We start from the raw sequence: 203,007 nt of genomic DNA, 5'->3' as shown, positions 1-203,007 counted from the left end.
TTTGTCTGAATAACACATCCCACACGTTTATGTTCTTCATTCTCTTCATCATAGTTTGATGCAGTTATGCTTCGCCCATAAGAGCAGGCTTTGTTTCAATCATAATGTCATTACCATTTTTCTGTTATTATTCACTAGCCATGATGTTTACATAGGCCACGCTGCAGTCGCCACTAGGTAAGCGCATGTTATCGCCTGTCCAACTTTTTGACATGTATACACCAGCTATCACAAAGGGTTTTGTTTGTCAAAGGAGAGAGGAAAAAAAACTTTGTTTTCCCGACACTCCTACATGCGCCTGTGCTTGTGGTTCAGTGGTCTCCAGAGGATTATGTGTGGCAGTGAAGTATTTTAACCCTTTAACACATACAGTATTTTCACCTTTTGTAAGGTTTGAGGATGGGTGGACGTTTGCCGAAGCCTTCAGTGTCCTCTCCATTTAGCCTCCTTTTTATTTTTTACTGTTTCACAGCCTTATATAAACGTGACAAATGTCAAGCTCTTTGGCCCTGATTACACACGGCTCAATTACAGCCGTGTGTCACTCCTCGCTTAGGCCATTACATAAGGGGAAAAAAAAATCTGCAGCTTGAAAGTTGGCTAAAGTGCATCTGAGGCGCATCATGCTTCATAAATCACGTTGTCTCCACTGTAGAGGAGAATGGCTCTGGTTAACTGTTTCCTTCCTCTTTGAAACAATAATCAAATATAAACACCATTAAGCCATAGTGCAGGCGGTGTTTTGTGTAGAATTGGTTTACTTGAACTTTATTGCATCGCTGAGTGCCCCATTAAGATACAGTCGAAAGTGGCATAATTGCTTCTGAAGAACTCCGGGCAAATACGGTCTATTGATACACACCAGCGAGGTAAAAGCCCGATCTTCCTGTAATTTTTCCTGAAAAATAAGTAAATCGCGTTCGTCTCCGCGTTGCGTAAAGCCGACACCGGAGAGCTCGAAGGCTGTGGAGACACGCTCCACGCGCACGGCTGTTAATTGAGTTCAGTCCAGTCACTCCAGCCTAATTGATTTAATGGCGCGAGCACACGCCGCCGCTGAAGGCTAATGACCAGCAAACACCGGCGAGAGTGCAGCGAGCGAAGTGGCCGCATGAGCTCTTGTTTGTTGTCGCCAAGATACCTGCGTGCGGAGATCGTGGGTCCATGCGTGCGAAATGGTGTTAAATGATGCATTTACAAAAGTATAATGGGCGCGTTTTAAACGTTAGAGGGGGGAAAAGCAGATAAATGAAAAAAGTGGGCTGTGTGTGGTGTTTGAGCTTTTCGCCAGAGTTTCCAAGACAACTGTTTCTCCATCCACGTCTCTTATCTGGCGGGTCAACCAATGTTTGCGCCCATACGTATCGATTTATCAACCTCAGTGTGCACACGAGAGATATATCCATATAAAATGTCGATGGCTGTGCTGTTTGAGGACAATCCAGCTTGCCTTGCGTGAGATTCGTGCTCCTTCCAGACGCTCTTGATTAATAACTCCCTCTTTTGCCCCACATGTGGAAGGAGCAGTTGCACGGTCACCTGTTTTTGTTGTTGTTGCTGCTGCTGCTGCTGTTGGGGTCAGACACAGGTGGATGCCAGGTAAACCTTGCGGTATTTACAGAGTACCATTGATTTACGCGCTCTTGTTCAGTTGGCTGGAAAAAAAAGCTCACAGAGCTGCAGAATATCCTGGAAACTGGGAGCTATCGGCCTGCCGTTTTTGAGCAAATAGTGAAACCAATGGCTTGGGCGCTACAGGATCACATGGTGGCAGAGTGACACACCTGTGTGGAGCAGTAAGGGCCTCGCAGTTGCGCCTGAGGCAGGTAGGGCTGAAGGTTTACGCCGAGGTAGGGCGCAGGTTACGGTGCGTGTGTGTACGCAAACGGCCCCCCTGCAGACACGGGTCCTCGCCAGCCATGAATCGGGAAGATCACTTTTATCCCTCTCAGGTTTTTAAAGACTCCTGCACGTACCAGAGATCACAGGGTGATGACTACAGCCACAGCAGCCCGCCACCCTGCCTCTACATGAGCAGGCAGGTCCACTCCGTCTACACACCGCCGTCCATGGGAGCCTTGGAGCAGGCCGGCCTTCCTGACATTGCTACCACTTACAGTTTGCCGAGTATGCGGGAGGAACCTGGCGTACCCCAGCTCCTCCACCACCACCAGCACCAGCAGCAACAGCAGACGCTCCAGCCGCCTCCAGGCTACAGTGACCCCGTGGAACAGAGCAGATATCACCTGCCATTCCCCTGGATGAAAACCACTAAATCCCACTCACACACCTGGAAAGGACAGTGGGCAGGTAAACACTCAAACAAATCAGCGTATACAGTGTGATTATGAGCGTACTACAGAATCTGACTGAGGGGGGTTAAAGTTCTTAATTTGAGTTCAAAGAGGGCTTCAAATTAAAATATGAGACAGTCATGTTTGCACAATTTAGCTACATAACAAATAACTTTCAACTAACTCCTTCTGAGGCCTTTAATGACATCATGGCCCCAACAATACGATCCTGGGTGTTTCAGTTTACCTGTCAGTCATTTTTGTAAAAGGCCCGGGAGGTGAGCGGTTGCTTCATATGAGGTATTATCGTCACAAAAATGTGAGTTTTGTTTGTACAAAAACATTTTCACAAATCACGCTATCTTTAGCCACGAGCAGCCTAATAATAGTCTTTTATATTGCCAAGTCGTTTGTAATTCTAATGTGGTCTTGATAACGTGGAACAAAAAAGAAACTCTAACATGTAATGAACTTTTTAAGGAAAGTATTTTTTAGGGAAGAGTTTTCAGTGGACTGAATTTCAACAAACTTGGAGAGGCTTTACGTGCAGCGAGTTTGCGTAAAAGCAGTGTCGTCGTTAGGAAAAAACCCCATTTTGGTTAAAATAAAAAAAGCAAATAAAGTTCTCGTACTTTTCTTACATCAGAATGAAATTCCCAGAAAACATTTCTTCTGATTCTCTCTCCTAAAGAACTCTCAATAGAAGCGTCATGTATGAACGAGCCACTCTCATAAAGTCGAAACTGAATAACTTACACTCTGATATAGCAGGCCCACGTTGTTTTATTATTCTGAGATACTTAATGGACAGTGTAAACTTATTATATATGACATTTTGAAACAGTTACTATGAACTTAAAAAAAAAACAAAAGTTTTTAAAATCAGCATGAACGACGGTAACGGGAATGATGCCCAGAATCGAAACTCTAAATTAGTGCCTTACAAATAGGCAATAATTATAATCAGTGGCTTCACATGATTCATATTAATTTCTAACAACTTGACTATGTAAATCTATTTAAAAAATAGTCTGCATGATGGCGTATTTCAGTTTCACTTTGAAAATAAATGTATATTAAATGCAGTATTTATTATTATTATTATTATTATTTGGAACGTATTAAATACAAATTTAGCTGCACATTCAACGTCATAAATGAATGAATAGTCTTTCTTGTATTGATGTTCAAAATGAACAAATTATATGAGGGAATTTAGGGTCCTCGGGTAAAATAAAACGCCGTAGAAGCTCTTCAAACTAACTGATGCGTGACTGATAACGTGCAAATAAAGACAAGAATTACTTTTCTATAATATTTTAAATCTTTGTTTTTTACTTGACTGTTTTAAATGTAAAAAAATATAATTGAAAATGGAAGAGATAATTTTTTAACAGTCGTAATTAATTAATTCATTTATTTTAAAGAAGCGGTCAATGGATTCTTCTAAGGCGTCTAAAAACTTATATTGTTTCGGTCTTTATCTTCAACAATATGAAAATACTTAAAAAAAAAAATTAAAACTTATATACAGTTTTCAGTGACTGTAGCAAATACTTCCTGGTTGTGGTTTATGATATGCACAGTAATTAATCTGCTTTAATTTCAGCTCTGGGTGATCACGTGCACTGGGAAATATGTTTTGTCCTTGAAGGAAATGTTAATTTAATCTCTAAAACAAGTAATCTATAATAATCTTCATCCCTAAAATCTAAATTACACCTGTTTGAATAACCCCCCGTAATAATCACCTGTTTTTTGGCCAAGTATTTGGTTAGTACTGGTTAAATAAAGAGTGGCTGGAGATTCTTCTTTACATTCATTTTCAAGATTTATTTTTTACATGAATAAAAAACACTTTTCATAGTTTACAATTAAAAATGTAAATTTACACTTGAAGTGCTTCAGATTTTAATAAAAATTCATTTTTATTACATATTCTTGTTTTTAAAGGGCGCTAATTCTCCGTGTGGTTTTAGGGTCATACGTGATGACTGAGAATGAAGAAAACAAACGCACGAGGACTGCGTACACGCGCGCCCAGCTGCTGGAGCTCGAGAAGGAGTTCCTTTTCAACCGCTACATCTCGAGGCCGAGGCGCGTGGAGCTGGCGCTGACCCTCAGCCTCACCGAGCGCCACATCAAGATCTGGTTCCAGAACAGGCGCATGAAGTGGAAGAAGGAGGAGGACCGGAGGAGGGCGAGGGGGGCCGACCCCGACCAGGACTCCTCCATCACCTCTGGAGACCAGGGGGAGGCCGCTGGAGGGGTTTCCTCCTCAAACGGACCACACCCCACCACACCCCCCGTGTCCCCTCTGCACGGTCTGTCTGCCTCCGGCTCCAGAGAGAGCGCATAGATCCAGCGGATATATTTTTAAGACTTTAAGATTTTTAAGACTCAGACCTGAACTCATATTTAAGGGATCATTTTAACTTTGACTGAAACTCAAATCCAAGTTTTAGGAAACATGTACATATATTTTTTTTCTGAAAAGATTGATGGTATTTAGGGGTGGGGGGATATTTCTGTAAAGTGCTCGTTTACAGGGACCCTTCAGAAATTTCTCTTGGACCACCATAAGCGCCCTGACTGGAGTCCACAGTCTGTTGATTCAGGACTTATTTACTGACGTTTCTTCATCGCCAAACATCCTCTGAGATAGGTTCAACACCAGATGGCACGCGGAGACAACAAATTCACGAACTCCTTTCCCGACAGCGGACCACAGACATGATTATCAGTGCTGTTGTTTTCCATACATCAGTGTACACTTGTATATACACTAAGCTGTATTATGGAGATTGTTAATTAGAATCAATGATCCACATGTTTTATTGATTGAGATTTTATGGATACATTCAGAATTAAAATATACCACAGCCTTTGAGCCTGGGAGTGATGAGGTTTAGAGGCAAACTGGCGCAAAACTCAACCTCCGGCACTTCATAATTTGTTCGCGCCATCAGTAAGCAGCAGACTTTGGAGGCGCAAGCGGCAGATCTTCTTCACCTCCTCGATGCCGCGCGCTCTCTCCACTGCGCGCTCGTTCTGGCAGCGCTCGGACAGCTGCAGCAAGATGTTCGCTTTGTCGTTCATCCGGGCGCAGATGACAAATGGAAATTCGAAGCGCTTTTTATACTCCTCGTTGAGACGGGCCATGCGCTCGGCTTCCCCCGAGGTCAGCGCGTCCATTCCGGCTCCCGCCTGCTCCTGGCGCGACTCCCGGGTCAAGGTGCCTCTCTGCAGGTCCCTGCCGGCCAGATCGGGGTGACACCTTAGGATCCCCTCTTTACCTGCACATACAACCGATCATTTCTGCCAGTTTAGAGCATTAAACTGATACAAGCCTACTTATTAAACAAACGCGTAAAAATTAACCCGAGCACAGGGTAGAAATGTTAATAAACTAATTCCGTGGATCACCTGATTCTGGGAGCTCGTCGATGAAGTCACTGATGGCAGCCTCCAGAGCATTTAAACTCACAAACGGACGCCTCGACCACACAGCGGCTGTTATAACAGGACATTTCTCCACCACGTTACCGAAAGTGTTCACAAAATCCTCGTAAGAAAGAGCATTTACAGCTGAAATGTCCATGACTTATGGGAACAGTCTTCAGTGGTGCCACAGGCAGTGTTTGTTGACCTTTACGCAACACTTTGCAACAAGGGTTAACGCACCGCTGGACACACAGAACACCCCCCACCCTCCCCGGATAGTCTGGCAGTGGTTAATATTTTCTTATGGAAACTATCATCTGACACTGGAAAGAACAGTTGGCTGAGTGTAAAATAGGAGGAAAACAGTGATTTAAATTTTAGCTGCAGGGTCCTTATTCAGCATTACAATTCTGAGCTCTGGCGTCCCCTAGCGCTGAACAAAGGTCAGCAAAGAATATAAATCAGACGGCTATCCATTAAAACAGCGCGACGCCGGTATTGAGATCATGATAAGGCTTCAGTGGTGGAAGAAGCAGACAGATCCTACATGAGAATAGCCTGTAGCGATAGAGCTGCAGGAAAATTTTACGTAAGCTAAAAGACCTGCACTGAAAATGATGGCGTTTTCAGACAAATTCCGGGGATCACATTTCCTGAACGAGGCTCTTTAAGTCTGAATGGCTAAAACTAATTGTGTAAACCTACCTACAATCTTTGTTTTCTTAGACCCGATAATGACGATAATGATACAATAAATAGTTTTGTGGATATTTTGTTGACTCTATTTACATATTTTTACATGCTTTACCTAACAGGTATGTGCCACCCTGCCTGGACCTCTTGCCCCTCATTTGCCCCCATTTAAAGATTTCTAGTTCCGCCACTTTAAAAAAGGAAACATTAAAAAAATGTACTTCATTACTGTCATTTAGTAAAATCTACTTTTAAGTAGAACACAGCTTTTCTCCTAGTGGCATCATATACTGCATCACATTGTACGAAAATCTTCATTTAAAATTTGTGATTGCCATTAATTCTGCAGGATCCTGAAATACTCACATACCTGCAATCATGTTTCTCTGCCTCCAAATGTTCATTCTCCTGGTATGCAGGGGGAAATGTTCTTACTGCAACTCCACTACTCCACCTACATGGCAATTTAACCCGCAGGGAATTAGGAAGGCTGATCACTATGATGCTGTATAAACATGGTTGGCAGGACACCTAATTCCTACACAGATTTACTACTGCACAAAATCACATGGGCAAAAACTGCCTCAGTCCAAAAAAAGAAAAAAAAGTTTTATTAGTGAGCACCACACTCTCACTGGAAATAAGATACACAAGACTTATTTTTCTTTCAAGGCAGGCTAATGGGCTGGGGGTGTAATTCTGGCCAGCAGCCCGAGGACATAACGTTTAGCATTATCAGCCTGTCAGCCAATCAAAAATTAGTTCAGCATCTTCCTGAGAAAGAGTTTTCATCTACCTTAATGGGCCTTGAGTTAATGGGGAGGGAGTTTTCACACAAGATCCTGGGAATGCAACTCTCAGTCTCTTTAATGAGGTTGGCCACCTCCTCATTACAGGGTAGGCTATTCCTCCTAAAGCTGCACAGGTTACTTCTAGCAGTTTTCAGTCCAATTCTTTTTTTAAAGCAACACATAAGCCCTGAAATGAATCTTCCTTCTGGTAAAACTAAAGCATTTTTAAAACAAAACCAGCCAAATAAAAAGAAAAAAAGCTTTCCTCCAACTGTGGGCTTCAGTTCAAAAGTATTCTACAACCCTTTCCCATCCAGTCTCTCTGCATGCATATTTCCTCCTTTCTATCCCCTTTAAAGAGAAGGGCCCCAAACCCACCAATCAATTACTTCTGGGACTCAACAGCAAATAGCTGGACTAGAGTGGATCTCCACTCCCACGCTGGTGCGGCCTAACCTGACATTTAGTAGGAGATCACACAATTACCTAAATTAAACAACAATTCAGCCGAGGTAAGGAAAATTAGGATGTATCACCAGGCAAGCAGGGAATGTTGAAGATCACGTCCTCACACTGATACACCAGTTTCAAAGAAACACATGCAAAATCTGGGTCTGTTAACAGTGACAGCAACTTTCCATTAGAGAGGAGGAGACTCAGCACATAACACACGATAACAACGTGGCCACCATGAAACCAAAAAAAGCATAATACAGCAGCCATGGGTGTAAGAGCCATTTATTGTTTTTGTTTTGTGTTGTTGCACATTTGGACACTGGGGGCAGTGACATTTGCGGTTACTGCATTTATACAGGAAGAGTTGATCTTACAATGAGTAATGGTTGAACAGCTTAATGCTACAGATCAAATGAGGAGGCAGGGGAAGCATTGCCTTGGAGGCCTCAAAACATTTACACTGAGTTTTTCAAGTAGCACTCAGAACCTGTCTCGACCCCCTCTTTGACTTAATAACTGCAACCAAACTCCACCAGCATGTGTAGAAATCTCTTCACAAAGCTGTCAGAGTAGCTGTAAATGTCTTGATGCATGCTCAATCATCCAGGTAAGTAAATCTCCAAAACTTGATTCTGTTTATCTGAACGTAGCTTTTTGTGGGAGAAACGTTTCGTCCATGGAAGAAGTGGAAAAAGAGGGCTTTGCTATCCTACCCTGGAACACCACCAATCCATTGGTTCAGATATGTGGATGAAACCTGGGTGAAAATCAAATCTCAGGGGTCACATTAACTCGGTGGACCGACACATCAAATTCACAAGGGAGGATATAATAAGTGGCAGGTTAGCCTTCTTAGACTGTGAGATTTCCATGACTAATGGGGGACATCTAAAAGCTGATGTGTACCGTAAACCTACGCATACGGATCAGTATTTAAGGTTGACTCTCATCATCCATGGAGCACAAACTGGGCGTCATCAGGACGCTACAAAACAGAGCGAACATGATCCCTACACACACAGCGGCCAGGGAGGCAGAAGAACAGCACATCAAGAAGGCCCTGAGTAAATGTGGTTATCCCAGCTGGACTTTTGTCAAAGCTGGAAAGGCACCTAAAGAAAGCTCCAGCCGATCCAGGAGAGAAGGACAACCGCTGCCCAAGCGAAAACCTGTAGAGATCCCGTATGTGTCAGGAGTATCGGAGCAGTTGAGACGCATTTTTTCTAAACACCGGGTCTCTGTGGCTTTTAAACCCCAAAACACGCTGTGCCAAAAATTGGTCCACCCCAAGGATCGGGTCCCCCGACACAAACAGAGTAACATAGTGTACGCTGTTAAGTACCAGGAGGATTGCCAGGATTTATACATCGGGGAAACCAAACAACCTGTGGCAAAGCGGATGGCACAACACAGAAGAGCTACTTCGTCAGGCCAGGACTCTGCAGTCTATTTACACCTACAGGCTGTTAGATTATAATATTATTTTATGCCATGTTATACCCCTAACTAAAGATTGTGAATTATTATGTAGTTTTAGTTTGCATTATTCTCCTGAATTAGAAGAAGCTGATAACTATTGCATTAGTTAAACTGATTTGCATTACATTAGACTGCTGATTTATTGTGGATGAATGATATTGTTTTATGATGCATTATACTGCTGAGTTATAAGAAAATACTGTTTGCAGAAAGTCATCGCCTTATTTGTCTGATTAGAAGAGAACAGAATATACTGGAGTTTTCTGCCCAATCTCAGCAGGAGCAGATAAACAGGGAGCCAAGGTCGTAGCTTAGGCGCTGTGTGAGAGAAAGCATGTGAATGTTTAGGCTTTTTATGATAAGGTGGAGGCACCAGAGGCTATAAGAGTTTGAGCAATGCTCCACCATTTTGAGATCTGAGGCTGTCTGCATACAGTGTCCATCTCCCACGTGTGTGACTATTAAAATCATCGTTTGACTTAACCCGGCCGGACCAGTGTTGTTATTGTGGTTTTTCTCTTGTCTCCATCCCCAATATTTTGAACCATAACAAGGCCAGTGGACACTCTTAAGGATGAGGATGTACACATCCTGGACAGGGAGGAACGCTGGTTTGAGCGCGGAGTCAAGGAAGCCATTTACGTGAAAAGGGAAAGACCATCTCTGAATTGAGGAGGGGGCCTAAGGGTACATCTTTCGCCATCTTACAATGCTGGGATTGCAGCCATTCCCCAACTCTCTGTGAATGGTACTCATGGCCATTGATCAGTGGGCTTTGATCAGTGGTTGTTGATCATTGGTCATGAGAATTTGCATAATTAAGACTAAGGAACTGACCTCCCAGCCCATTGTTCCTTCAGTGGGCTGGTTTCAATCATTATGCAAATGTGCTGTTTATAAGATTTGGGGAAACCTGCAGTCAGCTGAGACTGAAGAAGTCACTTGGATGAGTGACGAAACGTTTCTCCCACAAAACGCTACGTCCAGATGAACAGAATCAACTTTTGAAGAGTAGCTGTAAATACACAGAAATGAGTGCAGTTCTGATACACGAGAGGAATTTTGTGGGTTGACAGGGTGTGCCTGTAACTTTTCCTGACTGGAGCTTATTGAGCACAAGAATGACATACAAGATGCGGTTTCTACAGCCCAAGTATACTTATATGATGGTGCATGAGTACTACACAAGGCTGCATGGTGGTGCAGTGATTAGCACTATCAAGTCATCACAAGACAGTTCAGGGTATAAATCTCTTGATATGTTACGACATGTCTTTTTGGAATTTAAATGCTCTCCTTGTAAATTTCTGAGTTTCTTGGCATCTTTCACATTTAGACCTTCTTTATTTTGTACAGTTTGCTTAAGCTGTAGTATATAGTTAAACTGTGGTAGATAATGAAAAGTGTTAGGTTAAATATGATTTATCCAGTTCCAGCAATAAGTATAAAATGCTCACTATATTTGATTTAAAGATAAAGACACTCGATTTTACTCTAAATGATTGTGAGAAGACTATCAAGTAACATGCTGTATGATATATGGGTGGTAACTGTATCTGATGGTTACAGAAGATCCTTCTCAGATATTGAAATGTCTGACTACACAGACATCGTTCAGAAATGTCCACAGAGGTCAGTGGATCATGGCAGTCGCTGAAATTCTGGTGGTTATATCTTTATAACCAAGCTGAAAAAAAGAAAGAGTGAGACTGAGTGATAATGGTTATTCATCCAGTTGTGGAGGTGAACAGGCCGACCCTCTGCCCTCAGTCTACAAGCTGGTCAAACAGTGATGATAAGCTATGCTCTTTATTTTGTTCATAAAAAGATGTTTATAAAAAGACCAAATATATACTTTATTTTTGATGAGGTACATGAGCTCTTTATTGACTACAGCCAAGCCAGAAGCAGAAGCAAACTGCCTACTTTCAGCACCATCATGTTGTTATAAGTAGGTACACCATCTATAATATAGAAATACAAGGACAATAATAAGAATTGATTAATTAATAATTGACATTTTATTAAAAAGTAATGCAAATAAAAAGTTCTTTGTACCTTTAGAGAATACTGGGTAATGGGTTTTGCAGAACCAGAACCAAACATACTGTCAGCAGGAAGCAGTTCTCCTCAGGTGGATTACCTAAAAAACAAAACAAAACAATGTGAGCATGACAACGTTTAGATTTTTTTTCTCCATCAAATATTTTCAGTAAATATATTCATGAGACTTGTTATTACCAATAGAGGGCTGAGGTGTAGGTGGGATGATCATGTAATGGGTTTTGCACCAGGAGCCAACTGAGTTTGTCAGACAAAACCTGAATTGGTCTCCTTTTAACACGTCTTTGCTCACTAAGCTCTTGATCTGCTTATAGCAGGAAACATCAGAATCTATTTGAAATGCATTTGGGACCTCATCCCAGGATGAGTCAATTTCACTGCAGCTGTGAAACAAAGTAAAAGGAGTTTAAATAATCAGAGCTAAAATGCTCTCTGAGCTGAACGGCTGTGCAGGTAATCATACCTGTCATTGGACTTAGAGCAAAACATCCAGGTATAGTTTGCTGGCACAGGACTGACAGTCTCAAGGTTGAGGGTACCATCATCCTTATTAAACAAGAAGCTGAACTTTGGTTCATCTGGAACAAAAATCAGATGATCTCAAACAATCTCACATTTTAAATATAAATTATAATTAAATTTAAGTAATAATACAACTGTAACAAAGGTTACATTAACCCACCTACAACACACACTGATATGGTCTTTGTTTCCTTTTGTCCTCCAGCCTCCAGGTGTAACTTATAATCTCCTGATATGAGTGGATCACAAAGCTTCACAGTCCTGAGAAACAGTTCATTACAGTCCTCATATCACATGATTACACTGATCATGAAAAACATGAATGAATGAATAGTTTTACACTTCCACATGATGACAGTTTGCGTCATTGAAGTACCTGTGCTGTGTTACCCATGTCTCCCTGACACATTTAGTCCTGTTTTTGTCAGGAGTCTCCCAGGAACAGTACTGGAGAACAGGATGGTAGGAAACAGTGGCCTGCAAGCAGGTGCTGGATGCCTCCTGAGCTGATATGATCTTGGTCTCATCCAGCTGTGCAGAGAGGAAACCTTCATCTGAGGAAACACAAGAATAAACCAGATTTATTCAGTAGGAACAGTTTCAAATAATAATGACATGAAATGAAGTCTACTGACCTGAGACATGAACATGAACAGACTTTGAGTTTTTATTTGCACTCGTGCAGGTGTATGTGCCGCTGTGCTCCTCTCTCACTGATCTGATGGACAGGTAGGCCATCTGAACACTGAAATGTGAGTCATTTTTAATGCACATCTGGAAGAAAAACCCCATAATAATGATCATTTGCAGGATGATTATCAGTGAAGTACTTTGTGTCTCAGACTGAGGAATATTAAAGAGGTCGGTCAGTTTTCAGACAAACATAACAAGAAAGTTTAAGGAAACTCTCCCTGATTACAGGACATTACTGTACCTCCTCCTCCTTCTCTGGTGTACATGAAAATGTCCTGGCATTGAGCTGTTTTCCTCCTTTCTCCCACACAGGTGATCTCAGACTGTATCCCTTTACTCTGCAGCGAAGCAGCAGAGACTGACCTTCGCTCAGGGTGACAGTAGATACCTCATCTTTGTTCATTACACTGCTCTGTAAGTCTGAAACACACATCAGGGCCTCAAGTAAGAAATATTTGCTTTTCGGAGATTAGTTAGTGAATCTCTGGGTAAACATTGTTTTTTCACTTTCACTATATGTATTTGAAGAAAGAACTTATGGATAAATTCATTATGGATGTATTAAATTTGTTATGAATTAATTTAAATCCAGTTACCATAGTCATACAGTTGGGAGCACTCTTGTCCTTCAGCATTGGTTGCACAGCACATCATTCCTCTATTATAATATTCAGTGCTTGATATTGTGCGCTCTGTCTTTCTGTCGCTTCCCTTTAAACTCTGTTGTCCATCCTTGTTACTGGTCAAACAGAGAGAAAAAAAAACATTTTGATATTTTTCAGAAAGCTGTGTCTATGAAAAACATTATTACCAAAGCTTGTCTGATACCTATCTAAAATCAAAATAAAGCATCTCTCTAAATGATTCAGTCTAAAATCAGAAATTAAGAAGTGCTGCTATTCTGAAGTTTGCATACAAATGTAAAGGACAACATCTTACCCAGACCATTTGATTGTGGGTTTGGGGAAACCCTCAGAGATGCACTTAAAAAGCGGGGAAGTATCAGACACGTCAACACCATCGAGCATCAGCTGTGGTTTTGTTGGACGTTCTAAACAACATCAAAGAAAACAGTTAAATTAATTGTATTATCACTCATTGATCATCAAACAGAGATTGTGTGAGTATTGTAGAAGAAATAAGGTGAGAAGCTGTTACTCACTCATTACATGAAGAATCACAGTCGTGGAGAACATGGTGACATTGTTGGATTTACAGGTCAGAGTGTACTCCCCTGAATCTGTCTCAGAAAGCTGTGATGTGACCATGGACTGACTCCCATTTCTGGTGAGGTTAAAGGAAACATCTCAGTTTAAATACATAGAAATATAAAGCACCCAAACAGAAACACAGACGGTCACTTACGCTGTCATTACTCGGTCTTCTCCTCTGATCCAGTGGCAGACAAGAGATTCAGAGAGGAAATCCAGGGAGATGATGAGTTTCTTACCCACTGCTAACACTTTGGTGATGGGACCAGATGGATTCAGATAATCAGCTGGTGTCAAACATGCTGCCTGAAAAACAAGAGCCAACATTTAATCCTCCTTCATTTAGCAGCAGTAAAATCATCACCACTGGCAAGATCTGAATTAGATTTTCCCAAAAACACATAAAAAAAGTTGATCTCCTGATTAAATGTTTCCTTTAAAAAACAAAACAAACGAAGCTTATATTTTGTACCTGAACAAAACTTGTACTAAAACCTCTTCAAAATGTATTAGAATGACACAAAGTGATTACAGGAAATCACAGAAAGAGCAGCTAGCACTATTTCCCTCTCTGTTGCTGTGTGCTTTTTGCTGCCCTGTACACCATAACACACACACTGCCATTTGCGAAGGTAAGCTGGAGCTACACAAACATTAAAGAGTCGATGCACAGCATGAAAATGGGTGTTCACTTCTGTCTTTTCTAGACTATAGGTGTCTTGTTTACCCAGATATGTATATGTGCAATTAATGCATATTTCAGACTGGTCAAGAGGGGTTTATTAAAGAATAATAGTTCATTTTATGTCATCTCAGAACTATTCCCTGCTTTAAGACTTCATTGTCAGTATCACTTTCAGTTATTTGATCAGAGTTTAGTTAAAACAGCTCTTACCTCATGACTGGGTACACAGACTGGAGTCTTTACATCATCAGAGCAGAGCACTCCGACAGCACACAGCAGCAGAACAGCTGGAGACATAGAAAACTGAATCTTTAGTTTAAATATTACTGAAAATCAAAACAAATGTATATACACCAGTGGGAAAAAACAAAACCAAAAAAAAGGAACATAAATGCATCATTAAGAAGAAATGATTGCTTTTCTAAGTCAGACTGTATTTATGAACTACAACTGTGTCATAAACAAAATGCTTCATAACTCAAAATTTAGCTCTGGCCAACTACACAAACCTTGATTGCAAGTCTGTGATTACCTTCGATTGTTGTTGTGCAGGAATGAATAACTCTCACTCACCTGCAATCATGTTTCTCTGCCTCCAAGTTTTCTTTCTCGTATTCTGAAAGGAAAATTTGTTGCTGCAACAGCGCTACCTATATGAGAATATATGAGTTATCTCAAACACACTCCGTCAGTCTTGATGCTGTTGAACAACAAAATGTTTAAAATGTGGCGAGTTTACCTGGTGATATCCTCATGCGCGACGCGATCGCGAAAACAGCAAACAAGTAATACCACGCCGATGTTGTTCACAGGACAGCAAGAGTAAACGATCGGGAGACCCTAGTCGTCGTTATCGTTCCCCTCGCACGGTTTATTTCTCCGGTTTCAGCGTTTTTGCTTCACAACTAAAGCGAGCAGTTTACTTTGTGCACTAACATGGACTCGAGTCAACCAGCGCCACCTCTGGCCAAGTGCCACAGCCTACAGCCAGATCAACCTGTGACACACATCTGCAGCACGTTTGATTTCGTTTCATGCACAACACATTTGTACCTTTCAATTGTGTCTGTTTGTGCGTCATGCAAATAAACCTTTGAAATGAATGAAATGACACTAATATTTCACTAGTGTTGTAACATCACATGTCGTTAGTGTAGTCTGTCTGTGTCTTTACTCTGCGAACAAACATTTTAGAGTTGGTTGTTATATACAGTCTGTATAAGTGTGGTTAAACTAATAAACATTTGTAAGGAGATGGCAGTTACTGTGAATGTACAGCAGGCGATTAGTAATAAACAGTCAGACAATGACTCTGACAATCTCATTCAATCTTGCAGATTGAATGCACCTTCTGTGGAAAGTGGTACCACACAGTGTGTGTGGACTTCCCCTGTGCAGAAGGCGACTACAAATGTTGCGCATGCTAAATAAACAGAAAAAAGTGATCCCTGTTGTCTTTGCTTACTGATTGTTTTCAGTGTTGACAATCCACATTGCTGGCATTGCATCTTTCAACATGTTTGTGGGTAGATTTGGATGTACCAGGGGTAAGTGCAGCCACTCAGCCTCTACTCAATGTGATCATAGCAGCAGGTGCAGATGTGTCACAAGTTAATCTAGTAGTAGGCTATGGTAGTAGTGGACTGAGCTCCATTTGAAACTGCTCCAGCTGCTGTGTGATAGTGGATCTGCTACAAATTGAAGATCATATGGAAGTTTTGGAAATTAACCCTTGTATTATGTTGAAAAACAAAAAAGTGACATTGATTTTGTTGCGGGTCATTTAGATCCGTACTGTGTAAATCCACTCAGAATTATCCAAAAACTGCAATAAAACAATAGCAACTTTATTTCCCATCAGATTAACATGTAGAACACAGACATACAACAGTGACTTTCCATAACTATTTTAGGAACAATTTGGTTTTTCGTTCTTACAAACACATTTCTGTTGAACTTGCCCAGCGTTCTCAGTTTTTCAATGCTCAACATTTTCGATTTTGTCCACATGATGGACAGAATGTAACTGTGTGCTTTCTGCAGATGTACTTCTTGCATTTCTCACAAAAAGTGCTTGTTTTCAAACAGGAATCTTCCTAACTAAGATTTAAAACAGATTTCTACGTCTCCTCCAGTCTCACAAACAGATGACAAACCAAGCGACACACCCGAGTCACTGACTTTCTTAAATCCACTCACTCTCACTGGCTGTTTATTACTAATCACTGTAACTGCTGTGAATTCAAAGTAACTGCCATCTCCTTACAAATCTTCATTGGATTAACCACACTTATACAGACTGTATATAACTACCAACTCTCCAGCCATGTTGATGGATTGCCTATATTGGCTGGAAATATTAATTTCCAGAGAAAGGACACAGACAAACGATGCTTACAGGATGTGATGTGACAACACTAATGAAATATTGACGTGTCATATTTGTCCAAGGCGCATTTCATTTTTCAAGAATATCAAAATCATGATGACCAATTGGAGTGGTGATTTCTATGACTTTGTGTATATAATTTGGAATTTTGTACAAATGTAGGCCAATAAGGAATATATGATATCATTAGGGTTAGGGACAAACAGACACAATTGAAAGGTACAAATGTGTTGTGCATGAAACGAAATCAAACGTGCTGCAGATGTGTGTCACAAGTTGATCTGGCTGTAGGCTGTGGCACTTGGCCAGAGGTGGCGCTGGTTGACTCGAGTCCATGTTAGTGCACAAAGTAAACTGCTCGCTTTAGTTGTGAAGCAAAAACCTTGAATTCGGAGAAATAAACCGTGCAAGGGGAACGATAACGACGACAAGAGTCTCCCGATCGTTTACTCTTGCTGTCCTGTGAACAACATCGGCGTGGTATTACTTGTTTGCTGTTTTCGTGATCGCGTTGCGCATGAGGATATCACCAGGTAAACTCGCCACATTTTTAAACATTTTGTTGTTCAACAGCATCAAGACTGACGGAGTGTGTTTGAGACAACCTCACAAGTGTCACAGGTGACACATTTGGCGTTCTTTTGCTGGTTTGTCGGTAGTAGCTCCTGAAACGCAAGAATGCCACACATCTGTTCGACCAACGCCAGTTGATCTAAACGCCAGTAGATCTGGAACACCGGAAGGCTGGTTTTACTTCCACAGTGGTTTTGTGCGAAGGAAGGAAACCTTCCTCCAGTGAGCAGTGGAGCCGCCAAGGGAAAGCCCACGATTTAAAACTGTATGATTAAAAATATAATTTATTTATAGTTAAAAATGCAAAATGAATTAAAACAACCTTGGCCAAGGGGTAGCACAATAAAAGTCAATAAAACACAATATTAAAAAGTCCAGTGGCCTGCGCCACGACCTAAAAGTCCCAGGGAGCTAAGAAATCCAGCAAGTGGTATAACCAAAGGAACCAGCGGAGTCCTCGCCTCCCTCTCGCACTCACGTCCTGATATGCTGAAGAAGGAGAGGAAGCGGCAGTCACTATTCTTTCCAGACAGGTTTACTTCATAAAAAAGGGATAAGTCAGAGACTTACCCCGGGTGGGCAGAGCTCTCAACTCCGCCCGCCGCTTCTTTAAAACTGGAAATCGGCACAGCCGTCTCGTAGCCTCCGCTGGTGCTGTCTCCGCTCTCCCCGCTGGTACTGTCGCTCTCTGCGCTGGTACTGTCGCTCTCTGCGCTGGTACTGTCGCTCTCTGCGCGCTGGTGCCTCTGCGCGCTGGTCCTCCTGCTGGTGCTCTCCGCGCTGGTGCCTGCATTAGCCAACTCTAGCCGCCTTAGAAGGGAAAACCCGGCGGCGTCTCGCCGCCCTATCAATGTTTCTGTTCCGGTTTCCCGAATGGGCAGAGCTCTCAACTCTGCCACCGCTTTCCTGTGGCAAACCAACCGGCACCAGCCCGTCTGGGCTTGTGGCCGCCGCCACCGCCTGATACCGTTCACTCTCCCAGTCCTCACTCCACCATCAGTCTCTTCTCTCTCGTCTCCCATCACTCTTATTGGCCTCCGGGACCTCACAGGTGTGTCGGGTTCATAATCAAGGAGGGGCGGAGACTTTCCAGGACAAGTCACCGATGAATACCATAAAACAGGCAATAAAACCCATAAGAATACAACACTATACAATATTAAAGAAAGTAAAACACAACCAAACATGCACAATAAAAATATCTTAGGTAACTTGTCCCTCTCCACCCCGTGACACATACACATGATTAACACAAATATATGATTACAAGCTTTTCTTTTAATGAATAAAACATATTGTACTTCAGGTATAATGCTTATATATATATATATATATATATATATATATATATATATATATATATATATATATATATATAGGGTCCAGTAACCATCACAGTGGCAGATATCCAAGAAAGGGTCTCCAGTATGAAGAGTTGGACAGCACCAGGGCCCGACATGGTTCACGCCTACTGGCTGAAGAAGCTGACTGCACTCCACGAGCGTCTGGCAGCACAAATGAACCAGCTGCTAGTTAACGAGAGACACCCGGAATGGCTAACTGAAGGCCGGACGGTCCTGATCCCCAAGGACCCCAAGAAGGGACCGGTCCCCTCCAACTACCGACCAATAACCTGCCTCAGTACTACATGGAAGCTCCTGTCAGGCATCATATCGGCTAAGATGAACAGGCACATGGGTCAATACATGAGCGGGACACAGAAAGGAATTGGCAAGAATACCAGAGGCGCAAAACACCAGCTACTGGTAGACAGAACAATCAGCCGAGACTGCAAGACCAGACTGACCAACCTGTGCACTGCCTGGATTGATTACAAGAAGGCCTATGACTCAATGCCCCACAGCTGGATACTGGAATGCCTAGAATTGTACAAGATCAATGGGACCCTAAGAGCCTTCATCAGGAACTCAATGGGGATGTGGCGTACAACACTAGAGGCCAACTCCAAGCCCATAGCACAAGTCACCATCAAGTGCGGGATCTACCAAGGAGATGCTCTGTCTCCACTGCTGTTCTGCATAGGCCTGAACCCCCTCAGTGAGATCATTAACAAGACTGGCTACGGATACAGACTACGGAACGAAGCAGTTGTCAGCCACCTCCTGTACATGGATGACATCAAGCTGTATGCCAAGAGTGAACGAGACATCGATTCACTGATCCACACTACCAGGCTATACAGCAATGACATTGGAATGTCGTTCGGACTGGAGAAGTGTAGCCGGATGGTAACAAAGAGAGGGAAGGTAGTCAGAACTGAGGGAATTGAACTACCAGAAGGCAACATTGCAGACATAGAGGACAGTTACAAGTACTTGGGGATCCCGCAGGCGAATGGGAACCATGAAGAGGCCGCTAGAAAAGCTGCAACCACCAAGTACCTGCAGAGGGTCAGGCAAGTCCTGAGGAGTCAGCTGAATGGTAAGAACAAGATCCGGGCCATCAACACGTACGCCCTGCCCGTGATCAGGTACCCTGCTGGGGTAATAGGCTGGCCAAAGGAGGAGATAGAAGCCACTGACATAAAGACAAGAATGGTAAATGGCCTGCATTTGTATAGCGCTTTTCTAGTCCATAGGACCCCAAAGCGCTTTACACTACATTCAGTCATTCACCCATTCACACACACATTCACACACTGGCGATAGCAAGCTACATTGTAGCCACAGCTGCCCTGGGGCGCACTGACAGAGGTGAGGCTGCCGGACACAGGCGCCACCGGGCCCTCTGACCACCACCAGTAGGCAAACACGGGGTTAGTATCTTGCCCAAGGACATTTGGCATGCAGCCAGGATGCAGCCTGGGATCGAACCACCGACCTTCTGATTAGTGGCTGACCTGCTCTGCCACCTGAGCTACAGCCACCCCAAGAAAGCTCCTTACCATGCATGGAGGGTTTCACCCCAAGTCCAGCACCCTGAGGCTGTACGCTAAGCGGAAGGAAGGGGGCCGGGGACTGGTGAGTGTCAGCACCACAGTCCAGGATGAGACAACGAACATCCAAGAATACATTGGGAAGATGGCCCCAACTGACCGAGTGCTCAGTGAATACCTCAGGCAGCAGAAACCCAAGAAAGAGGAGGGAGACGAGGAACCATCATGGAAGGACAGGCCCCTGCACGGTATGTACCACCGGCAGATAGAGGAGGTGGCTGATATCCAGAAATCCTACCAGTGGCTGGACAAAGCTGGACTGAAAGACAGCACAGAGGCATTAATCATGGCAGCACAAGAACAAGCTCTGAGCACAAGATCCATAGAGGCTGGGGTCTATCACACCAGGCAAGACCCCAGGTGCAGGCTGTGTAAAGATGCCCCAGAGACAATCCAGCACATAACAGCAGGGTGAAAGATGCTAGCAGGCAAGGCATACATGGAACGCCATAACCAAGTGGCCGGCATAGTGTACAGGTATATCTGTGCCGAGTATAACCTGGAAGTCCCGAGGTCAAAATGGGAGACGTCCCCAAGGGTGGTGGAGAATGACCGAGCTAAGATCCTGTGGGACTTCCAGATACAGACGGACAAAATGGTGGTGGCTAACCAACCGGACATAGTGGTGGTAGACAAACAGAAGAAGACGGCCGTAGTGATCGATGTAGCGGTTCCGAATGACAGCAATATCAGGAAGAAGGAACACGAGAAGCTGGAGAAATACCAAGGGCTCAGAGAAGAGCTCGAGAGGATGTGGAGGGTGAAGGTAACGGTGGTCCCCGTGGTAATCGGAGCACTAGGTGCGGTGACTCCCAAGCTAGGCGAGTGGCTCCAGCAGATCCCGGGAACAACATCGGAGATCTCTGTCCAGAAGAGCGCAGTCCTGGGAACAGCTAAGATACTGCGCAGGACCCTCAAGCTCCCAGGCCTCTGGTAGAGGACCCGAGCTTGAAGGATAAACCGCCCGCAGGGGCGTGCTGGGTGTTTTTATATAAACCAACACCCAGCACGCCCCTGCGGGCGGTTTATCCTTCAAGCTCGGGTCCTCTACCAGGTCCAGTGAATCCTTAGACTCTGGCCTTCTACTTACTCCTCCAGCTACTCTGGAAAAATATTCAAGTAAAACCTCAAATCCTCATCCCAATAAAATATCTCTCACCTGTTTTTCTCTAGCAGAAGACCATTCTCGTTCGGTGAACACACACTCACCCGAGACTCTTGTAGCTCCAGACTCTCCCCCGTTGATCTGAAATTCTGTAAAATAAACCTTTTAAAAACTGAACACAGTCTTCTGAAAACATGACCATTGTTGGATATGACAGCTTTATCCTGAGTGCGAAACACTTTATAACTGTGTTTTAAAAAGTGCTACACAAATACATTACTGTGACAGAGATACCAAACTCTTATGAAACAAACAAAAACCATGAAAGATTCAATTAATCTCCCTCGAAGGCTGATACTGAGGTTTATATTGCAAAGACAAATGACTTGGTGCCCTCTTCTATTTGTGTTTGTTAAAAAAGCTGAATATATTTACCTTCTTTTTGATGAAGAATATGAGCACTGTGCTGACTACTACCAGAACGAGAAAGAGAGTTATATTGCCTGCTTTCAGCAGGAATATGATATCCTGAGGTTGTTTACCTACAAACGACAATGTGAGCATGACAGCTTTAAATGAATTTCATCAAATATTTTCTGATGCAAATACTCTTTATTACCTATAGAGTACTGGACTGTAGGTGGGATGATTATGTGGTAACTTTGGCACCAGGAGCCAACTGAGTTTGTCAGACAAAACTTTAAATGATGTCCATCCCCGAGCTCTCGTCTCACTGAGCTCTTGATCGGCTTGTTGCAGGAAACATCAGAGTCTGCTTTAAATGCATTTGGTACCTCATCCCAGGATGAGTCTGTTTCACAGCTGCAGTGAAACAAAATAAAAGGAGTTTAAATAATCAGAGCTAAAATGCTCTCTGAGCTGAACGGCTGTGCAGGTAATCATACCTGTGATTGAACTCAGAGCAAAACATCCAGGTATAGTTTGCTGGCACCAGACTGACAGTCTCAAGGTTGAGGGTACCATCATCCTTATTAAACAAGAAGTTGAACTTTGGTTCATCTGGAACAAAAATCAGATGATCTCAAACAATCTCACATTTTAAATATAAATGATAATTAAATTTAAGTAATAATAAAACTGTAACAAAGGTTACATTAACCCACCTACAACACACACTGATATGATCTTTGTTTCCTTTTGTCCTCCAGCCTCCAGGTGTAATTTATAATCTCCTGATATGAGTGGATCACAAAGCTTCACAGTCCTGAGAAACAGTTCATTACAGTCCTCATATCACATGATTACACCAGACAGCATAGTTCTCTGTCGCTGCTCATGAAAAACATGAATGAATGAATAGTTTTACACTTCCATATGATGACAGTTTGCGTCATTGAAGTACCTGTGCTGTATTACCCATGTCTCCCTGACACATTTAGTCCTGTTTTTGTCAGGAGTCTCCCAGGAACAGTGCTGGAAAACAGGATGGTAGGAAACAGTGGCCTGCAAGCAGGTGCTGGATGCCTCCTGAGCTGATATGATCTTGGTCTCATCCAGCTGTGCAGAGAGGAAACCTTCATCTGAGGAAACACAAGAATAAACCAGATTTATTCAGTGGGAACAGTTTCAAATAATAATGACATGAAATGAAGTCTACTGACCTGAGACATTAACATGAACAGACTTTGAGTTTTTATTTGCACTCGTGCAGGTGTATGTGCCGCTGTGCTCCTCTCTCACTGATCTGATGGACAGGTAGGCCATCTGAACACCGAAATATGAGTCATTTTTAATGCACATCTGGAAGAAAAACCCCATAATAATGATCATTTGCAGGATGATTATCAGTGAAGTACTTTGTGTCTCAGACTGAGGAATATTAAAAAGGTCGGTCAGTTTTCAGACAAACATAACAAGAAAGTTTAAGGAAACTCTCCCTGATTACAGGACATTACTGTACCTCCTCCTTCTTCTCTGGTGTACATGAAAATGTCCTGGCATTGAGCTGTTTTCCTCCTTTCTCCCACACAGGTGATCTCAGACTGTATCCTGTAACTCTGCAGCGAAGCAGCAGAGACTGACCTTCGCTCAGGGTGACAGTAGAAACCTCATCTTTGTTCATTACGCTGCTCTGTAAGTCTGAAACACACATCAGGGCCTCAAGTAAGAAATATTTGCTTTTCGGAGATTAGTTAGTGAATCTCTGGATCTTCTTGAAGTGAAGTTATTTGAACCAAATTTTACTCAAATTAACTCCTGTAACAATATATGGACACGTTCTTTGTGGAGTTATTTAACATCTTATTAATTAATTTCTAACCAGTTACCATAGTCATACAGTTGGGAGCACTCTTGTCCTTCAGTATTGGTTGCACAGCACATCATTCCTGTATTATAATATTCAGTGCTTGATACTTTGCTCTCTTTCCTTCCGTCACTTCCCTTAAACATCTTTGCCTCATCACTATTCTTGTTTCTGTTCAAACAGAGAAAAATCACATTATTAGTGGTGGGAAACTGTCATAGTCCCTCAGTCTTGACCACTTTCTTTCTTCTTGCACACTCACTCTCTCTTCTTAACTATCTGTATGTGTGTGGTGGTGGGAGTTGGGTTTGGGGGTGGTGGTGTTTTTTTTTGCAGGTGTGGTACTCGTCTCGTGTTGCTGCCCTCTGTGCGAAAAATCACATACATGTTCCTGATATCCTCATTTGTAGCCGTACGTAAGATAGTGGCAGACTCTTTTGCTGGATAGTTGAACTACAAACAGTGAAGCCTGGCTCCTTTGCTTATGTGAATGTTCCACTTTTCCATGAGAAACCCCCCTCCCCCAACTTACCTGCTGTTTTCTTGTGCTGTCTGATACCCTATCCTAACCACAGATCCCAACAAAGTGTCCCTCTAAATGATCCAGTCTAAAATGAGACAGAAGAAGTGTTGCTATTCTAAAGTTTGCATACAAATGTAAAAGACAACATCTTACCCAGACCAGGTAATTGTGGGATTTGGGAAACCCACAGAGACACACTTAAAACGGGGAGAAGTATCAGACACGTCAACACCATCAAGCATCAGCTGTGGTTTTGTTGGACGTTCTAAACAACATCAAAGAAAACAGTTGAATTAATTGTATTGTCACTCATTGATCATCAAACAGAGTTTGTTTGAGTATTGTAGAAGAAATAAGGTGAGAAGCTGTTACTCACTCATTACATGAAGAATCACAGTCGTGGAGAACATGGTGACATTGTTGGATTCACAGGTCAGAGTGTACTCCCCTGAATCTGTCTCAGAAAGCTGTGATGTGACCATGGACTGACTCCCATTTCTGCTGAGGTTAAAGGAAACATCTCAGTTTAAATACATAGAAATATAAAGCACCCAAACAGAAACACAGACGGTCACTTACGCTGTCATTACTCGGTCTTCTCCTCTGATCCAGTGGCAGACAAGAGATTCAGAGAGGCCCTCCAGGGAGATGATGAGTTTCTCACTGTTAGAGATTCTTTTATCAAGCACTCAGATGTAATGAAATAACACTCAGACACTTCAGCAGTTTAACGTGCACGGGTGAAACCTCAACAGAGATTCACACCCGTGGAGCAGCTCGCTGCCTTTATTTATACACAGCAGGAAGCATACAAAAAAGGAAATATCATGCTTATCTTGTCAAGCAAGCAGGTGTGATTTCTCAAGAACTTTGTATCCTCCACAAGGTCGTTTCTTACTCTTGGGTGGCGGTTTCCTGCTGCTGACATTTAATAAGAAGGCAAACAGTTTCCGTTATAGAGTAGAGAGCCAGCAGTTAAAATATGCAGCTGTTTGAGTACAAGACAGAAATATAAACACTCTTAGCTGATTATTATATGAATAATAAAACCTTTAAAAACAAAAATCCTCTGACACTTACCCACAGCCAAAACTTTACTGATGGGACCAGATGGATTCAGATAATCAGCTGGTAGCAAACATGCTGCCTGAAAAACAAGAGCCAACATTTAATTCCTCTTTATTAGGAAACTGTAAAATAATCACTGATTACTAGATCAATCCCATACTATATCAATGTGAGTTATGACTGTTCAACAGGGGCTTATCAAAGAATTCAGTGTTTATTTAAAACAGCTCTTACCTCATGACTGGATACACAGACTGGAGTCTTCACATCATCAGAGCAGAGCAGCCCAACAGCACACAGCAGCAGAACAGCTGGAGAGATAGAAAACTGAATCTTTAGTTTAAACAATTATTCAAACTATTATTAAAAAGAAAAAAAAAGGTCAGGGAAAAAGAGGAAACTCAACATAAATGTGTCCTTAAGAAAAGAAGTCTTTTCACTGAGCTCTGGTGGTGCACAGACTTGGGAGCCAGGAGAGCGAAACTGGCTTGAGAAAGAATGCTCCTTATCTGCACAAAGTGATCCACACACAAGCAGAATAACAGGACTCAACTTACCTTTAGCTATAAAAGTGAGGTCATGTTAAGAAAGTACTGGTAATGTAACTTACTCCATACATCGAATAGGTAAACTGCCTTCACGGGTGAAATACAGCACCTCCAACTAGAAACACAGGAAAAGACCACAGATGAATGCAAACAGGGTTGAAATATTGGCCTTACCTGACCACACAAAACTGTCTGCCGGGCGATGGGGAATTATCCCAGGGTGCCTCTCTGTCCCTCCTAAATGGAACTGTTTTGCTTCCTGTTGGAATCCTCAATCAGGAAGATCTTTCTGAGGTAACATAGGAAGATGCATAGATGCTGCCAATAGGCTTCCTGACTGAAATCTTGTAATTCAAGCAATATCCCAGCACTGAGCACATAGTGTGCTGGACTTCAACTGAATTGCTCATGAAAAGGTTTTTTTGTCTACACTTATCTAGTTGTACAGACTTTTTTTTTTTTGGAGATAAATGTTACAGGAGAGATAACATGATACACTTTGGCCCAGATTTTATTTGTGAGGATGATTATCAATGAAGTACTTTGTGTCTCAGACTGAGGAATATTAAAGAGGTCGGTCAGTTTTCTGACAAACATAACAAGAAAGTTTAAGGAAACTCTCCCTGATTACAGGACATTACTGTACCGCCTCCTCCTTCTCTGGTTTACATGATAATGTCCTGACATGGAGGTGTTTTCCTCCTTTCTCCCACACAGGTGATCTCAGACTGAATCCTGTAACTCTGCAGCGAAGCAGCAGAGACTGACCTTCGCTCAGGGTGACATTAGATACCTCATCTTTGGTCATTACACTGCTCTGTAAGTCTGAAACACACATCAGGGCCTCAAGTCAGAAAGATATACCGTGGTCAACATTTGTGATTTGCTTCTCTGAGATTAGTTAGTGAATCTCAGTTTTGTTACTTTCACTTCAAGTATTTGAACCAAATTTTACTCAAATTAACTCCTGTAATAATTTATGGATGTATTAAATTTGTTATTAGTTCATTTAAATCCAGTTACCGTAGTCATACAGTTGGGAGCACTCTCGTCCTTCAGCATTGGTTGCACAGCACATCATTCCTCTATTATAATATTCAGTGCTTGATATTGTGTTCTCTGTCCTTCCGTCACTACCCTTAAAACTCCATTGTCCATCCTTGTTATTGTTCAAACAGAGAAAAAAACCCATTGTTAGTCGTGTAAAACGATATTTTTAGAGCGCTGTGTCTCTGACATATATTATTATCAAACCTTGTCTAATACCCATATTTTTCAGGTTGGTGTGTCTATGAAAAACATTATTACCAAAGCTTGTGAAAGTATCCCTCTAAATGATTTAATCTGAAGTCAGACATTAAGAAGTGCTGCTATTCTAAAGCATCTTACCCAGACCATTTGATTCTGGGATTTGGGAAACCCTCAGAGATGCACTTAAAAAGTGGGGAAGTATCTGACACGTCAACATCATCGAGCATCAGCTGTGGTTTTGTTGGACGTTCTAAACAACATCAAAGAAAACAATTAAATTCATTTTATTATCACTCATTTATGATCAAACAGAGTTTGTTTGAGTATTGTAGAAGAAAGAAGATGAGAAGCTGTTACTCACTCATTACATGAAGAATCACAGTTGTGGAAATGGTGGCATTGTTAGATTCACAGGTCAGAGTGTACTCCCCTGAATCTGTCTCAGAAAGCTGTGATGTGACCATGGACTGACTCCCATTTCTGGTGAGGTTAAAGGAAACATCTCAGTTTAATTACATACACTGTAAGAAGTCATCTATAGAATCTACCCAATAAATCTGAGGTAACAATTTGCATTGACTTTTTTGGGGTAGATTTAGTTCAATATATTGTGTATAAAATAACTTCAATAAAAAGCTATGAAATACTTAATTAAATTGGGTAAAATTTACCCCATATTTATGTATACATTCAACAGCTACTTACTCATTGAAATTAGGTAAAATTATCTCTTGTTTGCTAGTTGGTAATACCTGATAATTAGTAATAAAATTTAATTATTATCAGTTGATAAACATTACCTATTCATATAAGGTAAAATGTACCCCCCAAAAAAGATATTCAAATGGTTCCTCATCTCAATGTTTTTATTCCATAAAAATACAGAATAAAGTGCAACACAACGGCTAATGCAGACAACACTTTCAAAGGCCACTCAGTCCATTTTAAAAGCCAAAAGCACATACAGAAACTCTACAAGGTTGTTTCTGTGCATGTACATTATCAAACATATATATGGATAGATAGAACAGAACACTAACACCAACATTCAATAGTTTCTGTGCTTGCTGTCAGAAGAAAAATACAGCTCCATCAAGCTATGTCCTCTGGGAACAAGAGGGGAAAGGTGTATGCATTGCATAAGCTTATTTTTGAGGCCGTGGACCTTGTTCAGTAGTTTCGCCCCGTCAAGTTCCAAAAACAGTTTTTGAAAAGTGTCAAATGTGTTCTTCAGCTCCTTCGGATATTCGAGGTTGAGGGCATATATCAGTCCCATCAGCAGTACACATGCCTTTGTTCGGCTTCCACATCCCTCCATCACTTGGTTTCCCAAGTCACACAATGGACACATCTGATGGATCCTCCTCAGCCATGATGTGGATCACGATCACCTTCATCATATTGTCTGTGTAATCCTCACATTCCTACGTGTTAAAAAGAAAGAAACAAAAAGCATGCACACGTTTTATTTTATTTAAGATGCTTTTTCAATATATTTCAGTTGATCTAAAGAGGGGAGCGGACAGAAGATGAATGGAGAAGGGGAGAACAGGGGATAGGAAAGGACAGGAGAGAAGAACATTAGGATCCCTTGAGTTAATAAGTAAACTGTTATCAATATGACAAACCTGGCAGTCATGAAAAAGATCTTCTTGTCTTTCCCCGAGGTAGCTAATGAGGCAGCAGATAAGGAGATCCCTTTTCTTCTCAATGCTCTGTGTCTGTAGGGAGATACAACTTAGTGAAAAGACTAAGTCGAGTGCTTTACTTACATTAAGACTGAATTACTTAAAAACAAAAACATGGCTGATGCCTCTCTCCAGCTTTCAACAGGTGAGAGGCTGGGTACACCCTGGACAGTCAATCACAAGGAAACATAGAGACAGACAGGATAAACAACCATGCACGCACACACTCAAACCTAAGGACAATTTGGAGAAACCAATTATCCTAACAGCCATGCTTTCTGACTGTGGGAGGAAGTTGGAGTACCCGGGGGGAACGCACACATGCACAGGGAGAACATGCAAACTCCATGCATAAAGACCCTGGGCCGGGATTTGAACCCAGGACCTTCTTGCTACCCACTGCAGCCCTCCATAATTACATATTTGTGAAAAAAGTCAAATAACATAGGTCATTCAAAGTGTCCAGCAGAGGTCTCATCTTGGAACCAGCAGCTCCTCCTTTGGCAGGCATAAGCTGCAAAAGACCTGGTGTGTACTCATCAAGTTTCAGCATGAATGTCTCCACCAAAGAAACTGTGGTGATGCGTCTGAACTCTTCGATGAGCTAAGAAGTAAGGGGACAAAAAAAATGACATTTCAATTTGTTGACATTTGTTTGACATTTGTTTTTTGGTGGATAGGAATAGTTATCACACATACTCACCTGAGCCTCAGTGAATAATGCTGGCCACCTTTCTTTTAACTCACCCACAGAGGGGCAGAGGCTGACCACTCCAAGTCTTCGGCTAGAGAACGTTTTACTCATTTTATCTGCAATTATCTTTGCGTTGTTTTTCTTTGTTATTTCATAAATTAATTCAAGCCTCTCTTTCTCCAGTGTCTCTTGGGTTTCTCCAGTAGGATGCGGAGGGAGATAATTAACCTCTGCTTTTTTTTTGGCTTTTTTACATTCTTTGATGGCACTGCATCAGCTGGATGCTTCCTTTTTAAGGCATTAATTTCAATTTCCGGGTAAGAAAATTTTCGAGATCTTAGCTTGGCACGGTAATTGTGCATCTTGTTTTTTCTGCACTGCTGCCAGCCATATAAGCCGGCAAATGATCCTGGCTAAGACACGGAAACTTTGAAACCAAGGCTTCAGCCACTGAGAGGATCTGCTGATTGGTTGGGTAAGCAGTGTACGAAAAAATTACTTTTGCAAGGTCTTGCATTGTTGCTGATTTAACACTGGCATCCATGAAAGGTCTTCCAGTGTTGCGATATGAGTTGTTTGCCTCAGCGAGGATTAGTTGTATGTCTCGGGAAAACTCCGGTACTTGAAATGGCACTGGCCACGCAGCAGGGTGACATGAATCAGGGAGAATGATGGTGTCACTGGAACTTGACGATGCGCAGTCAGACACCTGTGAGGGTGCATCATGATTGGCAGGGCAGGTGTCCGTTTCAGTAGTACTTGCAGGATGGGTGCTCACTGAAGTCGAAGAGTTCAATGCAGACGATGATCCTGATTCACATACTGGTTGTAAGTCAAGGGTGATTACTGGCTCTTTAAGGATCACGTTAACAGTGGCCTTGTCATACAAGTCAGCAGTTGAGATGACACTGAAAAACTGATTGTCAAAGTCTTTGTCTTGTATAGCAGTCCAAATTCCCCATGTATCCCCATCCACTGTATTAGGAATTCCTGTTGGAAGTGTCAACTTTTGAATGCTGTGTTCTTCTAAAACGACTCTTAACTGAACTGCCATTGTTGTTTGGTTTGTGTTTCCTCAGCTGTAGAGACAGAGAAAGAAAAGAAATTGAGACAGGTTATTAATAGTTGATAAGCTTACATGCATATATTTTCTTCATTATCTTCTGCCAGAGAAATAAAAGCAGAGATTTAGTTCAGTAGAATTTTGGATAAATAATTTTTGATTGTCATTTTAAGAAGAGGGAGATAAGGGAAGAAGAATAGAGGAGGGTTAAGTGTGCATCACATGCTTCTATTTTCTTTTTCAAAGTTATATGTATTGTTCCTGTTAAATAAACATTTCAATAAACAAATAAGACAGGATGCCTGCCCATATAGTTGTTGGTAAAATAATATATTTTTTCAATAATTTCAATAAGTGCACAAACATTTGATATAACAGAAATAATCAACCCATTACACTTACTCTGATGTGCAAATGAAGTGTTTAAGGGACACCATACGGCCATCTGCTATATTGTATGCAGCCATGTTTCTTTCAGTTCAGAATGTTTAAGGATTTCTGTCTCTCCTGTGGGCTCTACTTTGAAACTCCTCAGGTGTTCACAGTACCAGCCTCTAAGCAACTTCAGAACAAACACAGGAGTTCTGTGCACAATGACTATTTGATGGATTTCTGCAAAGTCAGGTAGGCCTCCTGTTGAGCCAAACGGCAGCATCATGCCAATATTATAGTCTGTGCCTAAAATGGTTGCTTTATTCGTCATGTTCACAAAGTCTTCCCTGGGGAACTTCCTTGCAAGGGACTCCTTAATGCTGTCTTTTAGAACATTGACTGCCACTTGAGTCTTCTGGGACACTGACAGTGCTGGCCTTTGGTGGTTGTAATCGTGGGTATGATATGCAATCATCGATTGGTGTTTTCTCGCCATTGTCATGAGGATGTTTCTACACCCAGTCTGCCTCACAATCCATTTAAAGAATCGATGTTTGGCTTCAAATCGCATAGTCCAGAAATGTACAAGTGGCCCATAAACAGTAGGGGTGCAACGATATTCGTATCGATATTGAACCGTTCGATACAGTGCAGTTCGGTACGCATATGTATCGAACAATACAAAATTTTTAATTTATTTTATCAACTTTCCTTCTGACGATGCTGTCTGTGTTGAGCGCTCAGTGGATCTGCACTCGACAGTGCAGCCTAGGCGGAGTAGTCGAGTGCAGATTCACTGAGCGCAGGGCAAGCTAGCGAGACAGAAGTTAAGCTCTCCTTGCAACATGGCAAATTGAACCTCCCCCATCCTCATTCAGATCTGGCGTTTGGAACTATTTTGGTTTTCATGTGACGTATGACCCTGAAGGTAAGCGAGTCATGGACTAAAGTAAAACAGTATGTTGGATGTGCCACGCAATGCTCAATTACATGGGTGGGAGCTAGTGTGTTAGCGCAGTTAGCTCGTTAACGTGTTGGCCGTCCAGCCCCACGCTCAGGGCGATCCGCGGTAGCTCGTTAACGGAGATTTGCCGTGTTGTGGCGTTAACGTCATTTCAACGAGATTAACCTGAAAGCACTAGTGGGAACACAACAAATATGACTGCACATTTACTCCGACATCATCCTAGTGCAAAGACAAGTGGAAGCCGACAAAAACAACAAGCACGCATGCTACAAACTTTACCCGAGTCATTTAGACAGCCGTTAGCACAGGATTCTCCTTATGGGGACCTGATATGTTTAATATGCTGCTGAGAATATAGCCCAGAAGAAGCGTATAGTATAGCTTTTATTTTGGAAAGGGACATTTCTCTGTAATAAACTCTCTTTTCCAAAGATGAGTGATTCCTCAATCAGATACAGGGCTCGCAAAATTTTTCCAGTCGGGCTACCAAAATCTATCTCTGCCCTGCCCGTCGGCCTATCGTAGGAAGGAAAAATATATGTCAATGCTTTTGCATTCTTTCGGAAATGTAGCCGGGTAATTATGTCATTGGCATCGGTGAGCCACTGTCAATATGTGACTGTGGCGGAGGCGTGGCCCCGGGCGCAGCTGCAGGGGACGAGTGGAGCGGAAGGCTCAACAGGGCGGCGCTGCGAGGCCGGTAAGAACAGCTGATGTTGTTTATGGACTGATGATGGTCTCCCTCCGCTGTGTTTATAGTGAGACGAGGAGGAGCGGCCAGAAGAGAGATCAGCTGGGCTCGTGAGCTGTCAGACTGTGTGACTGAGTCAGCTGTCAAAACAACAACACTTGAATAAATGTGGAAGTTGGCTGTACCTACCTGTGTGTGCGTGTGTCTGTGCCTGGTGTATTCCACAAGTGGTGCCGAAACCCAGGAAAGTGCCGGTGGGGAAATGTCCGACCCACAGGCCGCGCCACCCGCCCAGCCTCTGCAATTCTTGGCGCAGATGCTGGCGGAGATGGCGACGATGAGCCGGGATCAGGCGGCCGACCAGCGTGTCCACCTGGCCGCGCTGCGGGAGCAGACGGACCGGCAGACGCAAGTTCTGGAGCGGCTGGTCGGGGCCGCTGCCACGCCGAAGCCCTTGCCACTGTCGGTGGCGGTGCCCCGGATGGGGGACGGGGACGACCCACAGGTTTTTTTGGAGACCTTCCGTGCCACGGCGGAGGCTTGCCAATGGCCGCGGGAGGAGTGGGCTCCGCGGCTGCTCCCCCTGCTGTCCGGGGAGGCACAAACAGCGGCCCTGAGTCTGCCTCCGGCGTCGAGGAGCAGCTTCGCGGACGTGAGCCGGGCGGTGGTGGACAGGCTAGGGCTCACCGCCGAAGACCACCGCCGGCGGTTCCGGGCCTGTCGGCTGGCTACAACGGACCGACCATTCGCCTGGGCCCGGCAGCTGCGCGACGCGGCGGTACGCTGGCTGCAACCGGGAACATCGGAGGGGGAGACGAAGCTGGTGGACAAGGTGGTGCTGGAGCAGTTCACGGAGGGATTGCCAGCGGAGACGGCGAGATGGGTCCGGTGCCACCGGCCCGCAAGCTTGGAGGTAGCGGTGACGCTGGTGGAGGACCACCTTGCCGCTGGAGCAGGGGAACCCGGGGACGCCGGACGGGGCCGTGCCAGGCGGCGTTTGTGCAGGTGAAAAAGGCTCTCTGTGGGGAGCCGCTGCTTCACACTCCTAACTTTTCCCTCCCTTTTGTTCTGCAGACTGACGCCTCGGACAGAGGGCTGGGAGCCGTTTTGTCCCAGCAGGTAAGGGGGGCCGACCGCCCTGTCCTATACATCAGCCGGAAGCTAGCAGAGCGCGAGCGCCGGTACAGCACCGTGGAGAAGGAGTGCCTGGCCATCCGGTGGGCGGTCGGCTCCCTGCGCTATTACCTCCTGGGACGCTCATTCACCCTCTGTTCCGACCACGCCCCGCTGCAGTGGCTCCACCGCATGAAGGATGCCAACGCCTGGATCACCCGGTGGTATCTGGCGTTGCAGCCCTTTAAGTTCAAGGTGATCCATAGGCCGGGGGCACAGATGGCAGTGGCCGATTTCCTCTCTCGCTCGCGGGGGGGGGGGAGTTGGCTCGGCCGGACGGCTCCCCGGCCTCGAACGGGCGGTGGGGGTGTGTGGCGGAGGCGTGGCCCCGGGCGCAGCTGCAGGGGAGGAGTGGAGCGGAAGGCTCAACAGGGCGGCGCTGCGAGGCCGGTAAGAACAGCTGATGTTGTTTATGGACTGATGATGGTCTCCCTCCGCTGTGTTTATAGTGAGACGAGGAGGAGCGGCCAGAAGAGAGATCAGCTGGGCTCGTGAGCTGTCAGACTGTGTGACTGAGTCAGCTGTCAAAACAACAACACTTGAATAAATGTGGAAGTTGGCTGTACCTACCTGTGTGTGCGTGTGTCTGTGCCTGGTGTATTCCACAGTGACATATTGAAATCGCGTTTGAATTTGCGCTTGTTTTTTGCTTTCACTTTGCAATCGCGCGAACTATGTATAGAGAGCGACAGCACTGATTGGTGAGTGACGATAATTTGCGCACCAATTCCTCTGACATCGTTAGCTTACTATGCAAACATGACAAGTGAAATCTCTGGCAGCTTAAACATGTGAGAGGTTGATCACGCAGAGGATCGCTGAGCATTATGTGAGTGCGTGTGTAAAAGCAGAAGGATATATATTTTAGTTCTGCTGAGCCAAATAAGACAGGTCAGGGTGAAGAAGTGACAGCCAAAGAAAAGCTTACCATAAAACGGAAAAGTTATGACAAATCAGACTATAAGGCAAAAAGAAAGTGCAGCTTTATGGTTTCATGGACAAAAGAATTTCTGTGGCTGCAATATGACGAGCTAAATAACCAGGGCTGCACATAAGTGGTCCGCAGGTGCGCATTCGCTGTCAAAATAAAAAATGCGCACAAGATAAGGAAGTTGCAACGCGTGTTTGCGTACATAAGATTTTCAGGAGGACAGACATTTGTTTAGAACTCTTAAAGATGTCGAAGAAGCTCCTTTAAGCAGTTACTTTGGTGTTCCTCCACCTCCAAAGAAATGTCAGGAGTCCAAACCACAAAAGAAGCGCGTATTCTCGGAAAAGTAGTTGCAGGAGGTGAGCTGGCTTCAAACAAATGATGAACGTACAGAGATGTGGTGCGGAATGTGCCGTGAAAATTTAATAAATGACAAATTAAAAAGGCATGAACATTTTTTTTTGTATCGAAAAAATATCGAACCGTGACACCAAAGTATCGAACTGAACCGAACCGTGAATTTTGTGTATCGTTGAACCCCTAGTAAACAGTTGTAAGCAAAGGATAGTGCTCGAGAAAGTGATGTTTTGGTCTCAGTTTCTCCTCTGGGAACACTTCTAAATATCTGTAATGGTGTTCTGAGATCTTACTTTGCATGTATCCTATTGTGTGATCTGTGTGGAGAGGAGCCATGACAAGCTCAACAACATCTTTCAGGGTCATCAAAACCTCCCAAGCAGGCTCATCTTCTGGTACTTTGTCACCAATCATGAGTGGTATCATTCTCAACAAACACCAGTTTTCGTGTGCATTACCTCCTACACTTTTTCGCGCTGTGAAATTTGGGGCAATGGGTTGTGTACAGTTTGTTTTGTCACTCCATTTGTAAGGAAAGCAACGGATGGAACGGTTGAGCTGCTCAAGAGATATGTATTTCTTCCTGATTAACACATCAAGACAGAGTGAAATTTCAACAGGTACAATCCCTTCAAGCAAATCATGCAAAGCATCTGGGGGATAACCTGATGTAGCATGAAAGTGACTGAGTCTGTCTGAGATTGGACACTGTCTTTTAACTCCACAGTGGTGAGCTTCTGCAGGATCAGACAGTGCTGCTTTGACATGGATGACTTAGTCCGTAGAGGAAACAGTCCTTCTCCTACTCCATGCTCCTGGATCTGTGACCTTTCGACAGAAATGTGAAGCTGAAAAGCTTTCAACAAACCTGCCTATTGAGTGAGCGCCAAGATTGTCAGCGACTACAGCAAGTACAGTGCCCTTGACCACTTTGCCCAGACTTGAAACAAAAATACCATTATCTTCAAAGGACTTCAAATCTTTGAGCAGTGGGTCCAAAACTTTTGCATAGCCAAACTGGTTGACATCATTTGCCTTGCATAAAATGGTTAAGTAAATGGAAGTCAGTGTAGATCTCAATGTGGCAGGTATGTCTGCAAACACCCAATACACAGCTGTGACTTTATGCTTCTTGCGGGATGTTCCCAGAGGGTTGCATATCTCAAAGTCATCTATTTAAAGGATGAGTGGGAGTTTAAGTTCGTCTTCACATAAAAAGCTGTTTTCTCTTAGTAAAGATCCATCATTAAATGATTTGTATTCTGAAGAGACATCAGATGGCCTTTTGTTTTGTAATATTGTGTTTTGAATGTCTCTGTTGTCCACAAGTTGAGATAATAATGGGAGGATTGGTATATACTGAAAAGTTTTATTATCTGTACTATCAAGTATGTCCTCAACAGGTTCAGTCAATGAGAGATGCTCCTTTCTAAATTGCTCTCTCCTGAACTGACTGCTTAAAGGCCCTTCCACTCTTAAAGCAGCACAGACAGGGCTTAGCCGGCAAAGGTCTTTGACCAGTTCTGAAATCACTGAGTCTTCCAATGTACAGCCATGTTTTCTCAAAGTGCTCAGAATTATTTCTTTAATGACGGGACCAGATGCAGATGCTGTAAGGAAATGAAGTTCCTCTACTAGTTCGTCAATGCATGAATTGGAGACACTGAAAATGCTCTCCATTTTCAGGAGTAGCCCCACTTTCTTAGTAATAATTTTGTTTAAGTCCTCATCCTCCTCAAGGACTGAGCCACATTCATTGTCATCGTCAACAATGTCACATTCTTCATCCGGGTTCTTTTGGTATTGATGAAGAACATTAGTCTTGAAATCTTCCAAGGAATGTGGGTTGTGTTTTCTACTCTTGTGGCTGTGGAATGTTGTGTATTTGTTAACCTTATAATCACAATCCTCAAAAACACATGGCACAGTTTCAAACTTTTTTAGATGGCCTCAAGATGTTCAAAAAACTGCCTCTCACTGTCAAAAGAGCATGAATTACAGACAATGCACGTGAATGAAAGGATGTTGCCTGGCTGGGATGACTGTGAATGATGCCTTGACAAATGTGTCCTTAATGCACCCCATGTCTTGACAGTGCAAGGGCAATCTGCATGAAGGCAGGGTATGGAGTGGACTCGACCAAAATGCCCATGTATTAGCCTGACGTGTTTCAGCAGGTCTAATCTTTTTGTGGTTGTGAAGTTGCACAACTTGCATTTCCAGTTCATTTTCCCATAACTGAGGATTTTGGTTAAGATTAACCACATTTTTAAGGTCAATGTGATTTATTTCATTTAGAAACTTGCATACCTATAAAGGATACACCGGGTGTGGGGATGTGGGTGGGTGCGTCAGCCCTAGAACTGGTAACAGAGTCGTTTATCAGTGAGTCTCTGCTTGTAAAGGACACACGTGAGGATCTGAAAAAGAGGGCAAATAGTGAGTGTCCACATACACAGATTCTTCATGCAACAAAAATAAGAAAATACATTACACAAAAGAAATTTTCAGATATGTACCTGGTTACAAGTTATTTATCTAACCTCAAAATTTCTCTGAGTCTCTTTAATGAAGGTAGAAATTAAACATAAGGTGAATAGTGTTCTTCAGTTTTTCTTTGCTCCTCTTATCTGAGAAGTCTGTCTGTCTGTTATACTTAACATGTCTCACACTCATACAGTAAGACAAATGGTGGTTGTCTAGTAAGGAAGTTGGGGGAAGCAGACCACTCCACAGGAAGAGTCTTTTGTGTCTTCGAGGACTCTGGGAGGTAGCAAGGGAGTGTGAACCTTAAGGTGTGAAACAGCTGTGTACTGCCTTTTGTTCCTGGAGAAGGTATTTAACTGAGAGCCATGCTAGGCTCAGGGAGACTCTGCTGACCGTCTGTCCTGCGGTCATGCGGAATGTTAGCTACCGCTCACCGCTCGTCTGCAGGCTTTATTTAAATGGAAAACTTCCACAACAGGCAAAAAAAAAAGCTTTTTGCTAAAAAAAAAGATTTAGAACAGAAGTTTTTTGCACTGCATTTTAAAATGAAAGCATATTGCATTTATTTACAATTAAAGACACAGAGCAGAAAGTGTGTTACTGTTTTACATCCACAGACACACAAGAAAAGAAGCAGGCAACATGAGGTCAAGTTATGGCAATTTTATTTGTGTATTTCAGTACATGTATTTAGATTAGAGTTTTTAAAAAAACAAACAAACGTCCCAAGAAGAAGGATGGGGTGAAAGAAAGGTGGAGAGAGGAGGAAGAAACTATTGAACTCGATGCTGCTGGATCAGCTCTTTCTCAGCAGTCTGCTCCAGAATCCCCTCCTGTCCTCGGCTTGCTTTTCTTTTGCCTTCTGTTCTTTTAAGGTTTTGTTGAGCTGCTCCTCGGCATCTTTAAATTTTTCTTTCAGCTGCTGTTTGGCCAGTTTCACTTTCTGTTTGAGGAGCTCTTTAGCTTCCTTTTTGTGCTTTCGTATTTCTTTAAGTGCGTCTTTGCAGTCTTTCCTGGTCACCGCAGAGCCGGTCATTTCTTTCTTGAATGCCTTCACCTCAATTTTCTCTTCTGCAAGTTCTTCTTGCACTTTCATCAGTTCCTTCTTCATGTTTTGAGTGTAACTCTTTGTATCTTCCATTTCTTTCTTTGCTTCCTGTATTTTAATTTTCTCTTCCTCCAACACTTTTTGAGCTTCCAACAATTCTTTCTTCATATTTTCAATCTCATTTTCTGCCTCGTGTTTACGTTTTTTCTCCTCTTCAAGTTGGTGCTTTACATGCAGTAATTCCTTCCTTAGTGTTTCAGCTTCAGCCATTACATTTGCAGCTTCTTGTGTTGCCAACTGCATTTTCCTTTTTCCCTCTTCAAAAGCTTCCCGCACCTCCTGTAATTCCTGAATCACATTTCCTGCCTCCTTCTTTGCAGTTTGATATTTATTTTTGGCTTCTTGTGCTGTGGTTTTCTCTTCCTCCAATGCTTTTTGAGCTTCCAACAGTTCTTTCTTCATGTTTTCAGTCTCGTTTTCTGCCTGTTGTTTTCCCATTTTCTCTCCTTTAAGTTTGAGACCCACATGCAGTAATTCCTGCAATACTACTTCAGTTTCAAACTTTGAATTTTTAGCTTCTCCTCTTGATTTTTCTGCCTCTTCTTTAAATTTGACATTTTCAGCCTGTATCATTTGAAATTCCTCTTGCAGGTTAATCAGCTGTACTGTATTGTATGGTGAAGCACTCGCCGATCCTCTTCTCATTCTCCCTCGATTCATTTTGGCCTTTTAAACAAATAAACCAACGTATTGTAGAGGAGTGAAGTTTTTGATGTTTTCTTCGTCAACTGTCGTTTGTCCTGCACAGAGATGCTGCTGTAGATGTGTCTCTAGCTGTGTCTGGATACAATGAAACATGCTGTAACTAAGTGCTTGTGTTGCACAGTTCTACTAAACATTCCATTCCATGCATGCTCCGCCCACATGGTCAGGAATGTCAGGTGCTGCATCGCCAAATGCTGCTCCCGTTGCCTAGCAATAACAGCTGTTTACTTTTTGGGGTCTGGTTCATTATTTAATAAAGAAAACATGTCCAAGTACTGGGTGCTGAGGCTCAGCGCATATTCTAGCCTGCTGTGTGGGTGGGCAGCTAGAAATCACTGGTGGGCAACATGAGTGAGGAGAAAACTGGAGCAGCCAAGCAGGGAGCTGCAGGTTGCTGGTTTGAGTCTCTGTTCAGATGCTGGTGTCTCCTCTCTCTGAGATGTCTGCAAACAGTCCCAAATAAAACAATAAGGATAATAAACAAAGACGTGACTAAAATAACAATTATGACTCTGATGTGTTTCATGTGTAGCAGGATGGCCTCTATACAGCAGTCGCTGCAAGCATCCCCATCGCCACACTTACTTTTCTTTAAGCAGGCGTGCTGGGCTCCTCCTAAGGAAAGTTTGAAACTTCATTTCCTTCATGCTGGTGAACTTTTTACCAAATATTTTCATCAAAGCTTCTCCATCACTGACAGGGATTGTTTGGATCTTCACACTCATCTCCACCAACCCTAAAAAATGAGTCTCACTTTGCTCATATAATGCCAGGAGTGTCTCCATATTCCACAAAAGTCTATGCAAACATGTAACAGTATCCCAGAAATATTATTGATATTATAACAAAAGCTGTCACCAACACAATTGTCCCAAGTGCTTTTTTTATTAGTTATTGCAAATGCTTGATTGCAGTTCTTGCTAGATGACAAAACCACTTATTAGGTTTAGAAGGAAATGACTTTTTCTACATGAGGTAAAGTTGGAGAGCTGTTTCCCCAAACTAAATGAAATCATCATTTAAAAAACTACAATCTGTATTTACTCTGAACATCTGTGTTAACATTTGGAAACATGTAAGTGTAACAAACATGTTAAAACATAAGAAATCAGGAAGGGGCATGTATAGGAATTTCTTTTACTTATGTATTAATCACATTATTTTATTGTATGATACCTTGGTGCCACTGGATTTTAACAAGGGTCTGTTATGCAGAAATAACAGATTGTGTACTTACCTCACTAAAATAAAGGCATTTGCAATTGCATAGATTAATATGCATGCTTCATGGAATTAACTGCATAGATCATATTCATAGATGTAATATGCTTCACAGAACATGCCGTATTGCTCCTAATTATAGCGCAGACATATAATATTCAAAATTAATTTGGACCCCAGGTGTTTAAAAGAACCAGGTTGCTATATGTGGCCCGCTGAATAATTGGGGACGTATGATTATGAAAACAATTATCAAGCACTGATGTTCTGACACTACCCAATACAATAATAAATCAATTTAAAAATATTTTACTTGATCCCACAAAACTAAACGCAGGTGCAGCAACAGTGGGTATTTTCACACATACTAGTGGGATACAGTAGTACTTTGTTTTATTTTTTAACATCTGCCATTTCAATATTTTAGAAAAAGCTAGCATTGACTAATTTTTAAACTTAAAACAAGCAGTCAGACAGTCATGCACAGGCCTGGACTGGGACAACATTTCAGGCTGAGAGCTTTACCCCCCCCGCGCTTTTATTTTGGTATGACACCATGGGGAACTTCAGCTACTTTCTGTCAGAGACCGTTGGAAACACTGATGGTCCCATGAGACGCCCTCCCTCTCTCAGACACACTTGTCCCGCCCCGTGAGCGAGTATCTTAATCATAAGTAAGTAGGAGAGACTTTCTATCTGTTGTGATATTTTGATACCATGGTAGCATTTACAGGATATTGTTTTATAGTGATATTATACAGGAAAACTGTTACTCAATAAGGCCCATTTACTAGTTGTTTTTCTCTTTCTCTGTGACCCAAGAATTAATGTGTAAGAATCACAGGCTGGTACCAAGGTCGAAAATACCACAGAGATCACTTCCTTATTCCCATCCTCCCTTCTTTATCTCCTAGAAAAGAGCTTGTTAAAGGCCAGGTGGTTTGTTTCAGAATTCACTAATGAAAGAACTCTGTATTCTATGTCTAGGAGTGTATTTCGCTGGGATAATCATAAATTGTAGCTGAACTGATAAACTATACAAAGGATACTTCTTTGCTCAGAGGGCAGGAAGACGCTTCCTTATTTGGTCTGTACCGGTTTGAACTGAGAATCTGCTGACACACGAACCTTTTTCCTCTATATAAACTGTTGTCTGATGAATAAACCTTTGAGTTGATTTTGGGAAAGCAACCTGAAGCAGTCTGTGTTTCCTTGTTCTCCCAAGCTACTCCCGACATCGTAACTAACCTGCTGAACGGCATACCTGAGTGTTACTTTGAATAATTTTGAATCTTATAGGGTAAAGACAAAACTCTGCTTATATGTGCCCACGCCTCGGAGGAAACCCGATCCACGGATGACCCGGGACGGAGATTTCTTTCACTATCCAATCAGAGGTGAGGAAGGCAGGACCTGCCCCTACTTACTGATGAGTAAGATACTCTTTAACCACACATCAATAAATACAGTTAATAATTCAAACTCTCAGAGCAGTCTTTGTTTTTTACTGATCGTTTCGCGTTGGCTTTATTCGTTTTGCTGCTGAAAAATCTCCCTACAGCTGGAGTTCATGATGCTGCTGTGTCCCAGTGTTTCCCCGCAGTGCGAACAGCTGAGCGGATTATGAAGCAGATACGGGAGCAAAGCGGTATCTGCATGACAGAACAATCGACTACTGCTGCGCACATTTTTAAATACAAGCAAACATGCTTCAGAGCTTTTTCAGAAAGTTCTGGTGCTGCTAAAACAAAGCCGCCAGTTACAGCTGGGAGAAAGCTTTCAGTGAGCTCTCCGGGATGATGAGCTACAGTGAAGATCAATGGGGAGAAGCAGACGGATGCAACAGCTGTTTTTTAAGAGTTTTAAAACACGACTGTTGGGAATAATCTGCCCAACAGTCGTGTTTGATGGCAATGAGGCATGTTGTATAGAGCGCTTTGAGTACTCCGGGAGAGTAGAAAAGCGCTACATAAGAATCAGTCCATTTACCAGTGTTCATAGAATCTCAAAGACATACCGGATTTAAGTTTGTTTACCTGCTTTATGTGTTTACCCAGAAGCAGAGCCACCACAACTTAAGGATTGCCGCTCTCCTTTCTCAAAAAAAATAATAATTAAAAATCGTCTGACGTCCATTTTCTTTTCCATCAAGGCAGGAAAGTAGTTTGCAAAGACCGCGATTGTAATTATTGGGGGTGTCCAAATTCATGGGCTGCATCCTCCCGGGACGCATTTGTAGACCGATTACGTCACAGCGTCGCGCCGAAGGCTGACCAATGTGTCCTCCTTTTCCCCGAATTTGAAGGATGGGTCGGGTGTGTCCCTCATGGCCCACCATATCCCAGAATTCATAGCGCGGCCCAGCCAAACTCCAGTTTCCGGCAATGGCGGCCACTACTAAGTTTTAAAATTACTCTTATTATTCTTTCTGGGTCATATAATAAACTTTTAACATATTTTCAGCCGAGAATGAGGGTGTGTAAACTTCAAATATCTGCTCGGTTTATCAAGATATCGCATATTTGCAAAAGTGCTTCGAGGTTTTCGGAGACGTCTGTTACCCACCAGCTCGATAGCTAGCCGGGAGCTCGAGGGTCACTAGAGCCGCCGAGAACGGCACAACTCCCGGCACATCATTTTCAGATCACTGCTGTCTTTCGCTACTCAGGTTAAACGTAGGTTTACATCCGGCCTACCCGACCTTCTGAGGACCCGGCCCACATAGCCCACGAAGGCCGGGTCCTCAGGAGGATTCAGCCCATGAATTTGGACACGACCTCAGTGTTCCGATTACCAGTCCGGGACTGGTCATGCATGCTGACTGATAAAAACCGCACCACGAACACATTTCATTGCAACTTACCAGCAGTTGTCTAGACAGTTAACAGACAGCAACAGATTAAAAGTTTCATTTCAAGTAATGGTGCATTACACAGACCTAAGCAATGCAAGTAAAGTGTAATAGCTCATCACTTCAAAAATTACCATTTGTATGCGCTATTATATATTATTCACCCTGTGTAAATAGCTTACCTTCACTTCTGTGGTTCGATCGGGTTCGATGGAAGCCGAAAACCCCCCCCAGAATTTTCTTGCAGTCCCGCTCAGTCAAAAAGCGCGGTCTGGCGCATGGCAAATTAGGAACATAAGACTCACGGTTTGGGGGTATATTTTACTGCATTTTTTAATGTAATGTTGTTACTCTTAAGAAAAGGGTATAATAAACCCATTACTTTATAATTCCTTGGCTGAGTGCAATAATAGAGTAAATTTTATATGATTTGCATAGATTATATATACCTCTCTCCAAAATAGCTTTTATCAGTGTATAAAGATAAAAGCACACAAAGAAACACAGACGGTCACTTATGCTGTCATTACTCGGTCTTCTCCTCTGATCCATTAACAGACAGGAGATCCAGAGAGGAACTCCAGGGAGATGATGAGTTTCTTACCCACAGCCAACTCTTTGCTGATGGGACGGATTCAGATAATCAGCTGGTAGCAAACATACTGCCTGAAAAACCAGAGCCAACATTTAACCTTCCTTCATTAAGGAACAGTGAAATAATCACTGGTGGAAAGATCTCTAGATCAATGCCATACTGTATCAGTTTGACTGTTCAACAGGGGCTTATCAAACAATTCAGTGTTTAGTTAAAACAGCTCTTACCTCATGACTGGATACACAGACTGGAGTCTTCACATCATCAGAGCAGAGCGCTCCAACAGCACACAGCAGCAAAACAGCTGGAGAGACAGAAAACTGAATCTTTAGTTGGTAATTGTTTGCAGTTCTTTCTTGTAGTTAATAATCTTGTAATAGTTGAAACTATTATTGAAACATCTAAATAAATATATAAACATCAGTGGGAAAAACCACATAAAGGAAAAAAAAATGCATCATTATGACAAAATTGCTCTTCTCAGTCATAAGTACGCACAATAGTCATTATGGTGTATTTTAATGTTAAACTAAAAATTCAAAACAAACAATGACATTGTATGAAGAATGAAGAACACAAATCAGTTCGTCACAATAGGCCTATCTCAGGTTCTTAGACTGCATTTCTGAAGGACAGCTGAGTGTTATTGACAAAATGCTTCATAACTCAACATTTAGCTCCGACCAACTATGAAAATCTTGATTGCAAGTCTGTGATTACCATCAATTCTGAGGAACATTTAAATACTCTGACTTACCTGCAGTCATGTTTCTCTGCCTCCAAATTTTCATTCTCGCATACCGAAGGGAAAATTTGTTGCTGCCACAGCGCCACCTACAGGGGAATTTAACCCCGAGGAGATTAAATAGGTTAATCACCATGATGGTGTCCAGACATGCCAGGCAGGAGACTTAATTCCCAAATGTTTGAATATAAAAACATCATGTTAACCATATAGTAAACACAATATTTTTTTTTAAAACAAATATATGTGAAGTATTACTCAAAAAAGTCTGAGCATTCAAAGGTCATTTACACTCCCACCAAATCACAAGTGTTCTAACAAAAAAGAGATATATAACACTAATGATTTTAAACACAAAATGACCTTTAACCACAAGGCTTTTTACACACTGGAAATAGAATTATTTATGCAGATAAAGTCCACACATAAAGTCTTCATACAGTAAAAACTATAGTCATTGCGTTAAACAGCCTCTAAGAGCAAGATCAGTCTTCAGCTTGCCAGAATGTTGTCCCTCCTTTCTCATTTTCTGTTCCACAAGACGAATCTTAACTTTCCTCACAAGTCCATCTTAATCAGCCACCGTTTCTACAACTATGGCTAATCTCCACTCAGTCCGTGAAAGATCATCTCCCCTTTTGATGACTCTGTGACCAGCTTTCAGATCACTTCTAGAAACACGCCAGCATTGTCTAGTTGCAATAATAGAGAGATATTCTCCTCCAGCAGGGCCAGAATTGCTCTGCTACTGAATGTGACACCACCTCTTAGAACTATGCATGTGAGCCTTCAGTTTTCAGGCCCCTCTTCTGTGGAACCAGCTTCCAGTTTGGATTTGGGAGACAGACACTATCTCTACTTTTAAGATTAGGCTTAAAACTTTCCTTTTTGGTAAAGCATGTCGTTAGGGCTGGACCAGGTGACCCTGAATCCTCCCTTAGTTATGCTGCAATAGACGTAGGCTGCTCGGGGATTCCCATGATGCATTGAGTTTTTCCTTTCCAGTCACCTTTCTCACTCATTATGTGCTAATAGACCTCTCTGCATTGACTCATATCTGTTATCAATCTCTGTCTCTCTTCCATAGGATGTCTTTATCCTGTTTTCCTTCCCTCACCCCAACCGGTCGCAGCAGATGGCCCCGCCCCTCCCTGAGCCTGGTTCTGCCGGAGGTTTCTTCCTGTTAAAAGGGAGTTTTTCCTTCCCACTGTCGCCAAAGTGCTTGCTCATAGGGGGTCATATGATTGTTGGGTTTTACTCTGTATCTATTATTGTATGATCTACTGTCCAATATAAAACGCCTTGAGGCGACTGTTGTTGTGATTTGGCGCAATATGAATAAAATTGAATTGAATGTCCTCTCTGATGGTGTTGGATTCCAGGTGGTAAGACTAAGTGTGTTTCATGGTTTCATGGTATGTGATTGGGAGTAAGTGGTTCAGGACCATCTGCATCATTTAGGCTATCCACAGTGAGTAGACGACTGTCCACAATAGACACTGGCATCATCCAATCTTCAGAATCAGAATCAGAATCAGAATACTTTATTGATCCCTGGGGGAAATTATTTTTTGTTACAGTGCTCCATTTTAAACCAACATTAAGACAAGACAGACAATACGCTAACTAAGAATAGTACAATATATACATATATATACATACATACATACATAAGTCACTTATAAATAAATATTTGGAAAAGAAACATGTGTAGTTGTAGCAGCAAACAGTGTGTTAAGTGGATGCGTTGTACAGGGAGATGGCCACAGGCAGGAATGATTTCCTGTGTCGTTCAGTGGTGCTTTTCGGTAATCTCAGTCTCTCACTGAACGAGCTCCTGTGACTGACCAACATGTCATGGAGTGGGTGGGAGGTGTTATCCAACATTGTCTTTATCTTGGACAGCATCCGCCTCTCCGACACCACCTTGAGGGAGTCCAGCTCCATCCCCACAACATTGCTGGCCTTACGGATCAGTTTATTAAGTCTGTTGGCATCTGCGACCCTCAGCCTGCTCCCCCAGCATGCAACAGCATAGAGGATCGCACTGGCCACAACAGACTCATAGAAAATCCTCAGCATTTTCTGGCAGATGTTGAAGGACCTCAGTCGCCTCAAAAAATAGAGACGACTCTGGCCCTTCCTGTAAAGTGCTGTGGTGTTTTTAGCCCAGTCCAGTTTATTGTCAATGTGTACTCCAAGGTATTTATAGTCCTCCACAATGTCAACACTGACCCCCTGGATTGAAACAGGGGTCAAGTGTTTCCTGGTCTTCCTGAAGTCCACGATCAGTTCCTTGGTCTTTGCCACGTTGAGCTGCAGATGATTCTGCTCACACCACGTGACAAAGGAGTCGACCACAGCCCGGTACTCTGTCTCATCATCCCTGCTGATGCATCCAACCACCGCAGAGTCATCAGAAAACTTCTGAAGATGGCAGGTCTCTGTGCAGTGGCTGAAGTCTGTGGTGTAGAGGGTGAAGAGGAAGGGGGAGAGGACAGTCCCCTGTGGTGCCCCTGTGTTGCTAATCACCTTGTCAGACACACACTGTGGGAGACGTACATATTGTGGTCTTCCTGTCAGGTAATCAACAATCCAGGACACCAGAGAAGCATCCACCTGCATCGCTGCTAACTTATCACCCAGGAGGGTCGGCCTGATGGTGTTGAAAGCACTGGAAAAGTCAAAAAACATGACCCTCACAGTGCTCGCCGGCTGGTCCAGATGGGTGTAGACACGATTGAGCAGGTAGATGATGGCGTCCTCTGTTCCGAGACGAGGCTGATAAGCGAACTGAAGGGGATCCAGATGTGGTCTTACTATGGGTCGCAGCTGGTCCAGGATGAGCCTTTCCAGGGTCTTCATGATGTGGGAGGTCAGTGCCACGGGCCTGTAATCCTGGGGGCCACTGGGACGAGGCGTCTTTGGTACAGGGACGAGGCATGATGTCTTCCACATCACCGGGACCCTCTGCAGACTCAGACTCAGCATAAACAGTTTATGAAAGACTCCACACAGCTGGGGGGCACGGGCCTTGAGGACAAGGGGACTCACTCCGTCTGGTCCAGCAGACTTGCCTGAGTGAAGTCTCCTCATTTGCATCTCAACCTGGTATTGAGTGAAGGTGATGGGTGGGGGAGGGGTGTCAGGAATCTCACAGGAGGCAACATGTGAAGAGAGAGGCTGGCACAGTGGTGTGGCTCTGGATTCCAGGCTGACTGCAGGTGAGGTTGTGGGGGTGGGAGCAGACACTGTGGTGTCGAATCTATTGAAAAACAGATTCAACTCGTCGGCTCTATTCTCACCTCCCTCAGCTCCCCTGCTGTTGGTTGGCCTGAATCCAGTGATGGTCTTCATGCCCCTCCACACCTCTCTCATGCTGTTCTGCTGGAGTTTCCACTCCAGCTTCCTCCTGTAATTGTCCTTAGCCTCTCTGATCTTGTCCTTTAGTAACACCTGGACCTTCCTCACCTCCTCTTTGTTGCCCCCTCTGAAAGCCCTCTTCTTGTTGTTGAGGAGGGCTTTGATGTCCTTAGTCACCCACGGCTTGTTATTTGGGTAACAATGAACAGTCTGAGCTGGAACAATGGAGTCGGTGCAGAAAGTTATGTAGTCTGTGATACACTCAGTAAGCCCATTGATGTCCTCGGCGTGAGGCTCACAGAGTGTTTCCCAGTCGGTCACCTCGAAACAGCCCTGTAGTTCCGCTATTGCCTCCTCTGACCACCTCCTAACAGTCCTGGTGGTCACAGGTTCCCTCCTCACAATTGGCACATAGCGGGGGGTGAGGTGAATCCGGTTATGATCTGACCTACCAAGTGGGGGGAGGGAGGAGGAGCTGTATGCATCCTTGACGTTAGCATACAGTAAGTCTAAAGTTTTCTCTCCCCTGGTGGGACAGTCCACATATTGTTTGAATGTTGGTAGTGTATTGTCCAGTGATACATGGTTGAAGTCACCCGAGATCACAATAAAGGCACTCGGGTGCTGAGTCTGTAGCCGAGCTATGGCAGAGTGGATAGTGTCACATGCAGCTGTGGGGTTAGCAGAGGGGGGAACATAAACAGCCACCAAGATGACGTGAGAGAATTCCCTGGGTAAATAATACGGCCTGAGTCCAACAGCACACAGTTCAGTGTCCGGGCAACAAATCCTTTCTTTGATTGTTATGTTGGCAGGGTTACACCACCGGTTGTTAACTAAAACAGCAAGCCCACCTCCTTTACGCTTACCGCTAGCGATGCTGTCCCTGTCCGCCCGAACAGTGTGGAAGCCTTCCACGGAAGCATTCTCATCGGGAATGACCTGGTGCAGCCATGATTCGGTGAAACACATCAGGCTACACTCTCGGTATTCCCTCTGACTCCGTACCAGTGCTGAGAGCTCGTCGATTTTACTTGCCAACGATCGCACATTTCCCATCACGATAGACGGCAGACACGGTTTAAACCTCCTCCTCGCTTCGAGCCTCCGCTGTCTCACCGTCACCTTTTTTCTTCTCTTCTGTCCTTGACCTCTGCATCCCCGATGTGTTTTCCTCCAAATTTCAGCTGGTACTTCTGCGGGCACTTCTGCGGGCCTGGCCAGCGAGCCGGCCGGCATCAGGGCGATCAGCTGATCTCTGGAGTAAACAGTCCGTGCGTGTAGGAGATGTGCCGCGGTCCCGTTCCATGATAAAAGTAACAGTTCCACGGCCACCAGAAGAACAAAAACTCTCTCAATCCACATGATTGAGTAAGAGATAGAAAACGGAGGAAAATACAAGTCAGAAAAAAAAAAAGAATACGTAAGAAAAAAGAGCTAAACTAAGAGAAAAGCAGGAGCGACTGTAACAGGCTGCACGCTGGTTGGCGCATGCGCACTTTCACGTGAGGGTGGAAGATTGGACCGAAGTACATTCCTTCCTGTTCTGATCTGTCTCTCCCACACCACACACCTCCTACATGGCTTGAATGGAGAGCATTCATAATGAAGTTAATCTGATCTGGATGAGAGAGACAGAAATGTGCAGTCTGCACATTTAGTGTTTGAACCTTTTTAACTTCAGGTCACCCAAGTGAGATTTCTGGGATTACCTCTGCAGGTGGAGGCACTGTTTTCTCCCATAGGAACTTGGGTCCAGTAAACCAGTTTTATGTGAGAAGCTTGCTTGCACTTGAACCTCCGGAAGCAAGGTCTGCAGGATTCTTGTTAGTGGAGACATATCACCTTTGCTGAGTAGTTGTACTGAGATGAGTTTTCTGAATCCTATTCAATACAAATATGTGAAAACGACATGGTTTGTTGTTGCTGTACCCTAGTACAACCTTGGAGTCTGTACAGAAATATTAATCAATCCCTGAAATTCCACGTTCTTCCTTTAGAGCAGTGCTTGCTGCGATGGACACAACAGCAGCAGTCAGCTCTAACCTGGGGATTGTCACAGCCTTGAATGTAGCTCCAGTGGACTTTGACACGACCAGATCACAATTAAGAGATCCATTTTCATTCACGTGTCTCAAATATTAACACTGGCCATAACCATTTGATCTTTCCAAAGTCAGTTGATACATAGCAGTGAGGCATGTGATTTTCTCCAAATGCCAGATCACTCTTCCAGCATCTTCAGACTGGTTGAGGTTAACTGATGAGTGGGACATCCCAGCCTGTGAAATGCCTACAATTTCTTGAAACACCCTCTTCCCAGTTAGCAGGAAAGGAGCAACAAGCCCTAATGATTCATGAAGAGAGGCAGCTGTGGAGAGTATGCCACGTCGGGTTTCTGGTTGATCCTTCAGAAAGGTATAGAAACTGAAACTGTCTGATTCAATGTCCAAGTGGGTTCTTAAGGCTCTTCACAGTGATGGATCATTAAAGATGAGATCAAGAGCCTTTGGTTCAGTTGCACGCTCAGATGGTTTTACGCTCAAGCACTACGACTATGCACAACTTTGCTTAGTCACAGTAAACCCATAGCACAGAACTTTTGGGCTTCTTTTGCAAGCTGAACAGCTTCATCCACATCTGCTATGCTTGTGACAGCGTCATCAACATAGAAGTCTCTCATAATGAATTGTGAGCCTGGAGGACACACTCTCACTCTCCTTAGCAAGATGATTTAAGACGTAGTTAGCACATCCAGTTGAAGATGCAGCACTGAAAAGGTGAACTTTCATGCAGAATTCTTTTACATCTTTATTTCCATCTTCACACACTCACAGTGAACACCACAAAGGAAAATACAAGTAATTACTTACAGCTTAATCTTAGAAATAAATGTTTGATTACAAGACAGAGTCTGAAAGAAAAAAAATGTAATCTAGTTAATCAGCTTAAAAGATCCTGATAGAACTAGCTGGCCACAAAGCAAAACAAAACATACTCAAGGTCATATTGTACACATCTGAGTAACACTGACTGTGCCATTTCCAAATTAAATGATTAAATGATCTGCAAAAGATGGGAAATTATCCCAGTGTGCCTCTCTGTCGTAAATGGAAACTACACTGTTTCACTTTCCATAGGAATCCTCAATCAGGAGGATCTTTCTGAGGTAACATAATTATTTATTTAAAAATAAACTGAATGAATGAGTCGCTCTTCATGCTAGAGTCACTTTTATGGTCTGCCTTTTAATGTGGGGCAAGGCTCATTTTGAGTGATGGGTTTATGGTTTGTTGATACTGAGTTGATGGTTTCACTAAGAGCTTCTCTTCAGACCTGCTTGCACACTTGGGATACCCACACATTTAAAGTTAGAACATTCAATAAAAAGACATTTCATTCAATCCCACACTGTGGAAACTCACTGGTTACAACAGCACAATAAATAAGAAAAATAGTGTTTAAAAAGCCAAAAATATTATACGATGCACAAATGGTTACTACATACAGTAAAATACACTGAGATTTATATGCTTATAATATAATATAATATAATATAATAATTTAAAAAATATAATATAATTATTAAAAATTATTTTCTTTTTTTTTCTTCTCTTTTGTGAACCCAGATGTTTTCCATGTGTGTGACTGATGTTCCTGTATGTGTTTTCTTTGTTTGTAATCAGAAGAATCTGATCCTTTTGCAAATTCTATTGAATTTTATAGTGTCTGTTAGGCCAAGATCATCTTGACTAGGAGTCATTATTCATTTGTTCTACTGTGATTTTATGATTGATTTATTCCTTTGTTTTGCTGCGTAGGAGCGATGGGCTGAGCCAGCATATCCTTCCCTTTGTGATGAGTCTGTCAGGATCTGCTCGCTTCGCCTTTATCCCCTGTCATCACAGGCAGCAGCTTCGACCTTTAGCATTATATGAAACACTTACAAATATTTTAAACTTTAACTGAAATTCATCCTGACTTGTCATCTTTAAAGTGAATAAGGTGGTATATATTTTTGGAATTACATCTCCTGGTTAACTTTTGGATTTCCTGAAATTCCCCAAGGTGGCGCTGTGGCAACACAAACCTCCATGTTTGTGTCTTCCACGTAGTGGTGCTTTGAGCAGTGGACTCCTGTCTATAGCTGCTGTGCTTGAGGATTCACATTCAGCTTTATTGTAACATTACAGATTTTAAAAAGTAAAAAGTGTCTGAAAAAACTTTTGTTACAGAGCTCCACAAAATAAGATACCATGTTTTAGATACGTGTAAAATTCGAAAATAAAAGTGCATATGTCTGGCAAAAGAGCAAATAAATAAATAAATAAGTAAACACTCTGATGAGCGTTGCATTCCTCTATAGCGCAGCTTCCAAACCTGATGATACAGCAGGATACTTTGAATGGAGCTGCTATGCAAGGACCTCAGAAAGCTGGGGCTCTTAAACTCGCTGACCTGCTCCACTGGAGCTCAGTTGATGTAAAAACGGGCATGCTCTTCCCTATTCACCCTGAAACCCACAGTCAGCTCCTCAGTCTTGTTTACAATCAGGGCAAGGTTGTTAAGAAAAACACTATTCTGTCAGAAGGCTGATGATCATGCTCATCACATATTTAATGATGACACTGGAGCTGCGCTTGGCCTCACAGTCCTGGGGGACACAGACCACAGCTTAGGAACATCAGATTTTAGTACCTGATCAGTGGTTTTTCCAACAAATCTTAATTTGTAAAGTCAGGCACAGTTTGTTTTCACTCTGAATGTGTTGTACTCTAGTATAACACAAAACCATTAAAGAGAAAAATACAATTTGTATATATAAAAAGTATTTTCCTGTGAAATTCTTATGAAAAAAATTCTGATTGTTATTTCTTTGACAAGACTCGAATAAAACAGCCGAGGAAACACCAGGCATGGCCAAATTAGTTTCTTTATTTAAAGTACATTTTATTGCAGGTGTAATGCTGGAAGATAAAATGTTGTAGATAAAATGTAATATAGTGTAAAAGTTCCAGTAAAATATATAAAGAAAGTTTATTATGAAAAAAATAAATGTGTACAAAAAATATAATGCTTGCATTCTCTGCTGGTGTATAAATGCATTCAAAAAAACATAGACGTTACATTGCCATGTATAACAAAATATATGCAACATGTAATAAATTCCTGAGTCTTCATATAAACATAATGGAGAAATCTTTTTTCCATAGCTACATCTCTAAAGTACATTCCTCTGAATATTTTAGTTTCATAATTAATTGTATTTTGTAGCTGCACAATAAAAACTGCACAAAATTAAAAAAAACTTTAAAACTTTAAAAACAAAACTGCTTGCTATCCTTGAATATAATATAAAGCAAGTACATTCTACTCTAAAATCTTAGGTTAGTACCATTTTATCAGTATTGTTATGCAAGCTGTTGGATATACGGATAAAAATAAAGGTATAAAGGCGATCACTCTGCATCGGATGGTTTCAGAAGCTCCTTCTCAGCTGCCACAGTGTCTCTGTCACATGTTTCTGCTCTCTTTTCTTCAGTGGCGCAGGTTTGACAGTAGTCATTGGTGGCCTGGGTTTTCTTTTCTTCACTTGCTTTGGTCAAGGCAGACATGTCAACGATGGTCGACGCATTCTGGTAGTCGCTGCAAGTCTGATTGATTGTGTTTTGGTAGAGCTGCAAAAAGTGAATGTTGATAGTGATTACGCTGCTACATTCACATATATGTTGGAGTATAATTTAACACAAATATTGAGATTTTCTTTAAGGCCTACGTTCTCCTCTTGGTCTAGGAGCAGGTCACACAGAAAGGACACCAACTTGGAGAAAGAGGGGCGGTTAGCAGGAGCCAGGGCCCAACACTTATGCATCATCCCGTACCTGCAGAAGAACATTCACAACACTACTGACTTAATAAAAGCAAAAATTATATTTAAAAGTCCAGAATAGCTAAAGTTTCAAAACAGAACAGAAATGGAGTATTATTTTTGACTTTTACTGATGTATTAATGTGATTCTGTCTTTATTTGAATCCTAAAATAATAGTTTTCTTAAAACAACCTAGTACATTTATGAAACATTTAAGATGAGACTTACACAGTTTCGTTGGCATAGTATGGACACTCCATCTTAAATCCTCTCTCAATCATTGAATAGAACATATGATCCACCTTTATGCCCGGATATGGAGTGACACCTGCGACAAACATCATTGAGACGTTAGAACTGATTGTTTATCTTTTGAATGTGCTGCTCACAATGAGTTAATGTTTGTGAAAGTTACCGAGTGAGAAGATCTCCCAGAGCAGAATGCCGTAAGCCCAGACATCGCTCTTCATGGTGTACATTCCCTGAAAGATGCTCTCAGGAGCCATCCACTTTACTGGCAAACGCACCTGTGAGACAGCAGGGCTCAGTCACCCACCCACAGGGATTAACATAAGAGTCAGTGAATAATATAAAATGACCAAAGGATCATCCAACATACGTTTCCTCTCACGACGTAGTTGGAGTCGTTGTCGATGTCCCGGGCGAGTCCAAAGTCACCGATTTTCACCTGCCTGCCGTTTGTCACTAAGACATTTCGAGCTGCCAGGTCCCGATGGATACACTGCAGACAAAAGGAGCAGTCATCAGCATATGTTTTGTGTATTTATTTGGATATGCAATTTTAGTTATATTTAAATAATTTCCCCTTGAACTGTGCGGTTTATAAAATTCCAAATCTCCTAAATATAGATATATTATGACAAAATGCAAAGAACTAAGAAACTAACACAGGTGTTTCAGGTTTGGTCTGCCAATATAGGTCTAAATTAATCATCAACACAGAGGAACAAAAAAGACTAAATATGTTTCTGCAGAGAGGCTGGGTGACAGATGTTTGTCTGGTGTTTGCCGCCTACATTCTTGGAGGAGAGGAACTCCATGCCTCTTGCTACTTGGAAGGCAAAGCTCAGCAGGTCATCAAAGGTCAGGGCTTCCAGGTCTTCCGTCTGCTCGTCTGAGGTTTCAAAGCTCTCTGGGTCTGCAGATAAATTGTGTTCTGAATTTCACAGTAGTGTGTCAACCTCTGTTCACACATACACCTTTTTTTAAACGTGTTTTTTTTCACCATGATAACGTGTATGCTCTGCTGGCTTTATATCACATTTCTCACCTTCACAGCTGTCCACGTCGTCAGAGTTGATGGTAAGGAGCGCGATGTCCTCCTGCCCCCTTGTGTTAGTGGTGTACATAGGCACGTAATTATCTACTGGTGCTTCCAGCGCACTGAGAAAAGACAAATGTAACACAACTGTAATGCCAAACAAACTTCGCAGAGAATAATTTAACAAATAAACAAAAGGCAGCACTGATACAGAAACATGTCTCACCTGGGGCATTTCCTGAGCTGCAGGTTGTGGTAGAGGCTTCTGAAACGGTCTTTGTCAAAAGCGTCGGTGACAGACTTGTGGTAACGTTCACAGTTGTTTTTTAAGTAATTCAGCAGGTCTCCATGGCAGCAGTACTGGAAAATCAGGTATACTGGTCCTAGATGAGGGGAAATTAGGTTATTTTAAAACTTCTGTTTGACATTAATATACAGCATCAAATAATCAGAAACCAGGGCAGTAGGTCTCATCTGAAAGAGCCCAAGTTTGATGACTATTGTGCATGTGTGTGATCTGCTGCGTTAAACGCACCAGAGTCTGTGCATGCACCGAGCAGGTTGACAATGTTGGCATGGTGTCCGATGTGAGTTAGCATCTTGAGCTCTGACATCAAAGCCTCCTTCTCCATAGACTGGTGTTTTTCTGCAGAGTCAAGTACAAGATTAGCACTTTTAGGTAAAACCCTTTTAACGCTCTGCATTTCTCATGAAACAAATACCAACCTTTCAGCATCTTAACAGCCACCTTCTGCGAGACTCCTGGCTTTTTGATGCCATAAGCTGTAGCCTGGACCACCATGCCAAAAGCTCCAGAGCCCAGTTCTTTACCTGAGGAGGACAGAAAAACACTCAAAAGTCTGTTTTGTATATTAAATTGACTACGTTTATCAACACGTTGTCATGAAATATGAGGGAAAAAGTGTTCACATTAAGTTAGTTTTTAGATTGAGCTTATGCCATTAAAAAAACAAAACAAAACTAAAGACAAATGATTGTCCTGCAAAATTAAACCAAAGAGTTGTGGCCTCTTAGAGGTGTCCTGTTGGGGCCCCTTCATATGTTTCACATATCTATCTGGTTAGAAGTTCCGGCAAAGAGACATTTCCTCTTTAAACGTGGTGTATTGCTGAGTTCAGACAACACTTTGAGGCCCAGAAAGGTAAAACTCTTCATAAAAAAATGAAAAGAGGAAATTCTGAATATTTCACAGATAACACATTTATGTAGAAGAACTTTTTTCCTCTTTTTCTGCTTCAGTCTTTTGCAAGCCCTCAAGTACGTCTTGCTACCATTTGAAGGGCTTCTTGTTCTTTGGTTTCGGAGGTCTGCTAGCAGCTAAATCAATAATTTTACATATATTTAAATGTTCTTTTAAACTTCTTCTTACTGACTGAGTGTAAAACTTTACATTGCCTTTATGTGTTGATGCATATATTTAACCCTGTAACTTGGTGTACTTCATACCCAGTTCAAGGTTCTCCCTGGGAAACTCCCATTTCCTGTCATACTCAAAGTCCTTGAAGTTGATGTAGATGTAATCATTATCACTGGGTCCAGTCATCTGGATCATCTGAAGCTGAGGCTGATATTGAGGTTTCTGCTGGAAACACAAAAGGTTTGGTGTCACGTCTTTGTGTGTGTTTGCATTTATATGTATGCTGATACACCTTATTTATATTTACCTTCTTTTTGACAAAATACGTGAGCACCATGATGGCGAGTGTCAAAGCCAGAGCCAGAACCACACATACTGTCAGCAGGAAGGAGTTCTTCTCAGGTGGCTTACCTAAAAAACAAAACAAAACAATGTGAGCAACTTTTAGATTTTTTTTTTCATCAAATATTTTCAGTAAATATATTCATGAGACTTGTTATTACCAATAGAGGGCTGAGGTGTAGGTGGGATGATCATGTAATGGGTTTTGCACCAGGAGCCAACTGGGTTTGTCAGACAAAACCTGAATTGGTCTCCTTTTAACACGTCTTTGCTCACTAAGCTCTTGATCGGCTTATAGCAGGAAACATCAGAATCTATTTGAAATGCATTTGGGACCTCATCCCAGGATGAGTCAATTTCACTGCAGCTGTGAAACAAAGTAAAAGGAGTTTAAATAATCAGAGCTAAAATGCTCTGAGCTGAACGGCTGTGCAGGTAATCATACCTGTCATTGGACTCAGAGCAAAACATCCAGGTATAGTTTGCTGGCACAGGACTGACAGTCTCAAGGTTGAGGGTACCATCATCCTTATTAAACAAGAAGTTGAACTTTGGTTCATCTGGAACAAAAATCAGATGATCTCAAACATTCTCACATTTTAAATATAAATTATAATTAAATTTAAGTAATAATACAACTGTAACAAAGGTTACATTAACCCACCTACAACACACACTGATATGATCTTTGTTTCCTTTTGTCCTCCAGCCTCCAGGTGTAACTTATAATCTCCTGATATGAGTGGATCACAAAGCTTCACAGTCCTGAGAAACAGTTCATTACAGTCCTCATATCACATGATTACACTGATCATGAAAAACATGAATGAATGAATAGTTTTACACTTCTACATGATGACAGTTTGCTTCATTGAAGTACCTGTGCTGTGTTACCCATGTCTCCCTGACACATTTAGCCCTGTTTTTGTCAGGAGTCTCCCAGGAACAGTACTGGAGAACAGGATGGTAGGAAACAGTGGCCTGCAAGCAGGTGCTGGATGCCTCCTGAGCTGATATGATCTTGGTCTCATCCAGCTGTGCAGAGAGGAAACCTTCATCTGAGGAAACACAAGAATAAACCAGATTTATTCAGTGGGAACAGTTTCAAATAATAATGACATGAAATGAAGTCTACTGACCTGAGACATTAACATGAACAGACTTTGAGTTTTTATCTGCACTCGTGCAGGTGTATGTGCCGCTGTGCTCCTCTCTCACTGATCTGATGGACAGGTAGGCCATCTGAACACCGAAATGTGAGTCATTTTTAATGCACATCTGGAAGAAAAACCCCATAATAATGATCATTTGCAGGATGATTATCAGTGAAGTACTTTTTGTCTCAGACTGAGGAATATTAAAAAGGTCGGTCAGTTTTCAGACAAACATAACAAGAAAGTTTAAGGAAACTCTCCCTGATTACAGGACATTACTGTACCTCCTCCTCCTTCTCTGGTGTACATGAAAATGTCCTGGCATTGAGGTGTTTTCCTCCTATCTCCCACACAGGTGATCTCAGACTGTATCCTGTAACTCTGCAGCGAAGCAGCAGAGACTGACGTTCGCTCAGGGTGACAGTAGATACCTCATCTTTGTTCATTACGCTGCTCTGTAAGTCTGAAACACACATCAGGGCCTCAAGTCAAAAATATATTTTTCAGGCAGAATTTGTCATTTGCTTCTCTGAGATCAGTTAGTTAATGTCTGAGTAAACATTGTTTTTTCAAGTATTTGAACCAAATTTTACTGAAATTAACTCCTGTAATAATTTATGGATAAATTCATTATGGATGTATTAAATTTGTTATGAATTAATTTAAATCCAGTTACCGTAGTCATACAGTTGGGAGCACTCTTGTCCTTCAGCATTGGTTGCACAGCACATCATTCCTCTATTATAATATTCAGTGCTTGATATTGTGCGCTCTGTCTTTCTGTCGCTTCCCTTTAAACTCTGTTGTTCATCCTTGTTACTGGTCAAACAGAGAGAAAAATGTTAGTGCTGTAAAATTATATTTTCAGAGCGCTGTGTCTTTGACAAACATTATTATCAAAGCTTGTCTAATACCCATTTATCCCAACCACCCACCAAAATAAAGCATCTCTCCAAATGATTCAGTCTAAAATCAGACATTAAGAAGTGCTGCTATTCTAAAGTTTACATACAAATGTAAAGGACAACATCTTACCCAGACCATTTGATTGTGGGTTTGGGGAAACCCTCAGAGATGCACTTAAAATGCGGGGAAGTATCTGACACGTCAACACCATCGAGCATCAGCTGTGGTTTTGTTGGACATTCTAAACAACAAAGAAAACAGTTAACTTCATTTTTTATTATCACTAATTTATGATCAAACAGAGAATATGTGAGTATTATAGAAGAAAGAAGGTGAGAAGCTGTTACTCACTCATTACATGAAGAATCACAGTCGTGGAGAACATGGTGACATTGTTGGATTTACACGTCAGAGTGTACTCCCCTGAATCTGTCTCAGAAAGCGGTGATGTGACCATGGACTGACTCCCATTTCTGCTGAGGTTAAAAGAAACATCTCAGTTTAATTACATAAAAAGATAAAGCACACAAACAGAAACACAGACAGTCACTTACGCTGTCATTACTCGGTCTTCTCCTCTGATCCAGTGGCAAACAGGAGATCCAGCGAGGAACTCCAGGGAGATGATGAGTTTCATACCCACAGCCAAAACTTTGGTGATGGGACCAGATGGATTCTGATAATCAGCTGGTGTCAAACATGCTGCCTGAAAAACAAGACCCACCATTTAATCCTCCTTTATTAAGCAGCAATAAAATAATCACTGATGGCAAGATGTTAAAAAAATGCTTTACAAAAACACATAAAAAGGTTGATTTAGCAATTAATTGTCTGAAGTTGTAATAAAAGCTGAGAGATTGTTAATCACCAAACCAAGCATGAACATTATTTATGTTTACATATTAAGACAAAATAAAAACACATAAATTATTAGACTATATAGTTATTTAAGAAAAATAAAGCAAAAATGGAGAAGAATTGTATAAAAACCAAAGTAACTATTTATTACTTCCACAGGATTTAAGAGGGTAAGTAGCAGCCAAGTGCTGATCTTTAGTAATCATGAGCACCTGTAATAAAACAAATGTTTCAGTGGTTTTCTGGTCTGGAGAATTGGGGCGTGAAAGTGTAACAACATCAACAATCATCTCAGAGAAGGAATTGTTGCTCCCAATCAATCTGGGAAGGGTTACTCGGCCATTTGAAATCCATCACTCTACAGCGAGAAAGACTATTTACAAGTGGAAAACAGTCAACACAGTTGCCAATCTTGCCAGGAGTGACGTCCCAGCAAATTCACCCCAAATTCAGACAGTGCAAACCTCAGAATCAGCAAGAAGCTTGTGAGCTACATGTCAGTCTCTATTGGCTTCAGTTAACATTTTAATTATTAAAGTTCACGACGGTACAATTAGAAAAAGACTGAAGAAACCCTCGTCTCTCTAAAAAGAACATGGCAGCACAGCTTAGCTTTGCAAAGTTGCACAAATCTGAACATCTGAACCAAGACTTCTGGAACAATGTCCACTGGGCAGTTGAGACCAAAGTGGAGACGTTTGGTCGTCATGCACAGCACCACATATGATGAAAAACTAAACACACCATATCATCACCAACACCTCATACCAACTGTGAAGCATGGTGGTGTAGGGGTGATAATTTGGGCTATAAAAATGACTGATGACCTCACACAGAAAACTATTATTAAAGCTATTGCTGTTAAATCTTGGGGGTCTAATTATATTTTTTAAACACAGCTTCTGAATTTGACTCAGTATTTGTTAAACAAATAATGTCACTGCTAAGGGTCAAATGATTATTTTAATTTGTCCTGTCATGTAAAACCTTGGAAACGAAAGCGGGTATACTTTATTTTTCACACAACTACATGTGTGAAAATATTAAACTATGAACTGGTTAAAAAAATGTACATTTACTTTTATAATGGAATAAAATTTGGACTCAGAGTTTTTACTGAAATGAGACAAAGTGACAGATTTCAAGAAATGAAACAGGAGTACCATTTCCCCTGTGACGTTTTAGATCATCTTGTTGCTCTGCATTTTTTTGTTTTTGCATACTCATAAAACACTGACACTGTCATTAGTGAAAATAAGATACAGCTACACAAAGTTTGAAGAATATTTTCTTTTGTTTATACAAAAAAGTTAGTTAGTTAGTTAGTTAGTTAGTTAGTTAGTTAGTTAGTTAGTTAGTTCAATTACTTCATATTGGAATTCTAATGGTTTGTGCATATATTATTTACAGTTACTATGTGTCAGTTCAGCAATTGTGCAGCACCTACTAAATTGTGCCGTTTTCCCCCATTATTTTCCAGTTAAAGCAGCTCTTACTTCATAACTGGGCACACATGGTGGGGTCTTCCCATCATCAGACAGTGCCCCAACAGCACACAGCAGCAGAACAGCTGGAGATACAGAAAATTAAAACTTCAGTTCAAACAAATGCACATTTCCCGAATTATTAGAAATTTACTGGAAAATAACAAGTGAAACAGGAATTGATTATTTAATTTTAAAGAAAATACAGCATAAGCAAATAAGCAAATCTGAAAAAAGCGCAAAGCAACACAGTCATGAGGACAAATGAACTGATGTGTTAAGTGTTTCCTGTGAATTTATTAATGGCACAGTAGAGTTTTTTTTTATTATATTAAACTAGAAATGTTAAACACTTCTAAACTATAAAAATCACACAAAGTGTAATTTGCGTGTTTTTACCTATTATTTCTGATATTTATTTTCTTCCTGAGATCATCATCACCGTCACCTTATATGAACTACAAATGTGAGCCTTAACACTTGTCAGTCGCTGCTGAGCCTTGAAGTTCCTCAAACTGAAAATTTAGATCTTGATGTCAACCCAATATTTTATATCTGAATATTTATTTATAACACGCCATTTTTAATTTTTGAACCCTAACTGTTAAATGATAAACGTGAAGCTAAAAGTTGCACTACTTCAGTGGCAATAATTCAGGCCACAAAACAGGGATTTGAAAGAGTCTTACTCACCCGCAATCATATTTTGGTGCCTTGGCATTAATGCGTATTTTCTGGCTGCTTTACATGCTCACTCTGTGGCTAGACTGGCGTACAAGACGCCCGTATGTGCCTTATAAATAGAGGAAGTATAAGACCATTGGATGACGCTGAGAGCCTAAAATATACACGCGAGAAACTACTGTTTTCTCGTTATTGTTGGAGATTTAAAAAAATGGAAGTACAATCATTTTTTCTGCGTGTTTTTATTAAGAAAAAACTGAAGAGGCTGGTTTCTACGTTATCAACATGACAGAGACATAATAATAATGGATTGGATTTATATAGCGCTTTTCAAGGCACCCAAAGCGCTTTACAATGCCACTATTCATTCACTCTCACATTCACACACTGGTGGAGGCAAGCTACGGTTGTAGCCACAGCTGCCCTGGGGCAGACTGACAGAAGCGAGGCTGTCATATCGCGCCATCGGCCCCTCTGGCCAACACCAGTAGGCAAGTAGGGTAAAGTGTCTTGCCCAAGGACACAACGACCAGGACAGAGAGCCCGGCGATCGAACCAGATACGCTTCCCAACCCCCTGAGCCACGGTCGCCCCGAGAAGAGAGATATTGTATGCATGCTGGGAAATATTTGTTCCATCATCTAGTAAGACCAAAAATAAGAAGTAATTTCTTTTTTCTTTCTCTTTTTTTAAAATTTATTTTAAAATGTTTTACGATGTTGCAATCATTTGCTTAATTCTGAATGATAACCGCGCTAAAAAAAAAAAGATAATTTCCCCCTATATCTTTGTCAACATCGCAGATACCTCAAATTTAGTTTGCATCCATACAATTTGTTTTACCCACAATGCACAGCTATGCTAGCGGCTCTGTAGCACAGCACAGAGGCTGCGAGCGGAAAAAACAACAACAACAGGCTACTTTACGAAGGCAGCTGCATGGATAGCGTAAACAACCAAAGCAACAACGACGACCAGGATTTCACATGCAGTGATATTTCCTCAAACCAAAATGCTCCTTAGCCTTAGAATGTGAGTACTCTGGGATCTTAAGTGTTTTCCACCACCCGAAGTGACATTAACCCGCTCCTTTAAGTGAAAACTGGTTGAAAGCTAGCGGGCTAGCACGCTAGCTTCCTGCATCTCTATGTTTGAGCGTCTTCCGGCAGCAGTGGCGGCAGCAGCAGTGCCATGAACAGTGGACTCCCACCTTCAGCTGCTCCGCTCGGGGGTGCCGGGATACCCAATGTCAAGGTGAAGTTTTGTCGATACTACGCAAAAGACAAAACCTGCTTTTATGGAGATGAGTGTCAGTTCTTGCATGAGGATCCGTCCTTGGCGAGTTTGCCGCTGCACGGCGGCGGCGGCAGCCCTGTCCCGTTGTCCATGGCCGGGGGTGGTGGGACGCCAGCGGGGTATTCCCTTGGCGGCTCCGCGGCGGGCTGCCCGGGCGGTGGGGGCACCGGCGTGCCCAAGAAGAGTGAAACATTGGGGCCTGCGAGTACGTCTCTGGAGGGGCAGCTGTTAACCAGTGAGTACAAATGACTGTAAACCAAGGCCTCGTGCAGGGTGACTGACTGTGACTTTACTTTCGGGCCTCACGGAGCTTTGTTAAAATTTTGCCCGAGGATTCACTGAGGCCTCTCAGCGCCAAAACAACGTGGTTTACTTTTACTTGCCAGACATTAGCAAAACAGCCCAGCGTGCAACTAGCATATATCGCGCTCTTTAACTGTCGCCTCACAAGTTTTGACTACACGTTGTGTTACCAGTATCTTAAAAACACAAAACATGAGCCATGCTGCTGTAGCCGAGGAGGCCTGTTGTGTTGTGTGACAGCTGTGAGTGGGCAGAAATCCGCGTCCCACTAACGTTAGCTCCTGCAGCTAATAGCCAGCTAGCGTTAGCTAAACTATGTTTAAACTGACCACTTTAACTTATTCTACCTGTTTGGGTTTCTCCTCCAAAAAAGGAGAAATGAGTGTTTTTATCAGCACTTTGCATTTTCTTCTTCACTTAACTTAAAGTGAAGTTTAGTGTTGTTCTCCAAGTTGAGTCTTTTCTAACACTAGCCTACCTACGCTAACGGTTTAGTAGGCATTGTTTTTGTGTGTTGTGTTTTTGTGTTTAAGTAGCATGCACTTTGCAGTCGTGCATTAAAAGCTGCCCTGGAAGTATTACTAAAAAAGTTTGCTGGTGGTAGCTATCACCTTGGGTCAAGCTTCAGCTGCGGCTCACTGTTTACATGCTTTCAAACTGTGATTGGCTGAAGACGCGCTCACTTGTGCACACATTAGCATGAGTGCATTACATTTTGGACTGTGTAAGCAATTATCTCTAACTGATATGGTCTGGTTGCAGTCCTAATCTGCAAAACTCTGCTTTTATTGTCATCTACAGTCCCAGGGATGGAAGGCGCAACCCTGAGCGATGCCAATCTTACCAACTCTTACTTCAGCAGCAGCTTTATTGGGGTCAATGGATTTGGAAGTCCAGCAGAGCCTAAATACTCAATGATGCAGGTACAAGAGGGACGCTGTAGGTCTGTCACAGTAAATGTACAGTTAAACGAACTGAAAATGAATATATGCGTGTTTTGTTTTGCTATGTTAGGAATACAATGCCTATGAAATTCTGAGTTGATGGTATACCAGTTACATTTCTGTATTGAGTTTGTTGTTATTGCCCTTTCTTTTTTTACAGGGAAACATAAAAACAGCTTCACAATAAACCAAAGTCTTCAAGTTCTTCATCACTCCAACTTTGAACATTTAGCTACTGTGAAATCGATGTGACACAATAGGTTAACGTCAGCCACTGCCATCATTAAGTTTCGTCTTTTGCTGTTGGGAGTCATCGAGGCATTTACTGGCGGGTATATCGCTACATCCCCAGTCAGTGGTTTTCACATGTACGTGACTGGCAACATGGTTATGTTAGGGTTGAACCTTATTTCTTTTCTTTCTTTCTTTCTTTTTGTGCCGTATGCAATAACTTTACTAGTAGACAATGCCCTCAGGCATGCTTTTGAAAGTTCAGATGCTGCTAACGATCTAAACTTGACTCTGCAGGTAGACTGCGTTGCTTTTTGGCCAGTGTTTAATGTCATTGAGCTGCCTCTCCAGTGAGTCTCTCATCTTGCTTTTAGACCAGCTCTGAATCCTTTGTCTTGGACTGTGGCTAGTGATGGTAGTCCTTGTTCAGCTCTCTGGGAGATCTGTTGTGAGCTTGAGGGCCACTCAAACCAGAACCTGGAGCCAGGTGAAGAGCTGGTTCACGTGCTCCTATTTCAAGCTGACAGAATGCTACAGAGCAAAACAAAGAGTGACGTGACCAGCCCAAAGCAGTGAAGTTGGACTATATCCAAAACCCTGGCCTCATGAAAGAGGCAGCTGAATTTGTAGATTAGTTATTAATTTGACACCAACTACTTTGGAACTAAAACATTTATAGGTTTAATACAGCAACTGGCTACCAGCAGCTCCAACCTACCACCACAAAAAAAAGTTTTAGGTTTTTGAAAGCATAATTGGAGACTAAGGCCCTGCAGTTAAATTATTTTATGGTACTTCGTTGTATTTTGATGAACATAATTGGACAGCAGGGTGCTTTTTGTAACACATCTCCTCTGGATGCTGCTCTCCTTAGCGAATGACTACCAGCAGCAGCTCTCCCAGTCTTCTCAATGATGGTGCCAAGAACTTCAGCCACAGCACTCATGGTAAGCTGTATTGAGATATCTTTGGGGCACTAGCTGACACTCATCCACTGAAGTTTGGAAGGGGCCTTCAACACTTTGTGCTTTGCAGATCCAGTGAACTCCCCGACGTCCTCACTGTTCAGTGATTTTGGTGCTCTTAGCATTTCCCAAAGGAGAAAGGTGAGCGTACAAACATTGGGTCATAGCATTAAAGTTCTTTAAGGGTTCAGGATTACATTTTTATATAAGGAAGTACTTGAAGCCAAGATGAGTTAATTTGCCTCCAACAAGACTGATAGACGACTTTTAATTTTTCCATTGTTTTCATTTGTGTTGGCAGGCTCCTAACCCGGCAGCGAGTGAATTCATCCCTAAGGGAGCTCCACGTATGGCCAATATGGCTCAGTCCACTGTCCAGGCCTTCCCCTCACCTCTCTTTGCACATCCTGGTCTCAGCAGCTCCACAGCTGCTGCACTGGCTCCAGGTGTGGGTTTTTTGAGAACTACCCTCTACCCAAACACTTTCTGTTGGGCTCAATTTTGTTTTTCATCTTTAGAAATTGTAATACTTGAGTTCGTGAGGGATTTCCCTCATATATTACTGTGAAATTAAATCTTTTCCTAAGAAACGTTTCTCATGTTCTGTCTCCTTTTTCAGGAATGTCGTTGTCTGCGGGATCTTCTCCTCTTCACTCCCCTAAAATTACACCACACACCTCACCTGCTCCCCGTCGACGCAGTCACACCCCAAACCCTGCCAATTACATGGTGCCCACCACCGCGTCTGACCAGGGTGCACACATTATCCAGAAAGAGACTGTAGGGGGGACGACCTACTTTTACACAGACAACACCCCGGCACCAATGGCTGGGATGGTACGGATACACTGTGCATTCAGTCACTTTAAACACAACAAAATGAATATCACTTAAATCAGTCTGCATTTTTAAGTTTTGATATAAATATGAGTTATTTAATAGGCTTCATTGAGATGTAAATTCATGGCCTAATAGGGACTGTAATTTGGTTTGTTTTTTGTTTTTTTTTGTTTTTTATGACATCACAAGAGTTTCATTCTCTCGCATTCATTTGCATAGCTGCCTGAAAACAATATTTGTATGATCAGACTGGTTTCCATTTCTCAATAAATAGGAAGCTGTATTTTCTTTTTTCTGGTTGTTGCAGGTGTTTCCTACCTACCATATCTATCCCCCCACGGCGCCACATGTGGCTTATATGCAGCCGAAAGCCAATGCCCCGTCCTTCTTCATGGCTGATGAGCTTCGACAGGTATTGTCCTTGTTGACCAAACATTCCCCTTCTCTTCTCTGGAGCTTTATAACTGATGTCTTCTCCACTTGTTTCTTCTTCAGGAGTTGATAAACAGACATCTAATAACCATGGCCCAAATTGACCACTCAGAAAATCCAGGTAGAGCATCTACATTGTTGACATTATAAGGGATGCTTGTGACAACTGACCTTAAACATGCGCTTATAAAACTAAATGGCTGTTTCAGTGTTCTATTTTCTATATTTACATGTAAACAAACTAGCACTAGTGCTCATTGCAAGTCTGATGTAGAGTTATTCTGTCCTGTTAGTGTGCAATATGTTGGTTGTGGGCTCTGTGGGTATGTGTGTGTGTGTTGCTAAGATTGCAACTACCACAAACACAGCACGTCAGCAGTGCTGTGGAGCAACAGACAGCTTTTCAGTGTCTTCCTTAAGGCACGTGTTGGAAAGTCTGGCTCAGATTCAGTTTTAAAATAACTCAGGCTAGTAAGCCGTCATTTTTTGTTAATAGTTAACTCACTGGAGATGATGCCACACACGTTGCTTTTGATCACAAATCCTTGAGCTTTTGTAATAGAGTGAATGTCCGTTTCAGGCTGTCTTGTTTTACTTTTGGTTTCTGTCACGCTCCTACTTCACCTTCTTCAGGGACTTTTTTAAAAATTCTGCTGTGACTGGTTTTCACAATTATTCGAGATAGTTTACCGTCTGGGGAAAAGCTCTTGGTCACTAACAGGGAAAACAAGATTTCTGATTGTTTTGCAAACAAGCTTTTTGTACCACAGGAATATGAACTTTACAGTAAATTAAACCAAAAATCTTGTTTGTTGCCACTAGGGTTGGGCGATTGGACGAATATATCGACTATAGGTTGAGCCCATCGGCGATCGTTTTAACGAGGGCGATTTATTTATTTGCCCATGAACAAGTTTTCTAATAAGGATTTAGCTAATAGAAGCAGCCAACAGAAAAAATAATAATAGCGCTGTTTTAACAGCACCCTCTTTCATCTGCGAGCAAATGCACCCTCCTCAGAGCGCGCCCAAATGCACCCTCCTCAGAGCGCGCCCAAATGCACCCTCCTCAGAGCGCGCCCAAATGCTTGTTGATGGAGCTGCAGAAGCTGGTGATAGCCTAGCATACTAATTCGTATGGTGGACACGTACATGCTCATGTAAGTTAGTCGTGTTTGAGTACTTTGCTCGCACTATACGACTGCACAAGCGGCACACCACTTTGGTTACATCCTTAGGTTTACCGCTCTCATCCCAAATTGGTGACTTTATATATATTTTTTGTGCTGTCAGCGTTAATGTGCGGTCATCACGACTAACGGGATTAACAATTAACCCATCTGGAGCGCAGACTGAGTCAAAATCCTTGAAATGTCTCTGTCAACGCATTTTGGACAGTTTGTCCAAAGTTCATTCTGCGCTCCAGACGGGTTGAGCGCGTTAAAATTTTTAATCGTGATGATTGAATTAACACCGCGTTAACGCTGACAGCCCTAATCTTTTTTGGAAATTAGTTTGTCCATCTTTGGACTTCTATCTTGTAAATGCGCAAATCAGTCTGTGCATGATTATATTGCTCCGCCTATCAAAAAGTGAATATATCACCCATTGTCGATTATTGGACTAAGGATTGTCGGTTGGAACATTTTTACATATCGCTCAACCCTAGTTGCCACTTACATTTTAAATCTTTACTTTTTGTGCAGTATGTGGTGTTTTTTCTCTCTCTAAAAATGCCTGTTTTTGGTAGATGTACCATCTGAGGTGGACAGCTATCACAGCCTGTTTCCCCTCGAGCCCCTTCCCCCACCAAACCGCATGCAGAAGACCAGCAACTTCAGCTACATCACCTCGTGCTACAAGGCAGTGAATAGCAAAGATGACTTACCGTACTGCCTGAGGAGGATACATGGTAAGAAATGTGGCCATCATATGCATTTTTCTCAGATGCCACACACCATGTCAGATAATCCTAAGAGTTGATTCACCCTCCCAATAGCCCAGTTTAATAAGCGAAAGAAGCTGTTCCAGCATTTCTAATATTGTAATGTTGTATTGTAATGCCTGAGCCTGGTTCTGCCAGAGGTTTCTTCCTGTTAAAAGGGAGTTTTCCTTCCCACTGTCGCCAAAGTGCTTGCTCATTGGGGGTCATATGTTTGTTGGATTTTTTCTCTGTTTGTATTATTGTGGGGTCTCCTTTACAATATAAAGTGCCTTGAGGTTAGGGCTGCCACAAACGATTATTTTGATAGTCGACTAGTCACCGATTATTTTTGCGATTAGTCGACTAATCAGATCATCATCCATTGGACGTACAGCGTACAGCTTATTGCACCAGCAGCATCTGGTCTTATATAACTATCATTAGCTTACAGCTTGAAGTGTTTGTGCTAACTAAAAATAAAGACAAGATGGTAGTTTATTAATTTTTAATGAAATTTGCAGATTGTTTCGGTGAAGTTTAATAAACTCCTTGCTTTCTAAAATATAACAGGACACCGGAGTATATTCTCCAGCATCTCACACTTCTGATAATCAGCTGTCTGCTTGACAGTTTTAGCTGTGCAAAAACTATAACTTTAATCTCAGCCAAACCGATTTACTCAGGAACAAATAAAATACTAAAGAAAGCCAAACAATAACATTTTTAAGTTATCTAAGTGACTTATATGTTTAACCTGACTAGCGAAAGACGGCGGTGGGTTTGAAAACGATTTGCCGGGAGTCCGGTGTTCTCACGGCTCTAGTTAGCCTTGCCCCCGCCTAGCTAACGAGCTAGTGGGTAACAGACGTCTCCGAAAACGTCGGAGCGCTTTTGAAAATATGCGGTGTCTTGATAAACTGAGCAGATATTTGAGGTTTACACAGCTACATTCTCGCCTGAAAATATGTTAAACGTTTATTTTGTGACCCAGAAAGAATAATAAGAGTAAAGTTAAAACTAACTAGCTGCCGCCATTGTTGACAACTGCGCTGGGCTGCGCTATGAATTCTGGGACACAGCTTCTTCTTCTTCGGGGTTTAACGACAGCTGGCATCCTTGTACATGCAGTGCTGCCATCTTCTGTTTCAGTCCGTTATTACACTCTTAAATCCTACTACTCATTCCTGCGTCCTTTGTGATCTTACAAAGCTTCAAACGATGCGTCGACTATTAAATTAGTCGTCGACGATTTTAATAGTCGACATAATCGTGACTAGTCAACTAATCGTGGCAGCCCTACTTGAGGTAACTGTTGTTGTGATTTGGCGCTATATAAATAAAATTGAGTTGAATTTAATTAAATGCTTTCATGGGTGCACTGCAGCTCTAAACTTTCAATACATTACTTGGGGGGAGCTGCGACTCAGTCTGACAGAACAGATTTTTATCTCGTAAGCTCTGTAATGCAACGTTTACTTAATGTCCAGTTGAGTTCATGCTAGAATAGAACATTCAATACCTGAGTGAATCCAGCAAGCAGGTGTAGTTCCACCTTCATGCTCTTTCCAGGATCTGCTCCTCCCCAAATGAGTATTTCTGTAACAACAGGCTTTCTAATCTTGTCTACTACATTTGGCCAATGTCCAGACCAGAGAGGTATACCCCACGAAAGTTTGAATATAGCTCAAACTTGTGAGTGTGACTGTGTGTGTGTGTGTGTGTGTGTGTGTGTGAGTGAGCAAGCTGGTTTGACAAAACCGAAACTCCCAGTCGGACAGTGGTTATCAGCTGTCTCTGTTAAGACGGCTTTCTGTGTCAGGCTCTGTTTTGTTTACATAAAAGGGAAGTTTCACATATCATCTGACACTTCTTCACAAAATAATCCCTATGAGTACCGCCTACTCCAATAAGAAGCATGTAAGATGAATATGATGATGATAGAGACCATATCAGCATTAACAGTAGAAATCAACACTGCTGGAAATAAGACAAGAGATGAATGCTATAGAAAATAATGTTAATATTGGGATTTAACTCACAGAGCAATAATTAATTAATGAATTTGATCAAATTATTTTAATGCCAAGGACGTTCTGAAACTTTAAACTCCATAGATTTAAACATGAAATGTTACCTTCCCACAGCCTAATAAAGGAGTTGTGGAAATTGCTTTAGTTTTATAGCAGATAAAACTGAATATTAATTTTATTGACTTGCATCGTGTGTGTGTGTGTGTGTGTGTGTGTGTGTGTGTGTGTGTGTGTGTGTGTGTGTGTGTGTGTGTGTGTGTGTGTGTGTGTGTGTGTGTGTGTGTTTTATGAGCTGCAATCCCAATCTAACATAAAATGAATGTCTTATAAATAATTCATATTTTTAATATGCAAAGGTTTCCGCCTCGTTAACACAAAGTGCATGATGCTGGTGGACATGTGGAAGAAGGTTCAGCACTCAAACACTGTAACATTGAGAGAGGTCTTCACCACCAAGGCCTTTGGAGACCACTGTGAGTGTAATCAGCTGTATTTGAACAGAAATTTTATATAGCTACATGATTTTAGACTTGCATTTTATCTGGTTACATAACTATATTTTATACTAAATTGGCTCAATGTTTTCTCACGCTTTTGTCTTCTTCCCCAGCTTTGGTGTTCTCGTATGATTTCCATGCAGGTGCAGAAACCATGTTCAGCAGACACTTTAATGACCCAGCAGCAGACTCGTACTTCACCAAAAGGAAATGGGGTATGCTGACTGTCCCTCCCTTCCTCGTCCTTTGCTACGAATAGGCCTAGCATCACCTCACACGCCTTTCTGCACTCCCTCCCCTTCACACATTTCGACTCTGTTTACTTGTTTGATAATGAGGTCATCGGCCCAAGTCTATTTGAGTGCATGCTTTCATGATTGCATTGCATGCAGTTGTGCTCATGCCATGCTTATAGGTATGTAGGTAGATGGGTTAGATTGTGCAAACAAATAATACATGATGTTTTTAAGAAATTCAAAGTGTCTAAAAATATGTTTTGGAGAGGGTTTTTTTGTGTTTTTTGAAGTCTTGTTTGGTAGCCTAAGCTGACGGTTGGCAAGCATGGGTCTTTGTGATAGACACACGGGGACTTGGAGGAAACTGTGGCTGAAACTGATCCTAAGGCAGGTGCTGTTAAATAGCCTGTATACAGGAATGACAGACAGAGGAAGCAGAGGCATTCAGACCTTGGTCTTTGTGTCATCCATTCCAAACACTGATAAGAAACCACAACAAATGAGATGTATATACAAGCACGTGTGTGTATATAACAAGTGTCTCTCAGATGCCTTTGCACACGGGTACATGATGATTATACACCGAAATACCAGATAATGTCATCTGAAGCCATTTCATTCTGGAATGGTCTTTAGTGAAACAAACAGGTTCCTTATTCTCACATGTTGCATTGTGGTTTGATTGTGTTGTACACACCCTAACGCTCTACTGCCTGACTTACATTACCCAATGCGAGTGGTTCACATTGGTTGTAAAACTTGCAGGGGGATTACGAGAAAGAAGTGAGTACTGCCCCGATAATAAACACGATTTCTAGAAACGGTAAGCGGTCTTGCCTTATGAGACGCTTGTTCAAACTGACTGAAACGAGTATTTTGATGAGTAAGAATTTCATTAGCGGTTCTCAGTGATGTAGTGAACTCGTCAGTTTTACGTAAAGTAGGCTTCCACAGTTAATCACATTTTAATCTCGGTCACAACTTTGGCTTCCCACAATTAAATGACCATAATTGACTGATATTAAAATTGCGTGCTACATCAATAGAACGCAAAGTAAGAGCAAATCCAAGTGCTCCTTAATCGTCTCCCATGACCCTAACAGCATGTGCTAGTCACAGCTGTTCCCTGCATCCGGTTGCTTGAAGTTTCCGGGATGCAGTCTGGCCCAGGAAAACTTTGTTAAAAGATCAATATAAGATGTAACAGGCCGTTTCAAAACAAAAATCAAATGTCAGGACTGGAAATACTTTGGCTTCAGTGCAAGTGATTTTTAAACAAGAATAAATCCTATGCAAAGCATACGGAGTTGTCTGCACCACAAAGCAACACAGCTAACTTACTCGGCTGTCTGAAAATAAACTGCTGACTAAATGCATGAAGGCCGGAAAGAAGCCTGTACAGCGCATCAGGGTCTCCATCAGCTCACAAAACCACACTGAAATCTCCAATGCCAATAACATTTGATGTGTGTCCACCAAACACATACATAACGAAGGCTTCAGAAAAGTTGTGGATGACTTTATCCTCCTGCGCAATTTTTCCAAATTGGTAAAACCTGCGCACAATGCAAAACCTCACAGGGATCTCACAGCTGTTGAGTGCTTTACAACTAGTTTAATGTGCATCCAACAGATGCACATTAAATGAATGAATGAATGGAATGAATTCCTTCATATTTTGTTTTTAGAAAATGCAATTAAGTCACTTCTTAACTGCAAACAAAGTTGCAATTAACAGGAATGCAGCATAGTGTAAAAGTAAAGATACAGTAAACAATATGTCATTGAGCTTCTTGATTTTATCAGGAATTTTTAGTTGTTTTCTGAGTCTGCACTGTCGCTGAGCTTGTTAATCTACACACTGAAGTTCATGCGTTTTTACTCATATCAGACCTCTAAGAAACAGCTTGTCATGAAGATAAGGTTACTGAGGAAGTAGTCTGAGGTTTAGTTCATAAGTAATGTAAAACCTCACACCACTTTTGTGCAATAAAACTTTTTTCTCATGTGCAGGACAACATGAACCCCCTCCACCACGGCAGCACGCGGGTCTTCTCCCAGAATCCCTCATCTGGGCATACATCGTCCAGCTCAGCTCAGCCCTGCGCACCATCCACACGGCGGGCCTGGCCTGCCGTGTGATGGACCCCAGCAAAATTCTCATCACTGGCAAGACCAGGTATACACGCTATTCAAGTGTCTAAGCACATATTTCATTGTTCAGTATGGATATAAGAATCATAGCCTGTCTCTTATAACCATAAATGTCCATGTGTGAAAGAACATGAATTTATTGTTAAGCTCAGAGATGAAACTATGACTTAAGTGTAAAAAAAAAAAAATCTATTAAAAGCAAAAGAATATTTTCATTCAGCGCTTACGTTTTTCATAACAACGCTACTGTGCATGCACAACAAACGTGTATGTTACCTAATGCCTAATGCGCTAATCTTTGTAGGTTACGGGTGAACTGTGTTGGGGTGTTTGATGTCTTAACATTTGACAACAGTCAGACCAATCATCTTGCCCTTATGCCACAGTACCAGGTACTTTATCAGCTTCATGTGAAATTATTTTATTTTAGTACTGTCGTTCTGTTTTACTTCAAAAGCTGAGGAAGTGTGGTTAAAGTTTATTTTTGTGTCGTTTTTGTAGCAAGCAGATCTCGTGTCACTGGGCAAGGTTGTGCTGGCTTTGGCATGCAACTCCCTGGCTGGCATACAAAGGGAGAACCTGCAGAAGGCCATGGAGCTGGTGTCTATCAACTACTCTTCAGACCTCAAGAACCTCATTCTGTAAGGGGGTGGTGGTGTGATGTTACCCAGTTTGGGGGGGGGGACTAAAATGCCTGCACTTAATACCTGTTTTGGGTTATCACTGGTATCTGTAGCTTGGAGGAATCTTCAGTTTACTTCCCTGTTTTTTGGTGGTAGAGTGGCTAAGGTGATGGCAACCAGACCTAAATTAATAAAATGAAAAGTAAACAAGTCAGTTAACATTGTCCACCTAATTTATCTGTATTAGTCTAGCTTGGTGTGAGAGTCCAAAGGCTGCTACATACTGCTGTTATTTCCTTTGTATGTTCCTTATTTTACTGCCTGTTACACATGTCGCGTGTCAGTGTAGCTGACAAACTCATGCGATGTGAAACAATATTAATGGACGTGGCGGTAAACGCATTGGTTTTATCGTAAGTGCAATAAAGGCTTCTGTACATGTATTGCAACAAACACAACCACATTGAGACTGAACAAAAAAGTGTTGTCAACTCATTCTGACCACAATCCGTGGTTTAACTTAAACTATTTCAAAAACACAAATAAAAGCTGTCCGTGGGGCAAGAAGGGACTACTGAGCCTTTACTGTTAGCTTCCTCTATGTTATGTTAGCTCTACCACGAGCAATCAATGCACTTCTGCTGACAGGTATTGTAGCAATACCTGTCAGCAACTTTGGAGTCGTGTCAAACTTCTGTAGGATTAATTGTAATCGGAAATGATTAGAACATTTAAAAAAAAATCTTGACCTAGGATTCAAATAGTCAGATTTTATGCATTTCTCAGTGTCTGTGTTAGTCCTATGCAGTGTTTCTGTTATCTGAAAGACGTTTATCTTTATGAAAAAAGAAAAAAAGACGAGGTCTTCAGCACCTAAACATGCAATCATGCGATTCGTGTATTGAATAAGTAAGAAGAGCTGAGAAAAATATCTGCAGGGACTTTCAGTCAGTGTGACCTTTTTGTGGTGGTGTGAAGCTAAATAACCTTTGAAGTTTAACGGCCATTGACTTATCAGATCTGCGTCCTGTAAATGAAGTGAGAGTTGACCTCTTAATAGAACTGATGCTTTTATACTTCAGTAAATTGTGACATGCAGTATACTCAGGCTACTGTCACAGGTGGCATAATAACATGTCAGCTGAGTTTTCACTTAATTTTGTCTGCGTATAGATGAAATTAACCAAAACTTAGCATATAAGAGAAAGCTGGAATCTGATTGGTTAGTAGCGTTTGATCTTCTAATTGAAGCACTCACACTTGTGCTCTTTAAGGTTTTAGCAGTGTTTTATACCTTTTTGTCCACGGCTTGCACCTTATACTTAATGGTGAAGAAGAAAATGGCAGTGTGTAAAGAAACCGCCTTCTTGTGAGTGCAGTGGCGCCTGACCTGAACTCGCACGAAGGTAAATTGTTGCTGTGTTTTGCAGGTATCTGCTGACCGAACAGTCTCGCCTGCGCAGCGTCAATGACATCATGCCGATGATTGGAGCCAGATTCTACACACAACTGGATGCGTCGCAGATGAGGAATGACGTCATTGAGGAGGATCTGGCCAAGGTATGATGAAGGTTATGTTGAATACACAGAGAAGGTCTGAACAGAAAACGTGTCTGTAACATGAATCAGCCATATTGTTTACTCCATGTGCGGTGGATAAAAGGGGGTATTACCTTGGTTAGCAAATAGGGAAGTTTTGTGTGTGTGTGTGTGCACGCACAGGATGTTGTACAGTATATTGTGGACTTGTTGGAGCATCGATGTGTGAAACGCCCAACCCGACCCCATCTCAGTCTTTTTCTTTCGGTCAGGCCCCAGCTTCCTCTTCCGGCCTTGTCTCCGTGCTGACACGCCAAGTGAAGTAGCTTGTGGGGTTTTGTTTTTTTTGTTTGTTTTGTGTTTTGTGTTTTTTGTTTTTTTTGTTTTTTAAACCTCCTAGCTGCAGACCCTGTTTACTATCTATTCTGAGTAGGTGTTATGAAAACAGAGTTCTTTAAATTTGAGTGATGTCAGTAATGTTTCATGAGAACACAAATGGTTCTCAGTAGTATGAGTTTTTTAGTCCAAACTCAGCTAATGACAGTATGTAGATGAAGCTGAATGCATGCCTGCGTGTGTAAAAATAGCAGTAGCCCCCTGCGTTTTCCTGGTCACTCTTATATTGTTGAAGAAAAGCTTTATTTGAAAGTTAAAAGTTTCATGTAAACCATTTTGAGTTTGTGGTTGCATCATTGTAACAGTGCTGCTGTGTTAAGTTACAGGTTGTTGTTGCTTCAGCCATGATGCTGCTTTTAAAGACACTCGTTAATCTTTAATTTAGATTCTAATTTGGTCATTTTGCCAAGAAGCACTCATTGTTTTGTTTTCTTGTGATGTAGATGTAGTAATACAAATACAGCTGGTATCTATCACTGGTACCCATGCTTGATATTTTTAGCCATCTGGAACACATCAGATTGAATGATTTTGAGGTAGACAAAGGAAATCTCATGTTTGGCTCTGCTTGCAGCTGTAACTGTTCATCAGATAGGGAGAGGGTTAACAAAATGAAACAGACACTGTTCAGTCAACTCCAGAGACCCCCCCCCCCCCCCCCCCCCGCCCCCCTCCAAACAATGTATCCGTAGCAGTATGTTTACAGTAAACGGTATGTAATTTAAACACTATGGTTATTTGCTAACGATACAAAGAGGAGATTTGAAATGTTTTTCTCCTAAACTGTATGAACTGTGTGAATTAATTGCCAGCAGGATCTTTTAACAGAAGCTTGGACAGAGCATTGTTTGCACCTCATTCTTTTAACAGGTCCCTGTAAGCTTTTCATTTGCCTCAACCTCATTCTTTCACAGTATTTCAGTTTGTAATACCTCAGTGGTAAAAGGATGGGTGAATTGCCGTCAACCCGCTGGGCGGGCGAGCGGTTTGGACAGCTAAGTTTATGAATCCGATAACTGGACAGCCAGTCAGCGCAGGAGCTTCAGATTCATACCATAGGTGCATCTACTTAAATTTCTTGGATGTTTGAATCTCAGTAACTTGAATCTCAAGCTCAGAGTAAGTTTTCTGAAAATCTTGTGACTGCGATAACTTGAGAACAAGCGGACGTGCAATTTTGAACAGGTGCACAGGTGTGTCTACTAGAAGGCTGAGGGGGTAGCACTGGTGGTTGTTTTTATTTTTTGTAAATTAACGCTTTTAAGTGCGACAGACCTGAACTGCAGTCAGCCCTGATTTAGGCTTCTGCAGTGAATGTCTGTAGAAGCTATGATGTAGCCAGCGTAAGTGGCTGGCATTTATGCTTGTGTAGCTGCTTTGTGTGTTAATTACAATGTGATTGTGTCCCGGTTGTTTACATGTGGTGCCAGCCGATGGAAAGAAATACAGTTCCTGGGACGTTTGTTTGTTTGTTTGTTTATTTTTTTGTCCCTCTAGTTTTTCCTCTTCTTTGTTCATTCCCTCGCATCCATTCTGATCATTTGCTGACATTTGTGAGTTCTTATATTATTATTTTGATTACTATCCCTTCTACTGAGACAGACGCGTAATGTGGTTTGGCATTGCCTTACTGAAAAAACTGCCCCATAAACCTATACATGTCATTTGGTATTGGTAGTATCATCACAGATGTGCAAGTTACCCGTCTTGTGCAATAATGCAGCTCCACACAGTCATGAAGACTTTGCTCTAATGGCAGGCAAATTCAGCCTGAAGAACTCAGCATCTGTGATTTGCAGAAAGAATGTCTAATGTTGATTAGCCAGGCCACAGTAGAGGTAAACACTTCACTTCAGAGAAGACAGCAGCGTTTCTGGATCTTGTTATTACAAGTTCTTCCATTTGCATGGTTTTCCGCTTTCCTTTTTAGTCAGTGTGGCCTGAGTGGTGTTGAGCCTCGATATTTGCATGTGTCTGCATTTGCTGAATTTTTAAAATTATTTATATACTAGACCAATCTCTGACCAAATCCCCAAATTCTTGTTTCTCAGCATCACAGTGAGAAAAACCACAGTTTTTCACAGACTTTTTTAAAAGACTATTGACTATTATTAACTCATTTTTTTTTTAAGCGGCATGAAACTATTCCGGTCTTTGTCCCCAACATCATCGAAACTTGTTGCTGGTATCAAATTCCAAAACGGCAAATATTTATTATGAATCAGTTCCTTAGTTTCAGCGTTTTGGATGTTCTCATTTTCATTTTTAAACTCTATATATAGTTCAAATAGATCATTGCATTCTGTTTTTATTTCCTTTTAGGTTTATTGGATCCTGAAAAAGTTTATTTTTTTGTTAGTGTTAGTAGTAGTTTTCTTCTGATTCAGTTAGTGGACACAGAAGCTAGTCTGAAAATACTGTTACAGAAAAATGAATCCTGAATACATTTTCAAATGAGCCGAAATGATTGGCCAGTTGATTTTCAGTAATTGTCGCTTTGTCCAACAGTGAAGATACAGTTGACAGGGTGAGACAGAGGAAGAAGAGAAAGGAGAGGCAGGAATTAATTATATCTGCAGACATGAAGGTGAGCTGTAATTTGCTGCAGTGCAGTAATCTGTCATGGAGTGAGCAACATCACGTTTTCAACAACTTTAGGTGCAGATTTAAAGTTACAGTACGCGTTGGTGAAGAGTGTCTAGCATTCTTGGGCTTGGACACGATGTGAGAGTGTAAACAAGCTGTTTTTCAGAGGAAAGGTGTGAATTTTGGGACACTCAAGCATTCACTGGCATACCATTAGTTTATAACTATCTGTTGTTGTTTAGCTGGCCTGTTGTCAGCTATCCAGAGATGAGAGGGTCCCACGTGTAATCTGCTGCCAATAAGTAACTGCGACAATATCTGGAATAAGCAAGCATGTTTATGCCTGTTTTTGTTCATTTGTGCAGTTCAGGAGATAAGGGATGAGGTGGAAATGAGGGAGGATGTAACAAGAAGGAGATTATTAAAATATACATGTACAAGTGTTAAAAGAGATGTTCGTGCGTGTGTGTTTTTTTTTTTTTTTTTTTTTTTTTGGGGGGGGTGTTTAAAGCTATACTACATGTATCGCCAGTCTCTAGCCACAGACAAACAGGGAAATGGCGACGTCTATCTCAGCATGACATGACAGCATGGCAACTTCCACAAACTGGCACCTGCTCGCATTTATTTTTAATGGATTATTTAAGTTAAAGATGTTTATGAGAATGCATCACATAATTCCACCCTAATCAATGTATATTTATGAGTACATCATTCTTTTCTCTATTATGTGGATTAGGTTGGGTGGTTTTGATGTGTAGGAGCCATGATGTAGGTGTAATATTGGTTTACTTCTGTCTTGCACGTCTTTGATTTCAGAGAATTGTTTTTTGGGTTCACTTTCAGTCAGAGGGAAGTATCTTGTAGACCCTGTGAGAGAAAACGGAGCTCAGCACCATGTATGGGCAGAAAGTCAACAGCAGCGGTTTCAGTTTTTGGAAGCATTCCTTGCAGGGGGAACCTGAGCTTTTGATTTGAAATTGGTGTTTTATAAGAGAAAATCCCACTGGAATATATGTTTGTTTATTTATTTATCTCCCTGCCCCACCCATCAAATTTAAACCCCCTCTCATTTGGCCCATATTCATTGCACTTAACATCTGTACTCTGTTTACAGCTGCAGGAATGAAAATACAATTTAAAGCAGCATTCACTGCATGTTGGTAATGAGTGGGGAATTTTACTGCCTGCTATCGCCACTAGTGGCAGAGTATTTTTCTCCTCTGGTGTTGCTTTCAACGTTGCTTCTTTCAACTGAAAGAAAAATGAAAATTTCTGGTGCAGACAAATAAAATTGGCCCCCCTGTTTTGTTTTGTTTTTTCTGCAGGAGGTGCAAAATGGCCGACTCTTTCGCCTGCTGGCCAAGCTGGGCACCATAAATGAACGTCCAGAGTAAGTACCACTTGTTGAACATTGCATCATAGTGTGTGATTTATTTCTGTTACAACTGCATAGTCTTGTGTTGTGCCAATCAGATTCCAAAAGGACCCAACGTGGTCAGAAACAGGCGACCGGTACCTGTTGAAGCTTTTCCGGGACCACCTGTTTCACCAGGTGACAGAAGCGGGGATGCCCTGGATTGACCTCAGCCACATCGTCTCCTGCCTCAACAAAGTCAGGGAGCTTTCTTTTTTTTGGTCTCTTTTAATACTTTTGTTTTTAAATAAGCAGATATTTGATAAGTTGTGCACTTCGTGGAACTATTTAATGTGTACAAGTTAGGCAAACATGCACAGCAGCCCAATTTTCTGTTAATGCTTCAATAGCATAGGCTAAAATCGCACATCAGTGTGCCCAGTGACTGCAAATGGAAGTTAAAAAAAAGATTAACATGTTTTACAGTGTAGCGATTTTCCAAATTTCAGTTCCAAAACACTGAATTATACAGTATGTCAGTCCGAACCAGCACCATACATGTGTAGATCCTTTTTAACCACCAGCTTAACTTCCTTGTCAAGCTGTCACCGTTTTTCTTAACACTTTAGTTCCTCTTTTCACTTCATTAGCCTGAATCTAATTAAAGCTGTGACTTTTCGCAGTTACAGCCTTTTCATTTGAGTAAACTGTTGTATGAATAGCTGCACTCACTGTTAAATTTGTGTCAGATAGTCTTATCCTGTTATCGGTGCACCCACATGACCTTGTGACTTGCAAAAGCGATCCCAACTGATTGTCAAAACAGTTGCTTTTCTCATAAGAATGAATTGCTTTTGTATGCTAACTGTAGCAAAACAGAAAACAACACTTACAAAATATACTTTTTTTTAAAAAGTTCTGTTTCTTGTGTTCATTTAGCTGGACGCAGGCGTTCCTGAGAAGATCAGCCTGGTGTCTCGCGACGAGAAAAGTGTCCTGGTTGTGACCTACTCGGACCTGAAGCGCTGCTTTGACAGTACCTTCCAGGAGCTGCAGGCCGCTGCATCCGGCTCTCTGTAGCGCCGCTTTCAGGCCCGGCAGGGTGGAGTTGCCGGGACCTGGAGCACATTTTTGCACTACAGTGGAGGACCAGGCTCAAAGAGATGACATCAGCATGGCAAAGGCAGCGGGGCAGGGCTTCGTGAACCTCAGTCACATACACTGACCCTGTCCACCAGGAAGGCTTTTCTAAAATGTAACTTTTCTTTTTTAGTTTTCTTAAACCCCACAGCTGAAAGTTTAAAAACAAAAGGAGGAAAACAAAAGTTTAAGGACAAACATGGAAGCTGTGACGAACACATATGATGACATTTTTTTAAGATTTGGGGAACAAAGTGAGACACAAAACATGACGTTTTGAACTTTTCCTGCTTTTATTGTTTGTTTCTACAGCTGGGGTTTATTTTTCTGAGGAGGATGCACTAAGATTTTAATTTTTTTGTCAAGTTTTGTTATTTTTATGAATATGTGTGAGTGGCCTACAGGGTGAACAGAGAGCTAAAATCACACATGGACATAAATTACCAGAGCAGACTCGGAATTGAAACAAAAACAAAAAAAAAGAAATCTAGCTTTCTACTGACTGCATCTTTCTTCCGGTTGGAGACCACACCCCTTCATTCTGAAGCACTTGGAGACGGGAGACACCACTCAAGGCTTTCATTGGAGTTGGACAGCTAACTAGCTTTAGCCTTGGTTGATGGTTCCCTTTTGACAAAAGGAAATAAAACCACTTGGGTAGGGCGGGAAGGGTTTGTAAAACTGGAAAACAAATAAGGTTTTCAGACATTTTGGTTCAGGAGATTATGGAATTTGGATTCATTTGCAGTGGGGTGGCATGGAATGGGATTTGGGATTGGGTGGGTGGAGACTTGTGGTGTCTATGGGCACTCAGGAAGAGGTGTCTTCTCCTGGGGTAGTGTGAGATGGGGTGGGGTGGGGATGCGTGGTTTCTGTTGGCACTGAGGAAGGGGTGTCTTCTCCTGTTGCCGTCTACCAAGTGTTTGTTTCATATGCAGCAACCACCTTTGGTCAATGGACATGGTCGTGGCATCTACCGCTCAAGGAAGGGTCATTTTGGCTGTGCTACCCAACACTTGGGTGTAGCCCATGGGTGGGGCTTCTGTTGAGGTGGAGCCATAGCTGCCTCTTTGTGGAATGTCCTTATTTGGTCCCACACCTATCTTCTCACCTCTAATGTCCCTTATATATGTCTCTTTCTTACTGTTCCCTCTTTTTCCATCCCTTTTATCCCAAACTTCACCTCCCCTCAGGGGGTCTGGGCCCCTCTACTTTTGAGAAAAAGCAATGCTTTTGTGACTTTTTCCCAGCTGTTTTTTTTCTTTGCTCAGTTGTTGTGCAGGAATGCATGATGGGAAATTGGGAGGGCTGTCAAGTTTTCTTTTTTTGCTTTTTTTGTTTTTATTCTGTGGACCAATTCCAGCAGGGGTTTAGGTAAATGGGAAGGGGATGGAGGGCGAAGGAGGATACAAACAGGGCACCACCTGTAATTTGTTTTATTTGCGTGTTTATTTTTTTAAGATCATGAAATACAAACGTGCTGGAGACACAGCAGCAGCGCTGGCTGCTGCACTCACTTGGATGACTTGGCTTTCTCTCAGGATGACGAACAGCTGGATGGGCCCAATGATTGAATGTGTCTGGCTGTCATTGGCTGCCCCTTGTCCAGTCATATAGATGAGCTACAGTGGAGTGGGCGGGACGTCTTCAGATGGCGGTTTTAGGAAGTTAATGTAAGTTTAAGACATTGTGGGGGGGATTTCATGTTGCCCTGAAGCACAGATCTACTTTTGGTTCATTTAACATTCAGACATTGTTCATTTACCTTCAATTACCCAGAAAACAACAAGCTAAGTTCTGCCAAGCTACAATTGCTGATTCGTCCGATTCAGATTTTTCATAGAAACATTTAAATGTTACAAACACGAGACTTTAAAGTGACAAAGACTCTAACACACAGTCGACACAGTTGAATCATGATGATAGAGGTCAAAATCAAGTAAACTGTCCCAGATGCAGTCGACTTATGTGAGCTTTTCAGTGCGGTCTGTTCTTGGGGGCAACAACAAACCTTCAGGGTGCTGGCTGTGTTAGATCATGTACTACTTCCTCTGTTTTAGTAAATGAGAAAAAAAATGAACCGACAAAACTTATCTGGTGAATGTGGTGCTTTAGGAAACCCTTTGAAACAAACTTGCACACATTTTGAAAAACACACACGCCCCTCCTGACTCGGCCTGTGTAACGTCAGTGCTCATATCACTGTATTCCACATGATAACACACACTCCGGTTAATATTAGTGATGACCTTCTCCTCTTCCCCAACATCAACACACCTACAATCACCATCTTAGTATGTTTTAAGCCCCTCTTGTGTTCTTGTCTCAAATTTTTGCAATATTTGTGTGTACAGCAGTATTTTAATAAAGAATACCAAAACTGATACTGATGTTGAGTCTTTTTTTGGGGGGGGGGGGGCAGTTACAGAGACCATCATTTTTTAATATATAGGTAAAATATAACAGTCATACATAATAAAAACATGGATTTTACTGTATTATAAACACATTCCTCTTTGGTTTTCTTTGAAACTGCATGATGGGCTTTAACCTCACTTATTACTGGTTTAAGGCACTGCTGTAGCTTATCTCCTTGGGTGGGTGGCTTGTGCGGAAAGGCTGCTGAGACCTGAGTTTAAGCTTGCCCTGGACCATTTCTTGTGTGTCATTTCCTGCTTTCCTATACCGACTTATCAAAATAAAGGCTGAAACTGCACAAATAAATAAAATAGAAAAAAGTCTTAACTCACTCCTGTTTCAAGACAAAATTAAGATGCTTTTATTTTCACAGCAAGGTCATGTTAAAAACTCGCAGTGTGACACACAGGACTTCATCTGGGAATAAAACTGAGACCATGAGCACACTGAATCTTTTCCAGTGGTATTCCACCAAAGTGAGATTTCAGAGTTTTTAGATAACCTTGCAGTGAAAATAAAGGCATTTTAATTTTATCTTCAAATGGCAGCGTCTTAGGCTTAAATGGAAACAAAACAATACAGGTATCCCTTCTAAAGAGCACCTCAACTAGAGGTGGGTTCAATGGAGGACACACTCAAAAAAAAAAAAGAAAGGGTGGTCTTTAATGTGTAACCTGCATTTGGATGTGATATAGAAAAAAAAAAGAAACATTTATGTTGTCCAGAAAAGGCAAAAGCAGCTGTATATGGATTTGGGCTGTGATGAAGTCTTCAACAGAGCTGTCTGCCCACAACTAACCAACTAGTATTATAAAGAGGAATATACAAACAGGATCAACTAATCATAACTAAGCTAATCTTTGCACATTCAAAGGTTTTTGCAAATGGAAACAAACCCAGCATGAATGATTTTATGAATTAAAGAATACATTGAATTAAAATACACATACTCAGTTGACAGTTTATTAGATACACTTAAATCTTGGAGTCTAACACCGTGGCCTAAAAAAAAAAATCACATTGAGTCTTGGAGAGCGTGGAGGATCTATCGTCCTCACACCAGTTTCATTGTCAGATATTTACCGTAAAACATGAAACGTGTTGAGGCGGCTGCTGTTGGGATTTGATGCTATATAAATAAAATTAAATAGATTTGTTTCGTCTGCAGTGGAGACTGTGAAAAAGTTAGCGGTCTAAAGACGCTTCCTATTAGAACAGCTTTGCATTATTCACTGTCGAAAAACAAAATCCTTGTTTATCTTCAGACTACGCCTTAATGCAACTCGTTTGTCACCTTTCTAAAATAACTAGTCTTAGGTACCAGCTTCCCTCTAACTGGTTGCCCTTGCAAACGGATGTTTTAAGCAGCAGTTGAAAATATAGACTTACTAACATGGTGACCTCATTCAATATTATGGCCATGCCGCTGTATTTTTATGGTAGGAATAAGGAAACTGATAGCAGGTTCCCTTTAATGAATGTAATTTTTTACCGAGGCTGTTGTGTTGGACCGCAAGATTTACAGCTACGTGTACCTATTAAAGTGGAAACTGAGTAAAATCTACACTCACAAATGGTCAAATTTAAGGTAGTAACATTTTGGTTGCATAACTAAAATAAATACAGGTACATACATTGCGTCTAGCTGTATAATTCAGTGGATAACAACTTTTTCCAGCATGTAGTGGTTGTGCAAGAGGAGCAGTTATTTTATACAGCAGTGCTCCTCTTTACAAGGCTTCAGGCATGAGGTACCAGTACAATAAGCTCTGATAGTTACATACTAGTGAATACATTCTGCATAACTGTACGGGTATAAGTATTGTCAGGTAAGACTTAGCTGCTCGTAGAAGGGGTAATGTGATGGAAAAGCACTGAGATAATACTTGTGAGGACGCTTTGTTGTACAACAGCATGTGATTTTGCAAAAGTTTCTTAACCTCCTAAGACCTGAACTCTTACACGGCATGCATTTCTAATTTCTCTTTGATATTTGGGCATATTGGGGCCCGATGAATGTAAGAACAAAGAATTACCGGATTCTTTTTTTTAACCTTATTTTTGTTTTTAAGAAAAATAAGAGCCACATAAGAGGATATTATTTTAAGATTTTGATAGAACAGTAGTAGTATAATGTCCTTGTAAGTGGATATCAGGCCCTTGCAGAGCAAAATTGAGTATTTTGGTCAAAATAACCCAAAATGTGATGTCCACATATGTGGACGCCAGGTCCTAGGAGGTTAAACGAGTTTGGCTGAAGTATCTGGGGCATTTAGACGTGCAGATACTATAAAAAGTGAGGTGGGGTAGATTAAAAAGTGTAAGATGAGGTCTGGAGAAATTATAAAAAGCTGTATAAACCCTGTATGAAATTGTGAAAAATACACAAGCGTGGATGCTAAAGGGAGGGGTAGAGGAAGGCTGAGTTATAGTCTGGAGGAGGGGAGCCTCCCTCGTCAGACTCCCAGTCACATGGCAGGATCGAGGGGTCATTTTCACGGAGGCCTGCAATGTCACTGCACAGGAAGGGCACCTGGGTGTCTCGACACTTGGTGAAGGTGAAGAACCTAAACAGACAGATTGAGATCAATTGCCTCGTTTAGCGTGCACTGACAGATGAATTGAACATCGAGTGGTCACAGATTATAGATCTTTACCTGCTGAGTTTCCTGTGCTTGCTGCTGTTGCTCTTCGTCATATTCTTCAGTTCCTCAGATGGGAGGACCATGCCACTGTCGGTCTGCTCATCCTGAAACCAAAAGTATCAGTGTTAATAGATATCCTTGATGTAATATGTTTTCAAATTAGCAGAAGTGGAGGTGTTTTCTTACATCAGGGGTGGTTTGGTCCTCGCAAGGCAAATGCTCAAAAGTCTGCAGTGTGGCCATGCCCCTCATGTAACTGCACAGATTGGGTTCAGATTGAAAAAGCAAGTTGGAAATAGAGGAAAGTCACTTTCTGTCCATTTTTTTGGTTTTATTTCTCAAGACTTCTATATTAGAATTTATTATTCATGACCGTTCAAGTTGACACTTATGTGCTGCACTTGCTCATTCTCTTTGTTTTTCCTTTTTTTTTTTTTTACCTCAGGTTTGTGACTGCAAGCGGATTTTCTTTGAAGGCCTCACAGCGATCGCTTTCTCCAGTCATAAAAGATCCCAGAGGAATATAATCCTTCCCATCCTGTTAAAGAGAAAGTATGAATTGGGGGCATTTTTAAGGCCCTTTGTGTAGACAAATGTTGTTGTAATGATCTCTGACCTGTTGCACTCTCGCTTGTAGCAGCTCTCCCATTGTCTCCACCAAGTTAGTGAAGGTGGGTCGGTCGGCGGGGTTGCCCTCCCAACATGCTAGCATTGTGCTGTAACTGTACACAGAAGACACACAGGTACACAGCATTTGCAGAACTCTGCAGTAATGTGAAAAACTAAATATAAGCACCTTTAACACCTTTGCAAAACCACTTTTGGCAGCAATAAAGTTTAATTAATCATTTTCGGTTTGTCAATGACATCCCGAGATCCTGTGGCTGCAAAACAAGCCCAAATCATCACCTTTTCTCCACCACCGTGCAGCTGGTATGAGGTGTTTGTGCTGATATGCTATATTTGGCTTTCACCAAACAAGGTGCTCTGCCAAAGGTCTCCACTTTGCACAATTAATCAAATTTTTTATCTTGATCATGATTTTCTTTTTGCCTCACGCAATTAAATTGAGCACGACTGGGTGATATTTTAATTGCATACAAAAGCAGATCAAGCACTTTCTAAATCAGCACCTGACCACACGCTGCATATACTGATCACAGCTTCTCCCTGCACACAGTGCAGCTTAAAGTTTCCTGAACTGGTCTGGACAAGCAACAAAATCTATGACAAGATTTATAAATCAGTCACATTAAAAGACTTATTTATGACAAAATTCAAATGGGAAGTGCTCGTCCCTCAAATTCGATCATCATCATCAACACACACCTGAATTCCCCAGAAGAGCAAACTGCCCAAACTTCTACTTTCATAGAAGCAGCTCATTGTTGAAAACAAGTTAATCACGTGCATCTGATTATTAGCACCAGGCTGCTCCTTACCCTCTTAAAGCCTATGGAAAAAGTAAGAATGTGTCTGATTGCACACAAACAGACATGATAGCAGACATAATAAACTGGAAAGTGCGACACACAGATAGCAACAGAGAAAAAAAGTGTCTACTCTAAACACACTTAAAGATTAGCAGTATGATAACAGAATGGCTGTTTTGGGAGTCCAAAACAAACATCTTTCTGTGAAACTAAGAGCTGTGGTTAAGGTTGAAGTCAGTGGTTGGACCTATTTTGGGTTCAAACATCCGCTCAGATCTCTGGTGAACAAAAGGTGGCAAAACCTGCTCCTAACCAGCTCGATCAAAGTTGATCAAGTTGAACAAAAGAGAGCAAATATCAATCAGCTTATCTGAACTTGAATAACCTTAAATGAACCTTAACCTTAAATTGTAAGTTAAAGGTCAATTAAGGATATATAGTTTTTGATTGTTTAAACTTCTAAAAAAACCCGTTTAACTCTCTTTCATACACACACACGGTCAAAACAGTGTCCAAAGTTTTAAATAATGAGGTCAGCATATGTGAAGATGATCCCTGTTTGCCCACAGCTCAGGCTTCAGACAGCACTGAATGCTTTGATTTTGTCGTAGTCTAGCATGAGCTCTGTGCGATATCAAAGAGAGCAGATATGCATAATGTGGCTATCCGAGGCGCACGGCTCTGGCTGTAAAGACACCAACTCCGCCCACATGCTGTTCAAACCTTTTGTTTGTGACGAGCACACAATTAGAAGAAAGCCTGCTTAATAAGAAGGCCTTAACGGAGGCTCACAGAGAGAGGAGCTAAGCAGCTTCTGTTAGACAGTGGACGAGCTACATAAGAGCTGCACAAGTTGCTAAAGTTTAGCCAAGAATAAAAATAACAGAGCTGGAAATGAGCATTGGTCACCTTACAGTGTTTTTTCAAAAGAGGATAACTTTATCAACCATTTCAGATCTTTTAAACCTTCCCATCCATCACCCATTGATCGATCAATAGGTCTGGATGGGTCCCTGGACCGAAGGTCAATCAGTAAATAGATAGTGGAGTATATTTCCTCCCCATAAGCAGCTGTTAATAGAAAGTGATTGAAGAGACTGGCTATGATGATGCGCTGACAACTAAAGATTAGCAACACATTTTGTTCTTGGAGTTCTACATGCAGGGATTTTCTTACTGTACAAAATAATAAGGTATACATTTCTGCACAACCCAAACCACCAGCTCTCCAAATCGCTGTGCAGCTGTGCAATTTTTGAGAAATAAATATCAGCTCACATCTCAGGCGTGCTGTATTCTGGCACCCGCATCCTTGTTCCCCCTTTCAGCCTGTGGCAGAACTCTTCATCTATGTGAAGTCCAGGGTACGGGGACGCTCCTATTAAGTGCACACATTTTGGTTCATGAGGCTCATATGCTTGTGCAGACATTATGTAATGATTGTCCATCCCGTGCCTATGTTCAGAAAAAGCACAGGTCTCTTACCCAAAGAGAAGATCTCCCACAGCAGTATGCCGTAGGACCACACGTCACTCTGGGTGGTGAACACCTTGTCAAAGATGGACTCGGGAGACATCCACTTGAGAGGGAGTCGGGCCTGGCAGACGGTGAAGACACAGGATTACCAAACCTGGCTTATGTGAGAAAACTTTGAAGGATGGCTGATTCCAAAGAATCGCAACAAATCTTTTTAGGGAAAACAAGTTCATGATTTTTTGCTTCATACCTTTGAACCACTCAACATAATGAGTTTATTTATTTATAAAAGCCTTGGTGATAGACTGCCATGACAAAACTACTTCCCCATTTTGGACTGAAAACCACACTATATGAACAACACTTTGCAAGATGTGTCACTTTGTGTAAAAAAAAAAAAAAGAGTAGTGTGTCATCTTTTTCAAACTAGGTTCCTCAGAAATACTCACATCTCCTTTGCGGACGTAGTCGGGGTCTTTGTAGATGTCCCTGGCCAGGCCGAAGTCACATATCTTCACCACTTTATTGTCTGACAGTAAAACGTTCCTCGCGGCCAGGTCTCTGTGAATACACTGATGCAGGCGCACACAGAACACAGATGAGGACATAAAACCAGTATACGTGTATGTGTATGCCCACAGGTGGAATAGCAAAGAGTCAGACCTTGCGAGAGGCCAGAAACTCCATTCCTCGTGCCACCTGAAAGCTGAAAGAAATGAGATCCTCCAAGTAAAGAGGGGAATTGGGAGCAGTTTGTGGATCTAGAAGCAGAAGAAACAGAGAGGTGTCAAAAGCAGTTTGATTAATGACGAGAATAAAATGTTCACCAGGCTCAGGTCTTACAGAGGCCCTGCTCATCTCTCTCATCAAAGTCTGTGTGAAAGCTGCTCTGGTCGTCGGACACGCTGCTGTCCCAACACTGCCCTCCACCTTTTACTCCAGCCAGCTGAGTGAATCAAATAAAATACTGCATGATGAAGTAAAATTTAACATCTTTAAGATCGTCCAAGTTGCTGGTGAACCACATAGTGGTAGGTTTAGGGTTAGACTGCAGTTTAACTGTATATCAAACATGCCTTACAAAGCACGTGTCTTGCAGGTATTTTGGTCTTACAGCTCCTCTGCTATAAGATTACACTTCAGGTATGTTAGATTGGATTGAGGACTGAGGCAGACGTGTCCTCTGAGATCTTCTAAATTGTAGTTTTTAAATTATTTGTTAGTGGAAAATGAATGAAAACATATTTTGCTTTTGGGAACTGAAGAAACTTTTGAGCTATTTGTGAACTTTGAAATTAGAGAACATTGTGTCCCGCTTAAGAACTGATAAACATCTTTGAACTTAAAACCGATTGCAGAAGTGAGTTTTTTAAGTGTACGGTTTTGTAACCGTGTACAGCACAAGGGAGTTAGTATTGTTCTGTCAACCACAAGTAACTCAAAGGTCTGTTTTATTTTAAAAAATAAGTTCAGCAGCTGAACTCACCCGGTCTTGTACAAACACGTCTCTCTTGTTCTTTAAGAAGGTTGAAAGATTTCCAAAACGACAGTACTCGACAATGACCATGAGCGGTCCTGTACACACAGGACAGACACACAGTAAGTAAGTGCAAGGCAAGGTTATCACAGCTAACTAAACCTAAACTAAAACTTAAAGTAGATGTGAAAAAAAAAAACACAGTTTAGTTAAGAAGAAATAAAAATAAAAACTGGACTTTTGAACAAAAATAATTTAACTGAAATTATTTTGTGAACTTGTAAACTTACAAATTAAATACAAATATAGAGGAAATATCCTTAACTTTAGTATTAGTTAGTTAGTATTAGTATAGTAAATTATGTTCTTACAAATTTGGTAAAACTTTGCCTGATGAGGCTTTGATGGATGTGCTTATTGAGTTTGTTTTTACAGATTTTCCTAAATATGACATATGTCCTCTATTCAATAATAATTAAAAATAAAAATAGAAGATCAAAGCTAATGGAAGAATAGTGAAATTAATAAGACCTAACCCAAAACAAATGGGTTTCAAAGAGTTAAAACTAAACTGAAGTGACAAAAAACTGTCTTGAAACTGACTGAAACTAAACTGAATTAAATTAATAAATGAATTAATAAATAAAATAATGATAAAACACAATAAATACAACAAACTGTAATAACTCTGTTGTAAGGCCACAGATGCGCAGGTTCAATTAAATTAACAGGAACACAGTGACTCCACACATATGTGGTGACAAATGCATGGAAACCCCTCGAGACACAGACACACACACACACACACACACACACACACACACACACACACACACACACACACACACACACACACACACACACACACCTCCTGGTTTGGTGCAAGCTCCCAGAAGGTTCACGACATTCAGATGGTTTCCAATGTGGTTGAGGATCTTCAGTTCAGTCATCAATGCGTTGTGTTCGCTGGCTGTAGCGCCCTCTGGTGGATAGAAGGAAGAATAGTAAAGTGAGTGTCAGAAAAGGGTTTTAGTAATAAGGTAAGGGTAAGGGTTTTAGGTAGTTAAATTTAACCGAATATCATGGACCTAACCTTTGAGCATCTTCACAGCCACAGTCTTGCAGCTGGTGCCGTTGTCTATACCAAATGCAGTTGCCTGCATGACTTTACCAAAGGCCCCACGGCCTAGAAGCTTTCCTGAGAGAAAAAAGACAGCGTGAGAATGTGAATGAAACGGATACGGGAGGTGTGTTTTGTGTCTTTTTAAAACAACTCAGTTAATTATGATTATCATCCAATCCAGATGTGAGGAGCTGATAACAGAAGACTTTAGACCGTACCAGCTGCCCATCTGTCCAAATCCCGCCCTGATGACCGTAAGAGCTGATTAGTTTCGGTAAACACTGTTTACATGTCTCATGCTGGGGTTAATTAGCTGAGCACAGACAACACAGACTAAAAGTCTGATTAATGGAATGAGAGTCACTCCCAATAATAAACTGATAAGGTCTATGAGAAAATCCTTGTGTTGTTACGTGGGCTTAAATACCTCCTTTCGCTCCCACTGCATTCACAACATCAGTCTGATCTCAGCCCACACAAGAGTATCAGCTAAAAACAAATTTTCTTTAATAGATTGAACCAGCATACCTAATTTCAGGCGCTCCCGGGGGAACTCCCATTGGTTGGGGTCATAATGCAACCTCTCGCACTGCTCATCTATCGGCCCCTCTCCTGTGTCCAGTACGATTGACAAGTACTCGGTTTTGGTGTATGAGCTGTTGGGCTTTGGAAGACAGTCGGTATCAGTTAAAAGAAAAAAAGAAAAGAGAAAATACTTACTACCGTTTTTCATCCAGAACCTGGCAGATCAGCTTTAGAGGGACTCTGAGACATTGAAAAGCAAGCGGACATAAATAACTATAAAGTCAGATTTTTAGTTACTGTGAAGCTGAGAGCATCTTTAAAAGGTTTGTCTATGCATAAAGGAGACATTAAAATCATAGATTTGTCATCAAATCATGTCGTCAAAAGCTATTATTTAATGAGCTAGTTTCATTTATCATATTCTATTATAATATACGATATTATATATTTTATATGTATCATATTATTACTATTATTACTGTATATAAATGTACCAGCATAGAGCATAGTTTGCACCCTAGCAACCGTTTTCTCTAACAACGGCACGTTGAAAAGGAAAAAAAAATTTAAATTGTGCAAATTAATTGTGCATTCAAATGCACAATTAATTTGTTTTTGTGCCTATCGATGTCAACGCATTAATCTGTATATTCTGTTGTAGACTAAGCTGTCGAGCGGTTTCCGTAGTGTAGTGGTTATCACGTTCGCCTCACACGCGAAAGGTCCCCGGTTCGAAACCGGGCAGAAACAGACCTTTACTTTAATCTCTCTAAAATAAATAAATAAATAAATAACTGAATATCCCGGAGGAACCCACCCGAGGGATTAATAAAGTATCATCTAATCATCTAGTTTAATCTAAGCCACTAGTTCTTTAAGCATATACAAACACCTTGCATCAGTCTAGGAAAATAAAATTATTACGGAAATTGTTATTTACTAGCATAAAAATATTCACTGAGAAAAACATGTGAAAGAGGAGAGGGAGGTTAAAGGAAGAGCTGAGGTGCTGGTGAAAAATCGCCCTCAATCCCAACACAGTTAACTTTGGTTCTGTGAATTCAGGATGATCGCCAAAACATGATGGGCATTTGTCATGGTCATCCTCCATCAGTTATTCTTTCAGAGACATAGAAAACATAACTGACTGCAGGATGGAGTACCTGCGCCAACTTGGAGGGGTAAGCGGATCTTAAGAGTAAAAGTGGAGCCTCTTCCTGCCCATCTAAAGCTACCACCAAAGCTACCAAACATCAGCCAGAGTCGCATTACACAAGTCCAATAAGTGGGATAATGGTAGGGCAGAAGTGCTACAGTGTGGGAAACACTTAGACAAATAAAATAAAAGTGACAGTACGCAAACTGCTGTGAGGCAATCAAATTGGCAGGAGAGTGAGAAACACTCAGCCACATGACAAACAGATGAAAATAGCATATACAACACTGTAGGATCACAACACAAGGCGGCTGCGCAGCAAAAAGGCTCAGCTCTATTATTCACAATCAGCACCTGTGATGTCGACATGGCTGTTGGATAATGGCTATTACTGTAGTGTTGCCTCTGTACATAATTACAGTGGATGCGATAGAAGTGGAAGACGTTCAGTTTTAATTACAGGGATTTGCAAAAGTATTGGATTTACTGTTTATGAGTTATAGACATTTTTTATACAGATTGCCTCGTTTTTAGAGGCTCAGAAATAATTGGCAAGCAGTTTCATAAGCCAGTGAGGGCTTTCCCCCATTTCTTTTAATGACAAACTAAACAGATGAAAGATCTGGAGCTGGTCTGATTCCAAGAAACAGAGGTCATTATTAGACCGAGAAAACGCTCAAATAAACCTATCAGCGAGAGAGGAAAAAAGAAGGAATGCAGTGGGCAGCTCTGCAACATCAAGGGGCCTCAAAAAGAGTCATGGAAAAACTAGTTTGGACAGATGAAACCAAGGTTACCAAAATGATGGGAGGAAAAAAAAAGATTGGAGAAAGAGAGAAACTGTGGATGGATTGTGAAGTGTACAGGATAATGATCTAAAGCATACTGTAAAAGCAATCTAGGACTTTTTCAAATATATGAAGTATAGAAAACATAAAAGTGATAGTACATATTTTTCTCATTATGCATAAAACAACAAAAAAAAAAACCAAGCAAAATAATCCTCTCACCTGCTTCATTTTTCGTATGAAGAGCGTGATCAAAAACCAAAAGAGAGCAGCCACCACACAGGTACAGGTGAGAGTAGGGATTTCAAGAAATGAGCTTTCTGGAGCACCTGCACACATAAACACACCCAGTAGCTTAATGCTGCTTAAGTCTCAAGGTATTTATTCTTTACTCTACATAAAAATCCTGAGCAGCGGAGGGTAGAATATATGTACATAAAAGAATATATTAATTGATAAAATTAATGTTTATTCCTTTTTGCAGTTATGAGAATTACAATAGTTTATCAGACTGAGGTACTTGATGCTTTAATTATCCATCCGAATGGGGTCACTGTGATTTCAAGGTCACATAACGCACAGAGACCATCATCCTTCCCTCTCATTAAATGTGGGTTTATTACTATTTTCAAATCTTTTTAATGGGATGATGAAGAAATGCCCAGCTCACTACTATGTGGAGCCTCTTGGAGACGTAGGCCGGACCCTTCCGGAGGAAATAAAAATGGGAGACAGCTTCCTTCCTCACTGATCCGAACACAACACACACACACACACACACACACACACACACACACACACACACACACACACACACACACACACAGTCAGTTCTCTTTTTCCAGACCTGGACTGGGAGGAACCCCAGAGGTCCTGCCTCCTCTACTACCTCCGGACGTCAGTGTGTGTGTGTGTGTGTGTGTGTGTGTGTGTGTGTGTGTGTGTGTGTGTGGGTGGGTGGGTGTGTGAATGAGGGAAACTGAACAAAAGGCTGAGTACGTTTATGTTAAGACGTACTTTGATCAATGTTTACTTAGAAATTAATAAACAGACGTTCATCATCCTCCATTAATAGAACTGACACACTCTCTGTATAAACACTACATCAAAACAATGTGATGTACTTTACTAAATGTCTGCATCCACATTACACACCTATTTAAACACGTGAAAACAAAGCACGTTCAAAAGTGGTTATATATGGATGTGTTACATAGGCAACTGTGTGGAGAGCCAATTAAAAGGCAGCGATTCTTACCGCTAACCCATATGTAGGCCGAGCTCTCAGCAGACCCCCTCTCATTGGTTGCCTGGCACGTATAGAGACCCTCGTCCTCCACTGTGATCCGGTCAATATGGAGCCTTGCTTCCTCTGCTGATATAACAATACCTAAAGACGGCATCAAATAAATTACAGACCACCGGTTTACCGCTAAAGTTTACGCGTTAAGATTTCTTTACCTGATCCCTGCAGCAGAGCACGCTGGTCTTTGTACCATGTGATGGTTGGGGGTGGGACCCCTCGAGATGGACAGCTGAGGGTCACTGAGCTGCTAACATTAACGGTGCAATCTGTCAAATTACTCACCAGGACAGGAGGCTCCAGGACTGAAGGGGGAGAAAGAGATGAATTATGATAACTTTAATCTGAATTTTCTGCTTAATCTGTCTCATGTAATATTTGAGAGATTGTGTATTTATGGGACTTATATTGCCACTAGTACTACTTCTAATAATAATAATGAGCTCAAAAACATTCTGAGTGGTTCCTCGACAAACTACTGCAGCAGTGTCAGTGGTTCCTTGAGGATATTTAGCATCTAACAGTGCAGCACAGATGAGTGTTTGGGTGTAATCTAACTGAATGCATTAATTATACTGTCCTTGTGGTTTATGCATGTATTTCCATTTCCCCCTTGTTTTATACTTCTGCTCCACTATATTTCAGAGGTAGGCGATTGATTTTACTTCATATCATTATTGAAGACGTATAGTAGTTTTTTACAAATATTTTTTGCAGCAAAAAACACAAAAATAATCAAGTTTAAACATTCATTTGACAGATTACCGAGACACCAGAGTACTGTTTAAAGCAAAATCATCTCCACTTTGATTGTATGGTAACATTATGCCATAGTGAGTTATTTTCCTTTTTGATGAAATAAAGAAACATTAGCGAGCTTCAGACGTTTGTGTCATCTTGTACATTTCTATTGCAAGAATAATTTGTACTTTGAGCACATTGTTTCTTGCAGTTTCCACTGCTGTGTCTACTTTTAGCTCTGTTTTGATCTATACTAACTAAGGAAATGGAAGTCTCTTTTGCTTATTGCCAACTTTGTTCATTTTCATACTCTTCATTACAGTTTTTCCGCTTTGCCTGTTGTGGCCAAAATTAGTGACTGCTGAACAGTAAAAATACACCAGAACAGGAATCATGAGCCAAAATACATGATGATTGTGTATTTTAGCTGTATATACAACTACAGAGTCACCTGAATATGGCATTAATTGCACACACACGCACACACAAACATAAATTTGTAAGATTATTGTTTGCTGAGGATTATTTAAAATCTGTAGAAATGCAACCAGAGCTATTTTCTCCCACAGTTCTCTGGATCCGTGCCACTTCTGGACAATAAGTATGAGCTGGTAGTGACACATGTAGAAGAATGGGCTTGATGAAAACAGATTTTTCTTTATCATGGAAAAACACAACTGTGCCCTTGACTTTGGCCCTACAGCTGCTCATGTTTGGGTCGTCTGGCACCTTATATCGAACTGTCAGCTGTACGCTACTTGCAAGTGTCACCAGTAGTGACACTTTGAATAATTGATAAATAAATGTATAGATGAATATGAATGGAGTTGCATAGATGTTTTCTTCTTCTGTGATTTAAATGTTAAATTAGCAGACATTTGGATCATTTTAGGATTATTTTGGTTACACCTTTTGAGCTAAAAGTCCCCGTAGTTGACCTTTAAAGTAACTTTATAGTCTCTACATAACTTGAGGTACAGTAAGGATCCATTTACCCACTGCTGATAATAAGAACTAAAAATAAGAACTTCTCAGTTCTTGTGGGCTAATCTGTTTTTTCACCACTTGATAATTAACAAAAAAAACCCAAAACGGCCAGTTTTTACAGTAGTCACAGTCGTAGTTACAGTCTTGAACAGTTTTGTGATAAAGTGAAACTGCTGCTATTTGTTTCCCATAGTTTTCTGGATCCGTGCCACTTTTGGACAATAACTACAATGCTGTAGTGACACACGTGGAAGAGTGGCCTTGGCTTAAACCTGTGACTCAGCTAAAGTTTGGGTCCTCTTGGGCCTTTTTTTTTTTATTAATAACCCTGCAATACAAAGAGCAGCAACAATGGGGTGAATTCAAGGTTAATAAAATTAAACTCAAAACTCAAACTAAGTCTGAAAAACTAATAATAAAAATGATTATTATTATTAGTAGTTTTTATTGAACTTCATGACAGATTAAAAAAAACAAAAAACAACAAAAAATTAATTTGGATTGGAGTTTTAACTTGCATTATATTTGCAACATTTCTTCCCTTCAATTTATTGCTTAAAAATCTATTGTGCAATTTTATTTTTTAAATTTTATTTTATTTTTGCCTGTCCCATTTGGTTCTTTAGCCGTTAGAATTGTTTTCTGAAGACCAACAAGGAGACCCAATGGATTTACTTTGCCAAATGGATCATCACGGCCTTGCCGTATTGGTCCATTTGATCGACCTTTGTTGTTATTATTTATTTTATTTTATTTTCAGTTGTTACAGACGGGACAGACATGAGTGAGGGATAGGAAAGGGAGAAAGAAAGATGAAGGAAAAGAAAAACAAGGGAAGAGGGACCGTGAGAAAGGGCACTTAAAAAGAGAAAGAAGAGAAAAAAAAATCTCCTGGATCACCTGTTGAGAGAAAAAGAAGTGAAAACAAGCAAAACAAAACAAAACAGAGCAACATACTAAACACAACACCATCACGTTAACCAAGCTAAGTGTAAACAGCAGTAAATACTAAATATTGAATGTTGTTGTGTAGCAAGCAGGACCGACAGCGCACAATGTGCTTGGAAATAGCAGCCAATAAAGGTGTAGTTTATGTCTATGAACAGTGAACACCCGTTTGCACACCTGTGTGCATCAGCGCGCTTGTATTCAAAAGGTTTCCCCATGTAATGGTCTGCTAGAGGGTGTAGAGAGCCATAGCCCTGTCCCCCAGGGCATGAAGCAGGCATGGAGGAGTTCCAGGCCCCAGACATCCAGAGGCCCCAGAGTGCGAGAGCCCAAGGAGGACCACCGGAGGGGCATCCATGCCACCCTCCTGGGAAGAGCTGAGGAGAGCCCCAGATGAGGGGTCACCCAATAGCCTCAGAGCAGAAGCCAGAGGGGGCTGCAGTGATGTTCTCGCCGGCTCTGCCGGCAGCCAGCTGTGCCAGAGTGAACCGAGTCACAGGCCCAGAGGCCGGAGGCCTGAGGGCCCCCTTTGCCCCGGAAGAGGCCTGACCGAGCAACAGGCACCAGGCCCTGCCAAGTAGCCACCGGGAGTGAGCTGGTACATACCTGAGCGCCCAGCCCCCCTGCCCCGATGGCCAGCAGAGAACAGGGGTGTGTGCAATTTTTTAGTGTGGGCGGTAATCACACTTCTGCTGTAGGAGTCTCAAAAACGTACAAAAAACTCACGTAACAAATCTGACTCATTCAGTGTGAAGGGGTTAAAAAAAATAAGCCATCTGAAATAAAATAGAAATATCCAGGAATTGTTCTTAATTTACGTCAACGCAACATTCTGGACAAAGCTTTGGTACATTTTCTTTACTAAGACGTTGGATGTCTACATGACACGACTTTGAGTTCAGAAAGTGTTGTGTGTATTCATAGACAGAGAGTGACTCCTGTTTTGAAGTGATAAATAAAAGGAGTAAAAGTGAAAGTAATAAAAATGAAAGTAAAACTACGGATTTTCCAACTAGAAAAACTGAGCTGAAACAATCAAAAATCACTCCGGAAATGAAGTGAAACTGAATTGAACTAAAAACCAAAGAAAAACCAAAACTAATTTCAGAACATTTTCATTGTGCGGACAGCTGCTTGTGCGTGAGTGCATACAATGAGGCCAACACAGCTCTTATACACTATAACTGCACAACGATACATGATAATAAAAATAGATGACTTCATACTCTCTATGCTTAAAATTTTTCTCCGTTTCTCCCCTTTTCTTGTTTTTCCAGCCCCACCACCACCACTTCTTTCATCCTAGTCACCCTGTATCTCTAGTAATTCCCTTGCTGGGTGTCCCGTGGGAGGAAGTTGACGCGCTAAGCCCTGATTGTATTGAGAACAGCCGTAAAAGACACGAAGAAAAGTCACTTAACCACAGCAACTGATTGTTGTTTCCTCTATCTTCCTCCTGCACAACAATTGATGATTGTCTGCGAGGGCTGGGGCCTGACAGTGTCTGATTGGCTGATTGTTCCTGCAGCGCTGCACAGGGGCCTGTAAATGTGGCATTGTGGGAAGTGCCATTGTGTGCTCTTCCTCCAGTCAAGAGCTCATTCCCACGTGAAAGAGGTGCTGAGCTGGAGTGCAAGAGCAAAGCTAGGGTGGGGCCCCAGGAAACTAAGGGGACCCATTCCCAAGCAGCAAGACCTCTGTGAATGTGTGTGTTTGCAAACAACTGCAACATAAAGTACTAGAACAACATGAAGAGGCTGTGAGTTTAAATGTCCTCAATATGTCCTTTTTTTTCTTTTCTTTTTATAGAAAATTAATTTTAAGTTAAACTCCTTCTGTAAGTCTGCAAACACATATTAAAGATCGCCATAAGCAAAACAGTTCAAACTACAATAGGTTTCACTTATCTTCAAAAGCTTTGTGCAGTTTCAAAAGGGTACTGTAAAAAAAAAAGCTTTCTTCTTTATGAGTGCGTTAGGTTGAGATTACTCACTTGTCACCTCCACCTGTGTGTCCAGGTGTGTCTCCTGCCCGGTGACAATGTGGCGGGCGGAGCATCTGTAGGCTCCACTGTCTCTGGCCGTCAGGTTGCTTATTAACAGGACCAGCGAGTTGGAGAACTCTCCAAATGTGAACTGCTGATTATTCAAGCCGCGAGACTGGGCTTCCTCTGTGTTGTTCACTCTCTGCCATGACAGTGCTGTGTACAGGTATTTATTGGCTAAACAGGTGAGGTGGAGGTCTCCACCCTCTCTGGCCTCCTCCAGCTGCTTTACACAGAAGCCTCCAGGGACATCTGATGGAGACACAGAGCAGAGAAATACATGGATTAGTTGGAAAGAAGAAGTAAGGAGGAGGTATAAACAAATAACCCTCCACTGAGATGAATAAGCCGTCTCAGTTTCCCAACATGCGAGTCTGGATCCTGACTGGTGCCTGAAACCAGGAGAGCTCATTCTACCAAGTCTTCATTTCTATAACCTTTGATGACTATGTTGAATGGCTATTGTGGGTTAAAGCAGCTAGTGGAATACAGTAAAAAGGCTTTTTATTTACTTTAGCCATCTGAAACTTCCCGTGGAAACGGCTTGAGAGTTTCCTGATGGCAGATAGTGTTTATCTTTCTCGAACACCCCAAGGCCTCCCGAAATAAGTGGACCTGCCAGTCCAAGGAAGTGCGCTGCACGGGGAAGTGGAATGATAAGAGCGCCAGGTTCCTGTTTCGCTCTTGCTCACACACTAAAAGCTCAGCGCAGCCTGACTGCAGACACATACACACTCAGGTTTTACCTGTACAACACACTTCACATGGCATGCAAAACTACAGAGTACGAAATGTACGTGATGCATGCAAACTGTTATGTGCTACCGGGTATTTTCAACTCTGCCTGATATCTTTGTGCAGGCATTTCTGCTCAGCTTTACTTCAGTTCTTGTATCTGAACAGTAATTCACACTTCTGGCTTTAAGTATATCTGCATCATACTGACTGCAGTTTTATTTTATTATTATTGTCAACCATTTAAATCCATTGCTCTGAGACAACAAGGTCTCTTTTTATATCAGTGTGGTGATCTTGCTGCAATACTCTTGCAATACTCAATATCCTTATCTTTTTTTGTTTTTCAAACATGATCATTATGCGAATAAGCTTGTATGCACATTTGCACATATTTATGGCCTCTTCATTTACTGCTAATGTTGACTGAAGGGTATTTTGTTTTTCATACAACATAGTAAAGATGTTGTAAGCTCAAGTTCATCATAAAACCCTGAAAATGTGCCAGCCATTAGGGAATGCATGAATGTGTGTGTGCGCGCATTGGTGTAAAAAGCAAATCAATATGAATCATAGATTTCAGAGGATTTTAACCTTCATGCTAGTAATGGAGTTGTTTACAGTTAAGTTTTTGAATAAAGGTGTTTTTCATGTGTGCTATTTTGCCTTTGTGGATTTCAGCTTTAATTCAATGCAAAAGTATTGCATTAACTGTTCTTACACACAGTCCCACATTTTTAGAGGCACAGAAGTAAGAGGTCAACTGGCCGACAAGCAGTTTTTCCCTTGAAAGTTATCATTAGACTAAAAAACCCCAAATAATCTATTATACTCCTTAAAAATAATGATTCATGAATCCACTTGCCAGCTCTGCAACACCAAAAGGCCTGAAATACCAGAGAAGGTGACTAAAATGGATGATCGCAGAATTCTTTCCATGGTTAAGAAAAATCCCATCACATTATCTAGTCAAGAACAGTCTCGAAGAGGTAGATGCATCATTGTAAGGTCTACAATGAAGAGACCTACATGCGTGTAAATACAGAGGGTTTGCAAAGGTACAAACCATTGGTTACATTCAGGAACAAGAAGGAAGCATTAGACTTTGTCAGAAAACAAACTAAAAGAGCCTGCACTGGTGAAAAAAAGATCTTTGGAAAAATTAAAACCAAGTTAAACTTGCACCAGAATGAAGAGAAAACAGCTCATGAAGTTTACCGCATCATCTGTCAAACATAGTGGAGACAACGTGATGAACCTGCCTCTTTTGGTTGCTGGGCTGGCAGGTTGTCTTTGTGTGTTTTGTGTTAGAGATGCACAGCGGGTGTGGTTGAGTTATTAGTGACTGGGAACACCTCGGCCCAGTCTTCACCAGTATAGACGCGCACTCCATTTGCTCCCTCGGGGGGAAAAACAACTCGACCTTTTTCCTTTTCTCTCTACCCAAACAACATTTCACTCACCACGTTAGGCAAAAAGCAAACATGCCAACACTACTCACTTACTGACTGAGGAATGTTTTTTTTCCTTTGTAACTTCATTGAGTTTTGTTGAATTCAAATAAAATGTTTTTGTTGTTTTACTTGACTAATGGTCTGATTATGTGTCACAGCTTTTAAGCCACTCGTGACAGAATAGTAATGTATGGCTGCCAAAGGAATTAAGGCACTATTGTACATTCATGATGTGAGAGCTGCTAGAAGTAGTAGGATGGATTGTAAAGTGTACAGGGTTCTATTCTCTGCTCTGATTCAGCCAAACGGCACAAAACTGATTGGACAGTGCAACCCAAGAGTTTCTTAAGTCAAAGAAATGGGATATGTTTCAGTGGCCAAGTCATTCACCTGATCTCAACCCAACAGAGCACATTTCACATGTATTAAATACAAAACTGAAGGCACAGAGACCCACATACTGAAGGCAGCTGCAGACCTGGCAAAGCATCTTAGGGACGAAAACAGGACATTTGGTGATGTTCATGGGTTCTACACTACAGAGAGTCACTGACTGCAGATGGTTTTTTTTATCCAAATATTAAAAACAATCCTTATATTTAAGATTATGTTAGTTTATCTAATTGAGTGTTTAAAAAAGGGTGGACTTGTGTTAAAAGCTGTCATTTTTAAACAATTCATGCAATACCTTTTTAAAGTCCCTGAATTAAATCTGAGAGTCTGCTCTGCAGTTTCATCTTGAATGTTTGAAATTCCACTATAGTGGTGTGCAGAGTCAAATCTGCAAAAAACTAAAAGAAATCTAACTATATATTTGAATGGGTAAAATAATCAAATAAGTATAAGATAGTTTGGTGTTTCTATTTTGGGAACATGCAGGCTCTGCATAAAGAGACTTCGAGTTAATGTACAAAGGATCAAGCAGAAGCTTTACTCCATGTTTATGATGTGGGAATAAGGAAAGAAAACTCCCACAATGATTGATCTTGTCTGGGATCACCTGTGATGTAGAAGTGGATGTCTAGCTGGTCTGCCCCCGCAGAGTTGGAGGCGATGCAGCGATACACTCCAGACACAAAGGCCTCTGCGACAGTCAGGACCCCCACCGTCTATGGAGAGCACAAACATCCGCATGAACAAACCGGCACTTAGGACATTATGAAAAACACCCACATTCATAAAGTTCAGGCTCATTACCTCTGCCACTGATGGCAGGAATCATGTTTTCCATGGGCTCACAATAGCGGTCTCTGAGCCAGACCTCTTGCCCATTTCCAACTTAGTAGGTCAACACTCGTATTATAGGTGAGAAGCTCTAAGTGTGTGCGGGAGAGACTTTACTACGAGGGAACCTGCAAGCGTGTGCAGTGGAGTGTCCCTTTAATAAGAGGTTTAAAATATTATGCACACTCTTTTTTGGATTAGTGCACCTGCAGGAAAGGAATATGCCAGAATTTGGACATGAAATTTTTCCTATAGAGCAAACTGGGATTTTTTTTAAAGCTTATTTTCTACAATAATATATCACAGCTTTTCTGTCAGTCCCAGTGTGTATTTCTGTTCTTTACTTACCCTTTTCTTCCCCCGAAGCACTTCCTCTCTGTGCGTAACACTCAGGATGTGGTTGTGTGTAAACAAGGCGGGAAGACTCTCTGTCACAGGGCTCCATAGTGAGGAAGACGTGGGACACACACACCTTGAAGGCGGAGGAAGAGAGGGACTCAGCTGTGTTTGACAAAAATAATTTTTGGCTGCTTCCAGGTGTGCAAGTGTTTTTCTCAGCTGTGCTCAGCAGGAGGAAGAGCAGAACATCAGGAAAACGCTTTGACAGCTGCTGCTTGATGTTAAACCATGAATCACATCATCGTTACTATCACCACATTTTTGTCAATAGCCTCATGTCGTCTTTCCCTGCCCTGCAAACTGACAATAGTGGATCTTTGAAGTGCTATGTAATGTTGGATTGTTCATCTATGAAGGATGCAGAGGTGGTATTGTCATCCTGCCGATTAACTTCCTTCTATTCTTAACAAATTAGCCCACATTTCCAGGACACGAGTTCCTGTCCCTCAATGACTCTTGCAAGTTTAAATCCATAGATTACACACCGGAGGAGCTGTGGGAACTTGAGCTTATGCAAGATGCTTTTTGGTTATTTACGCACATCACCTCATGACGAAAAAATTCTTAAATTATACAAGAGTTGGGTGGGGCCTTAATACACATAGACTGCTTGATCAGTTAGTTTCGCAACTCTAGGAGAGAAGATCATCGCTTGGGTTTTTTTTCTCTCCATTTCTTGTAATTAGTCTGTGTAGGAAATGCTAAATGCTAAATTCATGAATTGAAATTATCTAGATCAAATATGATGTGATGTAAAGAGAAACAAAAATACAACCAGGAGTGAGTTATTTTTTTGCAATATAATAATGATGTTAATAGTATCGTAATCTGTAGATATTAATTTTATTTCCTTCTTAAACACACTTTAAGGTGTTCCCAGTGTAGTAAAAATAAGTGCAGGATTTCATTATTTTAATAAACTTGATATAATTTTGAGTATGATTTTTTCAATTTGTATATAATATATGCATTTAGAGTAATTTACTGAAATTTGTTTAAATGTTTATCAAAATATATCATGTGAAAAAAAGATTTTGACCATAAATTGATCTTGTTTACCAAAACAACCCCAAAAAACATATTCAGAAAAATTGTACATGTATTCAAATGAGTCATTACTTAAACAATTACTGCAGTGTACATAACAAAGTCATAATAACATAATTTTCATATGTGATACTGTTACGTTCCCCTGAGCGGTCTAGGCGGGGAGGGGGAAGTAACAGAATTGACTGGGTCAGAAAAAGGAGTCAAGGAGGCAAAAGGGTTAAATTAAAGAGTTTTATTAAAGTTTCAATTTATACTAACTAAAAGAGACGGACAAGCCGCTATTACCATTTAAGGAAACAAACAAAACTCAGGCGTTGGTCAATAAAGTAAAACGTAAGCCAAAAAGAAAGAGCAGCTCACTAGCTGAAAACCACCAAAAACACAGCTCACTAGCTGTAACCACACTACTGGCACTCTGGCCCAGAGCTCACCTTTCCCTGGGCTTAAATACTTTTAATTACTGATGTGAGTCAGCTGTGTAACAGGGAAAGGTGGCACCTCAGGCAGAAGAGGTGGTGGGACACGCCCACACAGGCACCTTCAGGAGGAGAGAGGCCCTGCTAGGGCCGTAACACCCCCTCCCATAAATACAAACCCGTGGTTTGTCAAACTATCACGATAACCAAAACAAGTCCATAACCGTTTCATCACCTACTTGCAGGCTTTCCACCTACCAAACCCCATAGCAATGGTTGGGCATTTCCTGCGGAAGCTGCCAACCCCATCTCAGTGGGTTCACAACATTGACAGAGAGTGGCCCCAGACCCTTGAAAGAGTGTCCCATGTGATAGCCAGGGCTTGGAACCATCATATGTGGAGAACCCAGCAGGCAGCTAGTGGGCCTTATTGAAACACTTTGCAGACGATTCCTCAAGTCATCGGTACAGGCATGTTTGTTAGCCAGGGTTGCGGGTCTTACTGGTGGTTTTATACACAGTCTGTTCCCCTGCAGGTCATTTTGGGGACCTGGGAAATTGTCAACCAGCGGCCATTCAGGGTTAATTGACCCCTTACACTGACCACAGGAGCCCCTTACACAACTATGCCCCAAGTGTGGTCCTTTGCTGGGCCTGACAACCTTGTTAGTTTGAGAACCATGAGTGACTGTTTTCAAATCAGGCCTTCTTCCCTTTCGATACGCTTTCCGCTTAAGTTTCACACAGCCAGCAACCACATGGCCAGGCTTGTGGCAGAAGAAACACAGTTTTGCTTTGGAACTTGAAACCACCACTTTTTCAGCCTCGTTAGCTGGCTCCCTCCTAGCTCTCCAAGATGTATTGTAGTGAGAAGGGATGTCACATTCTACAGCATTTGTTTTATGAGTTGGGGTAAACTCATCGGCCAGTATGGCAGCCTGCTGTAAAGTGGAAACCCTCTGTTCACTTAAATAAAGAGCAATACACTCAGGAACAGAGTTTTTAAAATCCTCCACAAGCATGAGCTCACGTAACGACCCCAAACTGTTAACCTGGCTTGCAGAGCACCACCTACCAAAAAGCTTTGCCTTCTCCCGAGCAAAGTCAAGGTAGGACTGACCCTGTGCCAACTCCAAACCTCGAAAGTTCTGCCTATAGGCCTCAGGGACAAGTTCATAGGCTTTGAGGACGGCACTTTTGATCTTTTCATAAACTAGGCTGTCCAGCCTAGACAGACCAGAGCAAGCTTGCTGAGCCTTACCTGTGAATTTACACAGCAACATCACCCCCCACACGTCTTCAGGCCACTGTAATGCAGTTGCTATGCTTTCAAACACACTGAAGAAGCTCTCAACACTGGATTCACAGAAAACGGGAACCAGGTGGATGTTACTGCTTACAAACGAGCTTCTAGACACCTGTGCACTGATGGCTTCATCAGCCATTTTGGGGGCCGGAGAAGGGTTAGAAAACACCCTAATTAGGACACTACCACACCCGTCTGCCAACTCACTCAGAAACTACACAACTTAGTTTAACTGACCAACTGACCTCTTACAGCATACACAATAAACAAACACAACTTACCCAGTTCCTAAGCACAACAACCTTTACCTACCTATCTTCTGGAGCGTGCTGGGCTCGAGGCGACTTGAAAGGCAGAACTTCAGCGACCGGGGCCCTGAATTGCCTACCCCCAACAGGGAACTAATCCCCGCCCAGGATTACTCCGAAAATAAAAAAGGCAAAATAACAAAATAGTGCCCGAAGGAAGAACTTAATAAGCTCAGCTGGACACTCACCTAACTTAACTGGGAAGTTGAATGTCTAAAGGTGAAAAAAAACAAAAACAAAACAAGATAATCAAAAACCAATTCCAACTCAAAACTTCCTTTTCAACAATCCCGGACGAGCCCCCACTTGTTACGTTCCCCTGAGCGGTCTAGGCGGGGAGGGGGAAGTAACAGAATTGACTGGGTCAGAAAAAGGAGTCAAGGAGGCAAAAGGGTTAAATTAAAGAGTTTTATTAAAGTTTCAATTTATACTAACTAAAAGAGACGGACAAGCCGCTATTACCATTTAAGGAAACAAACAAAACTCAGGCGTTGGTCAATAAAGTAAAACGTAAGCCAAAAAGAAAGAGCAGCTCACTAGCTGAAAACCACCAAAAACACAGCTCACTAGCTGTAACCACACTACTGGCACTCTGGCCCAGAGCTCACCTTTCCCTGGGCTTAAATACTTTTAATTACTGATGTGAGTCAGCTGTGTAACAGGGAAAGGTGGCACCTCAGGCAGAAGAGGTGGTGGGACACGCCCACACAGGCACCTTCAGGAGGAGGCCCTGCTAGGGCCGTAACAGATACCTTATGTGCCTGGATGCTGTCAGTACAAAGAACAAAAGTAAGAAACATTATAATCACTTTGACCTTCAGATCGCTCTATTAACCCTTAAAGGAGAGATCAAAGGTCAAATGTGACACGACATATGAACCCGTGACAACACACTATACAGTTGTAAGAATCATAGTTTATTTTTATAAGTTTACAAGTTATTTTTCAAATTCTGACCAATAAATCATTAAGTTGACTTTGAAGACATTGGTGGATGTACGCCTGTCTTTAATGGACACAAAATTTTTATCAGAATTCATTCAAAACCTTCTGACCGATCATGTTTGCCGACCTACAGGCATAAACTTCTTGGTATAAATAATAACTCTTGTGCTTATTCAAAATGTTAACTATTCAGATCAAAATTTTAAATATTTTAGCTATAAGGAAATGCGTGGATATAATTATTTCTACTATATAAGTGATGTTTCTGGAGAAAACACAGTCACACTGCATTCAAGCGTTGCTTAAAAGCAAACAAACATTTAAAGGATTTATTATCTGAATGCTGTTGAAGTTTGCTGTCTCTGAAAATGATTTGTGCTTCTTGTTGCTTTGGTAGCTTGAATTTCTAAGGTGCATCAAACCAGATGAAATGTCATGTGAATTGCATTTTAGGAAAGATTCAAACAATAATAATGTCACCTCTCAGGAACTGAAACTAAGTGAAGGATGATGCAAGCTGCTCACATTTGAAAAAAAACACAACAGTATGGCTTCTGTTTGATTGTTGGTCCACAATTTAAATATAGAAGGATGTATAAATTAAAATAATCCAAAATTCTGTGATTTATAGAATCGTTAAACAGTTTTATCAGTGGAAAACAGAAAAAAAATGCACTATATTAGGATATATAGTTAGTGTTGGATCAGGTGACCATGAGTCCTCCCTTAGTTATGGTGCAATAGGTCTCGGCTGCTGGGCGACTCCCATGATGCACTGAGTGTTTCTTCTTCAGTCACCTGTTTCACTCGCTCTGTGTTAATACACATTTCTGCATTTCATTATTATTAAAATCTGGCTCTCTTTCACAGCGTGCCTTTGTTTGTTTTCCATCCCTCAACCTAACAGGTCGCGGCAGATGGCCGCCCCTCCCCGAGTCTGGTGTTTCCTTTCCATTGCTCATAGCAACTGTTGTTGTGATTTGGCTCTAAATAAATAAAATTCAACTGAATTCAATAATAAATGGTTAAGATGAGCAAATTGATAAATTCAGCACCAACAGTCACACAGTTCTGTAAAACGTTTCAAAAAAATTGACAGTGAGGCAACAATACACTGGAAAAGTTACGCAACGCTAGCAACGCTGGTGAAACCTGTAATGTTAGGAGTGAAGATGTGGAGGAATTCACTACTCTGTGAAAGACTGTGTGTGCACAGAGCAATGTAAAATGTTTCTCAACATGAAATTACAAAGAACTGGGGAGTTTCATTAAGAAAAAAAACAAGTAAGCGCAGACTTTCAGTACTGAGCAAAAAGCAAAACTGAAAGTCTGATCTACATTAGAAACAAGTTTGAAATCATTGCACCTCTGAAAACAACTATCAGTTAACACAGCTCGTCTCTGCGCCCACATATTCAGGTTAACACTGAAACATAAAAAAAAACTATATATATATCTTGCCTAATTTTTGCAAAACCAGATTGCAACAAGCTAATTGTGTAGTTGCGCTGCCACTCTGGTCCAGACCTGCTATTGAAAACAACTCATTACAGTGAGTAAAACCCACGCTATAATCAGATTTGTCATTCTTTTTTTTTCTTTTTTTTGCTGTAAATCAACAAGCAAAGAAATCCTCAGAAGTTTCAAAGGACCATATAGTCAATCATATATTTTTTCTAAAGTTTACAATTTTTATTTATTATTTATATTCTTTTCAGATTTTAATAAATATCTTACAATGCCTCATGTGAAAAAGGCAACCTTTACAAACGTTCAACGTTTATGCTTGCTAATTATTTGTGTTGAGATTTACTTTTTCATTTTAAAAAAAACGTGTAGATGTTATTACAAAATAGCTAAAATAGTTTATATTATAGTGAAAAAAAATATTGCACCCTCATTTCATCTAGTGAATACAATTTTGCTTGTTTAACCTCCACTCTTCCACGGCATGCATTTTTAATTTCTCTTTGATATTTGGGCTGATTGGGACCTGATCAATGTAAAAACAAAGAATTACTAGATTCTTTTTTTTAACCTAATCTATGTTTCTAAGAAAAATGAGAGCCACATATGAGGATATTCATTTAAAATTTCGATAGAACAGTAGCAGTATAATGTCCTTGTAAGTGGATATCAGGCCCTTGCAGAGCAAAATTGAGTATTTTGGTCTAAATAACCCAAAATGTGATGTCCACATATGTGGACGCCAGGAGGTTAAAGGGGAAATGAGTCTGTTTGCAGAGAGACAGAAAACCAAAGTGTGACACGGATTAGATCTCCGGTGGATTCAGTTTATTTGTTCTCACATTTAATTTGTCACTGATCCGGAAAAGTCCTGCGTGTGTTATCCTCTATCGCCTCTCAGCTGGACAGCTACTGCCCAGTTCCACTTTCTCTCGCTTGCAGAAGGCTCAAATTGCAGCAGATCACTCCTGTTTTAACTCGGCCGCACTGACTGCCTGTGAAGTTTTGAATAGATTTTAAACAATGGATTAGCTCCACGATACTGATCTTTTAACTCAGTATTTTGCCTCCAGGTCACTGAGGTCATCATTCCAATGACTTCCCTCACTGCCCTCACGTAAAAGCTAAAGGCGACCTTTGAGGTTATTGCCCTCGGGCTCTGAAACAGCGTACCTTCCCACAGAAGAAGCTGTTCAGCTGACAATGTTAAATCACCTCTAAATACGTCACTGTTTTTAGATTTTTAGGTATTTTAGTCAAATCTGAGGTGTCTCTCGGTTTGGTTGAGCTCACTATAATTTTTTTCTGTTACAGTCACAGTTTTTTATCATTGGTAAAAATTTATTTGTGTTTTTATTCAAATTTTCTGACTAATGTTTTTCACTTATGATCTTTACTATGTTCTCTGTTTACGTGTATGTGTATGTTCCTGTTCAAAAAAAACTGACTTCAAGTGATTAAGCTAACACTTACTGAACTGTTAATTATTCATGTCAACCACTAATGTGAAGCCAGTTTAAATGTTAATTAAAATCCTGAGCAATGAATAAATTCTCAGTAACTTACAAATGTTAATGTCTTAAGCTGAGGTATTTGTAGCTCACATACCTCAGCACAACAAGTACAGACTTCACCTCCACAGATTCAAGCTCTCCTGTTTGTGCCTCACTTTCAGTACACTGCAGGTGATCATCTGGCTGCACACAAACAGCCTAAATAGTGAAGAAGCGTTACTTAAATACGTAGAAAAATATAATAAGGGTGCGTTTAGTTTCTAAATTCAACTATAAAAGCTTTTTAAAACTAGCTGTTATTACAGAATTACATTTTTAATGTGAAAAATCTGGTGCGCACCTGCAGACCAAGCCACTGGGCTGAAAACTGAAGTTTCCTCACATACCCACTGGAGGCTGGCTCCACAGGTGAGTGAATCCCTGTAGACTCCCATGTCTAAATGGCCAGTTTTGCAGCAGAAATAAACAAACCTGGACTTTGTGTGCAGGGGTGATTTCTTTTTTATTTTTATAAAACAGCTACCTTATAAAAGGATGCCCCCTCCTTTTTTTTAAGACATTAACTCTCCTCCAGCTTGTAAACGATCACTTCCACTTTGTTCACTGATGCTCTGCCTGTTTATGGATGTGCCACTGCCCCCCTCCTCTCACCTCTCTGTCTCTGTCTGTATCCTTGTCGTCATCTTTTTCTGTCTGCCCTGAGCTCCTCCCTGTCTTCGGTTCCTCTCTGCTCACTGATTGCTCTTCCTCTTGGCATCGAGATAGTGTGCGAGTTACACAAGCGACCCACCCTGTGCATGACACCAAGGGCCTGACACACACATGCTATGCGAATGCACACAGACACCCACACCTACAGTATCATACCACCCAGCTAATACTCCCACGCCTCTCAGGAAACACTTTCTGACTCAAAGTCGCCCTCACACACACACACACACATACACAAACACACACACACATAGAATTAGTTAGATGGATGCGTGAACATGAACATGGTTAGACACAGAAAATGAACACGTATAAATTTCTATATATGCACGCAGACACACCACATTCACACAGTGTGTGCTTGCAAACAGGGTGAGCAGTGGCTGCTTGGGTATATGAACGGACTGCTTCGAGTTGTGTATCAGAGGGGTCATCTGCTGCCTTTTCTTCCTTTCCTGTTATGTTGCTTAAAATACACTTTTACTGCTGCAACTGTGTGTTCCTGTATGAGCCCCCAACCCCCCAAAATAACCGTGGCGCATGTAAACGAATACACAAATATAAGCAAGGTTTAATGCAAAAAAACACAAACAACTGATATAACACTTCAGTACAGCTTAAGAGAGTCATACAGAGTCAAATATTGTCATATGTAAGTTAGTTGTATAAAATTATTAAATATTAGATTCATATATTACTCATAGAACATCTGTATACAAGCAATTAATCACATTAGCAGACACCCGTAGAATAGGATACACACACACACACACAATTGTGCGCAAGCACACACGCTGTCACCCTCTTTACGCTCACATGCACAAATGGACTTTATTCAAACACTTATGCTACTCATTCTCATAAAATGGCTTGTAGTATCACGCATACACTTAGATTTTAATTAACTTCTGATACAAAGACAACAGGGCTGTTATACTGACACCATATGACACATAAATGAGACATTTTGATATGGGATGATAGTGAACGACACAGGAGCGACACAGGATCGTCTCTGGCCTTCTCAGACTTCCTACATGGTAGGTATCTGCAGACACTTAGTCTGTTAATAGAGAACTGAAGGAATCCCATAGTGAACAGCACAAAGCATGTCCTCTCTCCTTTTTCGCCCGTCCAAGGTAAGCACACTGATCTTCTACTGGTGGTTAAAAAAATCGCAACAGAAACTCACAGCTTTTTCTCGTTTTCTCTTTTGGTTGTCAAAATCAGATCGGGGCTTGGGACAGGCAGGCACGGTTCATGCACCCATTTTAGTACCACTCTAGGACACAAAAAACAAGCAAAGCAGCTCCAGAAATGTGGCTGGTGGATGGGTGGAATTGCACTTTTTCTGGCTCAAATGTCTGTGAAATATAAAAAGCATCGAACTACAGGACAGCCTGGTGTAGCGGGGAGACTTAAACTGGAAAAAGGAAGGAAATAAATAATCAGTGAAGCAGGTGTCCTTATATCCTTAGTGTTGTGGTGTATATAACTCCTGGTTTTTTGTATCTCCTGGTCGTCACTGCTCAGCAGTGTTCCAAGTCACTTTACTCATTTTCCAGTATACCGAGCTTGCGATTGTCACTATGGATCACTGATGATGTCACTGAGGGTTTTGGCTGCTGTCGAGAGGCACCGATGAGTGTGTGGAGGTGGCGGTGATGTAGGGGGAGGGCTCCAGAGTGGGAGGTGATGGGGAGTTTTTCTTTTGTAAATGTGAAGGATGCTGGGTTGTGGTGCAGGTCAGGGCTGGTGATGGAAGGGGGTTTAGAGGTATGTGTAGGGGGCAGACGAGTTGGGGAAGGGGTGTGGGGGTGCTCTCAAGAATAGATCAAGCTCTTGAGGAAGCGGGCCGTGCCACGTTTGAAGACGAAGGGACAATCACGCCGCTGGGAAGCGCCTCGAGTCGGAGAGGAAGCCAAACAACGAGAGGAAAAGCGCTCTGATTTTTGCACAGGAAGCCCAATGCACCTCCTGCTCGGGCCAGATAAGAGCGCTGCAGTTCCCAGGGCCAGACCCAGCAGTGGACCCAGGACCCAGGCGAGAGGCCCCCCGTCAGCCTGGCCCAGCCTGGTCCACTGTCCCTGGGCCTCCTCCAGCACGGCGTCAGGCTTGTGGTGGTGCAGCCGGGCTGCAAAGAACAAGGGGCCCAGTGAGGATCCAATCAAAAGTACCAGTCCAAAGAAATACAATCAGCACAGAAACTGAAGCTGAACCAGAACAGAGCTTTACAAAGGACCGTGAGGCAGCCAGTTAAGAAGCCAAATGTAATCTGCAGTGTAATTACGGTGCAAACATGCTTGACTCATTTTTTAGGTATACTATAACTTCTGCTGTTCTACTTTGTTGGGAAATACAGCCTTTTTGTTTATTTTATGCCTCTTTCTTTATGTAATTACAATACTGCTACAAATCACATTATATTAATGGAATAAAAATGGCTTAAAGTCGAATTATTCATCTAAGTGATGATTAAAAACTGGGCTTTGCCAAATTTCTCACATGTGCAGATTGCATCTGACATCTTACTGTGAAACAAGACAAAGGTGCTGTCACACATACAATAAACGGCATGAACAAAAGAGCTTACATCACTTGACCTGGATTTACTCTGACACTGAAGATTGCATACTTTGGCGCTGCCAGGCGGCCTGAGACAATCCTAATGTACATTATGTAGATAACTTTTGGCATTTGGATGAGATTGATTGGCGTGGCGCCTTGTGAGAGTGCCAGGGTTAAGGGTCAAGTACAGTTATGATGTCAGTGTGTCTCAGGGGGCAAAAGAGCGTGGGCAGCTGCTGTGGTGCTCTCAGGTAATACTTAACCTTTCTGACTTGTTTGTAAGGAACACAATACGTGTCTGACCTCCGAGAGCAGCTCAATCAATGTTTCTGCCAAAATGCCTGCTTGGATACTGGCGTGTGTTTAAGGCTGACTGTCCCTTCGCTTCATCGGGCTGGGCCATTTCTCATGAGAACTTTGTATATTGAGTGTGTGTCAGATATAAGAAAAAGCATCACAGGATGCAGTGTGCAATCACAATAATAAACAGGCCTCTCACCCTGCCTCCTGGACAGGAAATTCATTAAATCATAGCGTTTGATTTGGAAACCAACAAATCGTGACTGAGAGCACGGAACTGGCTGCTATTGAAGTGTGTTTTTTTTCTCTGTCCTTTCAAGTCTGAGATACAACGTGTACTGTGTTTGTGAATGTACCAGGCACACACACACACACACACACACACACACATAGGATGCAGATTTGTATGAACTTAAACAAACATATGGAAAGGACACATGGACAGTAAGAGAACAAAAATATGAGAAAGAGCTGCACAATCAAACAAACATGCAAACACTGGGCCGATGAAATACACACACACAAACACACACACAGACACACACACACATTTTCACACATTCCTGCACATGAAAGGCCCCCAAAGGCATCTGTTCTGGTTACAAGAAGGAAACGCTGTCTGAACACACGCAGAAATAGACAAAACATGTCTCGTTTTACAACAAAAAAAATAAAAAATCACACATACACACACACACACACACACACACACACACTCCAATGAGTAACATAGAAGAAACATCATTATTTATTCTATGTGCACATGAAGTGTTATAATATTATTAATATTTTTAACCTTGCAGCCAAAAAGGTAAAAAAAAAAAAATATGCCTTTTTTTTTTTTACATTTTTGCAGATTAATTATGCACAGTATGTGAAGTAAATTTCTGAGGTGCCAGATTTTAATATAATAAAAGCACTTGAAGCTCCGTATAGCTGTATGGTTTTTATATTTGGCTTATATTGTTCTTCTGGTCAATTATGTGCATACTAGGAAACCAGCTATCTTTATTTAAGAATTTATAAAGTATAGAAAATTATACATTTTAATGGATTTTATAAATTAGTTTAGTGCTTTAGTGCTTAGTGCTGGTAAGGTTGTGATGTTCTGGGTACTTACAGGCCTTTAGACGGACAGGGATGCCAAAGCCACTGGATGTGTGGAGGAGGGACTCCGTGGGATGTGCAACGCAGGGCTTGTCTGCTCCCCCGTGGTACGGAGCCCGGGTCCTGCAGCAACACCGCTTTCTCCCCTATTTTTGGACTCACTACAAGACGAGATGATGCCGAGATAAACATGATAAAAAAGTGAGGTTTAATGTCCTGAGGACAGGACATTTAGAGCTGAAGAAGTATTTTTGTTGTTGTTGTTTCTCACCGTTAACCACAAGTGTGAGTGTGAGATTCTGGTAGAGTCTGTGTTCCTGGTTTCGTACGAGGACCGTGTACTTCCCAGCATCCTCTTCTGCAACATCCCGGATAACCAGGGAATTTCCACTCATGTGGTATCTGGAGCATTGCTCTGCTGCAACCGTGCCATCCTTCAGCCTGCCAGAAAAAAAAATAGACCTCTGAGTAAAGTGGAGAGGAGGGATGTTTCCGAAAAGCTTCAGGTAGTGTGTGAAGGATGAAACAAAGTTGCAGGGAAGGAAATAAGTTGGAATACTTAAAGTGCTGATGAGTCATATTTTATTGGGAAGTCATTCCCTCTTTCCAAGAAATTAAGAAGTTAGCTGAGATAAGCTTCCAGGTTAAAGGAGGTAAAGCATAAATAAAAAAAAAAACACTGGAGAGGTATGAACACTAAAGAAGAAGCTCTCAAGTCACAAATTTTGTGAGGATACAGGAGTATTTCTGATCACTTACCAAATGACTTTTGGGGCCGGGAACGCTCGCAGTTTGGGAGAGATTTTATAAGATTTCTCTCCTGCTTGCACCATCATCACCAGTCCGTTTCTGGGTTTCAGGTTGATAAATGGTCGGTCTGAAAATGAGGGAAAAATGTGCATTAAAAAAGCTGATGTCAAATTTTGGAAACCGCTGTGACGTTCTGGAGCCTGTGATAAAGAATGCGCTGGTCACAGAAACTTAAAAAAATTAAGCAAGCATGACTGGAATGAGTAATCCGGGCAGATGACTGGTGAATTTCCTGAATGTCGGGATGGGTCAGCGGAGGAAACTCACCATAGACAGTAACATTGACGTGTTTGTGCTGGCTTTGATCACCACTCTTGACGCGGCACGTGTAGCGGCCTCGGTCTGAACGCTGGAGCTTCGGGATGGTCAGAATACTGTAGAACAACATTTCTGTTTGATGCTTCACAAGCCTTTTGAAAGTTGAGCCGGCATTGATACTCTGCAGGATAACACGACAGAAGAGCCATGAGATTAACACTGAAGGGTAATCTTTTGATTGTGCAAGGGAAAGAGTTATGCACTTGTTATAAATCAGTAATAACGCCATTAATTACAGCCCTAACTAATAGAGTATAAAATGAAAGACATTTACCAACCCTAAAGGGGATTTCATTTGCACAGGCAGTGCTTTTGTGTTACCTACATACCTTCCACTTATTTTACACTTCAAAATAAATATGAATAGAATCTCTAAGACGTTTACTTGAGTATAAGATGTAGCATGCTTGGCTGATAGAATATATATTTTGCGAAGTGAGGCAGGAAGTTGGTTCTTCCCTATCAAAGGTAATTTTTCGTCTAAACATGTGCTTCTTTCATCTCCAGAGACTGTAAAGTAGCTCTGACCTTTCCAGGGTAGTCCCATGTGAAGTTGACTCTGGTGTTCAACTCTGCAGTGGCAGAGCAGTTCAAGACCAGTCGCTGTCCCTTTAAGGCCTGCGTATGTTCACTGCTGTTCAGACGCACATCTTTGATTTTATTCACTGAGACAAAAATAAGTAGAATATCAGGGATTTTGCACAAAAACCATTGATGCACACATACATGTTTACGCGTGATTTATATAGTTGTGCAGAAAGAGCTTGCTGACCTATTCTGTGTACAAAATATCTGCGTGACTGGTGTCGGACTATGTCACCAGTGGTCTGGCAGAAGAAGAGGCCGATGTAAAAGAAGGTGGGAGATCTGATTGTGAAGCCTCGCCTGCTGTTCCAGATAATGTTCCTCTGGTCTGGACTCAAGCTGTGGCTGCGGTACTGTGAAAGAGGCAAGGAGAAAACAACACCCATCACATGTCTGACTGCACCACAGTCTACAGCACAGAAGCGATGACACAGTTTAACCACACTGAACAAACAATTGTCATGGCTCAAGATACAAGATACAAGTCATGGTGATTAACTTTGAAATGTGAACACATGATAAATTACAAATGTGGAAAGAACCTGCTTGTACCTCGAGTAAAATAACTGTAATTTGTGACTATTTGTCATTTGCAACAGTGACTTGGCTTTTTTTTTTTTTTTTTTTTTGCTTTGAGTCAGAGGCATCTGCCTGCTCCAGAAAACAAGTAGGAATTCAGATTAATGTATTAGATGTGAAAAGTTTTGTGTTAAATCTATCTGAAGATAGACATCAAATAATGTATTCATACAACTGATAATGGGACATGATAAAAAGCTCCTGAACAGGTGTTGGAAATCAACCTTTATTTTAAAACTCCTAAAAGTCCAAGTCAAGCCTCATTTTGGACGTTTTTCTCAAAGCAATGTTTTTAAAAACAAAAGTAGAGGTGCCGGGATCATGTTGGTTCTGCGGTTAGCGCCGTTGATTCACAGCAGGTGGATCCATGCTGTGAGGAGTTTGCATGTTCAACTTGAGCCCCAGCAGGTTTTTGGTAGCTCCAGTTTCTTCATGCTGTGGTCATGCTGCCAGGCAATCACGCAGCAACAACCAAAAGTTTGCTGAACAACAAGAAATTCATGCACTTGATGTCATTTGAGCTTTTGTTTTCACTTCAATGGACAGATCATCCTCGGGCTTGGGGGAGATAAGTCCTCTGGGATGCTGTGCAGTTTCTTTCAGATAAAGACCTCCAGAAGAATGAGGCTGCCTATAATCCCACAGGGTTTGTTTTATAATTCTTGTCTACCTTGTATAACTGAACAACCTTGTTGTTTTCTTGGAAGTTGCTACAAGGAAATGTTTACTAGAGTTTCTGTGACATGGTGGAAGCCTCCCACCCTCTCCCGAGGGAACAGGTAGAGCCCTCCTCCACCAGCATCACACACAAACAGTTTCCCCCTCTCGTGCACCCCTGATGTGAACTGGTTGATATCCCCCTCCCAGAGTGATGTGACCCCCCCGAGACAGCACTGAGCTCTTCCTTCTCCTGTCCCAGGCCTTTAAAATAGATACTTCCTCACTTCTTCCTCTTCTGAACTCATTGACACCCAGCCCGTGAGCTCTAGCACCCTGTGTGCCATTCTTACTCCAGTGTCTATGCTGAGAATCGGTAAAAATGAAGAAAAAAGTGGAGGGAAAAGGGGAGGAGCAAAAGAGTCAGGCAGGATATGAAAAACGTGACTCCAGTCCATCTCCTTGCATCCTGTTACTACAGGATATAGACTTTTGACTTGTCGACCCCGTGATCCCGCACCTCCCGGTCACTTTCACGGCTAGAGCGAGAGAGCAGAACCTCCTGCGCATTGTTCTTCTCGAGAAGGGTCATATTAGACAAGCAGGCAAAGTGCAAAGTCCTTCCAGGAAAAAAACACTCCAGTGACAGCGAGTGGGTTCCAGGTTATGACCAGAAACTGGAGGGGAAGAGGAGGGATATCAAGGAAGAAGAGGACAGCTATTTTTAGAATAATTACCTTAGCTGATCCAAGCACCGAGATGGAGGCAGGACAAATGTGGATGTGACATGCACGGCTTAGTTTGTCCAAGTTTTTTGGACTTCCTGTGTTCTAAATCACAAGAATCTAAAATTCCTTCATATTTCTCTTTTGTTAATGTGTCAGTGCTTTGGGTGTGCTGGTCCAAACAGAGAATATCTAAAGAAATATTTCTTACTTTGGCATTAAAGTCTGCTTCAGCCACTGACCTCCACAAATGCAGATGGAGGGAAATTAAAGGGCTTAACAAAGAGTGGATGGATGAACATGACATTTTCATGATGAAAGGTGTAGTTGACTTTTAAAAAAAGATAAATCCATGCTGCTGCTGCTGCTGCTGGACTAATTTTACACACTTTCTAATCTGTGTCTTTACTGTAAGTGCAGTACTAAACTGCTGAGGTTGCCTTTAATCTTCAATGTATTCTTTCTGTTTTGTGCATCCAAAAGCAGAATAACCAACACTTACTTAGCCTTCTTTCACTGTCTCGACCTGAGCCAGTACTGTATGTTTTATAACTTGTTGACTGTAGATATCATTTTCCAATAGTGACGCACAAACCGTCATTTTAATGACGAATGCTCCTGATTAAAGAGAATAGACTCTACTTTGATCTATTGGGGCCAACAGTAGCCACCTCTGCTTCCTCCACCAGGCTGTCCAGCTGTTTAAAGCATCAGTTGGAGGAAGTTGGCAGCCAGTGTTCCTACTACAAGATGTAGAGGGTGAGATGTGGGAAATGGTGCTGGCCAGTGGCCAGTGGGGCACTCCAGACCCAACAGTGGTTCCCAGTAAAAACCCTCAAAAACAGGTAGAGATGTTAAAGACATGAGCAGGGAATCACGTTTGATTAACCCGCAAATAGTTTGCACTTTTACTCTCTCTGCTCTCCCCCTCACTCAGCACTCGAGCGCCAACACTCACAAACATATCCGCACACACTTTCACACATATCCGCAGACGGACACAAACAAACGGACACACACGCCACAGTGCAATGGCTGCCAAGATAAGAACAATGTGGCGAATGATCTGGACAGGGAGACATGACTGAACACTGTATCGCGTGCATATGTGAGGCCTGATTGAAAAAACTGGGCAAAGCAACGATGATGTGCAGAGAACGGAACGTGAGCGATTGAGCGAAGAAGTACAAAGTGTGACACGAGTGCCCAAACACAATCAGAACATGGATCGTGATGCAGAGCAGGTCTCTGCACCCATGCACAGTGCATTAAATTTAAAAGGTGTTCAGTCACTTGGTAGATAAAAAGCACATCTCCTGCACAAACCTTTACTAGTTCTGTGGTGACGTTGGGGCTGGTGACCCGGCAGGGGATGACCAGTGGCTCCTTTTCCTTCAGGTACAACACGTCTGGGCTCATATTTGCATCCTCCACGAATAGCTGCTGGCTGTCTGAAACCCAAACACTGCGGTCAGGGACACATATTGTACAATATTAAGTGTGTAAAATAAATGCATGAATAAAGAGTCTTTCTTACATATGATATGTTAAAAAAAAATATTGGGGGAGTCAAGGTTAAAATTATGCATTAGCAGAGTGGCTCCTTTGTGGCTACCTGTCTGTTAAATCTAGCAGAAAATCTGGACCTTTTGTTCCTGGTTTTGTTCTCGACTGGCTAGCATTCATTTCATATTGCATCCTGGTCCCATTAATGATGCATGTATAAAGTGAAAGACAGGCCCGTAAATAAATTTCCAAACAAGCTCTTGCATCACTCCTCTTGCTGTTTCCACATTTTTAGATCCCTTTCATCATTTTGGGCCAACTTTTAAAGTCATGCACATATATAGAAACTGCCTCTTTGCACAAGACACACCCACACACACAAACACACTTCCAATATCAGTCTCAACAACAACAAACAAAAGCAAACAGACACACACTCCTAAACATTCACTGAATACCCATTCAGCAAATGACTGTCTGTAGTCAGCGATAAACACTCAGATTGTTTGGAGGCAATCAAACGGCTCTCCATGTGTTTCTCCTCTCGGCTCGACTACTGTAAAAGCGCTGTGCCATTCAAAGGTGTGGGTGTTGCTCGCTGTATTGTTTGTGACCATAGGGTGTTATTCAAGGAAAGCAAATCTCTGAACATTCAAACAAAAGTACCCCAAGGACTAGTAGCCTGGAGGCTTCCTTCTTCTGCTTTGATTCCTAATAGAGAAGTCGGGGAGGGAGGCAAATGTCTGAGCAGAGCTGCAGGCCAAGTCTGACGCTTAATGGACATGGTGACCTGAGCGATTGATGGCTCCCGAGGGTCCTGTTGGCTAAACAGTAATGTGCCCTGTGACCCTGGCTTCCAGCCCAACTCTGCCTCATAATTGCGCAGACTGAGCAGCGTCACCTTCCAGGACAGGGAGGAGCTGGCTGGGCAGACATCATGCCTCCTCTGCCCCTGAGCTACTGCCCTTCATCTTATCCTTCTCAGCTCTTCACACACACACACACAAACACACACACTTCCACACACCGCCCTGCCGCCACCTTGTAGAGACACAGCGACATTCCCTCCCAGCACACCCCCTTCGAGCCCTTCCCCTCCTTCCCAAAGCACAGGATGCTTCAAGCAAGGCTGAGCAGAGCAGATAAGGCTGATGCCCTGGGAAACTCTGCCCGGGCCTGAGCCTTTCAGCAGCTGGGCTATTCCTGGCCTCGAAGTAGCACGTAAACGAAAGTAAAAAAAAAAAAAAAGAAGAAGAAGAAGAAGAAGAATTTATATATAGACAAAAAGGAGGTAGGCCTGGGATGAGAAAAGGGGGAGGCAGGGGAGGAGGGCAGTGAAACTGTGCCAGAGTCATCTAGAAGGATGTGTTGTTAGGACAAACAGTGTTTAGATATAATTGGCTCACTGGCATTGGTCTGTATTTAGCGCCCACTGCATCCTGTTTAACCTGACATTACAAACAATACACATGGCAGGGTGAATGAGTGAAGGGCTTCTCAATGAGCGGGCTAAAAACAGCTATTAAAAAAAACATAACGCAAAACAGAAAAAAGTGCCCGGGGTAGCGGTGTCTTACCTGTGACATAAACGTAGATGGATGTCTGTTTATGGGGTTTGTCCTGGTACCTGCAGCGGAACAGGCCGGTGTGCTGGGCCTGGATGCTGCTGACTTTCACCTGGCTGCAGTAATGCTTGCTCATCCTTCCACAGCGAGATTCACTCACGTCCACCTGATCTCTGTCCAAGCCTGCTGGGAACGTCCAGCTCAGCTGCCAGCGACCCCTGGTCAACAGTTACAGTGAGTTGGTAACCCTCTACAGCTTACATCACTGTAACTGTATCCCTTTATCCAAAGATGATTTCAACATGTGTGTGGAAGATGAAGATATATATTGGACTCTAATGAACTTATAATACATTACAATCTCATTCTGTTTTAGCTGCACGTGGTAAGCGTGCAATAACACGTAATAATAGGTGCTTGTAATTTATTTAGAAAAAGGATCACTAGTAAATGTTGAAGAGATTGTTTCAATGGAAAAACTGACTCATGCTTTTAAGCTGCTTTATGAGATGCTCAAGCTAGAGAGGAAAGAATGAGGAACAAGAAGTAGGGGGAAAGATGTAAGGTGCTTGCACAACAACTGATGGTTTATTTTTATTCAATGTTCTAGTGTTTATTTAAGAGTTTTCGTAATTCTGTGCCTTCATTAAGAGATTTCTTTAACCAGATATCAGTCATGGTGACTGTCTCATTCAATCCCAACCCAGGTTCAGCCCTTTATCCAAACTACAGATGCCTGGCTCAGATCTCTCTACCAAAATCCTTCTAAGTCTTAGCAGCAGGCACCCATCCCAAAACACTTCTGGATACTTATTTTGGGCAGTTAGTTAATAACGTTATCCAAACTTGACTTTAATTTCAGTGGCTATCAGCACATAAACACTGCATTCATAGAACACATTTTAAAAGGCTTTTTTCCTCCAGGAAGTTACACTTCTACCACCATCTTTACTAAAAAAATGAATTACAGATTTTAAATCACAATGTTTCCGCCTCTACCTGAAACTCACCTGCAGTTGAGCGTTAGCATCTGGTTAGCATCCAGAACCTGCTGCCGAGTTTTGACATCCAGGAGAGGGACGCTGAACCTCCCCTTCTGATCTTTATCTGCAGAGGTCAGAGCGCCGAAAAGATGAGTAAATTTATAGAAACAGTTCAACACCCAATGACCTGTAGTGTGGTTTGTCTCATAGCAAGTATCTATTAACCTATGGATCTCTCCAGAGAGGTTAGAGGTCAAGGAGAACTTATAAATGTCAAAGTGAAAAGGGTACATCTGGACTGAGTTTGTTGACTCTGGTTAACTACTTAATTCAGGTGTAGAGACAAGTGTCCATGTGGTTGGGACGTACACAGTGAAAAACCCTTTTCAATCACTTTTAGGGAAATCCTGAAAGATAACACACTTCCTGTAAGGTATGCCAACCAGTCTGGGTGATTCCCACCTCCACAGCACGTCCTCCATCAGCATCTCTGACCCTGCTCACATCTCCTCGCTAAACCCACTTAAGAAGTTTTGTGGAAATGCGTAAGCAGTGTCCCTCTTGTTTATCAAATAAAGGCATTTCTCCACTTCATCGCTGAGGTTTATTAATGAGAGATAAAGACTGTCCACCCTTCCTTCCTCAAAACAACAGAGGAAACATCATTCAGGGAAGCCCGTCCTTCACTCGGACTCCTCCTCGCACAGCAGCTCATAAAGAACCACCTCCACTGATCTGTGAGCAGTTAAACTGCTGCTAGGGCAGTTAGCGAATTTATCACTTAAATCCATTATTGCCTTTCATTGTCAGCATCATTGTTCCCAGTGGATCCCCCATTGAGCACAGTATCTAGTATTACTCATACTGCTAACACTTCCTATGCTACTTCCTTGGGTTTCACAGGAGGCAGCAAATACACACACACAGGCAGGAGAATGGAAGATGGAGGGGGAAGTCAAGGATCTCCTCCAGCTTTTCAACAAGCTGTTTAAACAAGTGTCTAATTAGCACACTTTCTGTGTTATCAGGTAAAGGAAAGCATTTCGCAATCCTAACTACAACATCACTGCCATTACCAGGAAGTACTGTGGTTAGTTTCCACAAAGGCTCATTACACTGACGTACCAGGGAATCTAAAACAAACACCTGAGGGCAATGAAATATTTAAAGTGCCATGAACAGAAACATGCAGATGCATACTAAGGTGAAATTCAGACAAATTAATGAGGACATAGTAAACTCTTTGAGCTGAAATTTACATCACTGCAATAAATCTCAGGAGCATGAAGATTTCTAGACAATCAGCCGACATGAAGAATTTGTTTACCTGTAGTGAAATGTGATCATATGATTTTATTATCAGTTTTAAAATACTAACAGATATAGAGAGGTCCAGTCTAGAATAGTCTCTCCAATAATTCTGATTAATATAATGTATTAAAGGTAACAGTGACAGCGGGGTGTGAATAAATGAAGAATTTAGTTTGTTCTGTGTAAGAAGGTGTTTTTCAGAACGGCTGATTATGCATTATATTTTATATTATGTATTAATCATTATTATTATGTATTTTCTGCAGTTATTCTGGACTGATTCACGTTATTTGTCACATTCAGTTGAATAAATATTGATGCAGAACCTTTTTTATACTTCTTCCTTTCTCTGTATTACACTGCTATATATGTACATATGGATTAAGTACAGGTATGCATGTATGTGCGTGTTTTACTTGTCATCCAGCAGGAAATAATTGGTGGAGTTTTTGTTTCAGTGACAGATTTAAAACAAACGCCATGATGCATTTGGAAAATGAAAAAACAAAATTTTAAATAGTAATAGCACATGAACAGTCGAGGATAACTAGAAGTGATGTAATAAGTCATTACACGTGTAGGACATCTTTTAAAATTCACCGTATGCAAAATAAAACAATTAAATTAAAACTTTTTAAAAATGCCATGTCCCGGATCAAGCTCTTAATGTAACGCACGATTTGATATGCCAGTTTCGCTGAACATGTACAGTGACAATAAAGGGTGATTCTACTCTATTCTATTTTGCACCTGTAGACGCATCATTTTTTATTCCTTGAACTGCTTCCACTGGACTCCATAAATGCAACCTAGCGACTGTTTGAGCAATGAGCACAAATTCACATCGGTTCCTGCTCAGAGGAGTTTTTGACCCCTCATCCATTTATATTATTGACAAGCTCACTAGCTTCAGGAAACAACGCCTGCGCGCATCCATTCAGCAGAGGCCATGCGGGCAAGGAGCCGGGCCACAGGGGTCCCGGTTATCCAAACAAGTGTCCGGGTGGGATATGGCTCTTATCATCCTCAGCGCAAAAGGAGGTTTACAGCTTCAGACACGCAGCCACAGCGGCGACACAACAAGCCGATAAATGAGGAGCGGCAGCGCAATAATAAGGGGAATTGGCTGTCAGTCTGTTGTTTTCTACCTTGATTAGTTGAAATACTTATTTTTGTTAGGTTTGTCAGGTTTACAAGAAATAACGATCATGAAGGATTTTGGCTCTAATTAACTAACTATTACAAACAAGTTTCCTTGACTGTAAATTAGCGCAGGTCTGTGTAAATTAGCAGTTATCCTTGCTGCACGCACTCTGTGCGCCCGTAACATCTGCAAAACTGACCCAGTTACTTACCTTTTGCTAGAACACCATAAAATCCAAACAGCAGGGAGAAGAGAATAAAATTCATCATGTCTGGAGACTCCGAAGCAGCTTTGCGCTTTCAAATAAAATAACGCATGAAAGAAGTTGTATTCCTGCTGTGGCTCCTTTCCCCCTTGCTCCTTTCTTTTCTCTCCACCGGACTACAAACGCAGCACAGCGCGGTTGACTGCTGCGCTCTGAGCTGAGGATCACCGAATGGGAGACAGTTTCCTGAGTTTATCTGCGGGAGATCACGCAACAGGACACCGCGCTTGAGCTCCAGTGCAACTTTTTCCCATCGTTTCGGATTGTGGTGCGGCTTTATACTGTTCCCACAGTGCACCCACCGGATAGACGGCTTCCGTTACGTCCAGTGACACACCCAGCGCGCGCAACAGCGGTCCCATTTCAGCTGTCCCATGTAGTAAAACCTGCTAAATGTTATATTTTTCTAATATAAGAAAAAATCAAAACTCTGTTTCCTCGGATTTTTCACACTTCGGATTGGACATTCACTTTTTGTTCCTAAGCCAAGAGTCTACATGCGCTATTTTCCATCGGGACGTTTACGCTTCACTGGAAATGATGCGCACTGATCAGCTGCTTGCGTATATCTTGTCAGTACCCAGGGCTGGTAAACGGGATGATCAGCACGTAGGCATTGGTAAAGGAATAGTGAACTGATCGACATTTTAAAAAAAAAAAGTGCTCTGCGGAAGGTGCCAAACATTCCACTACTGGAGAAAATCTGGTCTCACCACTAAAGGAAAGTCACTCACGTTTCCTTCAAACTGTAGTACAGGTGCATTTCAGTAAAAAACAAACAAACAAAACCACAACAAACCCCCCCAAAAAACAAAAACAAAAGAAATTAATTATTTCTGAAGCAACAGGAATGTTCAAAATTAAATTCAGTGGACTGAAACAGCAAATTTCATTGATTTATCTTAACAGCAAAGCAAATAAATTATGTAATAAGAGATACAAAAACAAAGAAAAAAGATGGTTCTGCATTGATAATGTGTCTTTAATATAAAGGGAAATGGATTATTTAACAATGATGTAAATTGCAGTTTTTTTATTCTTCATTTCTTCAGGGGATATTGTACATGGCACATTGTAATGACACAGCTTGTCCACTGGGTGGTGGGGTGAGCTGAATGAGGATGGAGAAATGGACCAAACTCTTAAGTGTCTGCATAGAAAGGCTCACTTAGGTCTGGTAATGGTAATCTTACTGGGTCCTCAGGTTTAATGTGGAGGCTTTTTAATAGGACATAAAGTATAAAAGTGGCACCGTTAAGATAAATTAAATCACAGTAAAACTGAAAAGCACCTACTATGGATGGACTGTTCTCTTATCTACAGTTACAGCATATACCGCACATAAAGCTATTACTGTGGGATATACAAATGCACAGACGTACATATACAGTACAAGAACAACTCTTAAACTCAGAGTGAGCTGTGAACACATCCAGTAGCATACAGTACACGGGGTAATGCAAAAATACAGGGTTACATGTATTGTTCGAGAAAGAACTCTTTTCACAATAAGACTGCATGCAGCACAGGACACGGTTTGTTTCTGCAGTGAACAATGTAGCTGTGAATGGAAAAACAGGAAGTAATTGGCAACATTTACACGCACAGGATAATGTAGCCCACCTCAGATCTGCTCTGAAACCTGATGCGTACCAGCCTGTGTGATTGCGACAGGCTGGTGTTTGGTGCCAAATGTGAAGACTTTTACAGGGAACTTCACCAAATGTAAAAAAAACTGAAAAGAAAAAACAGCCTCTTGATGGGAACTTGGGAGTGTAATTCATAAAGCAAGTTGCAGGCTGCAGAGCCTTCCACGGCTCTAGAGCGAGCAATTTATGTAGCTGGACTAGTTTCTTGAGTGACATTGTTTGTCTTGGATTCCAGTGTTAACGTTTAAATGCAGCAAGCCAAAACAAACGAATCGATAATCAGCTTAAGATCAGATTTTTTTCTTTTTTGTCCATGCAACATTGCTGCAGTTGTTTGAGGAATATGAGGAAGCAGCAAGGTTTGGAACAGGGATGATACCCCCACTGGCCCAATGCCTTGGACACACTGCCAAAAACTGACTCATTGTGTTGCCATCCGTCATGACGACAATCTGAAGACAGACTTCAGGTCTGAAACCTCCTTCCTGTGCATTAGCTCTGTCGTGTAGTTCACGTGAGTAAGACGTTTGATTGGTCAGACCTGTCCCTTGGTCTGCTGACGAATCCAGTCGGTGAATTTGACCACCTGTGTGTAGACGCCGGGGCGGTTCTGCCTGGCACAGCCCTCGCCCCAGCTCACGATTCCCGCCAGGAACCACCGCCTGCCTCGCTCCAGACACACTAATGGACCCCCAGAGTCACCCTGAGGACACACACACCGATAAGCATGTAGACACAAACATAAAGATCATAAAGAGGAAGCAGTCAAAAATTCCTCCAGGGCGTTTTATATCTGCTCATAACTTTTAAGCTTCAACACCCGAGGATTAGACAACACGGAGGATGGTAACTAGCTGTCGCAAACATTAGCAGCAACTTTGACACTCTTAGATTTACTTTACCAGGTAAGTGGCTAACTAAATACTCACAAACATCGGGTATTTCCTAAATGCCTTCGTCAGGGATTGATGTTTGTTTCTTTGATGCAGCTGTTTTATGAGTTATAGCACAAGCTCCCTAATATAAGTTACTTCCGGTTTCAGACAGACTGAGCTTGAAAAGCTTTTTGAGAAGACAGTCATTATTAGGAATTCTAGGTGAAACGACCCTTTAAACAGCCCAGTTTAAAAAGCACCATAGTGAAGCTCAGATCTGCTGTATGTATTTTTTTATTTGATCTTTGATGATTTTCAGATAAAAAAGAAGTTTGTAATGAAGAGAAAGTCAGGTAAGGGTAGGATGAAAGATTCCACAAACGTTATGGAGGAGTAAGTAATGGATAATAGGCATTGATTTCTAAATAAAAGGACATGAAAAACTTAAGTTTTATTTTATTATTTATTATATTAAACTTCAGTATATTTTTAGCTAACTAGGGAGCTCAGTCTTCTTCTCTTGCCAACACTTTCTTTAAAGATGTCACACATTTTAGGGTCAACTTGAAAGAAAGGCAGATGTGAAATGTAAAAGTGAGGTCAGAGGTCAAATGTGACATGATATTTGGACACATGGAGTGAACCACCACTCACAACCACTAGCACTTTATATAGCCTCTGTAGAAATTATCCACACCCTCACTTACCTTAACTGCACTACTGTATAGCTCTGTGTAAACAATCATTCTGTACATACGATAATTTTTAACCCTACAACTGTTTACAACTTGCATAGTTCTGTATAGCTGTATATCTCAGATTCCTGTAAAGTTATTTATTTCATATTCTGTATAGTTTTTCATATTTATATCCTGTCCATATCCTGTACATAGCTTGTACTCACTACAGCCTGTACATACTTATAGTTATAGAATATTCACAACATACTTCATACCGTGTACATTATAACATAATAGACCCATTTCTGTAATATACTTGCATATCTATATTATTGCTAATATATATTGTAATATATCTATATCACTAAGCACTTCTGGATGGATGCAAACTGCATTTCGTTGCCCTGTACCTGTGCATGTGCAATGACAATAAAGTTGAATTCTAATTCTAATTCTAATTCTAAACTGTAATGTGATATTTAGAATCTCCATATATATGATCAGCCTGAATCAACAAACTAAACTTCAGCTCATGTTAGCGTTTGCTGAAATTACTGGCATTGTTCGTAAATCACTATAATAATGTGTGTGTACAAAAAATGCTTAGACTTCTAAAATTGTGGAGGTGAAATTGTGACACTCACCACAAACATGAAAGTTCCTGTAAAACCCTGACAGCTGTGTAGCACTTTCTGCAGAGACTAAATGATTATCTGCACTGATTATCTGATGATAACATGAGGAATAACGCTGTTAAATAAGGCATGTGAAACCAATTCTCTACTATTTTATATCTCGTGAGCACAATTTTATTTGTTTTCACGCCAGAAGTGGTTAGTTGGCTAAATAGAGGAGTCTTTACACAAGAAATCATAGGAAGCAGCATGTGATTAGCAAAAAGACACTGAGGAAGTAGATTTCTCTTATATGGTTTAGATAAGATTTCTTGGAAATACTCCAAGAAAGTATCTTAAACCATTTCTGGTTAAGACTAAAAAGAAAGTTTTGAAATTTCTTAAGAAACCAGTGCAATGTTTTCCATAAAATCCATACACACTCACTTGACATGCATCCACACCTCCCTGCAGATTCCCAGCACAAAGCATCCTGGGAGTGACAGCGTCATCATACAACTTGTTGCAGGTGCTTCTATTTATGATCTTCACCGAGGCCTCTTGTAGGCGAGAGGCTAATTCACCTACAATCCACAGAAACAGTCAAAGTTTCCAGTAAAATTAAGTAAAATTTGCATATTTCTATTCAATTATGAGTGCTTACCATCCTCCATAAGAACTCCCCAACCTGTGACATAGCAGCTGGTCCCTGTGGTGAAAGTGTGAGAGGAGGCGGGGACGCACACAGGCTGCACCAAGTCACTGAAAAAAACAGGTGCGCTGAGCTCGAGGAGGGCGATGTCATAATCAGACGTGAACTGGTCATACTGTGGGTGGAGGAGGATGCGGCGGATCGGTCTGGTGGCTGCTCCTTGGTTTCCTGTGGTCATCACACGCATTCCCATGTATGCACGCCACGCATGTGCATCTGAGTATCTAGGATACACTGCGCTTAAATAAAGTGCTTATATATGAATCATCAAGATAAGGTTATCTGTAGTTTTCTTACTTAATGGCATCAGAGTCCTGGAAACAATGAGCAGCAGAGATAAGCCAGCGGTTTGAGACCAGCGTGGCTCCACAGACATGCCCGTAGCGATCCATCTGGAGGCTGACCTGCCATGGCCATGACCCAGCTACGGTGTCACTCCCTCCCACTATCTTGGTGCGTTTTTTGGGCCTGGTTCCACAGCCTGAGGAATAGATAAGGAACACATATGAAGATGTTAGAGCCTGTATTTTAATGAGCAAGTACAGCGGTATGAGGTGTGGTACTTGAGCAATTCCTGTACCACAGCGCAGCTCATCAGAGCCATCGTAGCAGTCTTTAACGCCGTCACACTCCGGGTTGACCTTACTGACACACTTCCCATTGGCACATTTGTAGGAGGATGAGGAGCAGCCTTTAACATCTAAACAGAACGAAGGTTGTAATATTATTTTTTAAGAGCACACTGTTGCACTAAACCATAACTGTGACATCATAAGCACTCACATGCTCTGGTGCAGTTGAGCTCATCGCTGCGGTCTTTGCAGTCAATGACACCATCACACACAGACGACTTAGACAAACACACCTTGTTGGGACAGACGTGGTAACATTTACCTCCTGAAAAGCAAACAGAAGGCAGCATGAAACACATGACCGAACAAAACACTGACATATGAAGGTATTAAAAGAGCGGCGGTGTTTTCTGCTCACCACAGCTGCCCTCCTCACTGCTGTCCGCACAAATGCTCTGACTGACACACTGGCTTTGAGGTTTGCACTGGTTGTTCCCACACAACAGTTCCCCAGGCTTGCAGGATGCTAAAGGTTTGATACAGAGCACAAATAAATGTGGGTCTAAACCAGGGTTTGTGTCTATATCTGCATCAAGATGTATAAACATAATTCAAACCAGAGATCCCAAAACAAAGAATACAAGATTAAGCGTGTGAGGACAGCGCACAGGACTTAGGCAACAATACTTACAGCATTTAGCCTCGTCCCGTCCGTCTGAGCAGTCCTTTACTCCATCGCACACCTTCTTCAGAGGGATACAGCGACTATCTCCACAGCGAAACTGGCGAGGGCACGCTAATGACAGACAGCAAAGAAATTTTTAAAAAACCACAAAAACATAAATTAGAGGAAGAACTCAAACCAACCATATAATAACGAAATAACAACACTTTGTGCAGTAACAAAAGATGGGAATTTTTCAGGAGTTTACAGGGGATGAAACTAAATTTTACATTATGCAATCAGGACCACTTCAGATATTTACAACTAAGGAATTTTTATGATAGTGAAGGAAAGCCCAGTGTAAATCTGGACAAAAATAACTTAATTACAGCCTTAGTAGGGATCTACAGCTCTAAGAAATAAAGAGTAATATCTACTTATAGTGAAAGCATTCAGTTTCACTTACTGCCCTCTGGGGCGAAGGCTCGGTATAGCAAGTAGAAGCCCTTGTTGGTGAGAGATTCATCAGAGTGGAAGTGGAGGGTGAGAGGAGAGGAGTAGACTCGCTTTTTGCCGCTGTTTGACACTGGATTGCACAATCTGAAGATACAGTAAAATGAGGAGTTTCACTTTTAACTCTTAAGCATGCTCCAAAACATGGAGATAAAACACACCAGGAGTTATAATCAGCTTACTTCACTCCTCCGATGTCCAGCCAGTCCTTCTCACAGCCGTCTGATGATAGAGAATCCTGAATGTCCATTGTCACGATAGTTATGGAGATCAGGTATCCTGGTAATGGCACCTGAGGAAGTAACCAGAGATTATTAAGGAAAGTATTGCGATGCTGGAATGTCAACAGGCTACAGAAGAATATTCCATTGTTTCCTAACACATGCACACACTCTGTGTATGTACACAAACATTTTTATGTAGCTCACCCTCAGTGTCCATATGCAGTCTATATTGGGAGGATAATAGGAAGGGTAGTAGGGTGAGGAAATAGAGCCATTCCAGGAGGAAATTGACCCTCCACAACCTGCCCAGGAAGATGGTGACGCGGATAAGTGCACAAAGTACACACATATGTAATTATGTATGCAATTCAAAATGAAATTAGATTTTTATATGTCTGTGTGAGAGCACTCAAACCTGCTTTTGGGATGGCCTGGAAGTAAGCTTTAAAGATGGCTCCATCCCTCTGTCTGCTGAAAGAGAACGTGACTAGCATCACATTCCCAGAGGATGTCAGCTTCATAACCGGAGATGAGCCCGAAATAGGCAGCCCACACCACCTGCAGCAGTCACGCGCATCATTTTTAGAGACGGAACCAAGTTAAATGAATAAAAATAAATGTTACTTATCAGTTACTACTGCGTGTACACAAATATCAAAGCTCATAAAATGCTCTTTACCTGGCGATTATCTTGTTCTGTAAAGGAAGTAAGAAGTCATATGCAGAGAGCTTGTGAGTGGTGCAGCTTCCTGGTGTGGCGCCATGAAGGGTGAGGACAACCAGTCGAACCACGTGACCCGAGGGCACACGAAGTCTCCACTGGTAGTATGGCTTCTTGGGACTCACAAGGCTCAGGGTGCGGTTGTTACCATATTTGGCATAGAGGTCAAAGGACATGGCTAGACAGTGGAAATGATAATGATGCTGATGTTGTGAGTCAGATTAGATCTCTCTCACACACACACTTACACAGAAGAGCAAAGCATACTATTTATACAGTTAGTGCACATTTAAGCTCCTTTACAAAGCAACTCCACCTTTCCTGCTTTGTCTGACTTAATCAGTGTCGTATCTGATGTCTGCACTTGTGCTCTGCCCCTTCTGGTTTTCTGTGTACTTGCATGGAAAAGCAGGGAATTCTCAGAAATGTTTGACTCACCAAAACAGACTTAGGAGTTTTAAAGTGTCAAGCCAGAAGAGTACTGTCCTCACCTTGGAAGCCAAGCTGCCATTTCCCGCCCTGGATACTATTTGGATTTTTGATTTTGTCAGATCTTTCATCTGGATCAAAGTCGTCAGGGTCCAAACCTAAAAAGAAACAAATCAAGCATCAAAAATCTAAAACTTGGGTATAAAATTAGGCATTTATGAAAGTCTAACTATGTTATTTCTGTTTAAAAGAAAATCATTTTGCAGTAAAAGTACTTTATCTACCCAGTAAGTGAAGTATGTCATCATCTTGCTGCATAAAGTAGCGCTGCTCGTTGCGGCTTTCCCGCTGAATCTTGTTGCTCCCGGGAAGCCGCCGCTGAAGCCTCTCTGGGCTGGAGGTCTGAATTTCCATCGCAACATTGTCTGGGGCAGAGAATTTACTCCAGTAGAAGACGGTGAGCCCTTCTGCTCCTTCACTATCACACACAGAGGTTGGATCTCAGCGTGCTGCTGTCATGTATGTTCTTGGCATGCAAGAACCGTTGCAACACACAAGCAGATTTTGTTTAGGTGTAGCATACCTGAAGGCAGTAATTCCTGAGCGTACGTGGTAAGGGCTCCACGGAGAGGACTTGTAGAGGTCTGAGAACTGCGTTTTTAAAAAAAAAAATAAAGGTGTGGGGGGGTGACATCACAAATTGCACGCGAGATGGCTTTTTCCACTGAGGTGACATGAAAATACACCTGGTTGTGCAAATGCTTTGTTCTTGTTTGTGTGTATGAGACTCTTCATGTGTGCGTGCTGACTCTGAGCTGCACAGAGCTCCTTTGTGTCCCTTCCTGCCCGCTGTGAAGAGGTAAGATACTGGGTGGTATTGGCTCTTGGCCTTCAGTTCACCTGTTCTTTAATGAACAGATGGCCACAGAGATACTGTGACCACTTAACAAAGAAGCTAAATTGCCATTGCAGCTGCTTACAGGGATGTTAAACTATGGTACTGCAGTGTTTGGGGGAATTTTCACCTATCAATTTACTGTCAGATCCACTGCTATATACCTGACCTTCTGCTCCAAAAATCTAATCATATCTCCCTCGGCCCTTCTGTCATTTCAGATTACCCTACTGCCCTGTCTCTAGCTCTTAACCCCAGCATCAAACAGAGGTTCACCTGCTCTCTGTAGTGTCCGGTGCACAGAGTAGCTGATTGTGTGAAAGCAACACAGACAACGTTTTTATTGAGGGCCTGCTCTTCCTCTCACTCTTGCTGCCTGAGGCTAGCTAGGCTCACAAATACTGGGCTTGTCTTCAGCCCTGAAATGGCCCTGTCCCCCGGGGGTCTCAGGAACCTGCACACACACTGTGCCCAGCTCTTGTTACAGCTTTACATTTAACACTACCAGCGAGAGAAAGAGAAAGGGGCAGAAGAAAGTGGTGTGCAGAAAAAAAAGAGCGGAGATGGGAGGCTGAAGTAGATAAGGAGAAACTCTACAAATAAGAAAGCAAGGACAGAGGAGGAGGAGGAGAGCGGCTGTGTTTTGAATGTGCGACATAAAAAGAAGCAGTAACCTGCTGTAGAGAAGGATATCAAAGTCAGAGCAACAACAACAAGATCAGCTTCAGCCCAGGGGCAGGAAGGTCAAGCAGCACTCTAAAGTGTCATTCAGAGGGGAGGCAGTGACAGACAGGATCGCCGTTCCACTTACATAATGGTTCAAAGCCCGAGCCTGCAGGCGGAACTGAGGGGAGGTGGAGTCAGCCAGCTCCGAGGAGAAGCTCAGGTTTGGGAACTCCACGCTGCCTCCGAGAAAGAACACTGAGCAAGGCGGAGCTGTGGAGCAGGAGGGGGAGATTTGAGACAGGTGCACCGTGCGACTCAAAATAAATAACATTTAACACCAAAGGAATGGACCAGAAAAATCTCCTGCAGCTCCGTACTCACATGTTAAGTAGTGGAGTGTCAGTGCAATGGCTGCAATAAAGGGAAAGAAAGGCAAGAGACCCAACATCCATCTCCTCCAGGAATCACACACTGGAGCTTTTACCCCCTCCACGTTCTCTTCTGCCTGCTCCTCAGGCTTCGTGGGGGGGCTCAGTGAATGGGAGGGCTTTAAGTTCCCTTCTCCCTTTCAAAGACAAGGACACGACTCAAATATCATACAAGGTTTTTATGTCTCAAATTGCTTCTAATTGTTATTTTCATGGTAAAGAAAATGAAATCTATATACCACAAAGTCAGTAGAACAACATTTGACTGAGCCAGATGCTGATTTTCAGAGAGCAATGGAGAACATCCTTCAGATTAAAAGATCTACTAAGACATTTAAGGACTTGGCAGGTTTCCCCCAGGGAAGCAGACAAAGAGTGGCTGGAGTGGTCTGCTTTCCCACGGCCTGGCTGTGCAGTGTCAGCAACTCAATCAAGTGGCCCACTCGGATGTGGACATTCATAAGAATGGGACCCAGAGACATCTAGAGCAAGATTTTACACTTAAGAGGAATCATAAGTAAGAGTCTGATGGACTCTAAATAGTATGTAGCCCTTTTGTATTGGGGGAATAAAAAGGGGGTGAAACAAGCAGACGGACTTAAAGAGTTACAATATGCTGAAAAAACAGTTCTCGCAGAAAGGTTTCAAAGAGACGCACTGATGGCTTACCTGTGGAGCAGTGTAGCCTGAGTGTCCATGCCCGGAGACGCAGTACACTTCACAAATCTTGCTTTTGGGGAGAGTCCACATAGCACTGTCCCGTTTAGCTCCGGAGAGGCGATATGCAACAATACCCCGGGCATAGAAACGATGGAGAGAGAGGAAATCCCCGCTGTCGCTTCCTCTGGAAAAAAAAAAGAAGGGGGAAAAAAATCCCCACACCGAAACCTGACCCGAGGGGGCTTGGACGCAGCGGGCATTCACTGCCTCCCATTTACCTGAACCTGGCGGCAGGTGTCACACGGAGCCCCAGAATGCAGTGCGGGCACAATGAGAGCACTATGAAAGGGTACGATCCGCACAACCATCCGTGCGACAGATATTGTGGGCAAACTTCCTTGCCGTGTATGTGGGAGTTCAGCTCCGTGGGACAAAAGAGTGTTTGAGGGAAACGTGTGAGGTATTACAACTGGGGCTGGGCCGCTGTGCCCTTGGATGGTCCTTAGGGGACAAAAACTTATTGTGAGCTTTTATTCAGTATGTGAGATTAACGGCACTTTATAACATCAGTAAACTATTAATTATTGGATGCAAAAAATACACAACACAGGACACAAGGTATCTAGTAATGATGTTTTAATTTGGAATATTGTGCTGGGAATGGATGAGTTTCATTGTGTCATCTGATATGGCTGTAGATCCAAGAGGTGAACTTTGTGACCCTGCTGTAGACCCCGGGTAGGTTTGGTCTGCCGCAACCGGACCCCCAGCTGACAATCCCGATCAGGAACCAGCGACCCCCGCCTGGTGCCTGACATGACAAAGGGCCACCCGAATCTCCCTGAGATACGAAGAGTACACAACAGTAACTTGCAATGATTCACTCACTAATGTGCACAGAAATGCACGTGAGTCTTTTCTTTAAGAGTCTTTTCAGTTGGATGGGAGCATACCTTGCAGGCATCCCGCCCTCCTGAGGGGACTCCAGCACACAGCATGCGTGGTGAGATGATTCCGTATCGCTTCTTACACTCCGTCTGACTCATTACAGACACCTCTGCTTTCTGTAGCACCAAGGAAAGCACCGTGTCTGCAGAGCAGCGAGATGAGGACCACATATCAGACAACACATCACCTCCCAAATGGACTACTGCAATGATGTCTTGTCCTGCCTAACAATGTGCTGGATAAGCTGCAGTATGTTTAAAACTCAGCTGCACATCATCCTCAGCTTTGTGCACCTCTACTGACTCCTGGTCAGGCGGTATCTCCTATAAAAACCTCGTCGTCATCTATAAATCTCTACAAGCCCTTGCTCCCCACTGCTCATTCAGACCTTTGTAGTCCACAAAAGCCGACTCTCCATCCCCCACACCATACTGTGGTCCTGTTGCTGCCCGCACTAACTCTGACCACCCCCAAATCCACAATGCCTCATCTTTGGTTTTTTCAAAAACCAGTTCAAATGTCACCTATTCACTGAGGCCTTAAGCTCAGGCTTTTTTTTGTTGTTGTTGTTTTTGCTTTACACACACACAAATCAAAGGCTTGTATTACTTCTATGGGATTTCTTTTACATATTTCTGTTTGTATTTTGCAAGCATGTATGTATAATTTTTTTGTCTTTATTTAAAACTTCATTTGTTTGCATCCGAAATATTTTGGATCATCTTGGGAAACATGACATGCATGCAATCAACAGTTGAAGGCATTTGCCAGTAACTGCCTCACAAAGAGGTGAATTTAAATGAGTCCCCTAAGAATGGGCCTACATTTTATGCATTTATTGTTTATGTCTCTGAGGTCAAAAAACAAGTAGTTCAGCATTAAATATCATTTGCATCTTATAGCACTGTCCTAAAATAAAATAAAGGTGCTGTCCAGATTGTTAAAATTAAATATTTTATGTTTTTTGAATTGTTATTGCCAAATATATCTTGAGGATCTTACAGCTTCTAACCCAGTGACAGCTAGGGTAGGTTCCAGCCCCTTTGGATCCTAAATTTAAATAAACAGATAAAAAAAAGTCGATGGACAGATGTAAAAATTCTCAGACTTTGCTTGTACTTACCATCCTCAGTTCGGTATCCCCACCCAGTCACCACACAGCGGTGGCTGTCGGTGACGGTGTGGGAGGAGGACGGTAGGCACACAGGCTGGACCAGCGGGCTGAGGGAGGGTGGCCAAGGCTTCTTCAGCTGCAGCAGCGCGATGTCGTAGTCAAACATTTGAGAGTTATAATACTCGTGCACCACGATCCGCTGTATCTCCACCACGTACTTGGCACTGCCTTGTGTCAGCATGCCGAGGTGGGCACGCCAGTAACGTGGATCAGAGAGCCTGCAGAGGTCAAAGTTCAGGGACATTAAAGAAGCAGGTTGTATAAACTGGAACTTACTAAACTAGATCTTACACAGCTAAAAGAAAGATAAGTTGAGCTGATGAATTGATAATCTTTAATCTAAAGATATCATGTGAGGTCTTTGGCAGATTATAACCTGTGAAAAACAGTGGGCTTGCAAGTAAACCAGCTGCTCAGAATAATTGATGCAATGTTATCACTAAATTAAAAGAATACTTATAGTTCATAAGAACACCAGCGAGCTTGGCTGACCTTTGCTTGTTGAAGCAGTGAGCAGCTGAGACGAGCCAATCAGTGGAGAGGACAGAAGCACCGCAGTACAGGTGACCATCAAAATAGAGGCTGACCTGCCAAGGCCACTCCCCCTCTGCAGAGTTTACTCCACCCACGATACGCTCCAAGCCAGTTGACGTGAACACCCTGGTCAATGGGGAGGGACGACCACAAGCTGAGGGTGATAGAGATGGGTTTGTTGTTACACTTGTTAGATTTTAAAGGTGACCACAGTGTTTGTGAGCGTATTTTACCATTTAAACCCGTCTGGTTCTGCCACATGATGCAGTTAAATTTAACTGCATCATGTGGCAGAACCGCAATACTGAATCTGATATTATTATGTGTATGCACAGATCTGCCACACATTTAAATGCATGTGCATACTATGTCTTTATCAGTGTGTACAGCTCGTGGCACAAGTTACACACACACAATAATCACCTATGTTGACATGCTGATTCATCACCATGGCTGGCAGTCCTGCTGCCACCTTATTAAAACTCAGAGCTTTGATGCACGTGTGTGTGTGTGTGTGTGTGTGTGTGTGTGTGTGTGTGTGTGTGTGTGTGTGTGTGTGTGTGTGTGTGTGTGTGTGTGTGTGTACGTACTAAGCTCAGTGTTAGTGAGTGATCAAAGGCAGACCTGTTCCCACCACCTTGAGACCCCATCATGATAAAATAACAGCAAACAGAGAGAGCTACGGGTCACCTCAGCGCTGCAGGTCAGCAAGTTTGCAGCTCAGTGCCCAGAGGGTTAGAAAAAAAGACAGCTTTCTCATGAGACTGCATGAAAGATCTGGCAGTGTGGTGGCAGCATAATCACAGTCATAAAAATCAGATACATCAGAGGGTAAGCAAATATAATTTCAGCAAATATTTGTGATTACAGCTTGAACCAGCTTTATTTCACTGAATCTATTTGCCAAACACTTATGATGTTAGCAAAGCAAACAACTGAGGAAATAATAAAAAGGTGGAGCCAACAGCATTTTAAAGGCACCTTACATCTACAGTTCAGCATGTACTGCTCCTGCTGCTGCTCTAAAACTCAAGTGAACTGAACAAAAAGCCACTGAAATTCAATCTGGTAAGTATAAAACGTTTTAAGCTTATTAATTACACTATTATTATTCAGGCACTGAGGTGGCCACTCCAAGGATAATCCAGGAACAAATTCCTACCACAAAACTGTTACTATTTCCAGTATTAGATGTGATAATGTTACTAAAACGCAAACAAATTTAATTAACAAGAAGTCAAAATCCGAAAATCTCTGTCGGGGTTTCCTTCCGAGTAGGAAACCTCTTTATTGTGTAAAACGTTTCCTACTTGGCAGCGTGATTGCAGCTTCATCCTCGCAGAACTGGATGTTCTGATTTTTTTAAAAATAAAAAAAGCCGGACAGAACAATTCAACCTTTTTTTTTTTTAATAATTTGAAGATATTTGAGCATAATTATGAACTATTTATACAAAAACTGAAAATGAATGCAGTTTATGAAAGAGTTCAAATGTAGTCTCATACAAACCCAACATCACACAGCATGTTGGGAGTAGAGTCACCTACAAGAGCGCAAACTGTAATTGTTGCATGCTACAAAAATACGATGTGTACACAGGGCACGTATCGAGGAGTACTCACCACAGTCGGCCTCATCACTGCGATCCTGACAGTCATCGAGTCCGTCACACTTTGCGTTCTTTTTCAGGATGCAGGAGCCGCTTTTGCACTGATATCTGATTGCAGAGCAGGTCGTTTCTGATGAAACAAGTCTCAGTTATTAGTGGCTAAAAGGCACGTTTCATTTTATAAAGTTGCAAACGACACGTACCATGAGTGCAGTTGAGTTCATCGACTCCATCTGTGCAGTCTGTCTCTCCATTGCATCCTAGCAGAGGATGCAGGGGACTATTGGCACCACAGCTCATCGTGGGCCTTGCTGTGAAAATATGCATCATTTTTTAAAGTGCAGACTGAGTTCTCAAGGAAATAAACACATTTAAACCACATGCCAGACATCAAGAACAGTGTAACGTTTCAACAGGAACTCACGATGCTATTTTAAACAGACAAGGAATGAAAGCCGAACATTCCCATTGTTTAAAAAAACAAAATCAAAAATGGTTAATTGGAAAACAACTTACAGCAGAAGACCTCGTCACTCTCATCCTGGCAATCATCCAGGCCATCGCAGAGTCGAGTCTTCTGCACACACAGTCCCGTGTTGCACAAGAAATGGCTCTCTGGACAGGCTGGTGAGCAGAGAAACAGAAACAAAACTAAATCTCTATCATTTTGTTGTACTGGCTCAATATAACACAACACAATAAACTTCTCTGGGGCTGCAATACAGTGACAATTAACAACAAAAGAGCTACAAGAGTTTCAAGAGCTACAGTAAAAGATTATCTTTTTTTTCACAAGAACTTCCATATTTATTTTCCAACATTTTCACTTTGTAATTTTTAGAATCCACTTATGAACAAAGTTCACATGCACACAGATACACAGAGACACGCATTTCCTGCACCCCATCCTAGCGGTCACAGTGAGTCAGGCTGGAGTTATGCTGTGCTTACGCTGGTTCATACTGTAGCTGCTATAAGATGCCTGGAAAGGCTGAGTAGAGGTACGTGAGCTGCAGCGAAACTCCATATCTGGATTGTAGTCAGCAATCCGAAAAACCGTGTCATGTCCCACGTAGCTTCCACAGTAACTGTGGAAGGAAAACAAGCATCAAGAAAAATCATCACAGGATGTGGGACAAATATGGTCGTGGTCAAATGAATGGTCTAAAAATATCCAGGACATTCAATACATGAGGTGACTATCCATCTCTGTAGACTACTGAAAATACCCAATAATAATAGGCAGTGGAACTTATTATTTGAATTCAGTGTGAGCAGGTGTAGCCACGTACATGACTTCATTGACCTTCCACCAGCCTTGGTCACAGCCATTCATGTCCTTCAGTTTCAGAACATAGTTGTGGAAGCGCAGTGCAACTCCTAAAGTGGAGTTCTGGGTCTGTTATAAAATGACAGAACACACAATGAACGAAAACTAATAATAATAATAATGTGTGTGTGTTCGTGTGTCACTTGTTTGTCTACCTTAAACTTCCAGGTACAGGAGCACTGTGGGGGCAGCATGCTGGGGTAGAAGGGGCTGTACATTCGATCTCTGATACCAGGCTCCAACTGGGTCTCAATTTGAGACATACAAACTGAGAGTGACAGAGAGAGGCCTGAGGGTTATAGTTTCCCAAGCTAATGCTAGATGTTACATAAATCTGGGTGCTGGAACATTATATTATTGAGAAATCATTCTTTAGAAGCAGACTTATTATACATATTTTTAAAAAATCCTACACAATTCACTAAAATATTAATTTCATGTCGATGCTTTGCTTTCAGAAAACTTGTTTGTCAAGAACTACTGGCTTATAAGACAGAGCAGGTAAATGTCTCATACCTTCCTCAGCGATTGCCTCAAAGTATCCTCTGAAATTTTTATTCCCGTTGGTCATTCTGAAGGACAGCAGCATGAAATTGGAGGTAGAAACGATGGAGACGGCGCTGGAGACCGGCTCACACAGGCTGCAGCACAAAGAATGTAGATCAGCACATGTGAAATTTGTATTTATGAGTGTATAAATATTCTTGGTAGTCTAAGTGCCAATGACTGGGACTTCTTTAAGTGAAACGTGGGGACCGACTTATTTAAACCTCTGAAAAGATGGATGCCTGAAAAGACTGAGCAGAGGTACGTGAGCTGCAGCGCAACTCTGGATTGTAGTCAGCAATCCGAAAAAACGTGCCGTGTGCCACGTAGCTGTGAGTCTGTCAGTGAAGTTAAAAATACTTATGATACCTATAAATACTTAGAATATATATGTAAATGTCAGATGCTCTGGAATAACCTGCTCTGGACTGATGAATCTAAGATGGACCTTCTGGCCACAGTAAGAACAGATGTGTTTTAATGTAAGGCCATCTGAGGAAGGCTCAAAAAGCAGAAATGGTGTGATATTGGAAAGGCTTAGTGGTATTGATCATCATACCACTAAAAAAAACCTTTAGAAATCTGCAGGAATTCTGTGTGTTGTTTTAGAGAATCTTAACTATACTGTAAATCAAACTTGTGCTCTGGTGCAGACTCGCCTGTGCAGAATGCGCCCTCTCATGGGCAGCAGAGCGTCATACACAGTGAGGGCATCGTTCACGCAGTCACTGGGCTCAATAACAAATGAGGTGATGGTGAGGCGGATCAGAGAGCCAGGGACTGCAGTGAGCTTTACATGGCAATTTATACCGCCCCATGACGAGAAGACGCTTAAAGGGACCATCACCCCAGGAAGGTTTGCATACATCTTATCTACACACTGAGAGTCTGGAAGGAGAGAGAGAAAAAACCTCATGGAAACAAAATGCAGACATGCAGGATGTTTGTTATTCACCTCAGTAGTTCTTACCTGCTGTGTTGGATGAATAATCTGAACGCTGAACACCTGCAAGAGAGCAGAATAGTCAGTTTATTCTAAGGTTCAGAGTGATAAATATGCATTAGACTACAGGTGAGACACACAAATGCACCATTGATGAGGATGGAGTCTATGTCAACTGGAAGACCCAGCAGGTAGCCTACAGAGGACCTGTTCAGGCTGGTGTGGACTGAATCTCTGAAAATGGCTGCTAAGCACTCCTCACACATCTCTGAGCTCTTCAGTTGAGGGACCACAAAAGCCATCCAGAAATGCACCAACACGCCACCCTTGTTGTTGTTACTTGGGGAGGAAAACAGATTGATAGAACATCTTTAAAATCATAAAACTAAATGAAAAACAGCAGATTTGTTTGGTTTTAGTTCATGATGACAAGGAGCACCATAGTACCTGAGGTCTGAAATGACAGCTTGCTTGTAGAGTTTCGCAACTGAGGACATTTTGTACACATTGTTCACCTGCAAGACACCAATAATGACACCAATAATTAACAGCAGATTAGTACAGACCAGCAGTTCACCAGCAGGGTTACACTGACACCTACCACGTGCTGGATTTTATTTGCCATGGACACAAACTCATGAGACTGTGGTTGCCGGTACTCTGGGATAAACTCCACATTGGCTACACGGAACATCCCAGCGAAATATGCTCCACTGTTACTTTCCCTGCGAACTGAGGAAATCTGGTCAAATTTAGCTTTTTTTTCCCCCCATCGAGCTACTACATTACAATAATACATTTTAATAACATGCTGCCAATAAAATTAGCTAAACGTTTATGCACAGCATCTAAACACTGAACTTTGCAAAGATATTTAATGGACAGTTCACCTCAAAATCTAATTTACTCATTTTTCCTCTGGCCTGTTGTCACCTAGATTGTTTTAGTGTGAGTTGTCCAGTTTTGGAGATCTACTCATGACAAAATAAAAATAAATAAACCATGAATTTTTTTACATATCAACAAATAATAAAAATGATCCAGACCTAAGCAAATCTTAAAATCTATCCAACCTCAAAGGAATTATAAAAAATGCCATATTGCACAGTGTCATTATTTATTTAAACAAATTAAAATGCAAGTGTGTGTTAACAAGGAGGAAAGACATCAATGATGATCTTGAAGAAGTAATTGCTGATGCCCATTAACTTGGGAAGGGTTTGGCCATTTCCAAACAATTTGAATTGCATCTCTCTGTAGTGAGAAACCAGGACAGTTTTCAGTCTTCCCAGCAGTGGACGACACATCAAATTTAGCCCAGGGTCAGAGAGCAAACTGGAGATGGTTGTTCATAATGTACAGCACCATGTTTGGCGAAAAGAAAATGCAGCATATCAGCACAAACACGTCATTGCATCTGTTAAACACAGTGGTGCCGGAAGGTTGATTATTTGGGCCTGTTTTGAAGCCACAGGACTTGGGCACCTTGCAGTCAACGAGTTGACCATGAACTCATCTGTGTAGTAAGTGTTTTAGAGTCTTCATGCAACAGGACAATGATCGGACGCACAGAAGCAGAACACCTGAACAAAAGTCAGCAAACTGAAGCAACATTATAAAGAAGAGTGGGCCACTTCCTCCACAGTGGTGTGAGAGACTGATAAAGCCATACAGAAAATTGATTCCTTCAAGTTATTGCTGCTAAAAGTGGTTATACAGCCTGCTGAACCACGGAGTGTGCTTAAATTTTTTACATATAGCTCCTGCATTTTAGCTTAGTTTTTCTTAAATGAATACCAGCACACTGTAGCATGTGTTTGATGTAGTTCCTCTGAGGTTATATTTAGTTTAACTTAACCTGATATGTAAAACCTTAAAATTGAAAGAGCGCGTACTTCCTTTTTACTGTATTATTTGTGTCATCCTTCAAATATAGTGGAACAAAACTCTATTTTTCTTGTAGTTTTAAGAAGCCAAGTCATGATTTTTTAAAAGAGACAGCGATGATGAGTTTCTTACATTTATTTTTGAGCATGTTTTTTTTTTTTTTTTTTTTTATGAACCTTTGACCCAAACTTGGGTCACTGGGGGAATCAAATACTAAAATTATTGTTCATTTGTAACTGCTTCAAAATGCTCTTGCATCAGTTTTTCACTGTTAAATAAACCAATACACATTTATAGACTCGTCATTTCTTTGTAATTACTTAAAATTATGAATGCAGCTGGGAGACAGCCGCACACTTTCCTGACTACAGATGAGGCCCAAAGAGAAAACAGTTTAATCTGTGGTGAACTGTCCCTTTAAATATCTTTCAGGAGCAACATTTTTGTTTTGTTTGTTTCTTTTTTATATAAAAGTGTAAGAATACTTCCACTTACAAATAAAGACCCACAGCAGCGACCACATGATCACCACCACCACGAACACTACTGCTGTGATGATTACAGTTATGTATGGGATGTTCAGCAGACGGAGCCACAGCCTCTTGAGTCCTTTGGGCTTCCGTCTAGTCTTCCTGTACTTCCTGCGCAGCTTCTGCAGCGTGTGGTCCACCGTTGCCACCTCCACTGACACATCTGCAATCTACAGCCAGACAGGGGAACACGGTCATGGCCATTCAAAGCTGTATATCACATGGACAGCACATTTTGCTTGCCCTTTAGAGCAATCACACAAAAGGGCAAACTATGGGAATGGATTTAATGGTGCTGAAATAATAGGAAAAGAACACCAAAAGCAATTAACAGTTCACTATGAAGATTCAGGATCAGGACGAAAGGGCACAAGAGGGTGAAGCCAGCTCTCCGGGGCAGACCATCCTCCTCTTTATCTCTTTACTGTATCTGCAGGTCAACTTTCTTCTATTACAGTAAGCTGAATAATCAATCCCAAGTGCATGAGTGACAGAGGTTCTGAATAATCCATGGTTCAAAATCTATTTGATCTGCTACCAGTGATTCAAATATGTGCCAGCTAAAAACGAGGCTGGTTTACTTGGCACCTTAGCTCGTGACCCAGTGTCTGAAAGCAGTACCAACTCCATCAGATGTAACTTCAGTGCTCATTGAGTTACCCAATGCACATGTATTATTCATTCAGTGTCATCCCATACTGTGCAACTGGCAAATATTCCATCACAAGTTAGCAGACCATAGAGACGTAGTAAAAATATCAATATCCATTTAAGCACATTTAAATGTGAAATAAGCTGAGAGATTTAAAAAAGTTTTGAGATGTGTCAATAAAGTAAATCTTCCAGGATTTGAGTCTGGAGACACGGCTATGCTGAAGCGCAAAACTCAACACAAAAGCATCAAGGTTACACAAATCTACACACACAGCTATTTGTTACCAAGTTAACGATACAGCTTACTTACACTGGCACAGTCCTGTCGAGATGGATCATCATCTCCACTGGTCTGCTTGTTCTCATCGTGCTGCGCGCCCATGACACAGGCATCCCTTCAAGCCGCAATCATCTACTTTCTGACTTTTGTTCTTTCAGATCCATTCCCACTGCCTTTTAGAACAAGAACAGCCGTTCATGAAAACAGCAGATTCGAACAGAGCCAAAAAGCACACCGTTTGGCTCCACAGTCGGCAGGTGTCTGAAACCAGATCCTTGACCACAGACGAGCAACGGCGAAACGGGGAACTATCCAGTCGTATGGCTAATGTTTCATTCATTAACTTCCATCGATACCTTCTATCAAATGCACACGCACTAATGTTCACCAGGCACACGCTAACATTTTGCTTGGTAATCACGAGAAAGCAGTTGCACGACAAACTAGTCTCTTTAGGCATTTTTATACAAGTTTTTTATTCACAATGTTAATGGGGGAGGTCAACGTGTCAGTTAATTTACTCTCTGGCTGCTTTGTGCTCAGAGCTGACAGACTCACACTCACACACACACAAAAAAAAAGGGTCCAGCCTTTGTAAAATAACAAAACCCATGTTTATCAATGTGAAAGCAGAATATGAATCGTTGTCATAATTAAAGTAAAAAAGTCTTTAAGCTGGAATTAATAGGAGATAACAGGATGGGTGTTTTCTGAATGAGCAGCATTGTTCCACACACACACCTATAAAATGGACAGTCAGTATTTTAACACTTTTGTCATGCCCTTTTACAAATTTTAGGCACTGAGTTTCAACATTCAACACAAACATTATGACGCACACGAGGCACAAAAACAAAACGTGACATTTACAGACAGGATTACAGGAGAAACACGGCGTTCTTTCAGACTTCAGGACGGTTTGGCTCTGAACGTGCAGAGAAAGAAACAAAGGAAGCCAAGCTTCATTTCCTGAAAAAGGCGTTGCGGGTGATGCTGTACAACAGGTGATGAGGCTTTCGCTTTGGAGGTTCAGCCAGTGAAAAGACCTGCTGCTGAGGCACGCTGGTTGGGATGGTGATGTGACGCTGGTGAAGTGGGTGAAGGTTTTGGTGCAAGTTTTGGGGGTGTGGGGGGACAGAACCAGAGTAACCAACATCTAAAAGGTGCAAAAAACAAAACAAAAACAAAAACAAATGAGTATGTAAAGCAAATTATACAAAATCTTTATTTTTTTTAGAATATAAAGTCAAAAGCAGCTTAAAATGAAGAAATATTTTGTCCTTACTTTTGATCTTCCCCTGTTTGGCCCTTCTGGCATTAACAATCGCCCGTCTCCTTTGCTCTTCGCTGATATCAATTCCTGCCAAGGCACACACACAAACACATCTTCAGGCCAAAATATTTACTACCCACTTACTCAGAAATCTTTTTACCCTGTTCACCTTTCACTTGACATCTCTCTACAGTGGCTGCTTGTATTCTCAGTGAAAGGAATTTGGCTCGACTCACCCATCTCCTGGTCCTCCTTGACTCTGTGCCTCTCCTTGGCAAACGCTTGTAACCACCTCTGCTTGTCCTCGGCCTTCCTGCAGCAAAGCGCACACATAAACTCCAGAGTGGAGGAGTGGCGCAAGCGCAGAGCATTCTTCAGGGTCAGTCCCAGGTCCGCGTCCCGTCCGTCGGGCACGTCCACCACCTCAGTCTGGTCCATATCCAGTCGTCCACGGTAGTGAAGCAGGTCTCTGCGCAGCACGTCTTTTTTACAGTAGACCAGCTGATGGTCGAACAGGAAGAAGCTGCGCTGTTGCATTTTGCCTTGCCGGACAATTCGAGTCAGCTCACCAGAGTGGATCAACTCTGAGCTGCGCTCTAACACATCGGGTCCCTGGGACAACATGTTTCCAAATATATTCAGCCAAAAGATTTGAGGCAGCATACATCCAACACTATGCTGAACAATTAGAAACAGAATTAAATGTGATTAGAGGGCATATTCACCTCCCAGTGCAATATGGCGACCTGCCAGTGAGCAATGGTGTCGATACTCTCTAGCCGTCTCTTCCTCTCATTGATTAGACTGGCGACATTCTTCATAGCCTCGTATGCTTCGCTCACTCCATTGTGGTCGCTGCATTAAATCAACAACACAGCAGTGAAAACAGGGCCCGCAGATGGAAAAGCACATTTCCATTAACAGTGAAACATCGCTTCAATCTCACTAATGGAACAGTAAGAAATCAGTAAAGTAGTGGGATGGACAGAGCTAACAGTGAAGCTAACAAATAAATAAAATATAATCATAATTTATTTAGTGACTTAACTCCTTCCCCCATAAAGACAACATCTGACGCCCTCTTTGTTAAACGTTTAACAACTATTAGAAGAGGTTCTGGATTTTTCCAAGGTATCCCTGGTAAGCTGATGCACAGTCATTTTATTCTGGAATATATTAATCAACACTGAAGGAGTTTGTTTACGGCCGACACTATGGAATGCATGCTACAGGTCTTTAAACAGTGCCTGAAAGTACCTGTGGTCTTTGGGCGTGTACTTGAGCAGTTCTCCTAGCTGCAGAGGGTATTTACAGATCTTCTGGACAGGTGTGAGTAAGAAACCAGCAATAGAGATGTCAATCATCTGCTGGAGGAGGCGACAGGCCTCAAAGAAATGCTTATATTTTCCCAACTTCATTAGCCGCTGCAGCTCAGCACAGGCTGCGGGATGAGTATTACAGTACTCCGAGTAGAGTATGGAGAAGCCTTCCCCCTTAAAATAAAAAGACAAATGATGATCAATCATTCAGACCAGAGTTAACATAGTTAATTAACAGCATTAAGTGCAGCCACTACCTGCTGGAGAAAGCATGAGCCTATTTCACTGAGGTGTGGCTGGTCCTTGTTGTACTTCTTTTCTAGTTCTCGGAGGAACTGCCTCTGAAACTTGTAGATGTCTTCTATGTTGCTGAAGATGGTTTTCAGCTGCAGCTCGGTGAACATGTCAGGGTGTTTCCGGCACTGGCGGATATAACCCTGAAACATAAACGGCATCAGTGTTTGGGACTGAGAGAAAATATGACATGACAACAGTTCATATACTGGCCAACAGGTGGTGCTGGAAGGTGGAATTTAAAATTCTTGGAAACATGAGTTTGATTATCAGGGATTTTGCATTTCTTGAAAACAAGCTTATTACAAATGCTGCTGACACTGACTGGAATTCAAGATGTAAATCATCTCTAGATCAAGTTAAGTGCCAATGTGAGGCACATAGTTTAATCCAGCTGTTTTCAGTGTGTGGAGTGAGGCTGATGCAATCAAGCTGTCCTTTATTTCATAAAAAAAGAAAAAATCTAAAACAAAACAAGACACCTTGGACCATTTTGTCTTTGTTGTTATTGAGTGGTGAAAGCTGTTGGATGGTGGGTGGAAGGTAAACTTTTGTATTTGGAAGCCAGGGTATGCTAGAGTGCTACAAGTCTGAGAACCACCAGCTTTGCTTTGAAACCCTTACCTCACAAATGTCTTTCAGGTGTTTGATGTAGATGCGCTCCGTATTCATGATTTCTTGAACCACATTGGTTCTCATCTGCTGCCTGTGCTGAGAGCTGTGTGTGTCTCTGGGAGCTGGATCTTCCTGGTCTGCTACACTCTCCACACTTTCAGCACTCGAGTGCTCCTGATTCACACGCACCTGAAACACATTCACCACCGACACAATTGGACCTCCTGAGCATCATCTGAATGATCAGAAAGCCTAACTTCAAGTCGCAAAAAATATTCAGCCAATGGTTTCTTTTTCCAGTTGCAAAACTTAAAATAAAATGTTAAAGCTCATATGCAAAGTGGCATAATTACAACAATAGATACTTAAGCCACAAGAGTCTTTTGAGGTTTAAGTACCTTTTATATCTAAGATCTGTCCACATCACTTAGGTAACAACATGTGCAAGTTTAACCAGCTCCTGTTCACCAACATTGATTCAGCTACAAGCAACTACACAGCAATCCTCACCTGCCTGTCAAAGAACCTCACCATGGTGACCGCCTGCCTAATTAACACTCAACTGTCAATCAAGTATGGTCACTACAGAAACCAGCCGCGCCCCTTCTTCAGAGGGCTGCTGGGGTTTGTTTGGAGCTAAGCCAGTTTGAAAGTCTTTTCTGTGCTGCCAGAAAGCAAACACAAATCAGACACACGGGTCAGGAAGTCCACTTACCCTCACAAAGCTGGAGGGGAACCAGGCCTCTCTGTCGGCCCCCCTGCCCCACCACCAGTCCTTATGTGAGGCCTCCAAGACACGGATTACATCTCCAGCCTTGAAGGCCAGCTCCTGCTCCTCCATGGTCACATGGTCCCAGAGAGCCTCAGCATAAACTGCGTGGCCAGAGCTTATCCACTGAGCAGCACACAAACAGATAAGATAAACATACAATTACATGCAGGCCAAACCCATGTCTAACATGTAAGATTATGTATAGGCTTGTGGACCAAGCACTGGTTGTGTGTTCTGCTGAACTGAGGCCAGACATCTTGGAAATGGGCACATTAACATTTGTGCACAGCTGTTTGTGAGCCAGCAGGGTGGCAAGATAAGTACGGCGTCAGAAACTAGAAGCACATTTTTGGAAGAGATCTTTGCAAGTGTTGCAACGTGACAAGATTCCCTCCCTCAACCTCACCTCACTGAGCACAGAGAGCTCCACCCCTGGCTGGAGGTAGGGTGTCACGTCAGTGAGCTCGTCGAAGCTGCCCTCCTCCTCCTCGCTCACGCTGTCATCGAGTGTGGCAGAGCACTCTGAAACACCATCTGCAACATGTATGTAGAGATGAAAACACTGTAGGGACCAGAAGAATCTCAGCAAACTCTCAACAAACGCAGAAAGAAGCCACATACACAGGAAAGCTTGTGCCTGACTCCATATCAGCATTTTCCTGCAACACACTTATTGACATTCCTACACTCCAGTTGTCCCACAAACTAAATTGTTTAATCTCTTGTGAAACACAAACAACCCCAGGGGCACGTTCAGTCTGTGAGCGGTGTGCAAAGTTCTGCTGTTTTCTGTTTCCAAGGTATTAAAAAGAATTAGAACAGTATTTAGTTCTTATTGCTCAAAACTGCCTGAGAACTTGGGTAAAATCTACCCTTTCATAGGAAGTACGCATTTTTCAGTATACGTTACTCCCCTACTGGATTTAAGAGAGACCAACTGCTCGACTATGATCTCAGCAATTCTGCTATATAAGCGGAGGGACAGCCATGCAAGAATCAGGATGATTGGCTAAATTTGGTTAGCAGTTCAGCAGTTGTAAACAGAAATAGAAGATAGGCCAGGGAGGACTGTTAGCACAAACCAGTTTCAGTAATAAAGATGGGAGAACTAAGGCTCAGTTTCCCAGACATGGATTAAGTCCATGTCTTTTGTTTTTCTTTGTCTGGGACACGAGGCTTAATCTATGTCTGGGAAAACTTTCATTAAAAGTCACTGGCTGACTCTATACGTTTGATTTTGCTCCATTTCTTAACTGAAAGAAACAAGACTGGATTATCTTGTGATTTATTGATATCACTTAAGTGATGGTAAACTTATTAAGTACAGCTTCATACAGTCATTATGCTCAGAGGTAGCTAAATGAAAACGAGGGGTTTCCTTTAAACTGTTCAACAGGCTTTAAGGTGCGTTTGCTCTACCTTAATGGTGCAGCAGCTGCAATGTTTGAACACCACCAACTTTGTGTTACATTAGCACAAAACAGCTCTCACCGCTGAGCACCCTGTGGAGTCTACGGCGGCCTACGCGGTCCAGTCCGATGGGGGTACTCTGGGAGAGAGCGGAGGGTCGAAACCTGGCAGACACTCCTCTGTAAGGGGGCACCTGATGGGAAGGGATTGGTGGTCGCGACAACGCCTGCAGAGAGGGCGAAAATGAAAAAGAAAATTGTCACACAGAACTAACAGACAATACTGTGTGCAAATATAATCATCAGCTGCTATTTATTCTCCCCCATATTCTCTGAGTGCTTTAAGTATTACAAAAAGAAGCGAAGCCTGTGTGCATTTGGTTGAGATCCAAAAAAAAGAGTCTTTATGTATAAAGACTCTTTGAAGCATGACAATATATCAAACTGGAGAATGCGGGTGATGTGGTTTTGTTTTATTATGCCTGATATAAGTGTTTATTTATTTTGCCAGCCTTCTCCCACAATTAATTCAAAGACTTTACAGCTGGAAAATAAAAGAAACATACCAAACAATATTTACCAATTCTGCCCACTAAAAATTGCTTGTGTGCCTTTGCAATTTTACCATAGACGTTAAACTTCTACAGGAAGACAGACAAGCTTGAAGCTGGTGAACCAGATTGGGAACAGATCTGCAACTTTGTTAGTGATTTCTTCTTCCAACTTTCAAAGAGATGTGATCTATGAATTCTTCATCTAGGGTCAGACTATCAACACGGTTCTGTTGTACGTACCACTGTTTATTTTTAGGATGCCATTTAGAAGATTCAACGGTGATCTGATTCTGCTTAGCTTTTTGAACACACCCAGAAATTTGACAATTTAATCAGATACCTGAGCAATGATTTTGCTCACTACTTGTCTTAAGTGTCAGATTTGCCTCACTCTTACTTTGTTTTCTTCCCCAAGATCAAGTTCAAGTTCATGGGTTGCTACTGTGACACAGTAGAGGACATCCAATTGTCCAAATGGTCCGACTTTACTTTGACTTTCAATCAATAACGACCAAATTCAAATCAGGTCTTGCTTTTACTTTAACTGGACAGAGTAACAACAATTTTTAAGAAAGAGTCAAAGAAAGATCTATAACTAATGAAAACAACTAAAGTTTGAGGACTTTTGCACAAAATGTATAAAACCTGTAAAAGCTTACAGTGGGAAGGTTGTCTTCCTTCAGCTCAGCATCAGGAGGGAACAGATCCACTGGTCCTATCACAGAGATGGGCCGCTGCCTCCTGGCCTGAATGTCCCCATTCATGCTGCAGCTTTCAGGGCTCTCTCCGTTCATGTATGCATCATTACCAGTGCCGTCTTTACGCTGCAGTGGATTTGCACTCCTTTCCTCAGAAAGAAGCTCTCCGACTTCCTCGGGGATGGAATGTTTCCTGGAAAGCAGCTGTCCATAGTCAGAAATGGGCCGTGGTCTCGGGCGCCCCCTTTTTTGTCTGGACTTGACAGAGGATGTTTCCGTGGTAGGTGTGGCTTCATCTGTGGGAGATGTGGGGGATATGGGTGACTCTGAGGCGGATGATGGAGAGATAGGTGTGCTGCTGGTTGACGGGGAGAGCTCCTCCGTTTGAAAAAGAGCTTCTTGTCCTTGGTGGTCTGACGTCACCTGTGAGATCAAAGCAAAAAGTTGGAAACTAAACTGACTTTCCCTTGTCCTCCAACCTGCACTGGAGAACAATTATCTACTAGGAAGAACATCTGTTAATCAGAAACAGAACAAGCTACTTTCAGCTGCTCCTTTATTCACAGAAGAGGGTCGCCATCACGGGTAGCTCCTCATGTTTGATTTCGCAGTTTTTAAATCGCCTTTCCTGAAGGGCCAAAAATTTTTTCGGCCATCCCGAGATCAAATTAGGAACCCGTTGCTTGTTAGATGAATGTGTAAACCACTACATTAGAGAGTAAAATTAAAAACCATTAGAGTTAAATGCAGAAAGAGCTTTCTTGGAATCAGAGCAAAGGTGTTTCAAAGCTTTATCTCGTGAGAAACATTTTTTATCAAGTGAAAGGACTCTTGTTGACGCAGTAAGAGGCTCAAAATACTGAACACAATCAAACCAGGGCTTATCATATTCAAACAAAAACTGCAGCAGAAATTGCAACAATACGAACAAATAGATGTTACCACACTGCATGCATCTGAGCAGGTATTATATATTTAAGAGTCCATTATTGGGTAAGAGTTACCCACGGCGAAGTTATTTCTCCAAATCTTTTTAGCCAGCAAAGCCAAATCTCACCTCCTGCTTTTCTCGATCTGGGTCCGGACTCCGGCAAATACACTGGAAGGGCACACAGTAGGCTAGCACCATTGTGAAACGCAGACTAACACACAGGCTGGCTTGTGGTCCCAAGGCCAAGTCCTTAAAAACTTAAGTCCTTAGGTTTTTCAAGCCAGTAACAGCCGCTCGATGTCTGATGTAAACAAATCTGTTTTTCCTGTTCATCTTTCAGGAGAAAATGTCATCCATAGGCTAAAAGTCATCTTGCTAAAATCATCTCTTAATGGTCCCTGTCTACTTGATGGTGCTGCTTGCTGTTCCAGGCCCAGTGCTCATGGCGTTGGCCTTTGCTCCGCTGGGCTGCATCTAGAGGAAAGGGGGAGAAATGAGGGCTGTACGGACTCATAGCCTCCAACCCTCCCACAGCAACAGGACTTGCTGCTTTGCGCAAGGGCCACTAATCATAAACAAAGCCTAATCATTAACTCTCTGAGCTCCTTCGGCGTGCCCGTCAGCATGGAACAGCTGACTTCACCATGTGACTCCACAGCATCAGAAGTGCGCAGTCAGAACTGACAGAAAAAAAGCAATGTGAATCGATGGCGTTATTTATTTGACACTCAAGGGGACTTTGGACAGGATAAACCTCTCTCTCATTCGTTTCCTTTTAGCATACGTGCATCCTACTGACAAGCCTCACGTCAACACAAGTACTTATCTCAATTTGCTGGAATCCTGCCAGATTCAAAGATCGCTCTAAAGTGGGAGAAGTAATATTTCACTTCCCAAGACAAGGGTCAAAGTCGTTCAGCTGGCACCTATAAGTCACCACTCAGTTCTGCATGATAAGAAATCGAACCTTTCTTCTGTCTTTCAGCACTTCTTTAAACCCAAACAGTCATCCTAAAGATATGAACCCCATGCTCTTCTGTGAATTGATAAATAATCTGAAACATGCTTGTTCTTGAGCAGTAGATTAATTTATCAATAACCAGCTAAATAATCGACAGGCGAGTTGCACAAAAATAACATCCTAATTATTACTGTTCGACAACGTGTTAAAAGGTGTCACATCTGTTAATGAGCATGGAAAAGAGACACACACACACACACAAAAAAAGACATTACTTCAGGTTGGACTTCAGATTTGCAGCCTTACCTCATTTGGTGATGCGATGCCCTCAGTCTGCTCTTGTTGCTGTGAATGTTCTCTTTGGCTGAATAGGGATGAACTGCATTCTACCATCTGCTTATAATCACTTGTTGTGGCTACAGCCGGTGACTCATAATGAGCAGAGATATCGGGTAAAGTCTGCTCTGTTGTCTCGGGGGGCTCCCAGAAAGGGGCGCTGATAATCACCTGGTGGGGTTGTGGGCTGTTGTTGTGTTCAGGCTGGGGCTGGACCAGAGGAGTGTGCTCGACAGACGTGGCCTGAGCCGTGACAAGCACGGGCCGGCGCTGTCGCTCATTGGTATGCAGGAAAGGGATACGACGAGAGTAGTCATCATGGAGGCGGCACGAGGGGGACATGGGAGATAGAGGTGTGGAACTCGGGGAGGGACTTCGCCTGCGTCGCACAGTTAAGTCAGTCATGCTGCCGACTAGCTTCAACATCGGTGGCTTAGTCTTAACAGGGCTCTTCTTGCGTGTAATACCTTGGCCCCGGAGATCAACTGAGGAGGTGCTAGAGGTCCTTTCGATGTTTGTTGTCCCATTTGATATGCTAGTCCTCAGGAGGTCTTCCTGTGGGGAAGGAGGACCTGGAGATGGCGCTTTACGTCTAAATAGATTGAGGTTCTCTGCACTTTTGCTCAGTCTGCTCAGCACCTTCACATTTGTGTTGTCACTTGTATTCTCAGTTTGAACATCGAGCTTTGATGTCTGATCTGATTTCTGAGTGGTATTTGCATTGCTTCCTGCTTTTCTCCCATTCCCAGAGTCAAATAAAGTGATGCGCCCCGCTCCATACGCTCTCCTGATACTCCTGGACAATCGCGAATTGCGCGCAAGACCATCCCCATAATTATCCTCCTCATCGTAGTCATCATTATCTGAGCCGTACTGGCTTAACAAAGCCAATGTTTGGCCTGTAAAACTTCCCTTAGAAACAGTATATCCTTCAGAGCTCTTTGAATGATTTGCTAGATCCGCTACACACAGATTAGAATTATTTACAACTGTGCCATTAGCCCTTTCCTGATTGGGCAACGAAGGATTATCTCCATCAAGGTTGGATGCCCCTCTGGTCTGAATACCCTGAAGCACAGACGACCGCAGTTTTTTGAAGGAGTCCACAACACCTATGCCTGAAAGTCCGCTGCCTTGGGCCGAGGTCGGATCATCTGCATTTGGACTTTGAGCAGTGACGGTGCCCTTCCTTGAGTTAGAAAAAAGCCTCATAATTCTTGAGGAGTAGGGCTTTCCTTCAGGCTGACATGAAACTGAGCTGGACCAAGCAGAGGAGTTGATAACATTCAGTTTGCTCTCATCAGAGTGAAGACCAGCACTCATTGGTTGCACCTGGGCACCATATCCAGACAGCAGGTATGGGACTGCACTTCTTTCAGCGTGGTTCTGGGATGGATATATATCACTGAGGGGTCTGCTCCGGATCAGTGGGTCAGTTTTTGTATTGTGGAGTTGTGAGAGAGGGTCTTCGCTTGCAGACAAGACCCTGTCCTTTTGTCCTGCCTGCAAAACAGAGGTTAATTTAAAAATCTTTCCATTTTTCAGTGCTTTTCAAAGTTCACAAGAAAAAAAAATACAATTAATAATCAAATTAAGTTTGATCAGCTCAAATAAAATGAAAAGACTGTCACCTGAATACATTCTAAAGCTGTGTATCATCTGTGTTTTTGCCTAAGAATAGAGGAAGTGAATCATTAGGAGTGTGAGATTTTACTGAGCATGCCTCATGTATTTGTCCTTGATGCTGTATTTCAATGTCCAAGGCAAACTGAGGCCCAGGCTGGGGGTGGTGGTGGTGCCAAGTTCAGCTTTACATGTGTGTGATTCAGGACAGAGGCTAATGCAGCTGAGGCTTTGAAGTGGGGCTTTGTGAGCGTGACTAAGCAATGAAGCCTGCTAATCCATTGTGATTAATGCAATAAATTGCCCAGTTTTCTCCCGAATGCATAGAAGATGAGGTGATGGTGAAGGCTGTATGGTCTTCAAATCAGTGACACTTTTCACCTCATAGCACATCATACTAAATCTATAGCTGAACTCTGAAATATTTCATACATAAAATATAGAAGTCTCCATTTTATTTAAAAAAATGCAAATGTTTAGTATTCTTTTCAGTCACAAATAAATAATGATTTTACAGCACAATTTTCTTCATTTTTAATGTCCATAGATTAAAAATGTATATATAGACCTGATCTTGATTTCTATGTAAGGAGCTAGGATGACATACAATGATATTATAAACTAATAAATAACCAATTATAACAACTGGTTATACACTGAGACCAAGGAAAGTTTAATTACAGTTGAAAAGAACCAATTTATGTAGCTGTTAACATACACAGATAGTTATTCATCAAATATAAAATCTACAAAAATATACTCATTATAGTCAGTTCATGTATTTTGCTTAGGAGAGCTCGTATGCATGCTTTATTGTTTTACATTCGTTACACTAAAACTATTTAAACAGAGGAAAATGTCAAAAATAGCCAACATGAATTACTCTTAACAGGATGAAGACAGTCTTTTATGGTTTGAAGAGAGCACTGCCTTCAGTTTTTGTTGCAGGGATCCTGGAATGCTCCCAAACTCCCTGGCTGCGTGCAACGTTAAGAGCAGATGAGCTTTCTCCGTCAACCCCTCAGTGGAATCTGCTGTCACTTCAACCAGCTTGCTTCATCGCTATGAACACTTATGTAAACACAGAGCCACCGCTGCCAAGCACCGCTGCTGACAGACAGTAAACACCCCCCCACACACACACACACAATCCTAAACAATGCGCTGCTTTCAAACTATTGCTGAATTGTCTTCTTGTGCTTTCTCCTCCACAGCCACTGAGGAATCACGCAGAGCACCAAAGTGGACCCCCCCCCCCCTCCCAAAAAACAGACAAGATCGATTATTCCATCTACTTTCCAAGCAGAAAGATAGGAGATAGGGAAGGAATGTCTTCAGCCTCTGCAGCTTGTTTTTGTTTGGAATACTCACCTCATGCTATCAGCAGTTCTAACAAATGCCCTATCCTTTAGTACCTTTACGCCTTCTTCCTGCAGTAGGACACCAACTGTCACAGGCCAGTTGGCGTCGCCTAATGCTTGGCAGTGGCATTAGTCAGAGTCAAGCTGACACAGGTGGCTACTGTTTCACATGCTGGCAAAACAGGCTTTAATCATCAACAGCGTGTGTGCAAGATGCTTTTACATTGCAGTAAATCTACAGTAACCATGACTTTTGCTGCATGCATCAAGATAACAATGTTAGCTTTGATGTGGATATATATTTAACACCCAATAGCAATCCACACTTTTGAGGTTGCAACAGGAAGAGGATCCTCTGCCAAAACAAACATGCGGCGCTACCTGCCGTCGGGACCCCTTGGGAATAAGGAAGCAGCTGAAAGCAGCATGTTACAGGGGAAATATATAACAGGCTATTTTCATAATCAATTAATAGCTGACATTAAATTTCAATCGGACTTACTAAACTTTGCTGCAGTTTTGTCACATTAATATTCTAAATTTCTTTAGGGTGTTTTAGGGCATCCATACATCCATCACATATTGCTTTCTATATTTATGCTTTTTATTTTGCGTTAATACATTACATTTTCTATGAAAAGGTTTGATACGCACCTCCAAACACATTTTTTCTCAGCTTTAACAAGTCTTTGACTCATGCTTTATCTTTCCTTTTAAGTTAGAGGAAATATCGAAACAACAAATCCTGCCAGTAAATACACTCCTCGAGCTCATAAGCATGTCAGAACAACCAGACAAGCAGTACTTACGTATGCGCTAATAAATCACTTTCACAACCACAAACTTGGTCATGCTGCCCGAGTACCAGAACCACCGCTTTTCTCCAGCTTCCTCTTGCTAATCTGTGGATGGGAGCGGCACACTGGGGCCCTGGTCCAGAGTTAATTAGGAGCTGAGGGAGGATCTCCCCCTCCTCACTACCACGAAAGGCGGCCAGCTGGATCCAGTTTCAGATTAGACTCCCAGGATGAACATGCATCCACATGCATAAACACAAACATCCATACATGGGCACAAGCAAAAATGCACTTAACCCCCCCCCCCAAAAAACACACACAAAAAAAACAAAAAACACACACACACGTACGTGAGGATCCTCTCCTGTAATGTATGGCCTTTGTGCATAAGCTTGGATACTGCAGCACATATACACATAGAGCACGGAGAAAAGCATTGAAATGACTGACTCCCTTCCTGTTTGGCTGGAAATCTCCAGCCGTCGGTTATGTAAGTATTTACAAGAAACAAGCGTAAGAGACTTTCTGCCCACAGTTCACCTCTGCAGAGGTATGCCCCCCCCCCTTGGCTAAGCTAAAACTTATTAAGAAGACAAAATGAAGTCAGCATTAAACTGAAAGACCACCAGACAGACGGTATCAAGGGAAAGTCTGATTTTTCATTTTCTTCTCTCCGGCTTAACCCTGAGACAGACATCACCCTGCAGCAATGTCACTTTACTAGTCTTCCATTTGCCTCAATGGAAAAAAAGCTGTGAGGAAGAGAAGACTGTATTCCTCTGGACTGAACAGACTGGCTGATTAGCTAAATTGGTGTGCGTAAATGGGGTTTTGTGAAACGTAAGCTGAGCATATGTCGAGTGCAAGAGGAAAGAGTTCAATATATTTGTCTTTCTCTTGTTGCGAAAGGATTTTTGCAAGATTAAGCAACTCTTGACAATATTCTGTATGTGTATGTGTCTATATAGTAAAGTCCTTTTTATGCTTGTGACCTGGACTTTTATTCTGCTTTCAAGCTGAAAAGAAAAGCTTCAGCAAATGGACTCAGAAGGAAGTCTACTGTGTTTGGGATCAGTGTATAGATGTGGGAGTGGGTATAGCTTGTTTCTTTTCCATTCCAGGCATAATCTGATTAGAGCAGCTCTACCACTCTGTGTTCAGAACTGGTTTCATCTATAGGCCGATAAGGAAGATCACCAGGTGACTCGGCATTGACTGAGCGACATCTAAAGCCTGTAAATGCCCCCCAGGATTGCATGGCGCAGGGACACAACACTGTAAATCTTTAGTATTTGATGTGATTACGAAATACACAAAAGCTCATGCCTGGATCAGCTGAATTTAATCTATGAGTTCAATTTAAAGGTTAAAGTCTTGCATACATCTGTGACCCAGTTCCTCATTTTTGATCAGGTCATATGGAGGAGAATTGAAGAAGAAACCACGCCCCTTTTCACAGAGCGTGGGAAGTACAGGTGGACGCCAAAGCAGGGAGTGTCACCACTCTCACACAGGCAGCCACTTACTCACCTGATCAAGTGAGGACTGTCATAGACACAGACTGCCAGAAATCTAATACCACACAGTGTAAAAGGCTCAGTGAAGACAAAACACCACTGAGCCTGGTTTCAAGGGCCAGCAGTGTAACCTGACAGCACCGCAAACCACAAGGCTGGACCATTAAATGAAAACAGAAATGTAAAAATGTAATAAGCTTTTTTAAACTACAGAAAGATGAGTTGTAGGCGTTGTATTTTATGTGTCATGAGATCTGGAAGAGAAAGCGGACTACAGTAAAATTATATTGTAGTCATTTGGCTCTGCTGTAAAATTACTGTTCAGGCCCACAATAAATCAGAGGACTCTGGCCTGCGCCTGATTTCACCTCTACAAGTGTCTGTGTGGGACCCAAGTTCATTAAATTGGAGTAAACTCTCCTGCGGCTCAGTGTAGCTCAGTTAGATCCGCAGCAGAATCTGGAAAACAGGGAGTCACGAAAGGGGATTACATCGAGCACTTTTTCTAAGCTCATAAAGAACTAGGGGCCTAACTGCTTATTTATTTCTGCATTAATTAACTTTCTTCGGCTCTTTGTAGTTGCTGGCCCTCCAACTCCCCCCTCCTCTTCCTCCTCCTTCACCAACTCCCTGCACAGCCTGGCATCTCCCACATCACTATAACAACCACGGCTGTAATGCACCACAATATCCCCCGCACCCCGGTCCCATTTCAACTGGTAGCACAACAGAGAAGGTAAACGAAAAAAGAAAAATCACTGCAGCTGTAACCCAAAACCAAACTTCTAAAATCAATTATTAAAATGAAGAGTACCAAAACTTCTGCTCACCCTGCTCATAGTCGCTGATGTTGTCCTCCTGACCTTTTCTCTCTCACGCACATCAACGGAGCAGCTGTTGTAGTTATTTATCCATGGTGTCGGAGCAGTCTCTCGGACCTCCAGGCGCTCGCTGTGTCGCTCTCTCGCTCCCCTCGCAAAAACATATCGCTCACAAATAATTGAGAGAAAAAAAATAGTATGGCAGCTACCTCCGTTAACTAGTCACCCCCCGCAACATACTGAGACAAATGGCTGGCTGACTCCTTGAGCTAGCACCTTAAGCTAGCTCAAGCACGGCTCCACTGATAAAACTTGTGAATTGCGCAAGCTCTGTGGTTTCTTATTTCGCTTTCACCAACCGGCAAAACTCGTTGGTGTGCAAGCGACTGCGATGATAAACACTGAATCATGAAATTTCTCCCGACCTAACTCATGGGACACTCCTAATGTCGCTGGTGACTCCAAGTTAAAAGTGGACTCTCTTGGAGGATCGTGCTGGCGAGCATCACTAATGCACTTGTTGCTGTGCTGTTACAAGGGGCGGGGCCATCGCGAGGTTAAGCTCGAGGTTAGTGGTTGACCACAGGGCGACCATTTTGGTTTGGAGCCAATCGCAATTCAGTAAGTCGTCACCACCGCAAACCACGCCCATTCCAAGGCTCTTCAATGAAGTTAGAACACAGAAGAAAATGCTTCACCTAGTTCCAGCGTCTCTCCGACGACTAAAAAAGACTCGGCCTTCCAGTTGGTGTTGAACTGTCTTCCTCGTGTCATGCCAAGCAATTATTGTCACAGATATTTCTGTACCGAGCCCATCCCAAAATACCAGAAGAAGAAAAAAGAAGGGACTGAGTGATTGTCGCTCCCCTTTGTTCTGAGAGAGTAAACAGGTTACAGAAATAACACAGAGCTCAGTCAACCTTTGTACAGTGTACAGTAATATCACTGTTTGTTTTCATGTGATCAATGCTCACATGTCAGCAGAATTTCATGTCCTAAAAACAAAAAAGAATAAAAAGAACCCACACAGAATTTCAGAAGTGCTTGGAAAATCATGATGTTTAATAAAAGTAGCAGTAGATGGTGTAAAAGCACTCAAAAACGTGTCAAAGTTTCCTATAAAAGCTTTTAAGGAAGCAAGGAATGTAAAAACAAATTCCTCTTTTGATTGCTATATCTGTTATAGAGCACAATAATCCTGGGTGACTGTCATCCGTGTTAATGTTTAAGAAGAATTTTGAACCAGCTTTCTTGTGTAGTTTAATCTACAACAACCAGTTCAATCTCAACAACACCCTCACTTGCTTTACATGTTAAATTTTAATGAGCAGTGTAAATGCCTTATATAGAAAAGTGTGTCGTTAGCTTGGTGGAGAAGGAGTCACACAACAGCATTAAAATACTGAAGTGACAATTCACATTTATACAGTACTTGAATAAATTAGTTACATTATACCATTGCAACAGGCATTTTAGACTTAAATGTATGTTTCTTCCTGTTAAAATTGAGTTTTTCCTTCCCACTGTCGCCAAGTGCTTGTTCATAGAGGCTGTATGATTGTTGGGTTTTCTCTCTGTTGTTGTTACACAATAAAGCACCTTGAAGCAACTGTTGTTGTGAGTTTGTGCTACATACATAAACTTGAATTTCATTTAATTAGAATTTGTTGACATGTTGAATCCTACTGACTTGTACTGTTCTTCTGCATTTTACTGTTTCTAGTCATAGTAATTATAAATGATCCCTTAATTAAGCCTCAAAGATCAAAAACCCAGAGAATGTAGTGTCGTCATCCTCATCAGCAAAGAGCCCATTAAATGGCTCTCCTCCAACCACCTGCAACCACACCTTGTCCCCCATCCCCAGATGCAGCACAGCTCCCCCTGCTGCCTGGTCCTCGCTGCCCTGGTAGTTGTCAGTGGTGTGGATGATTTTTGCACCGTTCTTCACGAGGGCCACTTTCACATTTCGGGAAAATACAGTGATGTGGTATGTGAAGAAGTAAGCACCTGCCGCGGAGCAAGTGAATCTCCCTGTTTGTGGATCGTAATGATTCTGCTCATTGTAAATAATCTTGTCAAACCGGATCGGTGCATTAGCTGCTGGGAGTTTAGTTTGAGCACTGAGTCCTACGGAGAAAGCACTTTTGGAAACAACAATTTCGTCTCCCTTTTCACCCCTATCGCCCTTTTCACCTCGAGCTCCTCTATCCCCACGATAACCAATGTTTCCTTTGTTACCTGGAAAACCCATGTCCCCTTTGGGACCTGGCCTGCCAGGTGGTCCCAATGGCCCTGGAATGCCTCTGTCACCTTGGAGGCCAGTTTCCCCTTTTTCACCCTGTGGTCCGGGTGGCCCTAAATGTCCTTCAGGTCCTGGGGGCCCAGGGAGCCCAAGCTCTCCTTTATTTCCTTTGAGGCCAACAGGCCCTTGCACTCCCTGTGGTCCCATTTTCCCAGGAAGGCCCCTATCGCCATTATCTCCTCTTTTCCCCTTGAGCCCTGCTGGACCAGTTGCACCTGTAAATAATAAGCACACAATAAACCTTCTTTGAACTGTAGGTATGGTGTTTACAGTGCAGTAACATATTGCAAGTTACATACAGTGCAAACATTTTGATAAATTGCATTAATAAATGACAGTGGTTGTGACTCCATTTGCAGATAAATACACATATAGGTGCACATAGTGTATCGTAAAGACACATACCAGGTTCCCCTTTGTCTCCCTTGTGCCCATGATTGCCTGCTAGCCCAGTAGGTCCAAGTTCACCTTTCCAACAATGATTGATGAATTATAACGTTATTATAAACTGTGAAGGTGGCACCTAAAACATGCAAAAATAAATAAATAAATAAAGTTTCTCTTGTAAACTTACCTCGATCACCTTTGTCACCTCGGAGTCCGTCGCGGCCATCTCTGCCAGGCATGCCATTGTTCCCGGGATCACCTGGTATTCCAGGATATCCACAGACACAGCCTTTACTTTGGGTTTCTTGCTGTGCAACACATCTGAATGCCAAGACGAGGAGCAGTAAAGCGATCCTAAACCTTGTCTGCAACATTTTACCAGTTTTACCTGTCTAATGAAATCAATTTCCCACAACAAATAAGCCTGAAGTCTCAATCTAATGCATAGCTAGCCTTGTTGCAGCACGTTTAACTTAAAAGCTGGCATGCACAATGAAAGAAGAAAAGATATCAGCTACAGAAAACACAAGCTGAGAGACAGTTTCAGACGAGATTGACCTTAGACCTCTCAAAGCCATTGGTCTCTTTGTTGTTTTTGGTTTACTCATTGAGCCTGCCACACTGGTCACACATCACCTCTTCTCCAGTCTAGCCAAGGCTAATAATAAGCTTACACTCAAAGAGCCCTTGAGGGCCACACATGCAGAAGGCCACATAGTTGACATGAAGTGCCTATATAGTGAAGCAAACAAGATATTAACCTTAACCAAATAATTACATATTGAGAATATATGCTGCCACACCAGAAGATACCAAGTTTTTATTAAGCAATTAAATAAATGGTACTATGAATAGACAGTAGACTGGCTGTTAATAGCAAACTAAAATGTCAGTTAAAGCATGTATTTCGCATATGTGCCATTTAGCAGCCAAACAGATGCAAGCAAGTGACCCCATAAACTGGATCACTGAAATAAACGTGACCTTTTGTAGTCTAAACATTACATACCAGGACACTTCAAAAAGGCGTCACTATAATTGCATTTTGTTAAGTATCAAAATGGATCAAAATGGACAGAATAAAAGGATATGAAGGTTACACACACTTTGAAGTAGTTCTAGTCTTTGTTCTTACAGTGGTAAGATCATCTATTAAAGGGCGTTACAGGAGCAGGGAGGGATTTAATATCTGACTGAAGTCTACTCAGCAAGGCAAAGGTTTGCTGGCACACAGGCTTGAATCAGAAACAAGCAGCCTAATCATTATGCTGCACAGCATATGCTTTATTAGATTGTGTACAGTGAGCGGAGAACAGAGGGATGGGCATGAGGGAGGAGCTGGAACATAAAACCAAGATAACGGGGGAAAGAAAAATTCACCCAACACCCTGAGTACACAGCAGTTGCTCAACTTTTGCTTTGTAAAAACTGACACAAATACCTCTTATCATAGTGTACTTTATTTTATTTTTTATTTTTTTTAAATAATTCTTCTTACAGGCTTCCAGATATAAATATATTTTAAAAATATAATACACATAAAAGGGCACATTCAAGCAGTGTAATCAACTGGCATCAGAGATGAAAAGTCCACTGTTGTACATGTTGGCTACTGCACATTTACTTGCTTGTTGCGCACAAAAGAGACACAGTACAATATGTAATCTAACAAACAAATAACAAGGGCATGGCTCAGAATGAATGACTCTCATTTATAATTTGAGGCCAGTATATCAGGACCCAGTCTTTGTAGTCCCATAACCAGGCACCACGTGAGGTTGATTTGGTTACAGAGGATACTGCAACAAGTCTTCAGACAAGATAGCAGAGACATCGTCAGTCATTAAGTTCCATTAGGTTTAAGGCTAAATAATTACAGGGTAACAGTAGCCATCCTAAAACAAGCAAAGAAATGTAATGTGTCGATAATTAAAAATGCATAGCATACGGCATGCTCTAACAGTGGCTTACAGTACTTCCGTAAATATATGTACAACTCTGATGACTTGCATTGTATAGAGATTTTATTTAAACACTTTGCAAGACTAAACCGATGCTGAAACACTGAGTTCCATGTAAAGTAAACATCTGGACCTGAAAAGTAACCAAATGGAGTTAAGAGTGATAGTTAGGAAACAGCACGTGAGATCCTGGGAGAGAGGAAGGGAAGGAGAGTCCAAAGAAGGAGAGCTACAGCATCTGACATCATTTTTTTCAAAGTGTGAATAAAACACTGTCTGGAAAAAGCAGCACTTTCAGGGAAACTGAGGTTAACGTGGCAGGTGCTACGAAGCTTAGGAAGGTTTTTGGGGCTACAATATTTGTGGTGTTAGGAGAGAGTAAGGTCTGGAAGCAGAACAGCAAGGGTAGTAATGGGTCTACATGATCTGACGGTGCATGCCATAGCCTGTCATACCAGACTGGGAAGCCCCACGGTTGCTGCCCATTTGGAGGCCAATTAAACTCTGTCCTTGGCGTAGCTGCTCGTCGGTGAATTCTCTTCGGTACCCCTGGGCTTTCCTGAATAGAAACAGCAATATGGTTACAGGATTAGCTGTGCAGTTGTGAAGATATTGAGTTCTTTTTGTTTTGCTTCGCTGTGTATCCACCTGTGGAACCAGTCTCTATCGCCTCTGTATTGACCGTCGTCTTTGGTGACAGCCAAACTCCCCAGAGCCATTAGGGTCCTTTGGACTGCTGCCATGTCTTTTCCTGTAGCCAGATTGTAAACATTTTGTAAATCATCTGGTGACTATTAAATAGAGTAAACATGACTGCATCAGAAGATAGAGTTTACCCTCCCAGAGATCTACAGTTTGAAAGACGTCAGTGGTTGTGACTCCATAAGCTTCTGCGGCTTGCAGGAACTGGGAGATCTTCTCCATTTGTTTAAAGGCCATCTGAGACTCTGGGATCTTTTTGATGGGTTCCTTCCCCCTCGGATAAAGGCTGTTGATGAGTCTACAGAGAATCTGGGACAAAAGAGGTCAGGAATCTGCATTGACTGTCATCAACCGACATACTGACCATACCATACTAATGACTCATGGTTCTTAAAGGAATAGCTCACCCAAAGACATTGTCATTTGACACGCCTAATCTAATATGGACATTTTTATTCTGGGTTGTAGTCTTATCTTCCCTTTCCAATTTGTACTTTAGTAACAGCTTAATTTCGAGAAGAAGTGTGGTCTCTGGAGAGGAAGAGTGTCTTCTAATTCACAAAAAGTCTGAGTCACTTTGCTGTGAACATGCAATGGCCTCTGATTGCATTACACTCTTATCTCTAGAGTTAATTATTAGGTCATAAATTGATGTATCTGCGTCATATGATTGTTTTCTCTAAGTATTTTTTTTTTAGCATTAGTCAGCTAAAGAGCATGGCAAAAGACAGCAAAGTGAAGGGTGCACTGGTAAGCATCTTCACTGTGAAGATAGAGGAGTTTTTAAATCAGAGGCTTACAGAGATCAGTATAGCCATAGTAGTTAGCAATTTTCAAACTGCCGTTTGCTATCAGTGACTTATCAATAACACAAAACACAAGTATTCTTTTAACAACCTAATTGCAACTTAGCCAATAGTACATAAAGAAATTCTAATAAAAAGAGAATATTAATATATTTATATTTTATATTTTTAGTATATAAAAAATTTAAAAAACTTTTTTTTTTAGACTTTTGCCAACCTTGAGCTCTTTAAATCTCACAGAGCTATCCTAAATTATTTAAGGCTAGCTTCTATTTCAAGCAGAAAACTATGCTGCAGACACTCACTGTTCCATCCATCAGCCATTTCTGGAAGTTCTGCTTTCCCGGCTGTGGTTTCTCCAGGTTTCCTCCGCACTGTGCAATTATCCAATCGACCAACCTTTGCTCCAGGTCAGGATCATACTTCTGCTCAATCTTCTCCTGCACCTCTCGACTCAGTCCGTAACTGGGCCCTCTGTTTGCCATTGTGGGTCTCCCAGGAATCTAGTATATATTTTCTATGCAGTGTGCAATTTGCCTGAAGAGAACAAACGATTTCATCATCAATCATTGCACCAGTGCAATCTTCTCATGTTATATTTTATGTTACCATTTTGTCTGATCTAAATCAATTTTCCATATTGGTTACAATATTCTTTTAAATAAAACAAAATGTTAATGTTTAGATAAAAGCCACATCAGCACACGTCTCGCTTCCCATCCATCGGTCCACCCAGAGACATCTTTGGAGCCTCTAGCACAGAATGGGTGTGGTCCTCTCACTGCCGCCCAGAACACGGACAAGCCCTCTTATTGCTATGGCAACGATGAATCCCGTTTCCGGCACACCGAGCGCAAAGATGCGCTGTACTTGATGTCCGTTCAAGTATAACCTCCGCGCAGGCAACATGGCGCAAATTAAATAATCAAATGTATTTTCACGAAAAGTTTATATCCTTTTTTTTTTTCATTTTTAAAAGGGAGCTTCCAACAATATACAGAAGTTCACGTTGCGCTATTTTTAGCTGCAATAGAGTTTAATTTAATTACGTCAGTCCCCTTTTACGCATAAGCGTTTTGGGAATACATCACCTGCCGTTAACTGCATCGTTCACAAAGTGCGCAGTAAACTTAAATGTAATGCATGAAACATAAAGTCCCGTTACCTGATAACACCATGCCACATTGCTACGCATTCTGCAGCTTGTTAAAACAGAAAGGGAGCCGTCCAAAGCTCACATGGCAGCCGTGACGCCGCATTGTTTGCATATATGCATTATATGCTGCAAAAGTCATGCACTCACAGCGTTTTTATCGAGGGGGTGAAAAGCAATGATGCACTTACTACTGAGGACAGCAGGGAGAAAGGTCAGATTCGTCCCGTATCCGATGCGTTAATTCCGCTGAGCTAAAGCTGAGCTGAGGCTGAGGATGCTGAAGTGCTGAAGCATCCGTGCTGATGGCACGAGGCTGGACCTCACTTTGTCCGGGAGGAGCGAGCCACTGGTTTTATATGGCAGCTCCCCCGGGAGGTGTCCCCAGAGTCACTCTCAGCACAGACTGCGACGTGACTGCGCTCCAGGATAGTGGTCACTGTAGTGCACGCTCAGCTCATTCGGCATTGAACGGATCCTCGTCAAAGCAGAGGCACATGATGGTGTCAAATCAAATCTTTGAACTACCGCCTGCGACTTTAAGGCAATAGTAGATGGAGATCACAGCAAACAAGATAATCCTCTTTTATTTCATCATAGCTGATCAGTTGGCAGCTACACTGACTTGCTCAACAACAGTTGTCTATGTTGTGTTCTTTAAAGTGCTGGTCTACCTCCTGGGTTTCTGCACAGTGCAGAGACTGTTTGATTTCAGCACTGGGACCCATTCATTATAGCTAATTGAATTTGAGCTTTATCTTGGATGAGCACCATGGTTCAACTTGAACAGTGTTCTTTTTTACTTGATCCAGCTACACGGTAACATAACTAAAACATGGGACACTTCTGTCCAAGCAGGAGCAACACAGTAAATGTAATTTATTAATACAGTCACAAGCTGACATCTGAGTTTAGTTTAAGCATGCCAGATGACTGGATACCCAGCTCAGCCATAAGTTAAAGGTCACTGCTGCAGTTATGTGGACCTGAGAGCTCCCAAGTGGTTGGTTTCACCCCATTGAGCATAGAGCACCCAGTGGCCAGTTACATGTTAATAATCAACAGCTCAGTGGCTCCTTTCAGCAGGCCGGAGTTATGTAACAGAAATGTTGTGCAAATACAAAGAAACCAAAAACTCTTGGTTTCTGCTCGCACTGACAATTTACATTGTACAAGTATCACTATATTCTTAACCCTACTTAGTAATGGTGCTGATATACGTTCGGGTGTGACTTTTTGTATTTTCCCCAGTTAGACAAATATATAGATAAAAATCCTCTCCGACTCTGAATAAACTATATTTTCCAACTAATATCTCCCAGTGCAATTTATTCTGAATGCACCTGAATGCAGCTTTCAGTTGCTCTTTGTCGCCACATAATGTTGCTTGTGTTATCTGTGTGTGCACTTTCACAGACTTGAGACCTGCACTCTAGTGTGCAAAGGTTTTATTAGCCAAAACGGGTGAAAAGTGATTAAAAAGGCACAGGAAAACTGTGTTTCTAAGTAAAGATGGAGGAGGGAAGGAGGGGAAGAGACAGCCAAACAGTAAGAACAACGGCAGAGACAGCAGCAATGGCAGACCTAAGAACGGCTTACCAAACGTAACACTTGATACAATAACCTGGAGCACATAACAAATGCAACCTGAAGATACAAGGGAACAGCTAGCAGGAGGGCTCCCTTACAATATAGTTTTCAATTTTCCAACATGTTGACATGATGAAGTACGGGATGAAAAACATAGATGGATAAAAGGTCATATTTGGCGGTGCAACATGCCGTTGTTTGGTAATATCCTTGAGGGTTGACTTCCCAGTTAACAAAGTCATTATCTTTTAATCTTAGGAACATCTCTGGCTCACTTTCCTATTCCTTACTCAGACCATAGTGGTCAGCTTATCGATGAGATCGTCAATGGTGTAGACCATAAGCTTGATGTCGTCCTTGTCAGACATGCGGTGCTGGCCATGTCGTCGGAGGATGACGTCCACGTCGGAGCTGAGGACACGCTCTGCAACCTGCATGGAGATGTGCCAGGGGACATCCTCGTCTTTGAGCCCATGAATGAGCCGCACGGGGCAGGTAATGGGGATGGGACTCTGGAGAACACAGTGATTTTCTGCCTCACGCAAAAAGTCCATGTTAAACTTGTAAACACCCTCCTCCATGTGTTTGGTGGGTATAGTCCACTCCCCCTTGGCCTCAAGCTCCTTGCGTGTCTGCATTTGAACACAGAAATATCACACTTAGATGAGAAAATATTTAAAACAAAAAATAATTACACATGTTATTCTATTTTATATTCTCACCTCCAGCGGAAGAGAGTTGAACGCTGTGACAACATGATCAGCGGCAGTGGAGATGCCCACCAGTGCAGCTGTCTTCTCTGGTCTGGCAATGGCTGCCAGCAGCATAAGCCAACCACCTATACTGGAACCAACCAGTATCTACAAGATGGCAAAAACACCACAAATTAAATATAGCTCAACTGATAGTTGGTAAAAAAAAAACAAAACCCCCAAAACAAACAAAAAAACAAAACAAACTTGGATACCTCACTTCAAACATTTTTAAGAAACCACACATTCATGCAGTAGAACAGTTGAAAACAAAAGCTGTGGTATAAATGTGGCAACAGTGCCATCTTCTGGTGAAATGAGGGGGAAAAGCAACACTGGAGGTAGAATTTAGGAAGGTTTTACATCTCTGTTATTGATTCGCTCATGAACCCAGTTTAGTTACTGCAAATGAGAATTTTAAATGCACCCATTGAGGTGTCACTAAACCTGCTCCCAGCCCTGTTTTGCCTTTACTTGTTAGCTTTGGATTCACTGTGCAGAATAACGTTAAGTGCTGAGTTTGACACTAGAAGGCTATTTTCAGATTCATCTGGTAAAAGGGGAGATTTTCTCCGCGTCCACCTTCAACAACAGCAGAATTTCAGGACATTACAAGTAGCTGTGGCTACTGCCAGCTATGGCTGAGTATGCAGCTTACACGTAAATGTAGAGATTTGAAGCCTCCAGCACACAGACTCTAGGGAAGGGTTTTCAATGCAGCAGCAGAAATGCCGTGCTCAGCAACTGACCTTATGAATATTTTTGTACATTTATAAGATCAGAATTTTTCAGTAGAGGACAATAAGATATTCTTTAGGTTTTGAATTGGGGAATATTTTGCATGTCATGTGCATATGTCAACTTATTTTAGGTATTTTGTTGTGTGTATTTTGTATGCGTTTTATCGGTCTACAGTCATGTGAAAAAAATTAAAAATAAAGCTTTCACTGGAGTCCTGTACTGCTTAATTGTATCCTCTTGTGGAGCCACGCACTGCTCCCATCACTTCTGCTGTTTCTGTTGCCCTCTGACCACCTGCAGGTCCAATCAGCTTCTGTATCATACCGTCTCAAGCTTTATTTTAAGGATCATTGGTAATCAGACATAAACCCAGCACTGTCAGTGAAAGACCCCACAACTTCCCAGCCTAAAATGAGACTCATCCTCATTTAAAAAAAAAAAACATTTACAGGATTGTGCATCGTCAATGGAGTCAGTGGGTCAAATTTTCAACACGTATGTAGCTCAACAATATCCTTACTTAGCACGCTGGGTCTCCTGCGGCTCCCTCCTCTCCCCCAAAATGTAGTTTACGCTGCAGGAGACTCATTGCGCATCACGAATGTGCATCTGCATAAGTATAGAAGTGGGACTACTACTATACTACCACAATACTTTGCTCACGACATGACATTATTTGTCTATTTAATATTTTTGCAATATGCTGAATACTAGAATAAAATAATCACCTCCTTTTATCAATATTTGTTTTATCCCACAAGATAAAATTATCTTTATTTATTTATTTTTGCAGCAAAATGAGATTGGCAAGCATACCTGCATTTCTGGTAAAACCTACTATAAATGTTGCCAGAAGACAGACTGACTCTGGTAATTGCCAACTTCAAATACACTGAAACGTGATGATGCATTACTTACCTGTAGGTTATTAAAAACAACATAGTTGCAATTTAACAAATTGAAGAAATGATTGAAGCTCTATTGCATTTAGGTCCTTATTTTCAAGGTTTCATATATTTGTTTGTCTGATATTACTGGTCTAATGAAAACCTTTGAGGATTATTCTCAGGAACCTGATAATCTTAATGCAGGACCAATGACCAAGCCTGCCGTTCAAAATTTACATAACTTGACTGATTACTTACCTCCTCTAACTAGCAATGGAATTAGCCTAGGAAATATTTACCTGTGGCCCCTCTGCCAACTCATCCAACACAAAAAGGACATCTTTTTTCCAGGTACCAATAGTTCCTTCTGATAGCACACCTCCTGAGGCTCCATGTCCTGTGTAATCAAACCTGGAAAACCACAAATAGCACAAAGTGGGTGAATATCTGAAGCTAAAACAATGGCAAGTCATACAAGGCTACAGACAAGTTTATGCGACCTAACAAGCCTCTTATTGTTCAGAACTGGAGCCACTTGATTAACCAGGAACTTCAGACTTCACACGATGAAAGGTGGCGGTATTTTTAGGATAATTAAATTATTCATCAATTCATTCCTCCGTGCTTTAACAGACAACTATTCATTTTTCTTTCCATCATATAACTCTAACTCACTTTTTTTTCTTCCTGACATTTGTTCTACTGTAACAAGTGAATTTCCCCAGTGTGGGATTAATTAAATCTATCAATTAATCTATATATATTTCCATATAGCTATAATACTTTTGGTTTTCAGTTTACTTACTAGATCTTGTTTTGGTTTCAGCTAATATAAAAGATGCATCCCAGCAAAAAAAAAGTCTCAGTTACAGTATATTCAAAAGGTATATAGAAATTGATATTGTGTGGAAACAAAAACACCGTATAGCAACAGCATATTTTTAATACTCTCCTACATATAGAGGTGTTTTCCTCTATTAACTTCAACATTAACAAACACATTAAAAGACAACACAGCTGTACTTATTGGTCACTTGATTCTTGTTTGCAGATCAAATTTCTCTATTTTTAATTCTATATCAGTTGGATGATGGGTTTCCCCCCCCAATTCATTTATTTCATTTGTGCCTCTTGCAGTCCTATAGCTCGCTTTGGATTGACTGTGTTTAGCTTTATTTTTTAAACTTGATTTAATGCCATGCTCAGCATCGGGCTTCTCTCTCAGAGTGATATGTTTGGATAACTTACCTGAGGTATGAGTGTCCCAGTGACCTACAGAACTCTTCCAGCGCCTCAGCTTTCTGTCCATTCATGTTGGAGCCATAACCTGGGAGGAAAACCACACCTGGGCTCTTTCCCTTCACTCTTCTGTAGGCCAGCTTTGGGAGATCTGGTCGTGAAGCATACTGAACCGAAGATTTGTGCCTCCTGGGTTCTGTTTCACAGAACATTAGTTTTGTTATTTATTGACATTGAATATTATTTATTGATATTGAATTTGTTACATTAATGACTCCCTGTACAGAATTTTCGCTCAGTTTTGCGAACTTTGCTGGACACATGTCATGCCCCGCGTAGGATCAAGCTCATCTCAATGCAAGAGCATGGGCATGGGCATTTCTTTCACATCGATGGAACATAGCAGCGATTTACTCAAGCGAGTGTAATTAGCTTTCTAAGCATTTTAGAAATTCTACCAAATTTGACCAAAAATGGCGCAAAAGCATTCCGAGAGTTAACATTTCGCCGTTCATGTCCTAAAATATTTTTAGGACGACGCAGTCTGTGCGAGCCACACCCCCTCCGACGTGTTTAAATACCTCTGTAAGACACACGAACGTTACCAAGTGTTCCTGCCATAAGAGGACACCTCAACAAACCTTCCAGACGCTTTGAAGACAGAGCTGCGAGCCCCCCATTGCTTAAAATCTGCGAAAGTCCTCTGCGGCAAGACCTCAGCGCGACGGCTGCCATACTGCTCCGAGACCACTGAGGAAATATCGCGAGAGTTGGAGCCGCGAGTCTTGTTTCAAGCCGCACAACAGTTGTAGTTCAAAGTAGATGTACATTGCGTCCTGTACTACATTCCTTTACTTCAGTGGAAATATACTGCCTTAGCAATAAAAGCCACGCATTAAACTTGCACTAAAAGTATAATGAAGAAAGAAAATGTAGACATTTACACATTTGGGTGGGTAGGGGGTACCTCAAAAGGCTATTAAAGTGGAATACTTGGGAAAATGTCGTCACCTGCACCAGTGCAGTAAAGCTTCTTCATCTTGGCAATCACGAAAAAAAAAATCTTTAAAATGAAGTTTGTTATTATTTCTCTAAAACAAGCATACTGTAACCAAAAGCCCCTTTTGGTCACTCTTTAATTCTTAAGTGCATTCACTGAACTGACAGCAACACTCAGACTTAGTAATACTAGCTCAAAACGCATTAAGTTGTTAAAAAAAGACTAAATAGATAATAATAATAATCATCAGTGTGCAGATTATCAAACCTGTAGTGCACACATGTATTCAACTTAATAACTACAGAAAAATAGAAAACAAAAAAGCACACATAAAAACAAACAGTGAGGTCTCTTTACATACAACTATGTATTATATTACGTATATATTTAAGAAAAAGATCACAAATTAAATAAGCAACGCAAATCAAGCAAATCAAAATAGCTGTTGTGAGCAATACTGCCTTTATTTATGAGTAAATATCATCTTTCATGTTGTAGTTTTATAGTGGTTTTTTAAAAGTGTTTGTGCAGTGTCATGCATCATGTTTGATTTATTTTAATATATTTAATATTAAATAATATAACAGAAGTCACATGCCAAAAAAGAAAATATAACATAAGAGTAACAGAATACTATGAAAACTAGTAAATGTACTACTTATTAACGTTTCTATGCGGGTTTCACGCATGCATCCAGTGCTCGGGGTTAGCAGATGCGCGCTAAGCTACAATCAGTGAAGCAGTGTGCCTATTTTACTGTGAGTAGGGGTAACAGAGGGGGTGACACTGCTGCGGACATGGTAGCCGAGAAGTTGTTGTGACCGTCATGTGAAGTGTCAGTTTGTAACATGACTCAGAGCGTCACAGGCGGAAGGTCACGGAGCAGCAGAACGGAACGGAAGCGGGAGTAAAAAGCCTATCCGCCATTGTGGAATATGGTAAGGGATATTCCAGTAAGGCACTAGTCAGTTTGGGCTTGACTGATAAACACCATCTGTGGCAGGATCGGACACGTTAACTGACGCCCTCTCCGCAGACACAAAGTCGCCGTTTGTAACAGCCAAAAGCAGCGAATCGTCGTCAGGATCTGAACACGGCAGGAGGAAAGGAAAAGGGAAAAAACGCCGCCTTGTAACGTTAACAGAGTGATTGGACAATCGAAGAGACGAGCCAGCAAAGCACCAAAGTGCAGAGAGGGAGAGAGAGGAAGCCGTGGACAGTCTCACAAACAGCCATCAGTTTCGGTTCCTGGAGGATGTCTGCGACCACCGTCGATCAGGTTCGTGTGTCGGAAGCGGAACGGTGCTACGGATTTAGCGGTGCTGCGGAATGAAACTTTGCCGACAACAGTTTGATCTGGCTCGGCAAACAGGCTCCAAAGTCTTTGATGTGTGATAGCTATTAGCTGTAATGTAGGCCGATTGTACTACTAATCAACTCTAGCTGTAGCCGGGTGGGTTTGCCAATGCGGCACCGTTTACTGGATGTCAGAGCGTTTGACATCCGGTCAATAATACGAAGCAACCTGTAAATGTTAGCATCCGGGCTGATGCTTCAGCCTGAGGTTGACTGGATCGTCGACTTATATATTTATTTATGTAGGGATACAGCCTGCTCTGTCAGTGTGCGTGTGTTTCTTGTTTCCTGTCGTGATCTGATACTAGTCTCATTTCTTTTTTTTCTTTTTTTTTTATGTATTTTTTCCTCAGAGACCTAAAGGACAAGGAAATAAAGGTAAGGCTTTATACTGTGGCGTTTCCAGTGTGGCACTGCAGGCTGTTTTCATGTCCAATTAGCTACCATGCTATTCAAAACTGCAGCTTATTTATGTTAGCCTTGTTTACTTTAGCTGCTGAAAACCTGTGAGTAAAATGTTTCTGATTACATCTTTCTTTCTGAATTTCTCGTATTGAATGTCCCTTGTTTCTGATCTTAGTGCAAAACGGATCAATGCATCAAAAGGATGGTGTAAATGATGATGATTTTGAGCCTTACCTAAGCGGCCAGACAAATCAGGTAAGGAGGCACACGAGTACCATGTATTATGGACAAATGACTTGCACACAGAATTTTCTTGCTTGTTTGTTGTCACTCTGTATAACCTGTGACTTTCTTTTTGGCCACACAGAGTAACAGCTATCCACCAATGTCTGATCCCTACATGCCCAGCTACTATGCTCCATCCATTGGTTTCCCTTACTCTCTGGGGGAGGCTGCTTGGTCCACAGCAGGAGACCCACCTATGCCCTACTTAACTACCTATGGACAGATGAGCAATGGCGAGCCACACTTCATCCCTGATGGTGTTTTCAGTCAACCGGGTGCCCTGGGAAACACCCCTCCCTTCCTTGGGCAGCACGGCTTCAACTTTTTTCCGGGCAATGCAGACTTTTCCACCTGGGGTACTAGTGTCTCTCAGGGCCAGTCCACACAGAGCTCAGTCTACAGCAATAGCTATGGGTACGCCCCGAGCTCGCTGGGTCGAGCCATCACGGACGGACAGGCGGGCTTTGGAAGCGACACCCAGCTCAGTAAGGTCCCGGTGCTGAGCAGCATTGAGCAGGGTATGACGGGGCTAAAGCTGGGTACAGACATGGTGGCAGCTGTCACCAAAACTGTGGGCTCACCTTTAGGAGGCACAGCAGGTATGAGCAGCATGTCGGCCAGCAACCTCCCTCCGTCTGTCAGCTCCTCTGCAACTAAACCCGCTTCCTGGGCAGCTATTGCCAAGAAGCCGGCCAAACCACAACCCAAGGTCAAACCCAAAGCCAACATGGGGATAGGGGGAGGCGCCGCTATTCCCCCACCCCCTATAAAGCACAATATGAACATTGGTACTTGGGATGATAAGGGCTCTCTGAACAAGCCCCCATTAGCTCAGACTATGATGCCCCCCCAGCCTCTGGTGCAGCAGCCTCTCCTTGGTCAGCCACAGCCCTTACTGCAGAACCCTTTACCCCCTCAGCCTCAGCACCAGCACCAACACCAACACCAACACCAACCCTTCCAACTCCAGTCTCTCCAGTCCCCTCAACACCCCCAGCCTCTGCCCCCTGGTCCACCACACCTGCACCTTCCTTCCCAACCCCCTCAGCCTCTTCATCAGCAACCACCCCAACAACCTGGCCCGCCCCCTAACCGCTGGGTGGCTCCGAGGAACCGTGGCGAGGGCTTTGGTCTTTGTGTTGGAATCCCACCGAGTGCCTCCCCTTGCTCTGGAGAAGTGCACCCAGTGCTGGAGAAACTTCGTGCCCTCAACAACTACAACCCCAAAGACTTTGACTGGAACTTGAAAAATGGGCGCGTTTTCATTATCAAGAGCTATTCAGAAGATGACATCCACCGCTCAATCAAGTACTCTATCTGGTGCAGTACAGAACATGGCAACAAGCGCCTGGATGGTGCTTACCGCTCCCTGGGCAACAAGGGGCCCCTGTACTTGTTGTTCAGTGTCAACGGCAGTGGGCACTTTTGTGGCGTAGCTGAAATGCGCTCACCGGTGGACTACAATGCCTATGCAGGCGTCTGGTCTCAGGATAAGTGGAAGGGCAAGTTTGAGGTAAAGTGGATTTTCATCAAAGACGTGCCCAACAACCAGCTGCGTCACATCCGGCTGGAGAACAATGACAACAAGCCAGTGACCAACTCCAGGGACACTCAGGAAGTGCCTCTGGAGAAGGCCAAACAAGTGCTTAAAGTTATCGCCACTTACAAGCATACCACCTCAATCTTTGATGACTTTGCACATTATGAGAAACGTCAGGAAGAGGAGGAGGCTCTGAGGAAGGTGAGATAATACATGCTATAAGAGCCTTGTCCTCTGTAAATATCTTGTTTGCATGTGCCAAGGTAGTTCAGTTTTATCGCCCTTTAATTCAAAGGGAGGCTAACTTTCACACAGTCACTGCTGCAGGCTGTTGTCAGACTGTAATCAGCTGATCTTGTTCCACCTGCTCAGAGGTTGTAACATCCTGTTGCTGAATGAACAGTCTGCTGTAAATGGAAGTTCCCAGAGGCCTGTCAGCAGATTGACATGGCACCATTACTCATAAGCAGGCTCAAGAAAACACTGATTTCTCATCAGCCATCTCATGCTGCTGAGATTGCGACGATCTGCCCAAATGGAGCTGGATGCATTAAGTTTTCCTGAAATAGTCTAGATTCCTGGCATTCCTTCTGCCAGACAAAGGCAGACGCAGGCTCCGATCTTCCTTTGAACACCGAGCCCCTGCTCTCCACTGGCTCCTCATGCTTTATTAGCCTTTACCAACATAAGCTCCTGGCCTACAAACTGTCTGCAAATTGCCACGGCACAGTCGGCGCAGTTTGCCAGGAATATGTATTCTAAAAATGCACGGTGAGATTGTAAGTAAAAACGAGCACAGAATAAGCTTCTCATTGGGGAAACTAAAATATGTTACCGTGGTAATAACAGTGGTGTACCACAAATGTAGTGAAAACTCCGTGGGAGGCTGCTGCTGTGGAAAAACATCAGCCAAAAAGGCAAACAACATGGTATCACTGATAGCTCTCTGCTGCATCCATTCTTAGATTCACCGGTATGCTAATCTAATGCGTTTAGAAACCTACCCCATCCCACGACCCACTCCCTTCTTTTCCACCTACTCCCCCACTACTGGTGCTCTATTGATGCTGTATTGGCTGCTCACAGCTGACCTTGTTAATACGCGCTGGGTTACTTTCTCATAAATATTTCAAGTCAGTGTTTTCAGGCTTCTGAAAACAACCTGTCAGTAGAAAGCCAGTTTCATCCTGCGCCGTTCTGCTTTTTGTATCCCTAACCTCCTACATGACAGGATTGGCCGAGTGAGGGCTCCGCCTCCTAAGGCTGACAAGGTTAATTGTTCTCTGTTGTTTGGCCAATCCTTCCTGAACTTTGAGAGGTGTCAAAGCAGCACAGCTACCTGCACAAAAAACACCTTCGCAGAGTGTTTTCTTTAGAAGTAACTTTGGATCTAAATGTTGTTACAGGATTTGATTAGCATAACTAATTTGGTGATTAATACTCAGAGGGAAGCTCCTTTCCTGTGGTGTGGATGCTCATAACATGATGGGATGAATTCCACTCAGCTGTAATACATGTAATACATTCCCAGTCTTAGCTGATTATTAAGGTGGAAAACCCTTTTTCTTACTACTTTTTACTAAGAAATGAATTACACGCTTTTTTAAAATTAATGTGACCCCTTTTCATGCAGCGATATAGACCTATAAGTCAAGTCTAGACTACATTTTGTGAAGCTTTCTGTGCTAAGAGCTCCTCTACTGGGGATAGAGTTACTCTGGGGCCTGGGTCTCTGTGGTTTTCCCAGAGCACTGATATGGACACCTTCAATGAGGTCACTACTCCGACTGAAAACTGGAGAAAACCATCAGCCTCTGGGGGTTATTTTGACTCCAATGCCCCACTTGCATTTTACCTATTTTAGTGTGTCTTTACCAACTCTTCTAAATCTGCGACACACCCTTGTGTATTTGTTTGTCATTACTCATGTTTTGTTGAGTATGGCTGTCTGGAACTTGGCTTTAGAGTTATTACTACAAGCTGAGTGTCGTTGCTTCAGTCTCATGCCAGTATAAACATAGCTCGTTATTTGGTTAGTGCATACCTTAGGTCTTCTAAAGTCATTTTCTCTGTGTTTGTCTTACAGAGGACACTCGCTCGCTTGCTGTCTCACTTATTTTCCCCACCAAACACCAAAATGCTCAAGGCATTTCTTACTTCAGTGACTGATTACTTTGCCTGCCAGTGTATTTTAAATAAATCAGCATGCCAACTATAAATCACTAAACAGCAGTATGTGCTTTTTAGCCCTGTTTATAGAAGATTTTGTTTTGTTTTTAAATTAACCATTTTTTTTGTATCTTTCAGGATTTTTCTGATGTCTTTAAGTGAAGCTGTGCTTGTATTTGTATGGTTTATACTGGATTGCAGTATTTAACACAGTATATATACATCGTTTTAGTATTAGTATTCTGCCACTAACCTTTAAATATTTGGAAGCCAAACTTTACATTTAGGTGGTTTCTTTATAAAGCTGCATAACCACTATACTCTTAAACACATGCACTCTGGTAATTATTCTGTGGCGATTTTCTAACACACATTATAAAGAATTACTTAAACTCTTAATTCATAAGTCAAGTATTGCTTATATATGTAGAATTCATATGAATTTGTATGTGAAGAAATGAGATTTGCTGACATGTTCAAAGGCAGTCCTTTGATACGTGCCTTCTAAAAACTGTATTTTATTGTATTTTAATCTCTGACAATCGTGACTATTAGTCTTTTGACAGACCTATAGGGCTTGACGTGTAAGTGTTACTGAGTGTAATCCCAACTTCTTTGTGCACAGGAGTGCATCTACATGTTGACAATATAGATGATTTTGGCTTCAATATATCTTTATTCCATTACAAAAAAGGGATGTTGCACTTTTTAGATTTTTTTTTTTTTTAATAATTGTTTTTTCTCCCTTGCTGCCCCAATTCTGGTACAATCCACTGATGATCTCTTTCTGTTTTTGTTGTTCTTTTTTTTTTTTTTCTTTTGCTAGGAGCGCAATAGAAATAAACCGTAACCTTCAAGCAAGCTGTCTGCTAGAACTGCAACACTAACGATGTAGGACCTTAAATCAAATTTGCCTAACGACAAGGAGGAAAGGCTTTCGCAATCTTTCCGCTGAAGATGACAATGTATCTGAACACTTGAACATGACCATAGTTGGACTCATCTGTATCCGTTGACTGGTGCATCAAACCCTGTGTTCCTGTCTCACAAGAAAAAGAACGTAACCCACAATGAAAAACTCTGTCTTTAAAGCACTTTCGAGTCCTCAGCAGCCTCTACCAATACCCTTAACTCTCTAACTTTGTTCTTCTTCTTTGATTTTGTTTGTGAGCAACTAACTGACTAACCCGAGTAGTCAGATGATTTCACCAAGCTTATTTGTCCTTTTTTGTTTTTGTTTTAAATGCCTCAAATGTTTGGGATATTGATGAGCTTCATCAGGCCCGGAAGACAATTAAATATGATATGTATAAATTAGTCTTGTACTTGAATCTGTATTCAGCCATCTGATCCTCATCAGACAGAGGCTGGCATTGACAGGTGGGATGAAATAATTGAGAAGCAGCCACAATCATGCCAATCATAGGATGTATCCTCCATCTACCTGTTTCCATCCTTTCTGCATTTGTTTCTGTGTACCAAAAGATAACAATAATGCAGCAGGCTGGCAAGTGCTGGCTAGTGCACATCTTTGGGGTTTTTTTTGCCACCCACCCCCGTTTTTCCTTGTGATTCTGTCATTCTGAAGTGCATTTGTCTGAGGAGAAAGCTGCTGCTGCTGCTGCGCTAGAACTATCGGCGGCCTTCGCTGGCCCCATGGTTGACTGTCTTAGCTCTGATGTTGGTGTACTCTACCGTACCTCAGGCCCAATCCGACTGTCTGTCCTCAACAACTCTTAGCACTTTTGGGAGAACCTCCACATCAACACCTGCTGGACTTGACAGAGATTCCTCCAAAAAGGCAAGACATCATCTGCAAGGATGTGACAGTTTTCTCCTCTAGGTAACTCACTAGCTAAATAAAAATTACTCATGTTTAGCGAAATCACTGCTTTTTGTGTCTTTTCTTATATTTGCCTCAACATGTGTACACACTGTGTTCTGCCTTTATAAATAATGTTTTTTTTTTTCAGTATTTAATGCATTCAATAATCTTAAAAAAATCCACAAAAGCCCCTTACAATAAACAAGTACAGTAGCAGAAACTCTCCTTTCCGCATCATTCCCGCTTATTCTTCAAAGAGGTCGGACAATATGATTAAATTAACAGCCAAGGGATGTCTGGATATTTATGAGGGATGCACGAGGCAAGAACCCTGTCTAAACCGTGTCAGTTAAGATCACACAGGACATGCACAGTATAAGAACCAACACTGGAATGTATGAGATTGGCTTCATTGTAAACCAGGTGCTACAGGCTGCTCAGAAAGGTGTTCCAATCAACACTTGATACACACAAAAGAAAAAAACCTTCAAAACACTAAAGCAGTGGTTCTTAACCTTGTTGGAGGTACCGAACCCCACCAGCTTCATATGCGCATTCACTGAACCCCTCTTTAGTGAAAAATAAAATGTGATTTTTTTTACTGGTGCACAAAATGAGCCATGCATGTCATGGCGAAGGCTCTGCCGAACCCCTGAGACCGACTCACCGAACCCCTAGGGTTCGATCGAACCCAGGTTAAGAACCACTGCACTAAAGGGAAATGCATGTAGAAAACAAATAACAGATAAAATACTTTACTACTCAACTATGAGTTCAAACTTTTAAAGCATCAGCATTCAGTTAGTGCAACATGAAATCAAACACCGAAGATAAGCTCATGATCTCATTTACTTGTGATAATGCTAAAAGGTCAATGAACCAAATGCATTTACTTCTGCTTTGCCCAACCAAAGTTACTTAACACTGTGGGTGCAAATATTTAGTTTTTTACTCCACATTTAAGATATAAAAAAGACTTAGCAAAACTAAGAATGACAACCGAAAAATTACAACAAGCTTAACAAACACAGGCAGATTAAAACCCTTTGTTATTCTGCCCAAAACAGTCAGTTTGTGGTTAGTGCACCTTGTCATAGTTTGAGCGTTTGTGGCTTGTTTATAGCTATACTAGAGAGACGTTTCAATTCAGTTTAGTTCAATTAAATTTTATTTATACAGTGCCAAATCAAATAAATGGTAAATGGCCTGTATTTGTATAGCGCTTCACTAGTCCCTAAGGACCCCAAAGCGCTTTACACAACCAGTCTTCCACCCATTCACACACACTGGTGATGGCAAGCTACATTGTAGCCACAGCCACCCTGGGGCGCACTGACAGAGGCGAGGCTGCCGGACACTGGCGCCACCGAGCCCTCTGACCACCACCAGTAGGCAACAGGTGAAGTGTCTTCGCCCAAGGACACAGCGACCAAGACTGTCCAAGCCGGGGCTCGAACATGGTTGTTTTAGTTTTTCCTCCACTGCATGCAACATTTACCCTGTCAATATTAACCAGGCACTGTGAACTACAGAAATAAACTTTTCAGGTCTGAAAAGTCCCAGTTTCAACAACACAAACATGCTGGTAGATTCATGCTGTGCTACAAGAAACAAGGTGATGCACTCATTATGAATGGTTACAGCACAGATCAGTGAGGGCTGCAGCAAACCTGACATCAATTCCATTTCACAGCTTTGGGATGAACTCGAGACTACATCTTGCATGACGTCCAGTGGTAGAAAAAGTGCTCAGAATTTTTACTTTAATTGAAGTATTAATACTACACTGTAGAGATATACTGTTGCTTGTGATGCATTAAATGTTTGACTTCGATAGAAGCCACAAACTGTGATCCAAATGCTACTGAAATGTACTCGCCTTTACATCCACAGTGACTAAAACAAAACAAAACACAGCAACCCCAAAATACAATTATAACTCGTCAGCAATAATGCTAATGGTAAAAATTAAAGGAATTCCTACATAAGTTCACCTCTTCAACATCTGTCAGTACTACCTGGACCATGTATTATTTTGGATGTGAGCCAAATTTTAATGGATTGTCAGCATCAGAGTATCGGTGGACATTTGGGAAACCTTGCACCTGCATGTTAACAGATATAAACATACATTCTTTTTTGACTCTTTGATATGAAAAGATGAAGTATGCAGAATTAAGCTGCAGCTTTATCTTGGGGCCAATGATTTCCTTTATCTGATGGCTTAAGTTTAACTGCGTTTACTATAATTGATGAAATGAAACTGTCACAAAAAGATGTTAGTTTCTTTCAATGTCCTGTCCACTAGAGTGCGCCATCACATCACATTCTTCCAAATGTTCTCCCTGCTCTGCTACCAAGACATACTACAAAGCCTTTCCTGTAAGCAGCAAATCCCTCTTTCTTCTCAAGCCCTCCTACTCCTACAGACACAATTATACCAGGATGAGAAGCACTTGTTGTGCTTCCACTGCTTTTTGGAGCAATTAATGGCTGCTCACCAAGCTGTGCAGTGAGAGGTGGGGTAGAGAGGAGCGAGAGAAAGAGGATGCAAGCGGGGAGTGAGAAAAATCCCCCTTTATGTTTGTCAAGGAGGAAGAAAGGGCTGTAATTATAACATTGTAGGCTTTGGATTGCAACTTCTCTCCTCTGTGTGTTAATTTGTGCCCCCATCAGGTCTTTGCAGGCAGCTTTTGAAAAGACCACACTCTTCCTGCCTCCATTTGTCTGTGAACACAACAGACAAACTAAGCGGGAAACTCGTTATTTATTCGCCTCACAATGCCCTCACAATTACTACTTGGGTGTGATGGTGCACAAAATTCTTAAATATGCAGAAACCACGAATTTAATTAGAGACCTCTGATGTGTTGTTGATGTAACCTTGCTCATTTAACTGATGAAAAGTGCAGCAAAACCACCTCTTTCTCCACTGTTTTGTGAATACCACACATCTGTAGCTTTTAAATAAGTAGGATTAAACAGAGAAACATATGCACTGCAGACCCACTCCTCTTTTGGTTCTGTTTCAATGGCTTGTCATGTTGTACTTATCTTTTAAGGAGTCAAAGTAGCTGGTTAATGACTTCGTCACCCTGCAGTTAATTTGCTCCTATCCACAGTGGTCAAAGCTGTTCCAATAAAATGCCAGGCAAGGTTTCTATTTATTTATTTATTTTTCTTTTTTCAAACTATCAAAATGTCCTTCTGGAGAGAGATTCTGTCGAGTGAAGATGAGAGAGAAGAAGCAGCATCCACTGCTCAGAGAGCTGAAATGCCTTTGAAGTTTCAGTCACACTGAAGGCTCATCAACACATGGCTCAAGGCAAGGTTAGGGCAAGTCTCAGGGTTGGCACTTCCTCGATGTTTTGAAGTTTTTCATACTCTGGGCCAAGGCATGTCACTCAATACGTCCTCACAGAACATTAGTCCAATTGATGACTATGTTAACTGACAAGCAGTTGATCAGAGGAGCTTGAAATCATTCTTTATACATATTTAGATGCTACCAGTTAAAAGTGACGTAATGCGAGAGCATCAACAATTGCAAATGTCAGCGGCGTCCCATTCAAAGCCGTGCCCAAAGTTTCAAGGTGTTACTCAGCAAGCCAAGTGAAATAATCAGCAGAGTTTTATTTCCCATTTGAAAAAGCAGGGTTTTGACTGACAGTAATGTCTAAGTATTCTGCCTGCCCTTTCCCAAGGTGTCTCTGTTGCCATGGTTATATCATTATCAGAGAACTGAAAGTAGAGACTGAGCATTTTGCCGAACACAATGATATAATGTAGATGTGAGCTGAAAAGACTTTATTACCGCTCACAATGAAAAAATAGACATGAGTCATTTGCAGTCTAATAGTTCCTCAATATTTTTTTTGTAATTGAGTTAATGCAGGTGTTGAATAGGGTCAATAATTATTAAGGAAATTACATTTTGATGTGAAAAGATCTGATATATCACGTTTCGTATAGACTTGTTATACCTGTACATGTACTTGGAGCAAGGAATAAAAATTCAAAGGCAAGTTATGCAATGTATTGTGGTTAGTGTTATTATCTCTCATGTCCACAGGGAGGCACCATCCATAACAAGGACAAACAGATTTAAATCTACCTCTACGAGATGCACCTGACTTTGATATGCCCCTCTGCCCTTTTAGATTTTGCTAAGTGACGCTGCTATTAAATATACCTCACTCGACAGTGTGTTTTGGTCAAAGTGTGGCTTTTACTGCACAAAATGATGAATGTTTAGACACTATAGGAGCATTCAATGGTCCTTTGTCATGTCAGACCTTTTGGCTTTCATAGAAATACAAAAACAGTATTGCATTTAGTTGATCCAAATCTACCTGGTCCTGTGTGAAAAAGTAACTGCCCCCTAAATCTAATAAAAACGAATGCCAGGCTTGGCAGAAAGAACTGCAATTAAGCATTTGTGATAACTGGAAAGAGTTTTTCACATCACTGTGTGAGGAATTCTGGCCCACTCTTGCAAAATTGTTAGCCACACTGGAGGGTTTAACTACGTCACTTCAAAACCTTTCTTTTGTTTTTGTTTTGAGACATTTAAAGGTGGACTTGCTGATGTATTCAGATCATTGTCCTACTGCTTAACCCAAGCGAGCTCGAGCTATAGGACATGAATTCTCCTTCAGGATTTTCTAGTATAAAGCGGACTTCGTGGTTCCATCAATTATGGCAAGTTGTCCAGGTCCATAAGCAGCAAAGCAGCCGAAGACCATCACACTACCACCACCATGTTTGACTGTTACTATGATGTTCTTTTTATGAATGCTGTGCTAGTTTTAATGCCAGATGTAACGACACTCAAACCTTCCAAAAAGCTCAGCTTTTGTCTGGCCAGTCCACAGAATATTTTCCAAAATATATGTGGAATACGACTTTGAATACATCATCATCTACAGTACATAATATCATTAAAAATATGTTCGAATCTGAACTAATCTCTGTGCACAATGCATAGGACTAAAACTGTAATTGGATTTCTGTTAGCATTAAAACCAGACACGATTCTGCTCTGGAAAATAACTGCGCGGGCTCAGCAACATTTCCAGAAATCACTGAACACAGATCACAAATTCAGGTTAAAGCTCTATCATGTAAAGAAGAAGCCATTTGTGAACATGTTCCAGAAACAACGCTGTCTTCTGAGGCAAAGTGGACAACTGATATATGGTCAGAAAAATCAAAATTTGAAAGTAATTTTGGAAAACATGGATGCCGCGCCCTGCAAACTAATGAGCAGAAGGACCATTCGGTTTGTTATCAGCACTCGTTTAAAAATCCTGCATCTCAGATAGTATGGGGATGCATTAGTGCCTGCAGGAAAAGTCAGCTAATATTTTTCTTAAAATGGTACATTTTCTTAGTTTAACATGTGATGTTTTCTATATTCTATTGTGAATCGTTTTTTGTGAGATTTCCAGGTCACTGCATTCTGTTTTTATTTACATTTGACGCAGTGTCACGACATTTTAGGAATTGGTGCTTTAAGTAATTTAATCTTAGGCTGGCTGGCTTAAAAACTTTAACACAGCAAAACTAGCAAGATGGAGAGAAGTTCTTTGAGGGAAGATGAAAACAGGAAATAAAAAGGAAGAAAAAACCCCAGTGAATTCCCTGTTCTCCGTAAACCCATCTGACCCTTTGATTTTTCAGACTTTGCTGATTTGAAAGGTTTTTCACATTGACACCAGAGTGAATGAAAAGGAATATTAGATGAGCTCATTAATTTGTGGGTGGTATTGCTGATGATATTTTGTGCAGGCTGACCTTAAATGATAAATGCACAAGAAATGCAATGAAATATATGATTCTGTGAAATATGTACTGAAGAAATGTAGTTTATATGCACTTGATTCAACAAATAATGTTAATACCCAGGAAAATCAGCTAAATATTTAATCTTGGCAGCTTATAAGCCATCTGACAATATGGTGTACAGCAGGAAGAAATAATTAGGTATAGGCTAGTGGGAGGTTTAAGATACCGCAGCTTGTCAGACAGCCTTCAAAAGGATAACGACCTAACAGTGGCAAAAGTTTTTCATGGAAATCAGACGACATGAAGAAATCAAGAAACAGCAACCCACTGTGGGCGAGACAACGGAACCCCTAAAATTTGCAGAAAGATGCAAATGTGAATATGCTGAAATTCATTACAGATAAACGAAAGCAAAAAATGCACATGGCAATGGCAAAAAGGAGTTCTGTAAAAAGGACAAACAACCATAGACACCAACCAGGTGTAGAATGCAGAAAGTGCATAATCGAGGCTTTTTTGGTGCCATATATGGTTGAGTGAAACCAAAGAACCAGGAACACTAAGTAAATGCTGAATTTGAAACGTTAACCAGCCTTTAATCAGGACACTGCTGCAGACATGGGAGCCATTTGAGATACTGTTTAAAAGCACAATGTTAAGAGCAAGGCATTGGTGCAACGTGAGCTATAACCATCTAAAGGTAAATGGACAGTTCAAATGAATAGAATAGAATAGAACAGAATAGAATACAAGACAGCAAAGTACGTGCAGTCTGGCTTGACAGAAATCAAGGGACTGCAGTTATGTGTCAAGTTGACAGTATTCAGAAAATGAGGTTGACATCAAACAGCTATACACCACAGTCTTCACAGGCCTCGAATGCCTGCAGGGGGAGTGTAGAATTGAGTTGAGGAAAGGAGCTCAGCGCTTTGTTAATGCCACGTCAGGTGCCACTATTGTTGATTGACAAGGTTAAGGAGGAACCAGAGTGGAGAATATGGGCCCGAAAGCCCAGAAATTGGTCCACAGGTAAGGTTCTAGCATGATTAAACCACCTAAATCAATGTGCCAGTAAAGATCTGTCCAGAAATGACAGATACAGATGCTGTTAGGATGAGAAGGAAAAACACGTCACGCAGATGACCCTCCTTATCTTTTGGTCACCTTGTAAAAAAACATCACAACAGTCAACACCAATTGTTTTGGTTGAAAAAGTCATATTCCTAGTTTGAGGCACTGGTTCACAATGCACAGAAGCAAAACCAAAGTCATGGCAATCATGGACATGTTCAGGAGATTTAAAGTCATTTAAAGCCAAGTTCATACAGTGATTACAGATCTACGGAGCCCCTCTGATGACATGGTCCAAAAAATAAATAAATTGTGGCCACAAAATACTACTTCGTGCCCTCGAAATAGACAGAACTGGGTATGGGGGTGCATGCAGCAGCTTAAGCAGAGAGGCAAGGGTTACAATAGATGCTTCCTCATTTGAAAATGGAGGTAGTTACCACACAGCTCCATCAGCAGGCCTGACTCAGATGAGGATGACACAGGACATACAGTAGGTGTTATCTACTAATTACCAAGAACCTGCTGTAAGCATGATGGGTAATCAGAAAGCCTTTCCACCTGAGCTTAATCGCCAGGACCTTATAGAGGGTTAAAACTTGTCATCCCTGCCAGTATACAAGAGGAAATGTGCAACAGCATTCATTAAGGTCTCCAGGGTATTATTTTTAGAGCTTTGCCCATTCAACTGGAGAAACCAAACATGTCAAGCAAAAAGTGGAGAACCATTTAATATGTGCAATGTCAGATCACAAAGCACCAGAGCTACTGCTGATGAATCCATAATCTGGTGGACCTTGGCAGTGTGTTACAGTGAATCTTTTCCAGCATACTAGTGTAACGCACTTGATGGTATGACTCCAACCTTTAGGCACCAGCTGGTCCATCTCCCTCATGATCATGGCCTTTTCAGCAGAAGCTTTGGCGCACTGCATTTTCCACTTTTTTTTGCCTCACGTTTGGTCGAATCTGGCCACCATATGGACTGCTGTGCTCTGGCAATATATGTTGTCATGCCATGGTGAGCTTCATAAATCTTTAACCACGAGGGAGATGGACCAGCTGGTGCCTAAAAGTTTGTGCAAGGTTGGATCAGCTGGAGGAATAATATTTAATTACTCTTGAGGTTTTATTTTTTAGTTATACCACACTGTGAGGTGTTTAAGAAAGTATAATGGTGTACACTGTGAAGCTGATACACTATACAGATCATTTTATAAATAAAGTAAATGGGGCAAATGTCACATTAGCGATTGCTCTTGTTGAAACATTATTGATCTGTCTTCACAAAGCTTCTGACATCCAACAATGAAAACCTCATCAAAGTCATAAAATCAACTTCCTTTTTTAAATACACGTCAAAGAGCAATGCTATGAAGTCCACATGTGTGGAGGGATCTGCGTTTGTTATATTTCGCCATTTATTCGTTTTTCCGCCTTTAATTTGTCAGCTATTTCACAAACATTTTAAAATACAAACACATTACATTTTATTCACTATTATTTGAATTACTTGATAATAACCACACGTAAAACATGTTGTTATCATGATGCTTTAACTCCCAGGGAAGTGCTTCACCTTCAGAGTTCTCTATATTCAACTGATTTATGAAGCTACTCAGACATTACAGTGAATAATGCAGTGTGCTAGTCAGCAATCAGTAAGAGCAATCTTCAAAACTTTATATTTTTTTCTGCACAAATGAAATGTTTATGTGGTGCATCTGTGCAGCTCTTAAAGCAACAGGGAATAATTCAGGGCCATTAATCTATTCAAATGTTTGCCGGCGACAATCAAAACGATCAAATTAATGTTAATGTAACTCCTTGGGTGCAAAAAATATTTTCCTTGTGTGTCCATAATGTGACAAAGTACACAGGAACTGTTCCTTATAAATCTATATGTGCACATGTCTGGAAAACAAAATAGAGGGCTCTTATCTAACATAGATCTATATATATATGTATCTGCTCATTGCACAGTCCTGGTCTTCCCTGAGGATCTAGGTTATTGTCAGCCCACTCTATATTTTAGGGCCGGGTCAGATCAGCTGTACTGTACTGGTTTATTATGCACTAATATCTTTTCTGTATGTTCACTATGCTTCACTGCTGCCCTGGGAACTTGGGCATCAGCACCGGGCCTCATAAATATGAATCTCCAATCTATGGAGCAGATGAAGGAAATATATGACTTGAAGGAATGCGAGAAAGTACTGCGTCCAAAGATTTGGTACCACATCACCAGTATACTTCATATCTGGACTGTGCTTTCAGTTCTGTGCAGATGACTGAAGACACTCAAGCTGTGGGCAGGCTGCTTATTGAATTCAAAGGTTGGAATGTGTCCTGTGCTAGCACGGTATGTTCAAACCAAGGCTTTGCATTGCAGGGGGTAGCACAGAATGGAAAGGTCTGAAATGTAATGCATTTGAAATGAAATGAATAGGTGCCAAGGAATGAAATATGACATGCTCACTCCTGAGTCCTGAAGTCTCGGGAGCCCCCGGCTGGGACTTTATACACAGCTGTGCATATATATTGCGTGTCTATATGATGACACACACACACATATATATATACTTACAGATATGTATGTGAGAGGAAATGTGCGTGCATGTTCTACTAGAAGTCGAGTGTGTAATGTGATGCAGGCTGCTCCTGTGACTTTTTCTTCTCTTCACCTTCCTGCTCAGGTCTGATGGAGATTAAGGGCCATTAAAAGCTCTCTGCTTCACGAGCAGTTTCTATTGATCACATCGACTCAACCCACTGTAGCCAATGATCTGATTACAAGTGTTGTACCCCCATTCTTATCCCCTCCCCCTCCACCCTCTCTCTTCTTTGCCCCTCCCCTCTCTTCTTCCTCCCATCCGCCGTTACTGGTTTATCCTTCTCTGTGGATGTTGCCCTGCCTCTGCTGATGTCAGCACCGGGACATGCCCAGAAGGCCCCGAGGCCCCTCGGCAAGCCTCTGAATATTTGCTCGCGTGTCTATCTGTATTTTTGTCTTTTGCTCTCAGTGTCCACTCGTGTATCTTACCCACTCCTTGTTTCTGTGCTCTCACATCCAGTCGTTTCTAAACACAGCAGAGTTGATGAACCTTATTTCTACATAAGAGAAATGGATTGGCTCTGCCCCTAAGCTAAATGAGCTGAGACAGTCTGAAAGGCATCAGCTAACACCCTCCTGATTCCCACCCCTCTGAACATCACCTCCTCCCATCCTTGCATGGTCAAACAGCCCTGCGGGAGCACTCTTCAAGACCACTTTGGTTATTAGCACTGACAGGGGCTCATGGAAATCTTCTTAGTTTGTACTGTACAGGAAGTGTCCCACTATCCTGCTAACTCAGGGGGATTCCCGCAGAACCGGATATCTATCCCCTCTCAGAAATGCCTTATCTTAAAGCCATCTGGCATGATGAGAACAATTGATTATTTTTAGCCACAAGAACAGCATTTAACTATGAATGGCAGTGTGTGCTGATCAGTTCACCACTTTGGTCCAGAAATACCCCAATAATTATTGAATTGATTGATTTATTTCTTTTGCAGAGATTTATGGAGTCGAGAGGATGAATTTTTATCACTGGGGATCCTCTGACTCGAGCAATACCAGGAGGCTATATTTTCATCCATACATTCAAACATCTTGATTGATTGCAATGACAGTTTGTGTAGATGTTGATGGTAGCTACCCATATGCATTCAAATGATTTAATGACTTTAACATCACCAGCAGATGAAAATTTAGGAATGTCTGATACTTTATGCCCCCCCCCCAAAAAAAGAACCTGGCACATACAGTAAACTTTGGTCTCAACTAGGCCCAACATGCAAAAAAATTGACCAATAACTTAATAAACCCACAGCTGTTTCTTTCTGGTGTGAAGTACATGTGCATTCTTAAGATACTCAAATTTAATCAGCTAATGATTTATAAAACAGGTGACTAACAGCCCGAGACAGTCCTAAGGAAAATAAGACCAATTTCAACAATACAGTGGGGCAAAAAAGTATTTAGTCAGCCACTGATTGTGCAAGTTCCCCCACTTAAAATGATGACAGAGGTCAGTAATTTGCACCAGAGGTACACTTCAACTGTGAGAGACAGAATGTGAAAAAAAAATCCATGAATTCACATGGTAGGATTTGTAAAGAATTTATTCGTAAATTATGGTGGAAAATAAGTATTTGGTCACCTCAAACAAGGAAAATCTCTGGCTCTCACAGACCTGTAACGTCTTCTGTAAGAAGCTTTTCTGTCCCCCACTCGTTACCTGTATGAATGGCACCTGTTTGAACTCATCATCTGTATAAAAGACACCTGTCCACAGCCTCAAACAGTCAGACTCCAAACTCCGCCATGGCCAAGACCAAAGAGCTTTCGAAGGACACCAGGAAAAGTATTGTAGACCTGCACCAGACTGGGAAGAGTGAATCTACAATAGGCAAGCAGCTTGGTGTGAAAAAATCAACTGTGGGAGCAATCATCAGAAAATGGAAGACATACAAGATAATCTCCCTCGATCTGGGGCTCCACACAAGATCTCATCCCGTGGGGTCAAAATGATCATGAGAACGGTGAGCAAAGATCCCAGAACCACACGGGGGGACCTGGTGAATGACCTGCAGAGAGCTGGGACCAAAGTAACAAAGGTCACCATCAGTAACACACTACAACGGCAGGGAATCAAATCCCGCAGTGCCAGACGTGTTCCGCTGCTGAAGCCAGTGCATGTCCAGGCCCGTCTGAAGTTTGCCAGAGAGCACATGGATGATACAGCAGAGGATTGGGAGAATGTCATGTGGTCAGATGAAACCAAAGTAGAACTTTTTGGTATAAACTCAACTCGTCGTGTTTGGAGGAAGAAGAATACTGAGTTGCATCCCAAGAACACCATACCTACTGTGAAGCATGGGGGTGGAAACATCATGCTATGGGGCTGTTTTTCTGCCAAGGGGACAGGACGACTGATCCGTGTTAAGGACAGAATGAATGGGGCCATGTATCGTGAGATTTTGAGCCAAAACCTCCTTCCATCAGTGAGAACTTTGAAGATTAATCGAGGCTGGGTCTTCCAACATGACAATGATCCAAAACACACCGCCCGGGCAACAAAGGAGTGGCTCCGTAAGAAGCATTTGAAAGTCCTGGAGTGGCCTAGCCAGTCTCCAGACCTCAACCCCATAGAAAATCTGTGGCGGGAGTTGAAAGTCCGTGTTGCTCGGCGACAGCCCCAAAACATCACTGCTCTCGAGAAGATCTGCATGGAGGAATGGGCCAAAATACCAGCTACTGTGTGTGCAAACCTGGTAAAGACCTATAGTAAACGTTTGACCTCTGTTATTGCCAACAAAGGTTATGTTACAAAGTATTGAGTTGTATTTTTGTTATTGACCAAATACTTATTTTCCACCCTGATTTACGAATAAATTCTTTACAAATCCTACCATGTGGATTCATGGATTTTTTTTTTCACATTCTGTCTCTCACAGTTGAAGTGTACCTCTGGTGCAAATTACTGACCTCTGTCATCATTTTAGGTGGGGGAACTTGCACAATCGATGGCTGACTAAATACTTTTTTGCCCCACTGTATGTCTGAGTTTTTTCCACTTTCAGTCTGCTATCATTACATGTGCAAACCATTTTAAAGGTCAAAGTGGCACAAACCCTTCAGCTGTTGAGCACTTTGAAACTAAAGAACAACAACATTTCACTTCTTTATCATTCAAACAACTTGTCAAGGTCTAGAAATGAACTTTCTACTTCATCTGTGTGTTGTTGCTGGCATCACCACAACAGAAGGAGCTGTGCGTTTGATTGAAAAAAAAAAATCCTAATGGCTTTGCTGCAATTTCTTACACTTGTCAAAGCCATCTAGTGGACCTCTTGGATAGCTAGTTCTGGCCACAGTGTCAGTGTCCTCTGTGATGTTTGCATTAAATGAAAGTGTCAGCAACAGCTGTAAAATATTCAGCACAAACATACTTTGACTCCTCAGCTGTGGCTTAGTGAGAGGAGCGTGCTGAATTGTTTTACACAGTGGTCATGAAGTCAAGATTTTGCCTGCTGGGATTAGCAGACTTACATTTCAACAGCCTTTTTGATGAAGACTGACTGAAAACTCTCTAAATACCTCACGGACAAGTTTGATTCCACTTTAAATACTGTAATACATAATGTTATTCTTTAAAGGAAAGGCACATGCTGTGACAGAACTGGGTCTAATAGCAGTTATAGCTATGTGATAGGAGCTGGTGCCTGTCCTGGTTCTATCAATCAGCCATAGCAGGGAGGGATTCACAGGGCCCAAAACAATACAAAGAGAATAACTGAAGTGCATCACATCAGCAATGGCAAAACTGCTGGATTTTATTTACAATGCCCACATTTTATAATGCAGGAAAAGGTCTGCATTGACTATGAGTTTGGGGTGCTTTGCTTTGATATAGAGTAAAATCCTTGGGGCAGAATCAGGGGAAGAGCTGGAATATGAATAAAAGGAAGATCCATTATATTCAGAACCAGGAGAAGCCATGAGAATAGGACCACATGGGTGGGAGGCTTGTAAACAGCTTTACAGCTTGGATGAAAGGCCCACTGTGATGTGTGTCCAAGCAGAGAACATGAGAGTGTAACACTGTAATGTGAGATTCAGACCCCCGAGAGCATAAAAAGTCTGGCGATAACACAATTAAAGCAGATTTTCATCTATTTTCATACCCCTATCAGCAGAGTCATCCCCAGTCTTCAAAATGCATGAAGATTACCATAAAGAAACCTAAGTGGTTTGTCTACATCTGGGCTTTGATATTGTGCGGATGCTGGGCAAAGGCACTGACCTTCGCCGCTACTGCAATTACATCATAGAGAAGCTTCCGCTCTCATGCATATTAATGCAGGTTCTGGAGGCATCACCCACACCTCTGATTGCCAGGATCTGAGCTTGCCATTGCATGACAAGTGTATCTGGACGTAAAGTGTATGTAATGGGTTTCTGCTTCAGGAGTGATATAGACTACGAGCAAGACCAGATCAAAGGTGCACACATTTTTCTCCGCAGGGGGATACAAGAGATACTCTGTGAGGAAAAAGAGAAAATATGCATCAAAATGAGCATGTGGACTCAGTAACGCTCAAACGTGGCTAAAGGTTAGCCACAATCCTCTTTCATTTCGCTGTGTGGTGCTCTTCGTTTCCAAATGGGGTCACTATAATCTTAAGACAATAGGATATTTTGGAGCGGATATATTTAGACTGCAGGACACATAATAAACCTAATTGCAGGGGTATCCTTGGTATAGCCCAGTAATTTCTTTTCTTTTCTATGGACGACCAGAATGTAGAATTACAATAACACCAGTGTTTTTAATCATCCTGCAATCCACATTATTACAACAACTGCTCTTAAACTGGCAAAAAGCACAATAAATAAATAAATAAAAATCCAGATGGACAAGCAATGAAGAGACTTAAACAGGAGACTCATTTTGCTTGTGCAGAGACTCTTGTTACCAGTAGGGGGCCTCCTTGTTATAACATAAAACACACACATGACTGGTTCCATTTTCTAGCAGCCACAGCTTGATCCTGAGCAGACGATGCTGATTCAGTGCTGAATTTGTTAGTGCACCGGTGATGCAGGATATTCACATTTTGCTGATTTACCTAAGAATTCTATTTGATTTCATGAAATCAAACATTTTTTAGCAACTTAAAAAAATACTACTATACAATTACAGCCGCAATACCAACAAAACTAGTTGTTTTCACTTTGACCATGTTAAAGAAATCTCCACAATTCCTAATGTAATATCTTTGCTAAGCATAAATTTAAAAATATATATATATATCAGATTTTAATATGATGACATGGTGGAACAGAAGCGCTACACTAGCCTTGAATTAATAAACAGTTTTTAATCATATGAAGTCAAACTGCTCTTATTCCCTTTATGCCATAAAAGGCCTGAAGCAGCGTTAACTTCTTTGAAAGAGCTTTGCTCACCAGGGAGCCAGTAGGGGACTAACCATCATGTGAATGGGCTCCATTTGCTGCATCTGCTGCTGCACTCATCGTGTCACGCCTGAACATATAAAAAAAAAAATAATAATAATCTGAGGAAATAAAGTAAGAAGGATTTCTGTAATATTTCAGCCTCACTAAGCACAGTGTGCCACAGAGTGGATGGTTCTGAGTGTGAAGCTCAGGCTCAAACTGAAGGACACACTGAATTGCGATGCTGTGCATTAGTTACTTCTGATCATTGCAGTGCTACTGTCTCATATTAAATCCCCATAATGAGTAAATTAGTGGCTCTCCATCTGCGGCATTGCAAACTTACAGTCACACATGCTGACTATATTCACAGACCCCTGCTGGGTGTGTTGGTGGAGAATAAACATACACACATTACATCTCACACATTGGAGCAGCTACTGTACAATACACAAAAGACCACATTATAGCTTGGATATGCACTGTAATTCATGCACTTGCCACTGAGAAAATGTTGGCATGGAGAACCCTGATTTACAGTGTGAAGTATAAGAAAAGGTCTTTTGAGCAGTACTATTGATCTGACTACACCCCTCCCCCATCTCCCCTTTAGTGCTGCCCTCCCTCTGTGGTTACATTCCTTCCTGTGTCACGGACTGCACTGTAACATATATGTCTGATTCACTGCACATTCATCATCGATCTACAATCGCTCGCGTTTCGTGCTATGAAAGAGCAGAGACCAGCTCATGATTGGCATCAAAAGAGCTTGTTTCAAAAAGAAAAATATCTTTGAAACCAGTGAAAATGTCGCCAACAGAAAAAAAAAAAGGAAAAAGGAAAAAGAAAGCAAAAAAAAAACCAAACGTCTCAGTAGACTCATTATGACCTAGCTTCGGTCAGATGACTCTATAGCTCACACTTCCTAAAAAGGCTTGTGCATTTAAAAAAAAAGAGGCTATGTGTAAAACGATTAAAGCACAAATGTGAGTCTCCAATAATTTAAAGCGAATGCACAAAGCAGTAGTTTAATTCTAATGTGAAGGAACAGGATGTTAAACATACATTTAAAATGAAGACATGGGCAGCTTGAAGGAGGCTGTGAGTAACTGCAGAAAAATTATTGTCACCTATAATCATGATCTCAGTCATTAACACTTTATCTATGTGCAATAAAACAATTCATGCCCTATTTTAAATATATATAAAAAACATCTTCATACCTACATTAGATGTGTGTGAATATTTTTCTGAAAACACAAACACATATATGTAGCCATATTAACAATCACACACACACAGATACACACACACACACACACACACACACAAACACACACACACATTTACATATCATCTGCAGCCATCTGCTCTAAATGATAGGTAATTAACTCAGGCCTGTCTTTGTCTCTCTCGCTGGTCGGCTGACATATAGGAGCACTTCAGCGGAAATATACGTGAATCGAGGACTTCAAAAGAATGAAAGGACAGGAGGATGAGTGAGGGGAAGAGGATGAGGAGGAGGACTGTATGATGTTTGTGAATGATGCTGCACAAACCCAAAGAGGCAGTGCAGAGAACCATTACAGCGATGAGAGAAAAAAAAAATGGAGATGATGGAAAGAGGACATGCTGGGTCAGAGAGGCTGAGAACACGCACACAATCACACAAGCACACACAGCGCATTGTGTGTGTTGGTTTGTATGTGCGTGTGTGCGTGAAACTGCCTTGCAGCTCACCTACAGACTTCATATCAAGGTCAATCTGTACTGAACCTGATGCTTTGCACTGTGTAGGTTGGAATACAGAAATGCTAAAGCTAATATTGGCACCGCCTCCCTCATCCCCCCAAAAAATAATAAACTGTGGAGTCTATTTTGGATCTTTACATCACATGCGGTGTTTTTGAGAATGCAAAACACATTTTTCATAATGCACAGAATACTGAAAAATATACATGACCAAAAAATCCCTCCGCACAATTATTCTAGTGAAAATGTTATCTAAAAATCTCCAACCAGAAAATAAAACGACACATGAAAATTTCTGAGTTTATACACACACAGAAAATAAACTCTTTCTATCCTCTTGCAGAGATGATGTCTTTTACACAGTCTGAAAAGCAGGCAGATTCCTTTGTTAAACCTCCTTTTCCGGCAATGTCTGCCCCTCCCAGACACCCTGCCATCCAGGTCTGTATCTGTTACAACAGTATGGGGCTATAATTAGCCAGGTATCTCCTGCAGTAATGGTAAGGGGGAGAGAAGCCCTGCATCTACCTTCTAGGACTGGAGACCCAGTTCTCATCAAATGGGATAATTAGAGTGTGTATGGAGATGTGATTCCAGGTAAGAGGTGACAAAGAGCACAGGAAAGGACATTTCGCTACACATTCACCTCTTTTCCTCAAATAGTGAGTGGACCGGGGCTTGTGTCACAGGCTGAACAAGACAAGGGCGGCGGCAAAAGAACAAGATACCACAAGGCACTGTGGTAGATCAAAAAGAAAATGGTATGAAGACAAAAAAACAGATGAAATGAAGATTTAGTGACAAATTTTTGCCCCATGCACATTTGAGGCGGGGCATGAGGTAAGAAAAAAACAAAAAGGTCATGACTTCAACTGCTCAATACACCTAATCGACAGCTTTGGTGAATAGGGAGCATAATGATGTATGGAGATGCTGTATGAGACTTGACCTGGCGCAGCAATTCCCCAGTGCCTCTGCCTCACTGTGATAGAGCGAGGAAGACAAACACACAGTAACACAATCAACATGATGATGACGATGACGATGATGACATGGGGCATCCTGGTAGCCTCGATATGCTGTAGATCCCCACATCTGCAGTCAGCATCCTCTCTATCTGCAGTGTCCCTCCCAGGACGCCCGGCTGACACGTCTGCACCGGTCAGCGGGATACAAACACTCTAATGCACCATTTCAGCAAACAAACAAACAAGCGCTGCCATGGTAATTGCAGTGATTACGAGATAAGCGTCAGGAGGAGAAAAAAAAACAAACCCCACACACACACTTTTGTGGAGGAAGCCCCCCGTGTGACCTTTCGCTGGGATGCAGAAGCAGCACTGCAGCTTGAATCCAGACACGTGTGACTAGCGACACATAGATCCACAGGATGGGTCATGCTGGCGTAAAATACGGAGACGCTAAAGCTTCTCCAGACCTTCACCACACCTTGAGCTTGGCTTCAAAAGGTGCAGCATTTCCAAGCAACAGTCTGAAACTGATATATTCACCACAATAATGGCCTCAATCCAAACATTTTTTAAGACTCTCAGCAGAGGGTGGTTCGCAACTTTCTGCATGGGTGATATCAACCTCCCCCTAAAATTATTTTCCATAAATCATATCTTTACAAAGCCTCTTGGCTTAGTTTTTTCACACAACTCCTACATTCTTAACTTTGCATGTACTAATTAATTTACACATCGCCTGCTGTGAAATTATAGCTCTTTTTTTCTATTATATTGTTATTTTTTTAATTTTTTTTGCACGGATTCTTTGCTTATGTGTAGCTACATACACACATCAACTCTAACTTTCTTTCCACATTTCTATTATATTCTAATTTATTTCTCTTGTACTATAAGTTAAGTGTGCTACTTATTATGTTTAAATAAATCTTGAAACTCACCGTATTCGCAACATGTTTGACATAGATTAAATAATTAAGGAAGATAATGAAATAATTATTTTATCCATCACTGAAACTGATATGCAGTTCGCACTGTAAAAATGATCAAACGCCTTTGTTGTTTGATATTAACTTATTATTATAGACATATTTATTTACTTTGATTTTAACTAAATGCATTTTAACAACACATAATATTGTAACATGGTGTGACAGAAACCCTTGCTGTCCATCTCTAAGTAAAAAAATATTCTGGCAATACATAAAGCAGCAGTAGGGATTGCCCTGACCTTTACAAAAAAAACCCAAATTCCCAATTCTTTGAGTTAGAAACAGGGCTCAAAAACCTCATGAAATATTGCCAATGTCGTTTTTATTATATATACGCGGCACATTGTGGGCTTTGTTAGTGATTTATGATTTCTTTTCTCTTGACGTGTTCATCTAAAATTCTGACTTTTAAATATTTAAATTCTGTTACTTTTCTTTTGAATCTGGCTGGTAGCTCACTAACTTCTGGTGTCTCGTAAACCCATGCAAGCTGCACAGATCTGCATGCATATCAAAATAATAAAGAGTTAACTGATTTATTCATGTGATGGCACTGTTGTGGTGGTTCTACGAAATACTCTGTGCGCATTTTTGAGCTTGTGTGATTTGAAGGTATTTAAATTATTTAGAAACCATTTCCCCCCCAGTTTAGCAGGTCTAAAAACAACATTTTTAAAGCAGGTAATCTGTTTTTTTTTTCTAAATTTAAATGTTAAAGCACTATATTAACTAAAGTCTAAAATTCCACACACAGGCAATCAGATGAAGTTTATTTGATTTGACATGCTGCTGATCTGAGGTGAACTGATGCAAGTTTAAC

General features: G+C 41.8%; 17 protein-coding genes and 1 non-coding gene across 32 annotated transcripts in view; 6 read left to right on the top strand and 12 right to left on the bottom strand.

Annotated features, from left to right (window-relative positions):
- LOC147321985 (uncharacterized) overlaps positions 1–18 on the top strand; it is a 5,733-nt gene extending 5,715 nt beyond the window's left edge. Inside the window, exon 3 of the mRNA XM_086306237.1 lies at positions 1–18. This exon is cut by the window's left edge and continues 517 nt beyond it. The gene's annotated coding sequence lies outside the window, so the exon portion shown is untranslated.
- A 150-nt stretch (positions 19–168) lies between these two features.
- pdx1 (pancreatic and duodenal homeobox 1) lies at positions 169–6,390 on the top strand. The gene is made up of 2 exons (XM_086306235.1): positions 169–2,310; positions 4,274–6,390. The coding sequence occupies exons 1-2, from the start codon at positions 1,920–1,922 to the stop codon at positions 4,651–4,653; spliced, it is 771 nt and encodes a 256-aa protein (XP_086162361.1). The 5' UTR covers positions 169–1,919; the 3' UTR covers positions 4,654–6,390.
- Positions 5,112–5,960, bottom strand: urad (ureidoimidazoline (2-oxo-4-hydroxy-4-carboxy-5-) decarboxylase). The gene is made up of 2 exons (XM_086306236.1): positions 5,721–5,960; positions 5,112–5,590 (listed from the first exon to the last, which is right to left on the bottom strand). Exons 1-2 carry the CDS (start codon positions 5,893–5,895, stop codon positions 5,241–5,243), a joined length of 525 nt encoding a protein of 174 aa, XP_086162362.1. The 5' UTR covers positions 5,896–5,960; the 3' UTR covers positions 5,112–5,240.
- Positions 6,391–10,955: 4,565 nt separating the features above from the next.
- LOC147321982 (receptor-type tyrosine-protein kinase FLT3-like) lies at positions 10,956–15,279 on the bottom strand. 2 transcript variants are annotated; one of them, XM_086305142.1, is made up of 15 exons: positions 15,072–15,279; positions 14,906–14,982; positions 14,543–14,619; positions 13,802–13,953; positions 13,599–13,720; positions 13,376–13,487; positions 13,033–13,175; positions 12,678–12,856; positions 12,379–12,517; positions 12,120–12,297; positions 11,904–12,004; positions 11,685–11,799; positions 11,399–11,604; positions 11,216–11,300; positions 10,956–11,121 (listed from the first exon to the last, which is right to left on the bottom strand). In XM_086305142.1, the coding sequence occupies exons 2-14, from the start codon at positions 14,913–14,915 to the stop codon at positions 11,218–11,220; spliced, it is 1,617 nt and encodes a 538-aa protein (XP_086161268.1). In that variant the 5' UTR covers positions 14,916–14,982; positions 15,072–15,279; the 3' UTR covers positions 10,956–11,121; positions 11,216–11,217. The 2 variants fall into 2 exon arrangements, with proteins under 2 accessions (XP_086161268.1, XP_086161269.1); XM_086305143.1 differs by lacking the exons at positions 14,906–14,982; positions 15,072–15,279 and having other exon boundaries at positions 14,543–14,629.
- Positions 15,280–17,560: 2,281 nt separating this feature from the next.
- Positions 17,561–24,895, bottom strand: LOC147321981 (receptor-type tyrosine-protein kinase FLT3-like). 2 transcript variants are annotated; one of them, XM_086306232.1, is made up of 13 exons: positions 24,724–24,895; positions 24,521–24,645; positions 24,298–24,409; positions 23,644–23,792; positions 23,277–23,455; positions 22,978–23,080; positions 22,719–22,896; positions 22,480–22,580; positions 22,261–22,375; positions 21,975–22,177; positions 21,791–21,897; positions 21,410–21,504; positions 17,561–18,379 (listed from the first exon to the last, which is right to left on the bottom strand). In XM_086306232.1, exons 1-13 carry the CDS (start codon positions 24,729–24,731, stop codon positions 18,340–18,342), a joined length of 1,515 nt encoding a protein of 504 aa, XP_086162358.1. In that variant the 5' UTR covers positions 24,732–24,895; the 3' UTR covers positions 17,561–18,339. The 2 variants fall into 2 exon arrangements, with proteins under 2 accessions (XP_086162358.1, XP_086162359.1); XM_086306233.1 differs by lacking the exons at positions 23,644–23,792; positions 24,724–24,895 and having other exon boundaries at positions 22,978–23,116; positions 24,521–24,642.
- A 6,759-nt stretch (positions 24,896–31,654) lies between these two features.
- On the top strand, positions 31,655–34,154 carry LOC147321980 (uncharacterized). The gene is made up of 3 exons (XM_086305029.1): positions 31,655–31,756; positions 32,555–33,471; positions 33,561–34,154. Exons 2-3 carry the CDS (start codon positions 32,653–32,655, stop codon positions 34,152–34,154), a joined length of 1,413 nt encoding a protein of 470 aa, XP_086161155.1. The 5' UTR covers positions 31,655–31,756; positions 32,555–32,652.
- A 3,969-nt stretch (positions 34,155–38,123) lies between these two features.
- On the bottom strand, positions 38,124–39,310 carry LOC147321979 (uncharacterized). Its single transcript, XM_086305141.1, has one exon. It carries the CDS (start codon positions 39,200–39,202, stop codon positions 38,231–38,233), a length of 972 nt encoding a protein of 323 aa, XP_086161267.1. The 5' UTR covers positions 39,203–39,310; the 3' UTR covers positions 38,124–38,230.
- Positions 39,311–52,937: 13,627 nt separating this feature from the next.
- Positions 52,938–62,055, bottom strand: LOC147321978 (receptor-type tyrosine-protein kinase FLT3-like). Of its 4 annotated transcripts, none has more exons than XM_086306228.1 (24): positions 61,990–62,055; positions 61,309–61,382; positions 59,509–59,660; positions 59,306–59,430; positions 59,084–59,195; positions 58,725–58,867; positions 58,333–58,511; positions 58,034–58,172; positions 57,775–57,952; positions 57,559–57,659; positions 57,340–57,454; positions 57,056–57,261; positions 56,860–56,963; positions 56,642–56,777; positions 55,901–56,005; positions 55,710–55,820; positions 55,401–55,557; positions 55,184–55,296; positions 54,930–55,069; positions 54,512–54,634; positions 54,308–54,419; positions 54,121–54,220; positions 53,799–53,904; positions 52,938–53,700 (listed from the first exon to the last, which is right to left on the bottom strand). In XM_086306228.1, exons 1-24 carry the CDS (start codon positions 62,015–62,017, stop codon positions 53,482–53,484), a joined length of 3,078 nt encoding a protein of 1,025 aa, XP_086162354.1. In that variant the 5' UTR covers positions 62,018–62,055; the 3' UTR covers positions 52,938–53,481. The 4 variants fall into 4 exon arrangements, with proteins under 4 accessions (XP_086162354.1, XP_086162355.1, XP_086162356.1 ...); XM_086306229.1 differs by having other exon boundaries at positions 54,930–55,051; XM_086306230.1 differs by having other exon boundaries at positions 54,930–55,051; positions 56,642–56,774.
- Positions 62,056–62,788: 733 nt separating this feature from the next.
- On the top strand, positions 62,789–83,856 carry pan3 (poly(A) specific ribonuclease subunit PAN3). Of its 3 annotated transcripts, none has more exons than XM_086306225.1 (18): positions 62,789–63,511; positions 64,381–64,502; positions 65,629–65,701; positions 65,790–65,860; positions 66,021–66,165; positions 66,339–66,556; positions 66,867–66,971; positions 67,055–67,112; positions 68,741–68,902; positions 71,301–71,417; positions 71,555–71,656; positions 73,691–73,856; positions 74,136–74,223; positions 74,333–74,472; positions 75,885–76,014; positions 80,304–80,368; positions 80,452–80,590; positions 81,272–83,856. In XM_086306225.1, the coding sequence occupies exons 1-18, from the start codon at positions 63,172–63,174 to the stop codon at positions 81,410–81,412; spliced, it is 2,382 nt and encodes a 793-aa protein (XP_086162351.1). In that variant the 5' UTR covers positions 62,789–63,171; the 3' UTR covers positions 81,413–83,856. The 3 variants fall into 3 exon arrangements, with proteins under 3 accessions (XP_086162351.1, XP_086162353.1, XP_086162352.1); XM_086306227.1 differs by having other exon boundaries at positions 63,485–63,511; positions 64,381–64,891; XM_086306226.1 differs by lacking the exon at positions 62,789–63,511 and having other exon boundaries at positions 64,684–65,701.
- On the bottom strand, positions 82,401–126,919 carry flt1 (fms related receptor tyrosine kinase 1). The gene is made up of 30 exons (XM_086306224.1): positions 126,435–126,919; positions 123,796–123,892; positions 122,798–123,003; positions 121,041–121,165; positions 117,941–118,106; positions 117,697–117,833; positions 117,118–117,289; positions 116,800–116,917; positions 116,312–116,481; positions 116,054–116,201; positions 104,298–104,421; positions 103,726–103,834; positions 100,486–100,788; positions 95,975–96,121; positions 95,772–95,903; positions 94,736–94,842; positions 92,573–92,708; positions 92,015–92,119; positions 91,790–91,903; positions 90,931–91,019; positions 90,288–90,390; positions 90,108–90,205; positions 89,894–90,016; positions 89,454–89,565; positions 89,247–89,346; positions 87,152–87,257; positions 86,976–87,073; positions 86,722–86,791; positions 86,548–86,639; positions 82,401–86,457 (listed from the first exon to the last, which is right to left on the bottom strand). Exons 1-30 carry the CDS (start codon positions 126,490–126,492, stop codon positions 86,289–86,291), a joined length of 3,834 nt encoding a protein of 1,277 aa, XP_086162350.1. The 5' UTR covers positions 126,493–126,919; the 3' UTR covers positions 82,401–86,288.
- On the top strand, positions 93,247–93,319 carry trnav-cac (transfer RNA valine (anticodon CAC)). Its single transcript has one exon. It is a non-coding gene; the product is annotated as a tRNA-Val (tRNA).
- Positions 126,920–127,494: 575 nt separating the features above from the next.
- Positions 127,495–136,911, bottom strand: LOC147321974 (suppressor of tumorigenicity 14 protein homolog). Of its 3 annotated transcripts, XM_086306222.1 has the most exons (19): positions 136,800–136,911; positions 136,084–136,267; positions 135,848–135,972; positions 134,725–134,792; positions 134,426–134,619; positions 134,204–134,299; positions 133,671–133,890; positions 133,407–133,549; positions 133,196–133,293; positions 132,950–133,059; positions 132,721–132,854; positions 132,282–132,386; positions 132,009–132,116; positions 131,802–131,915; positions 131,599–131,718; positions 131,316–131,499; positions 130,971–131,242; positions 130,754–130,890; positions 127,495–128,840 (listed from the first exon to the last, which is right to left on the bottom strand). In XM_086306222.1, exons 1-19 carry the CDS (start codon positions 136,878–136,880, stop codon positions 128,673–128,675), a joined length of 2,661 nt encoding a protein of 886 aa, XP_086162348.1. In that variant the 5' UTR covers positions 136,881–136,911; the 3' UTR covers positions 127,495–128,672. The 3 variants fall into 3 exon arrangements, with proteins under 3 accessions (XP_086162348.1, XP_086162345.1, XP_086162346.1); XM_086306219.1 differs by lacking the exon at positions 136,800–136,911 and having other exon boundaries at positions 136,084–136,200; XM_086306220.1 differs by lacking the exons at positions 136,084–136,267; positions 136,800–136,911 and having other exon boundaries at positions 134,426–134,614; positions 135,848–135,914.
- A 527-nt stretch (positions 136,912–137,438) lies between these two features.
- On the bottom strand, positions 137,439–147,536 carry tmprss7 (transmembrane serine protease 7). Its single transcript, XM_086306223.1, has 18 exons — positions 147,256–147,536; positions 146,257–146,461; positions 144,476–144,606; positions 144,322–144,389; positions 144,023–144,213; positions 143,902–143,937; positions 143,591–143,819; positions 142,902–143,026; positions 142,541–142,653; positions 142,348–142,454; positions 142,007–142,143; positions 141,572–141,679; positions 141,259–141,366; positions 141,069–141,185; positions 139,405–139,600; positions 138,862–139,130; positions 137,744–137,880; positions 137,439–137,631 (listed from the first exon to the last, which is right to left on the bottom strand). The coding sequence occupies exons 1-18, from the start codon at positions 147,325–147,327 to the stop codon at positions 137,470–137,472; spliced, it is 2,511 nt and encodes an 836-aa protein (XP_086162349.1). The 5' UTR covers positions 147,328–147,536; the 3' UTR covers positions 137,439–137,469.
- Positions 147,537–147,700: 164 nt separating this feature from the next.
- On the bottom strand, positions 147,701–163,064 carry spata13 (spermatogenesis associated 13). 3 transcript variants are annotated; one of them, XM_086306218.1, is made up of 14 exons: positions 162,516–163,064; positions 156,358–157,890; positions 155,217–155,258; positions 154,121–154,582; positions 152,990–153,134; positions 151,905–152,032; positions 151,442–151,621; positions 150,736–150,915; positions 150,075–150,254; positions 149,756–149,991; positions 149,224–149,353; positions 148,735–149,110; positions 148,511–148,585; positions 147,701–148,381 (listed from the first exon to the last, which is right to left on the bottom strand). In XM_086306218.1, the coding sequence occupies exons 1-14, from the start codon at positions 162,522–162,524 to the stop codon at positions 148,188–148,190; spliced, it is 3,870 nt and encodes a 1,289-aa protein (XP_086162344.1). In that variant the 5' UTR covers positions 162,525–163,064; the 3' UTR covers positions 147,701–148,187. The 3 variants fall into 3 exon arrangements, with proteins under 3 accessions (XP_086162344.1, XP_086162342.1, XP_086162343.1); XM_086306216.1 differs by lacking the exon at positions 155,217–155,258 and having other exon boundaries at positions 162,516–163,062; XM_086306217.1 differs by lacking the exons at positions 155,217–155,258; positions 162,516–163,064 and adding an exon at positions 160,181–160,391.
- Positions 163,065–163,547: 483 nt separating this feature from the next.
- Positions 163,548–165,775, bottom strand: c1qtnf9 (C1q and TNF related 9). Its single transcript, XM_086305140.1, has 3 exons — positions 165,386–165,775; positions 165,217–165,279; positions 163,548–165,026 (listed from the first exon to the last, which is right to left on the bottom strand). The coding sequence occupies exons 1-3, from the start codon at positions 165,570–165,572 to the stop codon at positions 164,257–164,259; spliced, it is 1,020 nt and encodes a 339-aa protein (XP_086161266.1). The 5' UTR covers positions 165,573–165,775; the 3' UTR covers positions 163,548–164,256.
- Positions 165,776–166,532: 757 nt separating this feature from the next.
- On the bottom strand, positions 166,533–170,281 carry tagln3b (transgelin 3b). Its single transcript, XM_086306215.1, has 5 exons — positions 170,012–170,281; positions 168,973–169,204; positions 167,996–168,170; positions 167,808–167,910; positions 166,533–167,718 (listed from the first exon to the last, which is right to left on the bottom strand). The coding sequence occupies exons 2-5, from the start codon at positions 169,150–169,152 to the stop codon at positions 167,577–167,579; spliced, it is 600 nt and encodes a 199-aa protein (XP_086162341.1). The 5' UTR covers positions 169,153–169,204; positions 170,012–170,281; the 3' UTR covers positions 166,533–167,576.
- Positions 170,282–171,253: 972 nt separating this feature from the next.
- On the bottom strand, positions 171,254–176,265 carry abhd10b (abhydrolase domain containing 10, depalmitoylase b). 2 transcript variants are annotated; one of them, XM_086306213.1, is made up of 5 exons: positions 175,611–176,265; positions 175,039–175,225; positions 174,090–174,201; positions 172,133–172,270; positions 171,254–172,042 (listed from the first exon to the last, which is right to left on the bottom strand). In XM_086306213.1, exons 1-5 carry the CDS (start codon positions 175,762–175,764, stop codon positions 171,701–171,703), a joined length of 933 nt encoding a protein of 310 aa, XP_086162339.1. In that variant the 5' UTR covers positions 175,765–176,265; the 3' UTR covers positions 171,254–171,700. The 2 variants fall into 2 exon arrangements, with proteins under 2 accessions (XP_086162339.1, XP_086162340.1); XM_086306214.1 differs by having other exon boundaries at positions 175,671–176,093.
- A 521-nt stretch (positions 176,266–176,786) lies between these two features.
- On the top strand, positions 176,787–183,777 carry ythdf3 (YTH N6-methyladenosine RNA binding protein F3). 3 transcript variants are annotated; one of them, XM_086306211.1, is made up of 6 exons: positions 176,787–176,967; positions 177,066–177,308; positions 177,739–177,763; positions 177,966–178,045; positions 178,158–179,816; positions 182,611–183,777. In XM_086306211.1, the coding sequence occupies exons 2-6, from the start codon at positions 177,285–177,287 to the stop codon at positions 182,632–182,634; spliced, it is 1,812 nt and encodes a 603-aa protein (XP_086162337.1). In that variant the 5' UTR covers positions 176,787–176,967; positions 177,066–177,284; the 3' UTR covers positions 182,635–183,777. The 3 variants fall into 3 exon arrangements, with proteins under 3 accessions (XP_086162337.1, XP_086162336.1, XP_086162338.1); XM_086306210.1 differs by having other exon boundaries at positions 176,787–177,308; XM_086306212.1 differs by lacking the exon at positions 177,739–177,763 and having other exon boundaries at positions 176,787–177,308.
- The last annotated feature ends 19,230 nt before the right edge of the window (positions 183,778–203,007 follow it).

The sequence above is a fragment of the Aulonocara sp. 'chitande type north' Nkhata Bay genome, linkage group LG9 (genome assembly GCF_057382095.1).
Source record: "Aulonocara sp. 'chitande type north' Nkhata Bay isolate Kocher_YH1m ecotype deep benthic linkage group LG9, A_spYH_male_GT1.1, whole genome shotgun sequence".
In the NCBI taxonomy this organism is placed as follows: domain Eukaryota; kingdom Metazoa; phylum Chordata; class Actinopteri; order Cichliformes; family Cichlidae; genus Aulonocara; species Aulonocara sp. 'chitande type north' Nkhata Bay.
The sequence above is the reverse complement of the archived record's forward strand: the minus strand, read 5'-3'. Positions and strand labels throughout refer to the sequence as shown.

Excerpts from the sequence above, each read along its gene's own strand:
- pdx1 (XM_086306235.1), top strand. The coding sequence starts at position 1,920 with ATGAATCGGGAAGATCACTTTTATCCCTCTCAGGTTTTTAAAGACTCC. Across the intron at positions 2,311-4,273 it reads CTGGAAAGGACAGTGGGCAG|GGTCATACGTGATGACTGAG; the intron begins GTAAACACTCAA and ends GTGTGGTTTTAG.
- urad (XM_086306236.1), bottom strand. The coding sequence starts at position 5,895 with ATGGACATTTCAGCTGTAAATGCTCTTTCTTACGAGGATTTTGTGAAC. Across the intron at positions 5,591-5,720 it reads CGACGAGCTCCCAGAATCAG|GTAAAGAGGGGATCCTAAGG; the intron begins GTGATCCACGGA and ends TTGTATGTGCAG.
- LOC147321982 (XM_086305142.1), bottom strand. Across the intron at positions 13,176-13,375 it reads CCCACAATCAAATGGTCTGG|TAACAAGGATGGACAACAGA; the intron begins GTAAGATGTTGT and ends CTGTTTGACCAG. Across the intron at positions 11,605-11,684 it reads TGCTCTAAGTCCAATGACAG|CTGCAGTGAAATTGACTCAT; the intron begins GTATGATTACCT and ends TTTGTTTCACAG.
- LOC147321981 (XM_086306232.1), bottom strand. Across the intron at positions 22,376-22,479 it reads CATATCAGTGTGTGTTGTAG|ATGAACCAAAGTTCAACTTC; the intron begins GTGGGTTAATGT and ends TTTTTGTTCCAG. Across the intron at positions 21,505-21,790 it reads TATTCTTCATCAAAAAGAAG|AATTTCAGATCAACGGGGGA; the intron begins GTAAATATATTC and ends TTTATTTTACAG.
- LOC147321980 (XM_086305029.1), top strand. The coding sequence starts at position 32,653 with ATGTGGAAGTTGGCTGTACCTACCTGTGTGTGCGTGTGTCTGTGCCTG. Across the intron at positions 33,472-33,560 it reads GGGACGCCGGACGGGGCCGT|ACTGACGCCTCGGACAGAGG; the intron begins GCCAGGCGGCGT and ends TTTGTTCTGCAG.
- LOC147321979 (XM_086305141.1), bottom strand. The coding sequence starts at position 39,202 with ATGAATCGAGGGAGAATGAGAAGAGGATCGGCGAGTGCTTCACCATAC.
- LOC147321978 (XM_086306228.1), bottom strand. The coding sequence starts at position 62,017 with ATGCCAAGGCACCAAAATATGATTGCGG. Across the intron at positions 57,455-57,558 it reads CATATCAGTGTGTGTTGTAG|ATGAACCAAAGTTCAACTTC; the intron begins GTGGGTTAATGT and ends TTTTTGTTCCAG. Across the intron at positions 56,964-57,055 it reads TACACCTCAGCCCTCTATTG|GTAAGCCACCTGAGAAGAAC; the intron begins GTAATAACAAGT and ends TTTGTTTTTTAG.
- pan3 (XM_086306225.1), top strand. The coding sequence starts at position 63,172 with ATGAACAGTGGACTCCCACCTTCAGCTGCTCCGCTCGGGGGTGCCGGG. Across the intron at positions 66,166-66,338 it reads AGCTGCTGCACTGGCTCCAG|GAATGTCGTTGTCTGCGGGA; the intron begins GTGTGGGTTTTT and ends CTCCTTTTTCAG. Across the intron at positions 68,903-71,300 it reads CTGCCTGAGGAGGATACATG|GTTTCCGCCTCGTTAACACA; the intron begins GTAAGAAATGTG and ends TAATATGCAAAG.
- flt1 (XM_086306224.1), bottom strand. The coding sequence starts at position 126,492 with ATGATGAATTTTATTCTCTTCTCCCTGCTGTTTGGATTTTATGGTGTT. Across the intron at positions 100,789-103,725 it reads CATCCACTTCTACATCACAG|ATGTCCCTGGAGGCTTCTGT; the intron begins GTGATCCCAGAC and ends TGTCTCCATCAG. Across the intron at positions 90,391-90,930 it reads ACGTGTTTGTACAAGACCGG|CTGGCTGGAGTAAAAGGTGG; the intron begins GTGAGTTCAGCT and ends TGATTCACTCAG.
- LOC147321974 (XM_086306222.1), bottom strand. The coding sequence starts at position 136,880 with ATGTGGACTCTCCCCAAAAGCAAGATTTGTGAAGTGTACTGCGTCTCC. Across the intron at positions 133,294-133,406 it reads CCAGGCCATCCCAAAAGCAG|GTTGTGGAGGGTCAATTTCC; the intron begins GTTTGAGTGCTC and ends CTTCCTGGGCAG. Across the intron at positions 132,117-132,281 it reads ACGGGACGAGGCTAAATGCT|CATCCTGCAAGCCTGGGGAA; the intron begins GTAAGTATTGTT and ends TCAAACCTTTAG.
- tmprss7 (XM_086306223.1), bottom strand. The coding sequence starts at position 147,327 with ATGGGCGCGCAGCACGATGAGAACAAGCAGACCAGTGGAGATGATGAT. Across the intron at positions 146,462-147,255 it reads CTCGACAGGACTGTGCCAGT|ATTGCAGATGTGTCAGTGGA; the intron begins GTAAGTAAGCTG and ends GTCTGGCTGTAG. Across the intron at positions 144,390-144,475 it reads CAAATAAAATCCAGCACGTG|GTGAACAATGTGTACAAAAT; the intron begins GTAGGTGTCAGT and ends GGTGTCTTGCAG.
- spata13 (XM_086306218.1), bottom strand. Across the intron at positions 148,586-148,734 it reads CAAGGAGGACCAGGAGATGG|GAATTGATATCAGCGAAGAG; the intron begins GTGAGTCGAGCC and ends GTGCCTTGGCAG. Across the intron at positions 148,382-148,510 it reads CAAACAGGGGAAGATCAAAA|ATGTTGGTTACTCTGGTTCT; the intron begins GTAAGGACAAAA and ends TGCACCTTTTAG.
- c1qtnf9 (XM_086305140.1), bottom strand. The coding sequence starts at position 165,572 with ATGTTGCAGACAAGGTTTAGGATCGCTTTACTGCTCCTCGTCTTGGCA. Across the intron at positions 165,280-165,385 it reads AGGTGACAAAGGTGATCGAG|GTGAACTTGGACCTACTGGG; the intron begins GTAAGTTTACAA and ends ATTGTTGGAAAG. Across the intron at positions 165,027-165,216 it reads GGGAGACAAAGGGGAACCTG|GTGCAACTGGTCCAGCAGGG; the intron begins GTATGTGTCTTT and ends TATTATTTACAG.
- tagln3b (XM_086306215.1), bottom strand. The coding sequence starts at position 169,152 with ATGGCAAACAGAGGGCCCAGTTACGGACTGAGTCGAGAGGTGCAGGAG. Across the intron at positions 168,171-168,972 it reads AATGGCTGATGGATGGAACA|ATTCTCTGTAGACTCATCAA; the intron begins GTGAGTGTCTGC and ends CTTTTGTCCCAG. Across the intron at positions 167,911-167,995 it reads AACTGTAGATCTCTGGGAGG|GAAAAGACATGGCAGCAGTC; the intron begins GTAAACTCTATC and ends ATCTGGCTACAG.
- abhd10b (XM_086306213.1), bottom strand. The coding sequence starts at position 175,764 with ATGGCAGCCGTCGCGCTGAGGTCTTGCCGCAGAGGACTTTCGCAGATT. Across the intron at positions 174,202-175,038 it reads CTGGGACACTCATACCTCAG|GTTTGATTACACAGGACATG; the intron begins GTAAGTTATCCA and ends GTGGTTTTCCAG. Across the intron at positions 172,043-172,132 it reads TCAACTCTCTTCCGCTGGAG|ACACGCAAGGAGCTTGAGGC; the intron begins GTGAGAATATAA and ends GTTCAAATGCAG.
- ythdf3 (XM_086306211.1), top strand. The coding sequence starts at position 177,285 with ATGTCTGCGACCACCGTCGATCAG. Across the intron at positions 177,764-177,965 it reads TAAAGGACAAGGAAATAAAG|TGCAAAACGGATCAATGCAT; the intron begins GTAAGGCTTTAT and ends TTCTGATCTTAG. Across the intron at positions 179,817-182,610 it reads AGGAGGAGGCTCTGAGGAAG|GAGCGCAATAGAAATAAACC; the intron begins GTGAGATAATAC and ends TTCTTTTGCTAG.